The following is a 234,333-nucleotide window of genomic DNA, read 5'->3' as shown; positions in this document are numbered from 1 at the left end:
CTGGGTGGCTCAGCTGATTGAGCGTCTGCCTCCAGGCTTGGGCCCTGATTCAGGGATCCTGGGATTGAGCCCTGCATCGATCGAGCTCCCTGCTCCGTGGAGAGCCTGCTTCTCCCTCTCCCTCTCTGCTCCCCCTGCTTGTGTGCTCTATCAAATAAATAAATAAGATATATTTAAAAAAATAAATAAAAGATATTTGAGGAAAACTTCCAGAGTGGAAGCTAGAAATCAAAATAAATAAATTTGGGGAAACAAAAACAGGACAGGAAGAAAGAAACTTTTCTTTAAGGCTATCAATATCTTCAGATTAAAAAAAAAAAAGCCAATTCACCCATGAATAAGAAGGAAGTGCTGTTTAAGAAAAAAAAAAAAAAGGAACATTCAGATGACTTATAAACCCAAAATTAAAAAATAAAGAAATAAATAAAACCGGAAAAACAAACTAGCAGGAAAAACTCAACAGAAAGTTTGTAACACCAAGTTGAGAAAATCTCTCAGAGGACCCAAAAGACATGGAGAGACAGAAAGTAGGAAACGGCGGGGACATTCGGGAACTAGCTCAGGAGGTCCAACCATCCTAATAATATCCTGTCATAGAAAACAAAGAACAAAGACAAAGCAAAGGAGGAAAATATCCACAAAATATTCAGGGAAATTTCCCAGACCTGAAGGACTCTAGTTTAGAGACAGAAAGTGCCAGCCCAGTGAATGAAAATAGACCCACCCTTGAGTTCATCACCCTGAAAACTTGAGAACAATGGGAACAGATAAGATTCTACGAGTTTCCAAAGAGAAAACACAAGTCGTAAGGAAACAGGAAATAGAATGGGTCAGATTTCCCAACAGTTGCAGCAACGGAGCAATATGCCTTCCAGATGCTGAACAAAGACGATTTTCCATCAAGACTTCCACTCACAGCCTAACTATTGATCAAGTGGGTGGGTAAAATGAGAACATTTTCAGACAAGTCAGTTCTCAAAAAAGTTTTATCTCCCACACACCATATCCCAGGAAGCTTCTGGAACATGTATTCCTCCACTAAGAGGAAATAAACCAAAAGAAGCGCCAAGGCAGAAACCAGAGATCCAACACAGCAGAGGGGAGAGGGGCCCCCCACCCCCACCCTGGGGATGGTGACTGTTTTATGACCAGCCCACTTCGGAGCAGGGAAACTCTGTGGCCATAAACCACACACTGTTTCCCTGCCCACTTCTCCCTACTTCCCCCAGTGTGGACAGCCAGGGACAGTGAAAGACAAACCCGCGCTGTTTTTGAGCGGTTCAGCTCTGCTAACAGAGCAAGGATGTAACAAATGGGAATGGTTACACTTCTCCCCTGTACTTCTCTTTTTCTCTTTGCTTTCCTGCCACATTTTATGATGAAAAATTTATGATAAAAAATTTTGGTGCAGAAAAGTAGAAAGGAATATACAGTGAACATTCATATATCCATCTAAATGCTAAAATTCGCATTCTCCTATACTTGCTTAATCACATATCTATTTATCCATTTAATTATTCATCAAATTTGTGGCTGCATTTCAGAAGAAGTTGCAGAAATCAGTACACCCCTAAACACTTCGGCATGCATATAATGAATTATCCTTTTTTTCCCTTAAGTAAAATTGCAGACAATAAAATGTACAAATCTTAAGTTTACCATTCACTGAGTTTTGACAAATATATACAGTTGTGATGCAAAATGCCATCAAGATATAAAATCTCTCCACCCTCACTCCCAAAGGCACCTCTGTTGTGATCTTTCTCACAGGTTCCTGTGGCCTGTTCTAGAACTTCATGTAAAAGGAATCATATAGTCTTGGGGCACCTGGCTGGCTCGGTGGAAAGAGTATGCGACTCTAAATCTCAGGGACGTGAGTTCAAGCCCCACATTGGGCTTGGAGCCTACTTAAAAAAAGGTGTGTGGGGGCGGGAATCATGTTGTTTATATTCTTTTGTACCTGACTTCTTCCCCTCAGTAAAATGCTTGGGATTCATTCATTTTGTGCAGGTCAGAAACTTGTTACTTTTCACCACTAAGTGGTAATCCATTGTAAGATAGATCATATTTATTGATTTCCTGTGGATGGACACCTAGGGTTTTAAGATTTCGTTTATTTATTTGACAGAGAGAGACACAGCAAGAGAGGGAACACAAGCAGGGGGAGTGGGAGAGGGAGAAGCAGGCTTCCCGCGGAGCAGGGAGCCCAGTGTGGGGCTCGATCCCAGGACCCTGGGACCGTGACCTGAACTGAAGGCAGATCGTTAACGACTGAGCCACCCAGGCGCCCCGATTTATTATTGTTGTTTTAAGTAGGCTCCACGCCCAGCGCAGAGCCCAGTGTGGGGCCCAAACTCAGGACCCTGAGATCAAGACCTGAGCTGAGATCAACAATCAGACATTTAACTGATTGAGCAACCCAGGCACCCCAAGTCTTTTTAGACATGCATTTTCACTTTTTTGAGGGTAAGGACCCAGAAGTAGAATTGCCAGGTCATAGAGAAGGTGTGTTTCATTTACTAGAAACTGAGACTTTTTCCCAAATTCATTGTCTCATTTCACATTCCCATCACACTGTATCCCCATGAATACTTGGTGTTATCAGTCTTTATTTCTAAATAGTCTTTTAGGGCACGTGTGTGGCTCAGTCAGTTAAGTGTCTGCCTTTGGCTCAGGTTGTGATGCCAGGGTCCTGGGATAGAGTCCCACATCGGGCTCCCTGCTGGGCAGGAAGCCTGCTTCTCCCTCTCCCTCTGCCGCTCCTCCTGCTTGTGCTCTCTCTCTCTCTGTCAAATAAATAAAATCTTAAAAAATCAGTCTTTTAGATTTTAATCATTCTGGTGGGTTTCTAGTGGTATCTCTAATTTGTATTTCCCTGGTTTAATGATGTAGAACATTTTTGTGTGGGTGCTTTTAACTAACAACGTGGCAAGAGTCTTCTGATAGTTGTGGCCTATGATGCAGACAAAAACACAGATCTGTCCAAATAAGAAAAATTATTACATATACATGCTTATCAATGCATAGACTATCTCTGCAAGGAGACACAAGGAAGGGAAGGAAAAATTCTCCCTCTACCCTTAGGGTCTTCAGCTGGACTAAGAATTAAATTTACATGAGATGGGTAAACAGGAGGGAAAAAAAACACCTCATTTTATTACACTTGCACAGAGGCCCAATATTGAAATGAAGACCCAAAGAAATGACCAGGGCAGGCAGTTTTTATACATTTTAGACAGACAATAAATTGTCGAGGTAGTGACAGGATAATGAAAATGGGTGTTTGGAAGCTTTAATTAATAGGGATTTTTATTTATTTATTTATTTATTTTTTAAAGATTTTATTTATTTGACAGAGAGAGACACAGAGAGAGAAGGAACACAAGCAGGGAGAGTGGGAGAGGGAGAAGCAGGTTTCCCGCGGAGCAGGGAGCCCAACGTGGGGCTCGATCCCAGGACCCTGAGATCATGACCTGGGCTGAAGGCAGATGCTTAACGACTGAGCCACCCAGGCGCCTCTAATTAATAGGGATTTTTTAAAAAGATTTTATTTATTTATTTGAGAGAGAGAGCATGAGTGGGGGGAGGACCAAAGGGGGAGGGAGAGGGACAAGCAGACTCCAAGCTGACCACAGAGCCGGCCCAGGGGCTCCATCCCAGGACCCCGAGATCATGACCCAAGCAGAAACCAAGAGTCAGTTGCCCAACTGACTGAGCCACCCAGGCACCCCATTAATAGGGAATTCTAAGCAGAATTCTAAGCTGAGGTAGTAGATTAGAAGAAAAGTAACAAGGTTTGTTTCTACAGCTCTCTCTGCTTTGAAGTCCCTATTTCTGGTAACAGAGGATGTCTTCTTACATCTTAGTATAGAGAGGGTATTTTTCATACGGGAGATTTGTTTCACGATTTCAGGGTGACAGAGGAAGATCTGAGTGTCTTTGCCTCAGCTGTTTCTTAAATAGCTTTTTAAAAAAAAAAATCAAGGGTGCCTAGGTGGCTCAGTTGGTTAAACGTCTGACTTTGGCTAGGATCATGATCCCTGGGTCCTGGGATCAAGTCCCACATCAGGCTCTTTGCCCCACAGTGAGCCTGCTTCTCCCTCTCCCTCTGCCTCTCCCCAGTGCTTGTGCTCTCTCTCTCAAATAAATAAATAAAATCTTAAAATAAATAAATAAATAAATAAATAAATAATCAATATGCTGGGGAGCCTGGGTGGCTCAGTAGGTTAAGCATCTGACTGGGTTTCTGCTCAGGTTATGATCTCAGGATCCTGAGATCAAGCCCTATGTCAGGCTCAGCCCTCAGCAGAGTCTGCTTGAGATTCTCTCTCCCTCTCCCCCCCCACCACATCTCTCCCCCACCCACTCTTTCTCTCTCTCTCTCTCAAATAAATAAACAAAATCTTTAAAAAGTAAAATAAAATAATCAATATGCCAAAATGGCACATTTTGGGGGCAGCCTGCCCTTGGCCCCTAAAGCTTTTTTGCTCTCTTCAAACAATGTGCACCTATTACCAGCTTAAAACAGGAATAAAAATTAAACTCACTCTAAGAAATTTCAAAAAGGAAATAAAACAGATCTAAAGGGTGTGTGTGTACTTTGCCATCTTGATGAAAAGAAGCAAAGCCCAGAATATGATTCATATTCCTTCAGTTATGAGCACTCAGTGGCCCAAAGAAAATGGACAGCTTGTCTTAATCATGTTAGCCTTGCTGCCATCTTATGCCGGAAGTGTGGCCCAGGGAAGGAGCCCTAGGGTAGGAGCCCAGGAACGTCCCAGCTTTGCCACCAGTAGGCCCTATGGATCTGCTAAGTCACCAAGCCTTTTTGCTCATCGCACAATGAGATGAAGCTTGTGCTCTCAGTTTTGTATGCCACAAGTCCAGCAAAGCCTGGAAACATGAAGAGAAACAGCTGTACTAATTCATTACTTTGTTATTGGAATTTTTTGTAAATAAAGACATACATGCACATTGTTAAAATAACAACTACTATAGCCCCGCTTATACTAAAGACCGTGGTCCCCTGACCAACCTCTCCTTGGGTCTCCTCACCCCCACGTCTGCCACCAAGGGGCAATCACTTTTTTGTTTTTTAAGATTTATTTCTTTATTTCAGAGCTCTGAGAGCATGGGGGAGAGGGGAAGCAGAGGGAGAGGGAGAGACAGTCTTAAGCATTCCATGCTGAGCATGGAGCCTGGCTTGGGGCTCGATCTCACAATCCTGAGATCATGACCTGAGCCAAAACCAAGAGTCAAATGCTTAACCAACTGTGCCACCCAGACACCCCGGGCAACCACTTTCTTTTTAAAAAATTGTAAAATTGGGGCAGGGGCATCTGGCTGGCTCAGTCAGTAGAACACGCAACTCTTGATCTCAGGGTTGGAAATTCGAGCCCCATGTTGGGTGTAGAGATGACTTAAAAATAAAATCTTTCAGAAAAATTGTGAAATACAACAAATTAAAGAAGAAGGCATTAAACCTAAATGTACAGTTAGGGGTAACCACTTTTTAAAAATCTATGTCTATATTCTTGCAGTGATTTCCTCCGAATCTTCAAATAACACACTGATATCACTGTTTCTTGCTTGATCAACTATCAAAAGGGTGTGCCTGGCTGGTTCAGTCGGTGGAGCATGTGACTCTTGATCTCAGGGTCGTGAGTGCAAGCCCCATGTGGAGCATGGAGCCTACTTAAAACACACACACACACACACACACACACAAACTGTCAACACTACTTCTCGTGTTTCTGCTCTGATAAATGAAGATTTGGCTTACTGATATCACCATTCTCCCTTTGTTCCATATATCACTATTTCAGTTCTTCTCATGGTTACTGTTGAAACTTTAAATAAAATACCGTCCCTCTCTTCTTTGGTCTACATACTATCTCTGGATTCTCCTAGGTGAGATGAAGATAACTCCAGAGGTTCACCTGGGCCGGTAGGGTCTGGGCCTGGGCAGTCAGAGAGTGACCAGGGCTGCCGCTGGCAACAGGCTTGTGCCTCTGACCTAGGGGCAGGATGTTTGTCAGGGCCTCATACTTTGTGCAGATTCATCCATTTGGTCCCTGAAGGTGACCATTCTGTCCAGAATTTGGATGGGAAAGATGTTAACATTATCTCATACCCCTCTAGAGTCCAAGACCGTTGGTACTTTTTTCTTTGTCTGTTAAGGTTCCGAGGAGTGATATGTCACACCAGCTGATCTGCTTAGAAATGTCCAACAGAAATCCAATGCAAACCACATAAGAATGTTCTAGAGCGGGGGGCACCTGGGTGGTTCAGTCGGTTAAGCGTCTGCCTTCGGCTCCGGTCATGATGCCAGGGTCCCGGGATCAAGTCCCACGTCGGGCCCCCTGCTCAGTGGAGAGTCTGTTTCTCCCTCTACTCTTCCCCTCTGTTTGTGCTCTCTTTCTCTCTCTCTCTCGCAGATAAATAAATAAAATCTTTAAAAAAAAAGAAAAAGAATATTCTAGAAGCAACATTAAAAAGAGCAGAAGGAGGCCTTTCTTTTTCCACTGCTTTGGATCTTGTGGAGGCCTGCTGGAAGAGGACTCCTAAAACAAATGCGGCTGGAAGGCTGTGGTCCAAGGCCATTTTTGCTGGCTATAAGTGGGGTCTGTGGAACCACAGGGAACACGCAGCTCTTCTTAAAATTGAAGGTGTTTATGTTACAGATGAAACTGAATTCTATCCAGGCAAGACCTGTGTTTATGTGTACAAAGCAAAGAACAGCACAGTGACTCCTGGTGGCAAGCCGAATAAAACCAGAATAATCTGGGGAAAAGTAACTCATGCTCATGGTGTCAGTGGCATGGTTTGTGCCAAATTCCAAAGCAACCTTCCTGCTAAAGCCATCGGCCACAGAAGCAGTGCGATGCTGGGCCCCTCAAGGATTTAAACTTACTGAAAAGTAAATAAATAAAGGTGTAGATTTGTTCTCTTGTAAAAAAAAAAAAAGCAAAAGGAAACAAATGCAATTGATTTTTTTTTTTAAAGATTTTATTTATTTATTCATGAGAGACAGAGAGAGAGAGAGAGAGAGGCAGAGGGAGAAGCAGGCTCCCAAGGAGCAGGGAGCCCGATGCGGGACTCGATCCCAGGACCCTGGGATCATGACCTGAGCCGAAGGCAGAACGCCCAACCATCTGAGCCACCCAGGCGCCCTACAATTGATTTTTTTTTTAAAGATTTTATTTATTTATTTGAGAGAGAGAATGAGACAGAGAGAGCATGAGAGGGGGGAGGATCAGAGGGAGAAGCAGACTCCCTGCTGAGCAGGGAGCCCGATGCGGGACTTGATTCCGGGACTCCAGGATCATGACCTGAGCTGAAGGCAGTCGCTTAACCAACTGAGCCACCCAGGCGCCCCTGCAATTGATTTTTTAAAACCATTTTATGGAGGTATGATTGGCATAAAACCATTTTATGGAGGTATGATTGACATATGAAAAGCTACATATTTAATGTATATAACTTGATGAGTTTGGAATGTGCAATTAATTTTAATTACATGCTTTATTTGACTGGATAGGATTAAAAATTATTTCAACATGTGATTAATAAAAAAAATTATTGAGTATTTTACATTCTTTTTTGGGTACTCGTCTTTGAAATCTGGTGTATTTTACACTTATGTCACATTTAGATTCAGATGCTAAGAGTTCATCAGAAGTATTTGGGGGCGTCTGGGTGGCTCAGTCGGTTAAGTGTCTGCCTTCAGCTCAGGTCATGATCCCAGGATCCTGGGATCGAGTTCTGGGATTGAGCCCTGCGTGGCTCCTTGCTCAGTGGGGAGTCTGCTTCTCCCTCTCCCTCTGCCTGTCACTCCCCCTGCTTGTGCTCTCTTTCTCACTATCTCTCTCTATATATGTCAAATGAATAAATAAAATCTTAAAAAAAAAAAGAAATATTTGATCTGTGTTTGGACTCTGTAAAATTTACTATTCAAAAAGTAGATTCCCATACTCAGGTTGTTGTAAGGATACTTAAAAGTCTCCCAGTAGCTGAATCAGTTATTTTTATTTTTTTTATTTTTTAATTTTTTTAAAAGATTTTATTTATTTATTCATGAGAGACAGAGAGAGAGAGGCAGAGGGAGAAGCAGGCTCCCAAGGAGCAGAGAGCCCGATGCGGGACTTGATCCCAGGACCCTGGGATCATGACCTGAGCCGAAGGCAAACGCTTAACCATCTGAGCCACCCAGGCGCCCTATTTTTATTTTTAAGTAATTTATTTTATTATTATTATTTTTTAAATTAAATTTAATTTTTTAAAATGTTTTATTTATTTATTCATGAAAGAGAGAGAGAGGCAGAGGCAGAGGGAGAAGCAGGCTCCCCGCCTAGCAGGGAGCCCGATGCAGGACTCGATCCCAGGACCCTGGGATCATGACCTGAGCCGAAGACGGACGCTTAACCATCTGAGCCACCCAGGAGCCTCTATTATTATTATTATTATTTTTTAAAGATTTTATTTATTTATTTGAGAGAGAGAGAGAGAGAGAAAGCACATGAGAGGGGGGAGGGTCAGAGGGAGAAGCAGACTCCCTGCCGAGCAGGGAGCCTGATGCGGGACTTGATCCCGGGACTCCAGGATCATGACCTGAGCCGAAGGCAGTCGCTTAACCAACTGAGCCACCCAGGCGCCCCCCTATTATTATTTTTTTAAGATTTTATTTATTTATTTATTTATTTATTTATTTATTTATTTATTTATTTATTTGAGAGAGAGCATAGGGGGAGTGCGAGGGAGAAGCAGGCTCCCTGCTGAGCAGAGAGCTGGACATGGGGCTTGATCCCGGGACCCTGAGATCATGACCTGAGCTGAAGGCAGATGCTTAACCGACTGAGCCACCCAGGTGCCCCTCTTTCTCTTTTTTTGTTAAGGCTGAATAGTACCCCATTGTATCCTATTGGGCTCTTCATCTGGTTGTTCATTTGTATCCTTTATAATAAACTGGTAACCATAAGTATAATGGTTTCATGAGTTCTGAGTCATTTTAGTGAACTATCAACCTGAACAGGGGTCTAACCTGAACCCCGAATGTATAGGCTGTCAGATTTAGGAACAGCCCCCAGGACTTGGGGCTAGCATCTGAAGAAGGGGCCATGTTGTGGGACTGAGGCCTTAAACCTGTGCAGTCTGCTGTTAACTCCAGGTAGTTAGTGTCAGAATTGAGTTGTTGTACACCCAGTTAACATCAAGGAATGGCTATGTTGGAAAATGCAGGAAGCCTTTAAGACAGTAGCTCTATCCGCCTGACTGCAAGCACATGAGAGACCCCAAATGAGAACCATGTAGTGGAGCCCACGCAACCCCCATGATGGTGAGAGATGATAATAAAATGATTGTTGTTGTTTTAAGCAACTAAGTGATGGGGCGACTTGTAAGGGGACAATGGTGACTAAGAGGTATCAGGGTGGGGATACTGGCATGACCAAAGGTGAAAAAGTGGGAAGGCAAAGGAAAGGTGGGGAGACCTCATCCGCTATGGTTCTTGGGTTGAAGGCAACGGAAAGCTACTCTGGACTGAGAAAAAACAAAAATGTTCATGGGGAAAACACTGGCGAGGTCACAGAATCTAAGGAAAAGTTGATTCACTGGGGCTCAGAAAGGACAGGATCCAGGGCCACTCCAGGGCCCTCTAGGATCTTCTTTCTGGGGCACTGACGTCACAATAACAGACTCACCTGTTTGCAGGTATCTCTCCACTCAGGCTTCCATCCCTGGAGGCGGGGAGTGGCTTGTTGGGGAAAAGGGAGTCCACCCAGTGACTCACAGCCCACCGCGACCACAAGAAATGGGGTAGAGGAAGTCTTCCTAAAAGAACAAGAAGTTGTGGGAGGTCAGCGAAATTGAAAATATATCCACTGTATTCATTAGGATTCGTTTCAGGGCGAATGACAGAGACCTAAAGCGACAACAAGGAGATCCAAGTTTATTTCACCGGTAATGCAAAACTCCGGAGGTGAGTAATTCCGGCTGGTATGTTCCTCTTATCTGTGAAGCCTCAGGGTCCAGCTCCTTCTTCATGTACCCAGAAGGAGCCCTCGCCGGCACGTTATGTTCCAAGCACAGGATGGAGAAGCATGGAGGAATCAGGGTGCGGTGCACGCACAGGGTCTCTTCAGGTACCTCCTTCTTACGCCCCATCCCAGAACTTACTCACGTGACCACACCAGGCTGCAGCGCAGGCTGGGAGCTACAGGCCCTGCTAAAAAGTCGGTTACCCCGAAGGAAGAGAAGAATGGGTCCTAGAGGACAATGGTCAGGTCCTGCCGCATCCACCAGGTGCCATCCGGCTGCCTGGCACTCACAAGCAGACGTCTTTCCACACGTGAAGTATTTTCAGATGCTCCCACCCACCGTAATTTAACCGTTACAATCTTATACTTAACCAAGAACACACTCACCCATCTTGGGGAGAGAAACACAGAATCAGGTGCAGGGTACCGCAAAGGCTCCCTCTGGGGAGAGCCCTCTGCCTTCAGTCGCATCTTGAGTTCAGCAACCTGTGGATCAAACAGAAGTAGAACCAGCACCAACTCATCTTATATGGAATAATGAGGAACAGAAGGAGGAAAGAGATGGCAAAGGTTTAAAATAACAATAATACGATACAGCAAAAGCAAGGACAGGCAGGAAGACAGACACCATCCTCAGCCCGCATTTCCACAGGCACAAGCCTGTTCACTACCCTTTCCAACGTCCCCTTGCCTTTGGCCAGCATAAAAATTAGAGTCTTTTTTTTTTAAGATTTTATTTTATTTATTTGACAGAGAGAGACACAGTGAGAGAGGGAACACAAGCAGGGGGAGTGGGAGAGGGAGAAGCAGGCTTCCTGCAGAGCAGGGAGCCCAATGCGGGGCTCGATCCCAGGACCCCGGGATCATGCCCTGAGCCGAAGTCTGCTTAACGACCTAACGACTGAGCCACCCAGGTGCCCCAAAATTAAGGTCTTTGCACAAAACTTCGTTACTGAAAGATCCGAGCCCTTTTAATCCAGCCCATGGAGGGATTCTGGCATCTTTTTAAACCTTGGTCCTGTATCCGTTATCTATTGCTAGGTAGTAAATCACTCCCAAACGTCAAGGCTTCAAACAAGAGACAGTGAGCAGGGTCACAGGGAATGACGGCAGCCACTTCCACATTATCCTGCAGATCTGGGGGAGACCCACAGACGCACACTCCCAGGGCTACGGTGGGAGAATACTAAGTCAGCACGCAGGGAGAAACACTAAGAGGCTATCCTATGTTCACTTCTTTTGTCTTCAAGCAGCATTCATAAAAAAGGCATCACAGGGACACTCACTTTGGTCAAAAATAAAAACTTTAAATGAGACTATAGAGAACCATCATATCGATTCCTACAAAGTAATTTGCAATTTACATTACGCTTAGCTTTTTGTTACACCATATACACATTTCACAGACACTGAATACATTTTGCGATTTATTTCACAACAATTAGCATCAAGAAGAATAATCTGGGTTTACCTAGACGACCCATGACTTTTTGAATGTCCCGCATTTGATTCTGATGCATCCTTGGAGTGATCATTCACTCAAAAAATATTTCGTGTCCATCTGCTATGTGTCATGAACATTAATAACATTAATTGATATTGGTAACAATGAAAGCTACTTGAAAACTTCTGATATTTTGCAGCTTAACAGACACATATTTATTGTCCTTAGGTTTTATTTTTAACTTTTTTTTAAAAAGATTTTATTTATTTATTTGACAGAGAGATAGAGCCAGAGAGCACAAGCAGGGGAATAGCAGAGGAAGAGGGAGAAGCAGGTTTCCCACTGAGCAGGGAGCCCAATGCAGGGCTTGATCCCAGGACCCTGGGATCATGACCTGAGCCGAAGACAGATGCTTAACCAACTGAGCCACTCAGGAGGAATACCCACACTGCAGTACTTGAAAGCGAATTCCCTTCATCATAAGATTTTGTTCATAATTGGGCGCCTGGGTGGCTCAGTTGGTTAAGTGACTGCCTTCAGCTCAGGTCATGATCCTGGAGTCCAGGAATCAAGTCCCGCATCGGGCTCCCTGCTCAGCAGGGAGTCTGCTTCTCCCTCTGACCCTCCCCCTCTCACGTGCTCTCTCTCTCATTCTCTCTCAAATAAATAAATAAAATCTTTAAAAAAAAAAGATTTTGTTCATAATTACTTTAAGTTGCATCTCTAAGAGAAAGACTTAGTAAAATGCCTATAAAGACATTTAGCATAGCTACCACAATAATTCTTTAATATTGATGGGGCACCTGGGTGGCTCAGTTGGTTGGGCGACTGCCTTCGGCTCAGGTCATGATCCTGGAGTCCCGGGATCGAGTCCCGCATCGGGCTCGAGTCTGCTTCTCCCTCTGACCCTCCCCCCTCATGCTCTCTCTCTCTATCTCATTCTCTCTCTCAAATAGATAAATAAAATCTTTAAAAAAAAATAATTCTTTAACATTGGAAATACCTAATTCACGGCCAAATTTCTGATTATCTCAAAAATAATTTTAAGCTTCCTTTAATGGAAAATTTCAAATGTACGCAAAAGCAGACAGAATAGTAGAGCGCATCTCCATATATACAGCATCTGATTTAGCAATGATCAATTTTTGAGTCATTTTGGGTCATCTACAACCACGCTCCCCCACCCTCATTATTTGGAAGCAAATTCCGTACATTACATGTGACATCTGTAAATATTTCACTATGTATTTCTAAAATATAAGCTTCTTATAAACTTAACCATAATTCCACTGTCAACCTGAAAAAATGATGATTCCTTGGGGGCATCTGGGTGGCTCAGTCGTTAAGCGTCTGCCTTCGGCTCAGATCATGATATCAGGGTCCTGGGATCGAGCCCCGCATCGGGCTCCCTGCTCAGCTGGGAGTCTGCTTCTCCCTCTCCCTCTCCCCCTGCTTGTGTTCCCTCTTTCGCTGTGTCTCTCTCTGTCAAATAAATAAATAAAAAATTTTTAAAAATGATGATTCCTTGAGATTATCAAATTTTCCCAACACCCTCCCCCCTTTTTTTTTACAGTTGACTTCTTGAATAAAGACCATACACTGGATTTTGGTAGATAAATCTCTCAAGTCTTTTTGAGATTGGAAAGGTTTCCTTTAATTCATTTTTAGTATCATTTTTTAAAATGTCACAATCTTGATTTTGTTGGCTGCATCACTGTAGACATTTAATATGTTCCTCTGGTAATTAGATCTCAAGGCTTGATAGATTCAGATTCAAATTTTTTTCAACGTATTTCCTCGGGAATCACTTGTCTGGTGGTTTCTTTTTGTGTCATTAACACTCATCAATGGTTAGTGTTTAGATTTATTATTATTAAGGGCTATAAAATGGTGAGACTCTGATTCTAGGATCCCTGTTTCATGTATTAGCTGAACCCATCTATAAAGAGAAACATACGCTTAAGTACTGACCCTGAAGTGCAGTAAGTAGAGCTAGGAAACACATACACACTCATATTTTTTAAAAGATTTATTTTTGGGGGCTCCTGGGTGACTCAGTTGGGTAAGCATCTGCCTTTGGCTCAGGTCATGATCGAGGTCATGATCTCGGGGTCCTGGGATCGAGCCCCGCATCGGGCTCTCTGCTCAGCGGGAAGCCTGCTTCTCCCTCTCCTGCTCCCCCTGCTTGTGTTCCCTCTCTGGCTGTTTCTCTCTCTGTCGAATAAATAATAAAATCTTTAAAAAAATGATTTATTTTTTTCATTATATATATAGAGAGAGGTGGGAGAGGGGCAGAGGGAGAGGGAGAGAGAGCCTGCTGTGGGGCTCCATCTCAAGACCCTGAGATCATGACTTGAGCCAAAACTAAGAGTTGGACACTCAAACGACTGTGCCACCCAGACACCCCATGCTCATATTTTTAAGATAAAGACATCTGAGTGAATGCCATACCTCCAATTCAAATTCAGGACTATAGTTTTTTTATTTAAACTCATCAAACTTATAGGGGCAACTCCTTTCTCCCATGCAAAAAATCCTTGTTCTCAGTTAACACTAACATAACTACTCATTATGATACAAACACAGAGCAGTTTCATATTGATTTTTTTAATTAGTTTCAGAGGTAGAATTTAGTGATTCATCAGTTGCATGTAACACCCAGTACTCATTATATCTCCTTGATGCCCACCACCCAATTATCCCTTCCCCCCCACCTCCCCTCCAGCAACCCTCAGTTTGTTTCCTAGAGTTAAGGGTCTCTTATGGTTTGCCTCCCTCTCTGATTTTGTCTTATTTTATTTTTCCTTCCCTTCCCCTATGTTCATGTTTTGTTTCTTAAATTGCACATCTGAGTGAAATCATATGGTATGTCTTCCTCTGACTGACTTATTTGCTTAGCATAATACCCTCTAGTTCCATCCATGTCATTGCAAATGGCAAGATTTCATTCTTTTTGATGGCTGAGTGATATTCCATTATATATATATACCACATCTTTTTTTTTTTTTTAAGATTTTATTTATTTATTTGACAGAGAGAGAGATAGTGAGAGCAGGAACACAAGCAGGGGGAGTGGGAGAGCGAGAAGCAGGCTTCCTGCCAAGCAGGGAGCCCGACGTGGGACTCGATCCCAGGACCCTGGGATCATGACCTGAGCCGAAGGCAGACGCTTAACGACTGAGCCACCCAGGCGCCCTATACCACATCTTTTTTATCCACTCATCTGTTGATGGACATCTGGACTCTTTCCATAGTTTGGCTATTGTGAATATTGCTGCTATAAACATTGGGGTACATGTGCCCCTTCAAATCACTGTCTGTATCCTTTGGATAAAAACCTAGTAGTGCAATTGCTGGGTCAGAGGGTAGCTCTTTTAACTTTTTGAGGAAACTCCATACTATTTTCCAGAGTGGCTGCACCAGCTTGCATTCCCACCAACAGTGTAAGAAGGTTCCCCTTTCTCTGCATCCTCACCAACATCTGTTGTTTCCTGAGTTGTTAATTTTAGCCACTCTGGAAACACAAAGCAGTTCAGAATAACAATATCAATGGCACAATCAACAATATGATTATTGAAAATGATTTAGGAGTTTATAGCAGTTTTTAATTTTTTTTGTACAGCCAATTTATAGCTGTAATGTTTCTTGCACTGGTTCCTCTCTGTGTTATGCCACCAACTGGATATACAGTTTCATCTGTTTCATTTTGCTTTCGAGTTTTAGGGATTAAAATTTTTTAAAGAATTTTATTTATTGAGGGGCGCCTGGGTGGCTCAGTCGTTAGGCGTCTGCCTTTGGCTCAGGTCATGATCCCAGGGTCCCAGGATCAAGCCCTGCATCGGGCTCCCTGCTCAATGGGAAGCCTGCTTCTCCCTCTCCCACTCGCCCTGCTTGTGTTCCCTCTCTCGCTCTCTCTCTCTCTGTCAAATAAATAAATAAAATATTAAGAAAAAGAATTTTATTTATTGAGAGAGAGAAAGAGAGCATGAGCAGGGGGTAGGGTAGAGGGAGAGAGAGAGAGAGAATCTCAAGCAGACTCCGTGCTGAGCTCAACGTGGGGCTTGATCTCACGACCCTGAGTTCATGACCTGAGCCAAAATCAAGAGTCAGACACTTAACCGACTGAGCCACCCAGACACCCCGATTTTTAAAAGTACTTTAAAACAAATGTATGTTTATCCTTTTATTTAAAGAATAAACAAAACATCCCGACATATGTGTATATATGTATAAATATGTATATACACCCATATATGTATATGTATGCAAATAGTCACATGTGTGTATATTTTTATATATAAATATGTATGTACGCACGCACACACATATCTGTGCATACTTTTGTCCTTATTTTTCTTCACTTAAGAATGACTCCATACTAGCCCTGTGTCACTGATTCACATTGACCTTAATCTGCTGAAATAAGTGCCTGGAAAGGGCCCTTCAGTGAGAGACTGGAAACTTGAATTATCTTACAATGGCAACTAAACTCTCATGTTTTTGTTTTTTTTTTTTAAAGATTTTATTTATTTATTTGAAACAGAGAGAATGAGAGACAGAGGGCATGAGAGGGAGGAGGGTCAGAGGGAGAAGCAGGCTCCCCGCCGAGCTGGGAGCCCGATGCGGGACTCGATCCAGGGACTCCAGGATCATGACCTGACCCGAAGGCAGTGGCTTAACCAACTGAGCCACCCAGGCGCCCCCTAAACTCTCATGTTTAAATCCACCCCACCCTTCCAAGTTTCCATGGAAATGAGCAAAGGAATATAAATTATTTCTGACCAACATTTTGGATCATTTATGTCCATCCTCTCTTCCAGCAACATAATCAAGGTGTCTCATTCTTCAGGTTTCTTGCGATCCATAGTTAAATATTATTAATTATAATGTTTTTTTGGTAACTATGTATGTATATTGTTGGTAACCTTATATTTTTTCATTTCTTTACTTTTTATTACATTGAGAGCCTCAAAATTGGAATCTCTTTTTTCTTTTTAAGGAAGCTCTACCCGCAACGTGGGCTTGAACTCACGACCCGAGGTTGAGAGTCGCATGCTCTACCAACTGAACCAGCCAGGTGACTCTAATTAAAATGATTTTTTTAAAAAATATTTTATTTATTTATTTGACAGAGAGAGAGTTAGCAAGAGCAGGAACAGAAGCAGGGGGAGTGGGAGAGGGAGAAGCAGGCTTCCCGCCGAGCAGGGAGCCCGATGTGGGGCTCGATCCCAGGACCCTGGGATCATGACCTGAGCCGAAGGCAGACTCTTAACGGCTGAGCCACCCAGGCACCCCTCTAATTAAAATGATTATTAATGGAGTCACTAAACTTGTATTCTAAGGATCCAAGGGCCCTGAGCATGGAAATAACTATGACTTTCTGGGTGCCCTCTATCTGCCTAGGACAGTGCCAGATGCTGGGCATACTTGCTCTCATTTATTTCTCACAAATACCCTGTAGGATGGGTGTCTTTATCCTTATTTTACAGAAGCAGGTCACGGGGCTAAAAGAAGACGCTGAATGTGGAACCCTGCTTCCCTATGCTTTTCTTATCAGGGGAAGCTGGAAAGAAAAAAAGACGACTATTTGTTTCACCTGAGTTGCTGCTCTAACTGCAGGAGGGAAGACTGTAGGCAAATCACCTGGATCCTCTTGATCAAGCCTTCATAAAGTCATTTTCCTATTTGCCTTGGCGTCTTTTCTTCCACCTTCTCCTATAACCCTTACGGACCTCTATAAAAATACTATCCAAGGGGCACCTGGGTGGCTCAGTTGTTAAGCATCTGCCTTCGGCTCAGGTCATAGCCCCAGGGTCCTGGGATCGAGCCCCGCATTGGGCTCCCTGCTTGGCGGGAAGCCTGCTTCTCCCTCTCCCACTCCCCCTGCTTGTGTTCCCTCTCTCGCTGTGTCTCTCTGTCAAATAAATTAAAAAAAAAAAAAAACTATCCACACTGACTTATAATTAATTTTGCCTGGTTCTCAAATTATAATTAGCAGAATGTCTTCCCAGAGATGCCAGAAAATTGGGGTTGAGTTAAATGTTAAGTCAGGAGGCTAGACTAATTTACCAGCCTGCTCTACAACTCGGAACTAACCTTCATATATATTAAACCTCAAATCTCGTTAGCGTTCTTTCGTGTTCTCTTTGACCTCCCATTATATCTAATTACAGCAGGCTTTTTACCTTGCTCAGTGTAGTTTTGTGGTGATGTTGTTTGCCATTGTTTATGGCAACTGAATGGCTTGTTAAAAATGCCTCATTGCCTCAACGGCATTTAGAGAAAAAGAAATGAGTAACCAGGGAGGATATATATATATGTATCTAACATCCCTGCAGCCCATCTGGTCTTTCAACATACTTCTAATAAACAGCACTGCCAAATCTCTACCAGTTAAAATCTTTACAGGCCTAAGAACAAATTCAGCTGATCTTGAAACCTGTTCACACATTGTCAGACTGATTTTATGTCTTTGGCAAATTTTCCACTGAAGACTCTAGTCTTTAAAAATCTTTAAATTATTCTTCTAAATACTGTTTAAAGAAGTGTTCATTTTGCTTTTTGGGAAGGATAGCTTGAATGACGATGATAATTCAGGAGCATGTGTTCTGCATCCTCAAAGATAGCATCCACTTAGCGCTGAGAGAAAAAAATAGCTTACAAAAAAAGGGAAGTGAGCTTTTTATGGCAGCAATAAATGTGGCAAAGTCTAATGCTGCAAAAATAAGGGAACTAAAGATTAGTGCACATACTTTGAAAAATATTATTTTAATAACAAGACGAGCCAAAAGCTAAAAACCCTGAAATAACTATTTAAAATGGTCTTGGCCTGAAACACAATGGATAGTAAATACAGTATTATGAGCGTCAAAAAGTACAATTCTTCCTTTTTTTTTTCAAGATTTAAAAAAATTTTTTAAGTAATCTCCACATCCAAGGTGGGGCTTGAACTCACAACCCTGAAATCAAGAGTCCCATGCTCCAACTGAGCCGACCAAGCATTCCCCCCCTCCCCCGCCAAAAAGTACAATTTCTTACACAGTAGATATTCAAAGAAAAATGATAATGCTAAATAATAGTCATAATGACAATACTGGAAGTGTCCTCTGTGATTTATAATCTTTGGATTATAGATGAGTAAAATGAAAAAAAAATTTTTTAATGATTTTGAGTGTGAATTTCAGGGTAGAGAATTTTATTTTATTTTATTTTATTTTTTTAAATAAAGATTTTATTTTTAATAAAGATATTCTCTATTTGTCAGAGAGAGAGAGAGAGCGAGCACAAGCAGGGAGAGCAGCAGTCAGAGGGAGAAGCAGCCTCCCCGCTAAGCAAGGAGCCCAACATGGGACTCCATCCCAGGACCCGGGGACCATGACCTGAGCAGAAGGCAGATGCTTAGCCCACTGAGCCACCCAGGTGCTCCTAAATGACTTTTTTTTTAAAGATCTATTTATTTATTTTAGAGAGAGAGCACGAGTGGGAGGGGCAGAGGGAGAGGGAGAGAAACCCCAGACGACTTGGCACTCAGTGGGGAGTGCGCAGGACTGGATCTCACAACCCCGAGATCACAACCGGAGACCAGGACCGAAGGGAAACCAAGTCAGATGCCCAACCGACTGCACCACGAGGTGCCCCTTAAATGACTTCTAAAAGTCATTTAATGCAATAATGATTATTACTGCAAACCCATTTTAGGGCAAAGAATTTTTACATTTAAATCTATTTTCACACTGTTGCTTTCTTTTTTTTTTTTTAAAGATTTTATTTATTTATTTGACAGAGAGAGACACAGCGAGAGAGGGAACACAAGCAGGGGGAGTGGGAGAGGGAGAAGCAGGCTTCCCGTGGAGCAGGGAGCCCAATGTGGGGCTCGATCCCAGGACCCTGGGATCATGACCTGAGCCGAAGGCTTAACGACTGAGCCACCCAGGTGCCCCCACACTGTTGCTTTCTTAAAGGACTTAAGATTTGCTTTTAATTTCATCAATGAAACTTTTTTTTCCTCACCTGTACCAAATTCCCAGACTTTCATTGGTGGGCAGAAGTAATGACATGAAATGCTTTGTCTGAGACTAGAAATAACATATCTACCTTTACACCATGCAAATCTTTGATAGAAACCTATATGCTGAAGTAGGAATGTAAAAACTCATTGTCAAAAAGATAAAAAACCCGAAACACAGAATACTAGAAGTTTTGGAAGTTTCAATATTTTTGCTTATTTCATTAGCAAGTCAATTAATACCAATTATTAAAGATTAAATTTTATATAAGTCAACACTGAACAACAATGGCTGGGGTCCTGAAACCATCTACATGGGGAGCATGTTCTGCCCCTCCACCCCAGGAAGCCTCCCTTTGTTTGCTTTTTATAATTGTGGTTAGATATACATAACATAAAACTTGCTATTTTAACAGTTTTTATTTTGATTGATTGATTTAGGTGCAAAAAGGTAATTTTATTAAAGCACGGTGACAGGACCCCTGGGCAGAAAGAGCTGCCTATTTTAACAATTTTTAAATGTACAGTCCCCCATTATTAAGGACATTGACATTGTACATCTAATTCAAATTCACGGTTCACCTTCTCGTTTGTTTTAATTTTCCAGCTTACCATTAGGGGGCAGACCGAGATAACGCATCCGCTGCTCGGCCGGAGCATCCCGCCCCGCCTCGCCCACGCATGCGCGTCTCACCTGCGGAAGGTGACAAGGGGCGGGGTAGGGGGCGGGACAGAGGTGCGCAGGCGCGGCGCGGGCATTGTGACGTCAGGCCGCGCGGCCCGGCTTGGACCAGGCGGCGGCTCGCGGAGGCGCTTCCGCGAGTGTGACGCGCGGACTCCCCTCCCCGCCGCCCGCCCGCCCGCCCGCCCCCGACCTCGCCGCCGCCTCCCTCGCTCCCTCAGCGCGCCCAGCGCGGCCCAGCGGCCGGGGCGGAGGCCCGGGGGCGACGCGGCGCCGAGAGGGCGGGCGGGCTTCGGAGCGCCGGGCGGCCCGGGTCCGCGGCCGGTCGGTGCGCGGCGGGCGGGCGGCGGGCGCCGGTCTATATGGCGGCGGCTCTGTCGGGCCTGGCTGTCCGCCTCTCGCGCTCGGCCGCCGCCCGCTCCTATGGGGTCTTCTGCAAGGGGCTGACCCGCACGCTGCTCATCTTTTTCGACCTGGCCTGGCGGCTGCGCATCAACTTCCCCTACCTCTACATCGTGGCTTCCATGATGCTCAACGTCCGCCTGCAGGTGAGTGAGCCGCGCCCGCCGGGCCCCCCTCCCCCGGCCCTCCCCGAGCGCCTGTCCGCCCAGCGCGGTCCGGCCCGTCCCGCCCGGGGACGGCGAGGATGCTAACGGGAGCTGCCAAGCTGGGTGCTCAGCGTATGCGCTGTGCATTCCTCCTGCAACCCCACGGGAGGAAAGCCCGCTGATGTTATTGTTGTTCCCGTTCTGCGAACGAGGCTGGGGGCGGGGTGGAGCGGCTTGCCCCGGCTGAGGGCCTGCAGCTGGGGCGTGGGGTCCGCGGGGATGGTGGATGCTGGCACCGGTGGAAAAGCCCCGAAGAGGAAATTTGGCCCAGAAGACTATTATACGGTTGGGTTTGTGGTTGACTTTGTTAGTTCCCTAACTTTACGAAGCTTTTCAACAAATTATTTCTGAAACTTAAAATGGGTTAGTGTTTTGGTAGATGTATTTTACTTATCCTGGTCGGAGTCGGGGTGGGGTGAGGCCGAAAATGAGGGAAAATGAAGTGGAGGAGGGAGAGACGCAAAAGGTTTCGGAGTTAAACTATGTTCAGATGTGGGAAAGTAGACACACCCAGCACCTTGGAGATCACCTTTGCTGTAAATGACATTCCTTCACCCCTTGAATTACAGATGCCTTTTTCTAGTGGGATGAAAAGTCGTCAGATTGAGAATTTTCCTTTGTAAGTATCAGAGATGGTCAGATGTGGAGCTCCTGTTGGATTCCGTTTACACGTCTTGGAGTGCCTGGCACAGGCTTTGATGGAGGAGGGACAGGTTCCTGCCCTCGCTGAGCTTCTGTCTGACCGTACTTGCGCTGCTCCCTGGTGTGCAAAATGAGGGAGGCTGAGTGCTAGGACCAGGCCTGTTGAGACCATGCAGGTGTTGTCCTTTTTGTGCCCTCTGGTTTGGTTGTATCAGGATGGCATTGTCTCTGTGTCTGGACCCTTAGGTTTTGGTTCCTATTACTGGTGATGGCAGGCTACTTAAAACCAGTTCTTGATCAAAAATGTGTTAAGGTGAGGGGCACCTGGGTGGCTCAATCGGTTGAGCGTCTGCCTTCGGCTCAGGTCATGATCTCAGGGTCCTGGGGTTGGGCCCCACATCGGGCTCCCTGCTCAGCGGGGAGTCTGCTTCTCCCTCTCCCTCTGCCTCTCCCCCCAACTCGTGTTCTCACTCTGTGTGCTCTCTCTCCCTCAAATAAATAATCTTTAAAAGAAAAAAAAATGTGTTAAGGTGAGATGAGATGAACCTGCCTTTTTTTTTTTTTTAAGATTTTTATTTATTTGTTTGACAGGAGAGACACAGCAAGAGAGGGAACACAAGCAGGGGGGAGCGGGAGAGCGAGAAGCAGGCCTCCCGCCAAGCAAGGACCCCATACAGACTTGATCCCAGGACCCTGGGATCATGACCTGAGCCGAAGGCAGACGTCTAATGACTGAGCCACACAGGCACCCCTCAAATTGGAATACTTTTATGTGAATAAGGGCTTCTGGCACCCTAAGTGAAGGTACCAGACTGGAAGAGTGGAAAACTGAAATATCGTTCCAGTAGGTGGTATGAAGGAGTAAGGGTGCTAGGTGTGGGGACTGGGGAGAAACCAGAAAGCTTGTGCTCTAGCCAGTTTCCACTAGCCAACGGTTGTTTGCCAGATCTAGTGATTTTCAATAGAAATTGGAAATACTGATTTTTAGATACCAAATCAGCTCAAGTTTTAAGAAAGTAAACTTTGTGGCCAAAACAAAACAAGTCTGCATTTGACCCCCACCGCCCCGCCAAGCGCCTACTTTGGAACCTTTTGTCTAGAATTGCGTTAATGCTTTGCAGTCACATGTAGAATTACAAGAACTATTGTAAGAGAAGACCTAGTACATAATGTTAAAAATTACCATGTTTTGAAAAAAAAGTTACCATGTTTTGTATCATTAAAAAAAATCAGCTTTGTCACATGCCCACTTAACTATGATTACCCTCTAGTCCAAACTACCCATAGTCACTCACCTGGACCATCTATTTTCCACTTGGCAGTAGAGAAGTCTTTTTCTTTCTTCTTCTTCTTCTTTTTTTTTTTTTTTACCATAGGTGTCATTTCCCACAAAACAACAGAACAAAACTGCTGCTCATTGTGTACAGAATGCAGTTCACATATTTTTATCCAGCAGATCTGGCTTTTGCCAACCTCTCTGACTGGCTTCTTGTTTACTGTTCTTCTCACAGCTTCCTTACTACTCTCCTCTGCATATCTGTCCCTGGGCATTTGCACAAGCTATTCTTCCTACAGTCTCACACTTCAGTTCTGATTTCAGAGAGGACTTGCATGATCACCATATCCATATGATCTTGCACTTTTGTTCTCTTCATTGCAAGAGTACTGAAGGCTTGCTTGTTCCATAAGCAATAAGGAACAAAGGACTCCATTTCTAATGTGATGCTTAGGGTTTCCAAATCTCACAGTTGTTTGTGGTTGTTTGGGAATCTCAGGAAATGTTATTCAAGTACAATTTTCATAACAAGGAATTTGCACCACAATGATTGAAGGTAGATGCATTTAGGAGGAGGGAAATTAGCTTTACTTTGAGTGGTTTGGGCAGTCAGAAGGGCTCAGCGCGCACCAACCCCAAAAGCCCGTGATGGATGACGTGGTATACTTGACATGGAGTGCAGGTGCAGCCCAGCTGTAGAGAAGCCTGAGAGCTGAGCTGTAGGAGTAGCATGTGGGCTTGTTCGGTCAGGTCAGTGGTGAGATGGGAGCGGGGGAGGCACAAAGTGGTCACCAGGTTCGTTGGCGGCTAAGAACTGTGTAAGGATTTTAGGCTGGATCTCGGGCTTGATCCAGGATAGCAGCAGTCACTTCACGTGCTGAGGCGGGGAGGGAGTGGGCGCGGGGTATCTGTCTTTACTGTGATAGTTAAGCTGCGACTTTAAATATCCCTGCAGGTGTAGAGTTTCTGTTCATTTGTGGAAAATCACTAATTAAATTAACCTGATTTAAGGGTTTAATTACTCTGGCCTCTTGTAAAGGGAAGTGCCCTGGGAAATAGAATCTGAGCAAGAGGACAGCTGCGGGTCGCTGCCTTTTTACTCACCACACTGTGTCGTCGGCCTCTCCGTGGGGGGTGCTGGAATAAGGGATGCTGTGTCCCACATGTTTACTTAGGACCCCTGCGTCGTTTGTTTGTAGACCTTTTCAGGTGGTTGATACCTCTTTAACATGCAAGATGATTAAATGAGGCAAAAGGGCTTTGTAAACCTAGGAGCTTTATGATTTTAAAATATTGTTTGCAAGCTTAAAAAAATAAATTTTAAAAATTTTGAAAAAAAATATTGTTTGCAAGCAAGCCTTAATCTGCTAGAGTCATTAGTATCCTATTTGTACAGAATCTGAAATACAAGGAGTAGAAAAATGAGAATCTGTATGAAATACTAAATTAACATTAGTGGGACGTCTGGGTGGCTCAGTTGGTTAAGCGTCTGTCCTCGGCTCAGGTCGTGATCCCAGGGCCCTGGGATCGAGTCCCTCATCGGGCTCCCTGTTCAGCGGGGAGCCTGCTTCTCCCTCTGCCTGACACTTTACCTTGCTTGTACTCTCGTGCTCTCTCTCTCCTTTGCCCTCTCTCTGGCAAATAAATAAATAAAATCTTTAAAAAAATAAAATTAGTAAAAGCAAGATGATAGATTGTACTGAGGACTGAGCAATGTCCTTGTCTTCTGTGGCATGGGCCATGCTGCCCTGTGCTGACCAGGCCCGGGAAGCTTCCTTTGGCTCCTCCCTCTGTGCCACCCCTCTCCCCTGCTTCTGACTGCTCTGTCATAGTCTCCTTTCTGATAGACTTTCTAAATCCACAACGCCCTGTCTTTCCGTGTTCGCCTGTCACTTGAAAATCTATATTTTGTTTGTTCCAATCAGGTAAAAGAGTTCAGGAGTGTAGGTGGGCTGGGAGAGCTGGTTGCCGTTCTAAATAGAGCAGGTGGGCTTCATTGATTAGGTGGCATTTGAACAAAACCTTGAAGTCAGTGGTAAGGGCTTTAGCCTTGGGGTTGGGGAGATGTCTGGGTTAGAAGAGTATCTTGTTTTGTGCAGAGAAGGCCCTACAGCTGGTGCAAGCTTGATATGTTCCAGAACAGCAGGAGGCTGGTCTGTGAAGAAGGTGGCAGGAGATTCAGACTGAGAGGTTTAGGAGCATTGAAAGGACTTTGGCTTTGACTCAGATTGCATGATCTTATGTCTGAACAATTTTAAATAGTTGTAAAGATTCCAAGATCCTGGTTGCAGGGTCAAGTGCAGCTTGAAATGAGTTTTATTCTGTTGCTTGATGGGGGGAAATTAGAGATTATTAAGAAAATGTTGTAAAAGCTTATGAGCTTTATGAAATTTTTTTTTAAAGATTTTATTTATTTGACAGAGACACAGAGAGAGAGGGAACACAAGCAGGGGGAGTGGGAGAGGGAGATGCAGGCCTCCTGCTGAGCCGGGAGCCCGATGCGGGGCTCGATCCCAGGACCCTGGGATCATGACCTGAGCCGAAGGCAGACGCTTAACGATGAGCCACCCAGGCGCCCCAGCTTTATGAAATCTTAATGAGTCAAGTCAAGAGCATCAGCCCGGTTAGGAATTTGTTCTGGCTTCTGAGATGAGGAACAACTGCATACTTTGAGATGCTAAGTACCGAACATGCAGGGAACATAAAAACACTTGTGGAATCTTTCCATTCAAGTGAATGCTTTGATCATGGTTTGTTTTTCATAAACTTTTGAAAAATTTTCAGCCTATGTAAAATGTGAAAGAATAGTGCAGTGAACACCTGTATCCTTGAGTCAGGCTTTTTTTTAAGTCTTAACACAAAGTCCTATAATGGGTCAAGCACATACAAAGTGTGTTAGATCTATATGTACTAATGTTAAAAGATACCAACCATATATAAAGTGAAGAAAAGTGGGGCGCCTGGGTGGCTCAGTTGGTTAGGCATCTGCCTTCGCTCAGGTCATGATCCTGTCTCTGTCCTGGGATCGAGCCCTGCATTGAGCTCCCTGCTCTGTGGGGAGCCTGCTTCTCCCTCTCCCCTTGCTTGTGTGTTCATGTTCTCTCTCTCTCTCTCTGTCAAATATATAAATAAAATCTTGGGGGCGAAAAAAAGTGAAGAAAAGGTTAAAAACCATTTTTTCAGAAATGTGTTTGTCGGGGCGCCTGGGTGGCTCAGTCCGTTAAGCATCTGCCTTTGGCTCAGGTCAGGATCCTGGAGTCCTGGGATCAAGCCCGGCATCGGACTCCCTGCTCAGCGAGGAGCCTGCTTCTCCCTCTCCCTCTGATGCTCCCCCACTCTTGTGCTATCTCACTCTTGCTCTCTCTCAAATAAACAAATAATTTCTTTTAAAAAAAACCATGTTTGTCGGTACCTGGGGGGAGTAGCCCTAACTCAGGAGAGAGCCTAGGCATTGCTTCTCAAACGATCTTTGGAGAAGGACCAGTGGTTCTTTACCTCCACAGACAGGGCAGCTTATAATCAACAACATTTATTTCTCACAGTTCTGGAGGCTGGAAAGTCCAAGATCAAGGCACCCCCATGGCCAAGCCCTCGTGAGAGTCCTGATTCCTGACCGGTGCCTTCTTGCTTGTCCTCTCATAGTTGGAGGGCTAGGGGTCTCTGTGGGGCCACTTTGTAAGAACAATAATCCCATTCATGAAGGCTCTACTCTTATGATCTACACAGTTCCCCGAGGCTTCACCTCCTGATACCGCCATCTTTAGGTTAGAGTTTCAGCATATGAATTTGGGGGGACAGTCATTCAGACCATAGCACCTTCTGATCGTTTTCTAAGGGCCAATAAAAATGAATTGCTTTCACATGGAAAGGGGCAGCATCTGCTTAAGATTCTCCTCTCCTTCCCCATTCATGGGCACACACGTGTTCTCTCTCTCTCCCTCTCCCAAATAAATAAATCCTTGATTAAAAAAAAGTTGCATGCTCTGAGCCAGCCAGGTACCCTCTCAGTGTTCTTAATTCTGTTCTGTGATCACAGTAACAAACTGGGGGACCGGGGAACATGGGACGGTGGCTTCTACGTTGTAAGGACTTTGGCTTGTACTCTGAGTGAAGTGGGAGATATTTCACTGAGATGGGACTTAATGTGATTTACTTTTTTAAAGGATTTTTTTTTTTTAAGATTTTATTTATTTGACAGAGAGAGACAGCGAGAGAGGGAACACAAGCAGGGGGAGGGGGGGAGGGAGAAGCAGGCTTCCTGCTGAGCAGGGTGCCTGATGCGGGACTTGATTCCAGGACCCTGGGACCATGATTGAGCCAAAGGCAGACGTTTAAATGACTGAGACAGCCAGGCGCCCCTTGAAGGATTATTTTTTTAAAAAGCTTTATTGGAATATTCAAATGTACACAAAAGTAGAGTAGTATAATGAACCCTACACACCCACCCCCACTCCCCCATCACTCCTTTTCAGTAAGGATTAACTCTTTGCTAATCTGGGTTATCTTGTTTCCTCAAGCCCACACCATCTTCATCTCCTCATCCCACACTGGGGTATTTAAAAAAACAAAAACAAAACTCCGAGCCAGAATGGATCCCTTTTTTGGTTTGTTTTTTTACTTTTTACTTTGAAATGATTTGACTTAGAGAAAAGTTGCAAAAATAGTGCAGAGAGCTCCCATAGACCCTTTGCCCACCTTCTCCTGTTGGAGGCTAACTGCATCCTAGCACAGTGAAAAACTCGGAGATGAACATCAGTCCGACACATTGGGATTTTACCAGTTTTTCCCACTGTGTCCTTTTCCTGTTCCAGGACCCTGCACTGCATTTAGTTGCCATGTCTCCTCCAATCTGTGACACTTCCGTAGCCGCCTCTTGTCTCTTATATCTATCAGTTGGACATTCAGGCTGTTCTCACTTTTTGGCTATTACGAGTGAGTAATGCTGCTATGAACATTCACGTATAGGGTTTGTGTGGACATGATTTCATTTCTCTTGGATATAGGAGTGGAATTGCTGGGTCATATGGTAATCATGTGTTTAACCATTTCGGAAGGATCACTGTTACTGCGCTTCAGAGTTGAGGGTGGAAGCAGGGAGACTCCGGAATGCAGGAGGGAGGGACACCGTGGTGGCTCCTGATCAGGGCCCCAGCAGGGGAGATACTGGGAGGGGCTGCCTTGTGGGTATATTTTGTTGTTTGAGCCAACTTGCCCTCATTACGTACTTACGGGGTACTCAGAGAAAGCTTCCTTCACGTTTCTTTTTCTTTTTCTTTTTTTTTTTTTTTGTGAGCTACTCATGCTCTTTGCCCATTTTTCTGTTGGTTGATGGTGGTTTTAATTTCTTAGAGCCTTGTATCTGTTAGGTAAGAGTTGAGAAGTGTTTTGTTTTTTTTTTTTAGTTTTGACTTTGCTTATGGTGTATATTTGACATACTGAACTTTATTTTTTTAAAATTTTTTTTTTTTTTTAAGATTTTATTTATTTATTTGAGAGAGAGAGAATGAGAGAGAGCACATGAGAGCGGGGAGGGTCAGAGGGAGAAGCAGACTCCCCGCCGAGCAGGGAGCCCGATGCGGACTCGATCTTGGGACTCCAGGATCACGACCTGAGCTGAAGGCAGTTGCTTAACCAACTGAGCCACCCAGGCGCCCTATTTTTTAAAAATCTTGTTTGTTTCTTTTAAGTAATCTCTGCACTCAACATGGGGCTTGAACTCTCAACCCTGAAATCAAGAGTGGCATGTTCTACTGACTGAGCTAGCCAGGTGCCCCTGAAGTTTATTTTTATGTAGTCAAATTTAAAACCATCCTTTTTGACTTTGGGTTCAACCTAGTTAGAAGGCCTTCCTGGGGCACCTGGGTGGCTCAGTCAGTTGTCTGCCTTCGGCTCAGGTCATGATCCCAGGGCCCTGGGATCGAGTCCCGCATCAGGCTCCCTGTTCAGTGGGGAGTCTGCTTCTCCTTCTCCCTCTGCTGCTTCTCCCACCTGCCCACTTGTGCTCGCTCCCTCTCAAATAAATAAATAAAATCTTAAAAAAAAAAAAAAAAAAAGGCCTTCCCAACTCTTATGCTATGAGGAATTCAATCCTATTTCATCCTGGTTAAAAATATATATATATATATATATATATATACACAATCTCCTATGATATGTATCCAGACTACACCGCCGTGAAAACTGTGTGACATTTTTGTCCTTGAGTGTATGTTACCTAGAAAGTAAGCTTCAAGAAGAAGAGCCCTGTTTGTCCTAACACCAGTGCCTAGAACAATGCCTGGCCCAGGGTAGGGCTCAGTGAACACTTGCTGATTGAATCTGTAGCAGAAAATCATATGAGTAGAATTGCGAAGGAAAGGTTAATTGCATTTGTAAATAATTTTAAAAGTTAAAATGCTCCCCGTTCACTGGTCGGCCACTGCAGCCTGGGCCTCGGCTTCTACCCCTCCACGAAACACACGGCCCGTGTTGAGGCCACTTCAGTGTTGCCATCCAGTGGTCACTCCTGCGTCTTCTGCTGCATAGACCGCCCCCCCCCCAGCCCCATTTTGTTGTTACTTAAAACACTCTTGGATGATGATAGCTGCTGTTTTTGGAATGCCGGTCAGAGAAGGTCAGAGAAGTTGCTGGGCGCTTTCACACAGTGAGTCCTCACAGCACGCTGAGGACAGAGGAGTGCCTGAGGTCCCCGAGCTGTTACAGAGCCCACGTCTGAGCGCACCTTTGGCAGGCAGGTGAAAGAAAGCAGAAACGGGGTGGTGGCTATCGAGAGCTGCACGACTGGCTTTTTAAGGACAGGTTTGATTTGGATGTGCTGAATGATTCGTAATAGGAACTCAGCACTCTTAGTGTTTCCTGTGGTTATGATTCAGCTTAATGTGGAGATGACTAAGTTGTTCCTGTTTCTCATCCTTTGAGCTGGGTAGCACTTTTTTTTTTTTTAAGTCCTATTATTTTTTTTAAATTTTATTTTGTATTTCCTTAATAATCTCTACACCCAACATGGGGCTTGAACTCACGACCCGGAGATCAGGAGTTGCATGCTCTATGGACTGCGCCCGCCAGGTGCCCCAGGTAGCAATTTGAGGAATGTGTTTTGGCCACCTCCTTAGTCTGATTGTTTTAGTCATGAGCACAGCGATGTTAAGGTATACTGACGTTCACATCTGGAAGCTCTGGAAGCCAGGCGAGGCGGGGATGGGCCTGCAGCGTGTTTGCCAGCCGTTGTGAGGCAGGACTCCTCTCTAAGCCCATTGTTGTCCCAAGCCTGCTCCTTGAGCTGTGTCTTCTTCCCAGCCCCCTTTGGGAATAGCCTTGCCAGCTGGCTTTCAGAAGCATAGAGGCCAGGTTATTTTTAGTTTACAGAGAGGTGGTATCCAGACTGTCAGGTCCCTGGGGCCATTAATAGCTCAGGTTAGAGAAGGTGAGGCGACAGCAGTCCAGGAGGACAGCTGCTGTCAAATTGGGTCAGGCCTATTGTTATGCAGCAGGTCAGCTGCCTCCCGCAGGCAGATTTTTGTGGAGGAGCCTTTCTCCTGTCTGCCCTGGAGATCATGGACAGACCCAGATAATCTTGTTTCTCTTACACATCACCCCTCTGGTTTTGTGGTTCAGTTCTCAACCTTTGTTACCGGGTGAGGGAGTACATTCAGGAACTTACTCCCAGTACTGCACTTTATTTTTTCTGAATCATACTGTCTTGAACTTCAAAATAGACTCCTTCCTTTACTCTGATGGTCTCCGTGTTGGTGGATAAGTTTGTTTGCCAGAGTTTATGCTGCTTATCATTTTGTAGACTTAACCACGGGGGTGGAGGTGGGGATGAGATTTCTAGGGCTAAGGACAGTTAATTATGTAATTACGTGTATTTTATTTTATTTTATTTTATTATTTTTTTAAAGATTTTATTTATTTATTTGAGACAGAGAATGAGAGACAGAGAGCATGAGGGGGAGGAGGGTCAGAGGGAGAAGCAGACTCCCTGCCGAGCAGGGAGCCCGATGCGGGACTCGATCCCGGGACTCCAGGATCATGACCTGAGCCGAAGGCAGACCCTTAATGACTGAGTTATCCAGGCGCCCCTCACCCCTATTTTAAAAGTGAGATCGGGGCACCTGGGTGGCTGAGTCGTTGGGCGTCTGCCTTCGACTCGGGTTGTGATGCTGGCGTCCTGGGATTGAGCCCCACATCAGGCTCTCTGCTCTGCGGGAAGCCTGCTTCTCCCTCTCCCACTCCCCCTGCTTGTGTTCCCTCTCTCTCTCTCTCTCTTTTTTTTTTAAGATTTTATTTATTTATTTGAGAGACAGAGAATGAGAGACAGAGAGCATGAGAGGGGGGAGGGTCAGAGGGAGAAGCAGACTCCCCGCCGAGCAGGGAGCCCGATGCGGGACTCGATCCCGGGACTCCAGGATCAATACCTGAGCCCAAGGCAGTCGCTTAACCAACTGAGCCACCCAGGCGCCCCGTAATTACGTGTATTTTATTGGGCACAATGTGATGTACCTATATATGTAGTAGAGTGAGAATAAGTTATAAGAATATTTCACAAAGACAGATACCATATGATTTCACTTATACGTGGAATCTAAAAGACAAAACAAATGAACAAACCAAAAAAGAAACAGACCCATAAATACAGATAACAGACTGATGGGTGCCAGAGGTGGGTGGTGGGAGAATGGGAAAAATGGGTGAAGGGGAGTGGAAGGTACAGGCTTTCAATTATGGAATGAATAAGTCACGGGCGTGGAAGGTACAGCATGGAGAATACAGTGAGTGGTATTGTAGGGCTGTGACAGACGGTAGTGACACCTGAGGGGAGTAGAGCATAATGGACAAGGTTGTTGAATCACTTCGGTGTACACATGAAACCAGTCTATAGTGTGTCAACTGTACTTCAATAAAAAATATTTTGCTTATGGGGCACCTGGGTGGCTCAGTCGTTAAGCATCTGCCTTCGGCTCAGGTCATGATCCAGGGTTCTGAGATCGAGTCCCGCATCGGGCTCCCTGCTCGGCGGGGAGCCTGCTTCTCCCCCTGCTTGTGTTCCCTCTCTGTGTCTCTGTCTGTCAAATATATAAATAAAATCTTTAAAAAAAATATTTTGCTTGTTTAGAAATTATTTGAAAATTATTTCTGGCTCTCAAAATATAAGTAATGTGTGTGTCTAGTATTGGAAGTTTTTGTTGGCCAAAAAAAAAAAAATTTTTTTTTTTTTGTTGGCTAGTTGAGGGATCAGAGCCAAAATGTTTTCACTGACCCAAAGTATTTTTGTTAAGAGATTAAATACGTAGTTTATTACTGAATTTACTAAAGAACTAGGTCTTCAGTAAACAATATATTCTAACGTCACTAAATACATGATTATATTAGTGGTACCTTAGCTGAAGTATTTTCTGAACAGCACCAAGTCCTTGTACAAGGACATGCTAAAAGTAGTTAGAAACTAATTTTCCTGAGAGTTGGCTCCTATTAAATGATGTGTTTTTCTTAAGAATTTTTTATTTTATTATTTTTATCTTAGTTTATTTTTTATTTTTTAATGAATTTATTCATTTGACAGAGAGAGAGACATCAAGAGAGGGAACACGGGCACCTGGGTGGCTCAGTTGGTTAAGCGACTGCCTTCAGCTCAGGTCATGATCCTGGAGTCCCTGGATCGAGTCCCGCATCGGGCTCCCTGCTCGGCAGGGAGTCTGCTTCTCCCTCTGACCCTCCCCCCTCTCATGTGCTCTTTCTCTCTCATTCTCTCTGTCTCAAATAAATAAATAAAATCTTTAAAAAAAAAGAGAGAGAGAGGGAACACAAGCAGGGGGAGTGGGAGAGGGAGAAGCAGGCCTCTCGCTGAGCAGGGAGCCCGATGCGGGACTCGATCCCAGGACCCTGGGATTATGACCTGAGCCAAAGGCAGACGCTTAACGACTGAGCCACCCAGATGCCCCATAACCACCCTCTTTTTTGAAGCACTCGATGCTCTTGGCATCTATGACACGGAGTTTCTCGAGGTGCTTTGAATCTTCCTCCTTGGTGGCTTTGAGGCCCTCGCTAGATCTTGGAGATCCTGGCCTTCTGTACCTTACCGTCTTCTCTTTTTTATCCACCTCTCCAAAGCCGGCGACTTCAGAATCTAGGTCCCAGCTCTGACATCACTCTTGAGCTAACAGCTTTATTAATAATCCAAATGCTTGCCCAGTTCCCACAGTCAAACTCTGTGTGTTCCCGTCTCCCATCTGAGCTGTTTGACGTCCCTCCCGACCTGCTGTTCCTGTCCATTCTCTGTTCGTGACGCCTTCGTTACCCAGAAGTGAAAGCCAGAGAAACCTGTGGTCCTCTTCCTTTCTACATCCGTCTGCCACCAAGTGGAAAAGTATTTTCTCTCTCCTCTTCACCCACAGCCTCAACTGCTTCCCTGCGCTATTCAGTAGCCTCCTAATTGGTCTACTGTGATTCCTTTCCAGTCTAGCCACCACACTGCAGCCAAGGAATTAATCGGAAATGCAGATCCGGCCAATGTCTCCCGGCCGAACGTCCCTCAGTGGCTCTGCATCGCCTGCTGATGGAGGCCACGCTCCTTACACCACGACCAGTGCCTCTCGTTAGCCCTGGTTGGCTTCACGCCCCCTCCCTTTGCTCTTTTTGCTTCTATTTCAGCATCCAGTAATTCTTGTTTATTTTCTTCCCAGTGTACTCTCTTTACATTTTTTTAAAACGTAACACACTTACACACTCACCTAGCTAGGTCCCCTGGTTAGAGAAACTGCAGCTTCCTGCCCCCCATTTCTGTCTCCATAGCCAAGCCTCTCAGCTACAGCTGGTTCTCCTTGTGCGTATTTCTCTATCTCTGAATTGCATGCTTGTTGCTTCCTGACTCTTCACTCTTAGGCTTTGTCTTTGTCTTACTGTGGGAGATGAGCTCTCCGCTCTCAGGCTTCTTCTGCCTCACATCCCACATTTCCATCCCTCCTTTCTCCCAGCAGAGTTGTGTGTTTTCGTTAGATTGTTATTCCTTAGGCTGGCCTCTTAGAAAAATTACTAAATACAGTTTATATATTTATTTTCCATGTATTAATGCTCTGGGGTTATGGTTGTTTTTTAAAGGACCATGGGTTAACATTTTTTTTAATTCCTCAATTAATGAAGGAACTAGTGAGATGTTATAATCAGCTTAAAAGAGAATTTAGACAAAACACGCACACACATATAATCAGGAACACCAAAGTGAGGTACAAATGGATGTAAGAAATGGTCAGTATCCACAGGGTAATAATTCCATTCCTCTGAACAAAATTTTTAATTTCTTTGGATAAGAAATCTTTTGCCTTGGGGGCACCTGGGTGGCTCAGTTGGTTAAGCGTCTGCCTTCGGCTCAAGTTATGATTGCAGGGTCCTGGGATTAAGCCCGGAGTCTGCTTCTCCTCTGCCTCTGCCTGCCTGTCTGCCTACTTGTGATCTCTCTCTCTGTCAAATAAATAAAATCTTAAAAAAAAATAAAAAGCCTAAATTAAAAATATTTTGCCTTCCTCTCACATTTTTTACAACTCAGATTCGTACAGCAGCTCAGACAGGTGCAGGGCTCCATAAACTTAGGTAACCCAGGGACGCACTGGACAGCACACCCAGTCAGCTTGTTGTTTGCCCATCTCAAGGCCCTTTCACAGCCTTTCCTGACATATCTTCTCCATTGGGGGCGTAACTATGGCAAAGAAAGATGATTCTTGGTCACAGAAAAGGCTGGTCCCATTAGGGTTGCAGGTGCAGCAAGAGTGTTAACCATATGTCACCTTGAGTTTGCTCTTGAACAACCGCTGAGGTCACAAATCAACTTCTGTCCTGAAGTTTTCACACAGAATCTCGGACTGGGCGAGTCTGAGAGTGGGGAGGTAAGCCCAAGAAACTTTCTCCACCATGTTTTTATTTGTAGTACCTATAAATTCGGGTGAATTCTTCTCTTATCAAGGCTCCAAAATTTGCTACGGTTCCTGACCTGCCAGCCAGTGATCTTCCTTACCACCTTGAGGCTGCAATGTTCTATGCCAGGACCTCTCCGTGCTGGTTTTTCTTGGGAGGGCTTTGTGGACATTAGATCTGTAAATAAAGTTGACCTTGATTCCTTAAAAGTGGCTTGTCCTGCTTGAGTCACTGAGAATCATTCTCAAATAGGACACATCAGGGCCTTGGTTTGCATAATAGAGTCATCCAGTTATGTCCTGATTAAAGAAAGGGCAGATTTTTATTGAACCCACAAATAACTAAATAGTTGTGAAAAGTACAAAACCTAAGAATGTATTTTTTTTTAAATTTTTAAGTATTTTTAAGGAAACACTGCATTAATAAAGTACTGTTTTTTTTTAAGTATGTTCTTTTTATTGTGATCTCTAATTGGTAGGTTGTCATCCTGTTTTCTATCAAAATGTGGGAATCCTTGGTACCAAAGACTGTTAAAGAGATCTTCATATTTGTTAGGAAGTACCTGGTATGTGTAGGCTCTTTTAAGCCTCTGTCTTCATAATAATACTTTTAATTGGATTATCTTTTCCAGGTTCATATTGAGATCCATTGAAGGCATTGCACTGACTGACAGAGGCGTGTCGTCCAGCTCACAACATCAGAGAACACACAGCATGAGGGACAGAGTGGGAGCTCTGGGCACCTGCCTCGGGAAGGTGAAGGTGGCGGGAGAGGACTCAGACAGGCTGCTATATGGACTTGGAAGGGCACAGGGGGAGAGCCTTTGCCCGACAGATGCACCTTCCTCCTCCTGTATGCAAATACCTGCGGTTGATGTGGATGGAAATTCACAAAACGAGGAGATATCAATGGAAATGAAAAATGCTCCGAGTGAGGCCGGCCTCTTGCTTCACAGCGACAACAAAGCGCTTCCGTGTTTGAAAGAATCATTAAGAAGAAATTCAGCTTCCGTAGTGGGTCAGAGTAAGACTGTGCATGTGTTCTGTGCTCTTGCAGAAGAGCATTTTGCTGGGGTGTCCTGCAGAGTGGGGGAAGCTCTGGTGAGGGACTGGCTGGAAGGAGGGCCCAGGGCCACTGACAGCCACGGAGGATGGTGCCGCCCAGGAGAGCCTTGGGCGTCAGGACTACCGTGCCCTCAGAAGCGATCAGAAATGGGGATTTCTGAGGAGGAACCGCCAAGTGCTCTTTTAGAGGGGCTAGGCTTTGAGTTGGAACTGTCTGGCCTGCATTTCGTCCTATCTACACTGCTGCACGCACGCCCCGAAGTTTTCCTGAGTGATGAGACAAAATGTGTTTTCCTTGGCCACCCAGAGCCCCTGTTTTCAGAGCAGACAGTAGAATACAAGAAAATGCTTTCAAGTATAAAAAGTACCTCAAACGATCTGCAAATAATACTGGGGTTACAGGCTCTACCAGCTTTTGAAGTAGCAAATCCGTTACGCCATAGTTAGGGTACAAGCCGAACAATAAAAATAGTGAGATTAATTTTAAAAGTTGTCTTAGAATGATTTCTTTCACACTGAGTCTGGATGCACAAGGGGCAGCTCTGAAGGTCCTGCTTCAGTTTGTACGATCGGACAAACTTTAAGTGGAATTTAAACTCATGGGAAGTTGGTTGATGTGACAGGAGATTTTTAAACATGTTTTAACCTGTGCCTGAAAGACGTTCAGTGTTGGGATACCATTTCGAGGAGAACATTCATAGATCCCATATAAATGTCAGGTTACAACGTAAAGATGTAATAACATTCTTTATGTATCTTCAGCGCTCATTCTAAAGGGCCACCGTCCCAGGTACTGTCTCCTCAGACTGATCAGTGGGTGGGAGAGGCTGTTTGTTCAGATCAGCCCTTCACTACCTGCTCTCGGCCCTGCCACCATTTCTGCATTCTGTAGAATAATTTGGGTCTGCAGCAAAATTTGATTTCTTTTCTCAAATCCCTTTCCTTCCCCCTTGAAATGCAGTTTAAATGGAGGCCCTACGGTGAAAGTTGCAATATTCAGTGTCCTTTTAGTATAATCCTTTCTCAAACTAGGAGCCCTAGCAGTGTCGCCTGAAATAGAAATGACCTCGAGACCGTCGGCGGTAGCTCCGTTTAGGGGGAGACAGACCTTGTACTGCCCCTGTAGAAAGTTTCCAGTTTCCAGGAGCAGAGGTGTCTCTTACACTAACATTTTTTCTGAAGTAGCCCTTCTGGTGGTTGAGAACTCTGGTAAAGGTCCCTTCAGAGCATGAGTTTTTCAGGAGTCCCAAAGTAAGACTTAATCAGTTTCGGGGTTACTGGTTGCCTTTCTGTTTGTGTGCTAACTTGCTATGCCGTGTGCTATTTTAGTGTTTGGGGAAAACGAAAAATAAAACGTGTTATTTAGCATAATAAATGTCTTCTTTTACGTGTGCAGTCTCGGTTCACCTTGTCTTTTATCAGCACTGTCTTCCTCATATTGAAAAGTCTTTTAGCACTGGTCCAAGTAGGCTGCCGACTTAGAAGACCGGAAGCAGAGCTTGAAAGACAACCCGCGAAGCCAGGTCGGAACTCTCTGCTCTCATTTTCCTCCCAGGACATAGTGAGAACGTGTTGTGATCCCCTGGTGATCGCCGCCACCGTGAAGGACGCTGTCCTGGTTGGGCAGTAAGAGCCCTGTTTGGGGTCACCAAGGGATGGTGAGGTGAGAACACGGAATTGTTTTAAAATGGGAACCGTTTTCTTGTCAAGCCCCTGCCCGCCCTTTTTTGTTTTAAATTAAATCTACTCCTTTGGGATAGAACTTTCTGTGACCCATCGACTGTTTTATTTCCTTTGTTTTGTAAATTGCAAGAATAGAAACTTTCAACCAGTTGCAAAGAACAAATACGGAATTCTCTATTGAGTATCCGATGCTAAATAAATTTGGAATGTCTTCATGTGGTTATATTAGAATAAGTTGTGTTTTTTCTGAGTGCCACTTTGGGGGTATATGTTCACTATAACAACTTATTTCTTTAATTTTTTAATACATGGGGCGCCTGGGTGGCTCTGTCAATTAAGCCTCTGCCTTTGGCTCAGGTCATGATCCCAGGGTCCTGGGATCGAGCCCCGGATCGGGCTCCCTCCTCTTCCTCTCCCTGTGCTTGTGCTCGCTCTCTGTCCAAAAAAATAAAATCTTAAAAAAAATAAAATTCTTTTTTTTTTTTTTTTTTTAAAAGATTTTATTTATTTATTTGAGAGAGAGAATGAGAGACAGAGAGCACGAAAGGGAAGAGGGTCAGAGGGAGAAGCAGACCCCCTGCTGAGCAGGGAGCCCGATGCGGGACTCGATCCCGGGACTCCAGGATCATGACCTGAGCCGAAGGCAGTCGCTTAACCAACTGAGCCACCCAGGCGCCCCAAAAAAAATAAAATTCTTAAGTACACATAATATTTGGCCGAAATTTTTCCCTTTGGTGCTGTGTCCAGTTCCTGTTCGAAGACAGGCCTCTCCTGTGGGAAGTTCTAGGGTGGAGAGGTGATGATAAATGCACTGTATAAAGTTTCATGACTTTACAAAATAAGGCCTTCTATAAACATTTTTCTGAGGCAATTAGTATAGAAATACGGTATTCTTTCAGATAAATTGTTTCCATGATTGAGTTATAAAAGGGATAAGTCTTTTAAGTTTTCATTTTATTTATTAAACAATTTTAATTTGTTTTTTAAAGATTTTATTTATTTATTTGAGAGATAGAATGAGAGAGAGCACAAGAGGGAAGAGGGTGAGAGGGAGAAGCGGACTCCCTGCCAAGCAGGGAGCCTGATGTGGGACTCGATCCCGGGACTCGAGGATCATGACCTGAGCCAAAGGCAGTGGCTCAACCAACTGAGCTACCCAGATGCCCTAAGTTTTCATTTTAATTCCAGTTAACATACAGTGTAATGTTAATTTCAGATACAATCTAGTGATTCAGCACTTCGTAGGTCACCTGGTGCTCCTCATGACAGGTGCAGTCCTTAATCTCCATCACCTATTTAACCCACCCCCTCCTCCCTCACCTCTGGTCACCATCAGTTCTCTGTAATTAAGAATCATTTCTAGGTTTGTCTCCCCCCCCCCCTTTGCTTATTTGTTTCGTTTCTTAAATTTCACATATGAGTGAAATCATATGCTGTCTTCAGAGACATATGCTGACTTAAATTTTGCTTAGCATAATACTCTAGCTCCATCCATGTTACTGCAAATGGCAAGATTTCATTCTTTTTTATGACTAATATTCCATTATACACACACACGCACATACCACATCTTTATCCATTCATTAATCGATGGACACTTGGGGTGCTTCCATATCTTGGCTATTGTAAATAATGCTGCTGTAAACATAGGGGTGCGTGTATCCTAAAAGGGAGAAGTCATTTAAAAATTTTTAGGTTGTATCATTTTGGCAATGAAAACTGAGGGAAGTTTGCTTTAGAAGTTAAGTTTTTATGGCTTTGTTTTTTGCCTTTGTGGATTCTGCTCTTAAGGATTGAACACAATCGGGCACCTGGGTGGCTCAGATGGTTAAGCGTCTGCCTTCAGCTCAGATCATGATCCCAGGGTCCTGGGATCGAGTCCCACATCAGGCTCCCTGCTCCTTGGGAGCCTGCTTCTCCCTCTGCCTCTCTCTCTCTCTCTCTCTCTGTCTCTCATGAATAAATAAATAAAATCTTGAAAAAAAAAAAAAGGAACACAATCCTTTTAAATTTAGAAGCACTTCCCATAGTACAAAATCTTGGACTTGGTTATTCACATATGGAAATCATAATTTTTAACATTGGAATGAACAGTGAGGTGTTGAGTGATTATGAAGTTGCAAGCCAATGACGAATAAGAAATTAAGAAACTTGCATTTAAACAGATCCTTGTAGGACTACTGGTTCTGTAAATAAGGCATGTTTATTTGGAGCTTGCTGTACATCACTGTGTATTCAAACAGACTATTTACTGTAGTTCTCCATAGAAAAAGAAATGTACTATAGAATTCTCGCTATATTCGCCCATAGATAATTTTAAAATTCTTTTTAAACCTTCCAAAGAGAGAGTTAAGGGGTCTCCTAAACAATCCAGATGAGCTCAGAGCAAGAAACTGTGCTCTTTGCCCTGGCTAGTGGTGGAAGCTTTGAAACACCCCATCTGAGTGATAGATTCAGTGTAGATATTTGAAGGAAGAGACCTAGAATCTAATAGGATGGTTGCTTCTACTTGGCTCCTCTTTGCTTCTAAAATGTTACCTTTTTTCCAATTTTATTTTTATCAAAACTTGATCAATCGGGTCAATGAAAGAGGCATTTGTGCTTAAACTGTGCAAACTTCTTTGAGCTCTACATTGGATTGACCGAAATTTGCCTAGGAAAGACTGTTTGCAAAGGGGCTTGCCGCTTAGGAGAGGCCATCTTCACAGGATACACTTTTCCTCCTCTTGGAACAGATGATCTTGCTTTATTGAGGCACATGTTTTTGTTTTTGTTTTTGTTTTTTTAAGATTTTATTTATTTATTTGAGAGAGAGAGAATGAGAGACAGCATGAGAGGGGGGAGGGTCAGAGGGAGAAGCTCGGCAGGGAGCCCGATGCGGGACTCGATCCCGGGACTCCGGGATCATGACCTGAGCCGAAGGAAGTCGCCTAACCGACTGAGCCACCCAGGCACCCGAGGCACATGTTTTAAGGGAAGTGTTTGGGTTGAGTTGGGAGGGGGTGTGGCGGCCCCCGCTGCATCCGACCATTGCATTGCCATCTTTATAGCTCGCGCCCGTTGGGTCTGAGTCGTCCTTGAGTGCTGTGTTTTCTTCCGGTAAACAGCTCCGTTATTTATGGGAGCAAGAGTGGGCTTTGCTGCAGTTTCACTCTGCTGGCGTCTTGAGTAGCTCTTTACAGTTAATTTTTCAAAGTGTTTAGTTACATAACAATATAAGGAGTTTTCCTGGGGCAGCTGTGCTTCACCTCCAGGGTATTGACAGGGGAATTCTCCAGTTAACCGAGTCACGCTTTCAGGTTTTTGTTTTTTTTTAAGGCAGTGGATTTATCCTGTTTTCCATCTCCTGCCTATTATTTCTGCTCTCATAAAATGAGTGATTTGTTTGAAGATTGGGGAATAGGCTCTGTTTTCTTTCTTTCTTTCTTTTTTTTTTTAAAGATTTATTGATTTATTTTAGAGAGTCAGGGGGAGGAGCAGAGGGAGAGGGAGAAGCAGACCCCACCCCACCGCCCGCTGAGCACAGAGCCAGATGTGGGGCCCTGATCCCAGCACCTGAGATCATGACCTGAGCAGAAATCAAACGGACACTTAACCAACTGTGCCATTCAGGCACCCCTAGGCTCTGTTTTCTTTCTTTTTTTTAAGATTTTGTCAGAGGGTGAGAGAGAGCTTACAAGCAGAGGGAGAAGCAGGCTCCCTGCTGAGCAAGGAGCCTGATGCGGGACTTGATCCCAGAACCCTGGGATCATGACCTGAGCCGAAGGCAGACGTTTAACTGTCTGAGCCACCCAGGCGTCCCCAACCTCCTTTTTTTTTTTAATTTTTAAGATTTTATTTATTCATCTGACAGACGCAGCAAGAGAGGGAACACAAGCAGGGGGAGCGGGAGAGGGAGAAGCAGGCCTCCTGCGGAGCAGGGAGCCCGATGGGGGTTCGGTCCCAGGACCCCGAGACCACGACCCAAGCCGAAGGCAGATGCCCAACAACTGAGCCACCCAGGCGCCCCCCCCTTTTTTTAAGATTTTATTAGGCTCTGTTTTCTAATTCTGGAAGCTTATCTCCTATTACACTGAAGTCTGCCAGCACTCTACCACTGCTGATTAATAACAAGACTTGGAGGAAGCATGTCTCTGCTCCTTTGACATGAGTTGCTGTATAGAGAAACAGAACCAATAGGATGTAGAGATACAGATAGACAAGGATAGTTGTTAGAGGAATTGGCTCACGCGATAGTGGAGGCTGAGAAGTCCCACCATCTGCCATCTGCACGCTGGAGAACCGGGAAAGCCGGTGGGCAAGGCCTGACGATTACGGAAGCTGATGGTGCTCCCGGTTCAAGTCTAAAAGCCCAAGAACCAGGAGCACAATGTCTGAGGGCAGAAGCTGGAGGTCTCAGCTCAAGTGAAGAGCGAGCAAAATTGCCCCTTAACTGCCTCCTTCCGTTCAGGCCCCACGTGGGTTGGATGATGCCCACCCAGATTTGCAAGGGCGACCCTTACTCTACCAGTTCTCTTCTGGAAACGCTCTTAGAGACACACCCAGAGATAATGTCCTACCAGGCATCCGGGCGTCCCTCAGCCCAGTCCAGTCGATGTAAAATTAACCATCACTGTCGTTCAGCTGCCTCTTGTCAGCTGAGTTCTCAGATGCCCTGAAAAGTCTGCTTTTTGTAGGACACCTGAGGGATGCCATAGCTAGGATACAGCAGTTTCTGGTCACCACCGCTCCCGCTCCGAGACTTGGTAAGTAAGGACTCACACCTGTGCAGAAAAACCTGCTTTTTGTAGGAGTGATCTGGGAAAGGAGGGGTGTTGTCTTATTTTCACTACAGGCACTTTGTTCTCTAGGTGGCAAGTGCCAACAGACACGTGTCTGAATTCATGCAGAAACTGAGAGCGCAGCAGTGGGGGGCACACCCCCCTTCCCCAGCCTTGTGCCTCAGGGGAGTGGGCTGATTCCGCTTCCCTGCACCCAGTTGAGGGGCAGCGGGCCTCACTGGTAGATTCATGTTCACATTTCCCACTCTGCCGTGTAAAACCAAGGTTTGACAAATAACGTGATTTTATTTATTTTTAATTTTTTAAAAAGATTTTATTTACAGGGGTACCAATGAACAGGTTTTAAAAGAAAACCCAGGGGTGCCTGGGTGGCTCAGATGGTTAAGCATCTGCCTTCGGCTCAGGTCATTATCCCAGGGTCCTGGGATTGAGCCCTACATCGAGTCCCACATCGGACTCCTGGCTCAGCGGGGAGCCTGCTTCTCCCTCTCCCTCTGCCCCTCTCCCTGCTCATGCTCTCTCTCTCTGTGTGTCTCAAATGAATGAATAAAATCTTTAAAAAGAAAAAAAAAAAAAAGAAAACCCAGGACTTTTTGGTCGTGCTAATAGCCATATCAAAATACTTAAACTGTGAAAAAGATGACACATTTTTCCCACTGAGAAAGGAGGAGGCCTCCACAGGATTTCAGCCCTGGGGTGTCTTACTCCCCGGGGCAGGTTTCTCGGCCTGAACTGTTCTCATCTGAAATGAACTGGGCATTTTCATCCTTTTTCTGGATCTCCCTTCCTCCTCCCAACACACTAAAACCCAGGGCACTGAGTAGTGAAGTGGTCAAGGTCAAGTCTGAGAGTGAAGTGCTAGGTATTTTGCCACTTTCATGGTCAAAGGACAAACTCACGGCTAACCTACAGGAAGCTGATGGAAAAAATCATTTTTTTCATGTAATATTCACCATATTAAGTGATGTGTTAAAATAAAAAGGTTGGTTCCAATTTCCGAGGACCCTTTTTAGAGACCATGTGACAAATTCAGGGAATTAAAGAGTCTCAGAGTACGGGGATTACGTTCAACCCCAATACACGATATTCTCCTGGAACCAAAGTGTGGTGTTTGATTACAATGCTCTCGTTAAGAGAATCCCTCACATAGGAAAAAGAGGAGACGCTGATTTTAACAAATTCCAACAGTATTACAGTATTAACAGTACTTACTTTTATTTTACTTTTTTAAGATTTTGTTTATTTGACAGAGACAGAGGGAACACAAGCAGAGGGAGTGGGAGAGGGAGAAGCAGGCTTCCCACTGAGCAGGGGGCCCGATGTGGGGCTCGATCCCAGGACCCTGGGATCATGACCTGAGCCCAAGGCAGACGTCTAACGACTGAGCCACTAGGCGCCCTGGTACAGGGCTTTTTTGAAGGTATTATTTCTGAAGCTGTGGGGGGCATTTCGTGTTACACTTGGAGTTGGCAGATGAGGTCAAATGTGTGAAAAGGTCAAGCTTTTTTTTTTTTTAAAGATTTTATTTATTTATTTGAGAGAGAGAATGAGAGAGACATAGAGCACATGAGAGGGGGGAGGGTCAGAGGGAGAAGCAGACTCCCTGCTGAGCAGGGAGCCCGATGTGGGACTCGATCCCGGGACTCCAGGATCATGACCTGAGCCGAAGGCAGTCGCTTAACCAACTGAGCCACCCAGGCGCCCAAGCTTTACTTATTTTAAAAGATATTATTTTAAAATATTTTATTTATTTATTTGAAAGAGAGAGAGCACAGAGGGAGAGTGAGAGGGAGAAGCAGACTCCCTGCCAAGCAGTTATTAATTTGTCAGAGTGAGCACACACAAGCAAGGGGAGCAGTTGAGGGAGAAGCAGGCTCCCCACTGAGCAGGGAGCCCAATGCGGGGCTCGATCCCAGGACCCTGGGATCATGACCTGAGCTGAAGGCAGACGCTTAACTGACTGAGCCACCTAGGCGTCCCAAGTTGTTCCTTTATTACGTGGCCTTTATTAATCTGGACACATTTCAGGGGTATATTCTCACCTCCCTCTGAAGGTGAATGAGTGGAGCAAGCCCCAGTGGATGGGATACTCCTGCCCTGATAATGTGTATTTAGTGAACCAGAGTCATTTTAATGGAGCTGCCTAATTTGGGGGGAATGAATGGGGTGTGAAGCAAAGCCGCCGGCCCCCCACCCGTCCACCACCTGTCTGTCATGTGAGGCTCACTTTTGCCACAAGAGGGAGCCACATGTCCACTTAGGGAGTGTCCCTTCAGGGACGACCTTGGTTTGGAGTTTTTTTTGGTTGTTTATTTTATTTATCCGAATTTGAACTCAAAAACTAACATAAAAATGCTGGACTTAATTCAGTTTGGTGTGGTTAAGCTCAGAGAGCGTGATTTATCAAACCTTACAACAAGATTTAACTCTTGAACTCAACACCCGTAGATGGTGCTTTAAAACAAAAAGATAAATGTGTTGGAAACATTAATTTGATGGGTTTATTTTTATTTTTTATTTTGGACAGTGACTTTCAGTATGAAAACACATTTTCTTTTTTTTTTAAGTAGGCTTCACGCCCAGTATGGAGCTTCACAGGGGCTTGAACTCACAAACCTGAGATCGAGACCTGAGCTGAGATCAAGAGTCAGACGCTTAACTGACTGAACCACCCAGGCGCCTCTGAAACCACATTTTCTCACAGTATCGAGAAGAGCAGTGGTTTTGTTCTGAGGGAGCTTGTCAGAGAATTCGCTTCTACCCAGGGATGCACACAGCCTCCCGGGCAGCTGAGCCCCAATGGGTCCCTTCAGATTGGTCGGGTCGTGGGTCCGTGGTGACTCAGCTTGGGCCACAGTGGGCTCGTCCTGAGCCTGACCCATGTGTGAGAGCCTCTTGGAGACCCTGACAGGGAAATTTGCCACAGGAATCAGTCAAGTTTTCACTGGAGAAATCACAACTTTAGATTTCTTTTTGTGGCTCTTGGTGAAATGCTTTTAAAACGTCGGATCCGTTAAAATATTGGGAAGTACTATTGTTCTGTATACTGCTCTTCCAGTGCCTTTTTGTAAAAGATCTGTCAGGGACTTTTCCTAAATGATAAATTGGGATAATAGAGCACATATAAATAGCAGATAAGCTATTTAATTTCTTGGAAATGTTCTGAGTACCACTTAGGACTTACTAAAATAAAGCAGTTTATTTGAATAAACTCCAGGCTTCCTTTGTTAGATGTTTCCGTTTACTCTCTTGGGGAAGAATTGCTAGGATGTCGCTCCCTTTCTCCTGCTTGATTCAGAATGTAGTTATTCAGAGCCGCTTACATACATTTTGCAAGGTCACCAAACCTGACATGGTTTTTTAAAATAAAACTCATCTTCATGTTACGGAGCTCCTATTTTTATGCACATGGTTCGCCAGATTGGCTGTTGTTGTAAGATGCTTCAGAATGAGGATGTTTTATTAAAAAAACTAACCATCATGTCCTAACTCCAAAGACCTTTTCAGCGGCCATCAGGCAGTTGGCCATTCCGATAGCTAACAGCCATTCATTGAGTCCCCACCCATGCCTAGGGGCGAGGCAGTGACTACTAGTTGAATGCTCTCTGAAATCCTCAGAACTATCCTGAAACACAGTGGTTTTCATTTCAGGACTGAAGGAGACACGAAGGCGAGAGAGCATAGCTGCTAACTGGCAGAATTACGATTTAACCAGTTTGCTGGGCAGGTTTTGTTTTTTTTTTTTCCTGGTCACATCCCTTCAAGATAGTCATTCAACATCCAGGAAATATTCACCGGGCGTCTACTGTGTAAGGCATCCTCTTAGGTGTTGGAGACTCAGCGGAAAGTAAAACCAAGCCCCAGGGGCGCCTGGGTGGCTCAGTCAGTAGAGCACGGGACTCTTTTTTTTTTTTTTTTTTTAAGATTTTATTTTTATTTATTCATTAGAGACAGAGAGAGAGAGAGGCAGAGGGAGAAGCAGGCTCCCAAGGAGCAGGGAGCCCGATGTGGGACTCGATCCCAGGACCCTGAGACCACGACCTGAGCCGAAGGCAGACGCTTAACGACCGAGCCACCCAGGCGCCCGAGCACGGGACTCTTGATCTCGGAGTCGTGAGTTCAAACCCCAAGTTGGGCGTAGATACTACTTAAAAAAAATACGACCAAGCCGGCTGTCCTCTCAGAGCCGAGCAGTTCATACTGGTTCCTCATTCAGTAATGAGCGAAAGAAGCAAGGTACAAGCAGGTGTGAATGGGGAAGTGGAAGGTCTTTGCTGTTAAAAAATACCTATATTTGCTATTTGACTTTCTGATTGTGAAAATGAGAAAGGTCCCACCAAAGAACCCGGGTTTTGTCTAGAGAGGATGACACTGCTAACTGGTATTGGCGAGGTCTCCAAGGATGAAAGCCAGGTCCCCCCCACTTTGTCTTGAATCTTTCCTAACCTCAGGCTGTATCACGGCCATGTCAGCCTCAGACTTTCTTTTCTTTTTTTTTTTAAGATTATGCACGTATGTATGTATGTATTTGACAGAATGAGAGAGCAGTCTCCTGAGATGAGGAATGAGAGAGGCAGAGGGAGAAGCAGGCTCCCCGCCCAGCAGGGAGCCCGACGCGGGGCTCGGTTCCAGGACCCCGGGATCATGACCTGAGCCGAAGGCAGACGCTTAACCGACCGAGCCACCCAGGCGCCCCAGCCTCAGACTTTTTTTAAGATTAAAAAACAAAAAACAAAAAAACAAAAAACAACTTGAATGAATCTAAAGTTGTGAAAATTATACTGGTGCTACCCAATACAGCAGCTCCTACCGCATGTGACTACTTAAATTTTAATTAAAATAAATTGAAGAAAAGTCCAGTTCCTCACTCATACCAGCCACCTTTCCAGTGCTTCGTACTTACCTGCAGCTAACAGCCATGGCAGTGAAAATGCAGAGAAAGAACATTTCTCTCATGGAAAGTTCTATCGGACAGAAGGTATGTCACAGACATACTTGTGACCATTTTGCTTCTTCGGGATACGAAGATCTTTGACATATTAGAGTGTGTGACTTTAGCTTTAACCACCCCTGGCCCCCCCTCCCATCAAACTAAGACAAAAACACTATTCTCTTGAAGTGGGGGGAAAGGGTATCACAAGTTTGCACATGATTTTCTGAGAGCTTTGCTCGACAAGAAGGGATTGTCTTAGTCTCTCACTTTGTATCGTGTATTCATGAGTGTATTAGGGTTCTGGAAAGAAAAGGAAGCAATAGTGTACAGAAGGCATAAAAGAGATTGATGATGGGCGTGGGCTTCTGCCATTTTGGAGGCTGACACGAGCCATGATACGCTCTTTGCAAGCTGGAGAAGCAGAAGAGCAGGTGACAGGACACCCCAAGACCAGAAGCAGGAGCTCCGGCAACTGAGGACAAGAGAAGATGCATGTCCCAGCTCAAGAAGAGGGAATCTGCCCTTCCGCTGCCTTTTTGTTTTATTCAGGCCCACGGCTGCCTGCCCACATTGGTTTGGGCAGATCTTTATGAGTCTACCGATTCAAATGCTAATCTCTCAGAAACACCCTCACCGGACACACCGGAAATAATGTCCTATCAGCAGTCTGGGCATCCTTAGCCCGGCCAAGTCGACACGTAAAATTTAACCATCACGGGGAAGCCCTTCACGACCCCAAGATCAAGAGTCGCATGCTCTACTGATTGAGCCGGCCAGGCGTCCTTCTCTCTCTCTGGAAGGAAGATGTGAAAGTTTAGCACAGTGCCAGGTACATGCAAGGTCTGGGACACAGAGTGGCATCCTCTCTTCATCTTTATAGGATTCTGTAGATTTAAAAATATACTTTAAAATGTAGAGCCGTTGGGCCCTCTCAGTTAAACTCTAAGCATTTTGTGGCCCAGTGGCAACAAGTTTTAAAGTCTCTTTCAACCCTGCACCTTTTGAAAACTGTCAGCTTCCGTGAGACTTGTCACCCCAGCCGGTGATGTTAGGGAAGGAGGGTGCACCGTGGTGTAGTACACTCCAAAGGAAAAACACGCACAGGTTGAAAGCCTGACCTTGGCTCTGGTCACGGGAGTTGATGATTCATGAGAACATCCTGTATGGCCCCCGTTCTAGAGCCACTTGGGGACTCAAACCGTGAGAGAGGACAGCGTGAGGAATCCAGGCAGGTCTTGGAGGCTGTTGTCCCCCTAGACCTGAGGGTTTTACCAAGGAATCTTTGAGCTCCTTCCAGTTTCCAGCTTGGTCTCCCCCTTGTCGCCTCCAAAAATAGAATTTGGAACTTATTCCCCATGTGACCTAATGCGTGTCACACTCGTGGGCAGGAAGTGAATGCTTTCCTGCCAGGCCCGAGCCGTCCCCAGGAGATGGTCTGGGAAGGAATGCCTTCTCTGTCCTACTTCACGACAGAATGTCAGCACGCTTATTGTAAGGCTACTTTCTTCAGTCCGAAAACACGGCATGCTCTTCAAAACGGCAGCAAAAGAGGTCAGATTGGCTAGATTCGGATGATCCTGGGTGTTTACGCTTCCTAAAGTATGGTCAGCTATTAGTAATCATGCCCTCCATCCTCTTGACCCCTGTTCTGGGCTCTGTGCGGCTCATAAAAATGGTGAGGTCGGCTCATTAGGGAAACACTCACATCCTCTAGACGATTAGAGCAGACAACAGAATTTGGCTCGTTGACCCAACGTACGGCTGACTGAAGCAGGCAGGCCATGGCTTGAAATGTTTGGCAATAGTAATTTGGGGTTTCCGGGATTTGCAGTAAGAATCGGACGTCCTCGGGGTGGCTCAGTCGTTAGGCGTCTGCCTTCGGCTCGGGTCATGATCTCAGGGTCCTGGGATCGAGCCCCGCATCGGGCTCCCTGCTCAGCGGGAAGCCTGCTTCTCCCTCTCCCCCTCCCCCTGCTTGTGTTCCCTCTCTCGCTGTGTCTCTCTCTATCAAATAAATAAATAAAATCTTAAAAAAAAAAAAAAAAGAATCGGACGTCCTCATTTCATCGTGACTGTGTGCCAGGGTGTAAGGATACACAGTGAGCAGGACCCGAGATAGTCTGGAACATCCACGGGTTGGGGAGGAAAGTGACACCCAAGCCCGTCATTAACTGCCTTTGCGTGTTGAGATCTCTCACAATGTCAGGTACTTAGTGTCCCTGAACTGTACACTTACAGATGCTTAATTTTATGTGAGGTATATTTTACTACCAAAACAAACCAAACAAAACTTAAAAAAAAAAACTTTTGAGGAGAAATGACCAAGGCTGTGGAGTCTTTTTTTTTTTTTAATATTTTATTTATTTGACAGAGAGAGACACAGCGAGAGAGGGAACACAAGCAGGGGAAGTGGGAGAGGGAGAAGCAGGCCTCCCGTAGAGCGGGGAGCCCGATGCAGGGCTCGATCCTAGGACCCTGGGACCATGACCTACTCCCCCTCTGGCTCTGGCTCTCTTGTTCCTGAGGGAGGAGTGAGGACACTGTTTGCCTAGCTACAGATCTTAACCCTCCGTATGGACTGAACTGTGCGCCACCCACCCCCATTCATAGCTTGAAGCCCGAACCTCCAATGTGAAGGTATTTGGAGACAGGGCCTTTAGGAGGTAGTTATTTTTAGATGAGGTCATGAGGGTGGGACCCCCACGATGGGATTACTGACCTTTCTTTCTTTCAATTCAATTAGTTAACATATAATGTATTATTGGTTTCAGAGGTAGAGGTCAGTGATTCATCAGTCTTATATAATACCCAGTGCTCATTACATCACGTGCCCTCCTTAATGCCTGTCACTCAGTTACCCCAACCCCCCACCCCACCCCCTCCAGCAACCCTCAGTTTGTTTCCTATGATTAAGAATCTTACGGTTTGTCTCCCTCTCTGATTTCGTCTTGTTCTATTTTTCCTTCCCTTCCCCTGTGCTCCTCTGTTTTGTCTCTTAAATTCCGCATATGAGACGATGGACTCTGAAAAACAAACAGGGTTCTGGAGGGGAGGAGGGTGGGAGGATGGGTTAGCCTGGTGGTGGGTATTGAGGAGGGCACATTCTGCATGGAGCACTGGGTGTTATGCACAAACAATGAATCATGGAACACTTCATCTAAAACTAATGATGTAACGTATGGGGATTAACATAAGAATAAAAAAAAATTCCACATATGAGTGAGCTCCTAGGATAATTGTCTTCCTCTGACTTATTTCACTTAGCATAATACCATCTAGTTCCATCCACATTGTTGCAAATGGCAAGGTTTCATTTTTTTTTTTTGATGGCTGAGTAGTATTCCACTGTGTGTGTATCTTCTTTATCCATTTATCTGTTGATGGACATCTGGGCTCTTTCCATAGTTTGGCTATTGTGGACATTGCTGCTATAAACATTGGGGTGTGGGTGCCCCTTTGGATCACTACATTTGTATCTTCAGGGTAAATCCCTAGTAGTGCAATTCTTGGGTTGTAGGGTAGCTCTATTTTCAACTTTTTGAGGAGCCTCCATACTGTTTTCCAGAGTGACTGCACCAGCTTGCATTCCCACCAACAGTATAGGAGGATTCCCCTTTCTCTGCATCCTCGCCAACATCTGTTGTTTCTTGACTTGTTCATTTTAGCCATTCTGACCGGTGTGAGGTGGTATCTCGTTGTGGTTTTCTTCCCTGATGCCGAGTGATGTGGAGCATTTTTTCATGTGTCTGTTGGCCATTTGGATGTCTTCTTTGGAGAAATGTCTGTTCATGTCTTCTGCCCATTTCTTGATTGGATTATTTGTCTTTTGGGTATTGAGTTTGATAAGTTCTTTATAGATATTTGGGCACTAGCCCTTTATCTGATAAGACATTTGCAAATATCTTCTCCCATTCTGTTGGTTGTTTTTTGGTCTTGTGGACTGTGTTTTTTTTTGCTGTGCAAAAGCTTTTTATCCTGATGAAGTCCCAATAGTTCATTTTTGCCCTTGCTTCCCTTGCCTCTGGCGATGTTTCTAGGAAGAAGTAGCTGCGGCTGAGGTCGAAGAGGCTGCCTGTGTTCTCCTCGAGGATTTTGATGGATTCCTGTCTCACATGTAGATCTTTCATACAAAAATATGAAATATGTCTTTCACACACAAAAATATGTGTGTGGTGTAAGGAAATGGTCCAGTTTCATTCTTCTGCATGTGGCTGTCCAGTTTTCCCAACACCATTTGTCAAAGAGACTGTCTTTTTCCCATTGGATATTCTTTCCTGCTTTGTCAAAGATTAGTTGACCACAGAGTTGAGGGTCCATTTCTGGGCTCTCTATTCTGTTCCATTGATCTATGGGTCTGTTTTTGTGCCAGTACCATACTGTCTTGATGATGATAGCTTTGTAATAGAGCTGGAAATCCGGAATTGTGATGCCGCCAGCTTTGGTTTTCTTTTTCAACATCCATTTGGCTATTCGGGGTCTTTTCTGGTTCCATACAAATTTTAGGACTATTTGTTCCAGCTCTGTGAAAAAAGTTGATGGTATTTTGATAGGGATTGCATTGAATGTGTAGATTGCTCTAGGTAGCGTAGACATTTTAACAATATTTGTTTTTCCAATCCATGAGCATGGAATGTTTTTCCATTTCTTTGTGTCTTCCTCAATTTCTTTCATGAGTGTTCTATAGTTTTCTGAGTACAGATCCTTTGTCTCTTTGGTTAGGTTTATTCCTAGGTATTTTATGGTTTTTGGTGTAATTATAAATGGGATCAACTCCTTAATTTCTCTTTCTTCAGTCTCATTGTTAGTGTATAGAAATGCAACTGATTTCTGTGCATTGATTTTATATCCTGCCACTTTGCTGAATTCCTGTATGAGTTCTAGTAATTTGGGGGTGGAGTCTTTTGGGTTTTCCACATAGAGTATCATGTCATCTGTGAAGAGTAAGAGTTTAACTTCTTTGCCAATTCGGATGCCCTTTATTTCTTTTTGTTGTCAACAAGGCATCTTTCTTGATTAAAACTCTTCACAGTGTAGGGATAGAAGGACCATACCTCAATATTATAGAAGCCATCTACGAGAAGCTCACAGCGAATATCATGCTCAATGGGGAAAAACTGAGAACTTTCCCCCTAAGGTCAGGAACATGTCAGTGATGTCCACTCTCACCACTGTTGTGCAACATAGTACTAGAAGTCCTAGCCTCATCAATCAGACAAGAAAAATGGATTAGTGTCTTTATAAGAAGAGGAAGAGACCAGAGTGCACTCTATTTCTCTGCCATGTGAGGACACAGCAAGTAGGTGGCCATCTACAAGCCAGCAAGAAGGCCCTCACCAAGAACAAACCTCCTGGCACCTCGATCTCGTATTTGGAGCCTACAGAACAGTAAGAAAGGAATGTCTGTTGTTCAAGCCCCCGGTCTGTAGTGTTTTGTTATAACAGCCCAGGATGACGAAGACACCCTCAGAGTGCAATGCGTGTTTCACTTGTAGGGATGTCTGCAGACCTGGGATGTCCTGACCCTCTGCTTCTCAGAGGGAAGGGTGCCTGAAGCACTGGTTGGTACACTTCTTAGAGAGTATGCCCCCCAAAATGCCAAGATAATCACCTCCTACCTTGCTGCTACAGAAGCCCATGGGGAGATCACAGAGAAACATACAGACATGACTACCTTTTCTCTATTATGAACTTTACAATGTTGTCTTGGCCCTCAAGCTTAGAGAAGGGAAGGAAACTAATTTGGCCTGGTGTCCATATATGGATGTCACTCTCTTTTTGGGGTAATAAAAATGTTCTAAATTTGATTGTGGCGATGGTTGCACGACTATGACTATACAAAAGCCATTGAATTGTACACTCTAATTTTTATTTATTTTTTAGTAATCTCTGTGCCCAACGTGGGGCTTGAACTCACAACCCCAAGATCAAGAGTCACATGCTCTTCCAACTGAGCCAGCCAGGTGCCCCGAATTGTATACTTTAAATGGATGGATTGTATGGTGTATAAGTTGTATCTCAATAAAGCAGTTTAAGTGAAACCAGTAATTCTATGCTAGAGTCAGTTAAAGGGGAGGAATGAAGAGAGTAATGGGATGGAAGCTAGGGAAGCCTAAGTTACAGACAGACATGCCACACTCAGTGGTTCTTAGCGTGGGGTGGGGGGGTAGCTGGACTGACCCATAGGGGGCATTTGGAAATGTGGGTGTTGGTTGGTTGATTCCGTGACTTGGGAAGTGCCTTGGCATTGAGGGGGTGAGAGCCAGAGAAGCTAAACATCCTGCAATGCCTACATCAGTCCTGCACACTAAGAATTATCCCAATACTAGCACCCCATTTCCTACCCCCTCCCTCCAACCAAAAAACTTTGCTTGGGGGAGATTTCTTGACATTAGCATTTATGTATTTTAGTACTTTTCTACACAAGGCTTTGAAAAGCTCTGTTGCATTTTTGCAACCATAGGAATAAATTCACATCAGCTTCTATGCCCTCAGCTTTATGAGGTATAACTGACAAAATTGTAAGATATATATATATATATATTTTTTAAAGATTTTATTTATTTATTTGACAGAGACATAGCGAGAGAGGGAACACAAGCAGGGGGAGTGGGAGAGGGAGAAGCAGACCTCCCGCTGAGCAGGGAGCCCGATGCGGGGCTCAATCCCAGGACCCCGGGATCATAACCTGAGCCGAAGGCAGATGCTTAATGAATGAGCCACCCAGGTGTCCCAAAATTGTAAGATATTTAAAGTATAGGGACGCCTGGGTGGCTCAGTCAGTTAAGCATCTGCCTTTGGCTCAGGTCATGATCCTAGGGTCCTGGGATCGGCCCCCGCATCGGGCTCCCTGCTCAGTGGGGAGTCTGCTTCTCCCTCTCCCCCCCTGCTCATGCTCTCTCTCTAGCTATCTCTCTCTCAAATGAATAAATACAATCTTTAAAAATATATACATTGTGATAATTTGATATATATGTGTGTATATATGTATGTATGTGTGTGTGTGTATACACACGTATATGTATATAATGAAAGCATTTCCTCCCATCTAGTTCATTAGGACATCCATCACCATATATAGTTGATAGCACTGTGTTGTATAATTGAAATTCGCTAAGAAAGTAGAACATCTACTTTCATGTCCACATTAGATTCCCAGACCTTATTTATCTTATAGCTGAAAGCTTGTACCCTTTTACTAACATCTCACTATTCCCGCCCCCACCCCCAACCCAGCCTCTGCCAACCGCTTTTCTACTTTTCTGTTTCTATGAGTTTGACTTTTTTTTTTTTTAGATTCCACATATAAGTGATGCCACACAATATTTGTCTTTCTCTGTCTGGCTTATTTCACTCAGCATAATGCCTTCAAGCTCCATCCATGTTGTCACAAATGACAGGATTTCCCTCTTTCTCATGGCTGAAGAATCCTCCATTGTATGTATGTATACGTACCTCTCATCTTCTTTATCCTTGCATCTGCTGATGGACCTTAAGGTTGCTTTCACATCTTGGCAATTGTGAATAATGCAGCAATGAGCACAGGAGTGTAGCTATCTCTTCAATATCCTGTTTTCGTTTCCTTTGGATGTATACCCAGCAGTGGGAGTGCCGATCATATGGTGGTTCTATTTTAGTCTTTTGAGGAATTTCCATACTGTTTTTCTTAGTGGCTGCACCAATTTATATTCCCACAAATGGAGCAGGAAGGTTCCCTTTTACCCGCTTCCTTGCTAAGGCTTGTTGTTGATATCTCTTGTCTTTTGGATGACAGCCATCCAAATGTGAGGTGAGATCTCATTGTAGTTTTGCTTTGCATTTCTTTTTTTTTTTTTAACTTTATTTTATTTATGTCACCTCTACACCCCACGTGGGGCTTGAACTCATGACCTCGAGATCGAGAGTCGCATGCTCTTACGCCTGAGCCAGCCAACGTGTCCCTGGTTTGCATTTCCCTGATAATGAGTGATATTGAGCACCTTTTCATGGACCTGTGGGCCACCTGTCTGTCTCCTTTGGAAAAATGTCTCTGCAGTTTCTTCTGCCCAGTTTTAAATTGGATTTGTTTGTTTGCCCTTGGAGTTGTGTGAGTTCTTTGTAGCTTTTGGATATTAACCACCTCTTATCAGAGGGATGGCTTGCAATTATTTTTTTTCCCCATTCCATAGGTGGCCTTTCATTTTGCTGGTCGTTTCCTTTGCTGTGCAGAACATTTTTAGCATGATGTAGTCTATTTTTGCTTTCGTTGCCTTAGTTTTTGGTATCCTGCATCCGTTTTTGATTCTTGTACTGGATCAAACTAAGCCAAGAGCTGGTCTGTCCTTAAGCCCAGAGGTCCTCACTTCTGCGGGATCCGTTGGCTCTGGTTTCTTCCTTGGGGTCTCACCCAGGTTTTGTTATTTGTTTAGAGGTTATTTTTAGCCAGCTGGACCAGTTTTGAGGTAAATCTTTTGGGTACTTGCATGGCATTATTTTTTTTAACTGATCATGACTATTTTAAACTGAGTGAATATAAGTTCTAGGGCAGAAACATTTCCTTTTTAAGGCGCTGTTTCTCTGGCAGTTAGAAAAACTAATCCAAAAGATTAGCAAAAATAGCCTCTCATTAAATAGCTTGAATCTAGGGAAATGCAGGCATTTCTTCTGTTCAGTGAACCTCTCTAGGGTGAGAGCAAGAAAGAAGAGAAGCCGAGGATTGCTGCGGACATCTGTGGATAGTGAAGTCCTTACCGGAACCAAGATTTCTTTTGTTTCAAACCAGGAAGCTTACCTTCCTCGGTGATAAACAGTATATACCTGACCCAAAAATACATTGCCAAAAATTTAAGTCAAAGCAGTAGTCTGCTGGGGAGAAAAGCTCTTTCCTTTCTATCTGGGGGCAGTCATCAGTGCAAAGGTAAGCCAAGATGGGTGCTTACAGGTACGTCCAGGAGCTATGGAGGAAGAAGCAATCGATATTATGCACTTTCTTCTTGGGGTACAGTGCTGGCAGGACCACCAGATCTCTGCCCTCCACAGGCCGCCCCCCCCCCCACGCAACCCGGCCTGATAAAGCGTGCAGACTGCGAGACAAGGGCAAGCAAGGTTATGTCATATACCAGATCCTTGTGTGATGGGGTGGCCGCCCAGTTCCTAAGGGTGCAAGCCTGTCCATCATGGTGCTAACCAGCTCAAGTTTGCCCGAAGCCTACAGTCTGTTACAGAGGAGCGAGCTGGACGCCACCGTGGGGCTCTGACAGTCTTGAATTCTTACTAGTTTGGTGAAGATTACATGTACAAATTCTTTGAGGTTATCCTCATCGATCCATCCCATAAAGCTATCAGAAGGAATCCTGGCACCCAGGGGATCACCAAACCAGTCCACAAGCACAGGGAGATGTGAGGGCTGACATCTGCAGGCCACCAGCATGTGGCCTTGGAAAGCGTCCCAAGTTCCAGCACACCACTGGTGGTTCTCGCGGGAGGGTGGGGTGGTGCGTGGAGAAGAGGCAATCCTCTTCAGCTCACCATGGCCACTAGCATGAGTAATGTTTGTGAAATTCTTACCAAAGTAACGATTTAGGACAGGCGTGTCTGCTTAAATGTGTTCTTTAATTTGTCTGTTAAAATGAATTGTCTGGATGTGCCTGGGTGGCTCAGTGGTTTAAGCGTCTGCCTTTGGCTCGGGTCATGATCCCAGGGTCCTGGGATCAAGCCCCACATTGTGCTCCCTGCTTAGCGGGGAGTCTGCTTCTGCCCCTCCCCCCATTCATGTGCTCGCTCTCTCTCTCTCTCTCTCTCTCTCTCTCTCGGTCTTAAATAAATAAATAAAATCTTTAAAAATAAAGAAAAATAAAATGAGTTGTCTGCAGATTGTTCCATGAATGGATTGTCAAATAATGAAATTTAAACTGCTATAATGTTTGAAGACTGTAAGTGATGGTGTACCTTGTTTCTAATCAGATGAACCCATTTGTCTTTGCTTTATCTTATTAGGGAGTTTATACAAGAGTGTTAAAAATGTTGTTTGCAGGGGGTGGGGGGAGCGCCTGGCTGGCTCAGTAGGTAGAGCATGAGACTCTTGATCTTGGGGTTGTGAGTTTGAGCCCCATGTTGGGTGTAGCAATTACTTAAAAAAGTAAAATCTTTAAAACAAATAAAACAAAATGCTGTTTGGTACGATAGGTGTGAAATAAATTCTGTAAAAGTGGAATGCAGAAGCTAGCCATGTAGATTTGTTGGTGCGTGTGTTGAAACCTACAACTTCACTGGGGTGATGCAATGCTCTTCTGGATTACTCTGCAATGGCTGTTTTTAGGGGTTTGGTAAGAACAAGCGCATTGCATTGGATTTTGCTTGGAAATGTGAAGAATATCTTAATCTTTTTTCATGATCGTATGCAGGATAATAAAGTTAACGAAGTAGAGCCCACATTTTTAGGTTGAATCCAATATTCCATTTATGTAACTGCTGTTTCTTTCTTCTTTTCTTTTCTTTTTTTTTTTTAAAGATTTTATTTATTTATTTGACAGAGAGACAGCAAGAGAGGGAACACAAGCAGGGGGAATGGGAGAGGGAGAAGCAGGCTTCCCGCGGAGCAGGGAGCCCGATGCGGGGTTCAATCCCAGGACCCTGGGATCATGACCTGAGCTGAAGGCAGATGCTTAACGACTGAGCCACCCAGGCGCCCCGTAACTGCTGTTTCTAAAAGAATAGTTAAAAGAATGCCACCATTTTTGGGAGAATTGAATAACCTGTTGCAAGAGGGTTCTCTTACGAATGAAAATAAATCCTGTTTAGCCTGAGCAGAAAGAAAAAAAGAAAGGAAGGAAGGAAGGAAGAGAGAGGGAAGGAGGGAGGGTGGGTGCTAACTTCCTTTGGGTCACCCCTGGGCATCCCTGGTTTATCTCAGTGGGTTTAATTGGTTTCTGCATGTTTGGGAATCAGTAGGTCCTGAAGCTCTCTCCACAGGTGTGGGGGTACAAGTCTCAGCCCCCACAGGCCCAGAAGCAGGCTTTGCCTTCCAAGGTTGTAGGTAAACAGAATATTTCCATTTGGGAAGTGTTTGAAGTTGCTTTTTAACTTAAAGCAGCCTTGAAAAAAAATTATGCTAAGTGAAATAAGCCAGACACAAAAGGACCAATATTGTATGATTCTACTTCGGTAAGGGACCTAGAGTAGTCAAGTCCTAGAGACAGAAAGTAGAAGGTGGGCGCAAGGGGCTGGGGGAAGGGATGGGGGTCAGTGTTTAATGGGGACAGAGTTGCAGTTTGAGAAGATGAGAAAGTTCTGGAGATGGGGGTTGGTGATGGTTGCACACCAGTGTGAATGTACTTAATGCCCCTTAACTGGACACTTAAAACTGGTTAAAATGATAAATTTTATGTTTTGGATATTTTGCCACACACACACACACAAACACATACAGAAACACATACACACCATTAGCCGGTAGCAAGCTCCCTGGGCAGGGGGCTCAGTAGGAAGATTTGGGAGTCCATCAGACATTCAGACCAGGATTTGAACCTCACCTCCACCACAGACTGCTGTTGTGTGACCTCGGTGAGGCATGTAACCTTTGACCTTCAGCTACCTTCTTCTTTTTTTTTTTTTTTTAAGATTTTATTTATTTATTTTAGAGACAGAGAGAGGGAGAGAGCGTGCTCGAGTGGGGAGAGGGGCTGAGGGAGAGGGAGAGAATCCCAAGCAGACTCTGTGCTGAGTGTGGAGCCCGATGTGGGGTTCAGATCTCATGACCCTGAGATCATGACCTGAGCCAAATCCAAGAGTTGGACGCTCAACCAACTGAGCCATCCAGGCGCCCCTGCCTTCTTTATAAAAGGTGTTAATGACTATGTTGTTAGGGGTATTATGAGGATCTTGTGTACTAAAGCATGCAAAGGACTTTGTCCTGTGCTTGCACATGGTAGACCCCCAGCAAATGGTGGATACAACTGGAAGTAGAATCATTGTCTACTTGAAAGCTTAAATTTATTTATTTATTTTTAAAAGATTTTATTTATTTATTTGACAGAGAGAGAGACACAGCAAGAGAGGGAACACAAGCAGGGGGAGTGGGAGAGAGAGAAGCAGGCTCCCGCTGAGGGGGCAGCCTGATGCGGGGCTCGATCCCAGGACCCTGGGATCATGACCTGAGCTGAAGGCAGACGCTTAACAACTGAGCCACCCAGGTGCCCCAAGCTTAAATTCATTTAAATACTACTTAATTATAGCTTAAAAGAATAGCTAGGTCTAATAATGTTAAGATTACTTTTTTTTTTAACTTTCTAGCTGGCAGTATGGTTAAAATTAAGGCTAAAAACTAGGGCACCTGGCTGGCTCAGTCAGTGGAGCATGCAACTCTTGATCTCCAGGTCTTGAGTTCAAGCCCCATGTTGGGCGTAGAGCTTAGTTAAAAAAACAACAACAACTAATTTGTGCCCTCATAGTTGCCAATTCCAAGTGCAGATGTGTCCTAAATACTGTACATGTACAATGAGGGCACCGGGAAGGTTTGTTTTATGGCTGAAGTTCAGATCTGGTTATTGGCATGATCATCAGTATTGGTGGTTAAAGAGAAAATTCCACGAGGGGAAGTATGTGCAATAAGTACGTTCTGTATAGAAAGACTTAAAAGGTGAAAATAAAAAGCTTATGTAGCTGGTCAACTAACGACATCCAAGTCCCTGCTGGTCTAAGTATGTGGGTTCTCACATTAGGCTGCCTGTGTGGGGGGCCCAGCCCCATCCCTTCCAAGCCATGGCCAACTGCGGTGTTGAAGATCAGGGACAACTCACAGATGGGCTTAAAGAAGGTTTACTGAATTTATTTGGACAGTAACTTTGAGGTATGCTGGGAGACCTGAAAACTGCTTAACATGGCACTTGTGTTCCTTTTTTTGTTTTTTTTTAAGATCTTTTATTTATTCATTTGAGAGAGAGAGCACAAGCGGGGGGAGGGGGCAGAGGGGAGAGGGAGAAGCAGACTCCGCGCTGAGCAAGGAGCCCAAACTGGGGCTCCATCCCAGGACCCCGAGATCATAACCCAGGCGCCCCTTTGGCCAAGTTATTAAGTATCCATGCTTTCTGCTTACTAGAGTTTGGGTCCCTCCATTTTCCTGATTTGACCAGCTACCTTAGCAAACAGAACTCAACTCTTAATAAACTGTCAGTTCAATCAATCTGTTACTATTTCCATTTTGCCTTTCAAATAAAACAAGAAGTTGGAAGACATTAATTTAAACTGAGCTTTAGGGTGCCTAGGTGACTCAGTTGGTTAAGCGACTGCCTTCGGCTCAGGTCATGATCCTGGAGTCCCGGGATCGAGTCCCGCATCCGGCTCCCTGCTCAGCGGGGAGTCTGCTTCTCCCTCTGACCCTTCCCCCATCTCATGTTCTCTCTCTCTCATTCTCTCTCTCAAATTAAAAAAAATAAAAAAATAAACTGAGCTTTAGTGTCTGATGGGATTGTTTAGGGCTAAAGGCATGTGTTTAATTTCAGTTTGGGAAGATCGAGACATAAGCATATGCCTTCCTTAACAAATTTTTTTTCCTCCTGCCCACAAAGCATCTTTTCAACTGATCATGATACTCAGATTAATTTGCTTACCAAATTATATTTCCATACATTGTTAGTTAAAATTTTTTATTGAGGTGAAATTTACATAACACAAATTAACTATTTTAAAGTAAACAATTTAGGTGTAATTTAGAACATCCACAATGTTGTACAAACATCACCTCTATTTCCAAAACATTTTCATTGCCCCAAAAGGAAACTTATACCCATTAAGCAGTTGCTCTTCATTCCCCATGGGGTCACTTATTCTGGATATTTCATATACACAGAATCATGGGATATGTGACTTTTGTGATTGGCTTCTTTCATTTATCATGTTTTCGAGGTTCATCTACATTGTAATATGTATCAGTACTCCATTCTTTTTTATTACTGAATAATATTCCTCAGACATATTAGTGGACATACCACAATTTGTTTACCCATTCAGGAAGTTGATGTACATTCGGGTTCTTTCCAGCCAGCCTGATGGGCCCAACTGACTCTCGGGGCCGCTATGATGGTAGATACCGCCAGAATCCGTGGTCTTGCAGTGTTGTCTTATTTATGTGGCAGAACAGTCGTCAGACATGATATTCAATGAATGCACATGAATTTCACTGGCGTTCCTAGATCTGGAGTTGGTCAATTAATATCCTTTGGGGACTTTTAATCTCCTAGGATTCATTTTTATATTTGACATTTGGAAAACGTTGTGCTCTTTTTTAACATCAGAGAATAAGGTCATTGTTACTCAGTCAACTCCCTAGTATTTTATTCTTAGCCATGTGGAATATTTGTTTTTTTTGGATCTTTCTCTGATTTCAGTTGCATAAACTGTGTATACCACTGGTTCTCAAGCTAGACTGGTCATAAGAGTCACTGGAAATACGTAACAGCCATGCAGATGGCCAAGATAGCCCAATTTAGAAAGCCTGGGTAGAATCTGCATCTTTTCATGCACCAAGGTGGTTTGTAGATACAACTTCGTGAAACAGTTGTATATACAAATGTCTTGAGTTAGTAACAATCTTTCAGGTTGGATGACGGAAATTTTTTTGACATACCAAGTTGAAAGATATGTTTAAAATAATTCATTGAAGTCCCAAAGAACCCATCACCACAAAATATATGTTAAATGAAAATGGAAGAAATACTTAAAAAAAAAATTTTTTTTTAAAGATTTTATTTATTTATTTGACAGAGACAGAGATAGCAAGAGCAGGAGCACAAGCAGGGGGAGAGGGAGAGGGAGAAGCAGGCTTCCCGCCGAGCAGGGAGCCTGATGCAGGGCTTGATCCCAGGACTTTGTGATCACGACCTGAGCTGAAGGCAGGCGCTTAACAACTGAGCCACCCAGGAGCCCCATATTTTAAAATTTTTGATGAAAGTAAGTTTTGTGAAGACAGACTTTATATCTGCCCCCATGTGATTTTTTTTGAACTGAAAAAAATAAGTATAGATTATAACAGGAAGTTATAAAAAAAAATGTATGGGGAGGTCCCCTATGCCCTTCATCCAGTTGAGCCCAAGGGAAACATCTTGCATAGTTATGGGACCATATATATTATTATATATAACATATATTACATATGTACCTATAATATATGACATATATATTACATGTATGTATAATATATTACAATAACCAAGGAATTGACATTGATATAATCTACAGAGCTGATTCAGATTTCACCAGTTTAACTCATTTGTGTGTCTGTGTGCATGCACATGTGTGTAGTTCAATGCAACTTTATCACGTATGTAGATTCATGTACATACCATCACAATTAAGACATAGAATTGTTTCATCACTGCAAGGGTCCCTCGTGTTGTCTTTCTTTTCTTTTTTTTAAGATTTTTATTATTTCAGAGAGAGAGCTAGAGAGGGTGAGGGAGAGAGAGAGCACAAGTAGAGTGAAGGGCAGAAGGAGAAGCAGAGTCCCCGCTGAGCAGGGAGCCCGACGCGGGGCTCGATCCCGGGACCCAGAGATCATGACCTGAGCAGAAGGCAGACGCTTAACCAACCGAACCACCCAGGCACCCCTCTTAAAAATAAAATGTTTTTAAAAATTGTTAAAAAACATCTTTTTGTGTACTTATTTGCTCTCTGTATATCTTTTTTGGGGAAATATCTGTGCATGCCTTTTGTCCATTTTTAAATTAGATTTTTTGTTTGTTTTTAAAGATTCATTTATTTTTTATTCTAGAGAGAGAGAGAGCAGGGGAGGGGCTGAGGGAGAGGGAGAGAGAAGCAGACTCCCCACTGAGCCTGGAGCCCGACTTGGGGCTCGATCCCAGGACCAGGAGATCATGACCAGAGTTGAAATCAAGACTCAGAGACTTTACTGACTGAGCCACCCAGGTGCCCCCCCCTTTTTTATCATGTAGATTGATTTACTGTTGAATTTGGAGAGATATTTATGTATTATACATATTCCATTAAAAATATCTTTTTTTTTTTTTAAAGATTATTTGAGAGAGCGAGAATGAGAGAGAGAGTACATGATGGGGGGAGGGTCAGAGGGAGAAGCAGGCTCCTCGCTGAGTGGGGAGCCCGATGTGGGACTCGATCCAGGGACTCCAGGATCATGACCTGAGCCGACGGCAGTCGCTTAACCAACTGAGCCACCCAGGCACCCCCCATTAAAAATATCTTTATTGCTTTTTCTGATTACAGAGGTAATACATGCTCATTATTTTAAAATCCCAGCACTTCAGAAATATATAATACAGAATGTGAAAGTTTTCTCTGTCATCCTAGTACAGATCTGACTGTATTAACTGACCATCAGAGGTTTTTTTCTTATGCATACACTATAGACATACTCATATAAATACTTTTTATTTTAACCAAATAGGATGGCATGGGAACTGTTTAAAACTTGTTTTGGTTTCATTTTACAATGTATGGTGGACATCTTTACACATTGACTGGTAGGGACCTGCCTCATGCTTTCAAACATCTGCACAATCATCCAGTTATACATACAAGACTTTAGAACAGCAATGATAGCATCCACTTGAAAGGCAGGAAAGTTCCCATGGTATTCTACGTTTCATTTATGTTTGGCGTTTATCATCCTGAAACATATGGTTTTTCAGAATCTAGAAGCCAAGGCAGTTGTCAATTTTAACTGAGCTCCTGCTTTTGACTGAGAAATTAGTAATGTGGACCAATGGCCTCTTAAGTTTTTACGTAGGAAGTCTTCTTAGCCTCTCCCCCAGATTTTTCCTTAGGAGCCTCCCACCCTGGTGTAAATTAAGCTTCGGACAAAAAACAGCTCCGGGCTACAATCAGCCCTGGGAACAGAGCTTTGGGACCTTGGCTTTGCTGTTTTGTGGAAATGGATCTGATGATTTGCACAAAAGTTCCTGCCTCTCCTTATGACCATATTAAAAGTCCAAGTCCCAACAGTGCGTTCCAGGCGCTATGTCAACTGCGCTCAGTTCTTCCTCCTCTCCTGTCTCCGGCTCACTGATTGCCGCCCCACTGGCCTCTGCGCCCTTCCAGAAGCGGGCACACGGCAGCCCCAGAGCCTTTGTCCCGGGCTCCTTCTTTGAGAGCTCCTCTCCCACACCCTAGCCCAACCCACACAGCTCACTCCTTCACCCCTCCCTCTTTGCTCCTAGTCACCTTCTTTAATTAAAAAAATTTTTTTAAAAGATTAGGTACTTTATTTAAGTATAGCGTATTTGTCAAGGTAGGTCAATGGTATGATTTCCCAGTTTACACACTTTTCTTTTTTTTTGAAGATTTATTTATCTATTTATTTTAGAGGGAGAAAGAGTGCAGGGGGGAGGGGCGAGGGAGAGGGAGAAAGTGTCTTAAGCAGATTCCATGCTGAGCATGGAGCCCGATGCAGGGTTCCATCTTATGACCCTGAGATCAGACCTGAGCCAAAATCAAGAGTCCGAGGCTTAACCGACTAAACGACCCAGGCACCCCACTTTACACACATTTCTTTTATCTGTCTATCTATCTATCTATCTATCTATCTATCTATCTATCTATCTATCTATCTATCTATCTATCAGAGACAGAGAGAGCAAGCACAAGCAGGGGGAGTGGCAGGCAGAGGGAGAAGCCGGCTTCCCGCTGAGCAGGGAGCCCGATGCAGGACTTGATCCCAGGACCCTGGGATCATGACCTGAGCCGAAGGCAGATGCTTAACCAAATGAGTCACCCAGGCATCCCTACACACATTTCTAATGGAAAAATTTGGGGAAATGGTTCAGCAATGTAAGGCATAGCTCTTGAATATCTAGAATACTCATCTTCCTTTATTCTGGGTAACAGAAGGATATAAACTTAAAAACATAAAATAACTTGATAAAAAAATAACCTAAAAATATTTTTCTTTGCACAAATTGTCTCCCTTCTCCCTCCTATAACACCATTTCATCTCTGCAGAGCAGTTAAAAAAATCCTCTTATCGGGCGCCTGGGTGGCTCAGTTGGTTAAGCGACTGCCTTCGGCTCAGGTCATGATCCTGGAGTCCTGGGATCGAGTCCCACGTCGGGCTCCCTGCTCGGTGGGGAGTCAGTCTGCTTCTCCCTCTGACTCTCCCCCCTCTCATATGCTCTCTCTCTCTCATTCTCTCTGTCTCAAATAAATAAATAAAATCTTTAAAAAAAAATCCTCTTATCAATGGAGAACAAGAGAAGTATGAATGGGGGCCCTGGCTCCTCCCATTAAATAGTAATCTTGCTCACAAGATTCCTTTTCCCACAGCCTTTGTTGGTTTTGTTCTATACCGTGGTGAAATATCCCTCACATAAAAGTTACCATTTTAGCCATTTTGAAATGGCTAAAACACAGAACCCACACTGGGCAACCATTACCACTATCCATCTCCAGATCTTTCCATCCTATAAACAAAACTGAGACTCTGTCCCCATCAAACATTCACTTCCCCTCCCCCTCCCCCAGCCCCACGCACCCACCACCTCCTTCCTGTCTCTGGGACTTCAGGGACCTCATAGAGGTGGAATTGCCAAATATTTGTCTTTTTATGACTGGCTTATGTCACTCAGCATCATGTCTTCAAGGTTCATCCATGTTGTAGCAGGTGCCAAAATTTCCTTAGCTTGTAAGGATGAATAATATTCTATTATGTGGATGGACCACCTTTTGGTTTATCCGTTCTTCCGTGATGGACACATGGGTTTCTTCCACTTTTTGGGCTCCGGTGAATAATGCCTTACTGTCTTTCACATCATGGAAAACTGTGTTCCCTGAAGGCAGGGATGGTTGTCTGCTTTTCTGGGCTCTACCCTGGGACACACAAAAACATCAGATAATCACAGAGACTTCTTACTAAAGAGAGCCACGGACAGGCATTTCTCCTCTACTCTCTCCCACTGGAAAGAAGTGGCCCACTTGCATTTCACTGTTGTGTTTTCCAAGCTCTTTATATATTCTAGATATGAGTCCTTTGTCAGCAATGGGACTTGCAAATGACTTCTCTGTCAGCGATGTGTCTTTCCATGCTGTTATCAGGGTCTTTTGCAGAGCACATGTTTTAAATTTTAATTAGGTCCAACTTGTCGATTTTCCCTTTTATGGGTATCCAATGATAGGGGTTTTCTTGGTAGTAAAATACACACACACACAAAATTACCATCCGTGGCATTTGGTACATTCACAATGCTGGGCAACCATTGCTGTATCTAGTTCTAGAGCATTTTCATCACCCGAAAAGGAACCCCTGTACCCATTCCCTACCCCCACCCCCACCCCCGACAGACCCTGCTTTTCATCTCTGTGGATTTGCCAACTCTGGACATTTCAGAGATAAGTGGAATCCTACACTATGTGGCCTTTTGTGTCTGGCTTCTTTCGCTTAGCATGAGGTTTTCAGATGACAGATGTTTTGGTCAGACTCGTGGCTCTGCACTGGTGGTCTGCATTCCTGTTGGGTCGTCAGGCAACAGGCTGGTGTTGTCCGCACCTCCCAGCTTGGCCCCTCCTCTCCCTCCTCCCGCACACCCTCTTCCCAGCTCGCCAGCTCCCATTCTGGCTTTCAGGGCCCCACTGCTCCAGACACGTACGTGGCTCTGTCCTGGCAGCTCCCCGGGGTTCCCGCACTGGCCTCACCTCACACCTGCCGCCACCACCAAAGCCTGCTTCTCCCTCATCCCCCCGCCTTACCCTCCAACGTACGACCCTTGACATCTCCTTGCCCAAAGCCCACCCCCAGAAATCACTTACAGACGGAGAAAATGGGCTTCAGAGTCAGACCACCTGGGTCGGGTTTTCGTTCACTAGCTAATGCACCTGGGCAGGATGGCTGATGATTGGGGCAGATTGTATTTGGCAAAGATGGTATCTCCTGTCCCACATGCTTTTCTAGGACCTTGTCACCCCATCAAGAGAAGTGTAAACCCATCCCCTTGGCCTTGGATGCGGGCAAACTTATGACTCACTTGTAGCCAGTGTGATGTGAATGTCACTCCATGACTTGCAAGGCTGGGTCATAAAAAGCTGTGCGGCTCCTGCCTCGTCTGCTGAACACCGGTGCTTGGAGCTGTGCGTGATCGTGCCAGGGATGGCACATGTGGCCGACATGCTGTGGGGAAGCCCAGAGCCCACGGGGAGGCCACACATAGGCATTCTGGCTGACCGCCCCAGCCGGAGTCCCAGCTGGAAACCGGCATCGATTGCCGAATATGTGAGTGAAGGTGCCTCCACATGATTCTAGCCCCCACCATCCAGTGCCCCCCCACCCCTCCCAGCTTTTGGGTCTTCCCAGCTGAAGCCTCCGACCTCATGGCCCGGAGTCAAGCCGTCCTTGCTGTGCTCAGTGTTCATGCCTCACCCCCAGAATCCATCGACGTAATAAAATGGTGGTTTTATGCCTGTAGGCTTGGAGCTGTTTGTTACACAGCCGTAGTAACTAGAACAATGGTAACAATTCTCTCTTGCCAGTTTGACCTGCTTAGTATATCTGAATCTGGCTGCTTCTCCCTGTCCGTCTCCACTTCCACCACCTGAACTGGGGCCCTTATGTTTTCCCTGCATCAGATTCCAAGCATGTCTTTCTGCCTCACATCTCAACCCTCCAAGCCTTCCTTCCCTTTCTACTTTTTTAATTTTTTAATTTTTTAATTTTTTTTCTTCCTTCCCTTTCTAAACACAGCCAAGGCCCAGTCACTTCACCCAGTCCTTACCCAAGTAATGACTCCTAGTCATCTATAATGAAAGTCTGCGGAGATTAGTCACAACATTAGAAGACCCATAATTAAGGGAAACACAACTCACTAAGAAGGAGGTATTTTACCTTACTTTATTCCAGTCTGCTCCAACGCTACCTGGGGGAAAAAAAGATAAAGAATGTGATAATGCTCAGAGCATTTGATATTTTTGGAAACAGAAAGTAGGTTCTCTACTTGGGAAACATATAAGTACTCTGAGTCTACCCAGCCATGAAAAGTTACCTTAAAACCTTTTCAGACCCTGAGAATTCCAGATAGAAAGGTAAAAAAATGATAGATTCTTGAGTTAGGAACTTAATCGCCTATAAGAAAATTAAATATAATTTAGTCCTATATGATTTTCAAGCACACAGCTGTTCTTAGGTGGGTCTACAACCCAGAACAAGGCCTTGGCCTGGGATGCTGGGTGAGTGAAGCTTGGGTGAGCAGACCTAGGAATTCAGGGTCCTTATTGCCAACCCAACATTTCCTCAAAATTCACCCTTCCCCCTTTAAGTGTCAGTAATGAGGTGCTTTCTTTTTGGCAGTTCCTTCCCTGCCTTCCTTCCTTCCTTCTTTTTTCTTTTCTTTTTTTTTTTTTTTTTAAAGATTTTATTTATTTATTCATGAGAGACAGAGAGAGAGAGAGAGAGAGAGGCAGAGGGAGAAGCAGGCTCCCAAGGAACAGGGAGCCCGATGCGGGACTCGATCCCAGGACCCTGGGATCATGACCTGAGCCGAAGGCAGACGCCTAACCATCTGAGCCACCCAGGCGCCCTCTTTTTTCTTTTCTTTTCTTTTCTTTCAAGGATCTCTACCCCCAGCATGGGGCTAAACTTATGACCCTGAGATCAAGAGTTGCTTAAGTGTCAGTAATGGTGTGCTTTCTTTTTGGCAGTTCCTTTCTTTTCTTTTCTTTTCTTTTTCTTTTTCTTTTCTTTTTTCAAGGATCTCTACCCCCAGCGTGGGGCTAAACTTATGACCCTGAGATCAAGAGTTGCTTAAGTGTCAGTAATGGTGTGCTTTCTTTTTGGCAGTTCCCTTCTTTTCTTTTTCTTTTTCTTTTCTTTTTTCAAGGATCTCTACCCCCAGCGTGGGGCTAAACTTATGACCCTGAGATCAAGAGTTGCTTAAGTGTCAGTAATGGTGTGCTTTCTTTTTGGCAGTTCCCTTCTTTTCTTTTTCTTTTTCTTTTCTTTTTTCAAGGATCTCTACCCCCAGCGTGGGGCTAAACTTATGACCCTGAGATCAAGAGTTGCTTAAGTGTCAGTAATGGTGTGCTTTCTTTTTGGCAGTTCCTTTCTTTTCTTTTCTTTTCTTTTCTTTTTCTTTTTCTTTTCTTTTTTCAAGGATCTCTACCCCCAGCGTGGGGCTAAACTTATGACCCTGAGATCAAGAGTTGCTTAAGTGTCAGTAATGGTGTGCTTTCTTTTTGGCAGTTCCTTTCTTTTCTTTTCTTTTTCTTTTTCTTTTCTTTTTTCAAGGATCTCTACCCCCAGCGTGGGGCTAAACTTATGACCCTGAGATCAAGAGTTGCATGCTCTTCCAACTAAAAGCCAGGCACCCACATCTTATCTTTTCTATTTTTTTTTACGTAGGCTCCATGCCCAACGTGGGGCTTGAACTCACAACCCTGAGATCAAGGGTTGCACGCTGTACCGACTGAGCCAGCCGGGTGCCCCTTGGCAAATACATTTAAGAGGCTGTTGCTCTTCAGAGGTTGTTTTAACTGATCCTAGAAGACGAGACTCCATTACGTGCTACGTCTAGTAGTAGCTGTTTTCGGGACTTTAGATCAGGAGGACTTTGTTCTTTGTTGCTTACACAGTATGTGGCCGAGATTACTTTGGAAAATGTAGTAAAGTTTTGTAGTAAACTGCAATGAAAAGGCCTTTTCAAAGTGGGAAAATGGAAATAACCTTTAAAAATGTCTTTTGTCTTTGAACCACGGAGTTTTGCTTTGAATATGGCTCCTTGCCATGGTCATATTTTAGAGCTAAAGTCTCTGGTATAAAGCCTAAAATTCTTACGTTGAAAGGCACTTCCTTCTGTTATTTTATCACCTTCCTGGTTTTGTCTAATCTCGCTCAGATTACAGTCGTATTTCTTGGTCTTTTTAATGTGCGTATTAAAATTTCAAACACAGAGTCTTTGTTCTGCAGTCCTCACTTTTCATGCACTCTTGGACATATTTTGGGACACTTACAAAGAAGAATGTTTTGCTTTAAATATTCTCATGTTTTTAAACCCACTTTGTCAAGTTCGACTTCTAAAATTTTCATGAGTTCTGGTGAGGTATTCTATTTGGAGAGTATTTTGTTTTAATTAAGCCCATCTTAAGAGACGTTTGGTTTTTGCCAAGAATGTGCTTTCTCTCTTAAAAATCAGTTATATTTATAACATTCATAAACTAAGTTATTAGCAAAGGCAAAATTTTAGCTGCACTGTTGCTGTATCTTCTCAGTTCATGGGAATAAAAGAGAATAGGAACGAGCTACAGCCAAAACATAATGACAGGGGTGCCTGGGTGGCTCAGTCGTTGGGCGTCTTCCTTCGGCTCAGGTCATGATCCCAGGGTCCTGGGATCAAGCCCCGCATCTGGCTCCCTGCTTGGCGGGAGACCCGCTTCTCCCTCTCCCTCTCCCACTCCCCCTGCTTGTGTTCCCTCTCTCGCTGTGTCTCCCTCTGTCAAATAAATAAATAAAATCTTTTTTTTTTTTTAAGATTTTATTTATTTATTTGAGACAGAGAGAATGAGAGACAGAGAGCATGAGAAGGAGGAAGGTCAGAGGGAGAAGCAGACTCCCCGCTGAGCAGGGAGCCCGATGCGGGACCCGATCCTGGGACTCCAGGATCATGACCTGAGCCGAAGGCAGTCGCTTAACCAACTGAGCCACCCAGGCGCCCCTAAATAAATAAAATCTTTAAAAAAAAACAAACATAATGACAAATCAAGATACTATGAACACACATGGACTTTATTTTCAATAATTTGTTTCTTAAATGTTGGGTTTTAAAATTGTTTTATAAAAAAATGTGTTTTTGTAAAATTTTTCATCTCTGAAAAGAATGCAGAGGGTAATGCTGGGTGTGTTCTATTCATTAATGTGTGTCTGCTCTAACTATGGAGAAAAGCTAGGGTGGAAACTTCAATTTTTCCTTAATCTGATTAAGCTGCATTTAAAAATGGAACTCTTTTTTCCTGGACATTACAATGCATGTCCATGTAACAGGATATATAGAAAATACAGAAAAACAGACCCAGGAAAATTAAAGTCATCTACGGACCTCTTACCAAAGGGCAACCATTCTGAGTATTTTGGTCTGTTTTCTTGGTAATACTTTATCTATGACTTTTTTCTTCTTACGTGGTTAGGATTGTATCATACATGTATTTTTTTTAATCCTGATCTTTTACTGTGTCAAAATACACATAACATAAAATTTATCACGTTAACCATTTTTAAAGTGTATAGTTAAGTGGCATTGAGTATGTTCACCACTGCCTGTCTCCAGAACTTTTCCATCTCCCCAAACTGAAGCTCTGTCCTCATGAAACATTGACTCCCCAGTCCCTGGAAACCATCATTCTACTTTCTGTCTGTATGAATTTGTTATCCTGCTTTTATTATTATTTTTTGAGGTATAATTGACATATAACCTTGTATCAGTTTCGGGGTGCCTGGGTGGCTCATTTGGGTAAGCATCTGACTCTTGATTTTGGCTCAGGTCATGATCTCAGGGTCGTGGGATCAAGCCCCCTGTCGGGCTCTGCGTTGAGTGTGGAGCCTGCTTAAAATTCTCTCTCTCTCCTTCTACCCCTCCTCCACCCAACCCTCACTCCAGCATGTGCACACTCTCTCTCAAAAAAAGCAACCAAAACCCCCCAAAATTGTATCAGTTTCAAGTATACAACATAACAATTCAATATTTGTATGCATTGTGAAGTGATCGTCCCAAGTCTACTTAATATCCATCACTATATGTAGTTACAAAATTTTTTTTCTTGTGATGAGAAATTTTAAGATTTATTCTCTTATTAACTTTTAAATATGCAATACTATTAATTACAGTTGCCATGCTATACGTTCCATCCCCATGACTTATTTATTTTAGAGCTGAAAGTCTGTACCTTTTGACCCCCTTCATCCATTCACCCACTCCCCCACTCCACCTCTGGCAATGACCAGTCCTTTCTCTCAATCTATGAGCTCATTGGTTTTGTTTTGTTTTGTTTGTTTTCAGATTCCACATGTAAGTGAGATCATACCGTTTTTGTCTTGGTTGACTTACTTCGCTTAGCATAATGCCCTCAAGGTCCATACATTTTGTGGCAAATGGCAAGATTTCATTCTTTTTTATGGCTGAATAATAATACTCCATTGTGTGTGTGTGTTGTTATATATATATATATATATATATATATATATATATATATATATATATAGTATGATTTTCTTTATCCATTCGTTCAATGAACAGGGGGTTGCAGATATATTTTCAAATTAGTGTTTTTGGTGAGCACCTGGGTGGCTCAGTCAGCTGGGCATCCCATTCTTGATTTTGGCTTAAGTCATGATCTCAGTGGTGTGTGATCGAGCCCCGTGTCGCACTCAGCACGGAGTCTGCTTGTCCCTCTCCCTCTGCTCCTCCCCTCTCCTTTCTCTCTCAAATAAATAAATACAAAATTAAAAAAAAAATTAGTGCGTTTGTTTTCTTTGAATAAATACCCAGAAGTGGGATTGCTGGATCATAGTTTTAATATTTTGAGGAACCTCCATAATGGCTGCACCAATTTATGTTACCGGCAACAGTGCACGAGGGCTCCCTTTTCTCTTCATCCTCATCAACACTTGTTATTGCTTGTTTTTGTTTTTGTTTTTCTTTGATGTCTCAAAACTTAAAGTTTTGAGATTCAAAGTTCTAGGTCCCGGGGCGCCTGGGTGGCTCAGTTGGTTAAGCGACTGCCTTCGGCTCAGGTCATGATCCTGGAGTCCCTGGATCGAGTCCCACATCGGGCTCCCTGCTCGGCAGGGAGTCTGCTTCTCCCTCTGACCCTCCTCCCTCTCATGCTCTCTGTCTCTCATTCTCTCTCTCACAAATAAATAAAATCTTAAAAAAAAAAAAAAAAGACAAAGTTCTAGGTCCCAAAGAGTTTCATTCCCCCAAAAGGAAACCCTGTCCCCATTAGTGGCCACTCCCCATCCCTCCCTCCCTCCAGCATCTGTCAACCACCAATCTGTGCCTGTCTCTGGGGTTTTGCCTATTCTAGCTGTTTCGTATAAATGGAATCATACAGCAGGTGACCTTTCATGTCTGGCTTCTTTCACTCAGCATCATATTTTCAAGGCTCATCCATGTAGCTTGTATCAGTATTTCATTCCCTTTTATGGCTGAGAAATGTTCCATTGTATATATTATTATATATTAACACATATAATATATAATAACATTATATAATATGTTGCACCTATTATTACATATTAACACATACAATAACATTATATAGTATGTTGCACATATTATTACATATTAACATATATAATATACAATAACATTATATAGTATGTTGCACATATTATTACATATTAACACATATAATATATAACAACATATAATATGCTACATATAAGTGTTAATATATTGTTATATATTAAAAGATATAATTGTTAATATAATAATTGTTAATAATAATATGTATAATATATAACAAGTTAATGTACGTATATTATACATGTATCACAATTTGTTTATCCATTAATTCATTGATAGGCCTTTGGGCGGTTTCCCTCCTTTTGTAATTATGAATAATGCTATTATGAACATCTGTTTACAAGTAGTTGTTTCAATACCTGTTTTCAATTCTTTTGGGCATACCATATACCTAGGCATGGAATTGTTGGATCATAGGATAATTCTACATGCAGTGTTTTGAGGAACTATCAAACTGTTTTCCATGATGGCTGCACCATTTACATTCCCACCAGCAAGGCATGAGGGTACCAGTTTCCCCCATCTTCATGTGGAGACCATACCTTGAAGTTGGGTGGGGGGCTCTCTGATCCTTGGCCACAGTGGTTCGTCATCCATGATTAGTTTTGATAACCTTCAGCGCTATTTCCCTGCACAATTCCCAGAATGGAATGTTGGCTGAAGAGTAGCCATTGTGATCTGGTAATGACCTTCAATTCTGTTAGCTTGAAAATTCACACAAAAGCTGGAAGGGGCTTTGGGAGAAACATAGTTCAGACTATCTTCTCTTGTCTCTGCTTGAATGCTTACAGCAATACGGGCTGGACAATCCCATTGTTGGCCAACAGCCTCCTTTCCCTGGGGCAGAAATCCATTTCTTTAGGGATGGGGGTTCAGAGAAGGCTCCCTGGAGGAGGGGAGGTCAGAACTGCACTCTGAGGGTGTTGAGTTGATCAGGGAAGGAAATGGGGGCGGTATGTTCCCAGCAGAGGAAAAGCAAGAGCAACATTTTCCAACCTGGTCCTGTGTACCACAGCGGTAGCCTCACCAGGGGCCTTGTTGGGCGGGCTCTTAGGTGAATAACCCTGAGAGTTTCAGTTACCCCACACAGCCCTGCTTCACCATCTGTCTATCTCTCCAACATCTGGGGGCTTGCCTCTCTGAGCCCCTTCATTACCCCCTGTCTTGGGTTTCCGAGGAGACATTTTTTTTTTTTTTTTTAAGATTTTATTTATTTATTCATGAGAGACAGAGAGAGAGAGAGAGGCAGAGGGAGAAGCAGGCTCCCAAGGAGCAGAGAGCCCGATGCGGGACTTGATCCCAGGACCCTGGGATCATGACCTGAGCCGAAGGCAGACGCTTAACCATCTGAGCCACCCAGGCGCCCGAGACATTTTGTTTTCAATCCTCCCGGACAGGTGAATGCAACATCTATAATTAAATGTGTCTGTTATTAAACTCTACGCCTTAATGAATAACTCTTGCTGAGGTGCATGGAGTGTGAGTGAGGAAGTAAAATGCCCCAGAATTCACAGGAGCTCAGAGCCTCCCGGGGGTTGTGGGGGAGGGATGGAAATGAGCAAACCCTCTGATGACTGAGCTACAAACTGTCCTCACCAAGGAACTTCTCTTTGTGCCCTACTAAGCCACTTCTTGCCTCCAAGGAAGAATACTTGGGAGTTAAGCTGATAAAGAAGTCAGTTCATCGTTGTCATCGATGGTTGAGGACAAGGGTGATATGGAAATAAACAGGTAAAATTTAAATTGTATTGTAGCAACTATGATTGTAATTTCTTCCCCTATGAAATCTACTGTAGATAGCAGCACAGGACTATTTGAAAGCTGGTTCCTTTTTCCTTTCTATGTATTTTTTCCTTCCATCTTGACCTTGTGGGGTGTGAATGATCCAAGGGCTGGGTATTTGTTGCCCAAGGAAGAAGCAACTGCAAGAACAGCGAAAGATAGGCTCATAGGAGAAAAACAGCTCCAAGTTAAATAGAACGTGTCCTACGTGCCATCTTCCGGGGAGCCAGAGTTCTATTGGATCTCATGGCCAAGCCCCCACTACCCCACAACCCTTCCCTGGTTCTAGGATTTCCCACCAGAAGGCAGGTTCATGCTGTTTCATCTTCAGACGCAACAAGCAACCATCAGCGTCTGGCGGGTGACTCAGTGGGCAGCTCGCCTTGGCTTCTGGTTATGGGAGATTCAGGGAAGGGCCAGGCGTTGGAAGGACTCCCAGGGAAACCAACTTTTCTCTGTTCTCTTCCTATCCATCTTCTGGTTATTAATAATTCATTTTTTTCCCTTTTCATTCTCAGCGCACTGGCTGTTCTTTTGGGCCCGGCCAATGCACACTTCACTTTCTTAGATTTCCTCTCATCCTAATCACGAAATCCCTCCAGGCTGGAGCTCCTTCTCAGAAACCTGGCAATTAGGGCGCCTGGGTGGGTCAGTTGGTTGAGCGGCTGCCTTCGGCTCAGGTCATGATCCTGGAGTCCCGGGATCGAGTCCCGCATCGGGCTCCCTGCTCGGCAGGGAGTCTGCTTCTCCCTCTGACCCTCCCCCCTCTCATGTGCTCTCTCTTTCTCTCAAATAAATGAATAAATAAAATCTTTAAAAAAAAAAAAAAGAAACCTGGCAATTAGAAGAGGAAGCCAGTCTCTTACTAACACTTCATTTGGACGCTCGTCATAAATAATTAACCTGAAGTTACGCTCAGAAAACAAATGGATGGGGTGCAATTAGAGATGCTGTGAGGGGCCTTTCTCTCCTGGGATTTCACCCCATTCACAAAACCCAGGAAGCAGATGCTGGTCTTTCCATTAGCAGGAATGAGCTGTCCGCTTTCCAACACTCAGGGAGGAAACCACAGCGAGCCACTTTTCTCAGGCACTTGAACTTGAGATTTGTTCACGAAGCCAGCGTCTGAGGTCCAGGACAGCATTTTCTCCCACCAGCACCTCATGGCCCCTGAAGGCTGCAGCTGTCCCCTCCCCTCCCCCCCAAATGACGGGGGTTCTGGAGAAGGATGGTGGTGATGTTTGCACAGCGATGTAAATGGTTAAGACAGTCATTATCATGATATGGTATATTTTACCACACACACACACACACACACACAAATACATATATGGGGTGGCTCAGTTGGTTAAGCGGCCGACTTTTGGTTTTGGCTCAGGTCATGATCTCAGGGTCCTGGGATCGAGCCCTGTGTCAGGCTCCCCACTCAGCGGGGAGTCTGCTTGAGGATTCTCTCTCTCCCTCTGCCCCTCCCTCTGCTCACATGCTCTCTCTTTCTCTCTCTAAAATAAATAAATAGTGGCGCCTGGGTGGCTGAGTCGTTAAGCGTCTGCCTTTGGCTCAGATCATGATCCCGGGGTCCTGGGATCGAGCCCCACATCGGGCTTCCTGCTCGGCGGGAAGCCTGCTTCTCCCTTTCTCTCTCCCTCTGCCTCTCCCCCTGCTTGTGCTCCCTCTCAATAAATAAAATCTTTTTTTTTTTTAAGATTTTATTTATTTATTTGAGAGCAAGAATGAGAGAAAGAGAGAGCATGAGAGGGGGAGGGTCAGAGGGAGAAGCAGACTCCCTGCCGAGCAGGGAGCCCGATGCGGGACTCGATCCCAGGACTCCAGGATCATGACCTGAGCCAAAGGCAGTCGCTTAACCAACTGAGCCACCCAGGCGCCCCTCAATAAATAAAATCTTTAAAAAAATAAATCTTTAGGAGAAATATATAATTTTTTTAATTAACCATTTTGAAATGTACAGTTCAGCGTCATTTAGCACAGCCATCCCCTCTAACTAGTTCCGGAACATTTTCATCACCCCAAGGGGAACCTCCTACCCATTAAGCAGTCATGCCCTGTTCCCCCATGCCCCTCTCCTCGATCCCTGGCAACCACCAATTTGCTTTCTGTCTCTATGAATTTACTGAGTCTAGATAGTTCATCTAGTCGGAATCATGCAATATGGGGTCTTTTGTGTCTGGCTTCTTTCACAGGGCATAATGTTTTGGGGGGTCATCCAAATCATAGCAGCTGTCACCCCTTCATTCCTTTTTGTGGCTGAGTAATATTACACGGTATGGATCTGCCACTGTTTGCCTATCCAGTCCTCCGGTGATGGCCACTGGGGATGTTTCTACCTCTGGTTATTGTTGTGCTACTGGGAACATGTGTGTTCGAGGATTTGTCTGGGCACCTCTGTTGGGAACGTTCGGCTGCTTTTTGCTCTTGGTTTCTTTCTCTCCTAGTCAAGAAGGCTTGCAGCTGGATCAAGAAATTCAAGAGGAAATAAAAAAACCCCAACACATAGAGACAAATGAAAATCAAAACACAATGGTCCAAAATCTTTGGGATGCAGTAAAATCTGTTCTAAGAGAGAAGATTATAGCAATACAGGCTTACCGCAAGAAGGAAGAAAAATCTCAAATAAACAACCTAACCTTACACCTAAAGGACTTAGAAAGAAAAGAGCAAAGCCCAAAGTCAGTAGAAGAAAGGAACTAATAAGGATTAGAGCAGAAATAAATGAAACAGAGACTAAAAAACCAATAGAGGGCACCTGGGTGGCTCAGTTGGTTAGGCAACTGCCTTCGGCTCAGGTCATGATCCTGGAGTCCCAGGATCGAGTCCCGCATCGGGCTCCCTGCTCGGCAGGGAGTCTGCTTCTCCCTCTGACCCTCCCCCCTCTCATGCTGTCTCTCTGTCATTCTCTCTCTCTCAATAAATAAATATCTTAAAAAAAAAAAAACAATAGAACAGGTCAACGAAACCAGGAGCTGTTTCATTGAAGAAAAAAAAAAAGGTTCACAAAAAAAAAGAAGGTTGCTCATTCTCATCTGTGGCCAGGCTGGTCTTGCCGTGGCCTCTTGCAGCTTGTGGGACAAGCAGCGCCTCTTGGAGAACCTGCCAGGTGACATGTCTCAGAGGGTCACAGCATTCAGAGGCCACCCAGCAATTAGGAAGCTGCCTCATCATGCTCCCTGGGGAGGGTGCTCCAGGACGTGGGCGGGCAGGTCTGTCTGTCTGTCATTGGTTTTCTAGAAGTGCCACAAGGAGAAGTCATAGCCTTTGAGGGGCAGGTGCACTGAGAATCCATTTCACTGAGTCACCTTTCTGCAAGCCTTCTCTTCAAGTCTCTGGGTCTCCTGTCTTGCCTCACCTTTAGTATGAACAGGATGTGTAAGCATGGGGACGCTGAAACGGGAGGGAGGACAGTGCAAGTGAAACTCTGACCCAGTGTGGCTCACCTGACGGCCTGCCGACACCCACAGGGGTCTCAGGGACTTGCTTCCTGGTGCCCAAAACATCTGCTGAGAGCATGCGTGCTTCCAGCAAGGAAGGAAGCATGATGCGCTTTTAGGCTGTGACAGTATTAAAAAAATTCAGCTATTGAGTTTCTTTGCTGGGTACTTCCCAGACCTTTTAAATTTTTTTTTAAGAATTATTTATTTTATTTTAGAGAGAGAGAGATCTCGGTGGGGAGGGGCAGAGGGAGAGGGAGAGACTCTCAAGCAGACTCCCCGCTGAGCATGGAACCTGAGAGGGGGCTCGATCTCACAACCCTGAGATCATGACCTGAGCCAAAATCAAGAGTTGCCCATTGGGGTGCCTGGGTGGCTCAGTCGTTAAGCGTCTGCCTTCGGCTCAGGTCATGATCCCGGGGTCCTGGGATCGAGCCCCGCATCGGGCTCCCTGCTCAGCAGGAAGCCTGCTTCTCCCTCTCCCACTCCCCCTGCTTGTGTTCCCTCTCTCGCTCTATCTCTCACTGTCAAATAAATAAAATCTTTAAACAAAAAAAAAAAGAGTTGCCCATTTAACCAACTGAGCCACCCAGGCGCCCCCCCAGACCTTTTCAATTTATTGAGGTGAAACTCACATCACATAAAATGGATCATTTTAAAGTGAACAATTTGGTGGCATTTGGCACATTCCCAGTGTAGTATCTAGTTCCAAAGCCCCTGCATCCCCCCACCTTAGAAGGAATCCCATACCCATTAAACAGCCACTCCCAACCCAAACCCTTGGACCAGAGTCATTGAAAAATGCAGTCCTTCATGTGAAGTCAGGTGCCTCAGTCGGCTCCCGTGGCATGTGGTAGGGGCTGAATCAAGATGTGACAGAAGACAGGAAAAGAAGGAGTCGTGGGTGGGGCGGGGGGCGTGGATAGGTGAGGACACCAGGTCGTGTGTGGGCAACAGGCTGGGGACTCCTGTGCGTGTGCGAGTCTAGGAGTAACTGGAATGTGTTGCCCTTTCTTTTGTGTCCTGACAGAACAGGGGACAGAGGCAGGATGACTTCTGGATCCTCCATGCTCTCCGTGTATGGTCTCAGACAAGTTAACCTGTGTCTCTGAGACTCAGTTCCCTTGTCTCTAAGGAGGGCCGATGGGATCTACCTGGTCAGGCAGCTGGGAGGGCTCCAGGGCAGGTATGAGGGCACTTGGTGCTGAGGTCGCCCACAACAGGTGCTTAATAGGAGTCCCTATTATACTATTGTCCTTATTCGGATGGTGGTTAGGAGGATGTTGGTGCTGTTGATGGGAGGCACCAGATAGAAAAGGATGTGGAGAAGTAAAGAATGAGGGAGGAATTCGCCTCCACTCTGGAGAAGCCAAGAGAATTGAAAGCCTTTTAAGAAACAAGGACACTCTCACCCTGACTCACGTGCTCTGGCAGGGTGTCTCCCTGTGAAGGTTCTGGGGGGCCTTGTTTCTTGTAATTCTTCTCTCCTTTGAACTTGGAAGCAGTGGAGGAGGGCTGGGGAGGCTGTGACTTAGCCTCAGCCAGGGGCCCTGCAGCTTTCTGCTGAGTAAGCCGGCGCCAGAGGAGAGGGCGCCTGGGGCAGCGCATTCTGCAGCGGGACAAGAATGTGATTCCTGTGTGTCGGCTTCCCAGCAGCATTTGTCCAAAATTCCAAACACAAGAACCTGATCCGTAGAAACACAGATTCAAAGCCAGACCACCTTCCCAGCCCCTCCTTCTCTCTCTCTCTCTCACACACACACACACACACACACACACACACACACACACACACACGCTGCGTGCCCGAGGGCGGGTCCCTCTTTCCTTGGGTAGAAGACAGTTCTTCAGTTCCCAAACAGATTCTGGAATTCGTTCTCCTTGGGAGGGAGCCTCGCAGACTGCCCGAGGATGGGGGAGACTGCCCTTCTCCGGGCATCGGGGAAGACTCTACCTCCTCAAGACCACCGAAAAGGCAGATCCGGACGCTATGAGTTTCCTGGGGCTGCAGTCCCAAATTCTCAAGAACTGGGTGGCTTCCAAACAACAGAACGTATTCTCTTGCAGTTCTGGAGCCAGAAGTCCGAGATCAAGGGGTCAGCAGCGCCGAGGAGAGAGGTGCCTCTCTCCTAGCTTTCGGTGGCTCCCAGCAGCCTTTGGCTTTCCTTAGCTGGTCACTGCACCCCACCCCATCTCTGCCTCTCTGGCCCATGGGTCATCTTCTCTGTGTGTGTGTGCCCTCACTTTCTTATAAGGACACAAGTCCCTGGATTTAGGGCCCCCTGACTCCAGTATGACCTCATCTTAATGAATTACATCTGCAAAGACCCTACTTCCAAATTCGGTCACAATCTGAGATTCTAGATGGACATGACTTTTGGGGGTGGGAGGGAATGCTGTTCACTTCAGTACACAAACAGAAACTCCAAACGGCAGCATTTGTCCAAAATTCCAAACACAAGAACCTGATCCGTAGAAACATAGATTCAAACCCAGACCACCTACGTGCCCCTCTTGCTCCTCTTTCAAGCACTACTACCTTTTGTAGGAATTTTAAAGGTTAAAACTTCCACAGATCCTTTGTGCCCCTTCCCAGGCAACACTACCCCAGCCCCAGGTAACCACTGTGCATTTGGGGTCCTCTGGGGAGCAGTTAGAGGTGCAGGGGTTCATTGCGGGCAGTGTGGTGAGGGCTCTTCAATGCATTCATTGTGGGGCACCTGGGTGGCTCAGTGGTTAAGCATCTGCCTTTGGCTCAGGTCATGATCCCAGGGTCCTGGGATCAAGCCCCGCATCGGGCTCCCTGCTCCACGGGAAGCCTGCTTCTCCCTCTCCCACTCCCCCTGCTTGTGTTCCCTCTCTTGATGTCTCTCTCTCTGTCAAATGAATAAATAAAATCTTCAAAAAAAAATGCATTCATTGCGAGTATATAGAAATATGGTTGATTTTTATATAAATTCTGTGACCTTCCCGAATTTACTCATAAGTTCTAGGAGATATTTTTTAAATAGATTCCTTGGAATTTTCTACTTAGACAATCCTGTCATCTGTGAACAGAAACACTTTAACTTTTTTCCTTTGTCATCTTGATGTCTTTTTTTTCTTTTCTTGCTTTATTGTGTGGGCTAGAACTTCCAGTGCTATGTTGAGTGGCAGTGGTGAGAGTGGGATCCTGGCTTTGTTCCCAACCTTAGGGGAAAAGCACCAGTCTTTCAAAGCTAAGTGTGCTGTGAGCTGTAGGATTTTTGTAGGGTTTTATTATTTTTTTAAAGATTTTATTTGAGAAAGAGAGCGTGCCCAGGAGCAGAGCGGTGGGGAGGGAGAAGCAGACTCCCCATCGAGCAGGGAGCCCAATGTGGGGCTGGATCCCAGGACCCTGGGATCATGACACAAGCTGAAGGCAGACGCTCAACTGACCCATCTTTCCCTTTCTTCCCTTCCTTCCCTTCTTTCCTTCTTTCTTTTCTGCACCAGTTGGGGTTTCTGGGTTTCTGGCTTCTCTGAGGCAAAAAGAAAACCTAAGGAACTCACCATCATGTCCATTCCTTGGGTCCCAACGTGCCTAGTCCCTCTGTCCTCTTTTCCTTTCACTGTCCTCTTTGTGTTTAGTTCATATACAATGTCCATGGACTTGTACTTAGTGGAAGGAACAGGGAAAAGGACTTCTATACCATCTTTCTGGAATCAGAAGTCTGTCTAAGCTACATTATTATTATTATTTTTTTTAAGCTATATTATTTTTAACAATGAAAGTGATCAGGGTGTTTGGAATCTGTTCTGTATGTTGTTAAAGGAGGGGAGAGAGATTGAACTTTGTATCGTTGGGTGCCGTGATGGGAAGACGTACAATCATGTCATGTTTTTATTCCAACGAATTAGGGGTCCTCAAGAGTGTGTTTGCATATATGAAACCTTAATAACACTTATTAAATGCTAAAACTATCAATCAAACAGCAGATCTCTAAAAATTAAACTTATATGATCAATCTGTTATTGAGGGAGACTATTTGAGCGGGGTGTGCACACCACACACCCCCCTCCCTTGCCTTTTATTCCTGAGAAAAAGAGCTTTGCCAGCTGCAAGGGGGTGTAGTGAAGGTTTCAGAGGCTGTTATAGTCACCCTGGGCGCTGGGGTCTGACACGCCCATCATCAAAAGTCGTTGACTGCTGGCTCCTGTTGCATCCCCAGGGCCTGCTTGGTGGGGATGCCAAGAAACAGGTTGTTGAGTGAATAAAGTGACATCAGAGGAGGGCCACAGAGTCCCCAGATTCCTCTACGCAACTGCACATATGGGACTGTGGCCATAAGAACCGAGTTCTTTGGAGGACTATTCAGGTGTGAAGTGTGGGACAATTCACAAGCAGAGGGCATGGAGTGTGGCAAGGAACATTCCGGAAGGCAGACGTGGAGGAAAAAGACAGCAGCTAGAAGGTGACAGGGAGGCAGGGAGAAGTGGGAGTCCTGACTGAGATTCAGCTTTGCCTCCCTGTCTTGTCACATGGATTCTGCCTGGTTTGTGCAAGAGTGAGTGGGGAAACTGAGGAGATGGTGAGCATCAGTTGACACTTGCTGCATTTCAGATGCAGAGACCAGGGCACAGAGAGGGGAAGCAACTTGCTCAAGGTCACACAGACAAGAAATGGAAGTGCCCAGGCTGTCTGACTTTAGAGATGGCATTATCCAGTTACCAGAGGTGGTGAGCTGTATGATGCATCATAGCTGGGACCTAATGACCTTACTGGGTTTATGTGGCTTCTTCACAAAGGCAACGGATGACCAGAACTCGTGGCCCTAGAAGTCAAAGTGTCGAATCCCATTTGCTCGGGCACAGTTATGCCCTCTGGGTCACACAGCACTCAGTGATGGGTGTAGTTCCATCACTTGGCTGTGGGCTAAGAGCTCACTTTCTATTCGGAGGACCATGATCAGGGACAGCTGTTCTGTGTCCTTATGTTTGTCATTTTCACCTTTTTTCCTTTTAATTGCTTGTCCGTTAGTACACTCTGCACCCCAGGATGGATATCCCTGATGAGTTTAAGCTGCACACTGCAGACTCTGACCAACTTCTGAAGGGGGACCTTTTTCAGTGAAAAAAAAAAAAAAAAGTTTTTGTTTTTGTTTTTGGTAGGTCAGGGATGTACTATAAAAATGATGAGCTAGATAAAAGTAATCCAGTTTTTTTTTATTACTATTGAAGGCACCTTGCATGTAATAACTCTTCATATTGATGTCACCTTTGAATGGGTAGAATGCCTTTCTTCCCAAAGACAAATAGCTTGAAGCGGTGGCCAAATTATTTTTTCCCAGTTTACCATGAACACAAAACCTGACTGCCTTTTCAAGCAGAAATGCAAGTTGCTGATCAGTCTAAAAGGAATGAAGCAGCCCTCAGTAAGGTGAGACCAGAGAAGCTCTGTCCATTGTGTGGATTCCAGGGGAGAGGACAAGACCAGGGTCGACTGCTTTAGAACCTGGGAAGGGAGGCGGAGGCTCGCCGAGGACGTGATGTCTGGGCTTTTGAAAATTTAATGAGGCTGTGACTTGACACTTGGACCCCTGTTGTTTGCCTGGGCAGAGTGGAGAATGCTAATCTGCACAAGATCATCTCTATTCGAACGAGATGTTTTCTTTCTGAGATGAAATTAGATTTCAGAAAACATTATTTTTCTTTCATGACCACGAGCTGACAGTGAGCTGGCCCCTGTGTGCACCGCGCCTTCCCTGGACTGGACCAGACCCCTGAGCAGATGTAATGGATTAGCGAGGTTCCCATCTGCGACGGTCACTGCTGTCTCTGCTTTTCTTGACCTGTTTCTGCTATCAGAGGAGACCGGAAAGGCTCTGGGCAGGCTCTGGAAGCAGCTGTAGCTCAGGCGGCTTGGGCAGCCTCTTTCTGGCTTAGCAGAAGGACACCGGCCTTGGCAGGGTTTTGGCTCTTGCCTTAGTGCCGGGAGAGGACATTTCGGTCCAATTTCACAGACTTCCACTTGGAGGATGGGGATGAATGTACAAAGGAGAAGTCCTCTGACCTCTCCGCAATGTGCACATTCTCGATTTCTTAAACTATTTCTGCAATGGTCAAGGGCTGATAAATGGGTTTCAACATGTGTTCTAGACGTCTCCTGCTTTTGAGGGCCCTGTTCATTCAGCAGCCATCACACACGCTGTTGCTTTCTACCCTTCTCTGACGCGGCCAGACCCTGCGGCGGATAGTGAAGACAGAATACAGACTACCATCTTAGTCTGAAGGAGTTTCAAGGCTCCAAAGCCAATCCACAGGAAACAGCAAACACTGTGAGAAAGTCTGGAAATAGGGTAGGAACATCAAAATCCCATTACAAAATTATCTGTGTAATTTTTTTTGCTTAATGGCTGTGATCCTTCTAGGCCTTAAGTCTCCTGAGGACAGGGACTGACTTGATCTTTTTCATCATTGTATTCCCAGCACCTGGGACAGTGCCTGGAGTACAGCAGGTGCCTAAATATTTCTTGTCTAACTGAGTGATTACAACGGGGTTTGGGTTTAACACTCGTTATCTTCGAGCGATGTCTGTTGCACGAATTGTCTTCCTTACAAATTCATTTATAAAGCTTTCAACTCCTGAGTAAACCATACACATGCTGGACATAAAATGATTGCTTATCTTAATGGGTAACTAGGATACTTAATGTTCCTATATGTAGGGGCTACCTGCATGTGAGCAGATAAATGCTATCTTGGTGGGATTTAAGACGTACTGGAGAACAGTTCTGCACGCTCCCCCCCATCAAATTTTCCCATTAGATAGTAATTTCTTTGAGTAGTGAAGGTTTTGAAGTCTTCTAAGTTCTCCCTTCAAGAACAAAATGACACTCTAAGCCTGTATTCATTCCCTCAGCATTTTTGCAGGCTTTGTCAAAATGAAGGTCCAGGGTCAGCTGTGAGGATAATACAACATTCTGCTTACAAATAGCTGGGCCATGCTTTCCTCTGATAGGCATTGTCTTAGTTGTACATCAGAGAGCAGTTTTCAGATTCAAACTGAGAAAAGCCCCCTTGGATCACACGTTGAGAAACCTAAAGAATTAGGAATTTAACATTTAAAGGCTTTTATAATTGATAGTATCTTTGAGTTCAAAGCTCCACATATCACATTATCAAGTTCAACGTGTGCTGTCATTTTTCTCAGTAACCATGCGAAGATAACCAAGCTGACAGGGACAAGATCAGGAAGCCACATCTGTGGGCTGGGACTCAAACCTCCATCGCCTGACACCCAGACCCCTTTTCTGTTGCCTATTTGTTACGGAAGCTGCCAAATATCTTCCCTGCTCCCAGAATTGTGCTCTGTCACTTGAGAAGTGCAGGAATGCTGGGTGTTTAATTCTTGAGGGTATTAGGGGACTGAACCCTGGGATCATCCCACAACCTTGAATGAAAAGGTGAAAACTGTCCGCTTGGATAAATGGCAGCGGAAGAATCCTTCCACTAAACAGGCCCTTTGTAAATGTAAAACAGTTGCTGCAAAATTATATTAGTGATGAATTATCTCCTCCATTACAGTGTTTCCTTTTCTTTAATGCAATTTAGTTCAAGCTAGATGAACAGAAAGGCTGGGGAGGGGCCACATTCAGGGCTTTCGCGGGAGTTACTGGAAGCAAAGACGCCCAGCTAGCAAGGAGATTCAGAGATCTGGAGCAGGGCAAGCCGAGGCCTTGTGCCCACGAGGCCTGCGCTTAGGACCCTGGCTGTGCCCACGGGAAATCGAATTCAGAGCTCCTTCTGCATCATAAATCCAGGGCAGTTGGCAGCTCTCCAGCGGAGACTGGCGAGACTCTGAGGGAGCATCCGAGGCCAGCCGCCAGGCCAGCCGCTGCAGAGCCCGCAGAGGGTGGGCCCCAGGTGTGCGGGCTTGGGGTTCGGGCCCAGGCTGACACTTTGTTAATTTTAAAGTGCGCTCGTGGCCAGCAAAGGAGCGCCTCCATGGTCTACCAGAAAGCTGAAAGGCTGGGACTGCTCGGAAATGCCTCGGCCCGACTTTTGAACGCGTGCGTTTCCTGCGCTTTTTCTCCCGAGCGCACGTGCGAGGAGGACCCTCGGCGTCGCGGGTCTGTAGAAGTGGCATCCCGCGCCCGGGACCCCGCGAGCGTCTCCAGGCCCCGCGAAGTGGGGGGAGCAGGGCAGGGGTCGTCGCGCCGCTGGCCCGCAGGGTCGCGTCGCAGCCCCGCCGGGCCCGAGCGGCGCGGTCCGGGCGGGGCCGGGCGCGTTCCCGCGGGCGGGGCCCGCGCGGCTCCGGGCCCCGCCCACCGCGGCCGGGGGCGGGGCCTGGGCGTCACGTGACGGCGCGCCGAGCGGCGAGCGCCCCGCCTGGCCGGAGGAGGCCCGGGCCGCGACCCGGCGCGCGCGCTGCTGGAGCCGCCTGGTCGCTCGCGCGCTCCGCACCCGCGGCGCCCACCGCCCGCGGCCCCGGGCTCGCCGGCAGCGGGAGCGGCCTCGACATGGACGAAGACGGCGGCGGCGGCGGCGGCGAGGGCGGCGGCGGTGAGTGTCGGAGGTGTGGCCCGCCCGGCTGGCGGCCCTGGGCGGGGGTCGCGCGCGCGCCGGACGGGAGCGGGGCGGCCGGACCGGGGTCGGGGGTCCGGGCAGCGCCGGTACCCGCCGGCGACCTGCGCCGGCCGGGGACCCGGGGGTGGGGGCCGACGGGGTCGCCGCCGAGCCGGAGCGGGGGTCCGGGGCGAGGCCGGGGTCGCCTGAGGCCGGGGAGGCCTGGGGACTCGGAGCAGGGCTCGGGGGTCGCTCTGCCGGGGCGGGGGACCTTGGGGGCGACCTTCCCCGCCTGTCGTCGCCAAGGGCGTCCACGCCCTCCGGAGCCCGACCGCAGGAGGCTGACCCCCCTCGGGGTCTTTTGCTCAGGTGGTGGGAAGGGGGGTATCCCCGGGAAATGGGGAGGGGAAAGTTTCCAACTGGGGATCCTCGGGTCCCAGAGGGGCGGGTGGGGCGGCAGGGTTGAAAACCGTTCCAGTGTTTCGGGCTTTAGGTCAGAAGTGGTCGGTCAGTGGGGAGGCTTCCACGAGGAGGGGGCAGCCAGAGCACACGCGTTTTATGAAATGGGGAACGTTACGGGGTAAGCCAAAAAAAGAAGTCTGAGCCGCCGAGGGTCGGAGTCGGGAGGGGCCGCCGGCACTGAGGTGAGACCAGAAAACCGGACTGCCTGCCTGACGTTCAGTTCCCCCTCGCAGGAAGATTTGCATTCGTTGTAGATTACTTAGTGGCATGCACATTACTGTTGTGTCACGCTGCGAATTATGTCTGTGTATGGAGGGGCAGCATTACGCGTGTGTATGGAGGGGGTCGGAGCTTTGGAAAGCGGAGGGTTAATACCCCTCTCACAGGGACACCCGAAGTTGAGGTTTTCTCTACTTTTGCTGTAGATCTCCTTTATGCTGACAAACCGAATCTTCAGAACCCCTGGTATAATGAGGGAGCGTTTTGGGAAAAAAAAAAAAAAAAAAATCTTAATTACAGGCTGCTGGAGCAGCTGCCTGTAAGAATCAGCAGTATCGAGCGCTTTCAGGTTGAAGTGGTTAATCAAGGTGCCTTCTAGGCTGTAAAGTGCTGCCCAGTGGGGGATGTTTGTGCCCCAAGAAGCGATGCGGCTGCGATGGTGGGAAGTTGGCACGCACCGTGGCATTTGGCGAATTCAGTTCTCACAGTTAAAGCTAGGGTAGCACTGTGGGACCGAGTGGGTGTGTTGTTTATGAAAGAAAGTGCTGTGGGGAGAAGGAGCCCAGTTGCGAGCCTCCTACAGCCAGGCTGGCTGTCTGAAGACTCTAAGCAATGGATTCTCCGTTCATACCCTGCTTCCTGCCTGTTGCGATTTGGGTCACGACAGGCATGTGGCAGTTTTTCTCCTTAGAAAATAAACAACCATAATATTTAAACCTTTGACATTGCTGGGTTGGCGATTTTGTTTGGAAGGTGTTTCTGACTCTGAATACAGAAACAGAGCCCCCTTGAAGGTAAAAGCAGATGTAAAGATTAGAAAAGGAAATCAGTGTGGCCCAGCAGTTTATAGATCTTGAGTACTATAACAAAGGATGTTATTAAGTATCAGAAGTCTTAAAACTTTCTTTGGGCTCTTAATTTCAAGACTGTATTTCCAGGAGAGAGATTTAGGAAAAAAAAAATCTCGTGCCAAAAGATGTGCATTATACTATTTGTAATGGTAGAAAATTGGAAATAGCAATGCTTAATAGAAGGGTGAGCTAAATTATGGGAAGTTTATTGATAAAAAGTTACAACCATTAAAAACAAGCAGTTGCTTTATGTATCATGGTCGAAACAATGTAAAAACTGGTGATATCACGGATATTTTGTTTTCTTTGTATATTTTCCAAGTTTTTGGTGTGACGTGTATTACTTTCAAATTTGAATTAAAAAAAAAAACCTTATATAAAAAAAAGTGCCCTGCATTGGGAAAGGGGTGTGATTGTTTTTAATCTTCTGACTAGAACAATCAACAATGAGCAGTTATTTGTCTACTAAAATGCCCAGCAGCATGGTAGGTGCTGGAAAACAACTTTTAACTTTTATCGATAAGGTTTATTATCTTTCTTGTATTGTAGAAGACACTTCAAAATAAATTTGGCAATCTTAGAGTAAGTATATTTCTAGATAAGTGAGAGCCTTAGAGTTTTGAAATCAGAGTCATTATATAGTGATTATTGTATACATTTGATGTGCTTATATTTAACTTTGGAGGTCTTGAAGTTAACATACCTCTTTAAAGTTCTTTACAGTTATTACTGCTGTTTAGATTTTTTAAAGAAAATCCTTTGCTTTTAAAATTCACATTTAAAAAAATAAAGTTCAGCCCTTTGAAAGAGAATAATTTCAGTTGCCAGTCATTTGCTAGCCAACAGTAAAAAACTTTTTTGTGTATATTTTTAGAGTATAGGATAGAACTTTGAACTGTACATGGGGAAGTCAGCCGCAGCTTATTTACAAGATAGGGTAAATAATCAAAGGGTAGACAGGCACGGAAGATCATTTAAGAGCTCTTTTTTGCTAATGTGTGAGTAGGGTTAAAAGACTTCAAAAATGATTCTGACTTGCTATTTTTATAATTTAAATTTTTTGTCCAGGGTATTATTTGTTCTTTCAATGCAAGATAAGGGGAGAGGATGGTGATGTGAATGGTAGGAAGGCAGTTCTAAGGAGGAACGGGGGGGGGGAGAGGGTACGAGATTACAAGAACACATTGTTACTTATAATGTGTGCAGAATGTAGTTAAGGTATTTTTAATTCCCTTGGGGCTTTTTGCCGCTCAGTTTTTCTAGAACAGTTCTTGGGATTTGTCTCTACTTGGCAGGTGACTGGCTAGTTTGGCTCATTGCCACCATCTTAATGCTCAGTTTGGGAATCTGCCTGATTGATGTTCCTGAATGGACCATCTGTGGCAGATGAAGCGAATAACTTTACTGGTTTTCCCCTCCCTGCCCCCAATCAGTGTAGATGAGGATTAAGCGTATGCTTCATGTGAAAAGGTGCTCTGCTTCGCTCCTAATGAAATAAATACAAATTAAGACCAGGTTGCGAGCCCACCTCTCACCTGTCAGGCAAGCAGGGACCCCCCCCCGCCCCCCGTTTGCAACCATCTGGTGGTGGTAGGAGGGTAAATTAGTTACAGCGCCAGCCTATATCCTGTTGGCTCAGCTCCATTGCTTGCCCTTCCCCGGCCGGCCAAGGGACTCACCCCTGCAGGCAACATTTACCAGATCTTTGGGTCAGCTGGCCTGGGGCTAGGTTTGGCCGATGGGAGCCGCTGGTGGGGGTGGGGGAGATTGTGACTGGAGGAAGGGGAAATCGGGTTCTCTCTCCTCCTCTTGTTCTGCCTCAGACCGTCCCTGGCAGTTGCCCTGTCTCCTTGTGGCTCCAGCTCCTGCCCGTTGACCGAGCCCCCTGAGCCTTGGAAATACCGCCGCCATTTAGCCCTCCACCTTAGAGATGGTAGCAGCTTCTTGCTCTTGCCGGTCTCTGGGTTGTCTTGCCACTTCCTGTTTGACTTCCCGGCTTTTCCATCATGCGTGCAACCAACCCCTTGTAGGAAATTTCCTCCATTTCAGCTCCTTAGAGGGCCTTCTGTTTCTCTGGGTGGATCCCGATGGATACTGTGGCCCTGGGCCGCGGCAGCTTTGTAAACGATTGCAAGCATGTAAATCCTTTGAGCCAGCGATAACAGCTCTAGGAATTTATTTTTTTTAAAGATTTTATTTATTTATTTGACAGAGAGCACAGCGAGAGAGGGAACACAAGCAGGGAGAGTGAGAGAGGGAGAAGCAGACTTCCCGCGGAGCAGGGAGCCCGATGTAGGGCTCGATCCCAGGACCCCCGGGATCACGACCCGAGCCGAAGGCAGACGCTTGACGACTGAGCCACCCAGGTGCCCCCAGCTCTAGGAATTTAATCTGCAGGTGTATTTGTGCATGTCGGAGATACTATAGGTACACGATTATTCACTGCATTGTTTGTGATAGTAAAAGATGAGAAATAACCCAAGTGTCCACACGCAGGAGCCTCATCAGATGAATCTTGTACCCAGATGGTGAATAAAGTTGTAGAAAGGAAGGAACAAGCACTTTATGATTTATTTTTATTTTTTTTTTAGAGATGGGGGAGACAGTACGCGCCCACACACTCGAGAAAGCATGCGGGGGAGTGGTAGGGGCAGCGAGAGAATCTTTTTTTTTTTTTTTTTTTAAAGATTTTATTTATTTATTTGACAGAGACACAGCGAGAGAGGGAACACAAGCAGGGGGAGTTGGAGAGGGAGAAGCAGGCTTCCCGCGGAGCAGGGAGCCCGATGCGGGGCTCGATCCCAGGATCCTGGGATCATGACCTGAGCCGAAGGCAGACGCTTAACGACTGAGCCACCCAGGCGCCCCGGAGCGAAAGAATCTTAAGCAGGCTCCATGCCTAGCCTAGCATGGAGCCTGATGCGGGAGCATGCGGAGCTTGATCTCAGGACCCTGAGATCATGACCTGAGCCAAAATCAAGAGTCAGACGCTTACCCGACGGAGCCACCCAGGTGCCCCTGCACTTATGAATTGATGTAGAAAGATCTCCAAAATATCTTACTAAGTTACAAAGGCAAAGTGTAGGAAAATGTGCATTGTATGCTACCATTTTTTTTATTTTTTAAAGATTTTATTTATTTGACAGACACAGCCAGAGAGGGAACACAAGCAGGGGGAGTGGGAGAGGGAGAAGCAGGCTTCCCGCTGAGCAGGGAGCCTGATGCGGGGCTGAATCCCACGACCCTCCGATCATGACCTGAGCTGAAGGCAGATGCTTAACGACTGAGCCACCCAGGCGTACTCCGACCGTTTTTATATAGTCAAACAAGCAAACAAACAACAATCTAAATGTAGAAGTCATAAAATAAGTTACCTATATTTTCAGTCCGTGTTTAGGGGCATCTGGGTGGCTTGGTCAGTTGGTCGGCCGACTCTGGATTTCTGCTCTGGTCATGATCTCAGGATCCTGGGATCCACCTCCGCCCGGAGCTCTGAGGGGAGTCTGCTTCAGGATTCCTCCCCCCGCTTTCTCATAAATAAATAAATCTTTTTTTTTTTTTTTTAATTTATTTATTTGAGAGAGAGAGAATGAGAGACAGAGAGCATGAGAGGGAAGAGGGCAGAGGGAGAAGCAGACCCCCTGCCGAGCAGGGAGCCCGATGCGGGACTCGATCCAGGGACTCCAGGATCATGACCTGAGCCGAAGGCAGTCGCTTAACCAACTGAGCCACCCAGGCGCCCCAAATAAATCTTTTTTAAAAAAGTGACACGATAGGTGTTTTTAGAGTATGCTTAGAGCATATTCTCGAACATGGATGCAACAAATACTGATAACGCCCCTACCAATTGCCAGGTCCTGTGCTTAGCACAAGGGTGAGTAAGGCAGATGAATTTCCTGAATTCCCAGAGCTTTTGTTTAGATGGGAGACGGACAGGAAAGGTAAACAGACACATAAAATAATTGCAGATTATGCTGTGTTAAAGGAAATCGTCTGGGTTTGAGGGGGAGTGGGGGAGAGGCAGGGGAAGCCTGTAGCCCGGGGAAGCCTTTGGGGAGGAAGTTCTCTGTCAGGTGCAGCCTAAAGGGACAGTGGGACAAGCAGCGGGCTGGAAGGAGCAGCTTCAGTAGGTAAGGAATTCACATTTTGTTCTAAGCACGCGAAGCAAACAAAGGATTTTAAACAGGGCAATGACATTTGACTTATGTTTCAATACTTTTAGCTAGTGTTTATGTAATGCTCTCTGTGCATGGGGTCCTGTACTGTGTGCCTTATGTATCTTAACTTACTGTTGGTAGTTACCCTGCCAGACATGTAACTTTGTCACCATTTGCAGATGAAGCTGGGAATTGCAGGCACAGGGAAGCTGAGCGACTTGCGTCACATGTCACAGCTGGTGAGGGGTGGGGCAGGGATTCGAGTCCAGGTATTCTGGCTCCAGGGGCCACGTTCTTCAGCATTGCACCCTCTGCCCTTCTAAGAAGAGTGTTCCTGGCCACTGAGTGTAGGATGGATCGCAGGAGGGGAGGGAGGACCTGGGGACCCCACTGCAGGAGTGGGAGCATTGCAGGTGGTCAGGTGAGAGTCCCACGAGCATGGGGGAATGGGCAGCCGGGGCAGCAGTGATGGGAAAGATATATATATGACAGGTCTCTGTAAGCACACAGAAAAGTACAGAAAACAAAGACACTCATTTTCCCATTGCTCAGTTAGTAGAATAGCTGCTAATCTTTTGTGACATTGTTTTAGGTCTTTTGTAAAAAAAAAAAAAAAAAAATCAAGCTTTACAGGTAAATCTCCATCTCTGCATATGGCAGCATTGTTGCTCTGGTGAAAATTTTGGGGCCGTCTTTTTGCTGCTTTTGTCTTCGCCTTCTGATGCTTTCCCCCGCCGTCCTTGTCTGCACAGCCGTCAGCGATCCCTTCAGAGCAGACCCTGTCACCCTCTCTGAGTCTGCACCGTCCTCAGCCTAGAACCCTCTACAGACTGGACCGCAGCCCCCAGGACCCATCAGGGCAGATTCCCTGTGCTCTAGTCCACGGGGCTGCGAGCTTTCTCCGTAAGCGGGCCAGGTAGTAAGTAGTTTGGGCTTTGTACGCCACATCCCGTCACAGATGTTTCTTATTTATTTTTTTAAATAACCTTTTAAAAACGTAAAAACCATTCTTGCCTGGGGGCTGTCCTTGGCCCTGCTCTCATCCCCCGCTGCCTCTCTGACGTTTCCTCCCACCTTCGCTACCACGCTGGTCTCCGTGCTCTTCCGTGAACGTGCCCGGCACGCCCTGTCTTGGTGCCTTTGGGCGCGCTGTCCCCCGCGGACCCTGAGTATCTGCTGCGTGCTTGCTGGCTCCATCCAGCTTTCTGTCCGCGGGTCTGCTTCCTTCACCAGCCCGTCTAAAACAGCCTGGGGGATTGGGCAGGTTTTTATACTTAAGCATAGATGTGTGCCTACGAACAAGGTGAAGAGCCTTCTTGGTTTGTTTGAAATTATAAAAATGGCATCATGCTGTCTGGTGTGTTCTGCAGCTTGCATTGGAGATTATCCACGTTACCATATGTAGACCCTATTTATTTCATGGAACTGCTATCAGATTTTATTGTTTATCTTGTCCCGTGTTGGACTTTGATGTGGACTTTACATTGTTACCTACCTCGGTGAACTCGGCTTGTCTGCTTTTGCAGACTTGGGGGAGTTTTTCTAGCGGGTAGCTCTGGAATCGCACGTGCGGGCGTGGCAGGCGTTTGGTTTCCATACCTGCCGACAGATTGCTTTCTCATTGGGAGCATGCTCCTCAACTCTGGGCACTCATCAGACTCCCAAACGTTGGCCTGTCTCCCGAGTAAGGAACGCTGCATGGTTTCACCAGTGACGGGGTATATTTTGGAGAATCAGATGGACGTGCTGACAGCTGGGAGGCTAGAGGTGCAGGAATCAGGACTTCCAGGTTCGGCTCAGGTGACAAGGTGGTGATGCTGCCTGAGAATCAGAAGTCTGGGGAGGCAGGGCTAGGAGAAAGCCATTTGGAAGATTTTTTTTTTTGGTCAAAAATGTCATTACTTTGCCCCCACTTTTGAAGGATAGTTTCACTGGGTGTACGGTTGTAGGTTATCAAGTTAATTTCTTGCAGTGTTTTGACCCTCATTTCATTGCCTCTGGCTTCCATTGAGTCTGTTGAGAAGTCCACTGTTTGTGTCGTCGTCTTCGGAAGGTAATGTCGTCGTTGTCCCCCCCGTCTCCCGCCCCACCCGGGCTTTGGCCGCCTTTAAGATTCTTCTCCTTGCCTTTCCTTTTCAGCTGTTACTGTGATGTGTCCAGATGTGGTTTTCCTTGAATCTGCCCTTGTCGGGGTTGGCAGTGGTGGTTCTGCTTTTTGGTGGTGCCGTGACAAGGCTTAATCTTACACTAGGTTTGGAGAATTGCTGCTCATTATCTCTTCATTTGCTCCTTTGGCTGCATTCCCTGGCTCTCCTTCTGGGACTCCACCTTGTCACCATGTCCTTTGTGTCTCTCAGACTCTTCTCTGCGTTCTTCATCCTCGTTATCTGTCCATGCTTCCCTCTGAATATTTCCTTCTGGCCCATATTGCAGTAAACTCATCTTTTCTTTGTCTTTGACCCTGCAATGGACCCATCTCTTGAGTTCTGAATTTCAGTTACTGCCTTCTTCAGCTTTGATTCTTTTTTTTGATTCCAATTTTCTGCTGAAACTTTTCATCTTGTAAACTAATTTCCTTGTTCTATTAATCATGGTTATTATAAAGTCCATGTTTGATAATGTCAATATTTGGATAGCTTGTGAGTGTATTCTGTTGTCTGTTCTACCCTTGGTTTTCAGTCATGGGGTTCTGACTCTAGACATACCTGTTAATTAACCTGTAGACAATGAGTATGGAAAATTGTAGAGATAATTTGAGACTCGGGCAATTCTCCTCAAGGGAGGCTTCTGGCAGGTAGTAAAGGTCAGGGAAACACCACTTTGGAGTTGTGAGCATTGGTCTGCTTCTGGTTTGCCCCCTCCTGGGGTAGCTCTCTGGTGGTCCCAGCTGAAAGCCTGGGGTGTTTACTAGGCTCCTTCTATCTGGCAGCCCCTGAACTCTCCCCTGGTCCTCGAAGACTGCTGGAGGCTCTGCTGGCCTACTTAGATTCTCCACCACTTGTTTCTGCTTAGATTCTTGGCCTCTCAGTTTCTGCAGTGAATTGGCAAATGTCTCAAGGTAGGCTCTCCTCTCTGCACTTGCCTCTGGGATCCTGGCCTCCTGAGTCCACCCTGTATTGGTAGCTCCCCGATACCTTCCTGGCCTCCTGAGTCTGCCCTGTATTGGTAGCTCCCCGATACCTTCACACAGTTGTTTCTTGTAATTTGTTCAGCTCTTTTCTTTTTTCTTTTTTTTTTAAAGATTTATTTATTTATTTGAGCGAGAATGAGAGAGAGAGAGTACATGAGAGGGGGGAGGGTTAGAGGGAGAAGCAGGCTCCTTGCTGAGCAGGGAGCCCGATGCGGGACTCGATCCCGGGACTCCAGGATCATGACCTGAGCCGAAGGCAGTCGCTTAACCAACTGAGCCACCCAGGCGCCCCTGTTCAGCTCTTTTCGTTGTTCTTGGCAGATGGGTTGGTCTGTCACAAACTAGTCCGCTTTTACCGGCAGCATCGTCTCAGGAGTTCAGTTTTCGTATTTAGAATTGGACCAGTTAGTGAGACATCCCGGTGGGGATGGTAGGAAGGCAGGAAGCTGGAAGAGTCTCGGAGGCTTAGAGAGCTGACCGGGTTGGGAGATAAGCGTTGGGAAGTTCATGGGACTGGATGAATGAGATCACGTAGGGGAGAGAGTCGAGAGAAAGGGGAAAGTCCCTGGGCTGGGGACAGCCCAGTAAAGGAGACCGGGAAAGGGTAGCCAGAGATGTCCAGGGCTCCTCAGAGGTTGTGGGGTTCGTGCAGAAGTTAAAGGAGGAGCCCTGTTTTCAGAAGAGAGGGTGGTCAGCTGCACTGGATGCTCTTGAGATTGCACTGAAACGAGGCTAGAGAAGTGTCTACTGGATTGGGGGAAAGGTAGGGAGCAGGCTGAGGAGGGACCTGGAAAGATGTTTGCATGCTTTAGGAAAAGCCTGCCCCATGCCCCTGGGTGGAAGTTTGCCCCCATGATGAGAATGGCCGGAAGGCTGCAGGGGTGGGGCTCGGCGGGGGGGGGGGGGGCGGGGGGGGGAGGGCGTGTGTGTTTTGCCTTGAAACGTTTGTTAGGTAAATCATTTTGATAGAGGACCAACAGTAATTCATACCAGGTGAGTGAGCAGTGTTGCTGTTGGCACGGTCACGCTTTTAGCGTGAATAACTTCATGAGAGACGGATTAATTTTAAAAAGTTACCTGCAGCTCCTTTAGGAAGCAGGTGTATCAGTTTGCGGCGAGGTGGGACCATTGAAACGTGTGACGTGAAAAAGATAGGTTTTGTCAAAGTAGCCGAAAAGCTGCTTAAAGTAGAATCGCTTTTGGAGCTGTGGGAGAAGAGTAAATCACTTAAATGAGAGTAGAAGATACATGGCTCTCCATCCTGATTTTTGAAGTTAATCAAACTTACCAACATCTTGTAGTCAGCTCCCCAACTGACACGATAGAATAGATACCAGATTCTGCAGGGTTTTATAATGTGGCTGGAGACAATTCTGCAAGCATTTATTTTGGATAAATAGACTATTATGTAAATATTAGACTCACCTGAGTCAGTTTAGTTGTCTAAGATTTGGTAATTTGCTTTCACAGAGCAAATTTACTCTTTGAGCTGACTTAGTTTTCAATAAGTCACCAGGAGCACTGTTCAAATAGTAGAAAATAAGTTCCGTCTTTAACTCTCTGGGTTATTTTTAATACTGTACTCTTTTTGAAAAACTTATTTCTGTAATTAATAAATAAAAACAGAAGTTGGCTATAAAACTGGACATTTTGATGATGATTGAAAAGTATTTCCCAATATCTAGGTAATTAGTGATTTTTTTCAGTTTTCATCCAGATGTTTGGCAGCGTGTAAACCCAGCCTTACTGCAATTTTCTAATTCACTTTCATGGGAACATATAATATTCTCTGTTTATTTTGGACAGCAGAGTTTCCTTTTTCTGTGGACAGATACATACGAAACACATGGTCTTCCAGTGGAGTTTGTGGTCCTCTGAGAATTCTCTGAAGGAGGAAATGGGTTGACCTACTGGTTGCTATGAAGTAAAAACAATCTTGTTTTCATTTTTTAGTGAACATCTGGGTTGCATTTATTATTTTACATTCTCGAGGTTCCTTAAAACCACAATTTGATAATAGGAGGGTTCATTAAAGCAGTAACTATTTAGCTGCTTCTATAATTGATTTAAGTGTTAGGGTGGTTGAGAGATTTTTTAAAAAATTATTAAATATTTCTTACCTTTCTATAAAATGTAACTTTTAAATAACAACCCTTGATTTTAAGCCATAAAATAGGATCTAGATATTTTTGAGGGGCAGGAGAAGGAATGATCAAACGGCTCATTTCTGTGTTGCCCGTTGCTATTCAGTTGGTGGTTGTGGGTATGGGCGTACTTGATTCTGGGGCACTGTTGGTCCCCTATCGCAGATCCGTCCTCCCTTTCTTCCTTGTAAAGAACCCTGATTTGTTCAGATATCTACTCCTAGGGAAGGGGAGCTTATCACCACTAGAGAATGAATCTTAAAAGGTATAAGCCAGGGAAGGAAATCCCTTTTTATCATTGATTGATCAGAGGAGGAGAGTGTCACCCAAGTCTGGCCAGTGAGCTGTGAAGGGCGGTTTGCAGGGGGACTTCTTGGAAAAGTTTCTTTGTTCTTAGAAAAATAAGAAACAGTTCCTTGTCTTTGGATGGGCTTTGTTGGCCAGCTTACATTCGTGATGTCCCTCATATCCATCCGTATGCGGAGGATGACCAGCTGGATCCTTGAGGATGTGGTTGCGTTGCTGAATGTCACCCACCCGGAGCCTCCCTGTGTCCACACTTCCTGTCACGCGGGACGATAAATGCCCTTCTTGTTTACATGGTTGAGAGACGTTCTATAAGGAGCTCAGGCATCTTGCCAGATCCTTGCTGTAGCAGGGGCAGGTCCATCGTGTCATCCGCTCAGCAAGGATCTCGTCCCCTCTTTTCTTCCACGGGTATTCATCAAGCATATGTATTGATCACTTTAAGGACTGAGCGGGGTTATATTTTCTTTTTGAGATGAATGCTTTAATAAGACAAAATATATTTTCATATGCTTACAGATCCGTTCGTAGTTTCATTTGGCAATTCCTTATGATTACGTTTATTTTAACACGAACATTTTGAAACATGCAGCAATCGAAAGTGGTGGACATTGGCCATTTACTATTCTGGTAGAAGCCAGGCCTTCCTTTTTAGTTCTTAGCAGAGAGGAAATCAAATGATCAAGAATGTCCTTTTCCAAGTTCTAGTAATTAAATTAAAAATTTTTTCAATTGAGACAAATGAATTCATTTTTGTTTGTGTTAGAGTATGGGAAAATTGGAGGATTTTAGTGACTTTGAAGCATTTGGCCTGTTCACACGGTGAGGCTGTATTTCCCAAGTGTGGGAGGGACAAGTGGTTGCAGACTTTCCCAGTATATGACCGCACTTCTGAGAGTGCAGAGCATCTTGAGAATAAAATGGTGTCTTTCATTGCTCACACAGAAGGAATCTTAATATTGGATAAGTGTTCTCCCAAAATGTGGCATGTTCTCGGGACTCGCAGAGCGTCTGTTGTGCATCCCCAAAGTAACATGTTTCTAAATTCGCATTTTCATTTAAAATAGTGGCCAAGCTGTATACTAGTCAAATGGTTACCGGCGCATTTTTATTTTTCCGAAAGAAAGTCAGATGCCTTCTCTCCTCCTTCTGTGGTCGCATCAGTCTCCAGGTGCTCTGACTCTTCCTTCACAGACCCTCCTCCTGGTGGACAGAGGCAGCCCAGTGCGTGTGTCTCCCATGCTCACCCAGCACCCCAGTGGTGGTTCTGCCTCGCAGATGCCCAGTAATTTGGCTGGACATGCAGAACATGACTAATTTTTTTTTTTTTTTTTTTAAATCTGGAAAGAACATAAGCTGAGATACTTCCCCTGGGTTCTGCTGCTGTTAGTGCTTAGACATTAGGTTTCAGGATTAAAGTGTCTCTTACCTCCCTGCACTGCCTCCCTCCCTTTTCGTGCTGCAGAAGGGGAGCCTGGAACCTTCTCTTTTTGTCTTTCCCATCAAGTATGAAGATCGTGGCACGGAACAGACTATCCTGCATGTCAAGATGATAAAGACTGTCTATTGCAGAAGTGTCCAGGCTGCTTCTGCGTTAGAAACTTTATCTCCCTCTTCCATTTTATCTGTGAAGGTTTGGGGTAGGGTGAAAACCAGTTTCACTCTTGAGGTTGAAGCCTGCTACGCTACTCCTTCCAGCCACCTGCAGATGTGGTGCAGGCCTGCCTGGGAGTTCCGAGTCCTGGAGTCATGGCTGAGCCCGTGGCCGGCGTGTCCCCTCGGGGAGACCATCTTAGGAGTTCTCCAGTCATATTAGCTTGGCTTCCATGGTTTTATCTTGTGAGTTTTTGCAATTAAGAAACATCCCATTGCTGATTGGGAATTTGAGGAACAGATTTGACAGAAGAGCCATTTTCCTTAAAGAGTTAAGTTAATGACTTTCACTGGTTCAAGAGATTAATGGCCAAGCCTGGGTGGTAATACTAACCTGAACCTCTTACCCAAATAAATGCTCGAGAGGGGAATCTGGCTTTTAGTATAAACCCTTAATTTTTTTTTTAAAGATTTTATTTATTCATTTGAGACACAGAGATAGCATGAGCATGGGGAGAGGGAGAAGCAGGCTCCCCGCTGAGCCAGAAGCCCGATGTGGGGCTCGATCCCAGGACCCTGGGATCATGACCTGAGCCGAAGGCAGACGCTTAACCATCCGACCCACCCAGGCGCCCCATAAACCCTTAATTTTACAAGACTATTTCTGCATGTTTTACTGAAACTTTTTTTGCTAATATCCGTCCCTCCCTCCCTCCATCCAGAGACCGTTACTTTCCATTTGTCAGAGTCTGGAGCCGTAGGATCTTGGCTGTGCTGGGCAAGCCTTCCTTGTTCCTGGCCATACCTCTTTGTGGCTGACTCTGTTGGGATGAATCATCTAGCCATTCCTTCCCATATAATCTCAGTCCTGTGGGACTGGAGGGGCCCCTTCCCCTTGTGGTCTCATTAATTAAGGGAATTAAGATTGCAGAATTTCTGTCTGTTTGCTATGTCAGCTCAGCCACTGAAGGATATTCAGGGCAGAAAACAGTCAGCTGTAATGTAAAATGCTTGATTCTGGGAATTTGTGTCTCTACTCTGTGTACACTTAAGTTTGTTTAACTGGTAGAACTGATTGTTGTTGACATATTTTTTAAGTAAATATATGCAGTTCCAGTCCTTCCAGCCATGAGCCTGTGTGCATAATCTCCTTAAGCTTCCCTCTTCCAGTATGTAAAACTGACCTGAAAAAACCCAAGTGGAATTATTGAGTGAAGAATCTGTCAGAAATCCCAAGCAATTAACAGGCCTTTAGAACGTGGTCATCGACATGGGAAGCCCCTTGCCCACCTTGATGTACTAAGCGGACGGAACTGGAGGGGCTGCTGTATTCAGGTTTAGGAATAACTGATAATTGCCAATACGATGATTCTATCTTTCCTCCCTCAGCTTTGTATTTCGAAAATTTTCAAACCTACAGCAAAGTTGAAAGAACACCCATATGTCACCTTAATTCACCAGTTGCTAAAATGTTGCCACATGTGCTTTATCTCTACATACATATAAACTGTAATTTTTTTTGGCGGGTGGGGTGCGGATCATTTGAAAGTTAAGTTACATACGTCAGGGGCGCCTGGGTGGCTCAGTCGGTTAAGCGTCTGCCTTCAGCTCAGGTCATGATCCCAGGGTCCTGGGATCAAGCCCCGCATCGGGCTCCCTGCTCCGCGGGAAGCCTGCTTCTCCCTCTCCCACTCCCCCTGCTTGTGTTCCCTCTCTTGCTGTGTCTCTCTCTGTCAAATAAAATCTTTCAAAAAAAGTTACATACGTTATAACACTTTATCCCTAAATAGTCAGCATTCGTCTGCTAAGGACATTTTCCTCATAACCACGGCCCTGCCATGCTGAAGACAACCAGCAGTAATTCTGTGATATCCGTCCACATACAGTCCCAATTCTGCTTTCCCCCAAAAGTTTTATATTGTTTTTTCTTATCTAGGCTCTAGTCAGGGTTTACACCTTGTATTTAGTTATGTCTCCTCTTTAAAACAATTGTTTTTTACGGGGGGTGATGGTGACTTTTCTTGAAGTGTCCAGACCGATTGCCTCATATCATTTGCATCCTGTAATCTAGGTTACATGTGTAAACAGAAGAGAGAGGTGCTTTGGTTTCTTTAATATCATTTCTTGAAATTATAAATATGTTAAAATCGTCTACTCGATTCAAGGTCAAAGTCACATTCATTTTTCTTGTTCTTTGGTAAATGTGGATTAGACTAGTAACCAAAAGTAGTTACTAAGTGGCTCAGATATCAATGGAATATGTGCGTGGGTGAACTTGGAAGAAACATACACAGTGGTTTGTTAGACCTACCCTCATATGGAGTTGATTAAGAATTTTATTTTAATATGTGGCCATGGCTTTATAAAGAAACAAGTTTCAGAATTGGAAAATTTAGTAAGACAAGCTTTATTTACATAACACAAAAGAGCAGCTTTTGCTGCCAGGTCCTTGGATGAAGAACAAACCTGAAATCTCTTAGGAATGAGTCCCCCCTCCTTCCTCCTCCTCCCTCCCTCTTCTTTCCTCCCCTCTTTATCCCCCCTCCCTCCCCCTCCCTCCTCCCTTTCCTATAGGCCTTAAACATTTTTAACTTTAGCTGCAGCTGAGACCAATACAGGATCCAGCTGTAACTTTTTTTTTGTTGTTAGTATATCCGGTGATGGTTATAGCAAACTCATTGTATGAAAATTCAGTAAAGGAAAAGGGCAGGGTGGGAAAGAAAGTGACACTCTATAAAAGTATTCAAGAACCCGCGACAGGATCTAGGAGTCTCCCTTTCAGACGGCTGGTTTGGATTCCACCCTGAAGTACTCACTTTGTGACTAGTCCAGTAGGCGTTTTAATTCTTCCCTCTTAATCATATTACGTATACAACCGTGTAACCAGAGAATATATATTCGAGGCTGAGTCTTGTTTTCAGTAGGAGGCAGAAAACAGGAGCTGTGAGAACCCACAGACCGAACCGCTCCCCCCCCGCCCCCCTCGTGTCACACGAGACAGGGACTCATCACAATACCGCTCTGGCTGGTGGAGAGGCGGTAGTAGTCCCTAGAAGGGAGCCTAGCTCTCCCTCCTTAGGTCCGTTCGGTAGTCTCCTATGTGTGTATTTACCAGAGAGCAGGTAAGTGCGGAATCAGCAGTTTGGTCACATTAAATTTCAAATTTGCAGGTCTGCCTTGATGTCATTACTCTAAAAGCTTTGCATCTTTGATCAGCTCTGTCCTGTGAGGACCAAGTGCATATCATCACCCCGTCGCTGAAGGTGGATTATATGTTTCAAAATAGCTTTTGTGATAAATGTAATTATCATAAGACCAGTGATTTTCACATACTTGTGTGTCTCCAACATTTTGTTTTTCTTTTTTTATGCGAAGGAGGTCAGATTTCTCAGATTGCTTCTAATTGTAGCCAGACATCCTGTTTGGGGGCTATTTGAGACCAGGGCTGCCTGTGAAGAAATCAGGCAGCCCTGTAGCAGTCTTCCGACTTGTTCTTTTGAGATTCAATTTTTGTGAACAGGTTTCCTTGAAATGCCATGCTCTATTTTTAGATGGTCTCTTTACATTTCTGTGGTTCTGGGCATCCACAATAAACTGATTTATTATTCAGCACAAAAATATTGTTCAGTGTCCTAAGGCTGCTGAAACTTTGTAGGAAAAAATAAACCCAAGCCCCTTGAGTGGATGTAATCAGCAAGGACTACTGAACAAATTTAAGAAAACTTTGTTCTCTTTCTCAGGTCGTTGCTCTATCAGTACCAGCATGAACCACATTGTTAGGAATCCTTGCCTATTTTACAGTAGGTGGGCTCAGTCTCCTGGGTTCTCACAAATTACCCTTTTCTGCCTCCCACTGGAAGACACATTTTTGTAACCATTCAAGAAGCTTCCTACGCTGCTCCTCTCTCTCTCCTCCTCCATTTTTACTCAAAGGGTTTTGTTTTGTTTTGTTTTTGTTTTGTTTGTTTGTTTTTTTGAGAGTAGCCTGGTAGCTTCTTAGATTCAGAAATGATTTCGTTTGCTGCTCTGTACTGTATCAGAGGCCCTTCTGTTCTTGAAGGAATGTTTGATCCGACAAAGGTATTACAGGAGTCAGGGATCGTGACCCTTGGGACTGATTTGGTGATGAAGTACCTAGTCTTTTGTTAAATATTGAACTGTGACTCACCTAACATAGTAGTCGCCCTTTTAAAGTGGTTTAGTATATTCACAAAGTTGTGCAGCCACCACCACTACCTAATTTTAGAACTTTTTAAGAAAGATTCATTTGAGAGTGTGCGCGAGTGTGCGTGCACACCCCCCCACCCGCCCAAGGACGGGCAGGAGCAGAGGGCAGGGGAGAGGGGCTTGATCCCAGGACCCTGAGATAATGGCCTGAGCCGAAACCAAGAGTCGGAGGCTTGACCATCTGAGCCACCCAGGCGCCCCAGAATTTTTTTAAGGTTTTATTTTTAAGTAATCTCCAACCCAGCATGGGGCTTGAACTCACAACCCTGAGATCAAGAGTCATATGCTGTACTGACTGAGCCAGCCCGGCTCCCCTAGAATGTTTTTATCACCTCAGAAGGAAACCCTGTCCCCCAGTAGTGGTCATTTTCCCCGGCCCCTGGCGACCACGGATCTGCTTGGTGTGTCTTTGGATGTTCCTGCTCCAAACATCCATGTAAATGGAATCGCATAGTGTGTGGCTTTTTTTTTTTTTTTAAAGATTTTATTTATTTATTTGAGAGAGAGAGAATGAGAGACAGAGAGCACATGAGAGGGAGGAGGGTCAGAGGGAGAAGCAGACTCCCCGCCGAGCAGGGAGCCCGATGCGGGACTCGATCCCGGGACTCCAGGATCATGACCTGAGCCGAAGGCAGTCGCTCAACCAACTGAGCCACCCAGGCGCCCCTAGTGTGTGGCTTTTTGTGTCTGGCTTCTCTCGCTTAGTAGGTTCTTCCATGTGGTAGCTTGATTCCGTTTTCCAGGTCTGTCCATACTGTAACATGGTTCAGGATAAAGTACCTGTATTGTCTTATGAGTGGCCCCGAGACTTGGATCTGCTTTCCTGTTGGGAGTCGGGTGGAGAGGTGGTGCTTACCTGTCACGTGGTCGAATCTGTGGCTTGAATGCCGTCTTGAGGGTTCTGAGGTGTGCATGTGTTCTCTTCCCACTGAGAAGTTTTAAGTTGATTTTCAACCCTATTATTTGCAGAAGGGCCGAACTGCGTCCTTGTGTGCTAAGCCCCGAGTTTATGATCGTGCGTAGTTGCTTCCAAAGCAGAACCGTGTTGTCTGCAGACCATTTTTACCCTCTGAAGACCAGCCTGTAGGTTCAAGAAACTGAATTTCTCAGGGAGCTGTACTGAAAACTGTTAACAGAAGCCTGAGGGATCGACCTCTCGGGTTGGGTGAGGCTTTGCCGGTAGTGACCCCAGTCGTGGACGTAGGCGAGCACACACACTGTCCTCAGTCCCCCACGCCCCCTGAACGCCCAGCAGACGATAGGACAGGAAGTCATGGGGGATGCCAGCGGGCACTGGGAGGCGACCGTCAGTAGAGGAGAGTTGGATGGACTTAGAGAAGAAACGAGGAATTGGAAGCTTGTCCGCCGATAGGGCAGAATGAGGGTGTGGAGGCAGCGGGGTGGGCTGGGCTGGGGACGGCGGCCTGAGGGTGGGTGAGTGTGGACCGCGCTGCAGACGCGGGGAATTTGCCCTTGTGGGGGCCGCTGTGCCCCAGTGTCCTCTCCCTCTGGCCTCCTCTCCCTTCTTTGGAAGCAGGCGGTTGATAGCATTTTACCCTCAGGCGAATATTTCTTTACAGAGATGGTGGTCTCTGGGGAGAATTGGGGCTCCCTGGGTATGTGCCTGCACCCCAAGTAAAGCTTTTTTTCCCCTGTCTGACGGAGGCTTTTCAGCCTGCAGGCGATTTCGCTGACTTCTCATCCTGGAGTGAAGCCTGCCAGTGGCCAGGCTTTGCTCATGGGACAGAGAACATAATGGTCTTTCCCGTTCAGGAAGGAATCCAGTGAGAAAAGGAACCTTCTGCCGCACTAGGGGAAGCCACACGACCAGCTACAATGTCATTTTTAAACATGCACAGACCACAAGAACCTCCAGACAGAAGGAAAAAAAAACTCAACAACGTGAGGGAGAAAACTTAATGCAACATTTTTTATAGAAAGAACGGCTGACCACCGAAGAATGGGAATTCTTAAATAGAACAGTGACACGGGATTGTCGGAGGCCTGCAGGGGAGATGCGGCCAGAACCCCAGCGCTCCCTCCTCCTCTCCTCCCTCCAGTCGCGGGTCCGGTGCAGGTGACGAGCGAAGAAATCCGGGAACACTGAACGGTGCTGACTCATCACCATCTCCTGAGGGCAGGGCTGCGAGCCAATGTTAAGGAAGAGGACCTGCTGTGGGCTCAGTGGATTTGGGGGAGCAGGGGGTGGGTGAGGCCTGCTGCAGAAGCAGCAGGATCTGGGGGCAGCAGAACTGGGCAGCCCGAGGACACGTGTGGCGTGCACGTGCTCGGATTCGGCAGGGCTTCTCCCTGGCTCTGCAGCCATCCTCCCTGGCGCAGTGGGCAGCACCCCATCTGTCTGGAGCAGAAGCCTTGCCAGACAGAGAATCTTGTACAGAAATGAGATCCCAGAACCAACCGGTTGCCTCACAGAGAAGCAGACTGGCAGAGATGAAGTTCCCACCACGAATGGTGATGCATTTATAATGGCTCAGCCCTCTCCCTTACAAGCTTAGAGCTGGACAAACCACCAAACTCAACAGCGTCCTGTGGAGACCAGCCGTCCTGTTCTGGGGGGAAATTGGGCCTGGGTATGATCGTTTAAATTAAAAAAGAAAACCCAAACAACCCATTGCCAAAATAAAATAGGTGGTGTGGTATGGGGGGGGGGTGGCAGGAATATAATTTTTGAGGCAGAGGAAAATATAATTTTGAGAAAGGTTAATTACAGAAACTAGAGTAAACGTCAGGTCAAATCTGCTTTGTGCAGTTTTTAATAAATCTCAAGACAGACTCTGACATAGTGATTGACACATGAGATAAGGCAGCTGACCAAACTGAAAACTAGCTGGTTGGGAGGCAGATGAAGCAAGATGCATGAGTGGAGAGGAAGAAACTGTAATGGTACTAAATGCACTCACGGAAATTTTATTTTTACTTTATTTTAAATGTAGAGAAAGTGCTTTATTTTTATTTTTTTAAGCAAACTATATATATAAGGGATAGAGTGTGGGGGCAGGGATAGAGGGAGAGACAGAATCTCAAGCAGACTCCATGCTCAGCGTGGAACCTGACACGGGGCTTGATCTCCTGACCCTGAGATCAGGACCTGAGCTGAAATCAAGAGTCAGATGCTTAACTGACTGAGCCACCCAGGCTCCCCATTTGCAGAATTTTAAAACTCCCATTAGGATCCACGAAGAGCAACGTTTACACTGCAGAAGGTTAAGTTAGTGCTGTGATCTAAGTAAGCATTGCTCCTGAAGAAGCTACCGAAAACAAATCATGGAAACAGTAGTCAGAGAGACCATGGTAAAATGTCTCTCTGAGCTGGAAAAGGACACCAGCTGCATCTGTGTGGCGAACAAGCTCATCATTTTGCATTAGGTGAAACGAGGGGAAAAGGGCAAGTGTTTGCTGGTGCCATTTTTAAATTTCAAGAATATAGTAACGTACAGACAGAAGGGGGGAAGCGTACTTACAAAGAAGGAAACTGCAGGATGGTTTTAGGCTCCCCTACAACATTGCCGGAAGACTGTGGAGCCAAGGCATAGAGTTCGGGTGTGAGTGGTTGTAACCAGAAATGAAACCATCACGCTTAAGTGGTGTTAATGTGTGAGGGCAACAGAACGATGTTTTCTGACGGTACAGAGACGATGGATCAGCACGTTGCCTTTGGTGGGAGCTTGCCCTGCCTTTGGACTTCATTGAGCCATGACTCTTTACTGTTGGAAGGCCATTTGAGCTTCCCTTTTTAAATTTTTTTCCTGCTACCTGTAACTTGAAATCTTCCCGATAGAACATCAGTGAATTTTTCTTTTTCTTTCTTTCTTTTTTTTTTTTTTAAAGATTTTATTTATTTGACAGAGCACAAGCAGAGGGAGAGAGAGAGAAGCAGGCTCCCTGCTGAGCAAGGAGCCTGATGTGGGACTCGATCCCAGGACCCTGGGATCATGACCTGGGCCGAAGGCAGCCGCTTAACTGACTGAGCCACCCAGGCGTCCCCATCAGTGAATTTTTCTTGCATAAAACTTTTTCAAAGATACATTCTGATCTGCTCAAAGATTACTGGGAATGACTCAGGAAGGGAAAACTTGTGATACAAAATAACCAGTGTTGCACTGAAATTGTTCAAATGTAAATGTAAGTCTAAATAGTTATAAATTCGGTTGTAGATAAAAATTCAAATGTAAATGATTCTCAAAAGGGAAAGTATATAGTGAAAATTTAAAAAAACCACCCAGTTATCCAATAACGCTGCCGTGAATAATAAATCTGGGCTCAGGTTACACGGATGAAGCTGAGAAGTGGGTGGTGGGGGAGGCGGAGGAAGTGGGGGGGGGGGAGTAAAAGCCTTTTCATCTTACAAAGCAGGGATATCCTGTTTTATTTTCGACATTGACAATAATGCAGGTAGCAGTGTGTGTGTGTGTGTGTTTTTTAAATAAAGGGGGATAACTGGGTGGTTCAGTTGGTTAAGCGTCTGCCTTCATGTCCAGGTCATGATCCTGGACTCCCAGGATCAAGTCCCCCATCGGGCGCCCTGCTCATCCGGGAGTCTGCTTCTCCCTCTGCCCCTCCCCCCTGCTTGTGTTTTCTCTCTCTCTCTGACAAATAAATCAAATCTTTTTTAAAAATAATAAAAAAGTAAAGGTAACCCCTAAAAAACTTAAAAAGTGGAGTGTTCACCTTCCACATCATGAGGAGAAAAACCTATAAATTTGATCATGGGATAAGGTCACGTCGGGTAAAAGGACCGTGGTCTGGTTATGTGTTCTTCTTTGGCTTTTTTTTTTTTTTTTTTAATTTGACAGAGAATGAGAGAGAAACACAAGCAGGGGGAGTGGCAGGCAGAGGGAGAAACAGGCTCCCCACAGAGCAGAGAGCCCAATGCAGGGCTCGATCCCAGGACCCCGAGATCACGACCCGAGCTGAAGGCAGATGCCCAACCGACTGAGCCACCCAGGCGCCCTTCTTCATTGGCTTTTAAAATTTATTTAGAGGACATTTACCTAACTAAAATCTTGGGCCCACATTTTGGAAAATCTTTAAGAAGCAAATGCCTTTTTGGGGAGGGGTTGGTAGGAGATGGTCCATTTTGCAAAGTGTATTTTTTTTAGAAATTTGGGTCCTCTGTGACTCATCCCCGTACTGTTTTGAAGTATTTTTGGAGAGATGTTCAGGAAGGTCTTTGAGGTGGAAAGGCTTGGGATGGGTGGCGGTGTGCCCGGGGGGAGATAAGGTAAGGGGGAGGGGGGGTCTGGCATGGCGGCCACTCCCCCTGTCCCTTATCTCAAAGGTGAACCTTCCAAGGGCGAGGCAGGCTGAAGAAAAGGAAGTGGTCAGCTGGGAGGAGCCAGATTTCCTGGGGCTTGAAACTCGTACAATTTGGAATGCCCTCTTTAAGAAAAATAATACAAAATTGGCTAGCAAAGTGAAAATTAGGATGAAAAGAGTCATAACAGCTTATAAGTTTTAAAAACCTCATAAAACCATAAAGAAGTCAAAACCCAGAAAAATCCTACAATCCCTTTCTATTCTTGGCACAACTTTATAGTACTCTCCCCCTATGTTTTGGGTTGCCTACTCTGGCTAATTGATCATCTCTTCCCATCACAGTACTCTTGGAAGGCAGCTATGCTCCCCACTATACCACCAACGCCATCACAGTACTCTTGGAACATAGTTTCCTGTAAAGAGAATAGAAAGATAATCCAGTCTTTCCTCTAGGATGGTTGAATGAAAAATTTTTTAAAATTATTGATCATTTAGGAAAGTTTCTTTAAGATTTCAGTCATCAGGGGCACCTGGGTGGCTCAGTTGGTTAAATGGCCGGCTCTTGGTTTTGGCTCAGGTCATGACCTCGGGGTCCTGGGATCGAGCCCGGAGCTGGGAATCTGCACTCAGTGGGGAGCCTGCTTCATTCAGGATTCTCTCTCCCTCTGCCCCCCTTGCCGCTCACTCGCACAACATACACTCTCTCTCAAATGAATAAATCTTAAAAATTTGTCATCAGTTTTAAGTTTCCTCGTAATAAAATTTTTTTTTTTTTTTTAACATTTTGAAGCTTTCCCCTGTCGTCGTCTTCTGGTTTTGGATTTTGCCAGTTTTTTGAGTTCCTAGACCCAATTACAGCGTGGGATGGGCATCCCGCACACCAAGTGCTTTTCGGACACCAGCAGGGTGTCTGGGAATTCAACTCAGTTCTGACACTGTCCACCAGGAGACAGCATCGCATCCCCTAGGTTAAGGGTCTGGTTCTGCACGACTGCTCTTCACCCCCCACTTCAGAGGCCATCGGGAAGCCCCGGGCTCTCACCTGTGCTTCTAACCTGCCTGCTACAGCTTGGAGGTTCCGACCACCCCCTCCTTAGGTTCGACTAATTTGCTAGAGTGGCTCACAGAACTCTGGGAAACACTCAAGGTTCACCGGCTTATTTAAGGACATGATAAAGGATAGGAATCAGCCAGATGAAGGGATACTTAGGGTGAGGTCCCCAGCCAAGGAGCTTCCGTGCTTGTGGAACTTGGGGTGTGGCTTGATGGCACGTGGAAGCATTCCGATTCCCCAAGCATGGAAGCTCTCTGAAAAGGACCACGAAGCTGTCCTCTTGGGTTTTATGGAGGCTCCATTACATGGTCATGATTGACTAAGTCATTGGCCATTGACTGTTTCAACCTTCACCCTTCTCCCTGGAGGTGAGAAGGAGTGGGGACCGGAAAGTTCTAACCCTCTGATCACATGGTCGTCCTGGCAACCAGCCTGCACCCTTGGGTGAGGTCTAAGAGTCATTAATAACAAGGTTAATAACAAGACACTCATTTCACCTTACGGCTCTGATGCATTTTCAGGAACCATGGATGAAGACCAGGTGTATCTGAGATATTTTAGTCAACTGAGTGACCAAATAATACATTTCTTATAAATCAAGATATTTTAGCCTGGATACTTCCTTCCCATCATGTTTGAATTTTTGAATGATAAAACATTCTGAAAAATAGAATTATCTGGAAATAATACGCATACAAGGTCATTGGAATGCATTTAAAAATTACCTCTATGTTGGGGCGCCTGGGTGGCTCAGTTGGTTAAGCGACTGCCTTCGGCTCAGGTCATGATCCTGGAGTCCCTGGATCGAGTCCCACATCGGGCTCCCTGCTCGGCAGGGAGTCTGCTTCTCCCTCTGACCCTCCCCCCTCTCATGCTCTCTCTCTCTATCTCATTCTCTCTCTCAAATAAATAAAATCTTTAAAAAAAAAATTACCTCTATGTTGCATTTGGGTTACACATTTTAAGACTTTTATTTTTTTGGGCGCCTGGGTGGCTCAGTTGGTTAAGCGACTGCCTTCGGCTCAGGTCATGATCCTGGAGTCCCTGGATCGAGTCCCGCATCGGGCTCCCTGCTCGGCAGGGAGTCTGCTTCTCCCTCTGACCCTCCCCTGTCTCATGTGCTTTCTCTCTCAAATAAATAAATCTTAAAAAATAAATAAAAAAAATAAAAATAAAAATAAGACTTTTTTTTTAAAAGATTTTATTTATTAGAGCATGAGGGAGAGGCAGAAGCAGACTCCCCACCAAGCAGGGAGCCCGACTCGGGACTCGATCCCAGGACCCTGGGATCATGACCTGAGCCGAAGGCAGATGCTTAAGCGACCGAGCCACCCTGGTGCCCCTGGGTTACACATTTTAATCATGACTTGTAAATGAGTCAGTTGGGGAATTCTGTCACCTGAAAATGGGTTTCTTCAGGTTGTTTTGTTGCTTGGGTGGCAGTTTTGTGTGTCCTTCCATCTGTAAAGTCTGGAACTACCAGATGTCATCAGGATGAGATGCATCTGATTTATTTATTTTATTTTTTTATTTTTTAAAGATTTTATTTATTTTGACAGAGAGATAGCAAGAGCAGGAACACAAGCAAGGGGAGTGGGAAAGGGAGAAGCAGGCTTCCCACCAAGCAGGGAGCCTGATGCGGGGCTCGATCCCAGGACCCCGGGATCATGACCTGAGCCGAAGGCAGACGCTTAACGACTGAGCCACCCAGGCACCCGATGCATCTGATTTATTGGGCTGATCAAGCATGAAGCTTCAGCACAGACTTGCTAGTTTGGGACTTTAGCTTTAAAATCTATAAGGTTAGGAATTCTCATAAATTTCTCATAATTAACGCTGAAGGCGAAAAAAATATGGTGTATTTATTATATGTTGCATCATCAAGTAGTAGGTTCCTGACAGAATTTCCATTTTGGTAAGACTTTGGTGAGAATCACATCCTCTATTTGAAAATTTACGTATCTGATGATGGGGAAAATTTGCCACAGACAACCTTCTGACTCTGTTCAAACCTCATTTGTCCTCCATCACCCTCCTTTCTGGTGCTGGGCACTGGAAGCCCTGTTCATATGGGACCACCACCACCCCTGGCCACATCCTGCTGCATCACATCATCGGGTAAGTAGGTATGGGGGCAGAAGGAGACTTCCCGGAGGTCATCTGTGCATTTGGGATGGCTGGCTATAATTGTACTCAGAAGTGACTGAAAGCCACGTAAATATATCCCACTGATCCCAAACTAAATGTATCCCCACTTCAGCCTCCCCGTGGCTCTCCAGAATGCCCGCCCCTGCCAGGGGGAGAGGAGAAGGTGGAGTGGAAAAGAGGGATCCTCACCCAGTCCAGCCTGCTGGAGGTTCAAGTGCACAGACCGGTGACAAGAGGATGCACTGCTGGGGCCTGGCCAGTGCGCTGGAAGGCCCTGAGCCGCTGGATGCTGGAGCTGTTCCTTCCTCAGCTCCGTGGTCACTGGTGGCTACTAGTGGTCAGACCTCAGAGCCAGCCCCTGCTTGGCCAGATGCTACTCTTTCAAAGCTGGCTCCTTAGCCACACGGGCCCAGGCCCCGGGCTCATTTTGCATCTCAAGAACAGCTTGCTTTCTCCTGTCTGTAGGTGCAAACCCTACTCTCCGCTCTCGTTCTGTTAATTTCTCAGGCCAGACCGGTGGCAGAGAGTTGCTGGCTTGGTGCTTTTGGGGGAGGAGAGGCAGGCTTGGAGTCCCTAGAGTTAGCAGTGGGCTAGGCTTGCATCTCTTGAGTCCAGCTACCATGGGAGGGCTCAGGGATGCAGGTCCCCCTCACAGGAACCCCGTTGTCTTGGCAGCTTGGAGGCTGGATTGGTGCCCGGGGTCCTGTCTGGAATCACAGCATGGTAGCCAGAATCCTAGCCTCTTGGAGCAGAAGGGCGGGGAAGGAGTCGGGAGGGAGTGGGCATGGTGGTGGTTGAGCGTGACTGAGAGTTTCTGTTAATCAAAGCTCCTTGCTCTGTGCTTGAGCTCACCCTCCTTTGGGCTACGTTTATTGGACACGAACAGGCCTGGGCCCTGGTGCCTTTATTCACATGTAGGAAAGTGGCCATGCTACATTCCCCTCCTTCCTTTGCAGAAAAAGGTGGTTTATTGCCCTCGTGTGAACAGACATGAGCCTATTCTCTCCTCCATCCTGCTTCTTGGAGATGTGTTTGTTTTCCGTTCAACCTTTATTTATGCAATTATAATAAAAAAAAAAAAAATAGGGGCAGCTGGCTGGCTCTGTCGGTAGAGCATGTGAGTCTTGGCCTCAGGGTCATGAGTTCGAGCCCCACGTTGCGGGTAGAAGTTACTTAAAATGGATGTAAAGTCTTACTCGTGCTTTCTCTTAGGCCTTGCCTTTTTCATTTAATTTTCTGGAAGTCCTTCCTTATTGGTACCTAGAGTTCTCTCTTACTTTTTAAATTTTCTTTTTTTCTCTTTTTCCCTGTACCTTGTAATCATGGCTTTAGTCCCAATTATTTTTCTTTTTCCTCTCACTTTTTAAAAAACATCTACATAATATTCTATTGTGTGGATATGCCAGTTTGTTTAACCAGCACCTTATTGATGGACAGACACTTGGTTTGTTCTGATCTTTTGATACTAAATTGCAGTGAATGGCCTTGTGAATATGCCACTTTCTTGCAAATTTATCTGAGAGAGGAGTTTTCAGTAGTGGGATTCCTGAGCCAAAAGGAAAATGGATTTGAAATGTTGGTAGACATTACCAGACTTGGCTCCACACGCCTTTATTACTATTTTTACCTCCCACCAGCAACTCGGGAGACTGCTGGTTGCCCACAGCCTCGAGGACAGGGGATGCCGGCCAGCTTCTGGACTTCTGACAGCCCAGTGGGTCAGACGTAGCCTCTCAGGCTCTCGTTTGCTTTTCTCATCATGTGGCCATATATCAGTGGGCTACTGGTCTTTCCAGCTTCTAGAAGGTCTGTGTTAGAGTAATTAGTTCCCATGGATTGCAAATGTTATTTCCTGATTTGCCATTTCTCTTGTGACTGCTTAGGCCTTTTCGTTGGCTTGGTGTTTTCATTTTGTTTTGCCATGAAGACCTTGCTTTTTCATGCAGTCAAATATATTCATTTTTTTCTTTGGTGATGTCTGAATGTGGAGTCATACTTAGGAAGAACTGCTCCATTCCAAGATTATAAAGGAATTTGCCCATGTTGTCTGTTTTATTTTATAGTTAATCTCCGGAGATTTGGAGTTGATCCTGGTATACGGTGTAAAGTATAGATACAACTTTATGTTTTGTCTCAAAACGCTATGTTGTCTCAACACCATTTATTAAAAAGTCCGTCTTTACCTCACTGCCTTTATCATATACTGAATTTCCAGCTGCTTTGAGCCTTTCTGGGCTGCTTCTCCTCCCTTGGTCTGTCTGTTGTTAGACCAGTGACTCTCTGTTTTCTTTATGAGGGAGATGATATTTTATTTTTAAAAAATATTAAAAATTTTTTTGGGGTTGGGGAAGGGGCAGAGGGAGCAGGGGAGAGAGAATTTTTTTTGTTTTGGAAGATTTTATTTACTTATTTAACAGAGACACAGCGAGAGAAGGAACACAAGCAGGGGGAGTGGGAGAGGGAGAAGCAGGCTTCCCGCTGAGCAGGGAGCCCGATGTGGGACTTGATCCCAGGACCCTGGGATCATCACCTGAGCCGAAGGCAGACACTTAACAACTGAGCCACCCAGGCGCCCCAGGGGAGAGAGAATCTTAAGCAGGCCCCACGCCCAGTGGGGAGCCAGACATTGGGCTTGATCTCAGGACTGTGAGATCATGACCTGAGCCGAACCAAGAGTTGGACACTTAAACGACTTGGCTACCCAGGTGCGCCCCGGCAGATGGTATTTTGATATCAGTTAGGATTAATCTTTTACCCCTCATTTTTCTTCCTTTTCAGAATTTTCCTGTTTATCTGCTTGTTTTAATTTATGACCCTTAGAATCTGCTAGTCTACCAACAGAAAATAAAACAGGTGCTGCATTGAGATTGCATTAAATTTACAGATGACCTTGGGGAGAATGACCTTTTTCTGATATTGCATCTTTTTATCCAAGAACATGGTATGCCTTTTCATTTGTTCAAACTTGTTATGTCATTCAAGAGCATGCTCACATTTTCCTTCCAGTTCTATACGTTTTGTGCACTTACTTTAAATCTGTTTCTGGGGGTGCCTGGGTGGCTCAGTCAGTTAAGCATCTGCCTTTGGCTCAGGTCATGATCCCAGGGTCCTGGGATGGAGTCACAACATAGGGCTCCCTGCTCAGCTTCTTCCTCTCCCTCCGCTGTTCCTCCTGCTTTTGCTCTGTCTCTCTGCGAAATAAATAAAATCTCAAAAAAAAAAAAAAAATCTGTTTCTGGATATCTGATGTCTTATTGCTCTTGTCATTAAGGTACTCTTTTCTGTTGATTATCTAATTGGTTATTTGAATTTATGAAAGGTATTGGTTTTTGTACATTAGTTTTATATCTCACTAGCTTACCAAATTGTTTTGTTTTTAGGAACATAGATTTTCAGTTGGTTCTCTTGGGTTTTCCACTGATACGGTCATTTCCTTGGCAAGTGATAACTTTATCTCCTCCTTTCCAGGTTTTGTTCCTACGATTTTAGTCTCTTGTCTCAATTGCATTGGCCGGTGAGTTCTGTTTTGAAAATGTTCATTTTGAGATTCTAGTGAGTCCTCCATGTGGAGATGTAGGCCTGGAGCTTACATCTTGGAGAGAGATAATAGGGCAAAATCAGATTTGGAAGCCATTGACTAGAGATGGTGGTTAAACTGGGAGCATATGTGTTTATTAAAGGAGAAAGGGCAGCAGGGAGGAGGGACGGAGCTGAAGATGACACTGTGGTGATGTGTGGTTGATGACAGGCAGAAGCCCCAGAGGAGAATGGGAAGGAAGAGCTGCCCCTCCCACCTTTAAAACAGAACTTATTTTTTAGAGCAGTTTTAGGTTCACGGCAAGACTGAGCAGAAAGTGCACCGATCTTCCCGTCTACCTGCAGCATCCTCTTGACCCGCACTGCGGACATCCCTCTTGGGAGTGGTACCCTCGTTAAGATCCATCCACGAGCCTCCAGTGACATGTCATGATCACCCAAATCCACAGTTAGATTTCAGGTTTGCTCTTGGTGTCTTGATGGATGATGACGGGTGTCCATTAGTAGAGTATCCTGCAGAAGAGTCCACCGGAGGGCTGGCTTCTTGGGACATTCTTGCCTACTCAGCACGCTTACCCACGGTCAGTGTTGCACGTTCTGCCTTCGGTTCTGTTTCCTTGTTGAGCACACTACTTTCCTTAGTCTTTGCTGAACTTCATCGTGTTGATTAGCAGTCATTTCTTTAATCTTTCCACCCCCCCACCCCCCACCTGTGTCAGTCCTTGATTCTTTTTGAAAGAGAAGTATTTCTTCAGTGGAAATTGTTGGAACAGTTACCTGCAGGAAGGAGTTATGTTTGAATGGGAGCCTGAGGGTTGTTCTTTTGGTTACAAATGAAGCAGTTAAACAGATAGGAAGATTCAAAGTGTTTTTCCGGATTTTCATGGACGTGAACTTAAAAAGCAATTCATTTAAAAAGGATACAACCAGGGCGCCTGGGTGGCTCAGTTGGTTGAGCGACTGCCTTCGGCTCAGGTCATGATCCTGGAGTCCCTGGATCGAGTCCCGCATCGGGCTCCCTGCTTGGCGAGGAGCCTGCTTCTCCCTCTAACCCTCTCCCCTCTCATGTACTCTCTCTCGCTCTCTCAAATAAAGAAATAAATCTTTGGAAAAAAAAAAAAAGGATACAACCAGGGGCGCCTGGGTGGCTCAGTTGTTAAGCGTCTGCCTTCGGCTCAGGTCATGATCCCAGGGTCCTGGGATCGAGTCCCGCATCGGGCTCCCTGCTCGGCGGGAGGCCTGCTTCTCCCTCTCCCACTCCCCCTGCTTGTGTTCCCTCTCTCACTGTGTCTCTCTCTGTCACATAAATAAATAAAAAATCTTTAAAAAAATAAAAATAGGGGCGCCTGGGTGGCTCAGTTGGTTCGGCAACTGCCTTCGGCTCAGGTCATGATCCTGGAGTCCCGGGATCGAGTCCCGCATCGGGCTCCCTGCTCAGCAGGGAGTCTGCTTCTCCCTCTGACCCTCCTCCCTCTCATGCTCTCTGTCTCTCATTCTCTCTCTCGCAAATAAATAAAATCTTAAAAAAAAAAAATTAAAGAAATAAAAATAAAAAGGATACGACCAAGTCTTAAAATATGAATAGCTCATTCTTACTCTGGTTGGAGCAGGTTCAGTAGACATTTTCCTAGGTTTGAATGATAACCAACCACTGAGGAGATTTGATGAAGTTTGTCTCAGATGTTTAAAATGTATTTTCTTCCATTAGAATGTTAGAATGAGTGGAAACCTTGGTGTCTTTGCCCCCCAGATGACTCTGTACTCACGGCTTAACATCTCAGCCAGACTGATTTGCAGCCTTATGTTCTAGCAACATGACACACACTCTCAAGAGTGGAGCTGAATCTCACCTTCTCTCTTGGGTTTGCCATTCTTGCCTTCCCTGGAAGGTGGCTGAGTTTTGAGACTTTTTATAGGAAGAAAGTAAGTAGTCAAATTACTGCATAGACGTATAAATGGAACTTTCTAATTGGCAGGAGCTCTTGGGGAATAAAAACTATGTTTTCGGTAGAAACCAGAGAACATGATGGATGAGAGGTAGGTGTTGCTTCTCAGTAATGGACTCCATCAAAGCGCCCGTTTGTTTCCAGAGCCTCGTTAGTGGGGACACTAGCTGTCCTCTGAACACGGGCTGCAGCTCAGACTGTGCCAGGCAGCTGTGCCCTGCGGAATCTGGCTGTGCCCGTGTCTCCAGTCCCTAGCGGGCCACATGGTTCCAGCCTCCGCCCCTGTGGCTGAAGTGCACCCAAGGGTGCCGGCCACTCAGCTCCCGCCTGGCGCGTGGCTCCTGGGTCAGGAGTTTGCTGAGCCACTTCTCGCCAAGCCTTCGTCTGCTTGGACACAGGCCTTCTCTGAGCCATTGAGTGAAGAGGCACGTCATCCCCCCCCCCCCCCCCCCCCCCCCCCCCCGCCAATAGTCAGAAGCTGGTCCAGGCTTATTGGCCACTGACCTTGAGGCAACTGTTTTGATTAAGTTGTCTTTCATAAGAAGCTTTATTTGTGTTAAAGAGAAGAGAGACTTCTTTTTTGGAACAGTAGTTGGGAAATTCAGAAGTTTCAGTAATCTCTTTGAGACCATGCCCAGGAGCAGGTGGCTGTAAGTGCACTGTCAGAAGAATGGGGGCTGCAAGTTAATCATATGAAATGGTTATTTGCTATTAATATAATCTCCCGAAGTTCTGAATCCCGGTTTGTGTCTGTGTGGCATGGTTGGTTAAGACTTCAAAGCTTAGGATTCATGCTTAGGATGTAATCCTAGAGTAGTAAGTTGAAAAAAGACAGTTAAAGTGGCCTGCTGGTCTAACCCACCCCCTCCCCCCGCCCCCAAAAGTACCAGCAAGTCCGGTTTCCTGAAGCCCTTAGTTGTTGGAGGGATACTCGCTTGTGCGGTCTTCAACTGGCGAGGCAGGTTTGATTTTTAAGCAACAGCTAATCCTATCTATACAAACACTTCAGAATTTCTTTAAACAGTTGTAGATTTGTGTATTCCGACCTCTACTGGTTTTCCTTAATGGGAGACTTTATTATTTGGTGGTGTAGAGTGGTAAAGAGAACAAACCAGGAAGGTTCCTGCCTGAATGGGGCTGTTCTCCCTGATTGCTCTACTGGATTTCCAGAGATGAAGAAGCTACATAAATTAGCTATGAGCTGTTGTGTTACTTGACTGACACGTGGCATTTTATTTTTCGTTTGGTCGTACCTCTGCAGTAGCTACCATGTATGACAAAGAACCTGTGGTAGGTGTCTGAGAACTATGGAGCAACCCAAGACTCGGGGGCTCTCCAGCAGCTTAGTGGGGACGATGTGCAGAGATGACTAGTGAGACATGGGCACAGGGCAGCTAAGCAGACGTTAAGCGGATGTGCAGGCGACACTGGACATCCTTAGGAAGACACAGTTCTGACCGGGATCATGGCAGGCAGTGTGGGACAAGTGGTGTTGGAGCTGTAAAGGGTGAGAGGTTGTCCACAGGGGAGGGGACGCACGTGGCAGAGAAGCATGATGTACTCAGGGAGCGAGCATTCAGTGTGGCTGCCGAGTTGGTGGGAGCAGTGGTTGGAAACCTCTTTAGGACGGGATGAGAGATGCTTGAATGATGCATCTGAGGCTCTCAGTCTTTTTGCTGAGTCAGTGGGGAAGAACCATTGACAACGGGATGACCTTCCTCATCAGCTTGGGCCACGTTCCTTATTTATTTATCTGTTTATTTTTTCAACAAACCACATAAGCCCTCTCATTACTGATAATTAGGAAGTCCACTGTTTCAGGATGACTCTTCCCGACCTAGGAATTGTCCTGTAGAACTCCAAGGATTCCTTAAATCCCAAGGGTCAGTTCGGCCACATGCTGTGAGAACCGAGGACACTAGAGTTATAGCTCCATTAGTAGGTACTCACGTTCTCTGCCATTCTTCCCTAAGCATGCCTGCCTGGCAGGCTCCCTGGGATCCCAAGGGGCTTCTGGTCTTGGGCACAAGCTGTGCTGAAACCCAGCCCTTGCCGTGAGCATCGAGGCCTCGACGTTGAGCCCAAGTTCCCTGTGGCGACATCCTCTTGGGGGTTTTGGTGTCCTTGCTTGCCAGCAGACCTCAGTTGGGGACATACAGTGTGTCAGGTTCCCTTTGGACTTCTATGAGGAAAAAATGAGGGTCTCTCTCCTTTTCGTCCTAGAGATTCCTCAGCCCAGATGCACATTTGACAGGTAGGTTTTGAGTTATGGAGGGCAGCCCTTGGCCAGAACCTGGAAGGTACTTGAGCTCTTTTTCCAGAGCAGTGGGCTCCTACCAGTCCGATAGTTGTCTAGCTAGTTGGGGGCTGGCTCGCAGGACCCTCCTTGTTAGCCGAGATCTCTGGCAACCTCTAGAACATGGGAACGCTGCCTCAGTCAGGCTCCTGCTCCACCTGGCAGAGGGCACTGCCTGGGACTGTGTGCAGGGAGGTGACTTTATCAGCCCTGTGATGGAGAAAGGTAGCTACATAGTATAGAGCCTGGATTAGTGATAAGGTCTTGATCGGGGATAGAAGCTGGGACTACAGATGAAGAGACAGACTGTGTTAGACAAACAAACTTCTTACTGAGGCAGAATTGAGGGGATTTGGTGACCTCCTGGATATAAGACAGAGCAAACCTGAAGCTTATCTAATGTGGTTTCTAGTAAAGGCTTGAATCAAGGCGTGCAGTAGGACAAACAGAATATGTAGAGGTTAAGATGATGGGTTAATTTTAGCACACGTTGATGCATGCATAGGATCGCCTGGTGAAGGTGTCTGGCAGGCAGAATATCCTGGAGGAATCAAATCCTAGGTGATGAGGTGGTCACGGCTTGGAGATAACCCAGCTCAGTGTGGGATGAGGGAGGTGGATGACCGAGTGATGTTCAGGGAGCAGCAATACTTAAGGGAGTTGGGAAGCAGGAGGACTCCTGGGGTAGATACCAGGACACTGAGACAGAATGGATTGGGGAAGTGAGAGACACGGGACCGCGGTTTCACGTGACCAGAGAAGCGGAGTGCGGCAGGGAGGTGGGCAGAGCGTCTGGAGCACCAGACATGACGGCTAACACCTGGCACCTGAAAGTGGACATAGCACCTGGGGGTTTTGATAGCAAATCACAGAAAGTGACTCGCTCATTTCAGTATATAAGGAAATCACTGGAAAGTTACAGAACCTACGGGAAGTGTGTGGAGCCAGGGAACGGACTGCAGCCAAAGGAAGCTGGGCAGTCGGGACCACAGGCACAGCCAGGCCACGTGAGCGGTGTGGTTTAGGTTGCCCGTGGCTGCTGCTTAGCTGCCATCCGTGGAGATGGGGCTATCAGGCCAGGATCCGGGTGCCCTTAAACTGTCGTTCGAGCTCTTCCCTCTGGGTTTAATTCCACGGCAATTTTCCAATTATTAATGGGCGTCCCACTTGGGAGCTAATGAGATGGTCATGTTAATTTCTAGTCTTCTCTTACCCGTGACAGGCTTGTATTTACCTCTGTGAATTGATCCGTTAGCACTGAGAGAATGCAGTGAATGGATGCTCCCAGACTCGTGTTTGCTTGGGGGTTGTCTCGAGTGTGGTTGATGCGTATGAGGACCTGGGAGATGGATCTGCTCCAGGCACATGAGCATGTAACGTCCAGCTTCTGGGTTTGCGGAGGTCCACAGGTGGTGAGGCTCCTGGGGAGACCGTGCTGGCCTCATCTCCCTGAGAAACTCAGTCACGATGGCGCATGGGCTGTGAGCGGGTTTCTGAGCTCCTGCAGACCTCCGTGTCTTTGCACTCACACGGTTCCCCTTTCCCGGAATACCCTTCGCTTGCCCTGATCCTGCTCTTGGTCTGCGGACTCCCTCTCAGCCTCTGGGTCTCCATGTGAAGGCCACCTCCTTAGCCTCCCCAGACCCTCAATCTGCATTTTCTCTTATCCTCTCTTTTCCCACCTAGAACTTCTGGGCGTTTTGTAACAATAATAGCACGTATGTGGGAACATGGTCTTTCCATTTTACGGGACAGAAAGCTGAAGCTGGGCAGGGCCTTCTGGTTTCCTTCCCTGTGCATTGCAGGGCCCGGAGCCTGCGACCCAGCAGGTGTTCGGCAGTGTTTGGTGAATGAAAGAAAGTCCAGGGTGTGGTTGGCACATTCGGGAGGGGAAAAGGCCGAGAGGACCCCAGTGCACCCTGGGTGCCCGAAGGGGAATGTGGAAACCCTTGCAGGAAGCTTGCAAGAGTGCCAAGCATGCCGCGTGCTCACTTGCCTGGCCCCACAGTCGTTGCTTCGTTCAAGATGGAAATAGCATTATTGTTTTGTTTTGTTTTTTTTCTGATTGTGAGAGTACAGGCTTCTAAAATTTTTCAGAAAATGACTAATAGGAGAGTAAAAATCACCTAGAATTCTACCATTCTCACATTTTGGTTTTTTGAAACTCAGCTTTCCTGTGAGTGAATGTGTGTATTTTTCCAAACACAGGATCCTGTGTACTTACGACCTGGTCCCCGGCCCTCTTCGCTCGCGTCCGTGGGCGTCGAGCAGCCGTGCGGTGCTGCGTGGCCCGAGCTCACGCCTTGTGTCCCGGGAACACTTGGGCTCCGACACACTTTGTGTTGTGCACATGGCGCAGTGAGGAGCCGGCTTCCTGTCATAACGTTGGTCCTTCAAGACACAGGGCTTTCCTTCAGTCTGGCGCCTCATAGAGGAGAATGGGAATTGGGGTTCCAAGTTTTTGTTTGTGACCAGTTCTGTCTCTTTGGGGGGTTTGCGTTAGTCGTTGGATGCTCTCCTTGCATCCAAAAAGACTCCAAAAAAGTTCCTTCCTTCACCCCTACGAGAATGGGTAATTTTAGCTTTCGGTGCCTGAAGCTCCACTTGAAGAGGAGAAACTCCTTGTAAGTTTCTGGGTGAGGATGTTAATAGTGATTACTTACCGAAACAATAACCGTGGCAACAGTACTCCTGGTTACATTTACTCGTCCTCTGCTAGGTGCCCAGTGCTGCGCCAGGCTCTTTGCTCACTTGTAATTCTTACAAGAAACCTTGAGATACTGGTGTCGTGAGCCCCACGGTACAGATGAGAAACTGAGGCTTAACGAGATAAAAGAACTTGCACGAGGCTTACAAGGGTGGAGTTCCCTTGGCAACACTGTATTTTAAAAGGAGAAGCAGAAATGTTTTATTCTTTTTTGGAACGTGTTTAAATTTATTTATTTGGCTGTCGATTGTAGTGACTGGGAGAAGCAAGCCAGTCAGGGTAGGCTGGTGCCCTGGCAAACTGGAATGACTGTGTATTTTCTCCTTGGGTTTCCCAACCCTTGGCTTGGCTGATTCCAGCTTTACCTCTGTTCCTCTCTTCTGCTCTGTTGCTGGACAGCTGTTAAACATCTGTTCCTCTGCTCTGAGGACGTGCGGTTGCTTTGTGCGCACAGTGGCCCTCTGTATCCTGTTTGTGCTCCAGGAGCCTTCAGAATGAAGAGGCTCGTTCGGCGCGGTGCTGTCCTATGTGCTCCTGTCCCTGTGTCCCCAGTAAGTCCCCGGTTACTGGTGAAGACGTCTAACAAAATTAGGGACTTTTTCCCACCACAGGAACGAAGGAAAAGAAGAAGATAAGACAGAGTGGAAGGAGGAAATCTCCTATAAAGAAAAGGGCGGGTTTTACGTTCTCAGAAATAGAGGGTTCTCAAGCATGAGGGAATCCTGTTGTGGATCTGGATGGTGGGAGGGCACTTGTCAGAGGGGAACAGTCCGGGTTTCCAGAAGCTAAATGTTAAAGTTGAGCATGGTTTGGATGCAGATAAGAAGTTCTCCCGCCTCCTCTACAGGCTTTAAAACTGTTCATTTTTTTTTTTAAGGTCATTTGGGGGGAGCCTCTTTGCTACCAGCTTCGCTCTTTCAGTGTGGCCTGACCCCTGAATCTTACCCTCCCACACGAACTTGAGAACTTGATTCTTTTCTTACAAAGACTTCTTTCCAACCCCTGCCCTCCCTCCAAAATACTCCATATTTGGAACTAAGTATTTTGAGCAGAGCCTGGCTTGAGGGCATGTTGAGAATGTTCCTCTGTCCCGTGGATATGGCAAAGTATGACTTTAAAGCAAATGTATATAAACCAGGAAATGTCTCTCCAAGCCGGGGACACGCTCTTTTCCCTTATGAATGTGCCACACCGTGGGGTCTGTCCTCTTTCACGTGCCTTTCTCACGTGCTGGAGAGAAGGTGATCAGCCGTGGTTGAGATGATGAGAAGGACTAGAGAATCGAGAAAACGCAGTTTCTTAGACCATTCTTCTTGTGAGTCTCGGGTGGTTAGCAGAGTTAAGAACTTACATCGGGATATAAAATGAGAGAAAGCTTCACACTTTCACTTTCACTATTAACAAAGTTTTCATATAGGAGACCCTGAGTCAGAACGAACCGAGCAGTTACCTGGTGGCCATGGAAATCTCGTCTACCTACCACGTGTTCGTGATGAAAGAAACAGACCCAGAGCAAGGATCAGGGGCTCTTAATGCATTCTCCAGAAAGTTAGGACTTGTGGACCTTGTTTCAGCTGAGGTCCGCTAAGGTTACTTGTTTTCATTCACTGTAGAATATTCCGCTTGAGAAATCGTCACAACATTTTCCGGGATATTTTCAATGAAGTTTTATGAGGTCATATTGACTTGGAAGATAGACGAAGAACTTGACAGCCCATTTGGGCGGAGAAATACAAACATGCGAATTATCACAAGCATAGTTGATGTAAATGCTTCCCTTTGGTTTCCTAACCAGAGCCCCGACCCAGATTTGGAAAACGCGCCAAGCCTCCTGCCCTGAACAGCAACCGTGATAGGGGCATCCTCATTTTGGTCCCATCTTTAGTGGGAATGCTTCCAAGTCTGATGCTTGTTGGTGGTTTCTGCAAGAGATCCTTCACTTAGGTTAAGAAAGCTTCTATTCTTAGTTTACTGGATTTTTTTTTTTTTTTAAATCAGGAAAGGCTGTTGAATTTTATCAAATGCTGTTTTCCCATCTGTTGAGATGGTCATATGTTTTTCATTATGAACCTTTCTGTCCTATTTGACTTTTTAAACCATTCGCACATAGTATATCCACCGACTCAAGGCTTTAGGACTCCTTTAAGTTGCTGACTTTGCAGTAGTAATACTGCATGTGTTTCTCCTTGGACTGATTTCTCCTTTGCTCTGTTCCTATCTGCGCTTGTTTTTGTAACGATTTCCGCTTTCTAGGCAGTTAGTGATTTATTGATTGATTTTAAAGCCTCTCCTGTCAGTCCCTGGGTTTTGGGAAGAGTGAGAGCACACCCACATGCCAGGTTGGTCAGGCTGGGGGACTCTCAAACACCCAGCCTTCCTTGTGCAGCTTCAGTCCAGGACCTGACGTGTTCTTGTAACCTTTGAGATGTCCTGTTGCTTTACCCGGAGATCCTGACTGCGAATCCGAGCTTGGAGTTGCATTACAAAGCCTGACAACTCAGCCTGAAATTTCAGGAGAAAACTGGAAGTTTCCTAGGACCTCAGCCGTTGAGTGGCTGCAGGACTCTGGTGGGGTTTCCAGCCCAGACTGTTGACCCCACCGTCCTTCCTGGACTGTGAAATAGAAGGAAACCACATGGATTCCACCCTGCTTTGCCCTAAAATAGCGCTCCCCTACCCCCCCACCCCCATTTACCGTGAAATTCCTCAAGCATTCCACCTTTCGGATGTGTGTGAATGGGAAGCAGAATGCCAGATGCTGTACGGCTGTAGCTGGTCTGCGAGAGACTGGGCTGTGGTTCACACTTGCTGGCAAGGAGGAAGCACGTACCCGCGCTGCTTGCCAAGCGAGGTTACTGGGGAATGTTGTCTGTAGGTGTGGGTGTATGGCAGGTGTGGGAGGAGCTCTGGGTCTTTAGATGGAGACCTGTCCTATTCTTCCAGCTTGAAGCAGAAGCCAAGCACAGACACACTGCCTTTTTAAAGTATACCCTCTTTGCCTGAGATAGGGCTTCCCGGGCTAGTGATGCAGGTCGATGTTCCCCTGGGCCACCCGTAATGAACATTTGAAATTGGGTTTTCTTTGTTTAGAATCAAAATGACCTCCCCCTCCCCCTTTTATTTATTTATTTTTAAAAAGATTTAAGAGAAAGCGAGTGAGTGTGCGCATGAGTGGGGAGGGCAGAGGGAGATGGAGGGAGAATCAGAAACAGACTCTGGGTCGAGTGTGAAGCCTGACGCAGGGCTCGATCTCATGACCCTGAGACCACGACCTGAGCTGAAACCAAGAGTTGGATGCTTAACCCACTGAGCCACCCAGGCGCTCACCCCCCTTCTTAAAAAAAAAAATAACATTTTCAGCATAAACTTTCTCCACCTTTAATTTTTTGCAAGCTTCATTGTAACATAGGCCCTATGTGGACAGTGTTTATCCCATAGCTTGATCTTTGTACCCAGAGCAATTTCTGTGAACATTTCATTGGATATGTGATAGCGAATATGTGCATATCTCCTTGGAAAATACGATGTAAGTAATACTGTATTGTCTTTTTTTTATATAAGATTTTATTTATTTGTCAGAGAGAGCACAAGCAGGGGGAGCGGCAGGCAGGAGAGGGAGAAGCAGGCTCCCCACTGAGCAAAGAGCCCGATGTGGGACTCGATCCCAGGACCCTGGGATCATGACCTGAGCTGAAGGCAGATGCTTAACCTACTGAGCCACCCAGGCGTCCCAATACTGTATTGTCTTGATTTAGCTTGTAATTCAGACTTTATTAACATTAGGCATTTAATTCAAAATGCAATAGGCTAACCATTGGTTTAGAATTTGTTTTGGGGCCTGCCATTGTGTGCCGCGTGTTCTAGATTTTCCACTTCTGTTGGATTGCACAGAAAGTGCAAATGACCAACAGGCACGTGGTGGCAGAGTAGGGAACCAAGGATTCCGGATGCTACAATCCCAACACACACAGACTCACCAAAAACCATATTTTTTTCTAACAGCTTTGTTGAGACACAGTTTATATCTCCATAAAATTCACCCATTTATTTTTTTTTTAATTTTAAGTAATCTCTACACCCAACATGGGGTTCCAGCTCACAGCCCTGAGATCAAGAGTCACATGTTCCTCTGATTGAGCCAGCCAGGCGCCCAAAATTCACCCATTTAAAATGTATAGTTAAAAAAAAAGTGTCTAGTTCAGTAAAGTGTCTAGTTCAGTGACTTCTAGTAAATTTACAGAGTTCTACAATCATCACCCAATTTTAGAATCTTTCCACCACCCCAAGAAGATCCATCATTACTGGTTACAGTCAGTCCTTGGACCAGCCCCAACCAACGCTATTCTGCTTTCTGCCTAGACATTTGCCTTTTCCGGATACTTAGCATCAGTGGGAACATACAATATGTAGTCTTTTGCACCTGGCTTCTTTCACTTCGCATCATGTTTTCAAGGTTTGTATATGTGGTAGTAGGTATTAGTAGTTCTTTTTTTTTTCCTAAATAATATTCCATTGTGTGCACACACCACAACCTGCTCATCCATTGATGGATATTTGTGTCTACCTTTGTCTATTGTAAATTAGCACTCCTATGAACATTTGTGTACAAATATTTATTTGAATACCTGTTTTCAGTTCTTTTGGGTACATACCTAGTAGAATTCCTGGGTCCTTTGGTAATTCTGTGTTTAACTTTTTGAGATTGCTAAACCATTTTCCAGGGCAATAAAACCATTTCACATTCCTACTGGCGGTGTATGAAGGTTCTGGTTTCTCCACATCTTGCCAACGCTTGTTAGTATCTTTCATTAAAAAATTACCATAGCCATCCTGGTTGGTATGAAGTACAATCTAATCGTGGTTTTGATTTGCATTTCCTAATGACTAATGATGTTGAGCATCTTTTCATGTGCTTGTTGGGTATTTGCGGAAAAGCGTTGAGGTGCTTTGAATTTTTTAATCCGGTTGTTTGCTGTTGAGTGATAAGAGTTCTTTGACCCTCATCAGATATATGATTTGCAAGCATTTTCTCTCCTTCTGTAGGTCATCTTTTCACTTTCTTGATAATGTTCTTTTTGCAAAAGTTTTTAATTTTGACGAAGTCCAATTTACCAATTTTTTTCTTTTGTTTGTGCTTTGGGTGTCCTATCTAGGAATGCATTGCCAAATCCAAGGTCATAGAGATGAACCCCTGTGTTTTCTTCTAGAGTTTTATGGCTTTAGCTCTTACATTTAGCTCATTGATGCATTTGGGAGTTAATTTTTTTAAAAGATTTATTTATTTGAGAAAGCACATGTGCAAGAGCTCACGCATGAGTGGGGGGAGGGCAGAGGGAGAGGAAGACAGAATCCCGAGCAGACTCCATGCTGAGCGCAGAGCCCGATGTAGGGCTCAATCTCATGACCTTGAGATCGTGACCTAAGCTGGAACCAAGAGTTGGATGCTCAACTGACTGTGCCACCCAGGCACCCCAGAGTTAATTTTTATATATGGTGTGAGGTAGGGGTTCAACTTCATTCTTTTGTATGTGGTATCCAGTTGTCCCAGCACTCTTTGTTGAGGAGGCTATTCTTTTAAATATTTTTTATATGCGGTTCTGTTTTTAGGCTCTATATTCTGTTCCACTGATCTTTTAACATATTTTTGTACCAGTACATACCACACTGTTGTTGTTTTTAGCACCTTAATACATTTTAGTCTATACTTCAGTAAGTATAGACTTAAGCTTATTAATGTGTTCAGATCTCAGTATTTAAGAAAAAGGGTGTAAGTACAGACTACTCTAACAGTTTATATGAAAAAAAAAAAAAGATTGCCCCCATATTCTTTCAGAACTGTCAGAGTGGATAGGAAGGGACAGATTTGAACATGTTTACAGATTGCTGGAAAGAAGCTGGTGGGAAAGAGAAAAGTTGAAGATCAAAGAGAGAGGCTGTGGCATGAGGGCAAGGTTTTGGAAGAGGAATGAAAGGTAAGGACACAGGCTTGTATGTGGTGAAAGTTGCCCACCTTTACCTGATGCAGTACTGTCACTCCCTGTTAAGGCTGAAACTACAGTTCTGCAAAACAGTATGAACACACTCTGGTTTTTGTAAACTAAGCATGGAGGACTTGGAAATCGGCGTTTAAAAATAAGTGGATGCATGAAAGCTAGTCATTGTTTCTCTGTTCGATCTTGCTGTTGGGATTAATTTTTGCATTAATGAGTGCAGTCTTTTCCCTTTGGGAGTGAGTTTTGATTTAAAATAAACTAAGAAAGGGGCGCCTGGGTGGCTCAGATGGTTAACATCTGCCTTCGGCTCAGGTCGTGATTCTGGGGTCGTCGGGCTCCCTGCTGAGCAGGGAGCCTGCTTCTCCCTCTCCCACTGCCTTTGCTGCTCCCCCTGCTTGTGCTATCTCTCTCTCTGTCAAAAAAAGAAAAAAAAAAAAAAGGATTGAGATTGAATTTTGACCTACCAAACTTAGTTTTGAAATAAAAGCCCTATCTCAGTCCTGTGATATTTGAGACTTTTATTTTGTTTTTATTGATTACAATATCTCTACAGAGTTGTGTGGTTTTTTTTTTTAAGGATAGAATGGGGTTTTGTTGTTGTTGTTGTTGTTGTTTTTAAAGATTTTATTTATTTATTCATGAGAGACAGAGGCAGAGAGAGAAGCAGGCTCCCCGCGGAGCAGGGAGCCTGATGCGGGACTCGATCCCAGGACCCTGGGATCATGACCTGAGCCGAAGGCACACGCTTAACTGACTGAGCCACCCAGGCGTCCCTAGAATGGTGTTTTGTGAAGTGCTGGTTTGTATGGTCAAGATAAGAGTGAGCTGCTAATGCTAAGAAAACAAGTGGCACTAAATGGGACCGAGGCACATTGGTACACCGCCCCCCCCCCCCAACCTGAAGCATCAGACCATCAGTCCCATCCCTTCAGCAAGTGTTTTTGCACTCTTTGTCCTTTTTGTCTGATTTCACATATGTGACTGTGCTCTGGAAGGCTGAATCTGAAATGTTAACTGTGGTTAGCTCCGTGTGGTGGGGTTGTAGCTGCTTTTTCTGAACTTTTTAAAGATTTATTTTATTTATTTATTATTTTTTTTATTTTTATTTTAAGATTTTATTTATTTGAGAGAGAGAGAATGAGAGACAGAGAGCATGAGAGGGAGGAGGGTCAGAGGGAGAAGCAGGCTCCCTGCCGAGCAGGGAGCCCGATGCGGAACTCGATCCTGGGACTCCAGGATCATGACCTGAGCCGAAGGTAGTCGCTTAACCAACTGAGCCACCCAGGCGCCCCGATTTATTTATTTTTTAAAGATTTTATTTATTCATTTGAGACACAGATATAGAGAGCATGAGCAGGGGGAGAGGCAGAGGGGAGGGAGAAGCAGACTTCCCGCTGAGCCAGGAGCCCAATGTGGGGCTCGATCCTAGGTCCCCGGGATCATGACCTGAGCCAAAGGCAGACGCTTAACCATCTGAGCCACCCAGGTGCCCCAATTTATTTTATTTTTTTAAAGATTTTATTTATTTATTAGAGTGGGAGTGAGCACAAGCAGAGGGAGAAGCAGGCTCCCCACTGAAGCTCCCCAGTGTGGGGCTTGATCCCAGGACCCGGGATCATGACCTGAGCCAAAGGCAGACGCTTAAAGATTGAGCCACCCAGGCGCCCCAGGAGAAAGAGTCTTAAGCAGATTCCTTGCTGAGCAAGGAGCCAGATGCGGGCTTGATCAAGACCTGAGCTGAGATCAAGAGTCCGACACTTCACTGACTGAGCCACCCAGGCGCCCCCTGGGGAAGTTTTAAAAAAATGTTCTTTTCTTGGGGCGCCTGGGTGGCTCAGATGGTTAGGTGTCTGCATTCGGCTCAGGTCATGATCCCAGGGTCCTGGGATCGAGCCCCGCATCGGGCTCCCTGCTTGGTGGGGAACCTGCTTCTCCCTCTCCCTCTACTGTTCCCCCTGCTTGTGCTCTCTTGCTCTATCAAATAAATAAATAAAATCTTTAAAAAAAAAATGTTCTTTTCTCATATTAGCTGTGTTGTCCAATAAAAGAGAACCATTACTGGAAATATGGAACATTTCCTTATTATACTGAAATACAGTGTAACATAACGAATTGGCTCAAGTTAAGAATAGGCACTTCATAGGACCATTTGCCTGGGCTGCTGTCTCCCTGGATGTTAAAATGTTGCGTGAATCCTCCAGGTCAATGGCGGTCGTCATGACGGATGTCGCTGAGGAAAGCAAGGCGCTTGCCGGGTGCAGCACAGGGGCAGTGGTTGGGCGTTATCTCCTTGTTCCCATTTGGTGGTACATTTGCTGTTACTCACTTAGTGTAGATGGACCTTGACATTTCTTGTCCCTGAAAGTCTGGCTGGTGTTTATTCGCACCCTGCCTGGTCCCATCCCCCGTGGAGGCTGTGATGAGCTCCCTGGCAGGTGGGACCACAGTTCTCTGCCCTGGGCCGGCAGCTTCTCCCTCCGCTTGCTCTGTCTCCCCGGGGTGGCTCAGAGGACCTGTGTGACTGGAGATCAGAGTGTCCCAGTTCATTCTTTCTGGTCATCACGGTATAAAAGACACCTAGTTTTGTCCTTAGGTGATATGAATGCCTTTCAGAAACTGTAAATTTTGAACTACAGATTCACAGAAAGTTGCAAAGAAAGTTGTACAGAAAGGTCTTACTTGCCCGTCACCCATTTCCTCTCGTTGGTTATGTCTTGTGTAATTGAATATAGTATCAAAATCAGGACATTGACACTGACGCAATGCGTGTGTGTAGTTGTGTGTCAGCTTACCGCTCCCCTAGATTCATGTAACCAATACTGCAATCAAGACGGGAGCTGTTCCGTCACCACAGAGATCTCCATCTCCGTCCTGCTAGCCCACTTACTGTCGCACCTGCCGTCCTCCCTCCCAGAGCGTCCCGAACGCCAGGTGACGACTAATCTGTTTGTCATCTCTGTCATTCTGTCATTTCAAGAGCGGTATGTCAGAGTCCTACAGTCTGTAACCTTATGAGGTTGGGCTTTCTTTTTTCCCCCCCTTCACTCAGCATAATGTCCGTAAGACCTGGTGCAATGTTACTATTGCAAAGTAACATCCCAAGGTGTGGACGGACCACGGCGTGTTTATTCACTCCCCTGTCATACGACTCCTGGGTTGTTTCCAGTTTGGGGATGTTATAAGTAAAACTGTTAGGAACATTTGCATGTAGGTTTTCTTGTGGACAACATTTTAAAGTTTCTCTGGGATACATGTCCAGGAGTGATATTGCTGGGTCATTTGGTAGGTGTGCGCTTAGTTTTGTAAGAAACTGCCACAGTTTGCCAGAGAGTTTTTAACCATTCTGCATCCCCATTCGCAATGTGTGAGAGATCCAGGTTCGCCACAGATTCTCTCTTGCTCTGCTGTTAGCTATTGTAATAGATGTGTAATAATAGCTCATTGTGGTCTCGATTTGCATTTTTCTAATGACTAGTGATGCTGAACGTCTTTTCATGTGCTTATTTGCCATCTGTAGATCATCTTCGATGCAGTGTTTCTTATGCTTTGCCCATTTTCTAATTGGCTTGTTTGCCTTTGACTGTTGAGTTTTGAGAATCCTTAATACGTTCTAGATGTGAGTCCTTTATGGGATATGTGGCTTACAGATACTTCTCCCAGTTTGTATCCTGCCTTGTCATCCTCTTAACAGTGTCTTCTGCAGAGCAAAGGTTTTTTAGTTTTGATGAGGTTTGTTTATTGACTCTCTCATATGGTTAGAGCTCTTGGTGTCATGTCTAAGAACTCTTTACTGAGCTCTAGCTCCCTAAAGATTTTCTTAGGTTTCCTTCAAAAAGTTTTATACTTTTATATTTGCCATTTAAATCTGTAATCCATTTTGAGTTAATTTTTATATAAAGTGTGAAGGTTAGGTCACGGTTCATTATTTTGCCCAAGAAGATCCAGTTACTTCAACCCCATTTGTTACTAAGCCCATCACCCTCTGTGGAATTGCTGTTGTACCTTTGTCAAAAATCAGTTGGCTGTGCGTGTGGCTCTTTGGAGGTCTCTCTGAGTGTTATTCCAATTTAATCTTTTTCAAAATTGTTCTAGCTTTCTTCAACTTGGCATGTAAGTTTTAGAATAATCTTCACTATATGTATCTACAGAAAATCTTTCTGGGATTTTTTTTTTTTTTTTAAGATTTTATTTATTTATTTGACAGAGAGAGACACAGCGAGAGAGGGAACACAAGCAGGGGGAGCGAGAGAGGGAGAAGCAGGCTTCCCGCTGAGCAGGAATTCCGACGTGGGGCTCAATCCCAGGACCCTGGGACCATGACCCGAGCGGAAGGCAGATGCCTAACGACTGAGCCACCCAGGCGCCCTTGCTGGGATTTTTTAAAAAGATTATTTATTATTAGAGAGCACGAGTAGGGGGAGCAGCAGAGAGAGAGGGAGAAGCAGACTCCCCGCTGAGCAGGGAGCCCCATGTGGGACTCGATCCCAGGACCCTGGGATCATGACCTGAGCCGAAGGCAGACGCTTAACTGACTGAGCCACCCGGATGCCCCATCTAGCTGGGATTTTGACAGGAATTACATTAAACCTGTTACTTTCTGTTTCCAATTTTATTGACTTCGTTCTTTATTATTTCTTTCTGCTTGCTTTAGGTATATTTTGCTCTTCCTTTTTTGGTTTTTGAGATGGGAACTTAGATTAGTCATTTGATTCCTTTTCTCTTTCCTAATGTAAATAGTTTCGTGCTATAAATTTCCCTCTCAGCCCTGCCTTTGTGATGCCCCACAAATTCTTATGTGTTAGATTTTCATTTTCATTCAGTTCAATGTATTTTTTTTTAAATTTCCCAAGGGATTTCCTGTTTATTCCATGGATTAATTAGAAGTGTGTTTAGTTTCCTGGTATTGGGAGACTTTCCTGTTATCTTTCTGTTACTGATTTCTGATTTGATTCCATTGTGATTAGAGAATACACTGTGATTTCAGTTCTTTTAAATTTGAGGTTTGTTTTGTGCACCAGGATATGGTCTATCTTACTGTTTGTGTTAGTTTAATTTATATTAGATTAGGTTCTGGATGTGGGGGAGGGGGCATTATTCATCCTACCAAAGATTCACATCTGTCCCACATGCAAAATACATTCATCCCACACCTGACATCCCCTGAAGTCTCAACCCATTACAGCATCAAATCAAAGTTGAAAGTCTCATCTAAATATCATCAGCTCAAAAGTCCCAAATCTCATCATCTCAACCAGGTGCTTGTCAGACTCTGGGTATGATCCCTCCTGAGGCGAAATTTCTCTCTATCTGTGGATCTGTAAAGTTAAACACCAACTTACCTGGACAGGCATAGGATAGCAGTTACAGATACACCCATTCCAAAAAGGAGAAAAATGAGCAAGAGGGAGAGAAGGAAGGAAAGAGAGGAAGAAGGACGAAAGGAGCGAAAGTCACTGGTTTCCAGCAGTTTCAAACTCCACCTCGGCAATCTCCGTGAGGTTTCCAGGCCCAGGAGTCATCCTCTGTGGCTTGAGGTCCCACCTTGCAGCCCCAAGTCTTTGCGCTCTGTGTCCTCTTGCCCTTCTCTTGAGGGTAGCGCCTATTAGCACGGACTGGTTCGAGCAGCCTGGTTCCTGTCTGCCCAACTGGGGGAGTCTGACGGCTTTCTCTCATTTTCTCTCTCCTTTTTCATTCCAAGGTGGCAGTTTTTCTAGGGGTATAACATTCACAGAAACCTGTGGGTCTCCTGTTGTGTGTCACAGGGATTTATTTACTCCAGTAGATGCCAGGGTCCTCCGTGGATCGTGCTCTGTAATCCCATCTCTGTTCCTGGCTTCTGCTGAGATGGTCAAAAGGATCTGTGAGTGACAGGCTTACTGTCGCCAAAGAGCCTACCGTGCAAACGAATATTCTGTCCTTTCTTCTTTGCGAGCACCAGCGAGACGTTAGCTGGCCACACCCTGGGCTTTCCTTTTAGAGCTCCTTCCCCAAATCAAGTCCTGGTTCCTTTTTGCCTCCCAGTGTTTTCCTCAGTTTCTCTCTTCCCTCTTGCATTTTACTGTAAGCAGCAAGAAGAAACCGGGCCGTACCTCTAGCAGATGGCTTGGAAATCACCTCCATTCAGTATCCAAGTGCGTTACTTACAAGCTCTGCTTTCCACGCAGTCGCAGGAACCGTTCAGCTGCACTTTGCACCCGTCTGTAATGGATTCCAAACACTGGTACCTCCTTTCTCACCGAGCCCTCACTACTGTAGTGTGTTTGCTGTCCTTTTTTCTACCAATGGTGTGTTCCACGATGATGCAGACGTCCTCTCTTCCTCCTGAGTCCTCCGCAGCACAGTCTGTTAACACCCGCATTTCTACCAGCCCTGTTTTAGGCAGTCTGGGCCTTTTTGATCATTCACTGCAAAAGTTCCTTCTGCATTTTGAGGCTTCTGTGGCTACGGTGCCCTGCTTGCAGGTACCGAAATCTGTATTTGTTTCCTACAGCTAATCTAACAGTCTCTGTGGCTTAAGGCAACCAATCTTTATTCTCGTTCGCTTCTGGAGGTCAGAAGTCTGAAAGCAGTTTCACTGAGCTGAATAAAGGTGTCAGCAGGGCTGGGCCCCCTTTGGAAGCTCTAGGGGAAAATCTGTTTTCTTGCTTTCTTCTAACTCCGGCTCCTGCTCTTTCTCCATCTGCAAAGCCAGCAGCCTGGCATCTTGCTTCTGTCACCCATTGCCTGCTCTGTGTCAGATCTCCCCTGACTGCGTGATTGCGTTTAGTGCCCCTTCCCCATGGACCAGGCCAACCTGGGATTGACCCTTCTATCAGTACGTCTCTGGCTCTGGACATTTTTTTTGCTCTCAAGTCTACAATGTCTGATACTGACGCAGACGATCCCTAACTTTCGATGGTCGGACGATGGTTGGACCTGCTTTCTTACTTTGTGGTAATGTGAAAGTGATACACATTCAGTAGAAAGCAGACTTCAAAATTTTGAATTTTTGATCTTTTCCCAGGCTAGTGATATGTAGTATGATATTCTGTTACGCTGCTGGGCAGTGGCAGCCATGCGATCCCTAGAGTAAACAACCAAAATACTGAGACTCATTCTGTACCCATGTAACCATCCTGTTTTTCACTCTTGATACAGTGTGCAATACATTGCCTGAGATATTTAACACTCTATTACAAAATAGGCCTTGTGTTAGATGATTTTGACCAACGGTAGGCTAATGTAAGTGTTCTGAGCACGTTTAAGTAGGTTAGGTGTATCAAATGCACTTTCGACTTGGGATATCTTCAACTTACTGTTGGTTTATTGGGATGTAAACACATTGTAAGTCAAGGAAGATCTTTATAGCCACTTCTGGTTTCTTCTGATTAAGGTTTGCACAAACTGTCTTTTTCCATCCTTTCACTTTCAGCCTTACATGTATTGTCATATTTGAAGTGGCTTTCTTGTAGCCAGCATATAGTTTGGTCATTTTTAAAAAATCTGCCAGTCTGTGTCTTTTAATTGATATATTCAGACCTATTATGTTTAAGGTGATTACTGATGTATCAGGGCTTACGCTGTCATTTCACTTCCTTCCTGTTCTCTTTTTTTCATTTCTCTGAATTTTTTCCTGTGAGTTACTTGAACCTTTTTTTAGAATTCCAGTTCAACATAGACATATTGTCTTTTATTTTATTTATTTATTTATTTTTAAGATTTTATTTATTTATTTGAGACAGAGAGAATGAGAGAGAGAGAGCACATGAGAGGGGGGAGGGTCAGAGGGAGAAGCAGGCTCCCTGCTGAGCAGGGAGCCCGATGCGGGACTCGATCCAGGGACTCCAGGATCATGACCTGAGCCGAAAGCAGTTGCTTAACCAACTGAGCCACCCAGGCGCCCGACATATTGTCTTTTAGTGTATCTCTTTGTACAGCTTTTTCTGCGGATGCTCAAGGTGTGTGTGTATGGATGTATGTGTATAAGCTATATATATGTATATATATATAAAATATATCATTTTATTATTTTTTAAATTTTATGTTAATCACCATACATTACATCATTAGTTTTTGATGTAGTGTTCCATGATTCATTGTGTGTAACACCCAGTGCTCCATGCAGAACGTGCCCTCTTTAATACCCATCACAAGGCTAACCCATCCCCCCGCCCCCTCCCCTCTCGAACCCTCAGTTTGTTTCTCAGAGTCCATAGTCTCTCATGGTTCGTCTCCCCCTCCGATTTCCATCCCTTCATTCTTCCCCTCCTGCTATCTTTTTCTGTTTTTGTTTTTTTTTTTCTTAACATGTATTATTTGTTTCAGAGGTACAGGTCTGTGATTGAACAGTCTTACACAACTCACAGCGCTCACCATAGCACATACCCTCCCCAGTGTCTATCACCCAGCCACCCCATCCCTTCCCCCCCACCACTCCAGCAACCCTCCGTTTATTTCCTGAGATTAAGAATTCCTCATATCAGTGAGATCATATGATACATGTCTTTCTCTGATTGACTTATTTCGCTCAGCATAATACCCTCCAGTTCCATCCACGTCATTGTAAATGGCAAGATTTCAGATTTTATTTATTTATTTGAGAGAGAGAGGGCATAAGCCAGGGGAGGGGTAGAGGGAGAGGGAGAAATTGACTCCCCGCTGAGCAGGGAGCCCGATGCAGGGCTCGATCCCAGGATCATGGGATCACGACCTGAGCTGAAGGCAGATGTTTAACTGACCAAGCCACCCAGACGCTCCCGTAATTGCATAGTTATATAATTATAGTTTACTGGTGTCGTCATTTTTCCAGTTCAAATGAACTAGAGAGACCTTATCTCCCTTTATATTGCTTAGCTATTTCTTCTACATACTACATCAGACAGTATTCTAATTTTTGTCTCAACCATAATTTAGAAGACTGGAGAAGGACAGTTAACTGTACTTACCCACATTTTTATTATTCCTGTTGTTCTTCCTTCTTTTCTATATTCCAAGATTCCTTCTTTCATCATCTCCTTTCTGTTTAGAGAACTTTAGCCATTCTTTTAGGGCAGGTCTGCTGGTGACAAATTCAGTTTTCCTTCACTTAGAATGTTTTCTCCTGGGACTCCTGGGTGGCTTATGCTATTTGGAGTTTGCTCACCTTCTTGAATTTGTAGGCTTTTGGGTTTTTTTGTTTTTTTGGCAAATTTGGGAAGTTTTCAGTCATTAAAAAAAAAAACAAACAACACTTTTTCCAGCATGTCCTCTTTGGCCTCATTTGTTTTGGGGGAATTCTTTGTTCTCTTCTCAACTGTTGAGTGCCCCTTTCAACTGTGAAGCATCTTCTGCTCTTGGCTCATTAGAGTTCATGGAGAACTTTGTGGTCATGCGCATCCCTCTGGGATTTTCTTTGTTGACTCAGGTGCCCCACATTGGAAGTGGTGTTCTCTAAAACCCTATCATTACTCTTTCCAAAACACTTGAGAAGTAACAGATATAATCCCCCTCAAAGGAAGAGGGGGCGTCCCATCCCACTTTCTTCACATGCAAAACAACTCTAGTTTTGTGTATGATGGGTTTTAAAATTTTTTTTCTGTTTTTTTTTTTTTTCCTCCTCAGAGAAATTCACTCTTCTGTCCAAAGCTGATCAAAATAAAGATAAAGGGGGCACCTGGGTGGCTCAGTTGGTTAAGCGACTGCCTTCGGCTCAGGTCGTGATCCTGGAGTACCGGGACCAAGTCCCACGGTCGGGCTCCCTGCTCAGCAGGGAGTCTGCTTCTCCCTCTGACCCTCCTCCCTCTTGTGCTCTCTTTCACTCTCTCTCTCAAGCAAATAAATAAAATCTTTAAAAAATAAATAAAGATAAAGGGGCACCTGGCTGGCTCAGTCAGAAGAGCATATGACTCTCATCTCGGAGTTGTGAGTTTGAACCCCACGTTAGGTGTAGGTTACTTAAAATTTTTTTTAAAAAAACCAAGACGAAATGCTATTTTCTCTACACTAATAGTGTGGGCAGCTCTTGTCTAGAGCTCAGGAGGCACAAGCCTCACAGAGTGAAGGTGAGTAGTGGCCGCATTGGGACGGAATCAGTTTTTATTGTTAGTGGTAATTTGATGTGACCGTGGGAAGTCTTACCAACCTTATGCATACTTCAGGTTCCATAAGAAGGAAGCAGTAGATCTTTCAGGTGCTGTGGAATTCCCAGAAGCTCCTCTCCATATCAGGTTTCCCTATTATTAGCATCATACATTAGTGTGTACATTTGTAACGATTGACGAGCCAGTATTGATACATGCTTATTACCTAAAGCCCATAGTTTACAGTAGGCTTCTGCTCTTCGTTCTGTGTAGTTCTCTGGGTTTTGCCAAACACATAATGACATGTATCCACCATGACAGTATCATACACAATACATTTACCACCCTAAAAATCCCCTGTGCTCACCTATTCATTCCTTCCCTTGTCTCCCTAACCCCTAGCAGCCATCGATCCTTTTACTGGCTCCGTAGTTTTGCCTTTTCTAGAACATCATGTAGTTGGAATCACAGGCTATGCAGCCTTTTTAGACAAGCTTCTTTCACTTACTAACATGCATTCAGGTTCCGCCATGTCTTTTGGCTTGATAGTTCTTTTTAGTGCCAAATAACATTCTCTTGTCTGTTGTGCCACAATTTATCTCTTCACCTGCTGAAGGACATCTTGTTTGCTTCTAGGTTTTGGCAACTATGACTAAAGCTGCTGTAAACCCATGTGTGCAGGTTTTTATGTGGGCATAAGTTTTCAGCTCATTTGGGTGAATAGTGATTGCGGGATTGTATTATAAGCCTATGTTTAGCTCTGCAGAACTGCCAAGCTGTCTTCAAGTGATTTTTATTTGTGCCTCTTTGTGAAACTGCCCCCTCCACCTTCTACCCTGCCCTGAACCTTCTGGCTGGGGGGGGGGGGGGGGGGGGCAACAGTTAAACAGGCTTGATGTTCAAATGTTTATTTTGCTCTATCGTTCAGTTATGCAGGAGAGAAAGTGTCATTGTTCATTATTAATTTTTCACGATTGAGTAAAAATGTGTATATTTTAAGATCTGTAAATGCTTATTTGATTTGTTTTAGGATTCAGTATTTGCAAATTTCAAATAACATTCAAGAAGAGAATTCGATTTTGATTAGCTTTTTTACATGGTGATAAATAGTATCCTATTTATAGGCAAGGAAACCGAGGCACAGAGAGGTTAGGTAAGTTGCCTGTAGTGGTCACAGCTGGTAGGAGACCGGGACCAGCTTTGAGACAGGTAGTCGGGCTCCTAAGGACTGTATCAGGTCGCCTCTGTACTTAATACGTTGTGCTCATGATTTGAGTTCAGGACTGACATGTTTGTAGCCACCTTTTTAGCAGGGGTTCTCAAATTCCAGGGTTCAACAGAATCGTTGGGGAAGTTTGTTAACATGCGGAGCCCTAGGCCTCATACCCAGAGGTTCTGATCCGATAGGCATGTGATCGGAACCCTATTTTAGACCCTTCCAGGTGTTACTGACGGAGGAGGCCAGCAGACCATGTGTAAGGAACTGTGATAGAAGATGAGCCGGAGGCCGTGGATTCAGATAAAGATTCCAGAGAGCCGGCTGAGTCGTCGGCTCTTCTGTGTAGTTTTGCCGGATGGAGTCAGAGAATAAATTGTCCTTTACCTCTGCCATCCTTCCTTGGGGGTCACCAAACAGTGACAGCTCTGGGTTGGCATGTTCGTGGTTGGAGCGGGTTTATATATGGAGGCAGAGGTGATCTGGCAGGGAGGGCAGTACCATGTGAGTGCAAGACAGAGCAGTTAACGTAAAAACTTGCCGGGACTGCTCTAATCTCAGTGTATGGCTGATTTTATCTGTTATCTTTGTATTGTGCAAACATTCTTACCTGCCTCCTTCAGTGATAGATATGCAGATCTAAGGTGGGAGGGGACTTTGGAAGAATAACAGCCACAGGATGTGAGGCAGACGTGGCCATGAGACCATCTGAGGCCTGTTTGTACCTCAGGCCAGATTGTCTTTAGGTCATCCTAGGTGGATGAGCATCGGTTCTGGGAGTGAGCGGCAGCTTCTTACGGTGTCATTTTCGTGTCTTTTGCAGGAAATGTATTCTTCCTTCTCTCTTTTTTTTAAAAGATTTTATTTATTTGACAGAGAGAGACACAGCGAGAGAGGGAACACAAGCAGCGGGAGTGGGAGAGGGAGAAGCAGACTCCCTGCCGAGCGGGGAGCCCGATGTGGGGCTCGATCCCAGGACCCAGGGATCATGACCTGAGCTGAAGGCAGACGCTTAAGGACTGAGCCACCCAGGCGCCCCATTCCTTCTCTTTATTGAGGACTAAAAGAGACCACTTGGGGCGCCTGGGTGGCTGAGTTGGCTAAGCGTCCGATTCTTAGATTCTTGATTTCGGCTCAGGTCGTGATCTCAGGGTCCTGGGATCGAGCCCTGCATTAGGCTCCGTGCTCAGTGGGGAGTCTGCTTGAGATGTTCTCTCTCCCTCCCCCTCTGCTCTTCCCCCTACTCTCTTTCACACACACACTCTCTCTCTGAAATAAAATCTTTTAAAAAATTAAAAAAAAAAAGATTACTTACCCGTAAGTAGACTTTCAGGGGCAGTAAATACACTGCTCAGATGTTAAGTGTGCACAGAAGTCAAGGTGTTTTACACATATACGTGTGTCCACGTCTGTGTAACTACCAGCTGGGTCAGGATCTAGAACGTTTGCAGTACCGCACAAGGCTCTTCTGTGCCCTTCCTCATTCAGGACCTTCCTCTGCTTTCCAGATTAGCCGTTCTTCCGATTTCTGTCACCACAGATTCATTTGTCTGTTCTTGGCCTGTTCCGGACCCGTCTGATAAATGGAGTCCTACAGTGTGTAGTCCTTTGTGGCTGGCTGCTTTTACTCGGCGTAATGTTTTCAAGCATGGACCAGCGCTTCGTTCCTTTTTGTGGCTGAATAATACTCCATTGTGTCGATAGGCCACACTGTGTTGATCCATTCATCTCGAGACTGACATTCGGGTTGTTTCTACTTCGTGGTTGTGGTGCCCAAGGCTGCTGTGAACATCCACAGTCGGTTTGTGTGGACCTGCGTCCCGGTTCTCTTGGTAAATACCCCGGAGAGGGACTGTAGGGTTGTATGTGAACTTTGTGTTTTATTTTTTGAAGAGCTGCCAAAGTGGCTTAATGGCACTTTTTGAATGAATTTCTTCTCTGTATTATTTTCTCCTTTAGGTTTAAACACTTGGGATTTTTCTAATCTCTGGAGGTGAATGCTTAGCTTATTTTCAGCTTAACTTTTTTCTAAAATAAGCATTTTCAGTTGTGACTCCATGGTTTATTAACACACCGACACTGATATTTTCTTCATTATTCTCACCTCAGAGTTTTGTCACTTACTTTATATCTTCTTGGACCAATGCATTCTTTAGAATGGTGCTTCTCAATTTCCAAACAAATTTTTTTTCTAGTCACTGTTTGGTTACTCTTTCTAATGGAATTATTCTGTGGTCAGAGAATGTGCTCTTCATGATACCAGTTTTTTTTTTTTTTTCAGTAAGAGTTCTGTGCAAGAAGCCTAAAGCACGCTGAGTATTTGGAGCAGGAAGGGAGGGCATAATCCAGAGAATTGGGTACTTGCCATAGCCCTGGGCTCTGGCCTGGGTCTCCAGAATGCAGTCACCAAAGGAATGGCTCCCTGGTGACCCCTGGAACCACTGGTTCTGGGTATGTCCCCAGCTGCGATGAGCCCCCAGAGGCTGAATCAGGAAGCTGCTGAATTCTCAATTCCCAGGGAGCTGGAGCCTGAGCACGAGAATGCTGTTCCAGAAAAATCCTCGGCATTCACATCCTTGCTGGCCAGCCAGGAATAAGGTGGGAGGAGGAGCTCCTGAGAATCTGGGTACAGCCTCATTCATCCTTAGCAAACTAAATGTAAGAGTCTGGGAGTGTAATTTTGAGTTTGCTAGTAATCTCTGCTTCATAGTACGGTACCTGCTGAGGTTGTATCCACCGCACCAGCCCTAGGAGATTTACTGACCTTTTTTAATGCACTATGCTGTCACTTTGCACGAATGTGCCACATGCCCTCGAAAAGAGTGTGTTTCACCCAGCTGTCGGGTATGGGGATCTGATTGAATCTCTGTCTCCATCAGTTGTAAGATGCATCATTATTTTATATGCCACTAAGAATAAAAAAGCTGCCAATTTAACCAGACTTCATGATTTCTTATCACTTAGAATTTTTCATTTATACTGATTGAAAGGGTGCTTTAAACCTATTTAAACATTTTTTATAAACTTTTCCATTGTGCATTCATATAAAAAGTAAAATATGACCAAAGTAAGTTGGTCAGGGTATTTCCAAAACTTCTTCACAGAGTCCCGCTCTTCAGAATCACTCAGTGGAGAGTATTTGTGTTTTTCTGCGCAGCGCTGTCCTCTGTACAGCTGAAGGCGTGGGTGACGCAGCGTCTCTCAGAAGAGCACTTCTTTGTTGCCTTTGGGATTTTTCAAATTCTGTAAGTTTTTATGCTGTGACTTTGGTGATTTTACCAGAAGGTATCAGTAAAAAGTTTGAAGCAATAACCAAGCAATAACCCTTCATCAGATGGTTCTTAAATTGTGTGTGTGACAGAAACGTCGAGTTCAGTTATGCCTCTAACAATAATAATCATATTCACAGATAAGGCAGTGGCCTGTATACGTCACGGTTGATTTCAAAGATGTTAAAATGTGAAAAAGAATGTGCATCTTAAAATTGTTGAAATACATTATGTCCATTAGTGCAAGCTTGTGAATTGTGTTTGTCAAATCTGTATCTTTCCTTTTGTTTTACTTTTGGGAAAAATGCTATTTTTACATATATGTTTCTACTTTATGTATTTTGAGCCTGTTTTGTTAGTGGCATACAAATTCAGTCTTGTTAGTCATGTAATTGAATGTTTCTACTTTATGTATTTTGAGCCTATTTTGTTAGTGGCATACAAATTCAGTCTTGTTAGTCATGTAATTAAATGAACAGTATGTCATTATCTAGTGACTGTCTTTGATTTCCTATGTTACTGTCGTGGGAGCAACTTAACTTTGGTAAGGGTTTGTCTGGCAAAGCACTCTGCCCTCTCACCTTCAGTCGTTAGGTATTCTTTTGTTTTGCATGGGCCTCTTGTAGAGAACATTTAGTTGGAATTTTTTGAGTCCGTGTTTTTAAACTTGGTCCTTTTTTCATTTATGTATATTGTGAATTTATGTATATTGTAAATTTCATTTATGTATACTGTAAATCATTTATTGCTGTGTAACATAACAAAGTATTCCAAAGTAAACGGCTTAAAATGACACCGGTTTATTTTGTGCCACCATTCTGTGAGTTGGCCGGCAGTTGATGGACATCTCTAGTCTGGGTCCATGCATGTGGTGGCATTTCAGCTGGGAGCCGACAGCCTTCGTTTCTGTTCTTTGTATGATTCTCGTCACTTCAGTAGTAGCTAGGAACTCGTGCTAACTTAACCTGTTCTTTTAGTGTTACGAGGTAGGTATTATTTCTATGTGGGTTAAACCACAATTTATACAGAATTCTTATTTAATGAGTCAGCAGGACCAGTTGCCAAGCCCTTGCTCTGCCAGTGTTCCGTGTGCCCCGTGGAACTGATCTATCTCTGAGCAGACCAAAACTCTAAAAACCAAAACCAAAACAACAGAAAACCCAAATTATAACAAAAAAGTTAGTATTGATTAGTAATCAAGGTAAAATTTAAGGGTAAGTGATATCACTTTCAAATTAGGACTGGGTAGCCAAAAATGTGGGGTTGTGAGTTAGCTGCATGTGATTATTTGAATTCTATTTTATCGACTATTACCAAACTTTTGTGCAATGGGCAATTTGTTAGATATCACATTTGACATATTGTGATTAAAACATAGGGTTTCTGGCTGTGGTTCATACTTGGGGACCATTGTCCCCTGGAAGAAGTTGGAGAGCCACTGATTGACTTTATGGAAGATGGTCTGTGTGTGTCAAGTTTGCAAGAGAGTCCTTAGATATTTATAGCAGTAAACCAAGTTGCAGTTTCTTAGTAGATTGGAATCTGTTAGATAACTGGATTATTAATATGATTTGAAAATTAGAAAATACTTAATTTTGGAATACCATCTGCTTATATTTTAATGTGTGATAATCTTCCATTTTTCATTGATTCCAGTTTGTAAATTTTCCACATTTTAACATCTCTGAAATGGAGGATTCATCTTACACTTGATGGGATCTTAGATGTTATTAAATATGGTAAATAAAGTAATGATTCTGAATTTCTTGATGTAACACTGTGTACTCTATTTCAGTAGGTTATTTTCGTAGTTTTTAAATAGTGGTGATTTTAAGATAGTATATAGCTTTAATTCATCAGTCTACCATCAAATGATAGTATGCCACTTTACATCTATGATGAGAACCTTAAATCACTATACTTCGATTTCTCCCCTCCCAGGCTTTGTGCTGTTTTACTCTTACAGATGTTATTAACCTAACACATTTGTCATTATTTTTGCTTTTAACAGTAACAGTAAATCTTTTAAAGAGACTCACATCATGGGGGAACAATATTTACTCACATAGTTACCGTTAATAGTACTCTGTATTCTTTTATGGAGATTCAGATTTTCGTCTGCTATAGTTTTTTTTTTTTTCCCCTGCCTGAAGGACTCTCGCATTTCTTATGGCGCAGATCACATAGTGATGAAGTCTTTGAAGTTTGTATGTCTGAAAATGTCTTTGTTTCCCTTCTTTTTTTTTTAATAATGAGGGAGGCAAGAGGGGCGGAGGGAGAGGGAGATAATTTTTTTAAAAAAATTTATTTATTTTGGGGCGCCTGGGTGGCTCAGTCGTTAAGCATCTGCCTTCGGCTCAGGTCATGATCCCAGGGTCCTGGGATCGAGCCCCGCATCAGGCTCCCTGCTCAGCGGGGAGCCTGCTTCTCCCTCTCCCACTCCCCCTGCTTGTTTTCCCTCTCTTGATGTGTCTCTGTCAAATAAATAAAATCTTTTAAAAAAATAATTTATTTTTAGAGAGAGAGTGTGATTGGGGGAAGGGGGCAGAGGGAGAGAGAGAATCTCAAGCAGACTCCCCACACTGAGCGCAGAGCCTGACATGGGACTCAATCCCAGGATCCTGAGATCATGACCCAAGCTGAAATCAAGAGCCGACTGCCTAACTGGCCCACCCAGGTGCCCTGGAGAGAGAGAATCGTAAGCAGGCTCCACACCCAGTGCAGAGTCCAACTCTGGGCTTGATCTCACAACCATGAGATCATGACCTGAGCTGAAATCAAGAGCTGGACACTTAACTGACTGAGCCACCCGGGCACCCCTCCCCTTCGTTTTTGGAAGATATTTTGCAGGGTATAGAACTGGGTCTAGGTTCTTTGCATAGCCATTTTAGGCAGGATATAAGTCTAGTCCCTGTTACTCCAACTGGGCTGGAAGCAGAAGATCTCACTTATGTACTTGAATTAAATTCATACAGTCCTGAACCCAAAACATAGACCTCACCACCCGTGGTTTTGCTGATCTCCATCTGTGTAGGCGAGAGCTTGAGCGAGGTCAGAACCTAGCCTGAATCCCCTGAATTTGCTCCTGATCCTCCCGAGGAAATGTCACTGGATCATTTTTGTACTAAAATGGGGAATTTTTGACTTCTTTCCCCATTGCCTTTCCTTCGTGAAAATTCTTTCATTTGTTGAAACCAGACCTGCTCCTTTGTGGCTAAATAGACTCATTCTGCTTTAGAACTTGCAGTGATAATCCAGCAATTGCGCTCATCCTGCCTCCCTGTCATTCTGTGGGGGAAGAACTGAGTCCCGGGTGATGAAGGGCCTTGCTCAAGCCTGTCTCTGGAAAGTCGGGATTCCATTTGGAAACTCACAATAGGGGCATTCAACTGTGAAGTGATTTCACTGAATCTTACCAGTAATTTCCAATTAATTTTTTTTTTTTTAAGATTTTACTTATTTGTCAGAGAGAGAACGGGAGAGCACAAGCAGGGGGAGTGGCAGAGGGAGAGGGAGAAGCAGACTTCCCGCTGAGCAAGGAGCCCGATGTAGGACTCGATCCCAGGACCCTGGGATCATGACCTGAGCCAAAGGCAGACACTTAACCACCTGAGCCACCCAGGCGTCCCTAATTTGTTTTTTGTTTTTTGTTTTTTTTTTTTAGGAGACAGGCTTTACTGAGGTTGGAAGGAAAAAGGTTTTATCATATGTCCTTTTATGTGTGCAGTGTGTGTGTGTGTAACCATATCCATGTATTAGGTTTTCAATTAAGTAGGACCAGCTTTCTGAGGAGGGGGGAGAAAAAAATCAACCGTGAGACTTTTCTGTTTCATCCTACCTAACAGTGTCAACGGGACAAAATGATGGTGATGTCAGGCAGCGGACCCAAACTCTGTACTGCCTTCCCTGGGTGCGTTGCTGTGAGAAAAGGTCTTGATAATTAAGGATGCCTGCTCTGCACACCGCTTATCCCATTCTTAGTGTGGTGCGTGCACGTGTGAAAGCACCTGCAGGTCAGCAGATTATGTGACTGCAGAGTTATTTCGGATGCAGAGAGATGCTGCTAGAACTTCCCCCAGCAGCTGGAGCCACAGCTGAATGTTGGTTTTCACTGCACATCCTGGGTGTCAAGAGAAAGGAATAGGATAGTGAGATATTTAAGCCACAGAACCTGGGCAGAGATCGGTCTAGTATTTTGTCACATGTTTCTGTTCCTCTTATTTATTTATTCTTTGTAGTACACCAGGGAGCATCCCACGATTTCCTATTAATACTTCAGCCAAATGCCCTAGTAGGTACGACCGTAAGAGATACTACTGGCCAGTGAATACTAGAAACTTTTCTTTTTTACTCTCTACTATGACAGATTTCAAACCCTTAGAATATGAAATAGATGATGACTACCCCTGTGTCCATCAAATAGGCTTAACGATTGTTCTCGTTTACTCAATTCTTTTTTTCTTTTTTTTTTTGGCAGAAGTATAGACATAGTATCATTTCAGCCCTTAAGTGCGACAGTGTGAAGCTATAAGAATAAGAACCTTATTCTAGGGCGCCTGGGTGGCTCAGTTGGTTGAGCGGCTGCCTTCGGCTCAGGTCATGATCCTGGAGTCCCTGGATCGAGTCCCGCATCGGGCTCCCTGCTCGGCAGGGAGTCTGCTTCTCCCTCTGACCCTCCTTCCTCTCATGCTCTCTGTCTCTCATTCTCTCTCTCTCAAATAAATAAATAAAATCTTAAAAAAAAAAAAAAAAAAAGAACCTTATTCTACACCTTATCCCACCTTATGAAATGTTTTTTTCTTTTAGACTGGCAAAATCTGGTCGGAAGCACTGGTAAAGTAAATGGTCAGTACTTGATTTGTTTAACTCCTTGGGGCCTTAAGGGGACAGGAAAAGATAGATGCGCATCAGTGAAGGAGAGTTTAAAGGGTATGGGTTGAAGCTTGAGGATCTAGCAGCAGGTCAGCCTGGTGTGGGGATGCATTCCCCGGCCGTCACTCCGTGCTCGCGGCCAGCCTTCCTCATCTGCTGGGTCGGAGGGAGGGGCCGGAGGTGGACTCTCTGAAAAGAAACGAAAATGTCTGTTGATGATGGCATGACAGCCCTCACCTTGAAGAGTCTTGTTTTCCTCTCTCGACCTGGACAGCTCAGCAGAAGAAAACTGAAAATAAGAAATCTCTGTGGCTTATTTAGGGAGGGGGATCTGGCCAGCTTTTTTCCTTCTTTGCCCTTGGCTGTTGGTTTTAATGACTCAATCGCATTGAATTTTCTGAGCTGAAATACACTAGGTGTCGTCCTGTATGAAAAAAGATCTTTCTCTGCTTTATCTAAATTCTCAGAGTTGTAACTACTTTGTGGAAGAACGTAGTCTGGACGTACACTCAAGGGCCAGGAGCTCTGCCTAGCTTTTAAAAAATGTTTTCATTAAAGATTTAAAAATTAAATCTTTATTTGATAGCAAGGTGAGTATTTGTTCACGAAAGAGCATTCCTTTGGAGCATTCTCCTTTCGAAGTATCCTGTGTATCCCCTTTCTTTCCTCCTAAGAAGTAAATATTATCGTGAATTCCCTATTTATCATTCCAGTGATTGTCTTTATTGTTACTATGTATATATTTGTATACCCAAACAACATACTGTTTATAATTTTTTTTTTTGAAATTGATAGAAAGCGTTCCTCTCCCATATTATTTTCCTGAGATGATCCATTTGTTTGTGTTTGTATGTGATTTATTTTTACTGTGGTTCGGGAGTCTCTTGCCTAAATGTACAACATATCTTCCCATCCTTCTCTCCTTTTTCTTCTACAAAGTGTGCTTCTTTGACATTATCGTATCTTCTGTTGCAGTGCTCAAGAATTTAGTATGTATACACCCAGGAGTAAAATCACTGGTCCATTGCTTAGGCACATCTTCCATAGGAACCAAATGGTTTTCCAAAGTGGCCATGCTGGTTTCCACTCAGAGCAGACTTGTTTTCTCTCTCTCTCTTTCTCTCTCTCTACCCCTTACTCCATCACCCCCCACCCCCCGCCGTTGGGTGATTGTGACATGCATGTATTCAGGTTTTTACATTTCTCAGGTATGTATGCATCAGTCAGTGGTTCCGCAGGGCCGTAGTGGGGGAGATGAGCATGTCCCTGGCTTCCCACATGTCTTGCTCCCCAAGGTGTAACCACTTTGACCTCTTTGTGTCTGTTCTGGTATCTGTTTTGCATGTTAGAGGCTTATCTCAGGAGAGTGCAAGGCTAGAGGTTACTGGGAACTCTGAGTGTGTCAGGAGGCCTCGTTGACCGGTTTCTCTGTGGGGTGATCTAGGTGTGCTGGTTGCTGGTGGACAGCCCCCCACCCCCCAATCAGTCTCTTTGCATCTAAAGCTGGTCTGATTCTGCAGAGAAGATCCTCCTACCTCTAGTCCAGGATGGTGCTGGTGGGTAAAGGGTGGTTGCCAGTTGTCTGGGAGCCCCATGGGGAGAAGATGGGTGGTGGTGGTGACGGGGTGTCAGCCCAGAGCACATCCCTGGTCTTTGGTGTGGTGCGCTCTCATGTGTGTGTGACCTCTGGGCCCCCTGACTCTGTCTAGAGTCTTCTGTGGAGCTGGAGGAGATGAAGGGGTCCCATAGCTCTCACACAGCCTCATCCAGTCCTCTCATGAGCTCACTCCTCTTCTCAGCCCGCCCCCAGACTGACCTGACCAGTTCCCAAGCCCTTGGACGCCCGAGGAGTCAGGTTATGCCTTGGTCTGCCCCACCCCCCCGCCCCCACCCTGTTGGCATAAGATTCTTCTTGCTCACCTTAGTTAAGCGAGTCACTGCTGGTCCAATCGGTCTTCTAGCTTCAAAACATGTTGTTCTCTCCCCCCCCCCCATTATCTTTGTCCTCATGGGTTTTTGAGTTTTAAGAAATCTCCTTACTATAGTTTCAGTGAGCTTTACCACCATGTTAGTAGAGGTCTCTCCCTGAGATTTGAATTTGCATTTCCCCGATGATTAAGAGAGTTGATGTCTTTTCACATGTCCATTGATAGATTCCTTTTCAATTTTGTGTCCAAGTCTTTTGCCCATTTACTAACCTTGGTTTTAAATTCTTTCCCCCTTCTTTGTAAGAGTTCTGTATTCTGGATACCAACCCTTGGATGGTGTTTGGCTTAGCTCTTTACTTCATGGTGTGGAATTTTGGTGACCAAAGGGTCTTAATTTTAATGGTGAATTTATTGATATTTTTGTTTGTGATTTACATTTTTTCCTATCTTGTTTAAGAAATCCTTTCCTACTCTGAAGTTGTAAACAAGTTCTCCCCTATTCTAAAAATTGTGGTGTTGCCTTTGTATTTAAGCCTTTGTTCCACTTGAAGTTGGTTGAAAATACGTATGATAAACAGGGATTCGGCCTCAATTTGTGCTCAAGGATAACTGATGTATCACACAGCACGTGTCATTTACCGACGCGTCCACCCTGTCTTTTTGAGCTGTGGTGTCAGCTCTGTTATAAAGCAAGCTTCTGTCTGTCTGGGGGGACTTTCCTGGCTAGTCTTCTGGTGCGTCCATCAATGTGTCTACCCCTGCGCCATGACTGTATTCTCCTCATTTCTAGAATCTCTGCGTGCTCTCTTGCTTTTTGATCAGATTCTCCATCTTTTGTTTCTTTAAAGAAATTAATGAAGTAGGAATTAAATGCACAATTGAGGAGTATTAAAAATCAAATCATCTTCGAAAAGCTTGATGAAATACCAGTTGCAGCACAATTAATCAAAGAAAAGAGTACAGACGTGGTAGGAATGGGGGAGGTTAGTCATTATAAGAGGATGTTATTAACAACTCTCTGTCAATAATAATAATACAGACGTTCAGTTACCCATGTACTGGCTACCCTCCCCCCACCGCACTGACACTTCCCTGAGTCGTTCTGGCATGTGTTTCCTGCCATCCAGCCTTCTCTGGAGGAACCACCGTCCAGAACTTTAGTGTGCTTATGTTCTGTACGTACATGCACGTCTCACCTCCAAAGCGTGTGCTTGATTTTCAGCCTTCACAAACGGCCATATAGTCTCCAGTCTGCTTTACCTTTTCTGTTCTGAGCTGCTCACCTGTATTGATAGACTGAGTTCAGCCATGTTTTATTGTTGCGTGGGATTCTGTTTTATAAATATACCACCATTTATTCATTATTAGAGGATATTTGGGTGATTTTCCTATTACAAACAAGGCTGCTCTGAATATCTTACACGGGGTCTACGTGCTAGGTTCTTTTGGGGCTAGATGCCTACCTACAGACCCGCCGACGTGTTGATGTGCCGTCTTCAACCTCGCTAGATGTTGCCAACGTGGGCTCCAGACTGGTAGTAGTTTAATTGTTTGATTTTGTTTTTTTTCTTCCAGTGCCCGAAGACCTCTCATTAGAAGAGAGAGAAGAACTTTTAGACATTCGTCGAAGAAAAAAGGAACTTATTGATGACATTGAGGTAAAAAAACCCAAAAACTCCCCTTAGTTTTTGCTTTTAGGTAAAATAATCACTAGTTTTTGCTTTTAGGTAAAATAATTACTAAAATAATTCATGAAAAGGTAAAAACTGGGCATCTCGTATGTCTGTATCCTAACACATGAAGGGAGTGAAAGGGTTACCGTAGTTGGTAAAGCAGATTGTGTTCAGCTCACCAGGCCGTGCGGCCACAGAGCTGGAGTCCACAGTGAGGGCACTTGTCGACAACGGCAGCAGTCCCCAAACGGGTGGCTCTCTCAAGTGGAAGAAGGCCCTATTCGTTGGCCCAAATCCCTAGCACCCAGAACCCGCCATCCCATTTCTGGCGTGCGGACCCCCGAGCGCCGACTCGCCGGTGGGAGCAGAATGGCAGAACACGGGCAAACGCCGTACTCACCACGGCTGTGTCCTTGGGCCCGGCGCGCCGGGGGCCCCCCAGGAGAAGCAGAGGCGCCAAACCACAACCTCAGGGTCAGCCCGTGGTGGAAATTATTCGGGAGACCAGCGCTGCTTGCAGCTGGGGCTTCTGTGGGAAAGTTAGTCAGCTGTGTGGCTCTTCTTTGAGAAGCTCCCGAATCTTTGTCACGTCAGAATGAACGTGGTCTCATTGGCCACTTGCTGCAAGACCAGCCTTGTCCAGACAGCACCTCCTTCCTAGGAGCCCGCATTTGAGGTCTGAACTTCCCTGGTGAACAAAACAATAGTGTCTTAATAAAAGTGTCTTTGTGTTTGAAAGGTAATTTGTGGAACGTTTTCTTGTAAGGTTACCCTTCATTCGTGTAAAAATCACTGTTTCCCAGAATGGGTGCTTTGGTTGAAGAATACGAATGTATTTTAAGGTTCGTGGTCCTGTTTGGACATTAGCAATAATGGTGCCCGTGGAGGCTCAGGTAGCTAGTGACCTCACCTTTGAGTTGAGAGCACTGAGGCCCCGAGAGGGTAAGAGCGTTGCCGAGGGTCCCACAGCCAGGAAGCGGTGGAGCCGTGCGGGGGCGCAGGGGAGCCTGTCCCGTCTGGTGTTCTCGGCGTATCCGAGCCCCAGGTGCGTTCTGCCCGCGCCTCCTGGGCTCTGTCCCTGCCGCTCTGTCTCGCGCACAGACTGGTGGTTCGGGCCCCGATACGGGCCTCACACCTTTGCCCTGGTCTTCCCGAGAGGAGAGGAAGACCGTGGCCGTGAAGAAGGCAGGGAGGGTGGCCGGAGGCTGGGGAGGAGGAGCTGAACAGCCGCAGTGAGTGAGCGAAGGCCGCACTGCTTCCCTTTGTTGTGTTTTACACACACACACACACACACACACACACACACACACTCTCTCTAGAATCTGCCCGGTTGGCCCCTCCGAGCTTGTTCTGGCAACAGGTGGGCAGATGATGATTGTGCTTTCTCCTGAGTTGGGGCCGCTTGGACTGGGTGGAAAGTACGGATTTTTCCGTCCCCAGGACGTCCACGTGAGGCCTCAGGGAAGCTTGTGTCTGGGAGGCTAAAGTATCTCGAGTCTAGGAGGGGACGGGAAAGAGCCCCACCCCCAAATGTCTGTCTGCTTTTTTGGCAGAGGCTGAAATATGAAATCGCTGAAGTGATGACTGAGATTGACAATCTGACTTCAGTGGAGGAGAGGTAAACTGTTGGCGCCACACGGCTGAGTCCCTAACCTCTTCCCTCCCTGCCTCAGCTGCCGTGTGAGCACAGCGGGGCCGGAGGGCTGGGATCGCGAAGTGGGGCGGCCTTTGTGAGGCTGTTGGGTCCTCTGCTCCCCACCCCTCACCCCTTCCTGCTCTCTGTGGAGGAGTCAGGGCTGCTCTGGGGGCTGCGGCTCTCCCCTCCCTTCCCTGGAAGCACAGCTCCTCCAAATTAACCTCTGCAGAAGTAGCCTCTCTGTACAGCAGGAAACCGTGCTTTCCTTAAATCGTTTGTCATTATTAGCTATTTCTGAAGAAGGAATCAAGTGTAGGAAAGAGCCCCGGCAGCCGCGCGTGCCACCTCTGTGGTGGGGGGTGGAGGGGGGGTGGGGGGTAGAGGGGTGGGGCTGCAGGGGTGGGGGGTGGAGGGGTGGGGCTGCAGGGGTGGGGGGTGGAGGGGTGGGGCTGCAGGGGTGGGGGGTGGAGGGGTGGGGCTGCAGGGGTGGGGGTGGGGTGGGGCTGCAGGGGTGGAGGGGAGGGGGTAGAGGGGTGGGGCTGCAGGGGTTGGGGGTGGAGGGGGGGTGGGGGGTAGAGGGGTGGGGCTGCAGGGGTCGGGAGTGGAGGGGTGGGGCTGCAGGGGTGGGGGTGGAGGGGTGGGGCTGCAGGGGTGGAGGGGAGGGGGTAGAGGGGTGGGGCTGCAGGGGTGGGGGGTGGAGGGGTGGGGCTGCAGGGGTGGAGGGGTGGGCTGCAGGGGTGGGGCTGCAGGGGTGGGGGGTGGAGGGGTGGGGCTGCAGGGGTGGGGGTGGAGGGGTGGGGCTGCAGGGGTGGTTTTCTGCACTGACGTGCTGGCTGAAGTGCTGGGGAGACTGCCCGCCCTCTTGCAGTTGGTGCAAACATTTGCTAATGATTTAACTGTTTGAAATGCATAGCAAAACTACCCAGAGGAACAAGCAGATAGCTATGGGGAGGAAGAAATTCAACATGGATCCCAAAAAGGTAAGCCAACGTTCCAGTGTTCTGGCCTGCAAGGGATTGTGGGATTCACCGGTTTGATTGGCTCTCTCATTTTGGACAAAGGTGGTCGCTCATACCCCCTCACAGGTACCAAGAGTGGAAGTTAAATTTGTATCATGTAGGGGCTACCAGGGAGTGGGGTGAAGCACAGGTGCCCGCGGGCCTCATCTCTGGACCCGAAGACCTTTTTTTGCGTGTGAGGCTCTGGGTGAGGCCTCCCCGCCCCGGCAGCGGCTGGTGTGGACAGGCCCTCGGCGGGGCCAGGCCGAGCGGTGTGTCCTCCCACTGTGGCATGGCCCACAGCCTGGGGAGCTGGTGGGCAGGGCTGCACCCTGGGTGTCTGCTGGGGGGTTAAATGGCTCAAGTCTGGGGACTTGGTTCCTCCCATTCACCTTCCAGAGAAGACGTCTGCATGAAGGACCGGGAGCTCTCCTGATTGAAGGCAATACCGGGTCTTTTCCTCCAGTTGGATTTTCTAGGAAAACACCCGAAAATAAGGAAACCTGCAACATGCAGCTACTTGTCTATGAGCTTGAACCAGAAGACTTAGCAGAACCTGTAAACGCTTTGTGGAGCATGGCTCAGCTGCAAGACCGTTAGGTTTTGAGACAGCAGAGTGGATCTGAGTTAGCCACCAGGGCTTGAGGTCCTGGAGAGGAACACCGTGTCCCCAGAAGCTTCTAACTGCGGAGCTGACTTCATTCTACAGTGATCTTTAGGTGGCATTCACATCACACACCTTCCTTAGGATTTTATTTATTTATTTTTGGCATTGAGCCTCTGTGCTAATTAATGATTTGTTCGTTCAGTAAATGTTGATAGCAAGAATTGCACTGTGCAAGGTCTAAGATCTGTAAACTTGCATTTCTAGGTGCAAGCACAGTTGCAAAACGTAAAGAAATGGCTTGCAAATGTGGATTCTCCTCAGCCTCACCACAGCTGCCGCCGGAGGAGGGTCTTTGTTTAGCTGGAGTACTCCCACCTCTGCGAAAAGTTTCCTGTTGCTTCCCGATTTTCTGCTTAGGGGGCATCCGCCAGCCCCAAAGTGGAATTCAGCTGTGTCCGGGAATGATTTTGTGAATTTGGTAATGACTTGAGGTTTGGAGCTAGAAGCGTTTTTTGTTGTTTTTTTCCTTTCTTGAGTTGAATTTGCAGAGTTGGCTTAACCAGCAGATTTGATAAGCATTGGCAGCATCTTCAAAGATACCTCACGAGTGGCTGTTTTGGAAACCAGACCTTATGTTTTAAGGTGCAGCGCAGGACAGCACGCCCACAAGTCCGGGGATGAGTCCACGTCCTCCCCACAACGCGCACACAGACACTCTGGTGGCCCAGTGGTGCTGTCCCTCCGCCCGGCTCTAGCCTGTCCTCTCGTTCTGCGCACACCAGGTGTCAGATGTGCAGTCATGAGGGCTGACTCAGGCTTCCTGAGAACTTGCCACGCGTCAGGAACTGCTAACGAAGCACTGTAATTAGTACACTTAACCTTACGGGGTGGCTTCCCTTTCAATGCCTGTGGTGCAGTCGGGGGAAATGAGGCACAGAGCCTCTGAGATGTGCCCAGCGTCCTGAGCGAGGAATCCACCTCAGACTCGGGCCTGTGACCACCGCACCCCTCTGGGCTCCCGTGGGAGCCTGGGGTTGGTTTGTTGGCCGCCCCGGGAGTCCAGCCCTGTGGAGTGTCTCCACCTCCAAGTCCGAGGAAGCAGCTGCTTTATCTGCTTTGCCTGGGCTGTGGCCGGCGCCCTACAGGCCTCATTTTGCCTCGATGCCTCTCCACCTGAGCGATTTTTAAGGTATTAATTATTGGTGCTACCCAACAACTTGTTTGTAATTATGGTAAATTTAGTCTGCATGTGACCCTTTGCTGGGGAAAGATGATGAGAATTCCCTTGTCTTATAGACAATTATAGCACTCGTTGGAGTCCGCTTGGGCCACCATAACAAAATACCGTGGACTGGTGGCCTAAACACTAGACATTTACTTGTTCACCGTTCTGGAGGCTGGAAGTCCAAGGTCAGGCTGCCAGCATGACTGGGTTCCGTGAGAGCTGTCTTCCCCACTTACAGGCGGCCGCCTCCTCACTGTGTCCCCAGAGGGCCCAGAAGAAGCTGGAGAGCGCCCCCTGGTGTCTCTTCTTAAAAGGGCAAGGGTTCCCTCAAATCAGAGCCCCGCCCACATGACCTCGTCTGATCCTGCCTCCCAGGACCCCACTTCTGAACACCATCACACTGGGGGCTAGAGCCTCAAGATGGGGATCTTCGGGAGACTCAGACATTCAGTCCAAAACAGCCCTGGGTGATCTCACACGCGGTGTTGTGAAACAGGCTTGCATCAGAGACTTTCAGGCTAGCAGGAAATAAGTCACAGAGTGGTGACATTTTGAGCGGGAGCTTCTGTTTCTGCAGGTACATTAGCTACACAGAGGCAGCGCTTGGGGTTAGAAATGAGTAAGAGGAAAGGTTGATTCGATCAAGGAAGCAGGAAACATTCTACAGGCTCTCTCTTTTATTCCCAGTTTCCTAGAAATGCCTTTCAAAATATAACATGAGTCTGTAACAAGCAGGCGTTCGCTCAGTCGACTAGAAATTGAGGGAACCCTGAAAGATAAAAGATGAGCGGAAGCCCGAAGGACACTTGGGAAAGATTTGCTCTGGGATGGCAGAGCCACGTCAGGGGCTCGGCTCCCTCGGGCAGCAGATGTGGGATCGGGGAGGGGGCCTCCAGATGGTTCACCCTTGGCTGAGCTTGCGCCGAGCAGTGGTGTGTGCCCCCAGGTGGGAGACGCAGGTGTCTCTTCTCCACTGGCCTCACTGAGGAAGAGGAGGAGAAACACCCGCTCCCAGAGACCAGCTTCTGAGCCCCCCAACTGGCCGCATCATCTGCTCCAGAAACAAACGGCGTTCGGTTGGGCTACCAGAAATCCTGAAATACAAAGGTCATCACCCAACCGGGAATCACCAAATGTATGAGCTGCTTGACTCCGTGAAAGAGATGTGAAACACCACAAACAGAACTAACACAGGAGGAAACATTAAAGGTAGGATGTTTTGTATATTATAAATCTCATCAGAGATGATGGGGTGTTGGCTTATCCTTGGTGCAAAAAATGGGGAGTTGTGGAAAAGGTCCGTGGAAGTGAAGAACCAACGCCCTCTGAAAACCCACAGCCCGAGGCTGGGGCGGGGACACGGGCAAGGCGGATCGTGGTGCTCCTGTTCTCCATCGCTCTACGCAGAACCGCGAGAGGCGGGAGGCAGGTCTGGTGGCTCAGATTTCATCGAACAAGTCCCAGGAGGAGAGAATAGAAGACAGAGTGAAGGATGTATGTCAAAGAAATACTGGAATATTTCAGAGCTAGATTAAGATAAAATACTCAAAATCAAAGGGCTCACCAAATGCCAAGCAGGATAAAATTTTTCAGACACTGATCCATAGAAATATCAAGTAAAATGCCAGAAAACTTATGGATAAAGAGAAATTCACTGACTTTCCAGGAAGGAAAGACCAGATTATCTAAGAAGAAACCAGAATCACAACAGGAACACTGGATCAAAGACAGCAGGGAAACTTTCCAAGGTCCGAGGAAACGTGATTTAAAACCTAGAACTCTGGGGAGGCCAGTATAGACCCGCAGAAAACCAAATAAAATAAAAATAATAAAACCTAGCATTCTGACCCATGTGAGGAGGCAAGTGAAGACATTCAGATGTGCAAGGACTCACAAAAGGAACTGCTAACGTTCCGTGAGCTCTAGAAATTGTGGTTGGAGCAGTGCGTCTATAAACAGGACACGGATCCAGGATGCGGGATAAAACGGGAGAGACTCGAAGAAACCAGCTAAACATACGGTTAAGTCTAAATGAGAGCTTGATTGTTGAAGGAATGTTTTAAAAATCAAAGTCCCAGATTACCTCAATACAGGTGACCCCTGAGCAGCACTGGGTTTGAGCTGGGAGGGTGGAATTTTTTTTTTAGTACATACAGTACAGTACTGGAAATGTATTTCTCTTCCTTACAGCTTTCTTAATAACATGTTTTCTCCAGCTTACTATCATAAGAATGTTACTGTAATATTGTGATGCTATTGTAAGAATACAGTATATAACATATGAAATGTGTTAATTGACTGCCATGGGTAAGGCTTCTGGTCAACAGTAGGCTACTAGTAGTTAGATTTTTGGGGAGTCAAAAGTTACATGCAGATTTTCGACTAGGGGGTTGGTATGGGAATCCATAACCCCTGCGTTGTTCAAGATCAGCTGTGTGTAAGTAGCACGGGACAAGGGAAGCAGGGAAGTCAACGTTGGCTAAGGTTTTCAAGATGTTCATGGATGAATGTAAGTTGAAATATTAAAATTTTATTTTGTTTTTTAAAGATTTATTTATTTGTCAGAGCGAGTGAGCACAAGCAGGGGGAGTGGGAGAGGGAGAGGGAGAAGCAGACTCCCCGTTGAGCAGGGAGCCCGATGCAGGACTCGATCCCAGGACCCTGGGATCATGACCTGAGCTGAAGGCAGACGCTTAACCGACTAAGCCACCCAGGCGCCCCTAAGTGTTAAAATTTTAAGAGTAACCACTAAAAATAGGGATAAGATAGGATTCCTAAATTACTAGGAAAAATTGAATAAAGAAAACTTAATTCAACAGAAGGCTGAAAAGATATGAGAAATACCCAGTGTATGTGAAGGCTCAGGAAATGAGTGGTAACAAGTTCATAATGACCATAAATTTGATTGGGCTCAGTTACCTCTTAAAAGGCACCTTCACATTAGTTTGAAGAAACAACAATAAAGTCCAGATGTGTTCTGACTGAGACACACACCTGGAACAGAGCACCAAGGTTGAAAACAAGGAAAATAGGAAAAGATACACGAGGTGTAATGGGTTGAATGGTGCCCTCTTCCAGTAGATTCTACTGTTTGATTTTCTAAATGATATTTTTAAAAAGATTTTATTTATTTATTTGAGAGAGGGAGAGGGAGATCACAAGCAGGGGGGTAGGGAGGGGAAAGGGTAGAGGGAGAGAAGCAGGCTCCCCACTGAGCAGGGATCCCGACCTGGGGCTCGATCCCAGGACCCTGGGATCATGACCTGAGCCGAAGGCAGATGCTTAACCGACTGAGCCACCCAGGCATTGCCTCTAAATGATATTTTAAAACATAGACATTGTCTAATAATACTGCAACATTTATTAGCATTTACCTAGTGTACTCGGGTCCCGGGCCGCTGTAATGACCACAGACTCGGTGGCCTGAAACAACAGAGGTGTGTTGTCTCACAGGCCCCGGGGCCAGAAGCCTGAGATGCAGGTGTGGGCAGGGTCCGTTCCTTCGCGAAGCTCTGGTGGAGAGTGCGCTCTGGGCCCCCCTCCCCGCTTGCCGTGGCTGCCGGCCATCCCTACTGTTCCCCGGCCTGTGGACCCACCGCTCTGCTCTCAGCCTGCTTGTCACATGGACGGCGATGCATGTCAGCGGCTTCCGTGCCCTCCTCCTCTGCTTCTGCCTCTTTGCTTCACCTCCCCAACACAGCCCCGTTCTGCTTCATAACTGCTCTCTCTGACTCTGGCTTTGGGCTCCATTTTCTTTTCTGGTGCCCGGCCTGGGCTCACCCCCGTGGCACTGTGCTTTCTGGTACCTTTTATTTTATTTTATTTTATTTTATTTATTTATTTGACAGAGACACACTGAGAGAGGAACACAAGCAGGGGGAGTGGGAGAGGGAGAAGCAGGCTCCCCGCCGAGCAGGGAGCCCGATGCGGGGCTCGATCCCAGGACCCCGGGATCAAGACCTGAGCCGAAGGCAGACGCTCAACGACTGAGCCACCCAGGCGCCCCTCTGGTACCTTTTGCAGAGGGAGCTGGAACTTGGCTTGGGGCTCCCCTGGCTGCCCTCTGTAACCTTGAAGCACAGAAGAGATGACCTTGGGTGGGCCTACTTGCTATTCTCACATCCTGGTTTTTCAGGCTGTTGCGTAGCCTCCCCAAGGAGCTCCCGAGTGTTTGAATTTTAGAGCAGGTTGTGAGCATCCAGAGCTCAGGAGAGCCTCATCCCCAGGTCCGTTCAGTTCCCGGCAAGGTGTTGGCCGATGGAGTGCCTGGAACATTGTGAATGTGGAAATTGCCAGGCCTAGGGACTCCAGAGAGCGCTGGGAGGCTGGGGAGAACACGGGGCCAGGGTGGGATGGGTGCAAGACTCTGTCAAAGCCACGGCCCCCACCCCCACCCCCCACGGTGCACAGCAGGAGATGGGCCACAGGGCAAGACAGCCTGCAGCTGCGGTTCCCCCCCCCTTCCCCCTGTCCTCTGCCAACCAGTATCACAGCCCAGGGATGTCACCCCAGCTGCCAGCCAGGCACCCATCCCCCAGGGAGCACCTGCTTCCGCCAGGCCCTTGGCTCCAGGACCTCGGGCTCCTTTGGAAGCTCTCTCTCCTGTCCCTTGCAATTTGGGGGTGGTGGTGCAGCAGGATCTACCAGTTCCACCCACAGCCAGTCTGTGAGTCCTTGGGACACAGAGTCGAGAGAGGCAGACCAGGGCCTCTTTGGCCTCTGACCTCTCGGCCAGGGATGTTAGGTCAGACTGTAAAGTCGGCCCTGCTGCCCAGAGCTCCCCTCCCGCACAGAGCCCTGGGTGCTGGGTGGGGACGGCACCAGCACTCTTGTCCCTCGCCTGGTTTCTGGGGCCTTGCTGGACAGGTGCGTACTCGGGATCGGAGTGCTTCCTTAGGGTATGTGCACGTCGTCCCTTCTAGAAGATGATCCCCGGGGGGCCTGGACTCACTTGAGCTCCCACCAGAAATAGATGAGAGTTAATTTAGGATCGTCAGACATACTGATTTCTTGGTAAACTTTTTTATTTTTTGAAGAACAGCATATGGTGCACAAACTTTGCACAGCATGACGAATTTTTACACACTAAAATCCTTGTGTAACCCAGAGCAGGATGCGGTGGTGGGGCATCAGAAGTGTCTCTCTGGTGTCTCCTCCTAGCGAACAAATTCCACCCCGTCACCGTAGAGCGGGGCTGCCTGTTGTAAAACTGTAAATATAAATAAGGTACATTCCGTGTCGTCCTTTTATTCCGTGTCACATCTGTCAGATGCATCGATGTCGCTGTGCGTTTATTCTCGTTGCTGCATAGTGTTCCATCGTATGGAATATACCAGAATAGGATTTATCTCTTCTCTTATTGGTTGGATGTTGTTGGGTTGTTTCCAGTTTGGGGGAAATTCTAAATAAGGCTGCTGTGGATATTCACGTGTTTGGGAAAAAAAAGAGCAAAGACTCAGAGGGACCGTGTGGTGTGAGGGAGGGGCACAGAGAGTGGTAGCTGGAAAATCATCTCCGAATTTGTAGAAGGAGAGGCAAATAGAGGACAGAATTCCCTTACCAGCTTTGTCAGCCTGTGTTGGAAACCAGCTCAGAAGCTGTGTCAGAGCTACATTTTCGCTATTCTTAGGGCTTCTCAGGAGAGGAGCCTGGCTGCTTCGGGCCAGGGCAGCGCCTCTGCAGCCTTTCATTTAGAAATTGTCACCTGTGCCCTTGAGGGCCCTCAAGCGGGTGTGGATTTTCACCAGCTTCAGCTCGGTGGCACAGAGATGCGTTACCGTGTTCAGCGGCAGCTCGCAGAAGGCCTCGTGAGGACGGCTTGCACGGCGACTGTGTTCTCCCAGGGCAGGGGTGGCTGCAGGGGCCCCAGTGGCTCCCAAGTAACCGGACCCCAGCCCTGTGTTCATCCCGGCCTTTCCCTCATCCATTGGCCGTGAGGGCGCCGGTCATCACATCTGCATTCCAGGCAGGCAGGAGGGAGAAGGAGCTGCTCACGAGTCCTTTTGGTCAAGAAAGCTTCCCCAGGTCCTCCCTCCGGACTTCTTTCTGTGACCAGATCCGCGTCACAAGGTCATTCCTAGTTGCAAGGGAAGCTGGGAACATGATTACTTAGCGAGGCATGGCAAGGAAAGAGGGGAGCTCGGGGAGGGCGTGGATTGGCCAACCCCAAAGGGCATGTTACTCTCGCACACACAGCAGATCGTTCTCCCGAGCTGGGGAAATTCGGTGTTGTTATTACCTCTGCTTTTATGATCTCTAGTACCTTCTTTGTAATGGTTTGTTCGGTAACCCCTTTATTTGTCTTTTAGCCTGTTAAATTGCCAGGAAGAATGAATGTGCTTTCCTCTGGTGGGCAAAAAAAATGTAGTCTGGGGTGTGAGAATCAGATTGTCCTGGCATTTTTGTCATGTCCCAGCCAGTAAGATCATTACTCTAGATGTATTTCTGTCTTTGAAAAGGGAGTCTGGGCGACCCTCCTAACCAGAGCTTCCTTTCTTATGTCCCTCTTCAGGGAATTCAGTTTCTAATAGAAAATGACCTGCTGCAGAACTCCCCAGAAGACGTAGCCCAGTTCCTGTATAAAGGAGAAGGCCTAAATAAGACCGTAATTGGGGACTATCTAGGTGAAAGGTAAGTTGAAGGAGAACCAGCAGCCCGGCCTGGGCCCGCCCTCCCCATCGGGGTCTGTCACAGTTGCGCGTGGGCGTAAGGCGCACGTGCTACTCCCCACAACTGCGTTGGCCCAGCGCAGTCACATGCTTCCCCTGCCCTTGCGGGGAGAGAGGCGTGGGTGCTCTGGGGCCAGGTAGGGTCTGTGATCTCTGGAAACCTTTACTCAGGGAACCATGGCAGAACTGAAACTGGTGCTGCCTCTTCTCTGTACCTCAGAAAGCATCTTTTTTTTTTTTTTTTAAGATTATTTATTTGAGAGAGAGGGTATGCGCTTGTGAGCACGTGCAAGGGGGTAGGGGCAGAGGAAGAGGGAGAGAGAATCTCAAGCAGACTCTCCACTGAGCACAGAGCCTGACACAGGGCTTGATCTCATGACCCTGAGATCGTGACCTGAGCTGAAATCGAGTTGGATGTTGAACCAACCGAGTCACCCAGGTGCCCCCTCAGAAAGCATCTTAATCTTCTTTTCATGTTTTGCCCAGAAATAGACCAGATTTCTCAGTGGTTTTCTTCCCCCTGTTGCTTGGGGATATGAGTGAAGGTGGGAAGTTATTAATTTTTTAAATGGAGAGCACTGGACAGATTTACATTCCCAGCCTTCTCTAATTAAGGGTCCATTTGCTGTGCTTAGCAGAGGTTAGGGCAGGAATCTAAGGCAGCACATCCCCTGAGTCAAAGATCAAACAAGAGTGTTTTTAAATAAGAGCCCAACAGTTGCTCATCCGGGGTGGTTTCTGTTTCTAGCTCTTTATTAAAAATAATTGATCAAAGGTGGAAAGCAGACACGTCCTAACTCATTCTGTGTGGCCAGTACTACCTGATGCCAAAACCAGAGATATCACAATTAAAAAACAAAAACAAAAAATCCTGCAGAGCAGTACCTCCCATGACCACTGAAGCAAAAATCCTCAACTAAATATTGGTAAATCAAATCTAGCAATATTTAAAAATGACTATACACCAATACATTCACCCCATGCATGCATTCATTATCCCATGAATACAAGGTTAGTTCAGCGTACAAAAGTCAAAGTAATATACAGTATCAATATAATAAAGAGCAAAACCCACACGATCATCCCAATAGATGTTGGAAAGGCTTTTGACAACATTCCCTGCTTCAAGACAAAAGCGTTCAACAAACCAGGAAAAGAAGGGAACTTCCTCAATATGATGCAGGCCACCTGTGAAACCCACAAGCTGACTTTATGCTTTCTTCTAAGAGCAAGAACAAGATAAGGTTGACTGCTCTCACCACTTCTCTCCAACATGGTACTGGCAGTTCTAGGGCAAGAAAATGAAATTAAAAGCATCTAGTTTGGAAAGGAAGAAATAAAACTTTGTTTGCAGAAGACAGAATTGTGTATGTAGAAAATCCTGAAGAATCACTAAAAACATTAGAACTAATAAACAAGTTCAGTAAGGCTGCAGGATACAAGATCAATATGTAAAATTCAGTTGTACTTTTAAATGGTAGCAATGAGCAAGCTTGGAAAAGATACTAAGAAAAACAGCTCCATTTTATAATAGCATTAAAAGGAATAAAATACTTGGGAGTAAATTTAATAAAAAGTACAAAATACTTACTTTGAATTACAAAACTTTGGAAAAAATGAAAAGACCTACGTAAATGGAAAGATATCCCGTGTTCATGGAGTGGAACTTTGATCTACAGACTTAACTCATTCCCTATCAAAATCCCAGCTAACTTATTTGTAGAAGTTGACAGACTCATCCTAAAATTAATGTAGAACATCATGGGACCCAGAATAGCCACGGTCTTGGAAAAGAAGAACAAAGTTGCAGAACTCACATATAAGACAGACTAAAAACAGTAATCAAGATAGTGTGGTACTGGTGTAAGGGTAGACTTCTAGATCATGGAGTAGAATGGAGAATCTAGAAATAAACCCTTGTGTTTACTGTCACGTGATTTTCGATGAGGGTGTCGGGACAGTTTAGTGGGGGAAAGAACAGTCTTTCAACGAATGGTCTGGGACACCTGGATATCCACATGCAAAAGAATACCATTGGACCACTCAGGGTACGCAAAAATTAAACTGGATCAAATACCTACATGTGAGAAGGAAAACTATAAAACACGTAGAAGAAAACATAGGGGTAGATCTTTGTGACCTTGGATTAGGCAAGAGTTTCTTAGATGTGACACCAAAAACAAACAGCAAAAGAAAAACATAGGTAAACGGGATATCATCAAAATCAAAAACTTTTGTGTTGAGAAGGACATCATTAAGAAGGTGAAGAGGCAATCCACAGACTAGGAGAAATTTTTACAAGTCACATATAAATCTAATAAGGACTTCTATCTAGAATATATGAAGAACTCTTACCACTCAATAATACGACAGCTTAATTATAAAATGAACAAAGCATCTGAATGGACATTTCTCCAAAGAAGATCCATAAATATGTGATAGGGCCATAAGCACACAACTGGATGTTCAGCATCCTTAGCCCCCATCAGGGAGCTGCAGATCAAAACCACAGTGAGCTACCACTTCACAACCACTAGGATGTTTGTAATAATAATAAAAAGATAATAAGCGGGCGCCTGGGTGGCTCAGTTGGTTAAGCGACTGCCTTCGGCTCAGGTCATGATCCTGGAGTCCCGGGATCGAGTCCCACATCGGGCTCCCTGCTCAGCGGGGGGTCTGCTTCTCCCTCTGACCCTCTTCCCTCTCGTGCTCTCTGTCTCTCATTCTCTCTCTCAAATAAATAAATAAAATCTTTAAAAAAAAAAAAAAGATAATAAGCGTTGCCCAGGATGTGGGAAAATCAGAGCCCTCACGTCCCGCTGGTAGGATGGGAGGTGCCGTGGCTGTGGGAAGTAGTTGGCCGGTCTTCAAAATACGACCCAGTAATTCTACTCCTAGGTGTTCACCCAAGAGCAGTAAAAACGTACATCTGCACACACACTCACAAATGTTTGTAGCCACGTGATTCTCGGTAGCCGAAAGGCGGAAGCAGTTCCGATGTCCATCGGCTCTGATGTCCCTCAGCTGGTGGATGGGCAAGATGTGGTTCATCCCGACGATGGACTGTTTATTGCCCACAAGGAGCAGGGTGCTGCTGCATGCTGCCGCGTGTTGGGTGACTCCCTTTATGCAGAGTGCTCGGGATAGGTGAACTGAGGGAGACAGAAGGCCGACTGGTTGCCTGGGGCTGGCAGATTGGGAGATGGCGTTTCTTTTGGGGTAATGAAAGTGTTGAGAAACTGATTGTGGTGATGGTTCCACAGGTCTGCAGATAAATTACAAGCCATTGAATGGTACACTTGAAATAGGACAGTTGTGTGGAACGTGAATTGCGTTTGAACAAAGCTAAAAACAACAAAACAACACACCCCACAAAAAGCCTGAGCGGTGGCCCAGGGGTGGCAGCGCCTCATGAATCGCCTGTGCCGCGAGGGCCAGAGTCCGAGTCCGCCATCGTTGTGTGGTTGTGCGGCAGGTGCGAGATGAACGATGACGTTTGTCATACGCGGCCTGGCGGCTCCTGCAGTCGACAAGTACCGCGTGCCTGCAGGTTTTGAGTTCCAGAAAATACCAAGTTCCAAGTCTGTGCCAGGCTCTGTTTGAGGCACATGGGTTGTGTTTAAAAAAAAAAAAATAAAGCTGGACTCACCCGCTCGTGGAGCTGTACTCTGCCGGACCGATACAGGCAATATGTAATAAGCATAGTAAATGTGAAAACCATTTCCCCCCTATGTTAGAAGGTGTCGGGGCAAAGAAGTGGAAGCGCGTAAGGGCGTTGGGTGAGCTGCGGTTAGCAGTTAGGCTAGGCTGGTCAGGGTTGTGTCATTGAGAAAGTGCAAGGACGTGAGGGGGACGAAGGTGCTCTGCAGGCCGGTGTTGGGGGAGAGCAGGACAGGCAAGAGGGGCAGTGTGTTGGGGGCAGTGTGGCTGGAGCGGCGGTGGGGGGGAGGGTGGCAGAGGCTCTCAGGGTGACGACGGGCCCCTCTGCCCGTTGCTGGAGGCGGGGGAAGCTTCCCAGTCGGGGAAGGACGTGGTCTGATTCACAGCTCAAAGCCGTGGGGACCTGCGGGGGGACATCCAGGTGTGATGGTTCAGAGAGGGGTCCGGCAGGAGGCAGGCTCCCAGGTGCTGTTTGCATCACAGGCGAGTGTGGCTGGAGGGGAAGTGTGGACCGAGGACCAAGCCTCAGGGGCCCCCCTGCAGGGGGGCCAGGCTGGCAGCGGGAGTGGGGGTGCAGCCGCCCCTCTGATCACTTGCCCTCTCTGGTCCCGCCTTGGGGTCCTCACACCAGCTGCAGCCTGTGCACCTGAGCCCAGGAAGGGGCCAGCTCCGCACCCCGCGCTCGGCGAGCCCTCTCAGCCAGGCTGCCTGCACCGCTGGGGCTGGGACGGTGGGCGCTTGCCTTTCATGCCGACCCCCGTGGCTCTAACCCGGCGGCTGCTGCCACGGCTTGGGTGCTCAGCACGGTGTCGGGCCTGCTCCCCGGTCTTCGCTGCTGCCTGCCTGAGACGGGCTGGGTGCTCGCCGCCTCCTGGGGCGCCCCCCCCCACACCCACATCTGTGCGGACCCCCAAGGCCTCAGACGGCAGCTCGCCCCAGAGAAAGGAGGGGAGCGTCGCGACGTGTGCTCTGTGCCTGTGCCCCTTCCCGAGGCCGTGTTCATCCTTGCAGCCCCGCGGGCGGGGGTCCCTTTGCAGGTGGCGCTGAGCTGTGGCCGTTCCTCGTGGTTGATGGATCGTGCACGGGCAGGGCAGGCCTGTGGGGTGGCAGCACCCTTGTCTTTAGCGAGGCCTGGTCTGCTCTGCGGTCCCGGAAGGCTGAGGCACTGGCGTCGCCTTGTGTTGTGGCCTGCACGTGTGGTGACCACGGCGTTTCGCTGGCTCGGGCTGTCCTTACTGTCCCTTGTGACCAGGACCTGGGCAAACTCCAGTGAAGCGTGTTGTCCTCCTCTGCGTTTACGTAAAAGTTGAGGCCTTTGTCTTCTCGCATTTAGTCTGGTTTTAAAAGCTCTTCCGCACTGGCCCGGTTGGCGACCCGGCGCCGGGCGCCCGCAGCCCCGCCCGCGAAGTGGGAACGCCGCCCGCGGCCGCCGGGTGGGAGAGCGGAGGCGGAGCGCGCGCCTGGCGCTCGGAGCTGCCGCGGGGCTCGTGCCAGCCGCCCGCGGTCTTCCGACGGCCTCGGTACCCTGACCGGCACCGACTGGGAGAGAAACTCCTAACTCCTACCGAGCCTCCTTTGTCCTAAGCCTGAAAACGAACGTGCAGTGTAACAGATCTGAACTTCTAGTTCTGCAAGACAAAAACCCACAGACACTTGCTATACAAAGGAAAGGTCTTTCTTTTGAAATGATTGAAATTCTGTGCAGTGGCCTTGGACCGCATTTGCTTTCTTTCCCAGGGACGACTTTAATATTAAAGTTCTTCAAGCGTTTGTCGAACTCCATGAGTTTGCTGATCTGAACCTCGTTCAAGCCTTAAGGTAAGTGTCGGCGTGTTGGCTGTCCGCGGGGCGGGGGGGGGGCGGGAGCCGGAGGCCGGCGCCCCCACGGGGCCTCCGAGCCCGTGGTGTCCCCAGAGCTGCAGAGAGGCCCCCCGGGCGTTTGCAGACCAAGCCCGTGCTGGCCTCAGTGGGATGGCAGGGGGTGCCCTGTGTTTCTCACCCGGTATTTGGCAGTCGGGCGCGTTCTTCCCACTTCCGCAGCTGAGTCTCGGTGCTGCCCAGGCGCGGGCCTGCTTCCCACTGCATTTGGTCTCAAACAGCAGCCTCGTGGACGTCCCCGCCTTGTCCGGGTGAAGCCAGGTGTCCCTACGCCCCGGACCCTGAAACGCCACCGTCCCCTGGTGGTCCTTTCTCCGTAGGCAGTTCTTGTGGAGCTTTCGACTTCCGGGGGAGGCGCAGAAGATCGACCGCATGATGGAGGCGTTCGCGTCCCGCTATTGCTTGTGCAACCCCGGCGTCTTCCAGTCCACAGGTCGGCAGCGCTGGGGCCCGGGGCCGGGGAGCCTCTGCCCGGGGGCGGGGGGGGGGGCGCCTCTGGCCAGGCGCGCGGCTGAGGGCCCCTGCACCCTCCACCCTCTTGCAGACACCTGCTACGTGCTGTCGTTCGCCATCATCATGCTCAACACCAGCCTCCACAACCACAACGTGCGGGACAAGCCCACGGCCGAGCGCTTCGTCACCATGAACCGTGGCATCAATGAGGGAGGGGACCTCCCAGAGGAGCTGCTGCGGGTGAGCTCCCCGCCCTTGGGGCCCTAGAGCTGGCCCTCATGCCTCGGGAGCAGCGGTGGGCAACGTTTACCATCAGGCACCTGCAGGGTCCCTCGCGGCCCCGGTCCCACCGAGCCCGGTGCCCTCGGGGACACGCGCCACCGCCCGGCCCGTTCGCCCCCGGCTGTGTCCCTGAGTGCGCTGTCCCCTGTGCTCCTCGCAGAACTTGTACGAGAGCATCAAGAACGAGCCGTTCAAGATCCCCGAGGACGATGGCAATGACCTGACGCACACGTTCTTCAACCCCGACCGCGAGGGCTGGCTCCTGAAGCTGGGTGAGTGGTGGCCGGCGGGCGGGCCCCGCGCTCGGAGCCCCCAGCCCTCGGCAGCCAGGGGCCCCGACCAAAGGCAGAACCGCTAGAAGCGAGGGCCGTTGGGCCGAGTCCGCCCACCGTAGCCGGCCGCACGCCCCAGACTCGATGGCTGCCGCTTTGAGCCCTACCCCGTCCGAACGAGGCCCTGCCGGCCCTGTCCACGGCAGAGAATAACGCCCGGGCTGCACGAGCGTCCCAGAAAACTGCTCAGTTAGCGTCCAGATAGACCCAAGGCAGTTTTCGGTACCAGAGGCAGGTGCATTTACTGCGAGAACCTGCGTGCCTTTCTCTTGGTTTGGTGTGGCTGATTTTTGATGCGTGGTTTAAATGTGCCTTCTTGTTGTTTTCCTTCTGCCTGTGGCTCCCACCTTTCTGTTCTGTGACGGGCTGTCCCTGCTTGTTCTGCGTTAGGAGGTACGTACCCAGTGGCTTCCTGCCCCTTCCCCAGCTGCTCATTCCTCTCTCAGTTTCTCTCCCCCGTTGGTCTGTGTGAAGCTCTGATCTGTGGCTGCCATTCATCTGACCCCTGTGGCTTTGGACTTGCTGGGGTTAGCTTCATGCAGGGTGCGGCGAATGTGACAGCTACACCCCCGGGCCGGGCGAGGCGTGGCCGGAATGCCAGCCCTTCGGCGCTGGGAGCGCATGGGAATGCGTGTGGGACCGAGCCTGCCCATCCGTGTCCTTAGGGCCTGAGCAGCCTCGAGCCTGCTGGTCGCCTGCTCCCTCCCCGTACATCACCGGTTGCCTCTCATACTAACCAAGCAGCGCATGTTTGCACCACCCCTGGATGGAGTCCGGACGTGTTCAAAGGGCTTCCCAACCATTGACGAAGAAGCAGAGTAGCGTTGATATTTTCTGGGCAATTTTAGGAATTGGTAGGGTGGTTTTTTGTTTTGTTTTTATTCTGGGGGCGGGGGGGATTTCTGCCTTACTGTGACACGAGAGCCTGTGAGACGTGACGGCATGTACCGACCAGGCATGGTCGCTGTAGAGCACGCTGTGAGACCCCAGGCCTAAGAGAATCGCCGCGACTTTGTGTTCGTAATCGAGGCGAGGGTAAGGGGCGTGCATGAAGGCGTGTGCCAAGGCTCGGCCGTTCCGATTTGGGGTCTTGCTCTGGCTTCTCTCTGGCTGTGCTGAGGTTTGGGGGAGTTCTAGATAGATCTTTGTCTAGAAACCCAGAGCCATAGCCGTGGACGTGGAGATGCATCTCTCAGGTCACCCCAAACCTGTGGCCCCGGGGTCAGGGCAGAGGGGGGACGTGTCCGACATGCCAGGGAGGGCCCCTCGTGTGACAGCGACAGTGTGAGCCTGCCTGGCAGCTGGTGTGGCCTCGGCACCAGCGGGAGATGCACCTGCTTCGAAAGAGAACCAAACGAGGGAGACAAAGGCACAGCGGGGCTTGTGTTCCACCTGTGCTCCAGGTGCGCACGTAAGCAGTGCTCAGAGCACCCCGAGGAGCTACGGAGCTGGCAGGGTGCTGAGTGGGTGCCCAAGGGGCCCCCTGCAGCCAGTCGTGGCCTCGGCACGGTGGGGCCTGGGGTCGGCTCCCTCCGAGCTCCGCCGCCACGTGAGCGGGTGTGAGGAGAAGTCACGGTGCTGGCGTTCTCGGCACCCGTCACAAAGCTAGGGGTGATGGTGCCGCCCAGAGCTCGGGCCCGCCGGCCAGCGGGTGACTGCCCGGGACCTCCTCCCCAGAGCCCCAGCGAGCCCGCTGTCGCCTCCCTCGGGCCCACGCAGCCTCCGTACCCTCTCCGTGCACAGAGCTGTGGCCGTGCCGAGAGCGGGTTTCCCAGCGGGTGGGTCTGCTCTGCACAGCTGCTGGGCCTGGACACAGTCCTGCCCCCAGGCCGCCTCCCGGGAGTCTTGACGCTGGCCTGGCCTCTAGGGACAGCTGGTGGGCGTCAGGCCCCGAGGGCCAAGAAGGCAGGCAGGCCGCTGGAAGCTGATGCCGGCGATGCGTTAGCTGGGCCTGGGTTCGCTCTGGGCCCTTATCCAGCACAGGGCAGACACAGGCTGGACACGGACGTGCTTGGCCACAGGCCTACAAGACAAGCGTAGGAGACAACGTGTGTTCTGTGCACGCACTCAGATAGGAGTGGAGGTCACCATGTGACCTTGCTTGTGTCTCATCATAGACTTGGTCTTAGGCCAGGTGGAACTTTCAGAAGGCCTGGATGCTTTGCAAGAACTAGGAGCATTGTAGTGTTGCTTCGTGATCATCAAGGAAATGCCTTACAGTCGCTGAGGTTTGAGAAGGGGTCGGTTCTGTTCACAACACGGGCACATGGGTCAGAGTTGAGCTGTCCTGCAGAAGGAGTATGTGTTGTCGGGGGGTGGGTACCGTGTGCCTGGGAGCAGCCGCGGAAGCAGCAGCAAGTTCGGAGTGGAGAAGCCGGGCGCGAGTGCTGTGTGTCTGTGTGTCCGTCCGTCCGTGTGTCCATCCCCGTCTCCTGAAGCTCAGCCAGGAACACACGTAGGCAGAGCCTGTCTGTCCCTTTGCAGCGAGACCTGCGATGGCTCCGACCCCCGCTTCCCCCCCCCACTGGGCCTGCCCCCCTGAGCTGTAAGGGTACCTGGGGCTGGGCTGGGAGGCCCTTGGCCATGACCACCGGGCTAGGGATTGGGCTCCCCAAGACGGGCCACTGAACTCAGGAGCAGTGGGGCGGGTGCTGCGGCGGGGGGGCAGAACGCTGAGAAGCCTTCCCAGCTAAGCCGTTGTCCTGGTGTCGGGTGGTGCAGGGTCTCCGTGGGGCTGGGGGTGAGCAGGACACACAGGGCGCCCCCTCGTGGCCCAGTGCAGGAGCGCAGACGGAAGGGCAGGCACTGGACAGATGGGCAGCGTGTGGGCTCCTGGGGTGATTCTCTGAGAGCCTGCTTGTGCAGCTGAGGGGAGGGGAGGTGCTAGCAGGGGAGTGGGAGCTCGGGGCAGCAGGGTGGCCGGAAGGAAAGGCGGGGGCCGGGAGGGGAGCCACGAGGAGGCCTTGGAGGCCGCTGAGGGGTTGGGGTCCTAGGCCGACAGGGTGCGAGCCTTTGGGAGCTTCAGGCATGGAGAGCCGGGATGAGCTTACCTTTTCAAGGGACGCCTCTGGGGGAGGGGGGACATGGGGGTGGGAGGCTGGCGGCCCGGTCCAGCACCAGCACAGCCAGAGATAGACCTGGTGGGAGGGAGGTAGAGTGAACTGGGCTGGGGCGATGTACCTGGAGAGAATCTGTGCTGTCCCATCACTGGAGGACTTTGGGACGAGGGTCTCCTGGGTCCCCTCCCTGTGAAGGTGGGCTCACGGCTCGCCTGGGACTTGGCTCAGCGTTGGGCGGAATGGCCAACGTTTCCACGAGGAAGAAGGGTCCCTTCCTTCACCACTCCCCCCCCCCGCCCCCCGGAAGCGGGATGTCTTCTCTGCCTGGATTTCTGCAAACATCAAGGCCAGAGGCACTCTTGCCTCAGCCCCGGCTGACCTGGGAAGCCGGCCCGTGTGCCTTCCTGTCCCTCCGTGACCCCCGGCCCCACATGACCCACGCGGCCTTTCCCCCCACACCACGGCGGCACTCGCCTGCTCACGGGTTGTAGAGAGAGGCAGGCGAGCTCCGCCTCGAATGTCACCTCGGGGAGTGACAGGGACGGCTACCTGCTTGTGCCCACAGATTGCTTGATTCTGTTACCCTGCGCGTGTTTTTCTCGTAGATTGTTTTTTTAAACTTCACGTCAGAAGCAAGGGCTGGAAATTGAAGCCTGTTTGTGCTGAATATTGGGGGGTAAAAGATTTCCTTCTCTGTAGTGAAAGGAGAGGAGACACAGATGGGCTGTGTGTGTGTGTGTTTACATGTGTGTCCCCGATCTTGTTAAGAGATTAAGTCAATCGAGTAATTCCCTGGACCAAGGAGTAATTGATGGCGATGGATCCCAGGGCCAGCCAGAGCCCCGGGGTAACAGGATTAGGCCCCGGACGGGCCCGGGGAGCCGCACTGACTTCATCCTGTTGTCATTTCCATGTGGGGAAATCAAGCCCATTCATCACGACTAACGTTTCCACAAAGGCCTTTGGAAAGTGGTGGCCCAGGTGGCCGTGGCCGGGGCGCCGGTGCTGCCCGGGTGGGGGTGCATGTGGGGCCCCGGCAGCGCCCCGCGCGCGCTCGTCGCCACCCCGGTGCCAGGCCACACGGCTCGCCCGGGACTTGGCTCAGCGTTGGGCGCAATGGCCAACGCTTCCACGAGGAAGAAGGGAGCTTAAGACCGAGCTTGGCTCCTGGTGGCATTTCTGAAGACAGTCATTTCTGCAGGTCCCGGGCCCGCCCTTGAGGGCCCCGGGGCCCCAGCGCGTGCGGGCTGCGGCTCACGAGCTCCTTCTGCTTCTAGGAGGGCGGGTGAAGACCTGGAAGCGGCGCTGGTTCATCCTCACCGACAACTGCCTCTATTACTTTGAGTACACGACAGTAAGTACGGGGCGGGCTGCCGGGCCGGGCGCACGGCCCTCGGGGGGCGCGGGCCTGAGCGAGGCTGCCCGTGCGCTCTTTCTCGCAGGACAAGGAGCCCAGGGGCATCATCCCCCTGGAAAACCTCAGCATCAGGGAGGTGGAGGACCCACGGAAACCGGTAAGCTGGCCTCCTCTTGCCGCCCCTGCCCTCCGGCGGCCGCAGCGCTGGTGACGGCGCTCTGTCTGTCTCCGCCAGAACTGCTTCGAGCTTTATAACCCGAGCCATAAGGGCCAGGTCATCAAGGCCTGTAAAACCGAGGCGGACGGCCGGGTGGTGGAGGGCAACCACGTGGTGTACCGGATCTCCGCCCCGAGCCCCGAGGAGAAGGAGGAGTGGATGAAGTCCATCAGGTGCGCGCCGGGCCCCCGCTCAGAGCCCCGCCGGCCCCGGGCGCTTCCTGTGCACGCGGTGCGGTGGGAGAGCGAGTGCGCGTGTGCGAGGGCGTACGCATGCGAGCGTGTGAGCCTGCCCGTGGGGGAGTGCGCGAGCGTGCGAGCGTGTACGGCGGGGGTGCGTGCACGCGCGCTGCACCTGCCCGCGCGCACGCGCACTGCCGCGTGCGGGACCGGCCGCCGCCTGCAGACACACGCGGCCCCAGCGGCCCCGCTTGGGGGCGCTGCAGGGCGCCCTCCGACCTCAGGACTCTCCTCTCCCCCCAGAGCGAGCATCAGCAGGGATCCTTTCTATGACATGCTGGCCACGAGGAAGAGGAGGATTGCCAATAAGAAATAGAGCTTTCCCGGCCTCGGCAGGTGGAAGTGGGAACCAAAACCCCGCAGCAGAAAGTGACTGGGAGCCTCCCCGACACCCTGGGCCCCGCCTCGCTCTCCCGCCGCCTCCCCGGAGGAGGCAGCGCTGCACCGCGCCGGCCGCGCGGCGGGAGCGCGCTCTGGGGTCGCCGGGGCCCCGCGCCGCCGCCGCCCTCCCGCCGGCCCCGAGGGAAGCTGGCGCCCGCCGTGCCGCACGTGCTCGCCCGGGGCTGCGCCCTCCGGTCCAGAAGCCGCTGTTTTCTAGCAGACGAGGAAGGAAAAGCGACCACTTTTTTACTCAAGAGTTTTTTTCTCAGATATACAGGATTATAGCTTTTATATGCCTTTTTATATTCTGAAATTATAACGGAAGATACTTTGTAGCAGTAGTATTTCTAGAACGGCAGCTATAAATCTCACTCCTGGTTGCACAGCAGACACCGGGCACTGAAGGAGGAGTCCGTCTGCACGACGCGCGCAGCCCGCCGGGGCCGGGCCGGGCCGGGCCGGGCCGGGTGTGCGGGCTGCTCTTCCGCTCGGATCGCCTTCGAGAGGGGCGGGTCGTTACAGGGGATGGTTCTGGGCGTTTCTCTGGTCACTGCGGCCCGGCGCCGGCTCGGTCTGTGTGCTGAGCCCCAGGAAACGGCAGCTGCTGGCCTGTGTGGCCCCGCCCCCCGCAGTTCCACGTGGTTCACCGGAACCGTGGTTCCGACCAGCTCCCGACCAGTCTGCGCCGCTTAAAACCTGTCGGCAAGACCGATGCTTTTTACTGACCTGGTGACAATCGGACCCGATCTCTTGAGGTAACGTGTAGCCAAGTAGCCAGAACGACTCCCGTCCCGTGTTTTCAGAGACTGACCCTCTGGCCAGGAGCAGGGAGAGCGCACGCTGCGGGTCGGAGGCTGGGGGCGCTTAGGGTTTCCTGTAAATAGTGCAAAACCCCCCACACAGCTGGCGGCGGAACTTGGGGAGCCCCCGGTCAGGCGGCCGTCGGGGTGCTGTTGACCTAGTAGTAGGTGCTCAGGCCGTCTGCCGGAGGGAGGATGGGTCTCCGCGCAGGACGGGGCCGCCGCGCGGCGAGGCTGGGGTGCTGCGGCCCCGCCCCCGCCCCGGGCCCCGCCCCCGCCCCGCCGCGTGGGCCCCGCCCCGCCCCGCCCCGCCCCGCCCCGCCTCTGCGCCCCTCGGCGGCCCGCGCGGCCCGCGCAGGATGGAAGTCCCGGACGGCGGACCTCGGGCCGTCGGCCCCCGTTGGGGACGTTCAGTGCGAGGGACTGTGCCTGTGAGCTGCCGTGGCGCGGGAACGGGCCGCTGGCCTGGCACCGCTGCCCTGGACGGAGCTTAGGCGCTAGAGGCCGAGCGTCCGAGCCCGGGGCCCTCTGACCTGCATCAAACGGACTTCTTGGTTTCATTCCCAAGCTCGTAGGCTTTGTTACTGTACCGATACCTCAAATTCGAAACTTGGGTTTTTGAGACAGGCCCGTCGGCGTTCTCGAAGTGCGCGGCTCCGGCCTCCAGTCCTCGTGAGCAGACGGCGCCGGCCACAGTGGCCGTAGCGCGCACGGGGAGCCCGTCCCCGGGTGTCGGCCCCAAGTGGGCCCCGGGGAGGCAGGCCTCTCTCGCTGGGCCTTGGCCGCGGTGGGGGCGGGAGAACGAGCTGGAGGGAAGCCCCGTGGGAGGGCTCCCTTGGGCGCCTGTGAAGGCGCGGCCCGTCGGGCTGATGCCCCGCGAGCCTACCCGGCCGAGGCCGCGGTGCTCGGACGCGGGGCAGGTGGGCACCTGCCGTCCGCGTTAGGGGAGGTCCTCGAATCCCGGGTTTTGTTGTGACAGTTTAACGCACCGACTTGCGAGTCCGCGATGCCCGGCAGGGCAGGGGGGCTGTGTGGGCCCCCCGGCCGCCGGCCGAACCTCCAGGGGGCCGTGTTCCTCCTCCCCCCCCCCCCCCGCCACCCCCACGTCCGCGCGCAGTGCTGGAATTTAGTCCCAACTCTGGCCAAAGACAAGCTCTCCTCCAGAGGCCAAGGGCAGGAGGCGGTGGAGGGCGTGCGCCGGGCGGACGGCCGCGGCCCCCCAGCCTCGGTTAACACTTGAGGTTGAACTGGATGACCCTGGACCCAGGCAAGCAACAGTGTCTTCAGGACTACGGAGCAACCTTCAACAGTTTAAAGTGGTACCAAACCGAATCAAAATAGGAGCTATTTATAGATGAAGCAGCATTTAGTGCTTCATATAAAGCAATGCATATTTTTAAAAGTTAAAATGCATATTATCTACATAGATGTGCTTTGCTGAGAAGTTAGGTCTGTTGTAGACCCGAAACCACACGTTGTGATTTCACATTTTCTTATTTTTTCTTAGACATTTCTATTTACAGTAAATATAGTTAATATGTAAATAATGTACAGAGAGATTTCTGGAGTGTTTGTTATTCAATGTATATACTCCCACAAGTTGCATGAAGAAATACCTTATTATCTATCGATACTTTGTTGTAAAATGAATAGCAAAATTGGAAGGTGTATGGCCATCAAATTGCAAATACCGTGTCCACAGAATAAAAAATGCATTGTTCAAAGAATACTACCTAGGACCTGGTTCTTTAAAATAGATCGTCGGGTCCAGGAACTTGCTCCCTGTCCCTTCCTCATCCCGGGCTTGGGCTTCAGAGGAGTCTAAGACCGTGAAGGCAGCAGCAAGAAGGTGGTGAGAAGGGTCTGGTAAGCAAAGGGGGGAAACAGCAGTAAAGATGTAAGACACAAAATGTTTAATTTGCTGCCATTTATATACTATATAAATTTTACATGCTGTATATTTACAGTGGGGCAAGTGCTTTTTTAATCTTTAAAAAAACAAAGATCAAACTTTAGACATCTCTGAACAACACAAACTGTATAAACCATACAGATTATTCAGATACAAACTGTATTAAATACAGTTTTCCCCACTCCATCTCCTGATGCAGGACCAGTGAATTATAAGTGTATCACAGTTTGATAGCATATCCATATTAAAAATAAAATCACAGTATGATTTTGTCTGTAACTAGAAACTTTAAGGGACCAAGCTGACAACTCAGACTCCAATATCATAGTCAAGACAAGAGACACTGTATAAAAAAGTGTTAAGTAATAAAAACATACTGTAGGCTTTACAAATAATGTTTGGATTATACATTCATAATGTAAATACTCATCATAACTGGTAAATTGATTGGAATAGTTCCACAAAGTTCAAAAACAGAACTTGTCTATAAAATACATTTTCAAATCTTGAATACAACTAAAATATGAAGCAAATTAGTTTCTAGTATCAGACATTACAGAAAACAGACTGCTCTCAAGTCTAGTTGAGAGCTCGTGAATCTTTAAATAAGTCTTTAAATTAAATATACACACTGTCAGTTTGTACTTTTAATAATTCCATGGTTTCCCGGCTGGTCTGGCACCGGATGTCTAACTTGGAGGAGCTTTCCATGGAATGCGAGCGGTCCACCTGAGTCTGATTAAGCAGCATTTGAGATGTTCCAGTCCAGGGCGTCACTGTCCGTGGGATTTATGTACACGGTGTTTTACAATGGTCAGCAGTTGTAGAAAGTGTTCGTCCATTTGGAATAAGGGTAATTAAGAAAAGGTAAAAACTAAAAAAAAGTTCTCCATGGTAAAATCTGTACAGGATTTACTAAAGAAGCACCACGCGGATTTGAACCAAGTTATTTTCTAGATTGATAATTTAAGCTGGGTTGGGGATGGCTTCTGTCGAACACGCTGAATCTGAAAGACAAGAGGCAGCAAGCGGCAGCCGTTAGTACCTCCCGAGGCCGGGGCCTGGGGGCCTGGCCGTCCCTGACACCGACAGCTCAAGCGTGGGCTTCCTGGCACAGCTCCGCCAGGCCTTGGGGGGCAAGCTCCTCGTCCCTACGGCCGTCGCTCTGCCTTCCAGAAGGGCGGGGAGGGAAGGGGGCTGCTCGGGGCCGGACGTGCGGAGGGAGCCACCTGCTGGGCGCGCGCCGCTGCCAGTCGGCTCAGGCCTGCAACTCCCTTTCGCTAGACAGTCGGAGTCTAATGCCCTACTTAGGCTTAGGTCTTTTCCTTAAGACACCGAGAAAGCAGGTTAGTTGGCTGCACGTTAATCTGCCGAAGACGATCGGGGAAATCCACTTCAAATCCCCCCTGCTGCCTACGAGTCCCACAGCGGACACGGGCGCCTTCAAGAGCGACAGGGCACCTCAGCAAGTGCGGGCCACAGACAAGAAGCGCTAGCCCCCGGGGCCACTGAGTCAAATGCCGGTAGTCACTGGACACTGTCAAAGTCGGCATCTGTCCTAAGGCACCCACACCGCGTTCCCCGCGTCCTCTCTGTCGGCGGTCGGCGGGCGCTCTCGGTCTGCACGCCCTGCACGCCGCCGCGAACCCCGTGTTCCCCCAGCGCGGGGACCCGGGGCCGTGTGTGGGAAGGGGGCTGCCAGGGGCTCCTGGCCGAGGCCAGTCGGGTAGGTCTGGGTGGAGGAAAGGAGCTTCTCGTTCGTTCGGTTCCATCCTGGCCCTGGCGCCTTCGGCTTTCCCTCACTTTCTCACCAGAAGGGGGGGGAGGAGGAGGGAGCAGGGGGCAGGGTGGCCCCGGCTCAAGTAAGGGACGCCCCGTCCCAGAGCCAGACCCAAGGAAGAGGGGTCTAAGCACAGCTCCGGCGCTTGGCCTGGGGGGCAGAGGAGTCCGCTACCCTCGCGGGGGAGCCTCCCGCGCCTGCTCCCCGCAGCACCGCCTCTAAGCCCGACGCCCCAAACTCCTTGTCTGTGTCCCCGCGGTGCCTCTACAAACAAGTACGAAACAGACAGACAGGAAAACTGCTTACCATAACTAGTCAGTTTTTTGTTTTGAGGCCAAGTTTTCAATCACCTAGAAAGCAAAGAATCAGGAAAGAGATTTTAATGATGGTTTTGCAGAACCCTTCGTGCCTGCGCTGTGGGCACGAGTGATCACACATAGAAGCCGCTGTGGGCCGGGTGCTCGCGGTGGGTGAGCAAGCAGTCCCTGCCCCGAGGCGCGCTCCCCAAGCGTCTTCCTGGAAACAAGACTCCATGCGACACCTGCCATGCAGGGAAAGCCTCACCCTGCGGGAACAGTCCGCTCTCAGCCCATCAAACGCCTCAGCAGTTCAACAGCAGGACAGACCAGACCTCAGGCCAAAGACACTGAACCGAGAGTTCCATGCGGCCGGGGGACAGGAGGCTGAGAGGCGAGTGGTCCAGGTGGCAGACACGGGGCACACGTGGCAGGCAGGCACAGGGGCCTGGCATCCTCGGCCAGAGGACAGGGCTGCTTGGCACGCAAGCCCAAGCAGGTGGCCCCCGTCCCCGAGGACAGGAGGGGACAGGCACACGGGTTCCTCAGTCCGCTCTCCGCGGAAGCACCGGCTGCACATCGGCCATCGAGGGCCATCGGACAGGACAGAAACGGCCACCACTCAACAAAGCCTGACCGCAGCCCCGAGAGACACACGTCTGGGCCCCCAAATGCCAACTGGCGAGGTTCCCACTCAGCCTGCTTTCCCTCCAGGGCCATCTCTGGGGGGGAGCTGCCCTCCACTGTGCGCCCGTAGCCTCTGAGGGTGGTCCTTCCGAGACCTGAAGCCGGGAGGGGAAGATTCTGGCAACAAAGCAGAATCCCCTCAGATGCCGCCCACTCCTCCCTCTCAAGCACCAAGGAGAGGTAGAAAGGACTCGATCCTCACCAAGCCAAGCCCTTCCCCAAATCACCAAAATGCTCATGGGAAACCAGTCTGAAGATTCATATGTTTAATATCTTTAAAAAACCCAGAGCAGACAACAGCCCAGCATCACTTTCTTGCCGGCCACGGCCACTCTTGTCCTCTGCCCCGTGCCACCCGGGCTCCCCACGGCACGTCACACCGCACGGCCCCTCCTGCTGGGACAGGGCCTCCCTCACGGTGTCTGCTTCCCTAACGCCAACGCTCAGGGCCCTCCTGTCCCTCCTCCGTCCACAGCCACACCGACTGGTCTGCCCCCAACAAGTTCCCGACACAAAGGGCCTCTGCGCAACCACGAAGCCGCATCAAGGGCACGAGAGCGCACCTCAGGCATCTAGGGCAGGGCCAGGTGAGCTTCTCGTACAAAAGGTCAGAGGATGGGCGCCTGGGGGGCTCAGTCGGTTAAGCGACTGCCTTCAGCTCAGGTCATGGTCCTGGAGTCCCGGGATCGAGCCCCGCATCGGGCTCCCTGCTCGGCAGGGAGTCTGCTTCGTCCTCTGACCCTATCCCCTCTCATGTGTTCTTTCTTTCTCATTCTCTCTCTCTCAAATAAATAAAATCTTAAAAAAAAAAAAAAAAAAAAAAGCCGGAGGACAACCCTGTTCCACTCTGGGGCCGTCCGGGCTCTCGGCAGCGCCTGCTCAGGGCCAGCGTGGTGACACGTAACTGAGCGGGCTGAGCTCGCCCCAAGCACAGCTCCGGACACAGGCGTGTCCCACATGCAGAGACATCTTCTCCTTTGGACTTTGCCAGCCATTTAAAACCCACAAAGCCCCTCTGAACCGGCAGGCCCCGCGGAGATGGGCGGCACAGATGTAAGCTGCATACAGAGAGGAGCTGCTTTAGGTGCAGTCAGAGCAGAAAGGGCTGTGAAACGACATCGGTAGACAGTGGTGCAAAGTGGGGAAGAATCCAAACCACCCCCCTCCCCCCCGCCAAGCCTGGAGGGATTTGCTTGGCGGGAGCCTGGGCCCCATAATACAGGCGCCTGCAAGGCCTCGACTCTGTTAGGGGGTGAGAGCAGACGTACCCCAAACAGAGTTTCAGCTTATACTCCGAATGCTAGAGGTTTGCAGACTCAGGAGGGAAAGCACACACGGTGAAAATATTTCTATCAGAAATGGCTTAAGAACAAAAGCCCTGGTCCTTCATGAGACACACACACGCCCAGAGCCCCAGACTCCAGAGGTCTCACTACCGAGGCTCCGCCGCACCCAGGTCCGGGTCACCGAGGTCCCTGCACACGCTAAGGGTCAGTCCCGCAGCTGCCCGCGCTCCGCCTGGGGGCCGAGGCTGGAGCGGACAGGGCGCACGGGCTCCTGCTGGAGCCAAACCCTTTTACGCCATTTGAGGGTTTCTTCCCCTGTGTTAACAAGAAATCGTTTCTATATTCTTAATTCCAAGTATCTCCTCTTACCCTGGCCACACTCAGACAGAGGACACCTGTCATCCCTGCTTCCCATCCTTAAGTGTTTTCTCTTCTCACGGAAAGGCCCAACACCTTCCAGAGGCAGGCCGTCGGTGAGGGGGAAAGCGCCGTCAGTTCTCCGGAAACGGTCAACAGTCTCATGGCTGGCGGCCTTGGGCAGGTGCGGTTCTGAGTCTTTAACCAAGTCCTCGGATCTCCTGGAGTGCCTCTTCTTTTTCTTCTTCTTCTTTTTGTGTCTGTGGAGATCAGCGTCGGAGTACGCTACTGACAGATCGGAGTCCTGCTGACGCCTGCAGAGGAAGAAACCAGAACTCAAACCACCAACAAACCAAACTCGCCTCCGAGCGGCTGGTCCTCGGCTCTCACCCCCACGGCAGACACTCAGCACGCACACAGCGGTGAGGACCCCCCTGAGCACAAACGCACCGGGCTCATCGTAGGAAGTGTTGGGGTCCGGGGTATGAGTTCGCCCGCTTGGGGCACCCCCCCCCCCGCCCCCACAGCTGCCTGGAGCTCTGCTCCGGAGCAAAGGCTGCTGGCCTCAAGTCCAGAGGAAGAATTTCACTACCTTTTCCTGGAACGAGTGGCCAAGGGACAAAATGCTTTCACCAGAAGCTTCAGACACACAGGAGGGAAGGAGGTTGTCCCTCAGGTAACCATGTCTGTCCCTACAGCTTTTGGTAACCTTTCCCCAGGGTTTCTATCTCAAGAGACGTCAGGTGTCATGCATCTCATCATGGAGAAGTCCTTTTCAAGACAATCAATCTCTGCCCAATTTAGCTTTTTAGAAAGACAAAAACAAACTTCCCCACTAGATTTTAAACTGGGAAATGGAGCCAGAGAAACAAAGCTGAGGCAACGAGTGGTCAAGTGGTCGTCTCTGATTTGCGCTGGCAGCCGGCAGGCCAACAGCAAAGGGACGGACGGTGGCCTCCCTGTGCCTGCCCGCCGGGTGGTCCCTGAGGCGCAAGAAAACGTGAACAGGTATGAAAACATAACTACATGTGACGAGTGAGAGTATGAACACCAGTTACGCAGCCCAAGACCCAAGTTCTCAGGCACAGACCATGGCATGCTTACTCCCACAGATTATCCTAAAGCACGGACCAAAAATAGCAGCATCGTTTCGAAAAGGGAGGTTTGGAGACACTATAAAACTGCGAAGTAAGAGCGTCAGCACGGAGCTGGGGTCCAGAAATCTACCGTGGTGGAAGCTCAGGCCCCGCCGAGCAGACCACAGGACTCCAGCCTCCACCGCCGGAGCCAGCCCGGTGCGTGGGGCCAGGCCGGGCTCCCGTGGACGGAACCGCAACCAGACCTCTCCCGATGCCGCGCCCACGGCCTCATCCTCACCTGGAATCGTGGCCTCGGTGTTTGTCTTTGGATTTCTTTTTCTTCTTTGATTTTTTGTGCTTCTTCACTTTAGGCTCTTCCAAGGGATCCTTCTGGAAGCTCCTCCAGGCCTTCTTCTCGACATGACCGTCGCTGTTCTCCATGCTGTCGTATCTCCGTTTCCGGGACTTGGCGTTCTCGTGTTCGTGAAACCGATCGGCGAGGTTACAATTGGTGTCTTCGGCTACAAGTGCAATTTTCTCGTGGGGGTACTTCTCGGGGTACGGGAGGAGGGCGTGGGGCGGGCCCGCCCGGGGGCTGCCGAAGCGATGCCGGTCCCGGCCCTTGGCGAGCAGCTCGTAGCCCTTCCTGCCCCTATAGTAGTCCCTGCAGGGCCGGCCGCCGGACGGGCCCGCCTTGGCGTAGTCGCGGGCGCCGTGGAAGGGCTTCCACTCGCGCGCCTCCCTGGCCGCGTACGGGGCGTACCTGTCGTGGTAATACCTGCATTTGTCCCACCGCGGCCTGTCCGGGTAGTACTTCTCCCGGCCCCAGGAGTGCTCGCTCTCCGAGTGCGGGTACCGGCCCCACTCCTGGTCCGACCCGCCTCTGCTGCGGGAGTGCCGGTGGCCGTACCTGCCCAGGGAGCGGGGCTCGCCGGGGCTGAGCCTCTCGCTGCGGCCGGGGGGGTGCGGGCCCCCGCCGCAGTGCTCCGTCCTGGGGCGCTCCCGCCTGGCCCGCTCCCGCACGGAGGAGCGCCGCTTCCCGTGGCAGCGCTCCCCGGTCCGGCTCCTGCTCTCCCTCGCGCGCTCCCCGCTCGAGGAACGGTCTCTCCGGGTGCGGTAATGCCCTCGATCGACTTTTCTGAGGATGCTGATTTTTTCCTTAACTGGAGAATGATCTGGAACTTTTTGTCCTACCTTATTTTCTTCACATTTCTCCCCGTTACTTTGTTCGGGGCCCCCTTCTGAATGATGTTCTGTGACCTTGTCTACTTGAGGAGAGGGCGAGGCCTCCGCAGCCGCACCTGTGCTCCGAGGACGGTCCTCCAAGTCCGTGCACGCGTCTCGACTGATGTAGACTAAGAGTTCGTGCTCACAGGCACCCTCGGAGCGTACGGGGGGACTTGGGCTTGAACTCCCCGCTGTGTCCACTGCGGCTGAGGCCCGTGGGCTCTCTACCACCACCCCCGGTACGGCCTGGGGCGGTCTGCTCTTGTCACCTGTTAAACCCCCGGGGCCACACAGTTTAGGGAGCCCATCATCCCCCGTGGTGTTCTTAGTACTGCTGTGAAGAGTGTCGGCACTGGGCAAAGACTCCTCGGGTTTTGCTAAAACGTTTTCTGAGACTTCTTCTTTGGTAGATTTGATGCTGGGGTCTAAGGGTGGCAAAGCCTTCTTTAACTTGCTGCTAAGGCTCGTGAGGGTCTCCAGTTTCTCACGGGACTCGGGAGACGGACTGCCGGCCTCCCGCTCTGCGCCGGGATCCTCCGCAGGACCGTCCTCTGTTCCAGGCGCGCTGCAGCCCCATCAAAACAAAGAAATCAATAAATTAGTCCCTGGCTTCATTGCTTTATGGCTCACAGGGACAAAAACTTCAAAACGTTCTTTACTAAATAACCTGTGCCTTTAACGTATCTGGCTGCAGCCCGATATGGGGCTTATCATTTTTGGAAACTTCAAGTGTTCTCTTTCCCTCACTAAATAAAAACATGAAATCCTCTATCGGGCTTATCTACTCTCCCGTTTCTCTGCTACAATAATCCTGCAGTTCTAGGCTCCTTCTGTTTTCAGATATACTTCTAATTTTTAGTAGCTGTGAATAATCAGAAAAGTCAAAGGGTGACCGAAGGCTCTTAACTTTTCCTCTGCGTTTCTCCCGAGCCTCCGAGGTAGAGGCCCTGCCTCCAAACAGAGCCCACAGCTCCATGGAACTTGTAAACTGGAGGAAGCGGTGAGGCTTCATAACACCTTCCTGTGGGACACGAACTCTGTCTGCCCTTGGCTGCTACGGGGCCCCCGAGCTACGCTCGAGGTCAATGAAAGCTGCCAGCAAACAACAGCAACCCTCCAGGGGCCCCACATTTTAGTGGGAAAATACCTGGGGGGGGGGGGGGGAGAGCACAGATGAGATCCGTACAGACAAGTCACCTCGCGCGAGGCCGTGGGATTCCCAAGCCGGCACGTAAGAGAGCAGCACCCACTGGGCTACGGTACACGCATGGTTCAGTCTACAAAACTGTCTTTGGTTAACAACCGTCTACGGTAATCCTCACGCACACGACATATGAGGACAAACTAAGCTAGACTAGGGAAGGAAGCCACTGAGGGTTCACGCCGTCCCCTCTTGAAGGTAAACTGAAAGGAGCGTTCTTTGCCTACAGATTGACTCCACTCCATTTTAGTAATTAAACCTTCAGGAAGGGCAGCTCCCTGCCAGGGGCCATTCTGAAGTGTGGGGTGCATTCCAGGCTGTCACAGAGATGGGGGAGCCCCACTAGCACAAGCGGGCAGGGCCATGCAGGGAGTAAGTGAAGTCCCACGTCCACGTGGGCCAACACCCCAGCCAGATTACTGGCAGTTTTCATGGACGTGACATGTTCCAGGAATACAACTACTGCGTGAATCCAGAGACGACCAGAATGTCACCAAAAGTTGTCCCCCATGAGGACGTCACACCCCTGATGGTGAAATGTGTGCGTGGGACTGCGCTCTGGACACCAGGCCACGTCCCACGCAGCGAGGCTCACAGCAAACCTGCGCGGGGCGGTGTGCACTTGCGGGGCCGCCTGGATGTGTGCAAACCGAAACACCACCGCGTGGTATGTTCCAGTCTTTCGTTCCCATTACATTACACTCAGGCAATGTACCGATTTAAAAAAGCAAAACAAAGCATTCAATGTGGAGGAAGACTGTCTTATCTATGAATGCAATTTCAGGATTCTAGAAGAAGCAGAACAAGATACTTGCAACTCGATGGAGCCGAGAAGCCCTGCCCTACAACCTTGGGAGTCTTCACGTTTGTCACTGGAAAGCTAGGTGTCAGATTCGGAAGGGTGCCACAGAATCATTCCAGGGTTCAAAAGGTCCACGATGAGACATGCACAGTATTAAAGCAGCGGCGTGTGCATGGACACGGTCATAGTGTCCTTTCCTGTCGCCGTCTTACCTGGTTTCTTCTGTCGAGCCTTTCCCTTTGTTGCTGAGTTTGCAAGTCTCTAAGATTTTGTCTTCTGGGGGAGGCGGCAGAGGAGCGGGCATCAACTGCAATAAAAAACAAAGTGTTTCCATTCTTGCTGCCACCGGGCACCCCCTGATCTCCAGCCAGCGAGCGGCTGTACGTGAGAGTCAAGCACAGCCCGCCCCCACCCTCCGGGGCCACCCAACACGCTCACCTTTCCGGGCAGGCCATTCACCTTAGCAAAGGGATTTTCTGCGGGTAGAGCAGGCGGGACTTGGCAACTGGCACCATCACAAGACAGACCGTTTTCCTTCAGGTCGCTGTCCATACTGTCAGCACCATTTAGAGCAAGGGGCTCGTGAAGCTCGAGCGGAGAGGCCTCGTCATCTTCTGCATCCTGCACAGAAGAGTTCGAGCTCTCGATCGTACCGAGACCATTCTCCTTGCCTAGGCCCTTCGCCTCCTCGTCAGACTCTTCGGACGACTCGGCGCCATAGGGCACCAGGACACTGGAGTTCAGCTTGGACTTGCCGTTCATCACCGGCTTGGAACAGGACTCGCTCGGGGTCATCTGCTTTGTGACTTTACTAGAAACTGCCGTTGTAGGTGCGCTCGAGGTAGACTGTATTGCAGAAGAATTGGTAACGGTAGAAGAGGGAACAGGCTTGGCTGGGTTCTCCAAAGAACCGCTGTGAAGGTTAGGCTGAGACTGGCCTTGGCGAACAGGTAACTTGTTGTGAATACTGATCGTGATTTTTTGTTTCTTGGGATGTTCTGGAATCACTGAGGGCCTGTTGACGGACCAGTTTTGAACAGAAGTCGAAGCATTAACAGAACCAGCCCGGCTGACACTGGAATTTCCACTAGGACTCGACATGGAACTGCTTGGTGCTTCTTTCAATGGCCCGGTCCCATTTAAGTGAGGTGGGTTCTGGAAGAAAGAAGACCCCAGCTGGTGAGAGCCCCAGGAACGGTCACAAAGAATCCACTCTGGCTGGGGGCCCTTCCCATTTTGCTCATCTTTTTCTTTTTTGGAATATCAGGTTTCCCACACCCAGAAACACCTCCTCCTCCTGTCTGCCCCTGACCACCATAAACCTTTCATGGGCCCGTGTTTTCTGGTAAGTAATCAACAACTATTTCTGTCCGAGAACAAACCCCAGCCCAAATTCTTTCTGTTTCTGTCCGACAGAAATGAACAGGCCCCTTGCGCACAGAGTCATGTATGTTTTCCTTGGCTGGGTTTCTTGGAAGCCTGCTGCTCTACAGGCGGAAGGAAGTGCCAGCTAGTGGGGAATGACCACTGGCCAGGGGAGCCAGGAGCCAGGGAGCCAGGGGGCACGGGCAGACGCAGGGAGCTGCTCTGGGCGCCGTCCCCTCCCTCCACGTCCCCTCCGAATCCTACTCGTGAACTGTTCTGCTCCAGACTCCACCCCTGCTGCTCTATCCTACAGGGGCAAACTGGTGGCCGTGGGTGAGATCTCATTCACAGAGGGGTTCTGCACGGCCTTCACAGTTCTCTTGAATACCTCAATCAGTTGCTTGCTGTCTTAACACTAGAAGGTTTCACATGAAAACAAAAAACAAAAAACCTTGAAAAAATCAGTCTTAGCCGCGCCTCCACACAGGGCACATGCTCTCCAGCGGGCCAGGGTCCTGATGTTACTGTTAAGCAGAGCCCAGCGCAGGAGCCCATTACCTGCCCGGCTCCCAGAGGCATTCGATTTCTGATTCCAGCCAGAACCCAAACACTGTCCAATGTCCATAAAGAACAGCACACAACAGACCATCTGCTGATTCCAAACAAATCACACTCGAGCGGAAAGGCTGTTACAGCCCCGTGGTACAGGGGGCGGGCTGCTTCCACACACGGACAGGCTGTCCATAATCGCTGCATAAGGCCAGCGCATGTCCGGCCTTCCCTCCTGAAGCCCTGCGTGTCACGTGACCCAGCCATTCCACCAACTCTCCCGGAGAGGCCAGCAGGGGGTGCGTCTGACCCGCTGGATGGCAGACAGGACACATCACACTACTGAAAGGGCTACATGGACACACTGAAAATATGCTTTTTGTGAGTCACTTTCTTGTTGCTAGTATTCATCAAGAATCCCCAAATATTTAGTCCACTCTGAACGGAAGTCCAAAGTGAGAGCTAAAATCTCTAGCTTTTAGGGGCGCCTGGGTGGCTCAGTCAGTTAAGCGTCTGCCTTTGGCTCAGGTCATGGTCCCAGGGTCCTGGGATCGAGTCCCGCATCGGGCTCCCTGCTCAGCAGAGAGCCTGCTTCTCCCTCTCCCTCTGCTCATGTGCTCTATCTCTCGCTCACTCCGTCTCTCAAATAAAATCTTAATAAATAGAATAAAATAAAATCTCTAGCGTTTAAATATACCTATACCAAGACTTTCTTCTTGTTCATTACATTCACACTCTGAGATTATTATTTACTTTATAATTATTGGCTTGAATAAACTTTCTTGACAAGAAACGCAGTCGTACGAGGACACAGCAGCTACCGCAGTGTGACCCAGAGGCTTTGAACAATACCCAAGTTAGCACAGAGGTTGCATCCTACCTCTGGAATGTTACCTTTATCACGTGAGAGGGGAGCTGTGGTCCGATAAAGCCTGACGCAGCCTGTTTGTTGTTGACAACGCGCTGGCTGATCACGGGTCGGGGCGAGGACTGGCCGGGGCTGTGAGTGGGATGAGTGAGTTCACCTCCATTTTTCACATCGTGGGACCTAGGGACAGAGAGGGACAGCGCTCAGGGCTTCATACGGCACGTCCTTAGAAGAGAGTCATTGCAGACTGAGAAGCTGCGGTGCACAGAGCTACGTCCGCAGAGGACCCCTCTGGGTCTAGGTTGGGGGCACAGCTGCTCCGACAGGGAGACAAGAAAGACAACCATGCAGGTGGCATTTGTGATTGTGTGTTCCGGAGATGCCACCACCGGAAAGCAATTCTTCCTTTCTGTTTGTTTCTATTTCTCTAATTTTAAGTACATGCCGCTAGAGGAAGGCCGTACCCAGAAGTCAGAAACACAAATACGGTGCCTCGTCTCACCCACGAGAGGCGTCTACCATTCAGATTTATTGGAACATCCTCCAGGCTTCAGCCTGTACTGTTTTTTTTCAATTCCAGCGTAAAAGGTTTCAAACTGCGTTTTCTCCACATATACAGGATATACGGATACAATGATACAAGAGCACTTTCTTGTATCATTTGGGGGGTAAAAGGCATCATAAAAATCATTTTTAACAGCTGTGTAATAGTCCATCACATGGACATGCTACAATTTACATGCTCATTCTGCTAATATTGGAAATTTTAGGATTTTTTTTTTTTTTTAAAGATTTTGACAGAGAGACAGAGCGAGCGAGCGAGCACGAGCAGGGGGGAGGGGCAGAGGGAGAGGTGGAAGCAGGCCCCCCGCCGAGCAGGGAGCCCGATGTGGGGCTCGATCCCAGGACCCTGGGACCGTGACCTGAGCCGAAGGCAGACGCCCAACGACTGAGCCACCCAGACGCCCCGGAAATCTTAGAATGTTCTTAGTTTTCAGCTACTATAAATGAATACCTTGGAAGCACGCGTCAGACTTTTTCTCAGACCACACATTTCCAGAAATGGAAGTAGTGAGTTGGAACACGCAGCAGCAACAGGAGGCAAATGGGCCCAGGAAGGTGACTGGCTGCCTGTGCTCAGCGGTTGACAGGTGACCACACCCAGGTCCTCAGAGGCCCCTTCCCGAGGCCTCCCCCTCCCCCAGCCCCCCCCCGTGCTGCCACCAGCAGCCTGCCCTCTGCCATCACCACGCGCTTACTCTGCATGCTTCATTATCAACTTGCCAAGGAGCTGGAAGCTAATCCAACTCCTAATCCCTACCCAAACTACCTCCCTTCCTCTGTTGGCATCATTAAGCTGCTGCTTCAGAAATAACCGAATACTGAATTTAAGTATGTTGAGATGAAGAGAAATGACGTAACAGAAAAGGTGAAATCTGTTTTCCTGACGATACCTGATATAAAAGAGAACATAAGCTTGTTGACTGAGTACCGATCTAATATCACTGGTAGACACGATGGAGTCATTCATCTGGTACCAGAGACCATTGCTAGCCTGCAAAAGAAAGCCAACAAAAGAGAAATTAGGTATAATTAGACAAAGAGAGAACACCAATCAAGAGAAATGTAAGAAAAACGGGCTTTCATATTTTCACTGCAGAAGTCCCACCTTGCCCCCCAGGAGCACCAGTGCTCCTTAGAGGCTACCTTACAAACAGGCACCAACACCTGCACGGCTTACTTTGATGTAGCAGAAGTAATGGCCGGCGTGGCAGTTAAAGCCGGTGTGTACCAGCACCGCGTACAGAACATAGATGATCGGTTCTCCGTTCGGTTGAGACATGTATGGTCGAATGTCAAGGTATTCAGGATATTTCACATCCTAAACAGAAATGGAAAGAGGATCAAGGAATGTCACTTCTGAAGGCCCAGACCATTCCGCATATCCTCGTGGAGACCCAAGCGCAGGACTTCGTGCCCTCAGATGTTCCAGCAGAAACCGAACACACTGAACCACATTTCAAAAGACCCGATCGGCCTGGAGCCACCCTGAACTCACAGATACTTAGCGCACTCCCACTGTATTCCTGATTTCCTTGAAGCAAGCAAGGCTCTACGTTAAGTGAACCTTCTGAGTTCGCCACAGGACACAATGGAACGCTAATTCTGCACTTCGGCCTCACTCAGTTTTACTTCTTTGGGAAGGGATTGTTTAGATCTCTTGCATACTACTCATTTCTGATACTTCCAGCCTTCAGGAAGTGGAAAGAGAATATGAAAATTCAGTGTGCTACCCTCAGAAAACCTCAACAAACAGGAAAACCAACGCTGACGAAAGAGTGTGAGATCCAGCAGGGGCGTCCTCTTCGGATTTCAAACGACACCAGCTCTCCCTGTATCTCCCCACTTTCCCTGACCATGAGGCCCAAGTGCAGATCACAGTTACCAGTTTTATCATCAGAAAGTCTAACCAGCTGAAGGAGAGAGAGACTACACTCACGAACACACGTAACACATTACTGCTAGCTCAATGCTCTGACGTATTTTCCCCCAATAAGTACTAGAAGAACTTAGGAACTCAGGTAACAAACTGTTCAATTAGGTCGTTTATAACCCCTGATAGTTACTGACGCATAAGTCTTGAGAGAGACAACATAAAAGGTTATTATCAACCTACCTTAGCAATTTTCCCACCAGTAAAATTTGCAAAACGTTTCAGAGAAAGTGTAAGAACATTAGAGGATCTGTGTATAGTGAACCTCTTTGAAGCTGGAACCATCTTTTTACACCTTGAAATAAAAAGAAACAAAGGACTAAGATTTCTATGTATATTTTTTAGTCTTTCCCTTGTTATTTCTCTGAAACATTTCCCACTAAACCTAAAAGAAAGCTACTAGCTAAAAAACATGACCCCTCTCAACCAACAGTGAAAACACTAAAATTATGACAGGGGGAGATTGCTCAATTAGCATGAAAGAAAAAAGGAAGCTAGGACAGTTTCTGAGAAGCCACATAACCATAGATAATTTTAAAATTAGGTGAATACAGACTTCTCTCAATTCAAAACAAAGTGACCATCCATGGAGCTTAGAACAGGAAAGTGCCTGTGGTCGTGGGGAGCTTTCTTCCCCCAAGACATGAGTATTTGGTAACGATCACCCATAGTACCTGATTCTAAAATGTAAATTTACTAAAACATGTGAAACAGAACTTTCTTCAAATAGAGGCTCTCTTGACTTCACAGGGAAACACAGCAATGAATCATCAATACTAGAGGTTTCCAGCCCATACCACCCTGAATCCTGGGTGAGAACCAGATGAGAGAGCAAGAGCCTTAACTGCGCTGGGAGAAAGCGAGCCCCACTCCATCACCGCCTCTCCTAATAAGGAGTCCATGAAAACGCTGCTCACCATAGATGCGTCCCCTGGGCCACACAAGGCGCAGCAGCTACCATGGGCCGCCCCCCGCAAACCCTCCCAGTCACGGGGCACCGAGCCTCCCCAGGGCAGAGGTGCACGCCTCTCAAGAGTGTAAACCCGGAGACACTGAGCACTCCAGCCCCGGGAGCATGGAGACCCAGTGTCCTCCCAGACATCACAGAAGCTAATGGGGGTCTCGTGGGGGGCAGGGGGGGAGTTCCTGAGACACCCCCATCCCCGATGCAAGCCACCCCGCCACCACACCCTCGTACTTGCTGCACTTGTAAGAGTTTTCCCCGTCGAGCTGCTCTGGCTTCACAAACTGCTCCAGTGCCTTGTTCACACTCTGAGCGGCCTGCAAGAGAAGGACAGCGTCAGCACCACGGGCCCTCTCACTGCCCTCTGACCGAAGAAAGAAGAGACGACTCAAAGGTCTAAATGCCAATATGAATTTTTATGTAGAAGGAAATTTCTCTTTTATTATGATGTTGACTTTTATACGTGTACCCATCCAATTATTTTCCCCTTGTTAAAAACCATGCAGATCAAAGTGAATGACATGTAAAGAGTTCCTCGCTGCAGCATTTTCAAAAGAACATAAAACTGGAGACAAACCAAACACCCATCAGCAAGGAAAGGGGCATGTGCATGGTGGTGCTCACGCTCACGACCGTCAAGGCCCGTGTGCACAAAGAAGCCACCGAGCAGAACTACGGGAAGGTGGCAAGTGGCTAAACAGGCCTAAGGTGTAATCGCATTTTTAGAAGCAGTAACTAATGGGTTCTGGAACAGTTTATATCCAATTGTTTTTTTTTTTTTTTAAGATTTTTATTTTATTTATTTGACAGAGAGAGAGACAGCGAAAGAGGGAACACAAGCAGGGGGAGTGGGAGAGGGAGAAGCAGGCTTCCCACGGAGCAGGGAGCCCGATGCGGGGCTCGAAGCCAGGACCAGGACCGTGGGATCACGACCTGAGCCGAAGGCAGACGCTTAATGACTGAGCCACTCAGGCGCCCCCAGTTTATATCGAATTGTTAAGGGTTCATCCTTAGGAACGGGACCCTCTACACATCTGCAATGTTCCTCATTTCTATCCCAAACATGTATTACATTTGTAATTGGAAAAATAAAAGCTTAACAAAAGATAGGAGCTTAGAAAATGCTAGAAACAAAACAGTTTCTAAACAATGACAATCATCTAAATTGGGTTAATGCAGGCATCAAATTCTGGTTTTATCACAACAATCTATCAAGTGAAAAGTCAAAGGCCAAGAAAAAGTCTGTACGCTCCCTGCTACAAATCTTACATTATCCCCTCTGAATACAGTCGCGGCATATGAACGGTTTCAATTCGTATTCTCTAGCAAGTGTAGTCTAAGTTTATAAATGAACTACAGATAAAGTTACACAAAGTCTGTCTTTTTCTAACCTCGCCACCACAATTAGCAAACGTACCTTTATCTCCAACGTTATATCAAGATATGGATCGAACGTATCTGAGACACCTTTGCAATTTAAACACTTGACTGAAATGAAAATAAAACGCAAAGAATAAGCAAAGTGTAATCCTTATGGCAATATCAACTACTGAAATGACAGAACACAAAAATATTAAAATAAAAAATTAAAACAAAGTACATTTTTCAGATTGGGCCAAAAAGTGTTAATACCACACACAGTGTGAACCAAAGTGTCATGAATGTGGCCCACATGTGCTGTTGGTGGAATGTGAACTGGTATAACTTCTTGGAAGGACGACCTGGAGTATCAGAATTTAAAACACACGTACCCTTTAATGCAGAAATTCTAATTACTAAGAACTCATCCTACTTAGACACTTTTACATGAATATAAAGGCACTGTATAAGAAAGTGCCATGAATGACTAATAGTAATAAAAATACCGAAGAATTAGAAACAACCTCAAAATCCATTGTTAGGGGACTCAAATAAATGGAATTCTTCTTTAGCCATGAAAGACCCTGTTACCTACATGTACCGAAACGTAAAAAGACTTCTCATGTTAAGAGAAAAAGGAAAGAGATCCATCTAACACACCCCAGTCTGCTCGTACACAGGAAAGTACTGGAAGGCTATACTCTAAAGTGGGACAGGGGCTGCCTTTGAGCGGGGTAAGGGAGACACACTCTCCATTGCTAACCCTTTCCTACTGCACTTTTTTTAACCACATGCATGTACCTCTTTATCAACCTTAAATAAAACTTTACCTCTAGATCTTAGGTATCCTCCAAATATCTGACAAACGAGGGTGGTAGCCTGGGTGTGTCTGTCTAATCTGAAAAACAAACAGTGATATGAGACAAGAGTTCTACAATAATTATACATGCTGTGACCGAATTTTAAAAGCTATAAAAGAACAAGAACAAAAATCTATAAAAGAACAAGAATTCAAATAGGAAGCCACGAAATAAAAGGACATCAGTATGCATGGCAGCCAGAGAATCATCTTGCCTGGACCAGAACACAGTGAGGGTCTGTGGAGAGGTAGAAAGAGATAGGATAGGACTGAGAGAGACTTGACACTGAGGCAGGAATCTGGCCCAGAAGCAAGCAGCAAGGCTGTGACACTGGGTGTGTGGACCGGCTGGTGAAGGCAGGGAGCGCAGAGCGTTCTTCTCTGCTCTGGGGTCCATCATCCAAGCAAGCAGAGGCAAGCCACTGACAGCGACAGTGGGAGGAGAACAGGAGATCGACCAGGTGTGTTCAGGCAATGCAAGTGGGTTAGGATTTGGTATCTAGTCGTCCTCGAAATCTTCCTCTTGAGGCTGCATTTAGATTTTAAGGAATAAACTGCAGGAATTGGTAACTGACCAGACTAAGGAAGATTCAGGGAACACACACAGATTTCAGAGCAGAAAAAATGCTGGGCACAACTAGAAAGGAAAAGTGGTTAGTTTTAGATCTGCAAAGGGATGCTGATACTCAGAAACTGAGTAATGGCAAAACCAATCCCCAATTCCTGACATCTGTAATTAAACCCACATTGTTATAGTAAGCACACCCTTCAAATTTTTCTATCGTTTTAAAATGATGGAAATCACCTGAGGCAGAGGCAGTGCAAAGTCAAAGTGAAGCAAACACAGAGCTCTGTGCATTCATCGTAAAAGGCAAAACTGAACTCCAGTAAGCCAGCGATGCCAAGGGGAGAAGTGACCAATGCTTTGCTGTACTCACTTATTGCTGCCATTCAAGCATGCTTTTTGCATAGCATCAACAGTGTATTGAAGGAATTCGTGGGCATCTTCTTGGTTTCCAAAGCGGAAGTGCCTAGCTATACCTGTGAAGTTTAAGACAAAGCTTTATCATCACATGGGATACGCCCCGGCTGTACCCCCCAGACATTCTATCTAATGACCATCTGTCGGTTTGAATACATCTGCTAATTATTTTATGAGGACATAGCACTAACACACACTATCCTGAGAACAGCGAGGACCACGCCCTTTAGACCATTACAAGTGCACATGGCCTAGAGCTCCTGAGAGCCCAGAGACTCCAGGTCTGCAGGAAGTTAGTAAAACTGTACTTGAATAAATTCAACTTTAGCTGTATTGTCTCAAAAATTTGTTCAAAACGTTATGTTTGTTTGAAAGGTGATGTTAGCGCAATCTTAAATTCAGTGCTAGATCTCCCTAAGAGAATCCACAGCAAACATAAATGTCTGAATCCATCTCAGTTCTGTCTCAACAACCCACAGAACACACTGTGTGCTCAGCATCTCTGCAGCCTTGCTTCTCATGGACTAAATGGCTGCAAGACGAAATGACATAATAAAAAACAACAGCGGGGCGCGTGGGTGGCTCAGTTGGTTAAGCGACTGCCTTCGCTCAGGTCATGATCCCGGAGTCCCAGGATCGAGTCCCACATCGGGCTCCCTGCTCGGCGGGGAGTCTGCTTCTCCCTCTGACCCTCCCCCCTCTCATGCTCTCTCTCTCTCTCAAATAAAAATCTTTGAAAACAAACAAAAAACAGCATAGACAATATCACAATAAAACATGAATAGAACAACTTCTATACATGAATATACAGAAATACATACTAGCTTGAGTCAGAGGAAATTGCCCGTATTCTGCCGGTTCTGCCTATAAAAATGGCAATCTCATGATCCCGCCACGTGTGTGGGGTTACATGAGCTCACAGATATACGTGCACACAAGCAGCGATGACCTTTTCTTAAAGTCTAGTTTTAAAAATAATTAATCTTTCCTTATATGTACAAAATTAAACAAACAAAATTTCCCCTGGCTAAAATTCTGCCAGGATCCAACACTGCTTAAAAAACGTTTGCGTTGTCTCCTCTGGCCTGTTAATACTGCCGAGGGCCAATAGAACACCTCTTAATCTTCAGCAGCTTTTTAGGCAAAAGGATTATAGATTGTCACTGTATAATTATCCACCCCTGTAATTACCCTGCTAGATTCCAGATTAACAGTTAGGGTTCCTTTTTTATTTGCACGCATTTTTTACCTTCTAACTCAGTTAATTAAGATGATGTAAAAGTTTATTACAAAACCACATAGAAAGTGCATTAAGGCATTTCACGTACCTTAGTAGGGTCATTTTAACGCAAAAGAAAAATTTCAAGTCATTTAAAAATTAAATAGAAAAAGTGAAATTTATCCACAAATTTGCTGTTATGAGTTTAAATGTTCCTTTAAGAGTATAATTAACTTTAGTTTGATAATTCCTAACGCTATACATAGCATAATGCTCATTCACTGAATTAAAACCAATTCAAAACTATTTAAAGAAACCTGTGGGACAATATTTATAGTATAACTCAGCACAGTAATCCAAATACCTGGCGGAAAAAATCATTGTAAAACTTATCAATGAATTCATGAACAAAGTGAGGTTTTTTTTTTTTTGAAGATTTTATTTATTTACTTGAGATGGAGAGAGAGAGACACAGAGAGAGTGAGCACAAGCAGGGGGAGAAGCAGGCTCCCCACTGAGCAGGGAGCCCGATGCAGGGCTGGATCCCAGGACTCCAAGACCACGACCCGAGCCAAAGGCAGACGCTCAACCGAATGAGCCACCCAGGCACCTCTAACAAAGTGAGTTTTTAAAATTTTTAAATTTGTGGGGTGCCTGAGTGGCTCAGTTTAATGTCGGACTCTTGATCTCAGCTCAGATCTTGATCTCATAGTTGTGAGTTTGAGCCCCACGCTGGCACTAGCATGGGGCACTAGCGTGGAGCCTACTTTAAAAAAAAAATTAATTTGCTTATATTAAACTGAATACCTTATTACACTGTCATCTTCTGTGGTTTCAAAGTGTGTTTCTATACTAAATGTTTTACTAAAGATTTGTTATCAATTAAAGCCATACCCACGTATGATAAAACATGTTTGTTTTCTACAATACACCAGGAGCTCACCTTTTACCAGTTAGGCGGTTAAGACCAATTACCTAACAAACACTAACATAAACTACTACAGATGATACTTACGCCGCATCTCGTTAATGACAAACATCGGCTTAATAACATCCCCAGGATTACTGAGTGCCTGAGTGATATGTGCTTGCATTGTACACATCATACAAAATCCTTCTGCATGACCTGAAAGATAAGACCATAATCCTCCAAATTAGCAAAATATGACTTCATACAGACATCACAGAATATTTTAAATAAGGGGCACAAACCTGAAGTGAAGTAACAACGACAGCTACTGTGTGTCACACCTTGAACTACATACTTTCATTCATTCTCATTTAATTCTCTAACAAACCCAAGTGATAAGTATACACTGGCTCAGTTTTATAAGAGAAGAAACTGAGGCTCAGAGAGTTAAAATTTTGCCCAGTGTCAAACAGTATTAAGTGGAAGACACATACTGGACTCAAAATTCTCTTCATATTCAAAGCCTGTGTTCTTAACTACTCTTTATACTGGAAAAATAAGTTTTCTCTTATACTAGTATTTGTCTCAAACAGTAAAAAAAAAAAAAAAAAAAGTCACCATACAAGAGGCTGAAAGCCTCTCCATATTATATTCTGGTCTTGTCGGCCATATCAGGGGTCTCTGTTGCATATTCTTCTTCTTTTCTTCTTCCTTTTTACAACTTTAAAAAAATGTGAAAACCATTCTTAGCTCATGACTAACTGGTTCTACTGGTATGTTGTGAGCAGAGGCCACAAATGCCGCTAAACATCCTACAAGAAGCCCAGGCCAGCCCCCACAACAAAGCATTATCTGGTTCTAAACATCAATAGTGCTGAGATTGAGAAACTCTGCCTTAAACTAAAGGCTGCTCAGAACCTGTCTAACAAAGCATTAAAAGCTTTGAAAGGTTCAAACCATTTCCAAGTGACGTAACTGTGTCCCAGAAAAAAAGCTCAAAAATATTTATAGGAATAAAAAAAAACCCTCCAGCACCCCAAAACATAAAGTTCTAATCAAAGACCACAAGACATGCAAAGACGCAGGAATGACCAATAACAAGGAGAAAATAAACCGAAACAGACCCAGAAATGGCACAAATAATAGATGCAAAGACAATGACGTTAAAAAAGACCTTGTACACATAATCAATCACATGTTCAAGGAGGTAGAAAAGAACAAGAGCATGTTAGGGAGAGCCAAGAGCCAATGTATTTTACAGGTGAAAAGTAGAATCTCAAGATGAAAAACACACCAGGCGAGATTAACAATAGATTAGACAGAGGGGAGAAAAGATCAGTGAACTTGAAGACTTTGCAACAGAAATCATCCATAATGAATCATACACACACAAACTCAAAACAACAACAACAAACAGATAAGCTTATCAGTGAGCAGCGGGACTCCTTCAAGTTAGTCCCTAAATAGACATGGAATTGGAGTCTGAAGGGACAGAACAAATATCTCAGGAAATGATGACTATGTACAGAGAGCACAAGGGAGATTTTTAGAGTGATTCTACAGTTTTGTGTCCTAAAGCGGTAGTGGTGTGCATGAACCTGTACCTGTGTTAAAGTTCACAGAATGATACACCAGAAAAGGTTAATGGTGCTCCATTTACAAAAATAAAAGTTTTTTCTAATGACTAGAAGCCACACAAATTTGAAACAGTACATTTACAGATCATTTGGGATTTCCCAAACAGAAAACAAGAGACAACTACACAAAGAACCACTCAGTCAGACTGCTGAGAACAGTGACAGCATCATAAAAGCAGTTAGTAATAAAAACATGTACAGAGAAACAAAGGTAAAACTGACAACAGACTTCTTGTCAGAAACAACACAAGACAATGCAGTAACATCTTTTGGGTGTTAGAATAAAAATGTCAACACAGAGTTCTATACCCCATGAAAACATCTTTCGAAAACAAAGACGAGATTTTCACTTCTGGGAAGATGGAATAAAAGTTCCTTTCCCTATTCCTTCCACGAAGTACAAAAGCCCCGGACACAAAACATAAGAAGCAAACATAAGAAGGCTGTGAAAGAGAGAGTAAAAGACAAGCTAGCAACCCTGGAACCCAAGGAATGACACTGTGGTGAGTTCCCCGGGTTTTCTTTGTGCCTCATATAGTCCAGAGCTGAAGAAGCCAGCAACCTGGAAACACGAACAAATAGAACATAGCCTCAATGAAAGCCTGCTCTCTGTCTAGCCAAAAGACCAGGAAAAGGGAGCTTAGCAAGACAGAAAACCTTTAGACAGTAATTCTCTACACTGGCCACAAGTCTCAGAAAAACTATGACCCCCCGGCCCCTAGGCCAACAAAGGCCAAGTGGGCAGCCTAAACTTCCACTGGCCAGGCTGTAATGAGGAATCCCAAGCCACCCACTGGAGCAGTGTTAGAGAAGATGGATTAGGAGCTGGAACTTTCATCCACACTGGGTGATAACAAACCACACTCCATCCCACAGCAAAGACCAAGTCAGGAACCTGGACTTCTACCCCACCCCCTGGTAGTAAAGAAGACGCCCTCCAATTCTCCACTGGGGTAGTTTCAGAATCAGGACTTTCGCCATCACCCGGTAGTACAAAGCCTGGTGTCAGTGGAGACCAGGTGAGGAGCAGGAATGAGGAGCCCCAACCCCTGCCCCATCCCATGAGTGTCAATGGAGACTGAGTAGGGAAGCTGGACTTCTACCTCAATCTAATACTACTTCCTTTGCCAGAGTGGTATCACAGAAAGTCAGCTGAAACAATCAACAGATAATATCCACATAAAATTTCTAACATAAAAATGTCCAGGTTTCAAGTGAAAATCACTCATCATACCAAGAACCAAGAATTTCTCAACTGAGTGAAAAAAGACAATAAAGAGAGGCCAAAATTCAGATGACAGAGATGTTAGAATTATATAACAAAGGATTTAAAGAAACCGTGATAAAAATGACTCAATAGTTATGAACACACTAGAAACAAATGAAAAATATAGAGACTCAACAAAGAAACAGGAGATATAAAGAACCAAATGGAAACTTTAGAAATGAAAAATACAATAATCAAAATAAGCTCAGTGCATAAGCTAGACAGAAGAATGGAGGTTACAGAAGAAAGAAGCAGTAAACATGAAGACAGAACAATAGAAATTACGTACTCTGAACAACAGAGAGAAAACAGACTGGGAGAAAAATGAACAGGGCATCAGGGACCTGTAGGACTCTAATAAAACATCTAGCACACATGTCATCAGACTCCAGGAAGGAAATGAGAGACTAAGCTGGGCTGAAAAAGTATTACAAGAAATGAAGGCTGAAAATTTCCCAAATTTGGTGAAAGAAGTCTCTACAGATTCAAGGAGCTGAGCAAACCCCATCAAGAAAAAAAGAAATCTATGCCAAAACACATCATAATTAAACTTCTGAAAATCAAAGACAGAAAAAAATCTTGAAAGCAGTGAAAGAAAAACAATACCTTACCTATAAAAGTGTATGAAAAAAACAAAAGAAAAATGACAGGAAACTGCAGATCAAAAACTATGGAGGCCAGATGAAGTGGCAAAACAATTTTCAAGATCTGAAAGAAAAAGACTGTAACCCAGAATCCTATGCACAGTGGAAACACTCTTCAGGAATGAAGGTAAAATCAAGACATTCTCAGATGAAGCAAAACTAAGAAAACTTGTCACGAGTAGACATATCCTAAAAGAATGATTAAGGGAAGTTCTCTCAACAAAAAGGAAATGATTTTTTAAAAAAAGAAACCCTAAAAAAAATTTTTTTTTTAATTTTAAAAAATAAAAAAAGAAATCCTAGAACATCAAAAAGGAAGAAAAGGGGCAACCTGAGTGGCTCAGTCATTTGTGCGTTAGACTCTTAGTTTTAGCTCAGGTTGTGATCTTGGGATCGTGGGACTGAGCTCCATGTCAGGCTCCACACTCAGCATGGAGTCTGCTCATCCCTCTTCCTCCCCCCACTTGCACTCTCTATAAGTAAATAAAATCTTAAAAAAAATAAAAGACTTAAGACCTGATCTGTCAATAAAAAACATAAATGTTCTAAATACACCAATTAAAAAACCCAGATTAACAATGTAGATTGAAAAACATGACTAAACCATATGATATCTATAAGAAACTCACTGCAAATATAACAGTATAGACAGGCTGAAAGAAGAAGGATGGAAAAAGATCTGTCATGCAAAAATTAATTCAAAGAAAGTTAAAATGGCTATATTAATATAGCAGACAAAGCAGACTTCAGAACAAAGAAAGCTACCAAACATAGGGACATTATCAAAAATCCATCTATATATATATAGCAATCCTAAATGTGTTTGTACCAAACAACAAAGTTGCAAAATACATGAACTAAATTCTAATAGAACTGAAAACAGACATAGAGAAATCCACAACTACAGCTGGAAACCTCACTATCCTTCTGTTAATAAATGAACAACTAGAAAATCAACAAGGATACAGAACTCAGCAATATCACCAGCCAATGGGATATGGCCAGTTTATAGAACACTTCACACAACAGCGGAATACAAATTCATTTCAAGCGTTCGTGGAACATACACCAAAATAGACCATATCCTGGCTCACAAAACAAACGTCAAAAATTTTAAGAGAATTAAAATAATAAAAGGTATGTTTTTTGCCACACTGGAATCATACTAGAGATTAGAGGGAGATAACAAGAAAAACAATAAACACCTGGAAACTAAGTAACATGCTTCTATATAATCCATGGATCAAAGACTAAGTCTCAAGGGAAATTTAAAAATGCACTGAACTGAATGAAAATGAAAAGGCAACATATCAAAAATTTGGAGACACAGCTAAAGAAGTGCTGAAAGAGAAACATATAGCCATTACCAATATTAGAAACAAACCAAGGATAACAATATAGACCCTGCAGATACCAAAAATTGATTTTGTAATTTAAAAACTCACAAGAAGGAAATCTCCAGGCCAAGACAGTTTCACTGATAAATTCTACTTAATGTTTAAATAAGAATTTACATCAATTCTATATAATCTCTTCAAAAATACAGAAAAGGAATTAATATATCCTAAATTCATTCTGTAAAACTAGTATTACCCTGAAACCAAACAAAAATGGCATAAAACCAGAAAATTACAGACCAACATCTCTCATGAATATATAAAAACCCTTAATAAATATTACAAATAAAATTCAACAAAATATAAAAACAATTACACATCAGAGGAGAAAAGAAAAGATGGCGGCCAAGTAGGAGGACCCTAGGCTTACCTCGTTCCATGAATACAAGATAATTATCAAATCATCCTAAATATCCTAGAGTTGATTTGAGGACTGGCAGAACAAACTCCACAACTGAAGGTAGAGAAGAGGCCAAATGAAGAAGGCAGGAAGTGCAGAGATGCAGACTGGGAGAGAAGATGTGGCAATGCAGTGGGGAGGGAGCTGTGGCCACAGAGAAGGGCGAGAGAGAAACTAGCACACAGGCCAGCGTACAGGGAAGATGAATCCCCATAGCAATTGGCTTGGAAAGCAAAAGGGTCCAAATTTCATGAGTTCTTACAACCAGGGGGGCTTAAAGTCTGGTGTTTTAAAGGTCAGAGGGCTTGGCTCTGGCAGAGCTCAGAAGACATTGGTGCTGCTCTTGGAGAAAAGGCAGGGCAAACAGCCTGCAAACACAAAGCATGGAAACAGCCATCTGAAGAGGGCCTGGGGCACACAGTGAGGAAGTCAGTTGCTCATCTTGAATGGTGTCCCAGAGAAACAGCGTTCACGGAGAGACCACCTGAGAAACAAAGGAACTGACCTGTGCCATTTCTCCCTCCCACCCTCAGCATAAACACAGAGCCAACTGTGGGAACCAGCGAAGCACCAACACTACCTAACTTGCTTACACCAAGCTTGCCTGTGTTCTGGAAGAACCACCCTTCTCAGTCGCACTTGCCTTAGTCCTGGTGCAGCAGGTCCCTCCCCAAGAAGACCGGGCCCAAACCCCTGCCAACACCTGTCTCCCCACCAGGGTGTTTTGCGAGGCCTTGGTTCTGGGCAGCACAGTAACAGGTCTCATTTTACTAGCAGACCAGAACACAGCTAGCTAAAAGTCACCACATTCAAGCCAGGGACCAACACTGCCCAACACTGGCAAAGAGAGCCTCTGCAAACAACTGGATGAAAAATAAAGTAGCTAAAATACAACAGCAGAGCACATGTATTACACACTGGAGACATCCCAGAAGTGCCAGGCCTTGGGGACCAGGAGACACTACATTGCAGGGCACTTATAGGACCTCTTCTTCATAAAGCCATTACCCTCTAGAACTGGGAGCCATAAGTGACTTTCCTAACACACAGAAATAGGCACAGAGACTTAGACAAAATGAGAAGACAGAGGAGTTTGTCTCATATGAAAGAACAGGAAGGCCATGGCCAGACATCTAAGCAAAACAGTTATAAGTAACATGCCTGATGGGGAGAATTTAAAACAATGATCATAAGGATACTCACTGGATTTGAGAAAAGAGTGGAGGATATCAGTGAGACCATTAACACAGAGATAAGGAATAACATAGCAGAGATGAAGGACTCAATAAATGAAATGAGAAACGCACTTGATGGAATGAACAGCAGGCTGGAAGAAGAACAAATTAATGGCCTAGAAGACAGAGTAATGGAAAGTAATCAAGGTGAACAAAAGAGAGAAAAAAGAATTATGCAAAACGAGAATAGACTTCGGGAACTCGGTGACTCCATCAAACATAATATTCATATTACAGGGATCCCAGAAGAAGAAGAGAGAGAAAGGGGGGTGGAGAATTTATTTCAAGAAATAATAGCTGAACACTTCCCTAAACTGGGGAAGTAAACAGATACGAGATCCAGGAGGCACACAGAACCCCCAACAAAATCCACAAAAGCAGATACACACCAAAACATATTGTAATTAAAATGGCAAAATATAGTCATAAAGAAAAAATATTAAAAGCAGCAAGACAAAAGAAGACAGCTAATATAGTCAAAGTGCTGAATGGGAAAAACCTGCAGCCGAGAATACTCTATCCAGCAAGACCAGCATTCAGAATAGGAGAGACAAAGAGTTTCCCAAACAAAACCTAAAGGAGTTTGTGGCCACTAAACCAGTCCTTCAAGAAATTTTGAAAGGGGACTTTTTTGAGTGGAAAAGAAAGACCAAAAATGACAATATGGAGGTAGGAAACCCAAAGCAGTAAAAATGAATATTTCTTAAAAAAATCAGTCAAGGAATTAACAAAACAAAAGGATGTAAAATATGACACCATATACCTAAAACGTGGGGAGGAGTAAGAACGGGTTCAAATTTAAACAATCATCCACTTAATATAGACTGCTATATGTAGAAAATGTTATATACGAACCTAATTGTAACCACAAATCAAAAACCACTAATAATTATGCAAAGAATAAAGAAAAAGAAATCCAAATATATCACTAAAGAAAACAAGCAAACCATGAAAGAGAAAAAGACAAGAAAGAAGCAGGGAAAATCTTCAGAAACAACCACAAAACAAGTAATAAATTCAATACATACCTATCAATAATTACTTTGAATGTAAACGGACTAAAGACTTCAATCAAAAGACACAGGGTGACAGAATGGATTAAAAAAACAAGACCCATCTATATGCTGCCTACAAAAGACTCATTTTAAACCTAAAGACACCTGCAGATTGAAAGTGAGGGGATGGAGGACGCCTGGGTGGCTCAGTCGGTTAAGCGTCTGCCTTCAGCTCAGGTCATAATCCCGGGGTCCTGGGATCGAGCCCCACATCAGGCTCCCTGCTTAGCGGGGAGCCTGATTCTCCCTCTACCTGCTCTGCCTGCCCCTTCCCGTTTGTGCACTCTCTCTCTCTGACAAATAAATAAAATCTTAAAAAAAATAATAATAATAATAAATAAATAAATAAATAGAAAGTGAGGGGATGGAGAAATATTTATCATGCAAATGGATGTCAAAAGAAAGCCTGAGTAGAAATATTTATATGAGACAAAACAGATGTTAAAACAAGGACTGTAAAAAAGAGACAAGCACACTATATAATAACGAAGGGGACAGTGCAATAAGAAGATATAGCAACTGTAAATATTTATGCACCCAACATGGGAGCACCCAAATATATAAAACAGTTAATAACAAACATAAAGGAATTAATCAATAACAATACAATAATAGGAGACTTTAACACCCCACTTAGATCAATGAACAGATCATTTAAACAGGACATCAACAAGGAAACAATGGCTTTGAATGACACACTGGACCAAGTGGATTTAATATATTCAGAACATTCCATCCTAAAACAGCAGAATACACATGGAACACTCTCCAGAACAGATCACATATTAGCCCACAAAATAAGCCTCAACAAATTTAAAAAGACTGAAGTCATACCACGCATCTTTTCTGACCACGAGGCTATGAAACTAGAAGTCAATCACAAGAAAAAATCTGAAAAGACCACAAATACATGGGGGCTAAATGACATGCTACTAAAAATGAATGGGTCACCAAGGAAATAAAACAAAAAATTTAAAAATACACAGAAACGAATGAAAATGAAAACACAATGGTTCAAGACCTCTGGGATACAGCAAAAGCAGTTCTAAGAGGGCAGATTATAGCAATAAAGACCTACTTGTTTTGTTAATTCCTTGACTGATTTATTTTTTATTTATTTTTTATTTATTTTATTCTTATGTTAATCCCCATACATTACATCATTAGTTTTAGATGAAGTGTTCCATGATTCATTGTTTGTGCACAACACCCAGTGCTCCATGCAGAATGTGCCCTCCTCAATACCCACCACCAGGCTAACCCATCCTCCCACCCCCCTCCCCTCTAGAACCCTGTTTGTTTTTCAGAGTCCATCGTCTCTCATGGTTCGCCTTGACTGATTTTTTTAAGAAATATTCATTTTTACTGCTTTGGGTTTCCTACCTCCATATTGTCATTTTTTTTTATATTTTATTTATTTATTTGACAGAGAGAGAGACAGCGAGAGGGAACACAAGCAGAGGGAGTGGGAGAGGGAGAAGCAGGCTTCCCGCTGAGCAGAGAGCCCGATGTGGGGCTCAATTCCAGGACCCTGGGATCATGACCTGAGCCGAAGGCAGACACTTAACGACTGAGCCACCCAGGCACCCCTCCATATTGTCATTTTTGGTCTTTCTTTTCCACTCAAAAAGTCCCCTTTCAAAATTTCTTGAAGGACTTCAAAAAGAAGAAAAATCTCAAATAACCTATCCTTGCACCTACAGGAGCTAGAAAAAGAACCACCAGCAAAACCTAAAACCAGCATAAGGAAGGAAATAATAAACATTAGAGCACAAATAAATTTTATAGAAACCAAAAAAATAATAGAACAGATCAATGAAACCAGGAGCTGTTTCTTTGGGGAAAAAAAAAAAATCAATAAAACTGATAAGCCTCTAGCCAGACTTATCAAGGAAAAAAGAGGAAGGACCCAAATCAATAAAATCACAAATGACAGAGGAAAGTAACAACAAACACCACAAAAATATAAACAATCATAAGAGAATATTATGAAAAACTATTTGCCGGGGTGCCTGCGTGGCTCAGTCGTTAAGCGTCTGCCTTCGGCTCGGGTCATGATCCCGGGGTTCCGGGATCAAGTCCCACATGGGGCTCCCTGCTCAGCGGGAGGCCTGCTTCTCCCTCTCCCACTCCCCCTGCTTGTGTTCCCTCTCTCGCTGTGTCTCTGTCAATTAAGTAAATAAGATCTTTAAAAATAATAATAATAAAATTAAAATATAAACTATTTGCCAACTAATTGGACAACGTAGAAGAATTGGACGCATTCCTAGAAACATATAACCTCCCAAAACTGAATCAAGAAGAAACAGAAAATTTGAACAGACTCATTACCAGCAAAGAAATTGAATCAGCAATCGAAAAACTCCCAACAAACAAAAGTCTAGGACCAGATAGCTTCACAGGCAAATTCTACCAAACATTTAAAGAAGAGTTAGTACCTATTCTTTTCAAACTATTCCAAAAAGTAGAAAAAGAATGCAGTTGGAAGTTTTCCTTCCATGAGGTCAACATTACCCCGATACCAAAACCAGATAAAGACACCACTAAAAAAGAGAATGACAGGCCAATATCTCTGATGAACACAGATGCAAAAATCCTCAACAAAATACTAGTAAACCAAATCCAACAATACATCAAAAGACTCATTCACCACAGTCAAGTGGGATTTATTCCTGGGTTGTAAGAGTGGTTCAATATTCACAAATCAATCAATGTGATACATCACATCAATAGGAGAAAGGATAAGAACCACATGATCATTTCAACAGATGCACGAAAAGCATCTGACAAAGTACAACATCCATTCATGATAAACACCTTGACAAAGTAGGGTTAGAAAGAACATAACATAACAAAAGCCAAATATGAAAAACCCACAGCTAATGTCATCCTTAATGGGGAAAAACCGAGAGCTTTTTCTCTATGGTCAGGAACAAGACAGGGATGTCCACTCTCAATACTGTTATTCAACACAGTACTGGAAATGCTAGCCACAGCAATCAGACAACAAAAAGAAATAAAAGGCATCCAAACCAGTAAGGAAGATGTAAAACATTCACTACTTGCAGATGATGTAATACTATATACAGAAAACCCCAAAGACTCCACCAAAAAACTGCCAGAACTGATAACATGAATTCAGTAAAGTTGCAGGACACAAAATCAATCTACAGGAATATGCTGCATTTCTATACACCAATAATGAAGCAGCAGAAAGAGAAATTCAGAAAACAAACCCATTTACAGTTGCACCAAAAATAATAAGATGCCTAGGAATAAACCTAACCAAAGAGATGAAAGACCTGTACTCTGGGGTGCCTGGGTGGCTCAGTCGGTTAAGCATCTGCCTTCAGCTAAGGTCATGATCTCAGGGTCCTGGGATCAAGCCCTGCATTGGGCTCCCTGCTCAGCGGGGAGCCTGCTTCTCCCTCTCCTGCTCACCGTGCTTGTGCACTTGCTCTCTCTCTGTCAAATAAATAAAATCTTAAAAAAAAAAAAAGACCTGTACTCTTAAAACTATAAAACGTTGATGAAAGACACTGAAGAGGACACAAAGAAATGGAAAGGCATTCCATGCTCATGGATTGGAAGAACTAATATGTTAAAATGTCTATACTGTCCAAAGCAATCTGGACACTTAATGCAATCCTTATCAAAATACCAACAGCATTTTTCACAGAATTAGAATAAACAATCCTGAAATTTGTATGGAACCACAAAAGACATTGAATAACCAAAGCAATCTTGAAAAAGAAAAGCAAAGCTGGAGGCATCACAATTCCAGACTTCAAGTTATATTACAAAACTGTAGTAATTAAAACAGTATGGTACTGGTACAAAAACAGGCACACAGATCAACAGGACAGAATAGAAAACCCAGAAACAAACCCACAACTATATGGTCAATTAATCTTTGACAAAGCAGGAAAGAATGGGAAAAAGATGGTCTTTTCAATAAATGGGTGTTAGGAAAGCATGACTGCAACATGCAAAAGAATGAAACTGGACCACTTTCTTACACCATACGCAATAATAAATTCAAAATGTATTAAAGACCTAAATATGAGTCCTGAAACCATAAAAATCCTAGAAGAGAGCACAGGTAGTAATTTCTCTGACACTGGCTATAGCAACTTTTCTCTGGATAGGTCCCCTGAGGCAAGGGAACCAAAAGCAAAAAATAAACTATTGGGATTACATCAAAATAAAAAACTTCTGCACAGTGAAGGAAACAATCAACAAAACTAAAAGCCAACCTATGGAATGAGAGAACATATTTGCAAATGACACATCCAATAAAGGGCTAGAATCCAAAACCTATAAAGAACTTATGAAACTCAACACCCAAGAAACAAATAATCCAATTAAAAGATGGGCAGAAGACATGAACAGACACTTCTCCAAAGAAGACATACAGATGGCTAACAGACACATGAAAAGATGCTCATCATCACTTATCATTAGGGAAATGCAAGTCAAAATTACAATGAGATATCACCTCACACCTGTCAGAATGGCCAAAATCAACAACATAAGAAACAACAGGGTTGGCAAGGATGTGGAGAAAAAGGAATCCTCTTGCACTATTTGTAGGAATGCAAACTAGCACAGCCACTCTGGAAGACAGTATGGAGGCTCCTCAAAAAGTTAAAAATAGAACTACCCTACAATTCCACAATTGCACCACTGGGTATTTACCCAAAGAATACAGAAACACTAATTCAAAGGGATACACGCACCCCTATGTTTGTAGCAGCATTATTTATAATACCCAAGATATGGAAGCAGTCCAAGTGTCCACTGGCTGATGAATGGATAAAGAAGATGTGGTGTGTGTGAGGAATATTATTCAGCCATAAAAAAGAATGAAATCTTGCCATTTGCAATGACATTGATGGACCTAGAAAACATAATGCTAAGTGTAAAACGTCAGTCAGATAAAGACAAATACCGTATGATTTCACTCATATGTGTAGTTTCAGCTACTAAACAAAAGGAAAAAAGAGACACAAACCAAGAAACAGACTCTTTAACTACATATAACAAACTGATGGTTACCTGAGGGGAGGTGAGTGGGGCAATGGGTGAAATAGGTGATGGGGATTAAGGAATGCACTTATTATGATGAGCACAAGGAGATTAAAATAAAAACTTAAAAATAATAATTACACATCATGACCAAATGGAATTTATTCCAAGGATACAGAGATGACTCAATACTGGAAACTATCAGTATAATCCACCACATTAACAGGCTAAAGAAGAAATATCACATGATCATATCAATTTGATATAGAAAAAGCATTTGACAAAAATCAACACTCATTCATGACAGAAAGCAGAAATCAGAAAAAAAGAAATAGTGAAAACTCCTGTAACTTAATAAAGAGCATATACCAAAAAACCTACCACTAATATCAAACTAAATGCTTCTCTCCCTAATATCAGAAATGAGGCAAGGATGTCCACTCTCCTCAAAGTTCTAGCCAGTAAAAGAAGAAAAGGATATAAAAAGCACATCAATCAGTAAGGGAAAAGTAAAACTGTCCATACTTGCACATAACATGACTGTCTACTAGAAATATCCAAGGAGTCTACGGAAAAAAAAAAAAAATGCCTAGAACTAGTAAGTGAGTTTGGCAAGGTCACAGGATATAAGATCACATATGAAAATAAAATGTATCTTTATACACCAGCAATAAACATGTGGACACAAAAATTAAAAATATAATGCCACTTACAACCCCCCCAAAAATAAAAAAATTAGGTGTAAATCTAACAAAACAAGACAAAACATCCTGACATTACACAACAGTGATAAAAATAAAGAAGATTTAAGTAAATGGAGAGACATACCATGTTCATAGACTGAAAATGTCAACATAAGTAAAGGTATCAATACTCCTTCCCCAAACTGAAATTCAAGTTTCACACAACTACAAAATCTCAGGAAGATTTTTTGTAGATATAGATACTATTATTCTATAGTTTAAATGGAAAGACAGAAAAACAAGAAGAGCTCAAACAATTTTGAAAGAGAATAAGTGGCTGGAATCATTCTATCTGGTATCAAGACTTATTACATAGCTACAACAGCAAGTCTGTGTGGAGGGACAAACACATACCTCAACAGAATAGAATAAGAAACCCAGAAATAGATGCACACAAGTAATTTTTTTACAAAGGTGTAAAAGCAATTCAACAGAGGAAAGATAGCCTTTTCAACAGATGGTGCTGGAGCAAAAAGGCATTTATAGACAAAAAATTGACTTCACCTAAACCTCACACTATACAAAAATTAAAATGGATCACAGACCTAAATGTAAAATGTAAAACTATAAAACTTTTAGAAAAGAATTGAGGAGAAAATCTCCGGGATTAAGAGCTAGGCAAAGATCTTAAACTTAACACCAAAAGCACAATCCATAAAAGGAAAAGTCACACTTCACCAAAATTAAAAACTTTTGTTCTGTGAAAGACCTTGTTAAGGGAATGGAAAAACAAGCCTTGGGGCACCTGGGTGGCTCAGTGAAGCGTCTGCCTTCAACTCAGGTCATGATCCCAGGGTCCTGGGATAGAGCCCCACTTCCGGCTCCCTGCTCAGCAGGGAGTCTGCTTTTACCTCTACCTCTGCCACTCCCCCTGCTTGTGCTCTCTCTCATGCACACACACACTCTCTCTCGCTCTCAAATAAATAAAATCTTGGGGGGAAAAAAAAGACAAGCCTCAGGCTGGGAGAAATTATTTGGAACCTACATATCCAACAAAGGCCTAGTATCTAAACTATATAAAGAACTCTTAAAACTCAACAGTATAAAAACATAGAATGCAATAGAGAATGAGCAAAAGATAGCAAAGAGGTATTTCATCAAACAGGACATACAGATGGCAAATAAGCACATGGAAAGATGTTCACGACCTTTAGGCATTATGGAAATGCAAATTAAAACCAAAACAAGGTATCATTATATACCTATCAGTATGGCTAAAATGAAAAACAGTGACAATGCCAAATCCTGGCAAACATGCAGAGAAACTAGAACTCCCATACCTTGCTGGTAGGCTGTAAAATGGTCAGCCATGCTCGAAAACTGGCAGTTGCTATAAAATCAACCATGCAACTACCATATGACTTAGTGATTGCAATCCTGGACATTTACTTCAGAGAAATAAAGACATGTTCATATCTATGTTGTATGCTGTAATGCTTACAGCAGCTCTATTCAGAATATCTCCAAGGTGGACAAAACCCAGATGTCCTTCTGTGGATGACTGGTTAAAACAAGTCATGGTACATCCCATCCATACCATGGAATACTACTCAACAATGAAAAAAAAAAAAACCCCACAAATTATTAGTACATACAACCTAACTGAATCTTCAGAGAATTATGCTGAATGAAAAAGCCAATCCCAAAACGTTACATACTGCACAACTAATGTATATAAATAACATTCTTGAAATGACAAAATTATAGAAATGAAAAACAGATTAGTGGTTGCCAGCGGTTAAAGGAGGACATCAGGGCACAAAGAAAGTGGGCGTGGCTATAAAAGGGGAACATGAGGGATTCTGTAATGATGGAAATGTTCTGTATCGGGACTGTAGCCATGTCAACCTCCTGGTTGAGATACTGAAATACAGTGTTACCACTGGGGAAACTGGGTAAGGAACACAGGAGTTGTGTGTGTCATTCTTACAACTGCATGTGAATCTACAATTACCTCAATACAAAAAGGTTAACTTTTAAAAAGGCAAAATAAGGACATTTCAGACTGAGAATAAAACAAAACAAAAAACAGAGTTCATCACTAGCAAGCAAAGTTAAGGGAAGTCCTTTAGCCATAAGGAAAAGCAGCAGATGGAAATCTAAATCCACATAAAGGAATTAAAAGCAGTGGAAATGATAACTGAATAGGTAAATATATAGATTTCTAAACACATCTTAACTACTTAAAGCAAAACCTTTATAATTTGTTTAAGGCAAAAATAACACAATATATTGTGTGATTATAACACAGGTAGATGATGACAATGGCACAAATAAATGCCAGGAGAGGGGAGATGAAAATACACTGTCACCAAGTCCTTACGATACACAAGTGGACTATTACCTGAAGGCAAACTGTGATAAAGACATATGCCAAACCCTAAAGCCACCACTAAAAAAAAAAAGTTACAGAAAATATGCCAAAAAAGATTAACTATCATAAAATTATTCACTCCAAAAGAAAGCAGAAAAAGATGAAAAAGGGAACAAATGTGACAAAGAGAAAACAAACAGCAAGCTAGTAAGTTTAAACCCAACCAGATCAATTAATCAATCTCATTAAATACAAATGGCTTATACCCTAAAATAAAATACAGACTAAAAAAAAAGAAAAAAGAAAAAGAAAATTACATTATGGGCTGTCTATACAAGAAATCCACCTTAAGTATAGACACAAATAGGTTAAAAGTAAAAATATGGAAAAAGATACACCATGCTAACATTAATCATAAGAAAACTGGAGGGGCTCTATATCAAAGTAGATTTCAGAACAAAGCATATTATTTGGGATAAAGAGGGTAATTTCATCAATTATGAATAGGTCATTTCATCAGGAGGTCATAATAATCTTAAATGACAGAGCTTCAAAACACAAGGCAAAACTGATAAAACAAAGAAAAAACAAGGGCACCTGGGTGGCTCAGTCAGTTAAGTGTCTGCCTTTGGCTCAGGTCATGATCCTGGAGTCCTGGGATCGAGTCCCACATCGGGCTCCCTGCTCAGCAGGGAGTCTGCTTCTCCCTCTGACCCTCCCCCTCTCATGCTCTCTCTCTTTCTCAAATAAATAAAAATCTTTAAAAAGAAAGAAAGAAAAAACAAATTACAAATATATTTTATTTCAACAGACCTCTCAAAATTTGATAGGACAAGCGGATAGAAAAGCAGTAAAGACACAGAAGACAGCCTCAACAACACAACTAACTGGGTAGTCAGTTACAGAACTACCTGCCAAGTAACTGACCATCATCATTTACAGAAACTCCAAACAACAGAGCAGACCACACATCCTTCTTAAGTACACATGGGACATTTACCAAACTAGACCATGTTCTGGTGCGTAACACAAGTCTGAAGTTTAAAAGGATTCAAACAAAAAATACACTCTGACACCAAGAGAATTAAATTAGAAATCAGTAACAAGACAATTTCTGGAAAATCCTCAAAACATTTGGCAACTAAACAACACACCTCTAAATAATCCCACGGGCAATTAGAAAGTATTTGGGACCTGAATAAAAATGAATATGTGAAATACCAAAATGTCTGGGACACAAGTCAAGCAGCACTTCAAGGGAAATTCATGGCATAAAACATAATGGAAAAGAAGATCTCAAATTAAATGACCCAAGCTTCCCCTTTAAGAAACTAGAATAGGGCACATTAAATCCAAAGTAGGCAGAAGAAAAGGAGTAATAAAAAGAATAACAGACAGCAATGAAACAGAAAACAAAATAACAATGAAACCAAGAACTGATTTTCTGAGAAGATCAATAATAAGGTGAATAAAAAGGGATAACAGAACATTATGAACAACTTTATGCTGGTACATTCGACATGGAAGACAAATTCCTTGAGAGACACAACTACCAGTGCTCTCTGATGAAAAAAATAGATAACCCGAAGAGGCCTATAACTATTAAAGAAATTAAATATGTGGTTAAAAACCTACCCATGAGAAAACGTCAAGGCCCAGATGGCTTCAGTGAAATCTACCAAACATTTAAGAAATAACACCAATTCTACAAAAAGTTTTCCAGGAAATAGGAGAAAATAATCCCAACATATTTCATGATGCCACCATGAACCCTGATGCCAAAAATCAGAAAGAGGCATGGTAAGAAACTATAAACTAATATTCATTATCAACAAAAATTTTAAAAAGTCTTAGCAAATCCGGGCGCCTGGGTGGCTCAGTCGGTTAAGCGACTGCCTTCGGCTCAGGTCGTGATCCTGGAGTCCCGGGATCGAGTCCCGCATCGGGCTCCCTGCTCAGCGGGGAGTCTGCTTCTCCCTCTGACCCTCTCGTGCTCTCTGTCTCTCATTCTCTCTCTCAAATAAATAAATAAAATCTTTAAAAAAAAAAGTCTTAGCAAATCCAATGATACATGGAAATCGTAATGCATCATAACCAAGTTGGGCTCATCCTGGAATGCAAATTCGGCTTAACATTCAAATTAACACTCGGCAGGGTAAAAGGCATCTATGAAAACTCTCAGCTAACAATGTACATAAAAGTGAATGACTAAAATGCCTCCCCCCTAAGGTGAAGAGGGAGATTCGGCTGTGGCATCTACTTCCACCACATCTATCCAACACTGTAATGGAGGTCCTGACCAGTGCATCACAGCAAGAAATAGACAGCATGCAGACTGGAAATGAAGAAGTAAACTGTCCGTATGCACAGATCACATGACTGACTCCATATAAAATCTTAAGAAATCTTAAAAAAAAAAAAAACTACCAGAATTAATAAATTTCCCAAGATTGTAGGATACAAGATCAATATCCAAAAATCACTTGCATTTTTATAGTTTAGCAATAAACAATTAGAAACTGAAATTCAAAAATATTATCATTTATGATAGCTTCCAAAAATATGAAATATTTAGGGATAAATCTGATAAAAAATGTGCACATTATATTTGTACATTGAGAATTAAGCAATGCTACTAAGAAAAATTAAAGAGAACCTAAATAAATGAAGATGTGTACTTGGTTTAGGGGACAGAAAACAATACTGTGTAGATGTCAACTCATCCCAAATTAATTCATAGAGTCAACACAATGCCAATCAAAATCCCAGGACACTTTTTTGTAGAAGTTGACAAATTGAGACCAACATTCATTCGGAAATGCAAAGGACCTAGAATGGCCAAAACAACTTTGAAAAAGGACAAGAACACTGGAGGACTTTCCTGATTTCAAAACTTTTAAATATATAGTAATCAAGACACTGTGTTATGGTGTCAAGATAGACAGTGGATCAGTGTAACAGAACAGAGTCTAGAAATAGAGCCATATGGATATGGTCAATTGGTTTTTGACAAAGAAGCAAAGCCAATTCAGTGGAGAAAGGACTAACTTTTGAACAAACAGTGCTGGAACAATTGGATATCCATACTGAAAAACCTGACCTTCAATCCATTCTTCACACCACAAATAAAAATTAACTCAAAATGGATCACTGACCAATATAAAAGCTAAAACTATAAAACTTCCAGAAGAATATAGAGAAAATCTTTGTGACCTCTGGTGAGGCAAAGATTTCTTAATATAACACTTAAAACACAATTGATAAAAAGAAAAACTAATGACGTGGAATCCTTCAAAACTAAAAACGTGTTCTTCAAAAGACAGTGTGAAGAGAATATTCTTCTCCAGACTGAAAGATAATATTTGCAGACTACATATCTGATAAAGGACTTGTGCCCAGAATATATAAAAACTCTCAAAAGTCAACAAGAACACTACCCAATTTTAAATCAAGCAAAAGATATCAATAGGCACTTTAGCCAAGAGAGTATACAGATGGCAATTAACCATATGGAAAAATGTTCAACACCATTACTCATTAAGGAGGTGCAAAATAAAACCACAAAAGGGTACAACGTGCTATACTACACACCTATCAGAATGGCTGAAGTTGGAAAGACTGACCACACCAAACATTACGGGGAGATACGGAGCAAATGGAACTTTCAGTCACTGCTGCTGGAAATGTAAAATACCAGAATCCCTTTGAGAAACAGCCTGGAAGTTTACCTTAAAGTTAGCACACACATATTACAGGACCAAGCCATTCCACTCCTAAATATTTACCCAAGAGAAAAGAAAACATGTCCTTACAAAGACCTTTTTATAAACAGGTATATAAAAATGTTCATAGTAGCTTAATCTGTGACGGCCCCAAAAGAGAAACAACCCAAATGTCGATCAATAGGTGGGTGAATGGAGAAACAAAATGTGGTATATCCATACAATGGAATACTACTCAACAATAAAAACTAACTATTGATATATGCAACAACATGGAATAATGTTAAAATAATTGCACTAAGTCAAAGCAGCCAGGCAATACAAGAATATACGCCTGTATAAATCCACTATATAACATTCTAAAGAAATACAAACTAATCTATAGTAGACAGAAAGTATATCAGTGGTTGCCTGGGGTCGAGGGGATGAGGGGTAGGAAGGCGTAGAAGGGAGTGATTTCAAAGGAGCACTGGAAAGCTTTGGGGGTGATGAATATATTCATAACCTTAATTGTGGTAGTAGTTTCATGGGAGTATACAAATGTCAAAATACATCAAACATATATTTTAAGTATGTGCCATTTATTACGTATCAATTGTAGCTCAATAAAGCTAAATAAAGGGAAACATACCTAAGTTATATGTATATAGTCATACATGCAATAAAGAGATGTACCTAACTCACACACATATATATATATATGATTACACCTTGATATACCTAAATAAAGGAAAAACAGAAAGCACGAAAACTACCAACAGCGAAAAAGACAACACCTAGTTCTGGACACCCGGAGCTTCTGAATTTTTGTGTCGGTCCTGCTTCTCACGGCCCAGGTGCCAATGCTGGGTTTTCATCCACACCCTACTTTCATGAAGCACAAAAGTAAGGGAAAAGGGAAAGCTGTCTGTGGGGAATGAATTATGAACTTAGGGGGGAAATGAGGGCAAACAAAACATTCATTCTGTAATTTAAAAGCCCTTGGCATACCAAACACCTCTGGACAGTGAGATTCTAGGTGATTTTCCTTTGGTTTCTTTAAATTTTTCTGTACTTTCCAAATTCTTTACAAGCATTATTTTGCTCTTTGGGGGGGGAGGGGGGTGTGGGACAGTTTTAAAAGAACCGGTTTAAAATCTCCATTAAGTAAAGAACTATTCAAAAAGAAGCCTCGGGAGTTTTCACCTGCTCATAATTAATGAACAGCACCCAAACACACACACACACACCTCAGCATTAATGTAGATCAAAGAACAGGGAGATTTCATTTATAAGGATGAAGGATATTTATAATATATTTAGAAGCTCAAACCTCAAAAACTAGATACTGTTCTAAATTCTGAATTTCACTAGTCAACCACTGAGCTGGCTGTCACCTATTAAAGACATGATATATTTTAACTGATTTCCTGCCCTTTAGGTTGAAAAGGGAGTTCATACACACTAAAAGGAAAGTCCTGTATGAACTTTCAGGAGGTTGGAGGCCGCAACAAGAGGTTCCTCTCCACGAAGACTTATAAGCCTGCAAATGAATCAAGCCTTACAATACAGGATGGAAGCCAGGAGAGACAGGATTTCTTAACTCTGCTTGGCCCCAAGCTGTTGGCGGCAGACATTTATGTCACATTTTTTTAGCAAGTGTATAGAAAGCCAGCAGGGGGTTCAGAAATGCCAAATGCCGATAAAATAGGTTTCTTTTTCAGTAACGTCACAGGTCAAATTAGGTGCAAAATGATTTTTATGCAACCTGAAAACAAATCTTAAGAGTCTTCCTCCAAGGTTTCTAAAAAAATAAACCAATTTCCTAGTGATCATAGAATTCTTGGCTGAATTCTTCACTTTCATTGCAGAGAAAAAAATGAAAGTAGGTTAGCATAGCACAACACTACACAAGTTAACAGAACCCAGAACACTTACATGTCTTGGAGTGTTCATGAGATAGCATGTAATTGGCAAGAGGTGGCGTGTAAGTCAAACACTGCAGTGCTGCATTGGCAAAACAGGTATTGCCCAAATTCTGGAGCCCGGCTCCAACTCTGTGAGTCTGTTGCCACTTAAGACAAATCTTCTCAGATGGGAAAAGAACTTTTTGTGGAGGAGCAATGCCATCACCTAGGGCTAGAGAAATAAACAAGAAATGTTTAAAAACAAAGCTTTGCACGTTTCTCAAGCTCAATAAATAGCAACACATCAAACTAAATCTGATCAAGATTAGGTTTTTACCAGCTAACCAGAAATACAGGGAAGAAAGGGACATTTTAAAAGACAGATCCTAGAATGTGGGAAATCGAAAAGATTTGGTTTCTTCAATCAGTAAACTGCAATGACCAAAGGGGGTGTTAACAGAAACTTAAACACATCCACCAAATGCAAAGTACAGACCTTGTTTGGATGTTGATTTCAACAAACCAACTGTTAAAAAAAATGACAATCAGAGAAGTTTTAATGTTGACTAGAGTTTTAATATAAAGATGTTTAAATTTTTAGAAAAGAATTTTTTAGGTATACAAACTAAGATATTTATAGATGAACTACAAAGTCTTGGATTTGCTTTACAATGATGGGAGGGGAGTAAATGGTGAAGGTATGAGTTGATAAAGCTGACTGATGTCTACATGAGAGTTCACTCTAACTACTCTTTTATATCTACTTAAAAATATTTCAACACAATCTACAGAAAATGCAGGCTGAGCCCACTGTCTGTAACATTTGCTGTGGATGCTTCTACGTAGTACCACCACCATCACTGTCCTCTTCACCAGCACTGTACTTCTAGAGTCCTTCTTAGCTGCCAGACAGTCTCAGTCTAAGAGTTGGTAGTGACATCATCCTCATTTTACCAGAAAGGAACCCGGCTCTGAACTCAGGCTGTTGGGCACCACTATCCACATCATAAGTACATGCTATGTTGCCTAAAAAGATGTTTATCTATTTTCAAGACTTATAAACAGATTATTAATGATAACTATGCTAACAGAACTCAGGTAAAGCTCAAAAACTTATTTAGGAAAGTTCGATCATCCGTATGAAGACTTCCTTTTCAAAAGTTTGCTAGTTCCTTGGTGCTGCTGGAGATGGAAACGCCTTAATGGATGGTTCTCTATTTTACCAGAGAAATTAATGGGTTTAAGTATGCAAAGGTAGGCTTCAGCTCAGTGGGAACAGAAAGAAAAACTAGGAAAAAAGAAATGAGTCTTCAGAGGATGGGACAAGGGGTCCAAAAAGGGCATGGCAGTGAGTTAAGTGTGAGTTAAGGCCTGAGGGAGAGAAAGGAACCCCAGCAAGTAACGGGAAGTTGGAGTCAGTGAAAAGAAGTCCTGTGGGAAAGTCTTGCTGGTGAAGGTCTTTAAACTCTATGTGTAACATTCAATTAAATTGTTTATTTTGTGACATAAACTTCCCTCCCACCCAAAACACCCTTCAGCAAATCACACCACCCACCACCACATCACAATATCACATTTACTATGAGGATGCAAGACAATATAAGGACCAAATTATTCTAAGCCAGATGACGTTCTGAGTAGGAACTAATCTATTTTCTTTGCATTTCAAAGCTTTCAAATCCAAAAGTCTCAGAAGTACCAACTAAAGTGTCAATGTCTCATTTAACCGGATGAGTTTTAACAAATGTAACCACATTTACACAGTTTTTAACAAATGTAACATTTACATTATCTGCTGTCTTTCAAAGAGCTTTATTACCACAGATGATTTTAACTGGCCCAAAACCCAAAAACTAAAAAACAACCCACAGTTCGGTAGAGCCATTTGTCAAAAGGCAGTCGTTTTTTAAAAACATCTTCAGGGCGCCTGGGTGGCTCAGTCATTTGACGTCTGCCTTCGGCTCAGGTCATGATCCCAGAGTCCTGGGATCGAGCCCCGCATCGGGCTCCCTGCTCCATGGGAAGCCTGCTTCTCCCTCTCCCACTCCCCCTGCTTGTGTTCCCTCTCTCGCTGTGTCTCTGTCAAATAAACAAATAAAATCTTTAAAAAAAAAAAAATCTTCAGGGGCGCCTGGGTGGCTCAGTCGGTTAAGCAGCTGCCTTCGGCTCAGGTCATGGTCCCAGGGTCCTGGGATCGAGCCCCGTGTCGGGCTCCCTGCTTAGTGGAGAGTCTGCTTCTCCCTCTCCCTCTGCCTGCCTCTCCGCCTACTTGTGCTATCTGTCAAATAAATAAATAAAATCTTTTTTTTTTTTAAGATTTTTTTTATTTATTTGAGAGAGAGAGAACACATGAGAGGGGATAGGGTCAGAGGACGAAGCAGACTCCCCGCCGAGCAGGGAGCCCGATGCGGGACTCAATCCCGGGACTCCGGGATCATGACCCGAGCCGAAGGCAGTCGCTTAACCAACTGAGCCACCCAGGCGCCCCTAAATAAATAAAATCTTAAAATCTTCCAAAATTTTCAAAGACAAACATCTACTTAGGGAACTACAGGTAACTGACAAGTTAACAAAATGCCCACCTCAGATCTCACCGAGATGAAGTTTATCCTTCAATAAATTAAGAATAAAAGAAACTACAAATATTATAATAACTGAAAGTAATCCACCCTGTTATGATACATGTTAATCATGAACAAGCAGCACAGGAAAATGAAGCCTGTCAGACAATGTCACTGCTGGCCACTCGGGTGGCAAGAGGTCTCGCAAAAGACAACCCCCTCCAAAACTGCCAACCACTGACAGCATTTATACCAGAGTTTTTTGGAGTGATTCTGTCTTTAAAAAGTAGTACCTTGATCCTTTTGTGGTGATGGTTTTGATTTATCAGGTACAGATGAACTTGAATAAACTACAGCACCAGGTACTGGTCCTAAAGAAAGTGTGTGATTTGAAACATCATTTAGCGAAGACACAGCTCCCCAGCTGGCAGAACCTGCATCCATGTCTCCAGGTGAGACCGCCTCCGAGCTGCCAGGCTGATTCTGATAGGCTGATGGGTCTGAAGATTCAGAAGCTTTGTCAACTATGGTCATTGTTCAACTCTGCAAAAGACAAAACACATGCAGTTGTTTTATAAATTGAGAAAAGTAATCTACTTAATCTACCATTAGATCTTGGAAAATTATCCTACTCATATTTAATTACTGTCAAATAAGTCACTATAATAGAAAAACAGCAGTAGTTTTTAACTTTGAAATCATTCCCTTGGAACATTTTAGCATTGTGCTCATCTGAACATGTCAACAATTTTTAATTATAAAACCTTCAAAGAAATATTTGATTGGATCTTGTCATTCTATTCCAAGCCCCCAAAAGTCTCATATTACAGTATATAATCAGGGACCTCAGTTTCCAATTCTATACATTTACCAAAAACCTATATATCTTTTTTTCCCTATCGCTTAAAACTAGAATGTGAAATGCACTAATACATTTGACTCAGTTTTCAATTCACAGAGTTCATCAGGGAAAAGTCTCAACTACATGGAGAGAAAAATCTAGCTTTAATTTTGAGCTTAAAGTCCAAAATGACTTGTTTGAAATATATTATTTTTTTAAAAAATAGGAAGTCTTATGTTTGAAAAGTTTTTCTGAAGCGGCTCATTTATTTGGTATATATGACTTTTTAAATGAAGCCCATAAGACATTACTAACATCAAACTGGAACACAAACACATGTTATAAAGGGGTAATTATAATTTTCTCTCTGAATCCTATTTTTAAATCTTGGGACTACCACTAATTAAGCATTTTCTATATGCGGGGCACTGTGTTAATCACTGAACACAGATTAATTTACTTAATTTTCATAATGGACCTATGAGAGATTGGATAGAATCTACAGGGTCTATAAAAATGGAACAATTATAACCCAAACTAGTCAGCAACTGGAACCAGGCACCTGGCCCAACATTCCCAGGAAGGGTTCCTTCTGGCTATACTGACCTAGTCACTGGGGTCCCTTTAGGAATGTAAACTGCCCAGTGACAACCAAATCGAGTGTGCCACTCCTTTATAGATAACCTTTCTCTCAGGCATGCCCCAACTGCCCCTGGGACAACATCTCAACACCCAGGCTTGGCATGGCCTGGCCTAGGAACCGCTCCCCATGCTCCCCAGCTTCCATTCCTACCTGCACTCTCCGGGCTATTCACATGCTGTTCTTTTTTACCTCACACTCTTCCAGCCTTCCACCTCCGGCCAGTTACCACTTACCACTTCTCAGATTAGAATTCATTTCCTCTGGGACACTTTCCTTGACAACAACCCTCCCCCAAGACTGGGTCTGAACCCCTCCTGCAAGCTCCCACAGCGCCCTGCCGATTTCTATGGTAGCGCTCCAGCACCTACTCCACGGCTGGATTCACTTGTTACTCTCCATCACACTCGTATTTATATGCCCGGACCTGGCACACAGAAAGCTGGCCACACATGTGCTCAACAAATGAATGAATCCCGAATATAGGAAGTAACCAGGGTTTGCTTTTAGCACTGGCTTATGCTGAGTGATTTATATACAGTATCTCATTTGTATTTAGTATCTCATTCCTACTTTGAAGTAGGAACAGCCTTTAAAACTTGCTTTAAAAAATATTCAGTGCAGTCAAGGGAAAGAATAAATACCAACATTCATGCCACTTCAACAAATGTTGTGATGCACAGTCTGCTCACAGTAAGGTTCTTTTAAAAGCCTCAATTTTGTTGTAATTTTAAATTACGGCATGATTGTAGCCCCCTGCCCCGAAAGCACAACCTTAAGAATTTTTTGGAATCATATGCAGAAATAAAAAAGTTGATGTTAGATTAGATCTTAATAAAATAATAAAAACTGAACTATTCTAAGTGAATCTAAGATACAGGATTTCATTCAGGAAGAAAGCTTGAGCTGTATTATCCAAATAAAGTCTACAGCATGAAACACAGTGGAGGTAAGCAAGAGTAAGAAAACAAAAGAGGAGAAGGAAGAGAAGGAGGAGCAAAAGGAAGAAGAAAGCCAAAACAGACTGCCAAGGAAAGGTTAATTTGGCTTCATTTACAATAACATTTAATAGCAAAAAAACCTCAATTTTCCCAGGATAAATATCCCTTCAGGACAATCATTAACAAATGACCAAATAAAACCATTTTACTTGCTCCAATTGCCTTTGGGGGGGGGGGGCTCTTAAATGAAAAAAAAAAATTAAGGAAAGCATACAACTCAATCATCAATAACCATACAGCATTATAATTCTGGGAAAACAAACCAAAACCATCCATTTGTCTTCATTTGTATATTCAGCCCAGGAATACTTATCCTAAAACCATCAAGAATCAAACTAAATTGCACTGGCTACAGAGATACCTTTTCTGCAAGCCAAACAAAGTTGTATAGGACCTAAGATTAATAAGTTACACGTTCTTTACTGTTTGTAAAGCTTCTAAACATTACGGTTATTGGTTATATCGGGGCTTTTAAGCAACTACTTCCATGAAAAGTTAAAATTTCTCTCAGCGTCTGCTAATGATACACAAAAAGTTACAAAAACATGTTTGAAAAAAAATGAGTACATGAATCAAGGCAGGAGGTGTGCGGAGGAATGAGACTAATCGACTTCACAAATGTCTGCTTTAAGTGCAATCTTTTATTCAGAAGTCTTAAGATTTTCAGTCCCTTATATTTCTATCAAATACCAGAATACATTATTCTTTTTCATTTTAAAAATAAGCATATAGCTGTTTTAAACACTGTGGCACTGCACATAAAGGTAATAATACCAATACACGTAGAAAAGAAACTGATACACTCTGCTTCTTCATAAACAATGTAATCCACGTTCTTGTAACATTTCTATTTAAGTGGAAAACACACAAGCTTTAAAAAGAACAGCCTTGATTGCAATTATTTTTAAGTAAATAAAACGTCTAGCCTTAAACCTTTACAAACCAAACTCTGTAGACTTGATTCAATGATAGAAAAAGAAAGTGAAACTGACCTTAAATAAAAACAAATAAGTAAAACTGATTATTCATATCCCCCATGCACTTTGAATGAGTCCAAAGAGTGAAATTATCTTTAAAATTTAGCACTCTTTTCTGAGACGCCACAGAAACGTGTGAGAACCTGAATTACCATTGTTACCTTAAAAAAGAGGTGCTAACTGAATAGTTCCTCAACCCATTTTACTGTTATCTGAGCGTATTTACTTTAAATAACCAACATGTTTTCCTATAAACAAGCAAACCCTAGGGCCTCCCTGAATATAAAAGCGCTATTCAACAAAAGTAATCTCAACTGCATTCATTATAACCAGGTTAAAGTCCTAGATTGTAAAACTTCGGTCCCGTCAAAATTTCATTTCAAACATCTGAAACCGATCACCCTCTCCCCCGACCCCCTCCAGGTAAGCTGGGTCTCCCTGCCCCGAAGATAAAGAACAGGACCGAGGCGCACACGCTTTTGGGGACGCGCCGCCGGGGCCGCCGGGCCCCTCCTCTCCCCCTCGAGGCTGTCCGCTCCGCCCCGGCGGCCGGCGTGGGGAACTCGGACACTCCGCGGAGCAGCCAGGTGGGCGGCCCGCGAGGGGTACCGGCGTGCCGCGGAGGGGCGCCGGGGTGGGAAAGTTTGTCTCTCTGGGGGGTGCGGTGGGGGTGGGGAGGCGAGCCCCGGGCTCCGAGGGCCGCTGGGGGCGGGAGGTGGCAGCCACGCGGGGGGCGGGGGGCGGCGGGCGGCGGGCGGGCCGGGGACGCCGGGCTCCGCGGCCGGCGGCCGGCACACGCCCACCGCGGGCAGACCCGTGCGGGCCAGGCCGCCCCGGAGCCGCCCGCCCGGCCCGGCCCACGGGCCGAGGGGGCGGGCTGGGGCCGGGTGGGGGTGGGAGGGCAGTGTCCATGGCAACCAGGGGGGTCCGGCCTCCCCGCGCAGCCCGGCTCTCGGGGCGCCCGACCGCCCCGGCCACCGCCCCCTCCCCAGCGGCCTGGCGCGGCCGGCGGTAGCGCCGCTGCCACCGGCGCCGCGGGGTCCCGGGCGGCCCGCGGCTGCGAAGGGGGCGGCGGGCGAGGGGCCGCGCCAGTCCGCCGCGGGCCGCGCCGGCTCAGGGGCGGCCGGGCCAGCTGCGGCCAAGGCGAGCGGGGCGCTCCGCGGGCCCCACGCCGGCCAGCGGCGGGCGGGAAGGAGGCGGGAGCTTACCTGACCCGGCTCGGCGCTCGCTCCATCCCCCTCGGCCGCCGCCGCCGCCGCCGCCGCCGCCGCACACAGCCCAGCCGCCCGGCGGGGGACAATGACGTGCCTCCATCCGGGCACCGCCGCCGCCGCCTCCGGGTCAGCGCCGCGCCCGCCGCGCCCCGCCGGGCCGCCAGGGGGCGCGCCAGGGCCGCGCCCGCACGCGCCACCGCCCAGGGGCCGTCGCACAAGAGGCGCGGCGCGCAGTTAACGGGCCGGGCGAGCGCGGGAGGGGCCGTCGTCAAAGCGCCGCGGGCGCAGGCTGGCGCGCGCGTCACTGGAGCGCCCGGGCGCTGCGGAAGGGGCGCGCTGATTGGCGGAGCCGGGCCGCGCGGCGCGGGCCGGGGCGGTCTTTCCCCCGAGCCGTCGGCGGGAGCGGACCGTGGGGCGTGCGGCGGTCGCGGGGCTCGAGCCGGTCCTTGCTGCGCCCGTCTGGCCTGCGCGGGGACGCGGCGGACCAAGCGGACCCGGCTCTGGGGGAGCCTCCCTCGCGCGCTGCGCCGCTCGCCCCTCGGCCTAGGGACCCAGCATCTAAGGACGCCGGAGCCAGCGGGGCGCGAGCTCGTATTCCGACTTCATAGACTGCGCGACGGGAAGGGGAGAGTTTGAAACCTGGCTCCGGAAGAGGACAGGGCCCTGCCCAGCCCGTCGTGATTGCACCTCAGATCCAAGCATTCCACGCTCTGCGGGGCAGCTAGACCAGCTCTGGCTCCCCAGTCCCGGATCCATACCCCCAACCGCTTACTGGATGTCTCCGCGGCGAGACTGAGCCGAGAGCTGTTTGATTCATCGCTGCATCTCTGCTCCTCCACGACCCTGTTTCTCTCTGATGGGTTCTCTGCTTTAAGGACAAGGCACTCTCCTACACTAACCTGGGCCCTTCCCACGGTCTAATCCCTAACACCGAGTCACATCCGACCCTCCCCGAGGCGACCTCCTCGCCACACCCATTCCCTTCAGTCTCCTTTCTGATGCTCTCCTCCTAATCTGAACTCCCTTTCCACCCTTATTTTTCTGTGATCTGCTTGATCTTCCTTGATCTTTCAATAACACAGGTCGAACGTTGCTCCCCTCAGAGCCTTCAGCCTCTTTTTGGCCCACAGAATAGTCTAAACTCCTTCACCTGACATTGAAGCCTCAGTTACCTTTCTTCTTGTGCGTGTCCCCAGCCATAACAGACTTTTTTCCTACAAACACCCCATTCCTACATCTGCTTATAGAAGCCCTGCCCCTGCCTCTTCTTCATGGAGCCCTGCTTGAATCCCCCATCAGAATCTTATTACTCCCCCTTCCAAGACAGCACATATTTTTATGGTGGCACTTGCTATTGTTACGGAAAGAAATCACTTGTTGATTACAATATCAGTTGTGTGTTTGGAGCGCAACACTGAAGTACTTTGGGGGAAAAAAAGGGAAAAGGTGAATTCCAAACCTCCAAGATTCAGTGCTCACTTTTGGGATTAACACCACAACTTCCTGATGAAGAATGGTTATGGAATATCACCCTGGTGGCCCTTTCAACACTAGTAAGAGATCTGCAAGATCAGAAGGGCTGTAGGGATGGACTCAGTAATTTACTTGCCTTTCCCCCAAATGACTTTGAGATTACTAAATTGAGAAGGAATTAAAGAGCCAAATCCTTAATATTCACCTGAGTCTTGTGGTAGTTCAAAATGCTTCCCTTGAAGGTCACACTAGATGTTTGCCTTCTAATTTCATTTTCCACTCAGTATTCTATTCACAAAGTACCCCCACAGTCCGCCTCTTAATTGTTGCTCAGTACCTGAGCAACTTACATAGGAAGAGGGGTTTTGTTTTTAAGATTTTATTTATTTATTTGACAGACACGGCGAGAGAGGGAACACAAGCAGGGGGAGTGGGAGAGGGAGAAGCAGGCTTCCCGCCGAGCAGGGAGCCCGATGCGGGGCTGCATCCCAGGACCCTGGGATCATGACCTGAGCCGAAGGCAGACGTTTAATGACTGAGCCACCCAGGCTTCCCAAGAGGGGTTTTGTTTTGTTTTGTTTTGTTTTTTAACCATCCCTTAGTTCTCCACCAGAACAGGCTCTTGGGGGCGGTAATACTCAGCCCCCTCCACTCCTCTCTGTGCCTTGAAAGCAAACAGAGGGCCTTTTCCTCTAAAGAATTTCAGTGGAGCAAACTGAACAACATAAGTGGAGAAGTTACAAAGGATATTAGGACTTCAAACAGCTGGGTCTTTGGCTGAGATGGTAAGCCAACTTGCCCCAGAAATTTTTCTTCCAGACCAGCGCTTAATCCAAAGGGAATGCTGTTTGGAGATTTCACTTTGCCTCTGTTCTTACAAACTGTGTGGCCTACACAGATTACTCAGCCCATTGCCTTTACCAAAACTGTCTTTATGCTGAAGGCAAACTCACCCCAGGTGCCCTACCTCCCAATCCAGATAAAGAACAAAAAGTGTTAAGAGTGATAAGTTAGATTTTCTGAGAACCTCCAGACAACTAGGGAGCCTGTAGTGGATGCTGTAAATGCCCTACCAGACCCCCTTTACTGGCTGATGCACCCATTCCCCCGCCGCACAGCTGCTATGAGTGTTAGCTGCTAATAACTCACAGCTGCCCCTTCTCTTGACAGCTGTCCTTGGCTGAAGGGGGGGAGCTGGTTCACGGGGAGGTTAACCATGCCTACCACTCCCTTACAGCCTACACCAGTGGCCCACTGACAAAGGGGTTCAGAAAGGCCTTGCCTCAACTTGTGACCAGCCTTGGGGTGCAGTGCATGCTCCAAAGCTCCAGTGGGATCAGAGAGAAGTTTGTCTTCCATTACATACTGGCTTGACTCTTTTCCCTGCCCTCTTCCTCCCTTCCCTTTCTCCCCAGAGCACAGTGCATATATAGCACGGGAATCTGAATTCTGGTTCAAGCCCTGCTTCTAAGTTGCCTGGCTTCAGACCAGGTACCAGAAAAGGTCCTAGGAAGCAGAGTCTAAGGATAAGATTCCAGGTGATATGGGAGGCACTAATCTCCATGCCGTTGCATAAGACTCCCACCTAGGGGAAAGTGGGATGGGAAATGAGTAGAAGGGCATGCATTGGCTTATTCAATCTCTCTGGTGTTTGTGAACATCGGGGAAAATAGGCACTGAAAGATCTGTGAATTTTTTTTTTTTAAAGATTTTATTTATTTATTTGACAGAGAAAGACACAGCGAGAGAGGGAACACAAACGGGGAGTGGGAGAGGGAGAAGCAGACTCCCCGCCAAGCAGGGAGCCCGATGCGGGACTCGATCCCGGGACTCCAGGATCACGACCTGAGCCGAAGGCAGTCGCTTAACCAACTGAGCCACGCAGGCGCCCCAAGATCTGTGAAATTTGATGACCACTGCTGCTTTCAAGAAGGAAAATGATAGGGTCCGGGCAATTAGTCATCAATGTAAAGCAAAGCATAAATACCAGAGAGACGTTTTAGTGCCCTGCCAGGATGATCATCTGCAGTCAGAGGATAGGCAGGCAATCCCGCGGACCAGGCTCAGGGCTTCACGTTGAAGAAACAGAACTTTAGAAGTGATTGACTTCTCTCAGCCATGGTCAGTCTCCATCACCAAGGTCAGGGCTCTGATTAAGAAGAGGTGGAATCCCAAGACTAGGGATAAGATTGCTCTGAACCCTTTGGGCCTTCAGAAGTGGCCCATCCCATTGGTTATCCCGGTGATGGGTATTAAGGAGGGCACGTACTGCATGGAGCACTGGGTGTTATACGAAAACAATGGATCATGGATCACTACATCAAAAACTAATGATGTATTGTGTGGTGACTAACATAATATAATAAAATTAAAAACTACAAAAAAAAAAAAAGAAGTGGCCCATCCCAGCCCCCCAACCTGAAGACAATGCAGAAGCCTCAAATGAGGCAAGAACCCTATAAGACAATGCATTCTTTAGGATCTGCTCCCATAGCCCCCATGGCCATGAGACCAGTTGCTAAGGTTAAGTCTCATTATGGGGCCTGAATGGACAAGTGTTAGTCCTACTTAGGGAGGAGAGGAATGATACATTGAAGGAGCTGTAGGACATGGCTGATACATACCAGCAGGACTCTCAGTAAGCCTGTAAATGGATCTCAAGGGGCTAGATCAAGGGTAGGGGAGGGGTAATAAGGGAGAGTTTGTAGATATAGGGGCACCCTCCCACAATTTTGATCTAAACTTTGTCAAGGGCCCCGAGTGGGCCAGTTCTGATACACTGTATGGATGGTATTTGGCAAAAAGAAATGAGCCACATTAAATAAGGACAACACCATGGCTTCCATGGTAGATAGTGGAAGAAGGGCTCAATAGGCCCGGGGAAGTGAACTGACTAGCAGAAGAGGCCTGGAAGACACTGCTTCCCAAGGTCATGGCGGGTGGGGGCACCATCAGCTTTGAGAAACTCAGTGGTGGTTGTCATCCGTAGGTCAGAGGGGTAATTGGATCCTAGAGTGACAGAGGCTGGGTGGCAGCATTTACCCCTCAGAAGCAAGGTGGGCATGAGTGGGCAGCAGGGTTAGCACGGCAGAAGGAGCACCTGACTTGCAGGGATCCATGGAGGCCAACAGATCATGGGGCAAGATAGATGGGCAGTCAACAAAGACATACTAACTATGATAACAGATCATGGAGCAAGATAGATGGGCAGTCAACAAAGACATACTAAATATGATAACAGATCATGGAGCAAGATAGATGGGCAGTCAACAAAGACATACTAAATATGATATATATATCATTTGATATAGTCAAATCACCTTTCCAATTTCACCACCTGAGCCAATTTTCAGATCCAAAACACCCATTCAGTAAAAGAGAAGCCAGATCCATGGACATGTACACAATAGCGATTCTCCAAATACTTCACCAAAGAAACCTCTGGCCATTTAATTTGTTTGGGTAACCATAGACCGGGAAAGAGGAGTACCTGGATATTTCCAGGCTGTTGGTTTATAGAGATAATAAGGATGGATGGGAACCTAAAGCACCCCAAAGGCTCCCTTTTTGCTAAGGGAGTAAGAACCTCCAGGGTCAAGAAATACACTGGGTCTGTGGGCCTACAGTGGTCATTTCCCAAGTTCCCAAATATAATATCCAAATGGTCATACTTACAGGTTGACAGAACCCTCACATTGGTTCCTTGACTTGTAGAGTATGAGTTAGTCTAGTAGAAAAAGCCATATGGAAACCCCCAAACTGCCCTCTCTGGCCAAAAGAGTAACTCCCAGGGGGAAATGGCTGAGAATATTAATGTTGTACCTTACGCTTATAAAGGGTGCAAGGCTATTGGTCTCCAAGCACGCCAATTTAATTCACCAGTTCTGGCCTCTGAAAACACTGGATGAGTCAGGGAGGGTGACAATCGACCACTGTGAGCATAACTAGCAAGGACTCCTCTCGCACCAGCTTAATTTCACCACTGCACGCCCTGTCCCTGAGAGTTCCGCACCCACAACAGAGTGGAGTAGTACTTAGAATCTCTCAGTCAACCCTTGCTCTAAGCCCCTCAGAACAAACAAGACCAGACCCTTTACTGCTTACAGCTTTTACTCATAATCACTGTGAACAAAGAAGAAATCGCATAAACACCAAAAAAATGGATTAGTCATAAAGCATATTTGAAAGAAGTACCTACCATGTTTTGCCACAAAAGAACACAAAAAAAAGAAAAAGAGTACCTACCTTTCACTATAAGAGTACTCAGATGACACCATCAATAGACTTGTCCCCACAGCCTGGGTTGAGACACAGTCATCACAGAGTGCTGTTTGGGGACAGACACACTAGATATAAAGTCCAGCTCCAGCTTTTATTTATTAATTGCATTCTTTGGTCTTGTTTTGGGCTCTCGTGAAATGAAAGGTGTGTTTAATTTATCAAAGCCAACTTTATCCTAATGGATAACTAACACCCCTTCCTCCCAATCCAACATAAGACATTAAAGCTTGGAAATATGCAAAAATGAACACTGATAATACAGTTGATAGCAAGGAGAAAGTTCAGCATGTAACTTGACTCAGCAGGCCTGGGGTTTCAAAGGAAAAACTCTGAGAGGTCTAATCAGGTCTAACTGGCTGGTCGAGACTATAAGGAAAAATACCACTTCCTACATTTATAATGGAAATCAATACCTGTCCAATTCATGAACATGAATGCATGCTATCCTGAACAATGATTAAACATGGCCCTGGAAGTTTGCCCTCCCCCCCCAAAAAAAACACAAGATATTTCCATCAGAATGGAGAAAATTTATCTTCATCTGTATACCTGAATTTGAAAAAAAGCAAAAATACGTGAGACCCATTAAGAGCTTTCAGGTAAGTGGCTGATTAAAACATGAATATAAAAAAGTCAATTGAATGTAAATTTACTTAATGCCATGGAACTATACACTTGAAAATAGTTAAAATGATCAATCTTGTATACATTTTACCACAATAAAAAAGCCAATTGAGATTCATAACAAGCAATATCTAATTAGAAAAATAATCACAAGAATTAAAACAAAATACTAAGGAATAAATAACAAACTTGAAAAATGTACAGGGCCCAAAACTCATGACCAAGGGTCCTAAAAAAGATTTTTTTTTTTTTAAGATTTTCTGAATGAAGGATTATACTTCGGTTTGTAAAGATTTTAAGTATACTGTAACTGATCCCAAAGAAATTCTTTCCAGAACTCAAAAAAATGCCTGTAGTATGAAGATTAAAATAAATTTACAAATGCAATGCAGTTAGTCCTGAAAGGACTTCTGTGGCATATACGAAGATGTTTGAATATTCATCTGGGCAATAAAGCCATTCGTTAATATTCTGTCCAACAGCATATAGCTCCTTTCTTTTGAAACAGCTCACACATTCATGGAGCAAATACCCACCTAGCGTCCACTCTGAAAGTCAGGGAGAGAAGTGATGTGTTAGTGCCTGCCTTCAGTGAGCTTTTAGGATGTTTACATGAAGGAGTTGAGCAATGAGTGCCAATTTTGCAGGAAGGAATATAATGGGAGGGGGCAGATCAGTGGATGGGGAAGTTCACTCACTGAGACTGAGCCCTGCAGACGGAGTAGCAATGCGCAAGGTTAAATTAGTAGGGGCAGGGCGCCTGGGTGGCTCAGTTGGTTGGGCGACTGCCTTCGGCTCGGGTCATGATCCCGGAGTCCCGGGATCGAGTCCCACATCGGGCTTCCTGCTCGGCGGGGAGTCTGCTTCTCCCTCTAACCCTACCCCCTCCTGCACTCTCTCTCTCTCTAATAAATAAATTTAAAAAATCTTTAAAAAAAAATTAGTAGGGGCAACTCAGAGTGGAGAGACACAGAAACAGAGATGGGGAGAGCGAGTCAGGAGAGGAAAGGAGAACTTGATACATAATTCACCTTGGTGAGTATCTGAAGGAAACTTGATCAGAACTGTATCAGAAAAATTTCTCAACATAGGGCCGTGTTAACACAGCAAAGGATGCCAAAGGAAGAGGCTCAGAGTTTCTCTGTTCTGAAGAATGACAAACGATGTCTGATGATAGACTCAACTCTCGACAGTTTTTAAGAATATATTAGTGATTGGGGCGCCTGGGTGGCTCAGTTGATTGAGCGACTGCCTTCGGCTCAGGTCATGATCCTGGAGTCCCGGGATCGAGTCCCGCATCGGGCTCCCTGCTCGGCAGGGAGTCTGCT

At 46.1% G+C, this 234,333-nt stretch overlaps 3 protein-coding genes, 1 long non-coding RNA gene and 1 pseudogene across 12 annotated transcripts; 4 read left to right on the top strand and 1 right to left on the bottom strand.

The window, feature by feature from the left end:
• The first annotated feature begins 20,376 nt into the window (after window positions 1-20,376).
• On the top strand, window positions 20,377-37,434 carry SMIM10L3 (small integral membrane protein 10 like 3). 2 transcript variants are annotated; one of them, XM_064593317.1, is made up of 3 exons: window positions 20,377-20,713; window positions 21,343-21,392; window positions 35,230-37,434. In XM_064593317.1, exons 1-3 carry the CDS (start codon window positions 20,528-20,530, stop codon window positions 36,107-36,109), a joined length of 1,116 nt encoding a protein of 371 aa, XP_064449387.1. In that variant the 5' UTR covers window positions 20,377-20,527; the 3' UTR covers window positions 36,110-37,434. The 2 variants fall into 2 exon arrangements, with proteins under 2 accessions (XP_064449387.1, XP_064449388.1); XM_064593318.1 differs by lacking the exon at window positions 21,343-21,392 and having other exon boundaries at window positions 20,382-20,713; window positions 35,230-35,463.
• An 8,646-nt stretch (window positions 37,435-46,080) lies between these two features.
• On the top strand, window positions 46,081-49,107 carry LOC135364594 (uncharacterized). Its single transcript, XR_010412031.1, has 2 exons — window positions 46,081-46,239; window positions 46,630-49,107. It is a non-coding gene; the product is annotated as an uncharacterized LOC135364594 (long non-coding RNA).
• Window positions 49,108-53,887: 4,780 nt separating this feature from the next.
• LOC135364366 (large ribosomal subunit protein eL15-like) lies at window positions 53,888-56,842 on the top strand (annotated as a pseudogene).
• A 30,013-nt stretch (window positions 56,843-86,855) lies between these two features.
• CYTH3 (cytohesin 3) lies at window positions 86,856-177,252 on the top strand. 7 transcript variants are annotated; one of them, XM_054507701.2, is made up of 13 exons: window positions 86,856-87,032; window positions 151,980-152,062; window positions 153,631-153,695; window positions 154,627-154,693; window positions 163,055-163,173; window positions 168,609-168,689; window positions 169,070-169,182; window positions 169,294-169,442; window positions 169,645-169,756; window positions 174,153-174,229; window positions 174,318-174,389; window positions 174,468-174,622; window positions 174,932-177,252. In XM_054507701.2, exons 1-13 carry the CDS (start codon window positions 86,990-86,992, stop codon window positions 175,002-175,004), a joined length of 1,209 nt encoding a protein of 402 aa, XP_054363676.1. In that variant the 5' UTR covers window positions 86,856-86,989; the 3' UTR covers window positions 175,005-177,252. The 7 variants fall into 7 exon arrangements, with proteins under 7 accessions (XP_054363676.1, XP_045731792.1, XP_064449385.1 ...); XM_045875836.3 differs by lacking the exon at window positions 86,856-87,032 and adding an exon at window positions 96,593-96,617; XM_064593315.1 differs by lacking the exon at window positions 86,856-87,032 and adding an exon at window positions 102,861-103,019.
• Window positions 177,253-177,740: 488 nt separating this feature from the next.
• USP42 (ubiquitin specific peptidase 42) lies at window positions 177,741-226,765 on the bottom strand. Of its 2 annotated transcripts, none has more exons than XM_045875834.2 (18): window positions 226,622-226,765; window positions 222,248-222,497; window positions 219,425-219,625; window positions 198,171-198,281; window positions 195,893-195,995; window positions 194,926-194,993; window positions 194,154-194,224; window positions 192,971-193,053; window positions 191,956-192,067; window positions 191,020-191,160; window positions 190,733-190,833; window positions 189,305-189,458; window positions 186,935-187,651; window positions 186,709-186,803; window positions 183,565-185,058; window positions 182,200-182,501; window positions 179,868-179,911; window positions 177,741-178,788 (listed from the first exon to the last, which is right to left on the bottom strand). In XM_045875834.2, exons 2-17 carry the CDS (start codon window positions 222,486-222,488, stop codon window positions 179,904-179,906), a joined length of 4,002 nt encoding a protein of 1,333 aa, XP_045731790.2. In that variant the 5' UTR covers window positions 222,489-222,497; window positions 226,622-226,765; the 3' UTR covers window positions 177,741-178,788; window positions 179,868-179,903. The 2 variants fall into 2 exon arrangements, with proteins under 2 accessions (XP_045731790.2, XP_054363674.2); XM_054507699.2 differs by having other exon boundaries at window positions 186,956-187,651.
• Between the last annotated feature and the right edge of the window lie 7,568 nt (window positions 226,766-234,333).

The sequence above is a fragment of the Mirounga angustirostris genome, unplaced genomic scaffold (genome assembly GCF_029215605.1).
Source record: "Mirounga angustirostris isolate CCGP_5_RB_7025 unplaced genomic scaffold, mMirAng1.0.hap1 SCAF_5, whole genome shotgun sequence".
Lineage (NCBI taxonomy): Eukaryota > Metazoa > Chordata > Mammalia > Carnivora > Phocidae > Mirounga > Mirounga angustirostris.
Note: the sequence above shows the minus strand (reverse complement) of the source record. Positions and strands in the feature narration are given on the sequence as shown.

What these genes read in the sequence shown, in the direction of transcription:
- SMIM10L3 (XM_064593317.1), top strand. Translation starts at nt 20,528, where the DNA reads ATGGCGGCGGCTCTGTCGGGCCTGGCTGTCCGCCTCTCGCGCTCGGCC. An exon ending in TGCTCAACGTCCGCCTGCAG is followed by an intron (nt 20,714 to 21,342) that starts GTGAGTGAGCCG and finishes CTTGAATTACAG; the next exon opens with ATGCCTTTTTCTAGTGGGAT. An exon ending in CAGATTGAGAATTTTCCTTT is followed by an intron (nt 21,393 to 35,229) that starts GTAAGTATCAGA and finishes TATCTTTTCCAG; the next exon opens with GTTCATATTGAGATCCATTG.
- CYTH3 (XM_054507700.2), top strand. Translation starts at nt 112,525, where the DNA reads ATGGGACCACCACCACCCCTGGCCACATCCTGCTGCATCACATCATCG. An exon ending in GGGGACTATCTAGGTGAAAG is followed by an intron (nt 163,174 to 168,608) that starts GTAAGTTGAAGG and finishes TTTCTTTCCCAG; the next exon opens with GGACGACTTTAATATTAAAG. An exon ending in GAGTGGATGAAGTCCATCAG is followed by an intron (nt 174,623 to 174,931) that starts GTGCGCGCCGGG and finishes CTCTCCCCCCAG; the next exon opens with AGCGAGCATCAGCAGGGATC.
- USP42 (XM_045875834.2), bottom strand. Translation starts at nt 222,488, where the DNA reads ATGACCATAGTTGACAAAGCTTCTGAATCTTCAGACCCATCAGCCTAT. An exon ending in TCATGAACACTCCAAGACAT is followed by an intron (nt 198,282 to 219,424) that starts GTAAGTGTTCTG and finishes CTTATCTTTCAG; the next exon opens with GTCATGCAGAAGGATTTTGT. An exon ending in ATTACTTCTGCTACATCAAA is followed by an intron (nt 190,834 to 191,019) that starts GTAAGCCGTGCA and finishes TTTCTTTTGCAG; the next exon opens with GCTAGCAATGGTCTCTGGTA.